General features: G+C 39.9%; 1 protein-coding gene across 3 annotated transcripts; it reads left to right on the plus strand.

Annotated features, from left to right (window-relative positions):
* Nucleotides 1-7,647: 7,647 nt before the first annotated feature.
* On the plus strand, nt 7,648-225,070 carry adamtsl3 (ADAMTS-like 3). Of its 3 annotated transcripts, none has more exons than XM_038702057.1 (26): nt 7,648-7,888; nt 10,871-10,986; nt 42,829-42,948; nt 136,540-136,667; nt 140,204-140,249; nt 145,503-145,739; nt 162,300-162,426; nt 168,156-168,230; nt 172,772-172,929; nt 174,654-174,765; nt 174,875-175,013; nt 176,874-176,924; nt 179,298-179,508; nt 180,031-180,178; nt 182,775-182,859; nt 190,882-191,177; nt 191,285-191,414; nt 199,920-200,130; nt 200,239-200,418; nt 203,445-203,598; nt 210,574-211,317; nt 214,927-215,110; nt 220,149-220,353; nt 220,445-220,548; nt 220,894-221,108; nt 222,406-225,070. In XM_038702057.1, exons 1-26 carry the CDS (start codon nt 7,867-7,869, stop codon nt 222,522-222,524), a joined length of 4,317 nt encoding a protein of 1,438 aa, XP_038557985.1. In that variant the 5' UTR covers nt 7,648-7,866; the 3' UTR covers nt 222,525-225,070. The 3 variants fall into 3 exon arrangements, with proteins under 3 accessions (XP_038557985.1, XP_038557986.1, XP_038557987.1); XM_038702058.1 differs by having other exon boundaries at nt 220,894-221,118; nt 222,406-222,530; XM_038702059.1 differs by lacking the exons at nt 190,882-191,177; nt 191,285-191,414; nt 199,920-200,130; ... (6 more) ...; nt 220,894-221,108; nt 222,406-225,070 and having other exon boundaries at nt 182,775-182,863.
* Nucleotides 225,071-226,596: the final 1,526 nt, after the last annotated feature.

Genomic DNA, 226,596 nt, shown 5'->3' on the forward strand with positions numbered 1-226,596 from the left:
GCTACTGAGAAGGAAGGAAATATAAAAATACTAGATATGTACATAAGCAAAAATATATATATACATAAAGTGAACAGTATGACAGAGGGTAGTATTGGGTAATGTTGAAATACATAAAACCCCTGTGATGTCTGGTATTGTAAGTGTGAACCACTGAACTTTTGTGGGAAAATTACATCAAATGAAAACAGTACCGTTAAAACTACAGTAGTGAATGATACGTTTTTACGACTTTACTTTGAAGGCATAACCGGAAACCTTCCGTTCTTTTTTAGTGTAACTGTTTTGCATGACTGGAGGAATTCCTGCAGGACTCAGCTGATAGAGATGACTGGCCTCGAGCCGGGAGCTGATGTCACTTATCACAAGACTACATTTAAAGGGGAAGTTTATTATCCCAGATTTTTAATTGCAAATCTCGAAGACAAATATTAAATAAAAACGTTAACACATCCAGTTCAGGACAGTGTCTATAAAGCTGACCAGGTGACAGGGAGGCGGGCTCTGTGTTTTCAGTACATCAGTGATGCATTGTGTTCACACTGGTCAAAGTTGATTGGCAACGTTTCCCAGATGTCTTTTTTAAATGTTGAGCTATATTATCAACACTATCTAGTTGCTGCTGCTTACATCCCCCCAGACGCAAATAAAACAATTACACTGCATAATTATTAAGTTTTCATTTATAAATGTAAATAACTGTAGGTTAGCTATTGTTTTATTTTCTTTATTTTTATTGTGTTATATTATATTTTAGACCTGTCCAGGGCGCACCATGCCTTTCTCCTGACGTCAGCTGGGATTGGCTCCCCTCCGCGTGACCCTGTAGTATCCGGTTGACGCTGGATGGATGGATATTAGGCCAATATATTCTAAATTAATATACGTAGCCTCTGTTATAAATAAATGACCTTGATTCATGACCACGTTTCAAATGAAAAATAAGTGAAATGTGCAAAGTCATAATTATTAAGATCCATCCATTGTCAACCGCTTATCCTGCGTGCAGGGGGCTGGAGCCAATCCCAGCTGACATCACCAGTCCATCGCAGGGCCACACATAGACAAACAGCCACTCACGCTCACACCTAAGGACAATTTAGGGTCACCAATCAACATAGGCCGCATGTGTTTGGACGGTGGGAGGAAGCCGGAGCACCTACGCAGACACAGGGAGAAACTGGAAACTCCACACAGAAAGGCCGATAATTACTAAGATGATAATTGCAATTAGTGATTGCTGGGAGTATATTTCTCTTTAAATGTTGTTGCACGTGTCTGGATGAGAGGGGGCGCCAGACCTCCATCACACACATGTTTATCAATAGAATAATTCAGTTTGTACAAAGTGGCGTCCATCTATTCACACACTGCTGCTTCGAAATTATTGTTATACTGACACATTGACTGACTATGAAACTGAATATACAGTTTATGTACAACTGCATACATGTATTGTTATAATACCAAATAAAAGTACAAAACCATCCTTCAGTCCAATCTGTCATCCATCGGCCCTGCATACATCCAGCATGTTTCCATAGAGCACAGTTGTGCACAGTTGAGGACCTTGAGGTCATTTGCTGAGTGAAGCCTTTTGATGTTCTCATTAGTCAAAGTCAAAACCAGTCCCTTCATACACTGCCAACTCCCATTCTTCACCTCATAATAAAGGCCTGCCGGTGGTGCTGTGTGTGCTAGACTCTGTGTGTGTGTATACTTTCAGACTTCCCAGCCCTGTCTGTGGCACTCAGCTCTAAGCCCATTGGTTCCTATTGAAAAATTAAATCAGGTCAAATGTAGTTTCATTTTTAAAAAAAAGCTCAGTTCCTTTGGGACTGTTCATTTTAAATGTTACTCAAACAGCAGGAAATAATGCATTTGTTGGGAACTATTTCCAGCGGCGGATTGTTGGGTGGTTTGATGAATTTTTCCAGCAGCGGGACAGTGTACTGTGTGTGTGATTAATGAAGGAACATGTCACCCAGTAGTGTGGCTCACTGCTGTAACTAACAATGGATCTCTATGGCAATAAGGTCAGGCTCTGGAAACACACACACACACACACACACACACACACACACACACACACACACACACACACACACACACACACACACACTACTTGTTATTAGGATCAAGTCATTGTTGGTTCTGACCTTTTTGCAGTTTTTGTTGACAAGAAAATGGGCCTGCATAGAATACTTGCTGGTGGGGATCATGATAATTATGGTGGTTAAATGTCCATTAGTTGTTTGCAGCAGCAGAATTCTGTCCCTAGGAAATAGTTTAAAAAATAAAAGCTGTCAATATGAATTAGCCTTCTCAGTGTTTCTGTATTATATACTATAATACTGGATTATGATGCATTGATATGTAAGCAGACATTAAGTTGTCACTGGTCGAGCTGTAGCTGATTTTAACTTGTTTGACTTTTGGTTTTTTTATGTATATATGACTATGTACTGTAGGTATTTATTTGATAGTTTATTTTTGTCAAACTACTGTTTCCAATGTCAAGAATGAATTCTCATGCTCTACTTTTAACTACTTATGTTGTTGGGTAATTTATTCTATACAAGCATTACAAAATATAAAATGAAACTTGTACAGTGTGTAATATACAAGGGGTAAAATACGTCTGGCAAAACACAAGGAGGGAACTCTGTACTAAATCACTTGGTCAGACTCAGACTGTTGAAGCCTCATTTTGGCCTCAGCTAAACTTCAGAATTCCTTTTTGTACACGAGGACTGTGGATTTTGCCCCCCCACCCCCATCTCACACACTGAAATTATTCAGTAAGGGATCACTTCACGCCCAGAAGGACAGACTACAGTGACCAATTAATCTTTTAAGAATAGTTTGAAGACTCGTGCTCCTATCCGTACAGTACAGAGAAATGTACATTCCTCCAACACAAATATCACCTTTGAATTTAAACGTCAAATTTAAATTACATCCTGAAAACATGAAGAAGAATGATAATATTTCCATCACTGCTGGGTTAACCTGCAGCCCCTGGGGGGAAATTTAACTGCTTGGCTCCTCCCATTCCTCCCCTTCTATATGCATTCTGTACCTTATTTCTGGAATATTACATGAGCCTGGGTTTGCTGTGTGATCATTTGATTAATCACAAATTAATACAGGGATTTGCACCATGTAAACTCAACATCAGCTGAAAAAACTTAAGGTCTTAAAAGGTTTTGATATTAAGGCAGTTTAACGCCCTTATCATGTCAGTTGGTGTTTTGCTTTTAGTTCATTTTTTTCAAACAAAGTGAATTAATATGACTACCAGTCTCCACACATTGAACCTGAGCCGTCTGAGGTCCCCATAGGGGCTGGTGCCTGAGACAGGTGCCTACTTTGCCCAGTTGTTCATTTGGCCTTGGTTACCATAATGTCACAATTGAATAGTGATTACAGTTTTTTTCAATTGCTAAGATGCAATGGTCAAAACTGAAGCCACTTTTTCAAAACTGTTCACACAGTCTGCATTACCAACCTGGCCAAACAGTTAATCTCACCTCCAGAAGTCACTCAAACCACCAAAACACGTCATAAGCCTCAAAATAAACTCATTCAACCAAAACACTGACAACAATACCCACTCAGAAAGCATACACTGTCACTCATAACACACTGACCTATAAAACACTAACAACAGGAAGCATTACGTACATTTGTTGAACTTTTATCCTTGAAATGTCACTGATATTTTCATATAAATCAGTATTTCATTATAGAATCCAGTTGTTTTCAGTCACTTTGATACATTTCTCAGATCAGAATTGAAATTCTACTTGTTCAGCCTCCACATCATCTAGTCGCTTGTGCACATCATATGTAAAAGCAATTTCTTCTTTTGAGAAATTGCGAATTGCACATGCTTTGACACATTTATGCAAATTATTATGTACATTTGTCTGCTGTTTCCTACATTATCAATTGCTTACTGTATGTCATGTTGATCACAATGTATTACAGTAAACTGCCATCTGCTGGTTCCCTAGTAAATCACATTAAGCCTGTGGCAAAGAACCTTGGTGTCTGGTTTGATAGTAATTTAAATTTCGAGCAGCACACCACAAAGCTTGTTCAATCATGTTTTTATCAACTTAGAAATATAGCTAAAATTCGATCTATGTAAACTTTTAAGGACACCGAGACCATTTTTCACACCTTCATCACGCCTGGATTATTGCAACAGCCTTTTCACCTGTTTAACCCAAAAATCTATTGATGGACTCCAGACTGTCCAGAACTCAGCTGCCAGGCTTTTAACCAGAACAAAGAAATATGACCACATTACTCCTATTTTAGCTTCATTACCCTGGCTCCCAGTATGTTTTAGAATTGACTTTAAAATTTTATTGATTACTTTTAAAGCTCTTCATGGCCTCTCGCCTTGTTATATTTCTGACCTTTTAGTCCCATACGCACCAGCACGTACCTTGAGATCCTCGGGCAGAGGTCTGTTGTCTGTTCCAGAGTCTCGACTGAAAACTAAAGGGCACAGAGCGTTTGCTGTCAGGGCCCCGAGGCTCTGGAACAGCCTGCCCGAGGAAATCAGGTCGGCTGAGTCAGTGAACTCTTTTAAGTCCCTTCTTAAAACATACTTCTATAGGAGAGCCTTTCCCGATCTTATTTGACTTTATTTTATCCCTTTTATTTTATTCTATTTTACTAATTTTATATTTATCTTAAACGTGTATTTTAGTCTTTTCAATGTTTTCTTGCTTTTATCTTGTATTGTTTTTGTATTATTGTCTTTTGGGTATTATTGTCTTTACACTTGTTAAAGCACTTTGTGACTTGTTTTTGAAAAGTGCTCTACAAATAAAGATTATTATTATTATTATTATAATGGTTCTTTGTTGTGTAACTGTGAATCCTGTCCAGTCTCTTGCAATGTTTACTGTAACTCTGTACTGTTGAGATTGATCTATGCCATACAGAAAAAGTACAGCCTTGTGCATTTTCAATCAGTCATCAAAAGTTTAGCCATAGTTTACCAATAGAAATAGTTTTGCAAATGTACCAAAGCAACTGAGAAAAAATGTAAGAAACCTGTAACATATTTTCACTTTATTGACTGTACTATAGTATATGTTACAAGAATGAATCATAAATGCATTCAGTAATTTACTTGTGAAAAAAAGAAGTTCCTGACATTTCAGTGCTGCAATACACTTTTTTTCAGTTGTTTACATAGTTAACACTGGTACCTGAGACCCAATGACCACAGTCTGTAATTGATGTACCAACCCCTTGAACCAATTCTGCTAAAATATAAGCACATTTCTTGCTTTACATTCAGCTTGCAGTTTAACAGTAAAACCACATTCAAAACATCACACATATTTCTCTAAAACATAAAATGGATGTAAATGTTCTGCAAAGATTTTCTATATGCTGTATATCTGTCCAGCTACAGCAAAAATGCAGGATATTTGCAAACATTTTGTTTTAAACGTGTTTTGAACAGTTTTGGACACAGTGTGTTAGCATTTGAAAAATGCAGATGTCCAGTACAGTGTTTTGCAGGTGGTGAAGTAGTAAAGAGAAAAGAGTTCATGGATTTTGGAGAAAGTGGTCATTGAATGCATTTTGTGTGAAAGCAATGAAAAATGATTCACAGTTTGGTCCACATACACTTCTGTTTCACTGACTGTGTGAAGAGTTTCGGCAATGTGACTTCAGTTTTGACCAATGCAGGTTAGCAATTGAAAAAAACTGTAATACTATTCAGTTTGATTCAGTTTTATTTACATAGCGCCAAGAAAGACAGACAGAGAGACAAAGAGAGAGAGAGAGCAGGAGGGAAAAGAACATCCAGTAGCCCAAAGCAAGGTTCACATAGAGTTGCAAAATAATAGTAATGGTAGTGGTAATCAATATATCAATATATATCAATGAAAATGTGTAAATGTATTATTAATGATGTGGTAGCCAGTGTCAAGCAGGAACATGGGGGCAGCAGGCAGCCCACAACAACAGATCCAGACTCTAGAGGTCTGGAGGCAGAACCTGCAAAAGGAGCATAGAGGCGAGGGAAGAGAAAGCACAAAACTACAGGAGAGGGAAGAAGTCGAGTTAGTAACATGCATTAATGGGATAAGAATGCATACAGATGGAAAGAGAGGAGGTGGAGAGAGAAGCTCAGTGCATCATGGGAAGTCCCCCGGCAGTCTAGGCCTATGATAACTAAGGGATGGTTCAGGACTCACCTGAGCCAGCCCTAACTATAAGCTTTATCAAAGAGGAAAGTCTTAAGCCTACTCTTAAATGTGGAGATGGTGTCTGCCTCCTGAACCCAAACTGGAACCTGGTTCCACAGGAGAGGAGCTTGATAGCTGAACGCTCTGGCTCCTAGTCTACTTTTGGAGACTCTAGGAACCACAAGTAACCCTGCATTCTGGGAGCGCAGTGCTCTGGTGGGGTAGTAAGGTACTATGAGCTCTTGAAGTTAGATGGAGCCTTATGATTCAGGGCTTTGTAGGTGAGGTTGTCAGCGCATTAGCTTGCTGTCAGACAGCCATTTCCTTTTATGCGTAGGAATGCAGAAGTTCTACGGTTGAGAAAATGTAGTTCCAAAAGAAATGGCTGTCTAAGGGCAAGGCAAAGCGCTGAAAATATTCCAAAGGTAATACACTGACTATGGATAAGAACCTCATACAGCCCCACTTCAAAATCCCGAACTATCCCTTAAAGGACTACACTTGATACAAAAATTGTAAATTAAGAGGGGGTGACGACGACGATGAGAATGCTCCTATATTTCACTGCAAATATGTAATATAGAAATGGTGAAGTAGTACTGAAGGTCTATGCCTCATGGCTATGAACATTATGAGTATTACACTACAGACAGCTACATGGGTGAGCTACATGTGCAGCTCTACACTGAATGGTACACACTCTGACTACAGGAATATTAAAGTGATGGATATGACTGCTCCTCCATATGCTTACTGCTCCTCCACACCACATGGGACAGAGGGGTTGGTCATCAGGCTGCCTGCACAGCGCTCCGTCAAGTTGCTAGAGACAACCAGGCTGCAGCCGGAAAAGATCTCTTTTACCCTTCAAAATTAAAGCATGTTTTTAATCACCATGGACGTTAAATGATATTGAGAAGGAGGTGTATACAATAAAAACGTAATCATAGCTGCTTACTCAGTGGAATCTGTAAGGTGAGATTTTAAAATTCCAAATATGATAGGCAAAATAGACACATTTTCCTCTGATTTACGTATAAATAATAATTAAAATGCATGTTCAAGAGTTACCCTAATTTCTATGAACAGTAAGAATGCCAGAATGTTACCTGCAAAAGTGAAAAGCAAGTTCATGTATTTACAGTTTGACGTTCCAATTTACATAATGAAACAGAAAAAATGGACATGTTAACTGGGCTTTTACCACATGTTAACTTAACTGGGGGACAAAGACAAAGCATGTTAGCCTCTTTGGTGAGAGTATTAGCCTACTGATGAGTTATTAACATAAATAAATAAATAATAGCCTTCATGACTAAATGAAGAGAGTAGCACCAGCTAAAGCAGTAGGTTTGGCTTTGGTTTTTACTTTGAAAGTGATGAGCGGAAGCTGTAGCCTGTGTCTGTGTCTAACCTGACTCTGGTCCCAAGTTGTGTGTCAGGCAGGCAGACGTGCTGTGGAGACACTTTACCGGAGACACAAAGTACCGGCGCGTTCATCTCTCTGACACCTCACTCGTCTCTCTCGGTCACTTTTTGGACGTTTCTGTCTTTGGCCCAGGGTGTGGCTTCTGAGAATCAGGGTCGTGGATTATTGGGCTGTTTTTGGAGAATAACTGATGCATCTCCATATGAGCGCATGACCTCTCCTCCCTCAAAAGGTAAGGTGTTTATTTCTTCCCAAACAAACACTCACGTCCGACTGAAAGCACCGCCGTCAACCTGCGGCTGCTGCCGTCCAAAAAGACCGGTTATTGTCAAATTCACCGAGTCAGGTCTCGGAGCTGCTGATGCGCATGATTCCAAAAACAGAGCCATTGTGTGGAAGCGTCGCTTTACGTGTAAAAACTTAGAAACTCGCTGTTGAAAAAAAACACACACCCTCCCTGCTCTCGCTGTGCCACTGTACAGTTTCTGGATGCAGGTGGACTTCACTAACAGCAAGAACTCTATGAAGCCTAATACTCATAGAGGCTTGCTGTGTGACATTGCAATGAGTTTGCCTTCACCAATAGAATTTTAACTACCAATTTGTATTATTTTCATTATGGATTAATCCCATCAATCAAAAATAATAATATATGTATAGATTATAAGATTAGAATAGGCTATAATTCAAAAATAATACAATGTCCATAAAAAATCCCAATATTCCAAATTAATATTTTGATATAACTCTAAAAACAAACAGTCCAGAAACACAAAGAGATTTAATTTACTATCATATGAAATAAAGAAAAGCACATCTCTATGTTGCTATAACAATCTATTGTGTGGTGCTTTTGTATTAATGGATGAAAATGATTATTAGATTAGCAAGTTTGAGTATCAAATAACATTCTGCCTTTTTGTCCTGCAATAAAAACTAATATAAAAAAAGCTCCACCTACTAATTCATAATTATATATGTGTATATATTGATTATAATGGCAGGATTACAATCCAAGCAAAGTGCTTCTGACCTGAGAGATACTCCTGATACATCCCTGTGGTAATACTTTGTGATAATTTGATTAATTGCTAATTTGTTTGGTAATGTTGTATGCATCATCATCAATCAGATTCTAAATGGCCATGATAAGGATAAAACAATGTAGCACCTTTTATTATTACATAATCTTGAGGCCTCACCTTGTGGAGGACCCCTGCGTTCAAAGAATGCTCAAATTTGGTGCAGAGATATCCTTTTAGCACCTGGTATGGGTCAAGCTCCAAAAATTCTGGATTTTCAATTTTCTATAATGCAACCCAGTAGCATCTTTTATCCTTGCTTAGTAAATGACAGTGTCTTTTACACTCCTCAAATTGGGATTGTGGAGTGTAAAACATCGATTTTCGTCATATATTTGTAGTCTAAGCCCAAACTGAGACAAGCTGATGACATTTAAATGACATCTAGGGTTGGGTATCGTTTTTTTACAATTCCAGTGCCAAATGGGATCAGCTTTTAAAATGGTCCCTAATTGTGCCTGAGAAAATTATATTGTTACGGTTTTCTCCAGTGTTTCCGGGAGGTCAGTAAATGTGTCATGGCTGTCAGTGAATGTGTGATATGTGTAGGAGCCTGTCAATCGTTTATTTTCCTACATGTGATTGGCAGAGAGTTAAAGGGGGCGGTTGTTGTAGTTCCTGCTAGCCTGGAAGAAAGTGTGTTAGCCTGAGGACAGAGAGGGTGAAGAGCGAGAGACTTTAACACATGTTCTCTGCTGAGCCAGGGTTGTTTCTTTGGCGTAGGCTGTGGCTCACGGTAGCCTGTATTGTTGCAGCATTAATAAAGAAGAAGATTTCATTGAGGAACGCTACATTTGGTAACGTTACTACGGTGAATAATGGCGCAGCTTCTTAAGTCTGTTTCGGAGCACCAGAGTGAAAATATTTCAATCGACACTTTTAAGTGGTGCCAAAATAAGGCACCTAAATGTGCATTTTAATTTGGTCTGGTAAGGACCGGTCAAATTGGAACTGGTTCCATTTTAGCACCAGGTTTTGGTACTCAACCCTAATGACATCATGGTTATTTTCTCAGACTTGACAAAGTTCCTCCAGAAATGTAGAGGACATTACACAACTGTTTTCACAGGCTGACTACAGGGTCCCTTTAAGGACTTTATTTCAGTTCATCTCTTATCTGCCAAAAAAGTCCTTCTCTGTTATGCTTGTATCTCATGCTCCTCTCTTTTGTGGAGTCCCACAGGGATTTTTATTTTGTGTCCTGTTTTATTTACTATTGAATGCTTCCCCTGGGGAGCTCACTCGTAGAGTGATTTTCATTGCTATGCAGATGATACAACTTTTAAACCCGATAAAGCCTGGACCACCGATGTGCTATTAATTATGTCCTGCCTCTCTGAAATTAAGAATCAGATGTCCATAAATGTCCTGCAGTTGAATGACTCAAAATTAGAAATAATTATAATTATACCCACTGGAGCTTCAACACAAGCAGCATTAGGGATCTCTCGTCTAGTCTGGGCGCCTTATTAAATAATGTTAAAAAACATTATTTCTGAGTTTCATTTTGGTGCTCAGGTAAAGTGATGCTGTCCTGCTTTGTACGATTGAGGCATTTAACAGATAATTCCTTTCACTTGCTAAGCAAGCAAAGGTTACCTGTGAGTTTTAGAATTGATTTTAAGATTTTACTGCTCATTTTGAAAGCTTTGAATGTTCCGTGATCTGTTAACTCCCTATGAGCCTGATCACTGCGTGAGATCCTCTGGCACCTACTAATGGTTCTAAGATCTCCACTCAAAAATTTCACTTTTATCTTTTTCTTAATTGATAGAATTTGTAAATAATTTTATAGTGTTTTATATTCTATATATATAATTTTATTATTTGTTTTTACTGCGAAGCACTTTGTTTTTAATATTGCTATATAAATAAAGTTATTATTATTATTAATACATACACAATTCACAGAGTAGGGGATTTATTTTGTGGGGTGGGTGGGGTAATTGAGGTCCACAGCTCCATTTTGCCCCGAGGTTTGCTAGTAGCTTAATAAGCCTTTTTAACTAGTCATTTCACCATGACAAACCAGACACATTAGTCTTTTTTTTGATTTAGTCATTAATATCACAGTCGACAATTGTGCTGCTGCAGAAATATTTTAATTTGATGTGTCCACTTCCTGTACACAGGTTGGGGCTCACCCAGCTGGAAAGAGACCCTGACCTGGGGAAAAATCCAGATGAACATGGAGTCATTTATCCTCTGGAGGGCTGCCCTCATCTTCCTCATGGTTCCCTCTGTCCAGGTACTAAAAATGGATGGATGGATGGATGGATGGATAATTGGAGAAATGAATCCAGGCACTGGATTTTCCGCTATCTACTGACTACTAAATATTAGAAACACCTTCCTGATGCACAGTTGTAGCCCCATGGTGTACTTCAAACAGATTCTCTATTATATTTTTTAATATTCAGTACATTTATAGATTTTTGCTTTTACCACCTGGCTCACAGTCAACAGCAGATTATCACATTCACTGGTGAATGAAATAAACATGGACCCAATTAGAGAAACCTTGTCACGGTTCACACGCTGCACACCCAGGCTCTGACTTCTCGCTGCCGCTGCTGTCAGCTCTGTTGCTTAATTTGATCTGACCTGTCCAAATCAAATTGTTTGCACAGGTCAAAAAGCCGCTATGCAGTGTGAAGAGCCTGCTGGACTCAGTGACCTGCTGGATGTGAATGTCACCTCTTTACATGATGCAAAACTGAGCGCAGGATTTTCTTTGGCAAATATAGCAGCTACTTAATCCCTGACAACAGGCTTCTGTGGACTGTGTTCTCCATGATCAACTCAGAAAAGAGATCTTTATTTGGACCACGGCTGTTTAGATGAGAGAAAAAACACATTGACATATTTTTGGGTCAGGTTTTATTTTGTTACACAGTTCCCTAAGGCCTGAACCCTTTAGAGAAGCAGGAATATTTGTTCCATCTATTTTCAGGGGACTGGAACTTCAAACCTTGCAGTGTTTACTATTGATCGCTTGCTATTCTGGTGAACTGGGAGTTTAAGTTTTGTTCAGGTTTGAACAGGGAGTTCACTGCTCAAACACTGTACACAGAGTTTATTTTAAAGTTAATTCAGCCTACCATCTGAAAGATTAATGGTGTTAAAGCTATACAGGGTGTTAAAAGAAATCTGCAGCAGTTGCAGTGATACACAAATACACAGGCAAGAAAAGTTATAAAGTAAATATACATTAAGTGAAAAGGTAAAATAATCAGTGATTAGGTAAAGTCTGAGATGTTAATATTAAAAACACAAATTAGCAGAGAAAGAGCGAGTTCTGTGAGCAGATAACTGAGAATAAATAATAATAACCAAGATAAAGAAATGTTTAAAGCCCTTTTTTAAACGTCTTAGGTGCCCTCAGATGATGCCTTCCAGATTGCTGGTCTTTTTTTTTTACTGCATATTCCATTACCAAAAACCTTCAGAAAAGCTGCTATGTGTAAAATTTTAAAATGCATGACTTTGGCACCCTCCAACACACAACACATAGAGTGCTGACTGTTGGCTCTTACTGGCATATGGCAAAGATGTCAATTGTGTTTTACTGGCAGATTCCACTCCCGCTTACTGGCATATGCTGCTCACGAACATACATTTTATTTAACAGTTTGGGGGGGGGCAATAAACATAAAATTTGTCGAGTGCAATTTTTTTAAGGGGACACAAATAACACAGCCACAATTGTACTTGTATCTGATATGCGCACACAGAGGAAAACACTACTACTATTATTAGTGTAGCATATCACTGAAAAATGATCCTATGTTTTTCTTTTCTCTGGCCAACAACACAAATCAATAGTTATTTAAATATCGTCGCTGTCGGGCACAAACCTTCTATGTCCCAACTCGTGATTTTTCAGGAAATTAAAAAAAACCCTGTGTTTTTATTATAATTGAACACGGCATCATTGAGAGTCACGAGCTGTTTTTATACTTTGTATTGCTAAAATATTTGTAAAAACCACAGACAGACGTAAAGGGTGACCAATAACACTGATTTATTTAAAAAAATAAAAATGATTAAATGTGGAGATAGGAGGTTTCTGCCCGACAGCGACGATATTAGGTTAATAGATAGGTTCAAAGGTTCCCCATGCGGTCATATTATAATTATTAAATTATCTTGCATCCTAATATTCTAGGTTTTTTACATTTTTGCGTCAGAGCATTTGACTTATTTATTACTGTCAGGTTATAAATAGAATTTCACAAATATAAGAAAAAATGCTCCTGAAAGAGGTCGTTTTTATCAACGGCATTATGTCAAAAGTGATATTTTTTAACGTGAGAAGTGGTATATGTCAGTGGAACAGCAGTTGTTTAGGCATACTGTCGCCATAGCAATGACATATGCTAGTTAGAATTAGTGTCTTGCCATTTTTCATATGCCAGTCAAACAGCAGCAGCATATAATCAAAGTGGCATCCCACTAAGAATCTATATATAATACTAAAGAAAGAATGGCACACCACTGGTACATGTCGGTGGCGCAGACTGTATATAAAGATGAAAAACAAAAGCCATAAAATATCCCGAATCGAGGCGCTGGTGATGTCATTTGGAGCCACCAGTCTCCAGACCAATCAATACGTTTTGGCTTCACTTTTGGAGAGCTGTCATGTCAGTCATTTTTATATACAGTCTGTGGTCGGTGGGGGAGGAGTGTCTGTCAGTGGAACAGGAGTGACAAGCTTTTTTTATGTTGCACACAGCAGCAACATACCATAATCTACAGTGGCATTTGCCAGTAAGACATATAGCCATCTATATATAACTCTCTATACTGTGCTTTTATAATTTCTTCACATTGTTTTTTTCCCCCAAGAACAGACAGCCAGTACCTCTTTTAGTGGCTTCTGGCTTCAGCTCTAAATCTATTTTTAAATCTGTATATTCCAAGGTTTCTGCATACTTTTGGAATAATAAAAAACAATGTTTACACAAGACACCCTTTTAAATATTAATACATAATGGTGGTATATCACTCCCTAATTCAGTTGAGTTTTTTTTACTGTAGCTACTGTTAATATACTCAACATGCTTTACTAGAGGCAGTGCCACCTTAATCCCCTAGCTGGGTTAGCATGGAGCTCAGCTACTGTGAGCCACTTTCCCTCCCTGCCTTGCTGCTGCACTTCCCTCACTTTCTTGCTCATCTTTTTCTAAATCAGTGGTAAGCTGCTCAAGTCAGGAAGAATTTTGGTTTTCAGTTAATCAGTTTGTCACACCTTCAACACAGAAGAAAATGTAAATGTTTTATATGTTTTGCATCCTTCGATCAGTTTGGCTTCCTAATGACACCCTGGAGAAAAGATTAGGAATTATATGCAGGGCCAGAGACCATGTTTTCCTGCGGGTCTACTCCCCAAAGGTATTAGGGCTGCAACTAACGATTATTTTCATTGTCGATTAATCTGTTGATTATTAGTTGTTTGTTCTGTAAAATGTCAGAAAATGGTGAAAAATGTTGATCAGTGTTTACTAAAGCCCAGCTTGACGTCCTCAGACATCTTGTTTTGTCCCAATCCAAAGATATTCAGTTTAGAGGAGTAAAGAAACCAGAAAAAAAATCACATTTAAGAAGCTAGAATCAGACAATGGATGGGGCGGCTGTGGCTCAGGAGAAAGAGCGGGTTGGCCGTTAATCAGACGGTCGGCGATCGGAAGGTCGGCTCCCCCAGGCTGCATGTCAAAGTGTCCTTGGGCAAGATAATGAACCCTGAATTGCCCCTGGCGGCTGTTCCGCCAGTGTATGAATGTGAGTGAATGGTGAATGCAGTGTAAAAGCGCTTTGAGTAGTTGAAAAGACTAGAAAGGTGCTATACAAGTACGGAGCATTTTACATTTACAATTTTGCCATTTTTTCTTAAAAAAATACTATCAGTTATCAAAATAGTTGCCGATTCATTTTATATTTGGCAATTAATGAATTTATTGATTTTGTTTGAACACTTTTCATACTCCAACCATTTAACCCTTTATCAGTCACACTAAGAAATAAATTAGCAAAAAAATTTACAAAAGTGTGATTTATAAGGCTTAAAGTTTACTATGTTAAATAAAATATGTATAAATATGTAACTTTACATATATCAATTCAGTTTCAGCCTCATTATCATGTTATATTTGTCCGATAATTGAAAAGAAAATGTAATGTTTATAGCTAAGTTCACTATTACCCTTTTGGACAGGTGTAGCTATTCAATGCATAGTGTTATTCAATAAGGATCAGCTACGATGGCTATTTCAGAAATAATGAGCAGGACTAATAGTTCAAATCGTAATATGTAAAGAGTAAACTGTTTTAAAGATATGCCTATCTGAAGGTAAAACCACAGGCTGTATAAATAAGGGTAAAATACATACATTTAAGAAAGAAATAGGCTGTATGATCCTGCGCAGTATGAGCTGTTTGTCCACTTTTCTGAGGTAATGAAGAGATACATTTTATCATCATATGAGAGGTCATGACAGTACACTTCGGGTTCAGATTCAGCTCGTCTCAGCAACAAATATTTTTTTCCAACATTGCTACCCAGTGGATATAATTGCCATTACACACTCCATTCAATGAGAGGAAGAAGAAAAAAAACAGCTAAAAATCAGGTGTGGCGTGGTTTAATTACAGTAATTTGACTGCGAAAAAAGGCCAACCACACGTTAAAGGGTTAATAAGGAGGCCACTTCTAAGCTGTGTTGCCATTCAATGGAACAAGACCTGAACAAAGAATGACATGGGACAGAGATCTTAGGTCTGTGCACTCGTCTTCCATGACTGCACAGCACTCCTAATACAGTTTCTAGGTAGTTCATCAAATAAATATATCTACGATTAAAGTACCCCAAATATACCCTGAACGCTGACTTGTGATAACTGCAAATGCATGGATGGATCAGTGACCCACATGTATTGGCCTGGCCCAACCCTGCAACTGTTTGCGAAATCTGTGTTTGACACTCTTATCTCAAATTACACAGCATACAATGTAACTGCACCTCCTGGGGCACTCGTTCACCTGTTGGTATACATTTGTCTGCCACAGAACGTAACACCCTTGCCCTTGCCCTCTTCTGATTCATCAGACTATTTTGTTAAGATGGAAGGACACCGTGATAGTGATGGTAAGTCAGAGCTTGAACCCTTTTTTTTCTTTCTGAGAAAACCAGAATAAAACGATTTGGAGAAAGAAAGTACAGGCAGATGGTGATATACAGGAGGAGGCCCACTTTAACTTCAACCTCTCACGAATGTGTCTGTTTGCATATTGATGAAACTACAGTCCTCAAGTACTGAGGGATGAAGGAATAAATGTTAGCAGAATTAAAAGACTACAAGTAAAGAGGAACAGACAGGTGTTTCCACTGAGGCCTTCCAATTAGAGCGACACATACAGTGTGAGCTTATGACGGCGAAGGTGAAAGAAAAAACATTGGACCGTAAAACCTGCCGAACGTCTATTAACACATTACTTGTCCCACCAGTAGGTCCATTGTTATTCTCCATTCAAGGTGGGCTACAAGGCTAATTCTCTACAAACATTGGCATTTCTTTAGAGCAATATCTTCCTCCTACCAGATTTGCAACAAATGGTACAGGAGACTGTGGTGATAAGACAGGTCAGGCATGGACAGGTCCTACGCTGACTGATGTAGACTGGGATGTGTTCCAATCCAGCTGTGACAACATCTGTGAGTTTATGGAAGTAGTGGCAGTCATTTCTAAACCAGAAAGCATGGGTTGATGGATCCATCCGAATCCAGCAATGAATATGAGAGGCGAACTTTACAAACTGCACTGATAAAGACAAGAATATTTATGTCAAACAATTTCTGCTTGATGACTATGTCAGCACATATCCTAATTAATTTGTCCCCTTGCTGACTATGTCCCCATCCCACCGGTTATTACTATGAAGCTCTTGCACCATCTGCTTCTTTATCTCATTTTTAATTGTGAATGAAGATAAACACTGACACATTCATATTCCCAATAAAAAGATTTAACAGGATTTTTGATGTATGAGGTCCACAGATGCCGGTTTTCTATTAAAGGTGCATTTAGTAAACGGTAATCTACAACAAGACATGCAGCTAATGGAAATACCTGTACAATGCAGAGGCTTTTCTTTGTAATTAGGGTCAGTCAACCCTTAAAGCCCCTGTGTGGAGATAATTTAATAGGATGATCTGTCTAATGATTCTAATAACTTAACTTTTGCTTGTAGAAAATTTAGACAGTCACGGTGAAAACTAATGCAGTTTATGTGTTGTGTTCATCTTATATATGTCATTGTCCCAGAGTCAGATTCTTGGGAGGTAGGGGTGAGGTGTATTGGTATCCTATTGTCTTTTTTGTTAATGCCACTGGTTGTCGCCAAAGTAACATATTTCCTTCCTTCCTTTAAATATAAACTTTGTGTTGGCACTATCGTGATCAGCCTTTAGGTATGCATTTAGTACTTAGCCACTGAGAAATGGCTAGGTCACACCAGCATTTAAAACAGAGAAATTTGAAAGTAATTTGAGTGGAATCCCCATGAGAACACATTTGTTCATGTAGGTGAAGTAAATCTGTATGAATCTTTCATATGGAGATCAACTTTTTCTGCACCATCCAATTTCTGATAACCTTGAGTATAAAATTCTCCTCAAAAGACATGTGGCATGGTTCGCAGTGAGTCGCCATGAGTGGATGGTTCAAATACATTCCCTTAAATTAAATATCTGACTAATTAAACCTTCATTAATAGACTATTTGGCAACTTGGTTGTAAACACAAAATGGACATATTATCTCCTTATAAAGTGCTGCTGGTAACAAAGTTGAAAGTGAGTGTGAGCCAAATCAGTATAGTTGAGCCATGAAACCAGAAGAAAGAGGTGAAAGTTGCCAAATTGCTCAGTAGAGCTGATGGGCACTGGAGAACTGGGTAATAATTGTCTTTGGGTTTGTCACTACAAGCGACCATTTTCACTGTTTATGTCACCAAGGTTCCAGCACCAACTGTTTTGCTGGGATGCAATAATTAAATTCCGTTTTATTACTTTTAATTTCATTTTCAGCAGTTGTAATGCCACGAAACCGACTCCACTGTTGTAGAAAAGCAGCTTTGGGCATTTGAAGATGAAAAGGCCAGTAAAGAAGAGTCAAGTTGGTCATGTGGGCACACTTTGTCTTCAGTCACGTGATACAAAACAAAATGAAATTACTGTGGAAAATAGTGGAGTGGCACAGCTACTTTTGAAGCAGTGCAGTGTGCTTGGTAAGTGTGCAGGAGAGAGACTTTGTGCTGACCATTGGAACAGAGTCGAACATTCAATAAGAGCCACAGTTTGGCAGAAAACAAATGCTCCTCAGGAACCAAGCAGAGTTCCACAGTTTTGTTTACCAGCAGAGTATTGTGATGGTGGTGAGCCCTGAAGTGAACAGTTTTGCTCTGGGGCTGTAAAGGAGCCCCACTGTGTTTCCCAAAAACAATCTGGAAGCTGAAGCAAGTCCTTTCAGAAGTCTGTTAGCTTCCCATCCAACCCGCAGAATGGCCAATGATGAAAGTATTGCAACAATTATATATTTGCAATATAACAAAATGTGTAAATATCTCGTGCCTTATGTAGCCTAAAGTCAGATCATGGTGGCTCATAGAATGATGGAAAAAGGCCAATTAGTGCCTGCCTTCCTTATTAAAATGGTAGTAGTTTGTTTTTCAATTGTTTTTACCTGTAATATTAAATCACATTTACAGTTACCAGGTACCTGGTGGTAACTGCAAATGTGATTTAATATTACAGGCAGGAATGCATTCTGCACTTATGTTTCCAGAATAACAGATATTATCAATTCTCAGTAAACTGGGGCGGTGCACACTTGGCTAGCTGCATGGATTATCACAAGCAGATGTGCGATCAGAATCCCCCTATTGACTAATCTTGTTCGGGTGTTTTTCTAGATGTGCTGCAATTCTTAGTTTTCACTGACCTCGGATGATTTTCTCTTTCTCAAAACTTTTCTTTTCCTGGAACATAACCCTTGTTTTTGTCACTGGTAATTTACAACGTTTTGTTGTATGACTAAAAATAAAATGGTGGGGAAATGCCTCTAAAGAAAAAGACAAAGCTTGTTTATTGGTTTATTGGCATTGTAACACAAAACAGAGCAGAGAAATAAGGGATAGGGGATTAGTAGATGAAAGAGTAACAGAAAAGAAGAGCAGTGCTGACAAACTAGGAGCTGCACACCTCAGCTCTGCCTGTTTATCTATTTCCTGTTGGCCTGGACTTCCTGGTGCCAGCTTCTCTGTCATCCACACACACACACACACACACACACACACACACACACACACACACACACACACACACACACACACACACACACAACAACACACACACACACACACACACACATCCAAACAACAACCAAACAAAATCAACGGGCTTTCCCCTTCACCCTCCTCTGAAAACAGCATTGTCTGTGATGCCAACGAGCTATGAGATATGGCTTCGGGGAATGCAGTTTGCTATTGCCATTGTGTGTAGAAATGATGACAGAGGTGGAGGAACTGCAGAGAACAGCCAAGGACTGGAAGGAAAAATGCACAGAGAGAAAGACGGAGAGAGAAAGAGCATGCCACCAGACCAAGAAAAGTGGGGTGGCCTGCTCTTCTATGATTAAGTTACATGTTTAAAATGTGTTCTTTAAATTCATCTAAATCCAAACTACAACACTTTGGGGCAAGTTACTGTTCTTGAAAAATGTAGTCAGTTAAGTATGCTTCACTAGAACCACTTGTCGGATGGTTGAATACCTTCGGAAACCCCAAACATCCCAAACCTAAACAAGAGCGTGCTTTCTTCACTTGACTTTCTGCATACCACAACCTTCCTGACCCCCACCAGTTGGGTTTCATTGCAGTGAACCACCAGATCCTCCTCTCTACCCTCAAAGAACTGGGAGTCTTAGGCGCTGCACTCTCTCTGTTTGGACCACACTTCAGGGTAACTTGGAGAGAATCTGTGTCTGAACCTTAAAGCCTGACTACAGGGAAGGCAGAGAACTCTGTGGTGTACCCAGGTTGGACTGCAACTAACCTGGGTTTGATACTGGATGACCAGCTTTCCTGGCTCCTGTCCGATCCTTACTCAGGAGGCGGTGCAGGTTCTTGTCCAGGCGCTCAACAAAAGCACAACTGTTTGCTGTCCTGGCTCCATAATGGTGGAACGAACTCCCCATTGACAGGGCAGCAGAAACTCTACACATCTTCTGTTACAGACTGAAAAGTCATCTGTTAAGACTGAACCTTGGCCCATACAAACACAACTACTCTTATTCTGTCTAAATATAGAACTTGAAGCAGTTCAGCATTGATGAAGTTGATGTACTTTTATGACAAATGAGTGCTGTCATCATCCCCACTCTCTATAATGCTTGGCTTTTTATTCTGTCTTTGAGTAGTAGTTGGCCAACACATGAACTAGTACTCCTTATTTATTACTTATTGAACAAGTTATTAAATTACTCTACTAATTATTCAACAGCGGAATAAATTAGTTCTGGTACTAGCTACATTACTTTCTTACTCAGGTTAGCTCGTTCAAAGGTGCCATAGGTGTAGAAATAGAACATGAGACATGGCAGTTTTAGTTAATGAGCCATGAGGCCAGAATTTTCAGTAACTGGTACCACCCAATATGGCAATTTCCAGTCTTTACTTAATTATACTGTATAGTTACTATAGGATGATAATGGCAAAAACAAAGATTGTCCAAATAAATTAGTAAAGCTACTCATTTGAAATGTTTTTTTTTTTAAAGTACTTATATGAAGCCTACAAACTATTTGGTACCAAAGAGATTTTGCCACCTTAGGTGGTACCAAATTCTGGCTTGGCCTATGGACTATTAAACAAGCAGCTAGCATACACTTTGGAGGTACTGACATTAAACAGCTAGCTTAGCCTCTGTGACTCCATTCAGAACTCCAGAAGTCCTGTCCTCATAGTGGCATCACAGAAGTCCTGTCCTCATAGTGGCATCACAGAAGTCCTGTCCTCATAGTGGCATCACAGAAGATACTGTAGCTGGCAAGCCTCACATTCAACTCCTGCCCCAACATGCTAACATGTCTTTGCTCAATTGACAGACTAAATATGACCAACAGCAAACAAGCCGACTAGAGCATGACACATTAATTTAATTAATTAATTGATTAGCCTGTATTATTGGTTCAAAGTATTAGTATTGGCACATACTGTATGTTGGTGGCAAGAAATTGCAGTCAAGAAATGCCAAATATGTTTTTAGTGTTTTAGAAACACAGTTTAAACCAGAGAACGCTGACAAGTTTATTTTTAACTGTAAAATGTCCCACTCGAAACATGTCGCCCACAAAACATTGTCACAATTCTTTAATAACCAAATGTACAGGATCCTCATTGAAGCCCCTTGTTACTAAAAAGCAGAATCACATAATTGTAATGCATTCCTGGCTGTCACTGCTTTTTAATAGAGGATTGTGTGCTCTCAGCAACAGATAACAGTGGTGTCTTTGTAAAGTGTTCACAGATGCTGCTGCTGTCTTGCAGCACACACAGTTACTGCATTTTAAGTGCACTGGCTTTAAGTTTTAGATTAAAATAAAGTAGTTTAGATAATCTGGACAAACTGTTTACAACCTGTCTGATTGTCTCACGGCTCGTATTTCAGACCTGGTGGCCAAAAGTACAAAAAAAGGACCCAAGTTATAATAAAGTAGTTCTATCCTTTAGCTTAAAGCTAGAAAGAAGGACTTTTACATATACATGAACATCCGTTCCTCTCGAGCCCTTACCAAACAAGTTCACACTGTTGTGACATTGGTATACACATTGTGTTGTATGCCAGCTAGCAATAATTGGTTTGCCAGCGCTGAAGGGGGAACATCCGTAGCGACACCAGCAGCTCCAAAGGGCAGAGCTAAAGGGCAGAGCTAGTAAGTCAAACATGTGTTAAAGGAGTTGAGCTTTTAACACGGAGCTCTTGACTGTTGTCAAAAATGCATAAATGTCTACTTCGCTTCAAATCCCACCGTGAATGCAGTTGGAAAGAAAGAAAATAGATTCAAGAATAAGAATAATTTACGGAGCTAAATAAGTCCAGTTGGAGTTATCACTAGTGTAGAGTACACCCAGGTTACGTTAAGAAAATCATTCATAGCTGCCGTTGTGCCAGGAATACCAGGTTAGCGAAGGCTAAGGAGACCCCAGCCTGTTGAGATGGCTCTTATCGTGGGTGTACATCAGGAACAGTCATGGTATTGCATTAGCCAGGTCCCTTGAACAACTTTAAGCGTGTCTTATGAGCCCAGAATGTATTTTTTCATGTTATTGGTTGGGGGTTGTTTGTGTGAAAAAAAACGATAGATGCCAGGGCCTGTGCTTTGGTTGATATTTAAGTGAACTTCAAAACAAATTTGAGTCCATTAGATTCTCACCAGCAACAACGCCAAAGCCAGGAACAGGCTTTCAGTGTCAATCATCCCACCCCCTGGTCTTCCACACTCTCACAGGCAGCTCTGTTCAAAGGAAACCCAAACCCAGACGAGAAACGATTAAGATATCCATCTGGAATAATGTAATTTTGACCATGCGGCCTGCTGAGTAGGTCCAACCCGCAACTATTATCAGCGGTTGTCATTATTTATTCACAGCTTGGTTCATGTTTATTATTCAGTTGTGGATTCAGTATGTGGTTATCTTCTCGCCGACTGGAGATCAGGGGATTATTATTATTTGAACCCTGCTCCCTCCTTCCTCCCCTTTTCCTTCCTGGCCGGGAACAATGGCCGGTTCATGGGTGGCTTTATGAAGTTAATTTTGTTCTTTACCTATGCCATACATGTCTCTCTGCTCTGCTGTCTTGGATTTGTAACCTCTAAAAAAGCGTTCTATCTTTCTTTCTTTGATAGTGAGCGTGGAGACAGAAAGGTCCCCAGCTGGAGTGAAGGGTTTTTAGATATTCAGATGCTTTATTTATATCAAAGTACTAATACCATACTGTAAAAATACTCCATTACAAGTAAAGGTCTTAAAATGTTACTTAAATAACAGTAAATGGTATGAAATACTCCATGGACTAAAATAGCCCATGGACAATAACAATGATATGTAAAGGTGAAATTTGCCCCAACCTTGCAGGTGCAACTGCACTACAGAGTGCGGGACATGTCTATTACATAGTCTGTGCATGCCCACACAGTGCTTCGAACAGGTCTAATCAGGTAAGTAAAAACACCTGTGTAAGTTTATCATGGGTGTATAGGGCCTTTAAAGTTTAAAAGTAAACTCGTCAAAACATAAACCAATCAGTAAATTTTAACAGCTAGTATCGCGATATAACTGTAAACAACAACACAAATACTACAAAAATATATTAGGGTTGATTTCAGACAAATATGACTCTATATTGATATATCATATTGTATGTTACTGTGAATCTTTTGGCAGTTTGGGACTCTACTTTCTTATATATTGATACCTACTCTAAAAGTTCAATTAATAGCCGAGTCCCAAATGTCTGCCTACCCTGTTTACTGGCCTGGTGTGGGAGCACATTTTGACAAATAATGCAGGTCCCCATTAGCCTGGTCTGGTTTTTATATAAGTTCTTTGGATGTATAAAACCTCTTAAACCTGCGGGGTCGCCCGCTTTAGCTGCTTCTAAGCTGCTTAGATCCTTAATCCAAATATTTATGTTTAAATGTATGATCAATATGTCAGTATGGACATGCTGCACATCGTTAGATCAGTTAGATTCTCCACAATTCAACAATTCAGTTCATTTAACGGAAACAACAAGCCCCAAAGTCTAATTCATATAGATTTACTGTTGAAACCAGCACGGTACAAGAGATGAAAAGTGACGACTCCCTGTTACCTTTGAAATGCTCATTAAGTCTGAAAGTGTCCGTTCCTTGATTATTTATATTCCTTCTGACTGTAAGGGTCCACCGATCAAAAGAATTAAAACAGCTCTTCATAAAAATTATTCCTAGTTATGAATCCTGTCATGTGAAATCCATCGCTCTCTGTCTGCTAACTTCTGCCACACTTCTCTCATCCTGCACCGTGTTGTTTGTTTTTGTTACGCTGCTGACTTCAAAGAAAAGTGCATAAGCCGTCTGTCGGAGCTAGATCAAATGAATGACGTGTATTTGATATTATTTGATCATTTTTATACAAGTAATATTCATACTATTTGAAACAAATAAAGGGTTTCATAGTAGCCTGTTTCAGTTTTGTGCAAGAGGAATTAAAGGCCTGTCCCATATGGATGCCTGTCCCAAATATAGGTAGGATCAGTGATTTGAGCAAATAAAAGCTATTAATCAAAGTTTTACGGTATTTCCCAAGTTCCACCAAATTGTTGAGGCTTTCCATTTTCTCAAAGATCGAGTTTGTAGCTCTCCGGCTCTGCAACTTTGCTCCTTTTGGAGAGAAGAGGGGGACCTGCTTATCTCTTGCTCACACACACACATATAGTACACACACACACACATCCACATCCAGCTCAGGTTCAGTGTCAGCTCTGGTATTTCAGCTAAAGGTGAGGAGTGAAAAGATCACTGTATGTCTCCACACACCACAAAAACTGCGGTGAGCCAGGCCGTCAGCAGTCACCTCTTCACCCCTCACAGTTACTGCATACATACTTCATATGTGTGTATGGGTAGCACGTTTGTGTGTGTGTGTTTGTGTGTGTGTGTGTGTGTGTGTGTAGATAGAGAGCTGTCTGAAAAGATCATTCATACACATGGACAGTGTGCCCATTCACTCCGAGCCATCAGCTCTGTTTCTCCTCTGCTCTGGGTCTCTGCTAATCAGCTTGCTTAAATCTCTCCTCTTCCTCATCCTCTCATTTTTTCATTTAGTCCTCCCCACTCTGGAGCTCTATTTCCTCTGAGCTGTGTTTGCTGTCTGTAAGCAACAGTAGTACAGCTCTCCAGCCCTCCTTCATAAAAGCCTAACCTTCACAGACCTCTCTGTAACTACACGTGATGGGTGACACATCATGACATGTATCCATCAGTACTGTGAAGGTGACCAGGAAAGACGTCATGGAAAGAGGAAATGGTCCTTTTGACAAGTTTGTTACTCTGAGCTGCCTGAAGCATACTTGATAAAATATCTGTCCAATTAAATAATAATAATAATAATAATAATAATCCTTATTTGTAGAGCACTTTTCAAAAACAAGTTACAAAGTGCTTTAACAAGTGTAAAGAATAATACAAAAAAAAGATAAGAGCATGAAAATTTAATATAAAATTAGTAAAATACAATAAAATAAAAGGGATAAAATAAAGTCAAATAAGATCGGGAAAAGCTCTCCTATAAAAGTATGTTTTAAGAAGGGGCTTAAAAGAGTTCACTGACTCAGCCGACCTGATTTCCTCGGGCAGGCTGTTCCAGAGCCTCGGGGCCCTGACAGCAAACGCTCTGTCCCCTTTAGTTTTCAGTCGAGACTCTGGAACAGACAACAGACCTCTGCCCGAGGATCTCAAGGTACGTGCTGGTGCGTATGGGACTAAAAGGTCAGAAATATAACAAGGCGAGAGGCCATGAAGAGCTTTAAAAGTGATCAATAGAATTTTAAAGTCAATTCTAAAACATACTGGGAGCCAGGGTAATGAAGCTAAAATAGGAGTAATGTGGTCATATTTCTTTGTTCTGGTTAAAAGCCTGGCAGCTGAGTTCTGGACAGTCTGGAGTCGATCAATAGATTTTTGGGTTAAACAGGTGAAAAGGCTGTTGCAATAATCCAGGCGTGATGAGATGAAGGCGTGTAAAATGGTCTCGGTGTCCTTAAAAGTTAACATAGATCGAATTTTAGCTATATTTCTAAGTTGATAAAAACATGATTGAACAAGCTTTGTGGTGTGCTGCTCGAAATTTTAATTACTATCAAACCAAACACCAAGGTTCTTTGCCACAGGCTTAATGTGATTTACTAGGGAACCAGCAGATGGCAGTATTTGATTTGCCATCTGCTGGGACCCGATGACCAGGATTTCTGTTTTGTCTGAGTTCAGCTGGAGGAAATTATTTGACATCCATTTTTAACTTCACAAAGGCAGTTGTTAAGTGAACTCAGCATTCCAGGGTCTGTGGATCTGACGGGCAAGTATATTTGTGTGTCATCAGCATAAATATGAAAAGAAATGCCATGTTTATGGATAATATGTCCAAGGGGAAGCAGATACAAGGAAAACAAAATGGGTCCTAAGACCGACCCCTGAGGCACACCATATTTAACTGGACAGAATGAAGAGACATAGTTGTTTACAGACACGCAAAACTTCCTATTTGACAGGTAGGATGAAAACCATTCTAGAGCAGTACCAGAGATCCCCACCCAGTGCCTCAGTCTGTCTAACATGATGTTGTGATCAATGGTGTCAAAAGCAGCGCTAAGATCCAGGAGTACCAGGACTGAGCACATACCTTCATCAGCAGACATTAAAAGGTCATTGGTGACTTTAAGCAGGGCAGTCTCAGTGCTGTGGTACTTCCTAAAACCAGACTGAAACTTTTCAAATATTTTGTTATTTTCCAGCACAGTGAGCAGCTGTTTGGACACAATTCTTTCTAGAATCTTTGCAATAAAAGGCAGTTTTGAAATTGGTCTAAAATTTTGTGGGAGGGAGGGATCTAAACCAGGTTTCTTTAAAAGTGGGTTCACGCAAGCCGTTTTAAAATAATCAGGGACACAACCAGTAGATAGGGAGCTGTTGAAAACAGAGATCAAATGGGGCCCAACAGAATCCATTACTTTTAGTAAAAATTTTGTAGGTATTACATCAAGTGGGCTGGAGGACACTCTCATTTGTGATATTGTTTTTAAAAGCTCAGACAAGTCGATGGGATAAAACTGGTTAAAACTCTGTTGTTGCTGGTGAGGAACCTCTGAGTAAGAGGCCACGGGGGTAATAGAGGCTCTGATTGACACCACCTTATTGGTAAAATAAGATAAAAACAATTCACAGTCATCATTACTTCCAGCTGAGGCACAAGGAGGGGCTGGGTTTACCAGCTGATCCACAGTCTTAAACAGAAACCTGGGATTGTGTTTATGTGTAGTAATGAGTTCAGAAAAATAGTGTGTTCTCGCATCCTTAACCATGTTATTGTAGTTAATTAATAAATCCTTCAGACTGAGGTAATGGACTTGGAGATTGGATTTTTTCCATCTGCGCTCTGCTTTCCTGCATTCCCTTTTTAGGCTGCGAATGCTGTCATTTATCCAGGGTTGTTTACTAGCTTTAGACGTAGGCCTAACCTTTAGAGGAGCAGTAATATTTAGTGACGACAAGCAGATATGATTGAAGTGATCGACCAGATTGTTGGTGTTGGAATCAGACAGGTGTTGGCTTTGGCTCTGAAAGACTGCGCAAAACTTTGAAACACTTTGTTCATTAAAGATGCGACAACACACGGAGCTTGGTGAGGCGGCATGAGTAACAGGCGAATCGCAGCTAAAAACAATACATCTGTGGTTAAAAATAGTGCCATTAACATTTTTATCTGTTTTGAATATGTATAGTTTTAGTTTTATTGATTCGGAGTCTGACTCTACTTAGCAGTTCTTATCGAATCTCGAAATTCCCCTCTAGTACAGAAACTCGAAAGGAGTTTCTGTATTAGAGGGGCATCTCTGGGGACTAAGAAAAATATATGGAATAATTTGTAGACATCATTCGTTTTCCTTCAACATAAAAGGTGAATGTCAGCTCATCTGTGTTTTGTACCTGAGATGTTGATACTGTTAGCGTTACCTGTATATGGGGTGCCAATGCAGCTGGAAGAACGCAACACATTGAACACTGTGCGTTCGTTCAGATTCACGCTGTGTTGAAGTAAATGCTTTGTCGTGTTGGAGCTGCTTCCTCCCTTGCACCAAACCTCTTTACTGCAGGTGTTGCATTTTGCTGTGTCGTTCTCTTTTTTAGTGAAGCTAAGCCAAAATTGTGAGACCATGCCCCGTGCCACAGAGAGCTCTAAAGTAAGAATATCTAGCAGCAAGTTCCACCAATGGTGTAGTGATGAGTATGTGGTGACCATATTACCAGGATTTTCTTTGCAGCAGTTAGGTTGGAAAGCCAAATTCGTTTTTCATGCAGACATCGGAACCCGGAAGTTATCATTAAACAGACATAATAAACAGACGTTAAATAAGCTCTATATATGAATCTTAAGTGAAGGGATCAATGATTGCGATTTTTTGGAGCTTGATTAATATTATTCCAAATAGTTCTGCATTTTGTGCTTTCTGCACATTCAGAATATTTTCCAAATATCTGGGGGAGAGTTTTGAACATGAACAGAAAACCTGCTGAAACACCGAAGCTATAAAAGTCCAGAAGTTTCTAACTGAATTAAAATGAATTAATTTATCATTGAGGTGAAAAGGTGCCACATGCACATTTAAAGAGGTTACTTCCCCAAACAAAGACACAAAGAGGAGGGAAGACTAAATCATACATGTGTGCTGACTCAGCAGGGATGATATTACGAGAAAATATTTTAATACACATTTAATGTGTATTTAAATATTAATATATTAATCTGCTAAGTTCTGTGTACATAGCATGAAGGGACGTTTTACAACCTTGTGTTGTATAATGACAAATAAACAACCTTGTAAAAGTTAAACTACAGGAAAAAAAGCATATATCTAAAAGCAACACTTTACTTTAGCTTTACTGCATTATATTTTATTATATTTTGAATCTTCACCTGCCACCTGAATTTAGTGTTTTCCTTTATATTACCAAAGGGTTATAACACCCAAAAATTCCTCTGTAGCAACCTCAAGAAAATTGACCTACAGTAAACACTAGTCAGCAGCACATCACGAGTCATAGGAAACTGCAAATATAGTTACAATACAATAAGCTATACATGTGGCAAGCCTCTGCTTATATTATTATAATCATTTCAGCTGACACAGTCATGTTCTCAATACAGTATTTCAGTTCTGCACATAATTTAGACCTCAAGATTGAAGTTGATTGATGAAGTAGTAGTACATTTATTTGTTTACTCATAATTTGAATTTCTTCAAAGTTTGATTTGAACTATTCTCTAATCATTCAATCATTGAAGGACATTTTTTCCTCTCCTTTTCTTGTTTTAAGTTATAAGGAGGAACATAACTGTCACAGTCTAATTTGAAAGATTAAAAAAAAAAAAAAATGACTTGACCTTTTGTGCTTTATAATCATATTAAGTAATTAAATATGTATGCGAGCAAGGCCTGGATGAGTCTACAACACTGAATTTGGAATGATTGTTAGGGACTTCTGTCACTATAAGGCTAATGGCCAAGAGCTTCTTTGAAATTGCTTTGTATTAGAACTAAGGGTGAGTGGGTGAAGGTGGTGTTGGAGTGGGAGTCGATGAGGAGCCCAATCTGGAAAATGTTGTCCCCCTGTCCATAATCTCTATTGACTGGCTTGACTGGGCATGGCCTTGTCGGTTCAAACAGGAAGCAGATCGTCTACTCCGAAGTTGCAGAAGATTCGGCGAATCCAGACAAGACAGACAAACGAAAAACAGCAATGGTGAAGTCCTGTGTTTTAAACCAAAACGTAGCAGTGTGGATGTAGCCTCAGTCACGCTCAGTATCTTCAGCACACAAACACAATGGCTGAAAAACAGAAGCAGCTGTCCATCCCTCCTTTGCCAACAACAGTGGATAGTACAAAAACACACGTCTCGGCTCCACACGGAGCTTCAATGCCATGGTGCAACGAGTGACACAGAGGTATGGTGACAAACAGCAGGGAATAACTTTTGAGTGGGGGCAGTGGGAGTGCTAGCCTCTCATCCTGCTGTTAGTCGTAGTCACAGCTGCCTCTGAAGCCTGGGGCGTGAAACGTTAGGGGGGCGTTTTTGAAACGAGTCGAAGCAAGAGGAACTGGGGTCTGTCGCAATGGAGAGCAAGCCCTACGCGGGATGAGGTTTTGAAGGGCAACCAGCTCTTTCTTGTGGGTTTGGTGGGCTACATTAAAGCTACATTAAACTGCTCGGTATTCAGTTTAACCACTCACCATTCCTTTGACCTGCAGTGTCAGTCTGATAAGATGTTCCGGAAGGTTTAGTTAGAGGGAGTGAGGGCCAACTTGGCCTCAATTAATCCTACACTTCCAGCACCCACTCTCCCCTGTGTTCTATTTATGGTGCTCTCTAGGGTTCTCGTATCTTCTAGTATCTCTTAATTAGCTGAAGAAGCAAGCTGTGTTATGTTACATTTAAAGGGCATAAAACCAATGAAACACTCAAACCAAACCACACATCATTAAGTGACAGCCTTAACATGGGCCAACAGTATACACACACACACACACACACACACCTTACCTTCTCTCCAACTAGGAAACAACCATCCAGGGGCATCTAATATGTAAAGAAATTAGTTACAAGCTTTGAAATGATTCAGTGTACATGTTTACTCCTAGTCCTAACACAATCAAAAAAAAAAAAACCTCATCCTCATCAGGCTTGGGGCAAAAGTCCGACATGGGAACACGCAGGCAAAGTCAAACAGTCAGAGCAGATGACCGGAAAGCTTATGATTGATTTGATTGTTTTCTAGTGCGTGTTGAAGATCATTCAGTCAAGACCTAATACAGACTGCTTTTATGTTTGATGGACAAGGCGGCTGAGTGAAAAATGACTGTTGTCTGTCACGAACAGTAGTGTGATGTTGCAGAGCCTGAAATCGGGTGGTGCTTCTGAATTTAACACGGCAGACTGCTTTTTGTTTCCTGAGGTTTACATGACTGTGATATTTCCTTTCCCCTTACCAAGTAGTTCTTGCAGTTATTTTTAACATGGCCCAACCAGTTTCCCTACCCAACCAGTTTTTAACCCGGACCAGGATTTTTCTCTAATCTTGAATCAAGTAGTTTTTGTAGTTGGCAGTTAGCAGTGGAAAAAGCCATGTCAATCATTCATTCATTCATTCATCATTATGCTACTGTTTTATAACATGTTTGGAAGGCAGTGCTCCTGCCAATCAGGACAATGAGGTTGACATATTTAATCATTCAGTTTGGAAGACCTGTTGTGATACACTGTACTTACCTTAAAGGTTCAGTATGCTTCAACCAAAGGGCTTGTTGGATTGTCTAACAGAATCTAAAAAGCCCTCCCCCTGCACCTTGACCACACTGGAATTGTCGGGGGGCTGTGTCCAATAACTTTTGTGACATTGGTTGAAACTGACAAGCAGCATTTGGCCCTGTGTGAGAGAAACGAATGCAGGATTTGAACTCTCTCAAGCGCTGTTTTTTTCCTTTTGTTACACCACTACTTTCATCCCTTTTTGTGGGTACAAATGAGTGCAACACGATAGCTTTAAGGATAATGTCCGAAAATTCTCGCCTTGCTTCCCGCCTTCGAGTGTGGTTGTTCTGAACAGCTATACACACATTGCTTTCAGACATGTTTGGATAGTATGTTTTAAGAACCACTTTGTTTCAAGCATACTGCGATCTTGATGGTCCAATGTGAGCATTTTTATGCATTATATAGGGCATTTTCAAATTCACACTTATTGCAAGAGGGCAGAATTTACTGTAATCTACTCGTAATAAGAAACTCAGGGGACATAAAGTCATGCTGAAAATCAGTTCAAACCAATTTGCTCCTTTCAAAAAATCTGTGTAATGTTTTGCAAAAATTGGTCTATCCATTGTTTGGGCCTGCAAGCACTTTAGCCCAGGGCAAGATAACTGCTGGTCAGATTGTCATGAATTTTCATACGTTCACGGTTCATAGTGGATGAGTGGTGACTAGGGGTGGGCGATATGGCAAAAATATCATATCACGATTTATTTCAGGCAGGATCACGATTCACGATCTTATCACAATTAATTCACTTTTTTTAATTGTATACAATGTAGCGTAATGATTCATTCAAGTTTATTTCCCCATGAATGAATGTGCTGATTGCTTCTGCATATTTCAAAACTTCTTTTTTTAAAATTGGCACTACTGTGATTCAACACATTCCCCAGACTCTCAACTCAGTGTAACGTTATAACTAAATAAAACTGTAACGTTACATTCTCAACAATAAACCAGTTACGTGTTTGCAGCCACCGTTAATAAGTAACGTGATAGCAGCCAGTGGGACGTAAATGATTACGTTAACCGAAACAAAAACAATATAGACAGATTGGGACAATAGTGCAATGAGCAGAGTGCAAAGGATGCAGGAGTGAATTATTATTATAATTATTATTATTATTTACATGTCGGAGGTGGATGATATATAAGAGATATAGGTCATAGCTAAAGTAAGAAGCAAGCTAACGTTAGACGGCCAATGCTGAGCTAAACATGTTTACTCACCACATGTTACTAACCTATTTTGTGTTCGGCGCTTCTTTGTTTGGGACTTGTTGAATGAAGTTTTAAAGCCAAAGTTTATGATGAATGACACAGCAGCTGCCGGTGTTTGTTGTCTTCTCTCACATGTGGCCGCGTGCAGCAGATACGTAGTATGTGTTAGCAAGAAGAAGAAGAAGAAGAAGAAGAAGATAATACTTTATTAATCCCACAAGGGGAAACTCATTGTTTTCACTCTGTGTTTAATTCGTAGTATTTTACACACAGGTCTGAAATACATACACGTGCACAAAAAGGACCTTTAGGAAGAGATGTCAGAGCGAGGGGGCTGCCACTTGGTGTGGCGTCCCGAGCAGTTGGGGGTTCAAGGGCTTGCCCAAGGCCGCCTTCGGCAGTGCCCAGGAGGTGAACTGGCACCTCTCCAGCTATCAGTCCACACTCCGCATCTTTGGTCAGATGTTTGATCAGACTTTTCCTAAAAATAAACATTCTTCACGAGTCCCGCACCTCGAGTCCGGGTCGAGTCTTAAGTCTTTTGAGGACGAGTCTCAAGTCGAGTCTCAAGTCACTGTGTGTGCGACTTAAGTCGGACTCGAGTCTGCGTCTCAAACTCGAGTCCCCATCTCTGGCAATAGCAGCTGTCAACTGCATGTATGAGCCTCAGAATTAAACTGATAGATCTGTAACCATCTCTCTGAAAAGGCAGATTCTGGAGAATTTTGATGTTCCACAATCGAATATCGTAATATCACACACACCCAGTGGTGACTCATGATGTTTGAAATATTGATATATCATGTCAAAATTGTCTTTTTTTTATATATGTCATAATCTAATAGCCAAATCATCAGTAAGTTGTTTGGTTTTATCCAATTGTATTGTGGAGTGTAACAATCATTACATGCTCCGAAGGCTGCATTTTCATTTCTTTCATTTAGTAGTGGTGTTTCTTTGATACATACTCTTTTTATACTTGCCTTCTTTTACTAGGATTTTTGGACATTAAAATGTTACTTAGGCCAAACAACTGTGGGCCTTTTGCTGACTGAAGTTAAAGTCAACCTGTAGGATTCTTTCTGCTACGAGAACAGCTCTTCCTCCTGCTTGTGTAACTAAAAACTCAGCCTGTAAAGTAGGGGCTTACCATTCATGGCTGTATCACTCCAGAGTTTGGGTTTGGATTACACACTAAGATAATCACCCGCCAACAAAGGCCCATGCATGGACATAAACATCCCTCATTCAGAATGACTGTCACTCTTCATTTCCTCAACACAAACAGATGGAAAACTGCATGCTATTTCAAGTAAAGCAGGACATTGAGAGGATTACTGTGTGTTACTGTTCTACTCATTATATATCATTATCAAGCTGATTGTAGTACTGATTAAGTATTAAACTGGTAAAATATTCCTCTTGGCAGATTTACTTGTATAAAGATGATTGTAGGACTCAGCATTTGATTAACTGACAGCTAATGTGGGTAAAATCAGCTAAATAAATGTCCCCCGCCCCGCACTAGGATTCTAAACACAGCTAATCGAGCCGATTGACTGCTGATGCTGGAGCACCAATGTGCACAGTAAGTAATGTCTTTCCCCAAAAAAAGGTCAAGGTTTCTTTCAAAGGTAAGCACAAGTAATCCAGTTGTTAAGACTGAAGGCAGTCAGCTAGAAATCTAGTTTGGAGCATGTTTACATTGTTCAACATAACATTCAGTATCATAAATGAATTAGCATGATAGCTACAATGTCATATGACATATCTATCAACATTACCTAGCAAAGCTTATCAAGAAACACATGGCCTTCAGTTTGAGAAACACTGAGTGGAGCTGTAGCAGGTCCCGCGTTTGTAATTAAAATCAGTCGTCACTTGATGTACAGTTGTAGGAGGCAAATCAAATCCACTTGTTGAATCATGTCTACTGAACCCGAACAGTACACACATTCTTTACTCAAGCAGAAGTACAGATACTAGACTTTGAAAAATGACTCTGGTAAAAGTAGGTCAACTTCCTTAATCAGGTAAACGTGAAAAGTACAGGCTCTGAAATGTACTTATGCATAAGTGTGCACACCCTTAGACTAATACTTTGTTGAAGCACCTTTTGATTTTATTACAGCAGTCAGTCTATTTGGGTAGGAGTCTATTAGCATGGCACATCTTGACGTGGCAATATTTGCCCACTCTTCTTTGCAAAAGCGCTCCAAATCTGTCAGATTGCGAGGACATCGCCTGTGCACAGCCCTCTTCAGATCACCCCACAGATGTCTTCTGGTGAAGCCATGCTTTTGTGGATTAGGATGTGTGCTTTGGGTCCTTGTCGTGCTGAAAGGTGAACTTCCTCCTCATTTTCAGCTTTCTAACCGACGCCTGAAGGTTTTGTGCCGAAAGTGCCTGGTATTTGGAACTGTTCATAATACTCTACACCCTGACTAAGGCCCCGGTTCCAGCTGAAGAAAAACAGCCCCAAAGCATGATGCTGCCACCACCATGCTTCACTGTGGGTATGCTGTTCCTTGGATGATGTGCAGTGATGCTTTTGCGCCAAACATACCTTTTGGAATTTTCATGCTTTTGGGGGACTTGACGTTTGTTTTTGCAAATTTCAGCCTTGCTTGGAGGTTTTTCTTTGTAAGAAAAGGCTTCCGTCTTGCCACCCTACCCCATAGCCCATTCATATGAAGAATACGGGAGATAGTTGTCACATGTACTTGCCAGAAATTCCTGCAGTTTCTTTAATGTTGCTGTAGGCCTCTTGGAAGCCTCCCTGACCACTTTTCTTTCCGTCTTTTCATCAATTTTGGAGGGACGTCCAGTTCTTTGTAAAGTCACAGTTGTGCCATATTTTCTCCACTTGATGATGACTGTCTTCACTGTGTTCCGTGGTATATCTAATGCTTTGGAAATTCTTTTGTTCCCGTCTCCTGACTGTCTCTCTCTGTGGACCGTGGCTTTTGCTCAGATATGCAACTAAGAAAATCTCAGGAAAATCCTCCTAGAACAGCTGAACTTTATTTGTGATTAATCAGAGTCGCTTTAAATGATGGCAGGTGTGTAATGACTTCTAGTTAACCTGAGTTTGAATGTGATTGGTTAATTCTGAACACAGCCACATCCCCAGTTATAAGAGGGTGTGCACACTTATGCAACCAGGTTATTGTAAGGTTTTTATTTTTCATTTTTAGATTTCAATTTGTTTTTCTATTGAATTGTTCACATTATAGGTCACATTAAAGGTGGAAAAAGTTCTGACATGATTTATCTTTGTCTCATTATTTTACATCATAAGAACCTGGCATTTTAACAGGGGTGTGTAGACTTTTTCTATCCTCTGTACTTGCAAATAATGAACATTATCTTTGCTCCAATATAGGTGCAAATGATAATTATTAATGTCAGTAACAGAACTCGAAACATTATGATTAACACCAGAACACACTTATGGTCTAATTTAAACTGTGGTAGGCAATGTTGGAGAAAGACACAAGATAGCTAGATTTTAAAAGTGTCTAACTGAAAAAAAGTTGTATAAATTGAAAGATTCTGTTTATTATGTTATAAATGTTATAGTGCTTTAAAGTTATTCAGAGGTAATGAAAGGTATTGGAAATAGAAAATATTTAAAATATTTAAAGATGTATCAAAAAATATCCATCTGTGGGACATTATCACACCAGTGAGCCCTGATGGCAAAATCAACAATAAATTCCATTTGTGGACAGATTAGCAGCCTGTGCATGCTGATGATCAATTATAAATATACAGTGACCTTCCCCTGTGTAGCCTCACTACAATTTAGCAGATAGAGACATAACTCAGACAATTAAACACAAATGACTAACAATAAATAAAAAGAGCTGTGGACATCGCAACAAGCAAAATAAAACATCACCAAAGCAGACAACACAGATATGTATAAACAATATAAACTCCACAGCGGCTGCAAGAACAGCTGCACAGTTTTTACACACCGCGTAGCGGACACACTGCTACGTTGCTAGGCAATGATGTGTTTGTCCTCAACAGTCTGCTCGTGGTTCAACTTCTTTGCTTGACCATTCTCAGTTCATATTTTAACCAGTCACCTCAGCCTGTCTGACTCACTACTTAGCAGTCTGCTTAGCCTTTGTGCGTTTGATGTGGGTGCGTTTGATTTGTGGCACTTAGCGTGCTCAGTGAGTGGTGCATTAAATCAGCGATTAAGTAAGGCAGATGCAACCTTTTTTTTTAAATGCCAAGGTACAATAATAATACCTATATGTGCCATATTATGTTAGGTATTTCGCACCTCTGCATGAAAGACTGGGTTGTCTAATTTCAAACCAGTGGTATAGAGAAGTCACTAGCTCCACCTCCCAACAGGAAATCAGTGTCATGAACACAATGTCAGGCTGAATGAATGAAGGGAAAAGAGGTTACGTTTTAGTTTGATGATCAGGGCAGGATAGCAGTTCATTGATTCCCATTTGAAAGAGGTGTTACACAGTATTCAAATAGGACAGAGAAACAGAAAAGGATGAGGAAGGAAAAGTGAGTTGTGAGCTAAACCTGATTTAAAATCAATTATTCAATAAAAAAAACTACGGAGCTTCCCTATGTGTGATGCATAAGTTTATGTTTTAAACGATCAAAGATCAAGGCAACTTAAAGCAGTGAGCAGATATACAGAGGATGGACTGAATCATCACCAGCCCTCATATCGATGGTCTGATAGATGATAGAAGTATTTGTGGTCTGCCATTGGAGCTGAACAAATCATATCTTCCTTGATGTGAACAAGCTTTGATTTCTGACTTACTGAACAGGAGTTTCCCGATTGGCTTTAATAAGTAATCCCCCCCCCCACACTATGTAACAGCAGCTTTCTCTGGTAGTGTATGTTGCCCCCTGGGTTGGGGGTTGCCCTACTTGTATTATTATCCCAGTATTGGCTCCTCTGAGGTAAGCCAGTGATCCAGCGTGAACCAGCCACTGCAGGGTGCTGGCAGGGTGAAAGCTGTCCTGACACCGTCCTTCCACTGGTGTGTAAACTCAATTAGGGGAACTGCTCTTTGCCGCGCTGCACGGCTACGACTCAGTAACTTCACAGCAGGACAACCTTACTTTCTGTCAGAGTGTGAGTGTGTGTGTGTGTGGGTGGCTTGGGGGTTGGGGGGGGAGTAGTATTGATATAGTTCTCTATTGGGATGACAAACCATGCCCTTTTCAGACATGACTTTGTAGTTTCAGTGTCATCCCACTCAAACTGTTCAAACTGACCTTGATTAGAGCTGTGTATTTGAACATGCCGCTGCCAGAGTAATAGAACAAAATTCTCTTCCACAATGGGTAAGTCACCAGTTGTTGAAATAATTTATAGTCTGCTAACAATGTACTATTCTCTGTCTACTGCCACAAAGAGAGTGCCAAAAAGTCATAGTCTGAACACAGTCACCCTGTTTAAACCTACATAATAAACTCATTTTTTCTTAAAATGGAATGAAATGACTCTAGTGAAAACGGGTGCATCTTATGCTGGATTTATGCTTGAGCCCAGGAAAGTAAAGGGCAGTCCTGCTATAGATAATAAAATGACTATAATTTTGGAAGACAGCCGCTTGATATGACTGACCCAGCCTGCTAAAGCCTCATATAAGCTTTAAATAAACATTGGAATACATTTTTGCACAAAATGAGGACTTTTGTCCCCATCACTTACAATAGCAACACCTTAGGAACGAATCACTTAAAGGTTCAGTGTGTAATATTTAGGAGGATCTATATATACAGAAATGCAATATAATTCACATAACTATGTTTTCAGTGGTGTATAAAGACCTTACATAATGAACTGTTATGTTTTTATTACCTTAGAATGAGACATTTCTATCTACATGCACTGCAGGTCCTCTTACATGGAAGTCGCCATGTTGCGCTGTCATGTTTCTACAGTGGCCCCAAACGGACAAACTGCTATACAGAGTGCGTTTCATCACTTTGTTGAATACGTATGAAAAACAAGCAGCAGCAGCAGCAGTCCAATACCGATTTCGATATTTGAGGATTTTAAAATCCGATACGATATTCTTTTTTCCCCTTATTTTAAGAAACGCATAACATAAACAACAATTATCCCTAACATTTGTTATGTTGAGACCATACCAAGATACATGACATAATGCAGTATAAATAGAAACTTTTTTATTGTTATAAATAGTACTTTGAACAAAGGTACAGCAAAATATTTTAAAGTTTTGAGTCAAATGTATAAAACTACAAACAACATTTAAAAAATATCTAATTTATACATTATAGAGTACTACTACTAACGAACAATAAATTAAGTAGTGCATGCTCCCCCTGGCTCCCCCGTAGTTCACAGCCTGGCCGTAGCCTCGAGAAAAAACCCTTGATAAACACACTCGGGTATTTTGTTAGATCTTAGATCTTTTGTTTTTTCCGATTTGGTTTTGAAACGAAAGAATGAAAGAATGAACCATACATGGATTTAAATGAAACCTTGTTAGGATTTTTTTTTCTAAAACTATTTCTACATGTATTTCTATATTTTATTGAGGTCACTTTAAGAAACAAGAAAGTACATCATGTGACTAGTGTTCAGGAAGTAACTTAGCATGGACAGACAGTGGTTGTTTTAAGATACATCTGAGCCAATCCAGCGACATCTGCTTTTGGCAGCATCGTGGGTATGGATTGATTGTTTAGTGTTATCTACAACCTCAGAGTTTATTATCTTGGGACAATTTTATGTTTGTGAAGATTTGTTCAGTCTGCAATTGCTAATGACTACAATTTTCTTAAGTCATATTGGAAGTTCATAGAAGGACAATTACAAATGAATGAACAGAAAGCTGCAAACACCACGGAAGATTCATACCAAGTGAAGACAGATAACAGATTAAAAGTGCATCACTGTCGGTTTTATATTTGATTTGTTTTATGATTCACTGTCTAGTTACATCATTTAACGTCATTTCGTCATTTCCATTCAGTCACATGTGGCTGATCATTCCTGAGTGAGTGAGTCCTGGAGTGACAGTAAAACATAGTAAACAAGTGATTCGCACTAAACAAGTCACTAAACTGCACTAAAGACTCAAACAAAGGAAAATAACGCATATACATCCAGCCCATCTCACGACTGAATCTGATGAAGTGAGAAAAATCAGCTGATGAAATGTATGAATGAAAGTGCTGCTGCACTAAAAATAAATAAAAAGCATTTGATTCATCTGATGGAATCCTTCCTCTGAAACATTTAGCCTAATAAATCAAAATACTCCATGATCATACTCTGGATTATTTAATAGGCCTAATTAATAGGTTACACAATCATAAAATCAATAAATACTGATGCAGATAAGCAATAAATAATATAAAAGCATTCTGCAAGTAGAAGTGATCCTGTGTATCTGAACAGGAAACAGTGTAACAACACGTTCTCATCTCATGGCATCAAATAGGCCAACTAGGCTTTCAGAAAGACTGGCAAAGCGTCCGTAGCCTATTTGACGCCATGGGATGAGAACGGGCTCAGTATAAATACAGAATGCAGATTGTTCTTCATCTGCAGGTGTTAAACAGGTAACAGCTCAAGACAGAAAACGTGCTGCTCTGCGGTGAGAACTGTGACACACAGTGCAGACAATGTGTGCAGAAATAACTGCATCAAAAGTCTCTCCAGCTGTTAAAGCCGACTGACAGCTGACAGTTGACATATTTCCTACTTCCTTATCTCCTCGCATGGTTTCCTTGCGTCTCTCCATGCATCCCCGGAAGATGCAAGGAAAAGACGCAAGTGAGGGAAACGGGGATGCAATTAAGAGAATTGAGAAGCACCTCAAGTGTCTTCAGAGTCTTGTTGTTAGAAAGAGTTTAGCTGAATGTCAAACTATATACAACACATATACTGAGGACAGTTTTCCCTCCATAAAGCTTTATTTCAGCAACAATATTCAGGGAGGCTGTTGTGTTTAAACGATGCTCATTTGGTACTAAGGGGCACAAAGTGTGCCAAGAACACATCCCCCACACCATTACACCACCACCGCCAGCCTGAACCGTTGATACCGGTGTGGTCTTCTGCTGCTGTAGGCCATCTGCTTCAAGGTTGGACGTGTTGTGCGTTCAGAGATGGTATTCTGCAGACCTTGGTTGTAACGAGTGGTTATTTGAGTTACTGTTGCCTTTCTGTCATCTGGAACCAGTCTGCCCATTCTGCTCTGACCTCTGACATCGACAAGGCCTTTTCATCCACACAACTGACGCTCAATGGATATTTTCCCTTTTTCGTACCATTCTCTGTAAACCCTAGACATGGTCGTGTGTGAAAATCCCAGTAGATCAGCAGTTTCTGAAATACTCAGACCAGCCCGTCTGGCACCAACAACCATGCCACGTTCAAAGTCACTTAAATCCCCTTTTCTTCCCCATTCTGATGCTCGGTTTGAACTTCTGCAAGTTGTGTTATTACTTCAGCAAGTTGTCTTGACAACGTCTACATGACTATGCATTGAGTTTCTGCCATGTTATTGGCTGATTAGCTATTTGTGTTAAGCAATTAAACAGGTGTACCTAATAAAGTGTCCGGTGAGAGTGTATATATGGAGCGTCTTAAAATATGAATCAGGATAGTGATAGTGATAGTGCTAGGTTCAGGCTCTGCTTTTTCTATGCCATTTCACCAGACAGAAACAAGAATTAAAACACACTCACCAACAGCTGTTGTTCAGTGTGACAAAGGGAAGCTTGTTTGCTGATCTTATTTGAGTAAACTCAAAGGTTTGTGTCAGTACAGACTGTTCCTCAAATTGATTGAGTTGAGCTGAGATGGGGCAGTTTGCGGTTACATGAATTTTTGGTCTGAACTGGACTTAAGGAGCCCTAAAAGCCTGCAGCAGAAACCCCACCCACTAATCTTAATGGAATTTTGGGCCCCATGACAAAAAACTCAAATTGGACCCACTCTGCGCAGCTGTTGTCAACACATCTCTAGGGCCTAACTGTCCCATCAAAAGCTTCACATAACTCACATTAAAGACTTGCAACTTTCTTGCTTCTTGTAGTTCAGTACTAGTACTAGCACAATATTTACTGCTGGTGATTTGTACATGCAAGTCTGCATACAGTATGCAGTTCACTATTTGATGCAAGATTAAAAGCCACCATAAAAATGTCCTTATGGCAATCTTTTACAGTCTCAGTATATTTTATTGGAAAATTAAGAGAAAAAAATCTCTTAACATTAAGACCTATCTATAGATGTCATTTAACAGCCATAATTCAATCTAAATGACCGTATCAAACTGGATTATTTTAATATTGTCTGTAACTTACATGCAGGCTCAGGTAATCTACTCACTGTTTCCAACTGTCCAGCATCCAGTACAGACAGAAGGTTGTTTTTATTTTATTTCATAATGATCATTATGTGAGAAAATAATTTGTGTTTGAATTTTTGTCATTAATAAATATTTCATTTTCTTTTTTGTTATGGTAAAATAAGCAAGAGAGACAGAGAATGATGCTAACTGGCCTGTCATTAACACCATGCTGCTCACCTTCTTCACTGGGACAGTTAGGGGTACAGTTATGGGGAGACAGGGGTGCTGCTGACTCATCTGTCATTTCCCTGCACTGATTAAATGTTGATGAAATGTAGGCTAACACTAGTCTGTAGCTAGCTAGCTTATTTCACTGTGGACATTAAGCCAACAGGTTAACACCACTCACAGACTAAAGGCAGCCCACCTTTGTTGGTGAAAAACTGGGTTACAGAGTGACATCCTTTCCTTTGTCTTTTTTCTCTGTCCTTTTTTGAAAACCTGATTTTGTTTTACTAGGCGACATTGCGATCACTGTATTTCTGGCGCATCTACTAACTGCAACTAAACATGGTCACTGATACAGTGCGCAGAGGCAGGATCAAACCATTTCATGCAGATACAGGGGGTGGCCTGTCAATATGGAGGTTTACTTTTTGGTCAATGGGGATTTTTAACTTCTATTGCCAAAAACAAGTAAAAACAAAGAGATCATTAATTGTATTATTATATTTGAAATATATATATTCTCAATGATCATGGTTTATGTAATGTATAATATAATATTATTTTATATTAGTTTTTACATATTTTGGGGGGCCCCTGTCAGTCAGGAGCCCTTGGAATTGTCCAAACTTTCCCACTCTATATGGTGCCCCTGTTCACACACAGTTCAAGTGGCCTGGACAAACACTCACACAGTTTCTCTCTGGGGAGCCTTCTAAATTCCAGATGCCATCTAGTCTCAGTTTGCGGCACAGTCCCAGTCTCTGATAATCAGTCTTCCCCTCCCTGCATTTGGATGATGCTGATCATTCAAAAATCCGGCGTGAGACGTACACGCTAGCTGACTGTTGTGTATAAATCACAATGAAATGAAAAGATGAGCAGAATCTATGGTAGGTGGCTTGGTCATATCAGAGCGCAGCTTTTCTCTCCTTTGAGTTGAGATGATTTGATTTCTGTTAAGAAAACCGCAACAAGGTCCAGGTTTTAGCTCACTAAATTAACATGTGAGTGACTGCACGACCATGATGTGACTTTAAATTTATTCCCATGAACTTTGCCTGGATACTGATTCTGAACTCTGTGTGTGTGTGTGTGTGTGTGTGTGTGTGTGTTGTCAGTGTGCAGAGACTGAGCCCCAGAGTGCAGTGTTCCTGCCAGAGTTTGCCCTCTCACCTCAGGGCAGCTTCATGGAGGATGCCACAGAAGATCAGTTTCTAACCTACAGATACGACGACCAGGTCAGACACGCTCTTTACTGTTGCTGGACCAGTATGGGTTTGCAAAAGCTGATCCTAACATTTTGAACTGAAACATCATCAATTGCTGTTAATTGCTCCCATTTTCTTATGTATCATTGTTTTTGTTTTCTGGATTGTGAATCTACTTACAAAGACTGAATTGAGATTCTTATGCAAATGGAAAATTCACATTATTCACACAGGACTTGAACCAACAATGACACGAGTCAGTGGCACTGAGTTCATACTTGTGTATGACTGAGCTCACCACTGGTCTACAAGATGCTACCAAAAGTTCTGTTTTGCTTTGTTAATGGCAGTTTGTCATTGTTTTTTTTCAGGTCACTGAAACCGAACATTTTTGAAAACCCCTGCCAGGGTGAGGATTTTCAGAAACCCCGGTTGCAGTGTTGTCGTGTAGACAGTAAAAGCGGGGGTTTTCCCTTGTGACGTCAGATTGTTCGCCGTTATCCGCTGTGTTTGATGTCAGATTGTGCGCCACTGCCTGCATTGTTTACAATTTTATTAGGCTCTGATTGGCCAACGTGGCTTTACGGTTAGGGTCATATTGCAGCCAGGTGTTTTGGCATGCTCTTGACAGCGCTTGATAGCGTGTGTTTGCGTTTTCATGTGGACGGAGATTTCCTAATTACTTTTGCAGCATAGAAAATATTCATTGTTTAAATTTAGTAATTGTCTCTTCCTGACTAGTGTCCCTGTGTTTAAACACCAATCAATTGGGATTGATATCAGATTTCAATCTTGTGTTTAGACTTGAGGTGTGGAAAATAATAGATTTTTAGATGCATCGTAATGCGGACTTGGACGATTCTGAATCGATTCACAAATGTCAAAAAACTATTATCTAGAGGTAAATTGATAACGTATTGTTGACGGAATGAAAAAGGACTTGGAAATGCAGAAGTGCAGCTCTGGACCGTCTGTGGTGTGCACACAACAGAGACGTTTTCTTCCTGTTCAGTAAGGCAGGCAGCTGTTGAATAACTGCCAAAAGTTCTGATCAATAAAATCAATACGTGACAAATGTAAATGATTTTCACCCACACACTGTGCGGCACTGTAGCGCTTAGCTAGCATCCCCACCTCATCCTTAAAAGGACAGCTACTGTATGTGACCGGCGGCAGAAAGTGGCGGTGAAAGCGAGCAGAGCAGAGCAAAACATGAGCACTATGTTTCAGTCTTGCTGTAAATGTACAGTGTAGGTCACAGTGTGTCCGTTAATTAAAATATGTCTGTTGTTTTCCAAATACTAGCGCTAGCTAATGTCCCCTCTTCAGACTGCGGTCTGGAAGCTGAGCAGGACGTTTTTTGGCTGCTAGATCAAATTCATTTGTTGTCATTTATCCACATTTTGAGTATACAAATAAACAAAATGCTGTTTCTGAAGGCCCATGGTGCTCAATACAAAATTACAATAATCAACTTACAGGACAAGACACAAACATGTAACTACACCAGGATTGACAAAAAGGACCAGCTCTATTTAGGCAGCGTGAATATGGTTTGACTGAAGCATGGAAAAGAGCATAGTTCAACCAGTGTGTGAATCTAAAATAATAACAGCAACATCAGAAATGAAAATAGCAGCAACAGAGATCAGTAACAATGCTTTGTAACGTTAGCTACATATATGTGAAGTAACAATAAAAAGCTGCATTTCATTACTACCTACTTACTTGATTGTTACAAATCCTTTGCTTTAAAAGTACCAAGTAGTCACACAGTGAGAAAAATTCATCTTTATCCTATTCGTTTCACAATCGCATCGTAGTCCTTAATCCTAATGAGGTGCCTAGAAATTCCCACCCCTAGAGGTGATGCATCGAGATATTGAATCGAATTGTTGACAGGATAATCGTAATCGAATCGAATCGTGAGACAAGTGAAGATGCACCCCCCTAGTTTAGACTTTAGGTAGTGGGGAGAACCTTTTGTTTACATTTGGATTACGGATTGTCCCTTTAAGATTTAAAAGGAATATTTATATCATGTCAGATAAAAAAAAAATTTAACCTGTACAGTGTGCACACAAACACACGAACATGCAAACAAACGTGCGCATACAAATGCTGCACAGACAGACACACACACACACACACATACATGCATGCATAAGGCCCCATGTGTTTAGTACTGGTGGGAGCAGCAGATGGTGTTGCCTTAGTGCAGCAGAATGGATTAGAAGCTACAGGTTGAGTAACAGGTGGAGGACTATAGGCTCTCTGATCTACATCTTAACTACTGCAGGCTGTATGAGATGGATGTGCTTACAATGCAAGCCCCACTTTCTACTCCTCTGAAGACTTTATCCCTTAATTTGTATGGATGCTGGGAGCTGCTTCTTTAGCTCTGTGATTGGTAGGTTCTTCCCAGGTCAGATTTATATAAATGTATAACTACAGAAGATTTTTATATCATATATAAAACGCGCTTTTGAGAAAGATTAGGTGGGGTTCTAAAATTTCGGGGACTTTTTGTGCACTGATGATTACAAAATGTAAACCAATGTCAGATATGTTGCAGACGAAGAAGAAGCCAAAGAAATTCTTCTTCATGTTCTTTATTTATTCATTACCTGAAATGCGGTCACTTTTTGCACGTTCCAAGTGCACTCAGAAGCAGACAGATGCTAAGTTGCTAAATGTGTGTTGGCTTGAAGGGTCGAAGCATGTGTTCAAAATCAGCTTAACTCTGGGCACCGTGTAAAACAGTTGTACTGAACTTTGCTTGTTAGACGAACATGATCGTGGTTTATGAGTGGTGTTAACCTGTTGGCTTAATGTCCACAGTGGAACAAGTCAAACATGGAGTTTTAAATGGGACTAGAATTGTTTTGTTTAGATTTTGCAATCAGTGCAATTATTTCTGTCAATGCTCACATTCTGTAATACACACTTTAAAAACGCAAATTTATATTGTCCTCACACACATCAGCACAACTTAAGCGTTTTAAGAGAAAAACACAGTTTAAAAGGTTGATCACAAAACCTTTCATAACTGTTGGCTCAGCATGGTGGGACTTTAAGGCTTTTATTTTAAAAGTACAGTAAGTAGGTGTAGGCCCAAGAAGTAGTTTTGGTCTCATTTTGCATTCCTGTAGAGTGTACTGTGCTTTGATGAGGAGAGCGAGGACATTTTCTGCTCTCTGCTGTTTGAAAAAACTGCTTCAAAATGCAAATTGCTCTGTGAGCTTTTCTCCACTTTTTATGCAACACTAAATATTAAATTCTGTGTATGTTGTGTCAAAGGGTATTGGGTTTAGACGCACGCACGCACACACACACACACACACACACACACACACACACACACACACACACACACAATGCACCCATTCTTCTCCTTAACAGCTTTGGACACACATCCACGTAAATTAGGTTAAGTAACTTAACTTGAGAGTACATTGTGTTTTGAAAGCCTTGCAGCTGACAAATATCATACAAATGATCACTAACGAAACACAGGAACCTTGTTTGGAGAGATTCTACTTGTATGAAATGCCTAGAGTCCTCTGGCCGTCTGCAATGCTTAGGGTTGTAATTACTGTACTGCTGTGCGTAGGTGGGTCTAGGCCATATTTAGGTTTGGGCATTAGCCCACCCAAAATTATTCTATAACCCAGGTTGTTGTGTCTATTGTGCAATCTGTCCTGTTTGTTTGTTTGTTACGTTGAATCACATGACACATGACCTCTTTCATCCTGTCTACTCTGCAACCTGACAAATCTCTGACAGATCAGTGAAAATGCAGCCTACCTGCTGCTGCTTCCATGGTTAATTGAACAAAGTCCTTTTGCATCAATTCCCGCCCTTATGTGCTGTGATTGGCTAGTACTCGGTACTTCAATGTGTTCTTGTGATAGGATGCTAGGTGTGAGCGCATTTGTGCCTTTAGGATGATAGAGATCCTGGGTGTTCCCTCACCTGTGACTTATTGCATTAATTTAGTTGGTCTTTATTACAAAATAGGAAAGATCTGATTTGTTAAGTTACTACACTTCTGAGGGGCATACATTACATTTACATTTTCTTCATTTAGCTGACACTTTTATCCAAAGCGACTTACAATTGCTATACATGTCAGAGGTTGCACGCCTCTGGAGCAACTAGCTTATCCGTTGCGCCATCACCACCCCCTATTACATTAAGATAATAAGCATAGCATTTTCCCTAGAAAGAATGACCAATGCTATTTTAACAGAAATACCTAAACTTGAAACATTTTGGCTAGCAGTTCTCCTGACGTTTAAGTTATCAATACATGATTTGCTGAGAAGCAAATGTTAAATGAACAAGGGGTTAAATTGAGCTGCGTCCCCTCTGTAGATATCACGATTTAAATTCTATTTATATTTGTATTACTATTACATTATTGTCAATGTCAGTAGTGTCACTAGTGTTGCTAGCAGGACTTGTCGAAAATGCGACAGAAAAACTGGTGGAGCTGGCATGCAATCACAAGGATATGTTGTAACAAGATAGTCAGTCACAGCACAGTAGGGCTGGACTTGGGTGGGATAAAAAATAACGCTATATAACGGAAAGGAATGTTGACCGATCTGAATCTGATCGTTCATTCTCACACAAAGTTAACATTAGTTAGGTAACATATGTTTATTTTTATTTTGGGAATATGCTGATTCATAATTTGTATTGTTGTCCACATCAACGCAGTATCGGGTATTTCCGAAATCTCTATGCTAGCTTGCTATGTTGCAGCAGCACATTTTCGAGTGGCCTTTTATTGTGGCCAGCCCAAGACTCACCTGTGCAATCCCCATGCTGTCTGATCAGCATCTTGATATGCCACACCTGTGAGGTGGATGGATTATCTCGGCAAAGGAGAAGTGCTCACTAACACAGATTTTGACAGATTTGTGAACAATATTTGAGAGAAATAGGTCTTTTGATCTTTGAATTCAGCTCATGATGAATGGCGGAAAAAACAAAAGTTTTGCATTTATAGGTTTGTTAAGTAGCCTTAATTGTGGAAATGCAATTTATTAACATTTAAAATGCTAACATTGTATGTGATCTGTTATGTGGGGAGATTGGCCTGGGCTGACATTAGATTCAGGACTACATTTTCTTCCCTGTAATCTGTGAGAAGCAGCACAACGCAACATGTCCTCAATGTAAAGAAGAAAATTTACCTGCTCTTTAGTGCCGTTGAAAAACATTGCGGTTGCTCTGCTCAAACTATTTACTGCAGCTGTATATTGTGGGGAATAGAAATAGATAACAAATCATACTTTGTATCGGAAGATAGTCATTATTAAAGGATCAGGAGCCGTAATGTAAATTATAGCTCATTTATTTTGCAGCTTCATACTAGTACTTTTGCAGAATGATGTTAAAACATTGCTGTTTTGGATATGTACTACCAATATTAAAGGCAGTTTTTATTTGTACTTAAGTAGATAATATGGATAGTAAATTTTGTCACACAAGAATACTTTCTTTTAAAGGACTTTAATAATTGTTTATTAGAAGCTGAACTTGAAGTTTTGTTTATTTTCAACAAAGTACGTGAGTGAGTAAGTGGCGAATTAATCAGTGAGAACAATTTTTCAAAAACAGTTAAAAACTGAAACTGAAATTGCAATATTGTGATTTAATGGTCTGATCTGATGAAATTAGTGCTGTAGAAATATATTTACCAAATATTTAAAGACAACAGACAACATGAAGGAAGCATTGAATGGTTCAATTTGAGTTTTAATAATCACTTAAAGAGTGCGTCTGTTTCTCACCCTGGCCAATAGTGAGAAACATCTGCATGCTTTTATAACTAGTAGGCTGGACTATTGTAATGCTCTCCTTTCCAGTCTACCAGAAAAAGCTATAGATCTGCTTAAATTTACACAAAATTCAGCTGCTTGTGTGCAGACCAAGACCAGAAGGAAAGCACATATTACACCTGTTAGCTGCTGCGCTGGCAGTTAGTTGATTAGTTAGTCGATTTTAATTATTTTTATCGGTATTTGTCTGTCATGGTTTTAAGATATGTACCAACTTGATCGGTCAGGTCCTTTGGAAGTTGTCTCTTGGTTGTTCCTAGGGTCTGGTAAGAGCCACTATGGCCCCAGCCTGTGGAATGGCCTGCAGGAGCACCTGAGGGGAGCAGAGTGTGTATATATTTAAAAGAAAACTTAAAACATACATTTTTTGCCTGGATCCTATCCAGTATGGGTTTATTTTGATTTGCACTTTTACTGTCTTTGTTGTTTTAGTTTAGCTAGTTGTATCATTTTGGTTTCATTCGTTTAAATGTCTTTTTAGCTCTTTCACTTGTGCTGACTATAAATAATATCATTCACATCACTAACATAAATGTCAGACACATTTTGTCATCACTTTCTTATTAAATACACACAGAGGCACACGCTCTCTGGTAGTAGGTGGAGGACTGGTCTTGCCCCTAAATTTACTTTAGTTTTTTGTCAGAATATTACCCCCTTCCCCAGGCTCCATAATTTAATTATTTTTATCTACAATGGCCCCAATACACTGTAGTACAAACCTCTCCACATAGCTGCAACAGTTTTTTCTCAATCTGCTTTGACCACTCGAATCTGCTGTCTAATAATAGTCCAAGGGGTTTAAGTCTGAAATTTGAACCAAATACAATACTTTTTGTTTTGGTAGATTAAACTATTGCTACTCCACGCCCACATACTGAGAATATGTTTTCAAAAGCCTTAATGGCATCATCAGGTTGATCTTACTTGAATACATCAGTACAAAACGATCCCTGACAGAATCTCTTACATGATCTTTTATGAAATACTTTGTCACAGAGAGGAGAGGGAGTTGACTCAGAGCTGGTTTGCCTGCATCTCTTTGGGCTCATCATTATAATTTCTTAAGGTACAATTGAGCCCAGGTTATATAAATGCAACGTCGGCCACAAATCGAGAGCATGACACAGGGCAGCCAGCAGCAAAAGCTTTATCTGAGGCTATATTTCTCTTTCTCTCTGTGGCTGTGACTTATCCAAGGCTGCTTTCTCTATCCGTCTTCCTTTGCATGTTTTATATTCTCTGCACCACGCTTTGACTCTTTTAACATTGTCTCTTGTCTAAAAGAACGGCGGTAAAAAGTGTAATACAAAGAACTCGTGTTTTTTTTCACAGTGGTGGACATTTCATGTCACTGTTGGTAGGGACAATAAAAACATCTCATTACTACAAAGCGGCACCCCACCTTCCAAGTTTCAGAGCAACAGACACGAGTCCCTGTAACCATAGTAACTCACTCTCACGCCTGCCTGCGTGTGCACGGTGCGAGAGGAGAGGGCAAGACAAGACTGAGGTTACTCTGAGCTGGATGCAGGGGAATAAATTAGCCTACAATATAATAGACTTTTATAGAGTCCTCACTTTCTCCCTGATGGTGAGAATAATCACTAGATTTGTCGCTAGTTGCTTTTTAGAAATTAAGTCGCTGAGGGTCTGAAAAAGGTAGGCACTGAGCACTGTGAGGCAAATCAGTGGGGAAAAACTTAAAACGCATTCGACTCGTTGCAGTAAGGATCAAGAGCTGGTATCTTTTTATGTACCAAATACATGGACTAATTATTGAGAAACTGACAGACTGATAGGACGATTTAGTAGTCGCTGGAAATTGGTAGGGACGTGTCCCTACTGCCCCTACCTAATTCTACGGCCTTGTTATTGTCTCACCCCCACTGAAGGGGGGTGAGACACTCATTGACTAATAATTGTGTAATGTCCCTAAGGTCTTGCTACAATACAGGCATGCTGCCACAGATAGACTTAAATCGGCAGCTATTCATGCAGCTGGCTCAGCTGCATTTCAAGGGAGGCGTATGCTTCCATCCCATAAATGTGAAATAGAGTTAAAAAGGTGATTTGAGGAGATGGATGAGAGTGGTGCTGAAGATCGATGGAAACTCATGTAAAGCCCAGAGAGGAAAGTGAAACGGGGCATCATGTGGGCTGTGTTTCGTTGGACTGTAACCCAACCATCAATTTCTTCACAGTGTCCTGGCTGAGGCTGAAATACGTTATTATTCTGAGCTCTTGTTCTACGTTAGTTTCAGCTGTACAACCTTTTTTTCTTGCATTTTGCTTTTGTTAAAGCAGCATTATTTGAATTTTGCTTTGCTGTATCAGACAATGCTGTAAACACAATATTGAAACATTAACACCTTCTAAAGTTTTTATGTCTAAAGTGTTAGTAAAGAATTATTTTGTTAGACATCCAGAAGAAACTGTGCAATATTTGCATTATTTTGGTTGTGTTTGTTTCCACCAAGTGGGTTCTGGTAAGCGGTTCCATTTTGGATCTGGTTCAGAGTAAGTTAGTAAAATAATTGTATTGATTAAGCTCTATGGTCAACAAATAGCTTAACAAATCTTTTATTCACAATCTTTCTTGGTCTCTTTTGCCTCTTTCAGACTCTACAGACCTGTGCAAAGAAAAGCAACCTGATGACACATGCTAACTCAGCCACACAGTTTTCAGCAAGACTGACTGACTGAACATGGCCGACCACTGTAACTTAAACATTCCAATGCGTGGATACACTTCACCTAACTTAAAAAACAACAACTGCAAAATGCCAAATTTGCAGGAATGTCCTCAGTCAGGAGGAACGACAAGTCGCTTAAATACTTATTATGTTAAAGTAAGAACTTGTGATATTTGCTGAATGATAAAGTAGAATTAATATTATTTCCCCAGTGCTGTTTTTACTTTTGCAGCTCTAGCTTCCCAGTGAAAAACAAAAGCAGAACATATTTTTTAACTAAGTAATGTTTTTTGCCATCAAACAAACTAAAAACTTTTGATAAGGAGAAAAGAATTCGTATTTTAATAGTGAATGAATATCAAAAATATTGAGTAGTGCAGCAATTCAAGATTATTACAGCTTCCGCAATTGCTGAGATGTACCTGGATACTTTTCTTATTATCATTAATTGGACAAGAACATGCACATGTTCATGTTAAACGTGGTCAAAGTTTCAAATAATGAGGTTAAAGTATTTAAAGGAAATCCCTGATCAAAAACCTCAGATTTCCTCCTGTTCTGAACGCTCTGTTTTGAACTGCTTTTTCTACCAATGGCTCTGTTCTATGACACACCTACAGTAGCTAGCAATGGCACAGTCTACCTGTAACCAGTATTGGGCAAGTTACTCTGAAATTGTAATATATAACTAGTTACTTATTACTCCTTAAAAAAGTAATATTATTACTGTACTTATTACTGGGTGATAAAATTAATTAGTTACGTTGCCTTAGTAACTTTTAATAATATTACTGTTTTAGAAAAGTAATTAGTTACACTACTTAGTTACTGGGAAAAGTAATAATATTCCAGTAACGCGTTACTAGTTACTGCCCAACACTGCCTGTAACCCCCAGTGACAACAACAGCCTGGTAACATGCTTCAGGTCTTGGCCAATCAGAAGTCAGAAGACAGTGTGCTTTGGGGGGGGGGGGCTTAAAGACCCAGGAGCATAGATCTGCAGCTTGTTTCAGACAGAGGCTGAAATGAAGGCCTACATCAAGAGTCAGTATAAGACAGAAAATTGTTTTTTTGAACTGTGAATCATGCAAAGCTGCCAAACAGGAGTCACAGAACTACAATATATCTCAGTATTATATTTTTCTATTCCCTCCTTTCTTTAAATTGTTTACTCCAACCTTGACCACAGCACCATTGTCCTGCGTGGGGAACCTAGTTTACACTTTTTGTTGTAATGTCATTTATCAGCCCAAATGGACACTTTTCTCGTAATTAATATGAGGAGGGCCATTAATATACGAACACTTGGAGACAATCCTGCTTGAAGTTAATTGACTTTCTTGCTGAAGTTAAAAAGTTTCGAGGGGACTGAATTTATGTTCTTCACCTAGACTGATGTTTGACCAATGAAGTTCATCACATCTGCATATTGAACATAGTGTTAAAGCCATTCAGCATTTTGACAAATAATAAATACACTGACAAAGCCATCAGTAGACCCTTTTTGATTCTGAGATTATCATTTACTAATCAATAAGTGCTAATATCTTACGACAGGGCTTTGTGGTGAGAGGTTTGCTCGGCATGAGTGTCCATAGCCAACTGAGGCACAGGGACATACAGGCTATTGAGTGGATGTGCTGGAACTGGCTTTCTAATGGCAGTTAAAAGGGAAACCGTGGTTGTGGGCTAATGGCTCTTAGCTCCAGTGCTTATATTTGAGGTGACACATGCTGGAGATGAAATATCCTGCAGCCACGCTGTGGAGTGAGTGTGTGTGTGTGTGTTTTGCCTGCTTACTGTGGGTTGCTAATAATTGCTTCTCCTTGGTTGGCATATTGATTTATGATTATGAGATTATAACGCTGCACAGTGAGTGCCAATACAGCCGGTCTGTTTTGTTTGTACTGTATATCTACATGTGTTTTTGTGGAAAGCTGTCTCTGTGTGATGTATCTTTTAATATCCTCTGGACCTCTGTAATGACAGAAACCACAGAGGTTTTCATACATTATTTGTGTAAGGAAATATATATCATGATGATACTACATCTATTGTGCATGTATTTCTGTTTTTCAAAAGTGAATCAAACTGTTTGGAGTCTAAGCCTTGATCCTCTGTGGATGTTTACTTTGGTCTGGCATTGGTTGATTGACAACTCAGAGCCAGTGATGCTAGGAGATACGCTGTCAAATTCAATATTGCACTGCTAACTGGAAGACAATTTTTTTCAAGTCCACATAGCTATCAAACACAATTTGGGCTGTCTGTCAATTTAGGCCGACCCATTGTGCTGTTGTACTCAGAAAGCGTAAGATTGCTACAAAGCGGCTACAAAGATACTGCATGGAGACTCTCGAGGCATACTCTATTAAATATAGGAAATAGACAAACTAGCAAGACTATCGAATAGTAGTAAGCTTCTATTCACTAGTGAGCCAAGCTGAACCATTCCAAGCTCAGTGTGGGCTATATATAGTAATTAAGTACAAAACAGCCTTACCCTGTACAATACATTTATCTAGCGTTGTGCTGGTGCTATCAAAGGGAATCCAATCATGAACTGTAAAACAAAATCATTGGAGTATATATCTACGGCAGGCTTCAATTAATCCCATGCATCAAGCAGCTTTACTCTAAGTGCACGTTATTTCATTTTCTGCGGAGTGACATAGATGCTCCTTCGCACTCAGTCCTGTTTTCAAAAGAGGGGGTGTAGCTAACCTAATTTGTATTACTTTCATGGGTCCAGTTGTGCTGATGGCAAATGACCTGTTTCTCGGAACTCACAGCAGGTCATAATGTCAGCTCCAAGCAGGTTCAAACTAGTGTTCCTAACTATATCCAGATTTCCTGATAGTAAGATGACCTTCTTATTGGGCTTCTTTCATCACTACAAGTTAGGCTGTAAGAAATTAAGGGATATAACAAACTATTTTTAGTGTCTACCAACATGGATATTTTACCAATTTAATTACATTCAGTCATTCAATTGGCAATTTGACCAATGAACAAAGTACACAAGCCAAACACTAATGAGAAATACAGTACATTGATGTCTTAGCAATGTCAACCAGACTGTTGCTAAGGTTAGGTTGAGCTGATGATCATGCTGCTGTTAAGTTTAGGTATATGTAAGCAGGGATGGTTAAGATAGAGTTAAGTTAGAGTGCAGCCAAAAGTCTGAATATAAGGTTGAAACATACCCTCTTAGTATAGATGAGTGTTTGTTTGGAGTTGTATGCCTATGTTAGACTTTTTTTACTATCCATTCATGCTCTTCACTAACATTTGTTAAAAGGTTTTCCATCAGGGAGGGTTAAGTACTGTTCAAATAAATAATTCTAAGTATTCACTTGCACACACGCAAACACACACACACACACACCAGAGGTGAAGGTATTTTCAGGTCTCAGTGGAAGTGCTGGAGATTTTTGTTGTGCTGTCATAGCAACTGGCCATGAGCAGAGTGAGTGTTGACGTGTAATCTCACTGTAGTGTCCGATCTAATGCGGCAGACACCGCATCTCCACAACGCCCATATTGATGACAAGTGACATATGCCGAAGGCCCATTAACAGCTGCTCTTTTAACACTGTCTGACTGCATCTCATTAGGCCTCAGCACCATCTCTTCACCACATTTTGACTTTTTGATTAATGCTGTTCACTCTCACATTAGCAGCAGGGTTATTGATCATCAGCGCAAACCTCGCTCAGCTTTCTCATCCTCCCTCAGCTATAATGGCATGGTCCTCAAAGTGGCTGTGTTATAAGATGTGGGGTGGGGTACTGATGGAGCAGTGGAGAAGACACATGCCTTTGGTGTGGGAGATAAGGGTTTGACTCCCACTGCGACATATACACAAGAGGCCTGTGACCTCTCATATAAATAGCAATTGTAAATCGTTTTGGATAAAAGCGTCAGCTAAAAATTTGTAAATGACCAACCAGACAGGCTATTTGAGACTAAAAGTCTAAAATCCTGCTTGAGGCTGCAATGTTCATTACACTCCAGTTTTGAAATAATACTAAAGAAAAAAAAATTTAATTATTAAAATATTATTAGAATCCTTAGTAGTAGTTGACTTAAACTGTGTTTGTCCCGCGGGTGGCACCAAAGGAAAGTTCAGGGGCTCATAATTATCAAAGGATAAATTTGTACCAGATCATGAATGTGCTCAGGAGATTTCCTGCCCGGGGATGGGGTTCTTTAGCAATTTATTAAATCTGAATTCAGCATCTAATCAGCTTGTAACATTTTTATGATTTCAGATCTCTAATCAAATCTATTTAGGTTTGTTTGTTATTAATAACAAAATAAATACTAAATAACAATTCAAATAACTACAATTTAATTATCAATTTGATCCAACCACCATCTGTAATAAGCACGGCCAATCATCAACTCATAGACCATTTGTTAAATAATTATAAATCTTGGTAGATATCTGTATTCCTTCCTGTTTGGAAAGCATTTTGAACCCTACCCAAAGGGGGTGCTATAAATGCCAAAAGAGTATATCTCCAAAACCGGTTGACACAATTTTACCAGTTTACAGAGCACATGCTCTGGCTAAGTATTAAACAAAATCTGAAGCTTCATATTGATTAGTACATAACTGAAGCTGTCTTTGAATATTCTCTTAAACTCTGTGAAGACATTTTGCTATCCTGAACATATACACTAAGTTTAGTTCACATAGTAACGCTAATGTGCAATTAATGAAGTGTGTGGTTGGTCTTTCTCCTTCTTTAAACAGAATTAAACTACCTGAAGTGACTTCGTTCAGTTTTGTGAAGCCTAAAACCAGCTCATTGCTGCTTGCAGCTTTAGTTTTGGGTCATTAGGAGAACTTGCTTCTGTTGACCACAAAAAGGTTTGAACCTGCAGCTTGGGCTATATTCTCTATAGTGTTACGCACCAAAATATCATGGCAAATTCCATGTTAGTGAAAACTTACTTGACAATAAACCTGATTCTTATTCTTTCTTCAACAAACAACCTTTGGAGTGCAAAGTCACAAAAAATTCTACTTGTAAAAATGGTACCAAACCTGGCAATGTCACAACAGGAGCTGCACACCTTCACTGCGACTGTTTTGTCAAGAAATAGTTCCAGCATGTAACTTCCCCTGAGACAACAAACTGTTGTTTTAACGTCTATTTAAGTACAGATTAGACAAACAAGACATGTTCATTATTGAGCTTTAGATGTGTTGATAGATGACACTTTTAGCCATGCTAGTGGGGTGGCTTAAGGGATGGCAGTGTCGGTCTGTCAGTCCACTAATGTGGTTCAGATTGAAACATCTCAACAACTATTTGATACATCGCTGTGAAATTTGCACAGACATTTGTGGTCCCCATTTATGAAGCCTACTCATTGGTGAATTTCTAATAAGTGCGCTATACTAATTAGCAAATATTAGCATGCCAACATGCTAAACTAGGACGGTGAACATGGTAAACATTATACCTGCGAAACATTAGCATGTTAGCTTTGTCAACTGACACTAGAATCTAGCTCAAAGCCTAAGGACAGCCACACAGGTTGCTAATCTTCTCTTGCTACTCTTCGAAAGGAAGCGGACAAGCATATTTCCTAAAAATTGGACTATTCCTTAAAATAGGCTACAAATACATGTTTCTGAATTCTCATTGTTTGACAGCTCAGCTCAGTTAGTGATTAACGCTACTAACAGATGGGAAAACGACCTTTTCTCTTATTAGAGGCATTTTAGATGTGGTGTTACACGAGCTGACTAGATGCTAAAATGATCTTTCGTCCATCTCTTTGTCACTTTCTCTATCCCTGCCCCCCTATAAAGGAGTTAGCACCTTGGCTGTTGGCAAACACATTTGTTCTCATTTCTCACATTTCTGTCTTGTGTCTGGTTCAGTGTTTGATTTCCAGCATCAGCAGCCTCATACTGTTCCTCAGCAGCCTGCCATACCCTGTATCCCTCATGCAACATTCATGGCTGCACTTCTTCAAAGAACAAACAACGGTAAATGCTGCGCAGGCATAATATGACTCAATCTCTGTGTCTGCTTTTCCAAATACAGATGAGTATAAGTGTAAAATTGTCCCCTAACTCACGTGTGTGGTTGCTGTCATCACAGCCTTCACATTCATTCTTCTTCTTTTCAGCCCAGGTGATTCATTCCTCTGCAGCATCATAATCTCTGCTTCATATTAGCCCTGATAGTGTTCAACAGGAGCTCTCTGTACCTGTTTTCAATCACTGTGTTCATTATGCTTTTTCCTAATCCTGGAAAAGAGTTGCTCTAATGGCTGAAATTAGTAACATGACACATGCAGAAGTGAATAGTCACGGTAGCCCTGTGGGTATTTTATAGTATGTGAGTCCTGTAAGACTACAGTATTCACAAAGCAGGAAGCGTGTGAACTGAAATGCCTGCCCCTGAACAGCAGGCCTACCGGTACATAAGTTTTCACCCCTAAAATGTAATGATTTACGTTAGAGAGGATTGCGTTTTGCCCCAAAAGTAAGGGGAGTCACATGTGACAGTGTAAAACAGATTTATGTTCCCACAACATGAGTAATACATGTCCACACAAACACACACACACACACACTAATGTCTGTAGCCTGGGGCTTATATACCAGCCACTATGGAACATCTGGAATACACAGTGAGGTATTTCAGGGAGACATGCAGCCAAGTAAGTTTCATGATACACACATACATCCAAGAGTACTCACTTCACACACACACACACACACACACACACACACACATGCACACACACTTTCTGTACATTACCTTACATTTCATGTTGGGCGTGAACCACAAAGGCCTGCCTGTGAAAAGGGATACTATTTGAATAAACAAATGCACACTATGTCAGATCTTTTCTCTGTGACCATAAATCACACAGAGTGTTATTGTAGCATTAAGCTGGTGACTGGGTGTTATAGCGGGGGCCCAAGAGCTTGAAGGTGATGGAGGCTCAGGCTGTTGGTGAGGAATGAAGGAGGAAAAGCATCGGACTGGATACAAGCAGCACTGTAGAACACGTTAAATCACATAATCTGAGAGACAAATGTCCCCACGGGGATTAATAAAGTATTTCTCATTCTGATTCTGACCTTTATGCAATATATCAGTTATGGCACTCACAGTCAGCCAGCCTGCAGTAGACTAAGAACAGATCTCAAAGGAGATGACTTTGGTCGAAGCGAATATCTGCGCAACACTATCTGCATTGTAAAAAAAAAAAAAGAATACTTAACACTATGTAAAATTATCAGTTTTCGTTGCCTCAGTTGAGCAAATACGAGTGCATAGTTTTATTGTTATCACATGTTCTTTGCCTTATTGTATTTGAGCTAAACACTGTGTGCCAGCGTGTGGATGTGATGCGTTGCTTGTGAAAACACGGTATGGAAAAATATAACACTGTTTATTAAGTAAATCTTTCAGTGTGCTGTTTATGTCACATAAAACATATTTTCATATTTTTTTAACTCACAGGCAGCCTCGTTCAGTGAGTAGACTGATTATGTACCTGGGTCATCCTGTGCGTCTTGCATTTATGTGTCCCCTTACACCACCGTCACTACGCAGGAGGATGCTGATTCCTACAGATCGGTTATTAAAGTGGTTGAGCTTAGCACACTGGGTTTCTTTTCTTTTTCAGCTTTTCTGTCTGAAATTGCCATTTTTATCTTCTTTTTTCTAAGGAGCTCGTTCACATGTGCCACATTTCAAGCTGATTATAATTTACAAAGGGAAGTCGGCGTGGGACGTGCATGCACACTGTTTTATAAATCAGAATATTTTTCTGTGTTTTGTACGGATGCAACCTTTAGGAGTCTTTCCTACGTACAGTTTTATAGATGAGACCCCAGGAGTCTGCATATCACACGTCACAAGCTTGGGTGTCTGTTTTGATGGGCCATTAGTGGCACAACGGGACACATTCTTACAGTTTCATGAGTTGGGTACTTCTGCCTCTTCATTCACGTAAACCGGTGAAATCTACAAAAATATGTGTCAAACTGACGTTTTTCAAAGTAAAGTGATTCTTCAAACTGTCCCCCAGACCTTCCCTACAGGCAGCAGTTAACATTTCCAAGACAAAAGCCAATAGTGAATGCACATGTTTTTTACTCAGATGGTGCCGATGTTAAACTGCTCAAGATTTTGGGACACAGAATGTAGTCTGTAATTAAAATATTTAAACCCTCCATTCTGATTCTGACTGAGCAGTTAATCACAGTCTGGAGTGGTTGTGTACCAGTCTGAGAAACGCAACAGCATAGTAGCTGTTAGAGAACACACACAATCACTGCTGTTGGTAAAAATAAACAAGGTTTCTTTTGTGCACCTCATACATTTAACTTTTAAATGTTTTTTATTTCCTGATAACTGGGGATTATTTTGGCCATCAAATTGAGCCACTGCATGAAGAGGAGCAGGCCGTCTCACCCTCTCTTCCCCCTCCTATTGCAAACTGTGCAGTATCTTTCATAGATTGCTGAGGCAAAAGCACATAACCATGTTATTCCACGATCACAGGGCTATTTCTCTGCTTCACAATGCTTTTAAATATAGGCTACTTCATGGTGCAACTTCCTTTTGCACACGCTGTGGAGATGTGCATTTCTGAAATGTTACTGAATAAAATGCTGAGGGAGATTTAAAAATATGTTAGTGCTGGTGGAAGAAAACAGACATTTGTAACAGTAACTGTGTGACTGTATTTAATTTCCTCAGCATGTTACCTCTGTATGCTCTTATGTTCGTTCACTGAACATATGGCGTTTTTGACCTCGCCCACTGTACCTCTCTTGTCTCCAGGGGGTAATTTATTATTTAGTAAGAAGAAGAAGAAGTAGAAGAATTACAATAATCACAAATCAATGAATAAGAACATGTACAGTCAACTATATTCATTACAGGTGGATTCTCATCAATATCAGGTTTCTGTTGTGACTCAGTCATGGACATGTTTATGTTAGTCAGTGTTGGGCAAGCTACTCAGATATTGTAATATATTACTAGTTACTTATTACTCCTTAAAATAGTAATATTATTACTTTACTTATTACTAGGTGATAAAAGTAACTAGTTACGTTCCTCGTTACATTTCTATATTGCTATATTACTTTCCAGTGTTTCCCACAGAATGACAGGTTGGGGGGTGCAGCGGTGTTCACGAGAGAGAGAGAAAGAGGGAGCGAGTGAGCAAGAGGAGGTGCTGCATGAATAAATGCTCCTCAATACAGCTCCTCAAAAAAAATGATTTTAAATACGCCTAGTAAAAGAAATTGAAAATCAATATATATATAATTATAGGCTAATTATGGGAAACACTGCTTTCTCTACCACAGTAGCTGCAGGAGTTTCTTTCTGTAAGTTTAGCATTGCTGTGCTGCTTCAGTGGATGCGTTAATAAATCAGATGTAGAAATGTTCGTGGTTGAAAGCTTTTTGCTGGTCGCACAGAGTTTACAATAGACAGTAATGTTCTTTGCATCTTAGACTGTGACACAATAATGGCAGATAAATAAAGAACGCCTCTCTCCCTCGTTTTCCCTTCTTCCTTTAGTTTTGGCCAACAGCGGACATGAACAACAGAAGGTCTGGTCCCGCTGAGGTGTCGCACAGTCGCGCATTCATCTCAAGCATGGTGCGTTTTAACGGGTAATGCAGCGTTACTTGGATTATTAACTTTAATAATACTACTGTTTTAGAAAAGTAATCAATTACACTACTAGTTACTGGGAAAAGTTGAACAGGAATGAGTTACTCAGTTACTCAGTTAAGCGTTACTGCCCAACACTGGTGTTAGTAGTTCCTGACAATTTGTTTGACTTGTCATTAAATCAGTCCCTTTTTATGGTTTTTCTCTGACATGAATACTTTTATGATTTATCTGATCAGGTAATCTTGCCATCATAATAATAAGAACTAAAGAGTGTGGATCTCCAGCTGTGAACAACAGTAATCAGCTTTTAAACTTGCTGAGCTTACTTCACCTCTATTTCAGTGATTCTTCTTTTCTTTCTTTTTCAGAACAGAGGTGTGTGTGTGTGTGTGTGTTTGTGCGCATCTGTGTGTGTGTGTGTGTGTGTGGGGGGGGGGGGTTGACAAGGTTAAACAAGCACAGCAAAGCAGAAGAGGAAAAGGTCCAGGTCGGAGGCCTTCTGGCTTTGTTTACCTTCCTCCACACCATTAATGCACACATTAGGCCTGAGGCCTATACCACGAAGCGAGGTAAATGGCTTTGTGATTTCTCCAATAACCCATTCTACAAAAGGATAAGGTTTACTCTAGGTATTCTGTCATGGCAATTTACACTGCATCTTTAAACTGCTCCGAGCAGGTTGTCTTCGTGGTTAACTCAATGTTACCCTATAGACATGGACAGGCTATTATAAGTGTGGGCTACACAACACATCTGTACTCAGTGTTAATGATAACAACTTTTAATACACACCACTTGATAGAATATAAAATATATATTTATTGTATTTGACTTGTTGTCACGTGTGCTTTTCAACAGGGTTACACCTGAAATATGCTAATTCTTAACACAATAGCATTACATTCATACAGGTAGCGTCTGCTATCTAGAGAGTAGATTTTAATTCATTAACAGGTCAATTTCTGAGATGGAGCCCATCTGTAATATTGAATTATCCTAAATGTTTTCACATATTTAAATTGACTAATACCATGGCTGTAAACATTTTCTTGTACAATCTTCCCGAGAAAAAACAGAGCATGAGCCATTATGAAAAAACTCGCAAGCGTGCACAAACTCCGGCTTACACCGAATCAACTCAGCAACATCTTATTTACCATCATAGTACCGGTTACCGGTCTAGCCATAGTTTGTGAACTCTGACTTACCATCCCGAGTTACATCAGAGCAAGTTAAACTCCTGTCATAGTGCAGGCCTCTGGGGTACTCATTGTGAGATAGTGTGTTTGTGTGTTTGAGAAGTATTTATTCCTCAAGGCATTTAACTGGATCTGTTCTTGTTAAAATACAAGTGCAGACACACAACTGTCTGTGTCAGTGATTGACAATCACCAAAGAGAACAGAAGCTTTCTTGTGAAACTTTATGCCTCTGCTGAGATCCCTAAAAATAGGGGTGTTTTTAAGACTTGTGACATATTGCATAGATCCAGTTATGTCTGCTTCACCGCTTCATTCTGGGAACAAAAGGGGCATAAATTGCCTGCCAGGGAGCCCAACAAAGAGATCTGACATGAGCAGAAATACAGCACACTAGAACGCCTCTCCCCATTTAAATCATGCTCTGCAAATACATTTTAAAAAATCTCCACCAACAATCCATTTTGTCTCTCTTCGGGTCTTTTTATGGGGCTTCTGCAAAAATGTGTCGACGATTCTGCCAGTGGTGAGATCCTTCCTCCTGTTTTCAGTTAAAGTCTATTTGCATAAAAACATTATCAGTTTGTCAGCAAATTTGAGAGTGTAGTTTTCAAGGAGTACTCTATAACATCAGAAGTGATGCCCAGATCGGCTGCACATCACCCGAATCTGCATGTACGCATAAATCATGTGTATGGACATTTCACTCCACCTCTTCCGGTTGCTTTTTAAATCATGTTAGGCAGCCTCGAGCTTTCCAGGTTCTTTATTTTGTGATGTATGAGTGTTTTTTTTAATGATTTTCTTTAATAATTAGAGAGGCTGCTGTCAGTAATTGTAATTTTTTTTAATGTGTGCAGTCATGTCCTATATGTTCACTATGCACATTGCATAGGGCCCTGCAAATGAAGCAGCACCCGTCCCCGTCCCCACTTTCATGTCAAAGCAAGTGTCATTATTTACAATTTTGATAATAGGATGGATAGAGACTTCTGGGCCCAGGAAAAGAAAAAAAACTTGGTCACAGTGACTTTCGGAAATAACAGTAATGTGAAAGTTTGTGCTAGCTTGCTATGAGTCTCTCTCTCACCAGACTTTGTGTCTGGCCAATGTTAGTCTAAAATACAACTACTTATTACGGTCGATAACCGCCGATGGGCAACAGTGTTTATAAACTGCAGCTTAAAAAAGAAAAATGCGTCCCATTTGAAAATGCGTTTATAGGCGCTTGCATGAAACTCGCGCATTCCAGCAGCAACATCTGTGAGGACCGATCCAGACAATGTATGGGCCTGATGGTACTCCTTATTTTAAAACACAATGATGCTCTAATCACTCAATCAAGATTTAGTTACAACACTGGCGAGGGCGTCTGGACAATATGCACATCACTCCATAAATAAGCATCACGTATTAGTCAAGTCATAGTAGGCTATAAATAGTCATTTATATTTGAAAATGTATTGAAGGAAACCTGGGTGTGCCGGTTTGAATGGGCCTGATGGAGCGGATAACATTAATATCTTGCAAGTATTGTCAGTAGAATAGATGCTGGATCACCAGCCAGACGTCTTTGGCAAGTCACACAGACCCAGGTGGAATACAGGCAGCCTCAGCCAATACAAGCACAGCCAGAGCCAGCATCAGATACAAGCAGCTCAGACCCTAATGGAACAGTTGCTGCTCCTCCAAACGACCCAGCAGATTGGCCCCTTAGCAGACTTTATGAGGACTGCGTGCACAGAGGTCCATTCAAACCTGCACTAGATTTAGCTAGAAGAGGTTTCCAGTCAGGCTTATTAAAGGAGGAAGGATTGTAGTGAGAGCAGGTCAGGTTTTGCCTGTGCAGCAATGGCAAATTGTTTACATGGCTCACGAGTGAGGATGGAGGGCCCCCAAGCAGAATTTTGCTTAGGCCCCCAGGGAGGTCAGGACCGGCTCTGGTCGCAGCAAATATCATGGGACACTTAAGGGGCGAAACTAAAAACTTTAGTAACTGACAGGACAGACAGAGGAAACTCTCCTGAGGAAACAGAATCAAACGTTAAGATTCTGAAATACATGTTTAGACGCTCTGATGGAGCACAGGATTGATCAGGAGGACGGCTGCTTTACTCCAAACATGAGGCCTTCTAGACTTGTAAAAGAACACAGAACACTAATTAACATTATATCCTCAATGATCCTGTCGGCGTGTTGGGAGATTTAAATAATCAATGAAGTTATGCTGCTGTGCCTCATGCATAAATGCGCACAGTGTCTCTCTTAATGGTGGAGAGCTTTACCCTATTTCACCCACCTGCTACCCATGTGCTATTAATCAGAATGTTTATTTTTATGACCCGGTCCGCCATGATCTGCACATCACTGATCAGTAGGCTATGAGCTGTGGGTGGGTTATTTCAACACATAGTCCCAGGGCAACATACATTGAACATTTGAGCTGGGGGAAAAACATTGCTGAGAGCATATAACCCTTTGAAATGTTCCCTTAATGTGTCAACCCTGGGAACATGACGTCACAACTCACTATTTGTGCGGCACTCCTCCTATGAGTGTCCTGTTGGTGAAGAGAGTGCAGGACATATGTAGCAGACTGAAGAGTTACCTTAATATATTGTACATAGTCCACTTCCTCACAGTGTTCCCTGTATCCCTGGCATGGGGACAACAGCTGTTGTTAACAGCCACGCAAAACTAGGGGAAGATACACACTTTTCTATCCTCTGTTCCCCCTTGACTCCAGGTCAAAGCACCAGTCAGTAAGCCTCCCAGGCAGTTTTACGCAGATCGAATTTAAAAAAAGGTCAATGAATGCAAAATGCTCTTTCTGTCTGGGTATGGGCGACTGCACCTCTGTTGTAACCACTGTAATCCCCCTTGGTCCCAGAGGAAACCTGGCTGTTGAGATGCATGTTGTGATGCTATTCAATGCTTTACACACACACACACACACACACACCCTTAATCAGTCAGTAACTTTTATTACATGGAGGAGGAGGAAGGGAGTAAAATGGATTAGTGTGGTCTTTGTAACAAAAAGGAACCATGAATAGATTTTATGCTGCATTACCCCCTCTGGGGAAAAGGCATTTGGGCCTTTTGTGTTCCACAGTACACAAAAACACATGATTAGAATCAGAATACTTTCAAAAGTTGTTTGAATAAGAAAGTAAAGGGATGAAGAAAAGGAAAAGAAAACAATGATCTTTAGATTTTTGCTTGTGTTTGAGTGAAGGCAGAAGTCTGAGGCCTGTAGTTTATTGTCTATGTGTAGCCCTCCTGATTTGGATTTGGCCGTATTTCATTTTCTCCTGAGAGTCTGCTGTCCAGTGCACTGATTGATTAAATCAGTAAATAAGATTTTAGCAGGGCGGAGTGGGCCGGGGCATGGAGAGATCCTCCCCAAAATGAAATCTTCACTAATTGAACACAACACCTACAAAAACAGAATAATTACTGCCTCAAAAGGAATGTTTTCATGTCACTGTTATTTTAGTCATAAGATAAGATGAAACTGTGTTGATTTATGTGGGGAAATGGCAGCCATTACTAATTATAATGATCATAATAGCTTTTGAAGTTTAAAACCCCCTGAACCCCTCAACACCCCTGCAGGTTTAAAATGCATTTTTCTTTAAAAATCACCAAAATTACACTGTTTATCAGAAGCTAGAAAAACAGAAATGATCATCAAATTGCTGATTGTCTTTGGACAAAACATTTTGCCAGGAAAAACAACTAAATCTAAGCTTAAAATAGTGATATTTCATCAAAATCACTTTATTCTACATGTCTGCCAAAAATATATTGTTTGCACTAACCAGATTATGTAAAAAACATTAGATTCAGTGCTCCTCGGTGCAGTTAAGAAGCTTTGAATGACTCGGCTGACTCCAACAGTCACATGAAAACAATGATTGATTGAACTGCAGGCAGTGTTTACAGGAGAGGACATATATATTGGTAACACTTGTGGGCACTTGGAAAAATGTGTATAAATCAGTGCCATTGTTTTTCAATTTTTGTAAAATAAATTAGCAAAGAAATTCAACTACTTTTTCTTCTATGATTTACAGCATTATAACTGTGCTATACTCAGTGTTGGGGTAGTTACTCAAAAAAGCTAATATATTACACATTACCTATTACTTTTTTAAAAAGTAATGCCTTACTCTACTAGATTACTCACTGCTGAAATACACAGTACTTTCACTACTAGTTACATGACTTTTGGATTACTGCGTAACATCACCTGCGATGCACAATAACTGCCAAATAACAAGTTACATCTCATATATACCCAGATCAACAGTAATCCTTATTATAATGAGAACATATTACACATTTTATTCTCTATAATTCTACAAAGCTGACAACAAAGTTGCGAACATCAGCCCAACATCTGTCAAAAGAAGAACAAGGCTACGGTACGGTACTATAATGCTTAATTAAGCAATGTTTAATAGGACATTTCATTGGAAACATTTATTTTTTTAAATAATGAATTTCATTACAATACAACATAACTTAAAATAGGTTGTCCTTCCAACAAGTGCAAATAGTATTTTGTTGAAAATAATATCAATAAAAAAATAAGACACTGGCCCTCATCACAAAATCAGATGATGGTGAGACTTCAAAGGAAAAACTTGTATGTAACATATCTAATGTAATTTGAACTGTTCATTTAACAGACCAAACCCACACAACAAACTTACTGTAGCTCACTAGCTGAACTATGGCTCTAAAGTAAATTTTTCCCTCTTACTGGACATGCTTATCAAAGAAGTGGCTATACCTGATGAGCAGGAGTCTCTCAAATCGTGTAAACAGACAACCTGTTCCTCCTCGGAGTCAGCACACGACTGCAAGGCTAAAGAGCCTCGCCACGGGCGCAGCAGAGGGTATCGCTGTCCTTTCGTGAAACAATATGAAGTAATACTTCCACCCCTCCTCCCGTTATGCCGATAGTTCAAGAACCAGTTCGCAAATAACACGATGATTTTGTTATTAGTAACTGTAATGTGATTACTGAAGTCATCAACAGTAATGCGTTACATTACTGCGTTACAGACAAAAGTAATCGGATTACAGTAGCACATTACTTTGTAAGGCTTTACCCCCAACACTGGTTATACTGCTGTATCTCTGCCTACTTCTAGGCATGATTGTCTTGTTTCCACACTGAGTAGAAATGTGACAAAAACACGAGCAGAACCCACTTGGGGTTCAATAGGGCTGTACAATAAAACAACAACAATAATTATCGTAATTTTATTGTATTTAATAACAATATAACAAATGTTCAATAAACATTCAATAAATGTTTGACTTTATTCACTTGAATCATACACGAATTAGGACTTTTTATTAGAAATGTATTATGAATTAGGATTCTTTATTAAGACATTTATTTTGTTGAGGAAAAAGGACTGCAAAAAGCTTTCACGTAATTTTACCCATGCATATTTGTTGACAAAGATTTTATCATAATTGTTTTGAATGATCTACCTCAGACTTGTGAAGTGATGCACTGTTTGGCATCAAGTGTTAACCATAAAGAAAAGTTTAAACCACAATTAACCATCAGGTTTCTTCAACTTTCTCTCAGGAGCTACAATCAGCCTTTAAACTTGAAAGAAAAAACGATTTTTTTTGGCCATATAGTCCAACCAAAACTTTGTCACATTCTGGCTGGAGGGGAGCTGGGGTCATTTTAACATCACCTGCGCCGGTCAGTGATTTTTGTCCTGTATGTGGGTCATTTTTCAACCTCACCTCAGTAATAATTACAGCTGCACCCACCTACTGTAATTAGGCAAACTCACTGATGCTCCTGTAAATTAAATCCAATCCAGAGTGGCGTCATTGCTTATTGTTTCTTTTTTTTACATAAAGAGCTGCTTTTCTTTTACATTTTTTATCAGCTCAGTGTGAAATTTGACTTTTGTGTGAAAATGGATTCACAATGTTTCTGCCAATCTGATAGAAGTAAACATGCTTACACCACTATATAGGCCTATTTGGGAACCAATATGAAGACAGGAAAAAGCTCATCAAATGTGCTGTTAAAACATCAGCTACAGGAAGGTGCTGGCATTCTTTTTTGAGCCCAGTTTTTTAGTCTGTAGTTGTTTACATTTTGGAAAATTGGTGCCCTTAAAATTATGCCTAAGCTTGTATGATCATTCTTGGGCAAGTTCTGAAGTTTTTCTCAATGACTTATTCTTGTTGAACATCAGAGATGTTCATGTGCTCGGGATGTGTAAGTCACACTGAATCATGACAATGTGTTTCATGTCTCGTTTCATGTGTGTGTTATTTTGCGGGGTTGAACCTATTTTTGATTCATATTCACCTCATCAGTATCTTTGCCTCCCCTTTTACTCTACCTTAAACTCCTGAGGAGGCCTTTGTTTTTCTCTTTTGCCATTGTCCTGTGTGTAAGGTCCATGTCTATTACAGACCATATCCCGTAATTTCCAGATTGAAAAAAAGCTGCCTGGAACGATCAGTTAAATTACAGAGGAGCACGGTAACTATTTAATTCCCCAACTCCTCCTGTAATGTGAATCCTGTCTGAATGGAGCTTACATTGATTGTGTTAGCATGTTAACATTTGCTAATTAACACTAAGCACAAGATATCCTACAGCTGAGTTTGGTGGGAATGTTTTGCAGGCTTGGATCATAAACCAATGGATTGGAAAATTTAAAAACTTTTACCTGATGATGACGCTGGATGAACGGTCAGGGGATTACAATAAGTCCTTAATGTTTACCCTACCCAAAACTTACTACCAATACTAGATGATTCAGTCTAGACCATGTGGTGGACTGACCAACATTGCCATCCCTTGAGCCACACTGTCAATGTGGCTGAATAGAATGGTCAAAAACCCAATACAGCAGAGACTCCGATATCCTGACTTTTAGTCCAGACCTTAGACATGCAGTGTAAGACTGATGACATCATCAAGGATGTTTTCCCAGACTTGACATTGCTCCCACAGAGCCATTCTCACAAGCTGAGTAGTATTCTACACAGTCAATTGATATTTCTGTGTAAAGTTTCCCTTTAACATTCTGGCAAAGGTTGTAAGCAGCATAACAGAATATAGCTGAAAATATTTACATTTCGGAATATCCCAGTCTCAAATTTTTAACTCAGTACAGTTTATTTTTTAGAATAAAAATGAGTCGGTCTGGCTCTTCAAACCTGCAATAACTGATTTATTTGCCCATTTGGGTGCAGTGGAAATAAGTTGTGAACAAAACACATATATTTTTCTTACAGAAATATATACTGTAGTTTTTTCCCCCTTTAAAGCTGATATGTGTCTTAAACGTTGTAAGCAAACAGTTGCTTATTTACACATCCAGCAGTTATGGAGCAACATTATTATTCTTTTGGAGTCGTGCCTGGCAAATGTAAATCTAGTAGCTCTCTTTTAGCTTTTAGCTCTGTTTTTGTCTCTACCAACCCCTACAAACAGTATCTATCGAGCTTCTAAATTATCCACTGTGCTCACCAGCCAGTCACTAACTTTGTCTGTCTGCTGTTTGGTTCTGAGCCTGTAGTGTACAGTGGGCTTTTAGAGCTTTGTCACTGACAAAGCTACAGACTCAGCTGATCATTCTCTGTAGGTTCATCACTACAAGCGACCCTTTTCACATTGCCACATTGTTTTCAGGTTGTCATTTGATACATTGTTTTTATATAAATTATATAAATTTGATTTGACATGTTTAGTCACTGCTTATACCACATTCTTGTAACATCTTTCTGGCTTGCTGCTCCTAAGAAAAAAGATCTTCAAATTGTAAAGATGTGCCTAATTATGTAGATAAAGGACTTCACACTTTCATTTCACAAAGTAGTATCTCTATCAACACTGTCCAGTTGTTATTACTGATGCATTAAGATGTTCGCAGGAAATGAGACAGAGAGAGTTGCAACAAAGGTCACCGTCTGGATTTGAACCAGGGGGCTAACAAAAGCATTTTCTACCAACATCCTTACCATGGACAAGTGGTAGTTGAAACTTTGCTGCCACTTATCAAGAGTGTGAATCCCTTTATCAGCCACTTCCTGATGGGTTAACAGTTATGGATTTCTGTGGGCAGAGCAATGTAGTGTAAATGGGACCAGGAAACGGAGGAACCCGAAATGAGACTCAACATGAGAAAACAAAACACCAACAGAGGACAAACACAACTGACAACTGGAAACATAACCGTAAGTGTTGGAGCTGGGCATGACAGTACCCCCAATTCTAGGGCGACCCCTGACGGCCAAGCCAGCTTGGGGTGCTGCTGGTGCGCTGAAGGGACCTCTACTTCTCTTGCCAGGACAGGAAACAGTGGAGGTACAGGGTGGGGTGTTGTGGGCATATTCTACCCACAACTGTTGGCTTCAAGTTGTGGGGCTCCAGTAAGCCAGACAACGAAGGCAAACCTCCAAGTCCTGGTTCAGGCGCTTGGTGCGGCCATTGGTCTGGGGGGTGTCCCTGGATGACATGCTCACTTTGGCTCCAATAAGGTAACAGAAGGCTTTCCAAAACCGGGAAATGAACTGTGGGCCCTGGTCCTGCACCACGTCACGAGGAGGCCTATGCAAGACATGAAGCAACAAAAGCTCCGCCGTCTCCTTGGTGGATGGGACTTTAGCCAGGGGAACAAAGTGAGTCATCTAAGTGAATCTGTCCCCAATAGTCAAGATGACTGTGTTACCTGCAGAAGGGGACAGCCTCGTGACAAAGTCCAGGGAGATGTTGCCCCGGGACGGGACAGGTAGGGGTTGTACCTGTCCTGCTTGGGGTTGATGAGACGGGTTTTTCTGTGCACACACGGGGCAGGCTGTCACGTACTTCCGTACTTCATTGTACTTTTGACACCTGGTTGGCACGAAAGGGCGAAGGCTTGAGCCCAGTGGATGACCTGACATCTTAAGTCACAGTGCACAAACAAGCGGTTCGGTGGACAACCGACTGGAGCAGATTGGTTAACAGTGGCCTGCTAAACCCATTCCTACACCTCCCAAGAGATGGCCCCCACCAGAAACGAGGAGGGCAGAAAGGTCTCCTGAGACTTGGGGGTGGAGTCGGAGCTGAACAGGCAGGACAGGGCATCAGGCTTCAAGTTCTGAGAACCAGGGCGATATGACGAAATTGAAGCGACTGGAAAAAAAGGGCCCACTGTGCAGGTACTCAAGGTTTTTGTGATCAGTCCAGACCAGACCATGAATGGTTGCTCCGCCGCCTTGAGCCAGTGTCTTCACTCTTCCAAAACTACCGTAATGGCTAATAGCTCCCGAATGCCCACGTCATAGTTTTTCTCTGCGGGTGACCGTTTGCAGCACAGGGAGTGTAGCATACCATCCTGGGCGCAGTGTTGAGATAGGAGAGCACCTAGGCTCACATCAGATGCGTTTAACTTTACCACGAACTGCAGACCAAGGTCTGGTACCACCAGAATTGGAGCGGCAGTGAAGCAGTCTTTGAGTCTCTGGAGAGCAGCATCAGCCTGATCATGCGTCTATCTGAAACTGATCTTGGGAGAGGTGAGAGCATGCAGGGGTTCTGCAAACCCCAGAAACCTCTGGACATCCTTCCGGCAGGTTGGTACTGGCCAGTCTCTCCCCTTCTGTGGGTCCATATTCATCTCCCCCTTGGCCAACACATACCTTGGAAATGTGGAATTCACATGTTAGATGTGATCTCGAGGTCAGTGGAAAATATTAAAATGTTATCAAGGTAAAAGAAAACAAAGTCAGTAGAAATATTGGGGAACTCCTCCCCGGGGGCTCGTTCGAAGAGAATGCTGGATGGCAGTGAGGACTTTCTCTTGGTGGTGCATCCTATATGAATATATGTGACAAATGAACATGATTGATTAATTGATTAATACATTTACTTACTTTGCATGGGAAGAGGTAACCGCTCAGTTCTTTGGCCTTTCTGTAGATGGGTGAGATGGCTAAAACCAACCCACATATACATATACAAAAAATGTAATTCTCAAAGCACCTGTAAAGGATGAAATGCATCCCTAACTGCGCTGCCAAGCAAATAGCATCTTGGTGCTCCGGTGCTATTTGCACGTAATGAGGTAATATTCATACATTTATGTGCAAATGAGCTTAATTGCAAAAAAAGGTCCAATTCACAAACACCAGCGCTAATCGCCACACACCCTGAAATTATTATCATCCTCAGAAAGTTGGTAACTGAAGTGCATTTATAAGGGGCGTCGCACCCAGGCTTTCCAGTGATCATGGCAGCGGTGATTGTAGCCAGGTGAAGCAATAGCACATCACAGTACATCATATGCACACAGATGGCACAGACAGTACAATAACTGATACTCACCACGAGGGAAGGAAAACATTAAACCTGTTGTAAGAAGTGAAGACGATGGATATGCACTGTACCAGTCCAGCAAAGAGCAGAGAAGAAAACAGCTCTCCATGTGCCCAGAAGCATGAGGGGGACCGCACAGTTCAGCATCCCAAAAACAATCACTCTGAAAATTGCAGATCAACATTTAACAGATGCCAGCAGGGGCAAATTGCACACAGCTGCAAAACTTTATGCACGTGTTCGCGCTAGAATATCGTATTTAGAATAGTTTGTGAATCGGACATGGAGACTCACAAGTGAAACACAATTCATGGTGCTATCAACAGCTGCTATCCATTATTTGTGAATTCACTTGAGTGGATAGCTCTACATATGAAATTTATTGTTAAAAACAAATAATTGTAACACAGCCTGTAATCCTTACCAACACTTGTGGTCAACAACAGCTTAGAGAACAATACAATGCCACCCCTTGCGATTGTAGTAACCCCCCCGATGAGGACTTAATAATTTAGCAAATCCGTCTATTGTCTCGTGAAGACATGCCAACATTCAGCATGCCAACAAAACATTTAAAAAGGATCCTCTTCAATGCTGCAGTAATTTGTCGCGCCGACACACAAACGCAGTGGTGACACCAACACCTAATGAGACAAGAGATTTATGGGGTGGTGGCTTACCATCAGACCAGAGGAGGTCAGTCCAGTCTTCACATGCCACCCAGAATACAAGACAGAACATAAGGATTTAATGGATGGTGGAAGTGAAATAGATTTAATTCAGAAGAGATAGAGGTGGATTTTGCTGAAGTTGAAGCTGTTGGAGCAGCTGATAATAGCACCGTCCTGGTAATAAGTCTAAGTAATTGAGTTTTACATCTTGATTACATGTTTTTTTCCCTCCAGTAAAATTAATCTGTAAAGTAATTGTAGCTGTCAAATAAATGTAGTACAGTATTTGCCTCAAAAATGTAGAGGAGTATAAGGATTACGTAACGTAAATAGAAATACTTAAAGTTTAACTATGTATCACCATTTGAATTAATAAGCAATAAAACGCCCCATTAATCTGTTCAGTACACTCACCAGTTTTACTGCTACAGCCTTACTTGTCTCTTCTCTACATGTGCTACTGTTAATAGATAAGATCATGTTTAAACATGTATTATTATCCTGTAATATTAATCTATTGTCACAGTAGCTGCTGTTAAGCATACGTAGTATCACTTTAACTAAAGAATCAAAAATGACATGTACAGTCAGGGTTTTCCTGGCTCAGAATGGGCCTTTGTAAGCATGATCGGTACGCATACAGTAAAGGTAATGAGTTACCTTATGACAGAAATCTATGCATTTTCTAGTTATTTCTATGCAAAATGGCTTTTATATTGTGAGTAATCAGAAGAAGTCATCTCTCCTTTTAGCGCTTGCTTCGTGGCGAAGCGTTCAGGTGCAGTCAAACCAATGCAGCAGCTGGTTTATAATCCAGCGCCAGCAGCATGTGTAAAATATAGCGGTTGTGGATAAGAGGAGATGACTGCAGGAAGTCAAAGATGTTGTATTTAAGTTTATGCTCTGCTTTCTTAGCAGTTGTTCGATAAATTGCTATTAAAAAACATTGCTTTTTCACGGCAGTTTTGATCATGGCGCTGGTGATTTTCCTTTGGTGTTCGCTAAAAGTTGGGGGGTGGAAAAATCCTGACAGTACTACGGTGCATGTAATATTGTTATTATTGCATATTACTTGTAACACTGGCTTTCATATTTTAAAACTTGAAATGTTTTTCCTGAATGACAGAGTTGACTGTCAGTCAACTCTAAATCTGAGTTCAACACTGTTTTATCCTTTCAGTTAATGCTTTGAGAAATTTGCAAATAAAGCTTCTTTTTGTTATCACAGCACCCTCCTTAGAGGGAAGCGTTGAACACAAACAACATATTTAAAGCAGAGAACACAAATAATGTGGCCTCCTTCTTTTCTTGTGAAGTCTGAGTTATCATGAAACTGCAGAGTGAATGAAAATGCCGAATGCAGGTCAGAAAAAGCCGGGAGATTATTCCCATCTTTCCTCTAGGACACATGCTGATCATATTAATGATGCTTCTCCTTTCTCTTGCCATCTAATTGCCCTAACTTTGTGTTTGGCCCAGAAATCACTGATATGAATAGCATTATACTGGAATCACATACATATTTACAATGTAGGACAGCTTGAATATTAAGCTGCACTGCGGCAAACTTTGCTGAATTACTAGAGTCTCTGCAATGAAGTTACTCTGCTCCTGTTTTTTGTCTCCTCCGAGTTGGTTTGGATTGTTTTGGCAGTGCAGAGAGAAATGTGCTCAAAGCTACTGTCCTCTTTGTCTTCATGTTGTCATCTGGCCTCCACAGAAAGGCTAACACACTGTCACACGCTTCGTATTGGAAACATCCCTCTCAGTTTGTCACTTTCTTCTTTTACAGTGGCACGTGCTGATGATTGAGGACTAATTGAGTTCCTGCTTAGCCATTTACCCAAGTGACAAAGTGACTTTGAGGGTTTAGAAATGCCACGAAAACAACCCCACAAACATTCCCACCCCCACTCACTGTGTCTCATACACACACAAATACATGTATCTTATCTATATGCAAGCAGAGCAAAAGGCTGTAGGTTGTTTGTGAAGAGGTTATTCAACCCCACAGGGAGTTGAGGATAAGAATAACCCTTACCATGGCTAAATGTCACTCCTAAGTGTCTGTGTGTGTGTGTGTGTGTGTGTGTGTGTGTGTGTGTGTGTGTGTGTGTGTGTGTGTGTGAGAGGAATAACTTCATTTGCTGGATGCTTTTAGATGAAAGAGCCAGAGGCCACAGCTGCTTCCCCTCTGGTCCTTCAGGAGCCTCTGGCTGCTTTTAATAAACACTCCTCCCTTCAACCACCAATACACACTCACACACATGCACTCTTCTGTCAACTGTAGGGATTAGTATTTTTAGATTTGACTTTTGGAAATAATATCTGGGAATAAATTTTTAATAGTATAATATATATATATATATATATATATATATAATAGTATAAAATCAAAGTGACAAACGTCTATTTTAGTGTGTAGAAGTTAACATTTAATAAATACATTATTGATAACCATGCACCAGGAAGTGAAATTAAATTACATGTTTCATTCTGCTACAGCATACATGCTGTATCTGCTCTGCACATCACCTGTCCTGTGTTCTTCTTTGAGAACAAAATGTAAAACCAAAAGTGTTAAAAGTATATTTTATATATTTTGGGAATAATGTTAGGTATTCATCTAGCCAAATACTCTGAACAGTCACCCTCATAGCTTTACTGCAAAACTCTCCTTCTTATTTAATTTACAAACATGAACACACGCCTTGTCCTGCACCTTAGCTTGTTGAACGAACATACTCTGGGGAAAAGTGCACTGCTAACGTGAGTTTGCAGGCTAGATAACTAATTAGCTGTTCAGCTGCTAATTAGGACCAGTTAGATGCTGATTTTGTTCCTTACTCTTCAATATCACTGACAACACACTGTCTGCCCATGACAACACCGTATGTTTGTTTATTTTGCCGAGGTTCAGCCTGCCAGCTGCAATCAAACACGGCCACCGACCAGCTCCTCCAGCCTCTGAGGACAGTTTCTGTGATTGTTCCAAATTTGTATGTCCTTGTATTAATGAAAAATGTATTAACAATACTTTAAAAAACCAACTTGACATTATTTTTGACTATAAAATGGTATCACTAAATGTGATTTCAGTTTTTTCTTTAACACATAATGAGACATGTATGCAGTGTATTCAATTCATTTTTTTACTACTCCCTTCTACCACTTGCACGATGCTACCCTATGTCAACAATGGTCTATTAGTTCGACCACTTTGGTCCAGACAAAAACAGACATGTTTCCTGAGCAGCAGGATGAGAAAGCAGACTCAGCTGACTCTGGGTTTGATTAATTCTATGACACACAGTGAGGAAGCCTGTCTGCAGATGTGTCCCCTGACAACATGCCGGGGTGTCTGTTCTCTGAAACTGCCCAAGGATTTCATAAACTAGATTTAGCTGTCATTTTAGAGCTGCATCGGGCAGCAGGTTTTTTATGTGAAGTATTGTCACTGTGAATCACACATTGAGGCTGGAGCAGAATGTGTCTCAGTGTAAGAAGTGTTGACTGAATTAAGAATGAAAACATGGTGCAAAATGTTTCTTAAACACAATGGGCCTCATGCAAGAACCACTCATATGAACAGATTTGTTCTTAAGTAGCTTGTATAAGTGATTTTGGAGAAACTTGCCATCCATCCGTCCATCATATTCAACTGCTTATCCGTGCAGGGTTGCGGGGCATTCAACAATATCTTGTTTTTTGAATTTCCTCTTAGGCAAGAACACAATTTACAAATGTTCTAAACCTGTTGTAGGAGTTATGTGCAATTAGTCTGCTGTTATCTCAACCCTGGGTTTTCTCTAATGGACTGTATATTTCATTACTCTGAAGTAAGTTTGAGTTTGAAAATGACACTCCATAATTATACTGACACCCTGTTTGACTCTGTAATACAAAACTGTATTCATATAGCGTAACGATATCATCATTCATTTAAATTGGCTGTTGATGCTATTGTATAACACTACAATATCAAAACGACTTAAATTATGAACTAATTGAAGGTTAATTTGTCTCTATATAATAAGATAAATGAGCTGGGATTGCACTACACAGTTCAAGTGGAAGATATCACTGAGAATCAATTGAGCCTGATCCCATAGATAGATGAGGTGTCTTTAAACTAAAGTGCTTTCGAGGTAGTGGCTCCTACACTTTGGAACTCTCTCCCTTTGGATTTAGGATCTGTGGACACCGTGGACACACCATCTCAAGACATTTTATTTTATTTACTCTTATTTTAATTAATTTCTCCCTTTTTTGCAAAGGTGTGTGTGTGTGTTTGTGTATATGAGTTGGCACTGTGTAGACTATAACCAATGGTGAAAGAAGTACTGAGTTCTTTTACTCAAGTAAAAACAGCAAGACAACAATGTAAAGATACTCTATTACTCAATTACATACTCTAATTAAAGTCCTGCATTAAAAATTGTACTTAAAGGGCCTACATGTAGTTTTCAGCAGTCACTAGCGGTGCGGTTTTCAGATTGCAACTTGGTGTGTGCTCGTATGGAAACTCATTTAAACTCCCACTGCAGCGTTAAAGTTATATTTTTATCAGCTTGACGTTGAACTAATCCATGCTCGTTACATGGTAACTCTACACTGACAGCATTTGGCAGACTTGATACATCAGCATTTGCTTCCCTGCCTCTTTTCAATAACTTTAAAGAATCATGTCAGAATCAGAACATCTTGCCTGATTTTACTGACATGTTTAGATTTTGTTGATTTGGTAATTGGTGCTTGCTTTTTGTGCTTCTACTATGACTAAGTAGGCTGCATAGTTAAATGTTGTTGTTTTTATATCTGTTTCTTAGTCTGCACAGGGTGTCTCTATGGCGTTCTGTGTCTGGCTTCCTGCCCGGTTTGATCTGTTAGACTAGTAAATAGACTAGTTACCTACTCTCTGCAGAGCAGAGCAGATAGCCGCGTCTGGGACACTTCTGGGCACGCTGTGGCCGCGTCTGAAGGACTCACATGCATTGACATGCATTCGTAACGGGACGCAGATGGAGTCAGTGGACTTTCTGAGTTAATGTAATGGATGATAACAAAACAGTTATCAAAACAGTGAGCTAGACTGAATATTATAATGAGATTATTGCTAAACTTTATAACAATTAGACCGCAGTAAGTAAAGTGTAGTGAATGGGTCTTCCAATGTGTTGTTTTCCTGCGCCGTCATGTTGCAGTATTGTATATTATGTTGCACATGTAAGTTACAGTGAGTGAGTGGTGTAGGAGCTGTGTACCTGATTATTGTTAAAACGACATTATATGTAAATTGAAAGTTAGGAACAAATCGTTCCAAATTTACTTTGTACTGTTACATCCTTTCTTGCAGGCTAAAATCAGCACTTTGACATAATACCAGTGGTACACAGGATAGTAATATGGATCACGTTAACTGGTGAAGTAATGTGCAAAGCCATACAAGCTAACGTTATCTAACTTGAGCCAACTAAAACACAAAATCAAAATATATTTCATATGCTTTGCAGTAATGTTTACCTTTCTAATATGATAAAATCAACTCTGTGTTGGTTTTGTCAGTTTCAAAACAAAGCAGAGGTCTCTCTGTGACTCATGTTTTTCTATTTTGACTCTTGTATTCACCCGAAGTCGATTCCATCACATAAAACTTTGTTGTTGGTTTTATCCTTATGTGGAGTTTGCGTTGGAGTCTGTGTTGTGCTGGTAGACATTTTTTTGGTGTTAGGGGACTCCTTTAGCTGTAGTGTTGTTGGTGTGTGTATGGATCAGATTAAGAAGGCAAGAGGCTCTGGAGTGTGTATTCTGGGAAATCTGACCCGGAGTCTTCACATAGAAACAGGTATACTGGCCATCAGAGGTAACCCAAAAACAGGGTAAGTGGATCGTTTTTATGTGAGATTACAACCCACCACAAACAATAAAAAAGTGATTAATTTCATTAAAAAAAACATATATAGCCCCTTTAAGTCAAAGTATTGGCAGCAAAATGTACTTTACAGTATCATGTAGCATGACTACATTTGATCTAATAAATTTATGAGAATTAATACAAAATTATGAATTTTAAGATTCAGAGAATATTAATTCATAAAGATCACGTTTCGCGGGGCACCACTGGAGTTTTAATTCACCCAGAGTCTCCGGACATCTGGGTAGCATTTTAATAATTATACACTTATTCACTAGTGATCAGTTAGTTAATAATCGCTAAATTATCTTAAATCAATCAGTCAGTCTCATATCGAAGGGGTAAATTCTCGTGGCAGGGACTTGGAGACAGGCAATACACACACAATTCCTTTGGTTACAGTGAAATTTATTAGCTAATTAAGGTGAATATAAGTATGCGGTTAAATACATCAAAGAAATAAACAATGGCTAAACAATGAGAATGTGGGTTTCTATTGTGGGGAGCATTTGACTCATATGGGCAGCTAATAAACGCGAGCTATGAGTTTTAAGAGTTAAAGATAATCTATTAACAACTATGGGACATCACTGATCATAGAACGCAGGGTTTTGGTCTTTAAACGCTGGCTCGGGTCAGAGGTTTGGTCATCCTTTGTTGCTGGCGGGACCCCCTGGCTGTGTCTGCCATCGGTGGGATTAGCTCCATTAATGAACATAGCAGTCTGATAACTTTTAACAAACGAAAGAAAAGAAAAGCAAGTAAAGTTGCTGGAAACGAGGGAAAAATCAATGTCGCGGCACTTTGTTGCGCTGGGCCGAAGTTCTTAGGGCGTTGCCGGGAGAGGGGGCACGCTAACGCGTGCCGAAGCGCAGTTGGAGAGCCAGGAACAAGGTTGGACAAGAGAGACCGAGACAACGTGGGTCGCTGCTTTTGTCTGTTGGCGCGTGGTTCCCAGAGGGCAGTCCTTTGTTCCCCAGAGGGAGGGCTTGTTTCCTGTTTCTTTTCTTTAACGTTTAATATGTCTAATAAAAAACAAAATCTATTAGCACGTATTGTAATCAAATATTTTCCCACAATCAAACCTTAATTGTCAAATGGGTATACCGTTCTTAGTTTTTAGCACTTGATAAAAAGGAAAACAATTGTCAGTAGTTAGACCTTAAAAGGTTAGCATTTCATAGGAATCACAGATGAGAGGAACTTAACTAGCTTTCTGGATAATATTGGCTGTTACACGTTCTTAGAGAATATAGGCAAGCTACACAAATGGCATCAGATTATGAACAGGTAAATACAGAGTGATGTTTATACATTAAACGGCATTTCAGACAATGGCCTGTAATACTTATTTTGTCCACTTGGGGGAGCCCGGGTTACATGACGATAACTTTGTTTAACCCTAAAACAATCTTTGCTCAGGAGCTGGGGAATTTAGTCAATTTAGTTATTTTATTATTAAATTTGAGCCGGAAAATTAATCGGGTATAGGATGACATTTCTTTATCATCATTTCTAAAGGAATTGTCAGAAAGTGTTGTGAACAAAGCATTGGTTACAAATAAAATGAATAAAGTCAGGTGACTTAACTTATTTAGATTCTTTTCAACAACAAATAACAACAACAACCACATGCTAACATAACTACTAAAATGGAGTGGGGAGACCTAGTTGAGTAACTTAAAGATTATTTCATTAAACAAGGTAATGCTTTGAGTTTTGAGGAGACATGCTGTTGTTTACACAAAGGAGTTCAGGGCAGTGTTTCTGGTATCCTGGAGTTTCTCACGCCTGGGCGTGAAGAGGAGAATATCCTTTGATGTGAGGTAATTAAACAAAGAGGAAGGTCAGTTGCCATGGTTACGTGTGTGGGGGGCAGTTTAGGGTTTTGTTAGGCTGTTCAGGAGAACGCTAATTTCTGGTCAGTATTTCCTTTGGGGTCTCTTCAGCCGTCTGTTGAGAGTTGATATCTCACCCCCCCCTCCTTCTTTCAAAGAGAGAGAGAGAGAGGAGGAATTTTGAGTCTCCAAATTATTTAATATAAAATGCACAAATCCACACTGTTGGTACACTACAATCAAAATAAACATACTCATGATGCAAACTGCCCCCATTTAAAGTTATAGTTCTTCAGAAATTTTTGGAAAAAATTTTATCGACAATTTAGCTACACATTTGATAAACTATATCAATGCTATTTTATAGTTATTTTATGAAGATTCAAATCTTTTAGATATAACATTGATTTGCATGATAACTAGTAACTGTAGTTGTGAAATAAATGTAATGAAGTAAAAAGTCATTAAAGGAATTCTTCTCAGGAATATATGATTGTATTGTTTTCTTCATAGCTAATTCAATTTTGAAAAAGGTGATGATATGGTGGTGTGGGGAAATGGCCGTGTGCAAAGTGACGTGTGACAGCATGTGAACTAAGCATTGCACTGTTGTGGTACTCAAAATATTTTCCCATGGTCTGCAATGGGTCTGCAACAACCGTGCCAAAGTCAGCTAAATATCAAAATAGAATCCAGTACCACAGAGCTGCATTTATATTGCGCCTTTCTAGTCTTCCAACCAGTCAGCGCTTCACACTACATGTCAACATTCAAACACACATTCACACACTGATGGCAGGAGTTGCCATGCAAGGTGCCAACTGCTAATCAGACATAAACTAATCATTCACACTTTCAGAAACTGATGGCATAGCCTTTGGGCAATTTGGGCTTCAGAATCTTGCCCAAGGACACTTCCGATTAGTGGACGACCCACTTCTAAACCACAGTTGCATAATGCCACAAATAACATAAAGTACAAATTAGGCAGGTAAAGTAAATCACTGCACTTGCTTTAGCTGGTGTAGTCAGCTGATAGCTGACTATCCTGGATTTTCCCCAGAAGTGGTATGGAAAAAAGTAGGTAATTAGCTATTTTTGATTTAGTTTTATTTGAATGCTCTTCAGAACACACGGAGTGATTTGTTTTTAGATATAGTGCAATGTAATTCAATATTGAGCCATGCATTAAAATCCTTTGTTAAGTTTATGTTTATCTGTTGCTATAACTGTTATATATAGCTGTTCATGCAACTCTGTTATAATTTTGGAACCTCAGGGTCAGAAAAGTGAAGCCAACACGTAAGTGCCTTAAACCTGCATTCTTTCTAATGGCCAGCAGGGGACGAAATAAATCCGATTGTATGTAAGTTTTTTCTCTCTTGAAGTAATTCAAATAGGCTAATACAGGTATCGGAAACTGGAATCAAGGTGGCAGCTTTACCATCTGAAAAGACCAGAAGCCTCTGCATCATCAGCTGTTCCATGTTTGCAGATGTTTTGTTAAACATGCCAGACAGTTTGATGAGGCTGTTGTGTGGGTTGTACTTACAAATTTTAACATTAAATCATACTATCACACTAGCGCTGAAACAATTTGTTGGTTAATTTGCCTTCTGTCACGGTTCTGGGATAGTTTGTGTTCCACGTTTCCTGTTTAACTTTGTAGTTTTGTCTGCCCCTAGTCTGCCCTTGTCTTGTTTTACTTCCTGCCCCTGTGTTTCTGGGTTGATTGTTTGCACCTGCCCTATTGTGTATCACCTGTGCATTGTTGTCAGCTTGTTGGGGCAGCTGTGGCTCAGGAGGTAGAGCGGGTTGGCTGTTAATCGGAACGTCGGCGGTTCAATCCCTTTTGCATGTCGAAGTGTCCTTGGGCAAGATACTGAACCCCGAATTGCCCCTGGCGGCTATTCCGCCAGTGTATGAGTGAGTGTGAATGTTAGTTTCCGTTTGAGCACTTAGGCTCAGTGTATGAATGTGTGTGACTGGTGAATGCAGATGTAGTGTAAAAGCGCTTTGAGTGGTCGAAAAGACTAGAAAGGCGCTATACAAGTACGGAGCATTTACATTTGTCTTTACCTCACCTCTGTATTTAAGTTACTGTCTGTTTTTCATTCACTGCGGTTTCATTATTCACCACTGTCTTACCAGTGTGCATGGCTTACAACCAGTGTTTGTAAGTTCCACCTATTTGTAAATATACACCTCACATTGTACCTGTTTAGTTTCCATGTCTGCATCTCAATCCAAACTCCCTGTCTCTATAGTCAGCCTGAGCGCTAAGAAGTTATAAACAACTTCCAACTAAATTACCGTGTAACCTTAGAAACACAGGTTTGACTAGATAGTAATGTATTTTCTGGGCTGGCCATTAAAGGACACCTATTATATTGTATTTCCAATCCTATATTGTAGTTCAGTGGCTCCTGTATGGCAGCTTTGCATGATTCAAAGTTCAAAAAAATAATTTTCTCTCTTATACTGGCTCTTCATGTAGGCCTTCATTTTAGCCTCTGTCTGAAACAAGCTGTAGATGCTCTTGTCTCTTTAAGCCCCCCCCTCAAAGACCCCTGTCTTCTGATTGGCCAAGACCTGAAGCATGTTACCAGGCTGTTGCTGTTGCAGCCTTTGCAATTAGAAAATCTCTTTTTATCATATCGTGATAATGTCACAAATGTAATTAATCGTTCAGCCCTAGTGTGCCTTCATGTGTCTTTTCAGGTTGGTTGTATTTTTTCCCTCTAATTTGTAGCCACTCTCTGTCTCCCGTTATAACTGTGCATTTAGTTTTCTATTCAATTCAATTCAGCTTCACTAGCGAGCTCTATATTAATGAATTAGTGAACCAATTACAGCGTTCCACGGCACCTGGCCTCACCCTGAATGACACAGAGATCAGAGGTCTGCTGTATGCAGATGACTTAGTGTTGCTTTCACCTACTAAAGAAGGTTTGCAACTGCACCTTAATCTCCTGCAGAGATTTTGTCAGACCTGGGCCCTGACAGTAAACACATCAAAGACTAAGGTAATGATCTTTCAGAAACAATACAGAAATCATCTTACACACAATTTCTGTTTAGACACCACTAAATTGCAACATACAAAAAACTACACTTACCTTGGCCTCAACATTACAGGAAACCTCAACATGGCTGTGAAAGATCTGAGGGACAAAGCAAGGAGAGCTTTTTATGCAATAAGATTCTGAAATCTGGCTAAAATGTCCAATTTGTACTAGAACCAATAATTCTAAATGGGGACCAAAACAATCATAGAATCTTTCCACACTGAGTTCTGTAAGAGCATCCTACAGAGCATCCATCACAAAGCCCTAACATACAAGGAGCTGAAACCAAAGAAGATTCCCCTCAGCCAGCTGGTCCTGAGGCTGTCTGCAGTAACAAGTCCCCAACAACCTCAGGAAATGAACACCAACTCAAGCAGACCAAACCCAATTATCAACAAGCAAAAAGAAAAATATATAGAATACTGGAAAGAAACGACCAATACACAAAGTAAATTACAATGTTATCTGACCCTAAAAAGAAAATTTACACTGGCAAATTACCTGAGCACAATAAAATGTCCTAAACTAAGAAAAATGTTACAGACTGAGTGAACACAGCCCGGCCATAGAAAAGGGTCACCACAGACACAGCTGGCTACCAGAAGAGGAGAGACTCTGCTCCCAGTGTGACAGGTAGAGACAGAGCTGCACTTTCTAATCTCACGCCGTAAACATAAAACACTAAGAAAAATAAACTTTGCAAACAGTGCCCAAATATACCCCGAATTAAAATTTATATCGAACACACAGAAACTCCCCTATTTACTGAAATGCCAGAATGCCAAATCATTGCAGCAAAATATATCTCCTCATGCCATGAACTGAGGACAACCAGTGGAAACTCGACTGATAAATATATTAAATAATTGTACTTTAAAAGTTTCAGATTATTATTTGAATTGTTTGTTATTTTAGTAATTGTTCCTTTATTTGTTTTTTTATTTCACATTTGATACTGATTTTTAGTTGTATTTTAAAAAAATATATTTTATTTTTTGTCTATTAATACACACACAAACATGTTTACTGTTTTATATATTCATTTAATTTTATGTAACACACAAACACACTGTTTAACTTATTTAATTTAATTTTTACTTTATTTTTATATTTAATTTTATTTTTATTACTTTTTTTTTAAAACACACAATCACACACTTTTACTTTAAATTATAATTTACTTATAATTGTATTTTGTAATCAGTGACAGGGATGTATTTTTTATATTTTGACACAGACAAGATGCACAATTGGCAGACAATATTATGCATTTTTTGAATGTCCGATAGCCATGACATTTTAGTCCTGTTTCGTATCATTGACGAAAACAAAACATACATTTTCATTGTAGTTTTTATTATCAAAGATGTATTTTTAGCTCATTAATGTCTCGTCTTAGTCATACTTTTTGTTAATGAAATTTATACTGCATGTCACTACAGTAACTACTAGCTTTTTATCAGGTGCAAATGTACCTTAAATGTACATTTAAAAGTACAAAAGTACTGTGGAGTGGAGCAGGATTGTGGAAGCGATCCAGGACACCTCACTAGTGACACAGAACTGGGCTAGTCTTTATGCATGGGAGCTCCACCTGGATCTGTTCCCACCTTCCCTATTACTTTCCTGTAACACATCCACCTGAACTGGCTGCTGCACTACCTTTTCCAGAAACCATGGTTACATTCTGTTGTGTTTACCACTGGGCGCTCTGAGGACAGAGAACCTCACTTAGCTAACCCTCTGCGACACAACGACCCAGTGAGTGTTTTAGCAGAAGCAGTTTAGTTGGCTCAGCTAGCAGAGGCCTATTTCCCTCCCATCTGTTAAGACAGTTTATTTGTTGTCTGCTTTTACTGCAGTTCTTATGGTGACGGTAAAATATTAAAACAACAACTGCAATAATCAGTGGGAGACACGAGAGCTTTTAATTCTGCTGACCCTTCTCAAAATACTCAGTGCAGCTGACCTCTTAATAGAAATTTAATTTACATCACGTATTCCGTATGGTATTAGGATTAGTGATCTCTATGGATGCAATCATTTACCTTGTTTTTTCCTCTGCTTTCCATGACATGAACTGCTCACTGGACCAGTGGTGGAGGTAATTAAGTACATTTATGGCATTTTTGTACAATTGTGAGATAATTATACTTTAATTTATAGTTCTACTTGCTTACATTTCCGTGGAAAATATTGTACTTAACTGTTTTGGTTCAGTCTCATGGCTCTCAACAACCTTGTTTCTTTCTGAAGTTTGATATAATCACATGTGTCTTGTAATTCAGTGTTTGCTGGGTCAAATATTTGGAATGAAATGGAAATTGAAACTAACTAACAGACTCTAAACATTATAATATTTAATATCCAGTATACAGTAATGGGCCCCAGGTAGTCACTTACCTTATTGAATGCTATCATGGTAGTTTATTTATCATTATACAACACAAGGTTGTTCAGCAAAATGAAAGTTTGTTGGCTTTATGATGCACACATAGAACAGCACTTTACATCAACCTTACCCGGCTTCCCAACAACACATAATCTTCCAGAAGGGACTGCACCATCAGTCTATGCACTATATTTCTAATTCATCCAGAGTTTATTTTCCTTAATGTCACTTTCTCAGAAGGAGAACTTTGGTGCTGACACATTTACCACAATGGTGATGAACTAAGGTAGGTTCTATTTAAGAAGGAACAGTATGCAGTGTGTAATGGAAAACTATATTTAGACTGCTCTGTAAAATATCTTTCAGTGGCTGCTCGAGGTAAAAAGACATGGTTGGGAGTACCGTTCCCAAATGACCAAAACATGAATTTCCTTCAAATTACTTTAATTAATTCAAATCTTTGCTAGGGCAGTGTAATTACTCTGACAAACACATGATGTACCTATGGGAAAAAATTAAATTAATTTCCTTCCTTGAATGTCCTCCTGGCAGTTCTCTTCACCCTATGGGAGTTATAGTAATTACATTTTAAATACATTCTAAATGTTCTTCATCTGCCAGAAAGACCTAAGCTAATACAAAGTAGAGCATTTTTTAGAGAGCATTTTAGAGTAGAAGTTTTTTTACCCATTTAATAAATTTTTCCAGCAGTGAGACTCTCTCAAAATAACCTCTGGATAACTCAGACAGACTGACCCGACACTGCTTGCTTGCTGTGCCTTCAGTGAAAATAAGTAACATTATAGCATATAGTACTATATGTGAAGGATGCTTTAGAGCAGTGATCATCAACTGGCGGCCCTTAGGTCACACTGAATATTAATGAATTCAGAAAATGTGAGTAGATAAAAAAAAGTGTTCCCGTATTTAGGATGTCAAGCTTTCTTTTCTTCAAATATTGAAACAACAAATTGAGATGAAAATAATTTTATTAGGAATGATTTATCCACCCCAAATATGTGTGTTTGACCTGTGGGTTCTAAAGTACGTTACTGTATGTTATCCATCTGTAGCCTACACAATCTAATGCAGGTGTCAGGCCTACCTCATTCACAAAGCTGCGCTTGCTTCGCTGGTTGTGCACTGAATAGCAGTAGTGTGCGATAGGTGAAGCTGAAGCATATTACAGTCTTTTATAAAGGCAATGGAACATGTGCCGTAAATTCATGCATGAACGGTGACAAATTCATTGCTTTCATTTAACATTTTGTTTTAATTATATATATTTTTTACAAGCACAACAATGGTGTCTCATACTAAACCAAAAGTTTAATTTTCACTCAAAAACAAAAAAGAAGACAAATTGTTTAATTAATATTGCTTTAAAAAAATCTAGAGCATGTCTAATGCTAGCCTTGTGTGGATATAAGTAAATAAAACAGACACTTTGTAGTTCACAGCGGCTTTCTGCAAGGCATCTGTATGTAAAATAAAACAGCATTATTTTGGAGTAAAATGTCTTGCCTAGTAGGCCAGTTGACTGGGGATGAGGTGGGATGACATCATCTCACACAGACTCCACCCTCTACTGGACTCCATGGGTACAGTGGGTGGAGCCCGATGACTGTCCGCCCCAGCCGCGACAAGCCAAAGTCCACCACACCAACCCGGTCGGCCACAGGCCGGGCAAAGCCCCGACCACCACATCACTTAGTGACAGGATGGTGGGACACCCCTGAGAAGGCCGCTGGACCGATAGGGGCTTGGCCTGACCATTAACACCTGGACTGCCCTGACTTCTCACCGGAACATCAGGCACTGCCAGTGTAGGTTCTCCCTCTACACCCAGAAGTCACCTGATCCTCACTTTTCAGATCCTAGGTCACACTTGCGAGCTGGATCCCAAGAAGGAGCCCGACATATCCAAGAGATAGAAACGCACAAACGGGCACAGTAAGGTCCAAGATGCCATTGTGCAGATCTTTTCGACACACATTCCCCTGAAAAAGGGTCGTAGATACTTCCACACTTCCGAGTGGAATGTGCACGCACCGCTAAGGGTGGGTCTGTTCCCGCCCGTGTACAGGCTTCGGAGATTCACTCACAAAGCCAGCTGGCCAGGCTCTTCTTGGACAGGGTTTTACTGACTGCACTATCACTGAAACAGACGAACAGCTGACCAGTGCATTGAATGGGGGCTGTGTGCTCTACATAGGACGTAGCCTAGCATACATGGACACAACAGATGCACTCTCACCTCCCTGCACCCTAAGTGGGGTAGGGGGGTAGAAAGCATCCAGATTTATTGTCCTGGACCTGAACATGCTCCTTATGTTCTTAAGAGCAAAGGAGTGTTATCTCAATCTGGCTGCACTGTGGACACCAAGAACCAGCATGCAGCTGGGGTGAACCGACAGGCACACAGCTCACTCACCTTCTTAGAGGTGAGAGCAAGGCGCAGGGCTGTCCAAGAGATAGCATTTTCAATGCGGACTGCTCCAGGGGCTCATAAGGTGCAGATATTAGAGCCACCAACACAAGCAGCAAGTCCTACTGAGGCGCAGAGAGACACAACACCGGTCGCTGTCTTCTCACACCCTGCAGAAAGCGCATCACGAGGGAGTGGGTGAAGACTGTTCTGTCACCAAACCCCCTGTGACAGGAGAGATTGCTGCAGCACCTTCTCCTTCAGACCTTGCAGGAAAGAGAAAACGGATCCCACTGAACAAGTAGGCAGATCCGTATCCCTCTCAATGCATCAACGCCGAAAGCCCAACCACTTAGCTTTACAGCAAGACGTGGTGGAGACTGCCCGCCGCCGGTTAATTCGAGAAATTACATTTCCCCTCTGATGGCAACTTTTTAACATCACGCTTGACAGCTATTAGGCTTGTTTGCAAGCAGTCCTCCAAAGATCAATTTGTCAGCTGGTTCCTTTCATGCGTCTTGTTCTTTTTAAGAACGCAGATTTGTATGTATAGATTGACCCGAACATGGTGAGCACATACATAGCCAACGTCTTCAGTGTGCCATAGTCTTGTGGACAAGCCACTCAAATATTGCTCAAGATTTCAGCACCACGGAGAGCAACTTTCCTCTCACTGGAGGCCCTGATGTCACCAAGTTCACGTTGAATTGCACCTTTGTCCAACAGGATCACCTTCTTCTAGAGAATTCTCCACCTGGGCTGATTGTGAATGGCTCATGAACAAATTCAATGACATCCCTGGAGTCATGAAATCTGGCAGAGAGCTGTGTGATGAATTTCTTCATATTCTCTGTGACCTCTTGCTTAAGCAAGGATTGACATCAGAAATCGTACCGTGTTTTTATTGTTCCATTTTGACTGTGTATTGTTCAATTGCTTGTTAACACAAATAAGCTAATAAGTCATGTAGATGTGATCAAGACAACTTGCAGAAGTTCAAACCGAGCATCAGAATGGGGAAGAAAAGGGGATTTAAGTGACTTTGAACGTGGCATGGTTGTTGGTCCCAGACAGGCTGGTCTGAGTATTTCAGAAACTGCTGATATACTGGGATTTTCACACACGACCATGTCTAGGGTTTACAGAGAATGGTACGAAAAAGGGAAAATATCCAGTGAGCGTCAGTTGTGTGGATGAAAAGGCCTTGTCGATGTCAGTGGTCAGAGCAGAATGGGCAGACTGGTTCCAGATGACAGAAAGGCAACAGTAACTCAAATAACCACTCGTTACAACCAAGGTCTGCAGAATACCATCTCTGAACGCACCTTGAAACACGTCGAACCTTGAAGCAGATGGCCTACAGCAGCAGAAGACCACACCGGGTGCCCCTCCTGTCAGCTAAGAACAGGAAAGTGAGGCTACTATTCACACAGGCTCACCAAAACTGGAAAAAATAAGATTTAAAAACGTTGCCAGGTCTTGATTTCAGCTGTGATATTCAGATGGTAGGGTCAGAATTTGGTATAAACCTCATGAAAGCATGGATCCATCCTGGGAGATTCACATTATGGATGTGCAGCCGACAAATTTACACCAACTGTGTGATGCTATCATGTCAATATGGACCAAAGTCTCTGAGGAACGTTCCCAACACCTTGTTGAAAGTATGCCATGAAGAATTAAGGCAGTTCTGAAGGCAACCCAGCATTAGCAAGGTGTACCTAATAAAGCGGCCAGTGAGTGTAGATAAATAATATGGATCAGAGAAGACATTCTGAAATCACAGCTGTCAGCAGAGGAAAGAACAGATTTGTAGTGTGAGTGACTTCATGATTAGCTGAGCTGGTAAAGGTAAAAGCTGACTAGAAAACAAGGTGAGAATGCCCATAGACAGCTGTTAGGAGCAGGGAGAGAAAGAGTGTATGAGAGAGAGAGATGTGAATGAGAATTAAAGATTCTTGCTAGCTGAACTTACGCTGAGCTTCATTTCTCACTTTTAACTTTTAAAAATTAGGTCTAGTCATGATTTTAGCGTGATAGAATTTTTCAACAGAAAGTACTAAAATGATAGGAGTTACAGTAAAAGGTTAAAGTTTAACCTAGTGTGGGTATATTTCTTGTTGGGTTGTGGCCTTTTCCAATTTTCAGTTATGTTCTGTCTTTGTCTCTTCCTCAGTTTTGCTGTTCAACTCCCCACCCCAATCTCACAGTGGTATGCTATATAATAAGAAGTGATCACTTCCTCTGAAAGACTTTTTTTTTGTGCTGTTATTTTTACCCTCTTCAAGGGAAAAAGGAAAATGGGGACTTTTTCCTTATTCCCTCGCTTCCTCTTGTGTATTTTCTCTTGTACAATTTAATTATCTCTGACTGTTCTGTCTACTTAAGCCAACAGTGGACAAAAAATACATGCATCTCTCAGGAGGACATGGAATCTGCTGGGGTTCAAATGGAACTGCATTTCTATCAGTTCGGATTATCTTTGCATTCCAAGAGATTGTCAGTTTTTATGTGTTTATGTCAGAGCTGTTTTTAACTCATTTAAACCAAGTTCAAGTCAAGTCTCAAGTGTCTGAGACAAGACTTGCAAGTTAAAAAGGGCATTTATTGTCCAGTTGCAAAAAATGACTAAAAACATCTGTATGTGACAAATAGTTCAGTGAGAACACAACAGAATGAAGGTGCAGTGGTGCAGATGACTTAATGTCTGTTTGGAACATTTTGGTGTTTCTAAACATAACTTCTCCTGTTTTTGATCGTTGGCAGTGTACTGTATGAGGGATCCGACTTGAAACTTACAAATGAAAAAAGAAAGCTTACTGAAAGTGAGTATTACTGGAGTCAAGACCAGCACCTTAGTGCTCAACACGTGTTGACACAATGTAATTTATTACCTCAGTTGACTATTTTTAACATTATACAAGGAAGGTTAAAATCAAGGGCAACTGGACTTTTCGTCTCTCATCCAAGAGACTTCTTCAGTTCTGACTGACTGGTAGGGAAACTCAGCTATTTAACCTCTGAGTCGTTTGCCAGGATTATCGATACCGCTGGTTTGTTAGTGCTCCTGGCTGTTATACTGACATTCGTTATGGTGGTTGGAGACACACAAGGCCAAGTCTGAAAGACCATCATTGGCATTCTACAGCATTGTAAGTAGGGCAACGGTTTCTCAAAACCGGGTGTAAATGGCTTTCTTTGACACCTCTTTCAAACCAGCCACCCTTTCTGTGTAAAATGTTTAGTTTGTCTGTGTTTAACATTATAACTAATGAAAACATTCTATAACCTGTTTTTAGCTAGTTAGGACTAAGACTCTGGGGAGGAGAGGCGTCAGGTGGGAGAGGAGCAAGAGGGAGGACGGGCGTGAGAGAGGCAGCACCTGTAGAGCCAGAATAGTTTCGCATCTAACTCTGTGAATTAAGGGTTTACTTAGACTAAACCAGAGTGAATGTTGGAACAGTTGAAAGAATAACCAAGACGGTTTTGGTCAGTTTCATTTTGTGTCTGTTAAGTTTGAATGAAGTCTGTTTTACGATTTGTTAACAAGGCAGTTTGTTCGGTGAAAGAGAGAAGGATGAATTCAGAAGGAGTATGATTGTTGGGGGCTGAATTATACCGATACAAGTGGAATTTCAACACAGGATGGGCCAGGGCTAGCTGGTTAGCATGTAACTGCAGTAGATATTTCTGCAAAACAATACGTATACAATAGACGTATTTGACATAATGTTAGAAGTGTTGCTTCTTCACATTCTGTTAATAAAGTAAAATTCTGACCATATCTTACACAATGCACCTTTAAGGGTACTTTCACACCTGAAAGTCCGCACCAAGGTCCGAACTAAAGTTTGTGTTTTGACACATTTGGTTTGGTTTCACACTGCATTTATGCAACCACACTAAAGGACTTTACATGACAGACTTGTGTCCTGTCGTCATCATGTATGTGGGCTGCGTCTCCCTATACTTGACATTGATTGGTTTGTAAACAATTCCACCATCCAAAAAATGCTTTCACACTAGAAATGAACCGAACCACGGTTAAGTTTGATCCGGACTGAGACTACCTCTTTTCGTCGTTTCTTTTGGTCCAGACCGTGGTCCAGGGGAGGTTTCACACCTGCCTCATTTAGTTCGGTTGAATGGTACTAGAGTTCATTTTCCCCCTTGGTGTGGTTCATTTGGGCAGGTGTGAATGCCGCAATCGCACCCAGGTGTGGACCAAAAGCGCACCAAACAAGCGGACTGAGACCTCCTTGAAGAGGTGTTCAGCTTATAATTGATATGTGTAAGCCATGCTATGTAAACATCATTTGGTAATTGCCAGTGTGGGTATTTTTCCTGATAAATAGGTTAAAATCTGTTTTAAAAAATAGGAGAGCAAATAGCACTTCATTTACCCTGTCCAAAACATTTGTGACAGTGATACTACAGTATACTATAGGCGAATAAGCCCTAAATTATTTTTAAATTATATTAAATTATACTGTACATATCCTGTTTTTATGTTATTATTCATAATAGGCTATGCGGTCTGACATTACTAATCATGCTTATAATAAATTACTTCAACGACCACTCAAAGCGCTTTTACACTACATTCACACACTGAGCCTAAGTGCTCAAACAGAAACCAACACTCACCCACATTCATACACTGGCGGAACAGCCGCCAGGGGCAATTTGGGGTTCAGTATCCGACCTTCCGATTAACGGCCAACCCGCTCTACCTCCTGAGTCACAGCCGCCCCTTGTGATACAGATCTGTAGCATTAAAGTGCTGCATAAACTTCTGTCAATCACCAGAGTTTGATTTCCCCACGTGGGTCCTGAGGATGACAATCACCAAATCTATCCAATCAACAAATTACCTGTAAGTCTGTGTAACGTCATGGTTGCTTTTCTTGGTTCGTTTGTAAAATTGCAGTGGGAACACTAACCGGAGTAGAACTAAAATGCAACAGTGGATCATTTTTTTCACTTGGTTTGGACCAAATGAATCGAACTACAGGTGTGAAAGCACCCGAAGTCAGTGGTCACTCTTATTTTGAAAAAGCTCTATATGTTTTAGAGTGTAAGATACAGCACTCAGAGATAAACTAAACTAATGACCAAAATGCATGGCTTTCATTTAAAGTAACATCCGACACTTAAATTGGTTACAAAGATTGGTTTAGATCGAGGGGCACGCAGGTTTGTGTCATGATAAATCAAAAAGAAGTAAATCCAATGCCCTGATTATTATTTTAGTGCACACACACATATTGTGCTGTATTTAACTTAAAGGGCTTAAAGAGACAGGAGCATCTACAGCTTGTTTCAGACAGATGCTGAAATGAGGGCCTATATGAACAGCCAGTATGAGAATGCAGAGCTACCATATAGGAGTCACAGAACTACAATATAGGACTGGAAATGCAGTATAATAGGTTTTTAAAAATCTATTCAATGTTTTTTTTTACCTTGACCTTCGCCTTGTTCTTGTGGTACTATTATTGATCTCCGTGAACAGCTGATTGATTAAAATCTACACTACTACCCAGAGAGAAGCCCAAATCCCCAATTGCAGAGTTGAAGAGGAGAAAGTATAAACACTTTCTTATCGAACAGGAAACGCGAGGTCCCTGGCGAATAAAAATGGATGAGATTGCGGCGCTGACTCATAGGCTCTGCAGTTTGCCCTCAGGTTGGTGTTGATGATGCAGCCATTTACCTGGACAAAGCAGGCAGTATTGTGAGCATCCCCAGTTCTTTCATAACAATCCAGCTCCAACTGCTGAGCGAAAAGCTCTAGAGGATGCAGGTATAGACTCCTCCTCAACCTCCTAGATTAAAAACTACCTGAAATACAGAACCCAGTTTGTGTGGCTGCCGGGCTGTGTCTGAAACAGGTGGTGAGCAACAAAGGAAACCCACAGGGGACCGTCTACTCCAATTTCCCCTTCATCCTGTACACCTCTGACTTTCAATACAACTCTGAGTCCTGTCATCTGCAGACGTTTTCAGACGATTCTGCAGTTGTGTGTATCAGGTGTGGACAGGAAAAGGATTATAGAGACTTGGTGGGCAGCTTTGGGGAGGGGAGTGGATGTAACCACCTGCTTCTGAATGTCTTCAAGACCAAGGAGATGCTGGTGGATTTCAGATGAAAAAGGATCACAACAAACCCCGTTTCCATTCTCGGAGAAGAGGATAGTGGAGAAATACAAATATTTGGTAGTCCACCTGTAGTCCAACAGACTGGACTGGAAGTGAAACACAGCAAACGTTTACAAGAAAGGATTGAACAGACGTTACTTTCTAAGGAAGTTAAAGTAATGTGTGGAGCAATATGCTCTAGATAATTTACCAGACTGTTGTGCAATATTCTTGGTTATCTGCAAATTCATGAAAATCTGACACACATTTCTCAGAATCTGAGAAACAGCAGCATACATGGCAGCTCTGAGTATGCTTACTTCACACCACAATATGATTATGTTTATCTATACTACTATAGATAAACATAATCATATTGTGGTGGTTTAATATTTTATAATCAGATTTTGAGCATTTCCATTTTAACTTCCCTCACAGTAAAGAGCAAAGCAATCTGTTTCAGATCTCATATTGCACGCAACTCATAAACTAAATAAAGAACCCAACTGACTCGTGCTGATTTCTTTACCAAAATGTGACTTGACAACAGCTTGTAGACTGAGCTGAGTGAGTGCTCTACAGAACTATCACTCGGCTCTGGCTGCTCGTAGAACAAGCTGAGCTCTGTTCCGTTTCTTAGTTTAATCTTTGGACCAGCCAGTGAAAGTATACTCAATGCTTTTTCTATGTTTAATCCTTGCTTCACTTGAATGCACTTACCTAATGCCACTCCATATTTTTGTCTACAGGATCCACTCAGTACAATCAAAGTCTGTGTGAGCTGAACATTCAGGAGGTTAGGATGAGGAGTTTAATATCTTTCTCAATAGCACCTTAACAGGAGCCCTTTCACTTCCCACCTCCACGTTTTCTCTGGTCTGGGGAATCACTCTGGCAATCGTCTGGCCTGATACTTATGCTGCTGCTGTCCTCCACTCTATAATCTAAAGTGCTTTGTGGAGCTGTGGTTGAGGAGCTGGTGTGGTCTGCTAACTCTCAGCCCTGGCTGCAGTGTCTCAGATGTTCCATTATCCTCTATGTGTTCCCCCAGTAGCGGCTGTCAGACCAGATAACTCACAGCAGCTGCACTGGGAAGGAATGATGGAGATGGTGTGCTTGTGTGTGTGTGTGTGTGTGTGTGTGTGTGTGTGTGTGTGTGTGTGTGTGTGTGCTTATGCAAGGATAGCAACCTTTTTATCACGGTGAAATACACAGTACACTACCATAATTAAAATGGTGCATTTGATATACTGTATGTTGCAGACTATGCTATGTGAGTGCAGTGGGGGACTTGAATTGACTGCCTGAACTAGCTCACATTCTCATTAATGAGAGAGAGAAACAACAGCGAAGAGGATTTTCCCCCATTTTACAACCACAAGCTTGAATGGCTTATTTATTTATAATGCATTAGTGAATGTTATATTACCATTAATAAATTTATTAATTAATTACAACTTATAAACCCTTTATAAAGGCTGACCGGTTAGACAGTTCTGCAAAAGCCCTGATTACGTTTGATGACAACATTTTTTACATTCAATTCCAATGTTTTTAAATTCTCAAATTCTCTCAAGTGTCTGTGCATGGCAACTGTGGTGTGGTTATGGTTTTGGAAAGATTATGGCTATGGGGAATAAAGTATGGTTAGCACAGTGACTTGTGACATGTGTAACTAAATCGCCTCTTCCATGTTTGGCTGTCTATGCTGGTTATGTTGGAGTATTATCATTCCCCTTTCTTGTTCTGCTTGTAATTATTATGCGGTGAGTGATAACACCAAGATACAGTAACTGCTGGAGCTGTGACATGAAAATTGCAATGCACTCACTGACGAGTCAAGATGCCTTTGCTTTGTGGAACTCTTCCATTAGGTTGGGTTTTTTAGAGAGGCAAATACAATTGGTCTACGCGTAAATATAAGTCTGATCAAAGGGGGGATTTCTCCTCCGATCCTAAGTGCTGAACAAGATAAAGTGAAGTGGTTCATGGGAAATAGCTGTTTATGATCCTTTCCAAATGCTTAATGTGTTTTTCCAACTGGCTGCCTGTTTATGACTACACCCATGATGTATTCAAACACACATATCTAAGCACACCAACTAAGTCCAACAGATGGCTTCAAGTTAGCATGGCTACAAATGCCTATTATCAGTCTATTATCTGGTCTGATCAGTGCTGCACCGTAGTTTATGAGCGTGCCAGAAGCAGACGCTCAGTTAATGCGTCTGGCTGAAGCTGGACATCCACTTCACAAATTATTGCCCCGATGACTTCTATGTGAATTCTGCGCCTGTTAGTCTCATCTGGCCTTTTTGAGCCAACTTGATTCTTCATTGCTTCCTCTGGCTTGTTCCCACCACTGATGATGACCCGACATGTGCATCTGATCACCGTTAGCAACCAAATATTTGCCTGCATCTCTCAACCCTCACACACACACACACACACACACACACACACACACACACACACACACACACACTCCGCCTTCGGATCCCATAATAGCTAATAGCTGGAACATTCTTGTGGTGATTCAGTTTGTTGGAGGCTGTCCACCTCAGCTTTCTAGGTTACATCGAATGAAGGGTGTTGTTTCATGGCATATTTGCTGAAACATAAGCAACCAATCAGAGCCAGGAAGAGTCTCTAACACAGTCAATATATCAATCACTGCTTGAGCACACGGTGCCATGGAGATCGTATCTATGAGTGGCAAGGGGGCACGAAGACAAATAGTGGGGAATAACTTTTGAGGGGGGAGAGTGATGCACTGGCCTCTTCAGAGGCAGCTGCGAAAACGTCTCGCATCCGGATCCTTCTGCTGCTAAGCAGGGCTTAGTGGAGTGATACGAGTAGCAGAGAGAGACACAGAAGGTTTTGCATTATATGTTAAATTGATGCAGACTGCATCTTTAACCCTTAGTTAATAATAATAAAAGTTAAATCCATAATTTCCATGGACTAAAAATCATTGTTTTATTTGAAGACCATGCTGCTATGCCAATCATCATTGCAGCATGTGTTCTATCTCAAAATGTTCTATCCTATTCTATTTGCCATTCTGAGGAAGTATGTTGAGTTTTTCCCTGCATGCAACGGTAATGAATGTATCTGAAGGATGTGGCATTTGTTTCAAAACATATACAACAGGTGGCGATGTTGGTGATTGGAACCCCCTTTAAGAGTAATTGACCCTTCACTAAGCCACGCCCTGAATACGTAGCTGGCCAATCATAGTGCAGTATAGGTCCTGCTCTAACTGAGGTCCAACACATTCATGGCTGCGCTCCATTGACTCCAAAACAAAACCAGAAAAAAACGCAGGCTGTGGGTTGTTCCTAATGTAATGTTAGTTAGCTAATGCTAGCTAACTTACTACTGAATCTAACGTGATATAACCCTAGTGTTTTTGCTTTTTAATGATTGTAACAGTGATTAGAGACCTACCCAGCTCTACAGGAACAGTGTTAATCCCTAATATCATTGTCCTCTGTCTCAATCGTCAAGTGATCCAGTGGTTCACTTTTACTCTGTGATCGGTAGGCTTTAGCTTCTCTCTTTATTTGTTTCCTTCAAATGTATAATGCAAACTTTTCTGTATCCTTTCTGAAGTCGCTTTTTTAATTTTTCCAAAAATTAAACAGTATGTCTCCAGGGAGTGCAGTAATAGACAGTGGCAGCACTGTGATAAATCCAACAGGTCCAACAGTTTGTTGGAGCAGTAACTAAGGAGGGCGTAGCTTAGCGAAGGGCCAATTGGGTTTGTAATTCCAACATTGGTCATTTTGTAGTTTCATTCCTCTCTGTAATAATATCGGTAATACAGGTGCAATGCAGAGATTGGGGAACATTGCTAAAAAGAAGTCAAGAAGATGGATAAATAAACACAATCAGTGAGAAGAACAGACGGGTTGTAAACAAACCAAAGTTAGCAAAACGTAAATGTAAAAGTAAGTTAATTATTGCCCACTTTAAAGGCTGTTGCACAGGCTCCAACCCAAAAGCATGACACCCCAACAGTCAGAGTAGAGTAAATGTTCTTGAAGGTAAAAATTAGGTAAAAACCAGGAGAACAATCAGAAAAGACAAACTTAACCTTGAAGGCGGCAGGCAAAGAATCATCTATCCAGGAAACGAGCAAGGGTTCAGGAAAGTAAAGCTAGGGTGGATTCAAACTAGACAATCTAGGAGAATACTAGTGGACATTAACTGGTACATATACTACTAGGCTGATTGGTGGAAATGGGAAGCAGGTGAGTGAGTGGGTGGGGAAGGTCAGGTGGTGGAAAACGGAAAAAGGGGTTACTGCAGGGCAGCGGGAGTGGCTGGATCTGGAATGACAGGAGCTAATATGTGGTGGAAAAAGCAGAGCAAGCAAGAGTGCATGTTAGAATCTGGCTAGAGTTGTGACACCCAAACTGTTTATTGTAAACCTCCATCAGTGTTTAAAGACCCACAGTGATTATGTCCCTGATTAGGTGAAACACAATGAAATACAAAAAATAAGACTCCTGTCTTGTAACGGGAGTCTTAAGCTGATGATACACAGGGCAACTTTTTGAGCAATGTTGCTGGTGGCAAGTCCGACTATGTTTTGAACGGATGGCGGTGGTGTGGGGAGGGTGGCGGAGTGATGGGGGAAGGGGACTACGGCAGTAATCTTTAGTTATTACCATTGACAGCAACATTACCTAGCACCATTGACTTAGACTTTGTCGCTCAGCTAAGTCACAACTTTTCTCTGTCCAGGCGCTGCAGTGGTGGAACGAGCTCCCGGCCAATGTCAGGACAGCAGAGCGTCCTGACATTGGCTGCGTCTACCTGAAATGGCAAACTTAGCATTATTAGTACTTAAAACGTGTTCTATTGCCATCCTTACTCCAATAAAAGCATCTGCAAAGCAAATTCCCTAAATGTAAATGTAAAAACATGGACTATTTGTGGTCGTCAGAAATAATGTTATGTTGTTGTAGCACTGCAAAGCCTGAGAGGGGTAGATGGTGGGGTCGAGCTCTTGTCTCATCTTGTCTCCTACCGCAAATTTGAAATTATGTCCATATAAAACTAATTTTCAACAGTAACTACGATAGGAAGGAAACAACTGACTGGATTAGTTTGAATTTGTTTGTATGTTTGTGTGCATGTATTTTAGATGAATATGCAGAAACGATGTTTACTACTACTACTACTACTACTACTACTACTACTACTACTAATGTGAAACAGCTAATATGTTTGGAAGGAAAAGCTCAGATTACGTATATATAATATATATATATTAGGAAATGTTGTTTACTAATTGATCTGGTAAAATATTTAAAGGGGAAATGTTCACTGACAACATGTGTCATTTGTTTTCCGGCAAATATCAGATCTTGCAATACAATATCCACTTGTTGTACCTAGAGCATTATTAAACTTTTTTATGGTTGTATGTAGGCACTCACTGCACATGGTTACGGTTAGGGAAAGATTATGTTCTTGATTTAATAGAGCAGTGACCTGAAGCTTGAGACATAACGTTTTAACTAACATTTTTCTGAATCCATGATCTTTCCCTAATGGTAACATCAGAAGTGATGCATAGATGTGAACCCTGTATCTGTTGTCAATGTCCTGCACGTATTCTAAACGTCCCTATGACTCTGACGCTGTACAAAAACATGACTAAAAAACATTGCCTCTTAACATAATCCAGGTAGCAATTATGTTTGTCAGCACAGAAAATTGGGAAAATAAGTTATAAGCACTATATACATTCAATTTCTAGGACACAGTTGCCCACCGACCGTAAACATTGCATGGACAATATTTTCCAAACCTTAACCACAGAGGTGGCAATTTTATCTTAAAAAGTATAAGGATTTGTGATACCTAATGAAATCTGCCATTTTCATGTAGTCATGCAGTGTCTAAAGCCTTGTTTTGAATATGAATCTTGAATATAAATCTTTTTTCATTCCATTTCTGCGATCAGAGTGACTACTGACCTGTGTTGGCCCTTCATAGGTGGTAAGTTGTACTAGTCGACAGGTGGTCCAGGGAGATTTTACTCCTAATTGGGGATGTTTGGATAAGTAGGTAGGAGGGTGGTGAGGGCAAGTTGCCTGAACTTCCTACTTTCCTATTTCAGAGCAAAACTCAATCTGACTGACCAACACCAGAGACAGTGGAAATGTTGTTGACGTACATAGCTTGTGCACAGTTGTGTTATGTGTGGTCTTATTTTATATGTCTCTGCAAGCCAGCACACCTGCAGGTTTCTGTGCATATGTGTGCTTTTCTATTTTATGGGGGTCCTACCTGAAATAGAAAGATGAGGAATTTGCTCAAACGTAAGGACGTTTTATTCATCCTAACTTACATAAACAAAGTGTTGGTTTAAGGTTAGAGCCTAGGTGTTAGATAGAAATAGGATGAACTGGGTTCGGTCATGCTCGTGTTTACCAACCGAGTGGATCTATAATTGCTTTAGAGAGTGCTGCTCACTGCTGCAAAGGAGGCATGTTTATGCTTTAAGGAAAAGGGAAGCATTCTTATTTGTTTTTTTTCCAAGAGTAAGATGAAGAGATGGATAGTATGTTACTACCTGAGGCAATATTTATAATTCAAAACAGGATAATTTTTTATAAATGTTAATTTAATTATTATTATTATTATTATTATTATAAAAAGAATGTGTTAAATGAACATGTGGAAACAATGTGACAATGTAAAACAGGTCATCCAGTGATGAATCTACAGATAATTGTCACCACAATCTGTAGCTCCACTCGTTTTACAGAGCTTTATATTTCAGAGTTTCGGCTCTTTGTTGGAACTGTCCAGCTCGCAGCCTTAGTGTTTTGATTCACTCTCACTACCCTCATATTGTTTTTTGGGCACAGCCAGCATCTGTTTTCTGTGAAGAAGCCCAAAAACCCACTATACACTACCTGCTCAGCACCATGCACAGCTAGACTAGTTGGTGAACATAGTGGAGCATTTAGAGTAAAGAATCAGGTATTATTGAGTTGGTGGAGACTATAACCGTGCTAAAAGAGAGTGTATATTGGTCTTACATTCACCATGTGGCCAGAAACACAAATCCAGATGAATTATAATGTTTATAATAATGTCCACTAAGGGTGTAAACAAATATGAAGACATTATTTGCATATTCAAAGGTATGCATAGCTATGAAGAATGGGCTTTGATCAGATAAGAGAAAAAAAAAAATATATATATATATATATTTATTGTAATATTTGCTAGCGGATAATCCAGCTAAAGTTAGGGACTGTCTCAAAAGTGCAGGCAACTAGCCAAGTAAGCTTGCCAGATTTTTGTCAATACATTTATTATTTTAATTTTAAACAAACTTTATTTTCAACAGGACCAACTGTGGCCTGTTCTTTGGCAATATATTTCTAATTTTTTAGACCAACTGTGTATTCATCTGAGCCTCCTCCTACTATATACACAAATTCCAGAGGTTTAAAGAAAACCACGCAATATGGCCCCGTGCATTTCTAAGTTTATATTTTTATATCAGATTTTTCTACTTATATTATTATATTATACTTATATTATATTTTTACGTTTTCACTATTGATTTCCACCTGGAACAAAAAATTACACAGCTTTTATTGGAACATAGTTTAGACTGTTCTTTTTTGAAGGTGGGGTTCAAATTTAAGTCCTATTTTATTATTTGATTAATTCAGGTATGTAGTTAAAAGAGGTAAGAGTAGTCCATTAGTGTCCTCACAAGTAAAACGTTTGTGTCTATTTTGAGTTTCATTAAAGAGAGCAGGACTAAGCAGGGTTCCTCAACTTCCTCATCATTAGCCCGGCAGGCCTCAGTACTCATTTCCTGCATTCATACTATTGTTGTCCCTCCCCAGGGATCTCCATCCCTCACTTCTCTCTCTTCCCTCCTCTCTTCTATTCTGCCCTTTACCCTTTTTTACCCTTTCCCTCCCTGTCTGCAGTCTTTTGATGTTTAATTCTAAAGTTGGCACTCATCAGAACAACTCCCCACAAATGCAATGAATGTCTGGGCCCACTACAGGACTTTCTCTCTTTTGTTTTGTGTGTCACTGGTGCTCTTAAAAATGGCTGACAGCTTCATAAGGTTTTACAGGAAACAGCTGAAGGCTTAATAAATTCTTCAGTCTGAGGACAGAGAAGCTATTTTTAACATGCCAGAATTTACTTTCATCTATATAGGTGTTTCATATATGCAGAAATTTAATGCAAAATGATAATTCAGCTGTTCAAAGGAATCATTATAATCTCAACCAACCTGATAACATTCAATTTTCTTTGTTTATGTTATAATTTGGATAGTATGGGCATTTGGAGTATATAGTTTCAGGGTTTAGTTAGTAAAGTTGAGATGCATAAGCACAGAGCTGGACTGGAAGCTGACAGGTTGTTTGGCTAATAGATTTGGATGGCTGCAGCAGCAGCGGCTTTGAATGCAGCCCTTTTGTGCTAGTCTTCTGTAATGGTGGAAGAGCCACAATGCTAGCAGATCTGTTGTGTGCAGACTAGAGCTGAAGATTTACTGTGTCACAGTCACCTCAGAATGTTCCTGTATCTGTCTTTTTAATTCTCTGTGTGGCAGATGTGGTTACTTAGAGATTTGTTTTTTTTTTCAATTCGAGAAAATTAAAGAAAACCAAAATGTTAAACAGATCAACCAAAGTATTGGACAAAATTAAAGTCAGAGAATCAGCAAAGTGATTAGGACTCATCCGTTAGGAACCGTGAATATCTGTACCAAATTTCACTTCAATCCTTCCATAGTTGTTAAGATATTTCAGTCTGTATCAAAGTGGTGGACCAACCAACAGACTGACCTTGCCAGCCCTAGAGCTGTGACACCAGTATAACTAAAAACAAAACAAATTAATTTCCATGGATTTTCCTCATTTTTGATTGTGCTGGCTGGTCTGACAGAGGCACTGATTGTATCTTGAAATGGTTTGCATTGGTTGAATCACAGGGATTTTAGCTTTCAAACGGTGGATCACATGAGTTTGAAGTTAACATAGCTGTGTGCACATACAGAAAGCCGCCGCCAGGACCTGACCGTTGGAATGTTAAGAGAGCGGTAACGTTAATCTTAGTAACATGTAATGGTACAGAATCAGAGAGGGATGTAAGCATAAATTGTTATAGAACTTGCAAAACAAAAATATCAATTATAGCCGAAAGTGGCTATTAGCATTTTAGCGCCATAGTGATTTCACAATAGTTTCAGATACGTGATTCAACATTGTTATGAAACATTTCCATATCCTGATCATTTCTGATTTATAGTCTGATTTGTGTTATTTTAGAGCCCTCTAGTGGTCGATTTGAATGAAACTCTCAGGGTATGTGTGTCAGGTACTTAAGTGTACAATATCCTGTGGGTTTAGTTATGATTGGCCCAACGGTTGTTGACTGCTCTGTTTATGTACGGAGCCACGGCCCTTTCTAAGTTCATTGGTCATTATGTTGAAAACTAAATGAGATATTAAAAGCAAAGCTGGAGTTGCTGAAAACCCTTTTTAAAAGCCCTGTGAACAGACCATTGCAGTAATCCAATCTACTGTAAATAAATGGATAGGAATGTTATTCTAGTTACTTCTCTTAGTGACTGTTAGCCGGTGATAGGACTTTAGAACTGGTGTGTCGTAAGCTTTTCTACGTCTTGCTTGGACAGCACTCTATTATCTCATCTATCTTATTCTTTAATGGTATTAAGAAGATCAAGTGACTGATTTGATGTGACTATATTTGAGTCCAGGATAACGCCAAGGTTTCTGGCTTGACTCTTATGAGAGACAGGAAGTTAAGGTTAGAGTCGATGTTCTGTCTTTCTTTCTGCAATCCAAAGATAATTATCTCAGTCTTATCTCTATTTATTTGGAAAAATTTTGCTTCATCCAGTCACTCGATACAATTACACAAAGATCCAACAGGTCCATAGTCATAGTGTAAATGAAACGTAGATTTGCGTGTCATCTGCGTAATTATGGTAGCATACTTTATTATGGAAAGGAAACAAAATGCTTTCTGTTAAAATATGGCTTGAACCACTTAAAGACAGTTCCAGAGAGTCCTACCCAGTTATTCATTTTTGTAATAAAATTGTATTGTCCACATTGTCAACAGCAGCCTGTTGACTTGCCTGAGTCATTGTTCAGACAAATGTCATTTAGCACCTTTTATGAGTGCAGTCTTGGTGCTATGATGGGGCCGAAATCCTGATGGAAGTTATCAAAGACCTTGTTCAGTGTTAAAAAGTTAGTAAGCTGTTGGTGAACAACTTTTTCCATGACTTTACCTAAAAACAGCAGGTCTGATATAGGCTGATAGTTATCTAGTACAGTAACATAAAGACTGCTCTTCTTTAGGAGAGGTTTGATGACTGCCATTTTCAAAGCCCTAGGAAAACCACCAGATTGTAGAGAGTTCTAAACTATGACTCTTAGTGCTTTCATTAGGCTGCTTAAAACTGTTCCAAGGAATGTGGTGGATAAAACATTGAGGAAACAGTTGGATGAGTTTTGGAGGGATTGGAGATACTGTCAACGGTAGCAAACAAGATATGTGAGCTATTACTGTTCTTGTTGATGATCTAAGAAAAAATGATTGCCTAGCAGTTTTCAAGTTCATTAATGTATCTTTTCTTTACATTTTTGGTGTAGTAAAAAGATCAAAGGATAAACAGAAATTATCTGATAGAGCAATGTCACAGTGACATTTGAGATGTTAACACCCAGCAATAACCTGATCGAGAGTGTGTCTTCCATTATGGGACTGCTCTTTCACACATTAAATCAGATCAAATATGTCAAGTATGGAAAAGAGTTCAGTGTGTTTTGTTTTTTTTTATATCGTCAATGCATTTTTCTCACTAAGATTATCTATGCGTACATTTAAATTACCTGTAATATCTAGACAGTCGAACTCAGTACAGGTGATGAGCATTTCAATAAAATCCTCAAGAAAATGTGGTGAGTATTTTGGTGGCTTGTGTGTGACTATAAATAGAATACTTGGTGAGAATTTCATTTTCACTTTAAACGATACATATTCAAATTATGAGAACTCTCCAAGGACCTTTTTTATTCTGCCGTGCTTCTGTCTCAAACATGAAGTTTGGTGGAGTGGATTCAATGAGGATCACGTTCCCAGTATTAGCGTCCAACCAAATTATAAAATCACTGATTAAAAGTGATTTGCTATGCGGGGACCTTGTATTTAATATAATATTTCATAATATATTATATTTTGTTGAAGCAGGGTTTACAGGGAATATGAATCAGATTAGTAGGATTGGAAGATCAAAGTGGATGGTTGCTCCATCTCTCCATCCCAAGAAGTCCGCAACCTTGGTGTCATCTTGGACTCCACCCTTTCCTTCCAGTCACATGTCAAGCTCATTTCCAAGTCTGCCTTCTACCACCTCAAAAACATCTCCAGACTTCGACCTTCACTTTCAGACTCTGTTTTTGAGTCACTCATCCATGCCTTCATCACCTCCCGCTGGACTACTGCAATGGCATTCAATTCTGAAAGACATTTTATTGTTCTGTCTCTGTAGTTATGAGTAAAGCGTCCTTGGGTCCTGTGAAAGGCGCTATAAAAATACAAGTTAGTATTATTATTATTGGCACCTTTCTATACAAGCGGTGTGCCAAAACATTAATACAGCAATATATTGCTATACTTTTTCCATGATACTGTATCAATATTCCAGCCTATCATATGGATACATGAAAATAAAAAAATAGTGCTTTGACGGTTAACATGCTAACTGATTAGCATTGTGATTGCGATAATATAATCTCACATTCCCTACACATTTTGCTTCACATGCTTAACATCCTGAACGACATAATGTGCAAATACTTACAGGCGTATGTTTCCTGTGTGCTGTGTCTTCGTGATTTAAAAAGGAGCTGCTAACTTTACTGGCTTTATCTGCTGCTCCACACTGACCAGTTTTTTATAATAATTTTTCTTAGTTGCTCTATAGTTACGTAATTTTAATTTAAAGACTGGAAAAACGTGTCCTGCAGAATTGTGCTTTTTTTTAACAATTTGCAATGGTGGTTAATATAGAGAGAAAACTGGCACTTAATCTTTTCACGGGCATTTTGTGTTCATAGTTTGACAGATATCGTGATGCATCATTTTAGGATTGTCTTAGCAATATATTGATTATCGTAGTGTTGCTGTATCGTGTTATTATCTGGATAATATATTGTGAGGCACCCTGTGATTCCCACCCCTATTCTATACCACCCCTGTCAATTTAACAGTAGTTTAGAAAAATAATTTTTGGATATTTTCTGACTATTCAAGAAGAGCTCTTACCTTGATTATAACGGCACCAGCTGGTGGACATGTGTCATTGTTTGCGTCAGAGGTGTGTGCAGCAGTCTATGCTTCCCCTTTGAATTTCTCTTTTACAATTTAGGCTGCAGTATGATTTTTACCAAAAGCAAAAAAAAACTGAGATAGGATTTGAATAGTACTGGGAGCCCCCTTGGGTTTGGACCCCTAATAAACTGCCACAAACATAATAGGGTTCTACCACTTCACAGTTTGAACCCTTAATATACAATTACATAAGAAGGAGCTCGTGGTTGAGAGATTTAAAGCATCAAGGAGTGATGAGATTTGATAAAGACATGCTTTGCATCATCTCTTTTATATGCTGATATTCTCAGTATCATTATAATAAATTATAATAATAATTATAATCATTATAATAAAATAATATTATGTCATTTCACTTTTAAATAATAGCATTAAAAAATGTATGCTTGAAGTTGAGATATTTTCCCCAGATGGGTTTAGTTGTTGTTTAAACTCCCCATATTCGAAAATTCAAGTTGTTATTGCCAATCTACATTTGTTTGTGATGTCACCATCAAATAAATTAAGTGTTTTCTAAAGGAGACGGAAACAAGAGTCATGGTAAAGCCAAGTCCAGTTCCCCTATCAAGTGTGCAATTTATTCTCATAGCTTACACAGTCATGATTCCAATCATTCACTGAAGAGGAAGGTGTAGGCTAAAGGCCAAACGTAGCAGACAGAAACTGGGTTTTGAAAAGGATGAATGAGAATCAAATCAAAAGCAGTGGAGTCATCCAGTTCTTTAGTTTTGCACTTCATGTTGACCTTGGTGGATGCTGTGCTTTGGCACAATCTTAGTTTCTGCATATTGTCAGTGTTGTACAGTGTCCAAGCATCACTGAAGAAGGCAAAAATCCTTACACGCCTTACAGCAGTGCTAATCAGTTAGGAGAAAACATAGTGTGTGTATCACACTGCACTAAAAAACAGTAAGTTGAGGCAATGATTTATTGCGGACATTAGATTAGATGTTGTGCCTGTAACAAATGAAGCTGGAATTAGAAGTGGGTGGTTACTGATTAAATTTGCAGCAGGAACAATGGATTGATTGTAGTGGAATTGTACAAATATTTTCTCCTGGTGCTTTGACTGATCTGCTTTCTCATTGGCTTGGACTCCTGCCTGAGATGGAAAATGGGCTCTAATACCACACAGTGTTTACAGCAGAGCTGTAAAGTACTGATGAAGAGACTATGGCCCTGATAATGACTGACCGTAATGAACACAGTGTCTGTATCAGTCGGAACTTAAACAAAAAGGTGGAGTATTAAAGTGGACTAAAGTGTTACTGTGGCAACTGCAATGGTAACAACGGTCCATTGGTAACTCAGTGTTATGGTGAGATGTAAAAGTCATGTCACACCCAGGTATCATCCAACCAGTTCAGTCATGCTGCATGATGCGATTAAGAAATATTTATACTATATGGGTAGATAAGAAAATAAATTGTATTAGGTAAACACATGTGCCAGAATCTGTAGCATGTATGTAGTTCTGACACTAGATAAATAAATTGCAAGATTTTCAGCAGAAGAATATAAATGTATTGCTTCTAACTGTAGAATAGAAGAAACAAGAATTCAAGTCCATAAGACTACATTATACTTGTTACAATTCATCATATTTTTTTTTTACACTTGTTTTAGGAGTGAACAACCTTGATAAACAAGCCCGTTCTCATCTCAGGGCGTGATATAGCGACGGTTTGGAAAAGAGTGACAAAGCGTAGGTATTTGACTCTAAAGGGTACCTTTAGCGTAAAATCCTTACGCTTTGTCACGCTGTCTGAAAGCGTCAGGTATGACATATTGAGATGAGAATGTGTTGGATAAACAGGCGGGAAAACATTTAATTTAGCTTAATTCATTCGGCCTGAAATGCTCATGTTAAGGGTTTGTCACAACACAAAGTGGTACAATGAAAATAATCCACTAGTCTTTGCAAAATATTTGGTTCTAGAAGCTTGCTGTAGACTAACTGCTTAGATGCTAGCGAGCTGGGCTACAACTAGTCAGTCAACATGGCTCCCAGAGCTATTTCTATTTTCTCTCCTCTCCTCTGTTTTGTCCCCCTGGTATTTTGTTCACTATCTTACACCCTTTTGTTCAATAAAAAGTTATTGAAAAGGGAAAGAACAGGCCTCTGAGCTAACACGCTTTTTATGGTCAGTTAGCAAACTTGTTAACTTGTTGGCTTAGCTCAGTCACTAGCAGGACACTGAAGTTCACCTCTTTACCATGATGGCTGCAAGGACCAGTTTGATATTTTTTCCACCACAAAAAGGGTGAAGAAAAAGGAGTAAGGTATCATAGTGGTACAATAGTTCAGTCCTCTAAGGCAGGATCTGTGATTCAAAAACCTTGTAAGTGTACAATTTTGGCATATTGAGGTTAGGATTTTTTTTTTCATTATAGTGAAATGGCCGATTTGGTGCATGATTATTCATTGTATGTTAACAATGTCAATATTGTGCAATGTAAAACCAACCTTGGCTTGGCCATAAATTATCCAATCCATCTCTGCTAAAATTTCCCAAGACAGTCACTTTTGCTGCTGACATCTGTTTATACTTTTAAACTCTTTGTGACAGTTTTGTTTGGTAAGCTTATTGTTACATTTTGTTTGGCATGGTTCTTGGTACGAAACCTGTAAACGATTTGTTCACATTCTAGGATGCACACTGTGTCCTGTAGCGTCGTAATGCTGGCCTGTAGTCAGAGCCCATTGCAGTCAACATGGTGAACCCATGGATGCATTGTGAAACTATGTACTGAAATTGTCTTTGTACAATTATTTTCTGCTGGATGAAAAGCTCTTTGGAAATAATGTCAGCACTCTAGCAGTGATGGACCTTTATTCGAATTTCAAATCTGCACTGACAAATACAAACAGCATTTGGAAATGGATCTGGACATGATCTGAGACTTTTGTATATCTGGATAACGTATAATGTTTAAAACAATTAAATGAGAGGTATTCATTTTTAACTCTAGTCAAGGCCGTAATGATTAATTGTATGATTAATAAAGCAGCATTAGATTTTACAGTAATTCTCAAATGCCCTGCAGTGCAGCCTTTAGTTGCAGGTACTCCTTCACAGCCTGATAGGAAGAATGTTTTATTAAAGCTATATATTTCTCTGTCACAGAGAAAAAAAAATCCCATTAGGGATTTGAATCAAAATCCTATATTTCAGAGAGACCTCAGAGACCATCTGCTCCTGGTAATCTTTACCAGGAGCAGAGAGGACAGAATAACCCATAACACTCTGATTAAGATAACCAGATAAACTTCTGCCTCCATGCCTCTTTAATTATAAGAGAAAAATGCAGAGCACTATTCTTTGCCAAGAAAAATGTTAAAAGCATCCAGTGCTCTTGTGGAAGTTTTTTCCTAAATGATAATCAACAAGCAGATTTTTTTTGTTTCCACTTTATTGGGTAGTGACAATAGAAAGAGACAAGACAGGCAAGGGAGAGAGAGGGGATGCCATGCAGCAAACCCAGGCCACTGCTGATACGTGGTACATGCTCTACCAGGTGAGCCCCCCCAACAACCTGATTTATGACCGCGCTGCAAATGATATCACATCAACCATGCACCAGTTGCTGCAAGTGCAGCTGAGTCATTATTACCCTTAGGCAACTTGAGAGCAGCTTTTCTGTCACGCACAGACAAGTGATTTACAGGTGGAGTCTCCTATTTCTCACAAATACAGTTTATGTTTCCTCCCCGGTCTTAAGAATTATTATGGAACAAATTAGAGGCCAGAGATTTGACAGCAGCGCAGAGAAAGAGGACTTTTCAGTAAATGTTTGGTCCTGACTGATGACTGGTGGTGAGTGGCCTACAGGGCCTTTCAAACTGTTGTGCCTCGTTAGTGTTCGCAAGCATCTGTGCTTGTCTCAGTCAGTGTTAATGTGTGGTATACATACTGCACAGCGGAAATGATTTTGCCTAATGTCTGTTGACTCTTGCTGTTAGCAAGCCCTTTATACTACAGTAATACGCTTTTTTTATATAAACAATGTTTTGCTTTTCGCTGTATTCAGGATGGCTCTACTCAAGACCACTCAAGTGTTCTTGGCTGTGGCTAAAATGAATCCAGGGGACACCAAACTACGTAGGTAACATTAACTAAATTATTAGAATCAGAATCATCAAAGTGTTGGAGTTTTCATAGGGTCAATTTGGTTATTAGCTAAATATCAAATGTAAGTATTTGTATTCAAATGTTATTAATTATAATTAATAAATATGGGGCACCAGCCTGAAATCAAATATGATCAGTCTAAAAGGGTTTATCCACCTAAAGATGGCAAATTGAGAAGGGTGAATTCGTACACTAGCCGTGGCAACCAACTCTTAATACAATTTTATACACAAATAATCACAGGCAACGACACCTTAAAATTATAACAGGATTCATTTATCTTTAGCATAGATTATTGATCAACAACTTTAGTAAGTAAGTCGGTTTGCTTTTGTTCTCCTTAGAGTCAGCTCACACTAACTTGCTTAGTTGCTTGTTAAAGTTAGCTAGCAGACGTTGTGTCGTAGCTACTGGCGCTAACTAAGCTTTGTTATGTAAATCTTACTGAACTGAGTTCAGTTCAGTGTGGCTACTGGGAGAGACAGCAGCAACTGCAGGAGCTGCGGTGTAGAAGAGTCCCGGAGAAAGTGAGTCAAACAAAGGGCAGCTGACTCTTTGATTGTCCCACGGGTTTAAAGTCACTCCGACCAATGGTAGCTGAAAGCTGGCTGTGAATACCTGAGGATTGTAGGAGACTGACTTCAATGGAAATGTGTGTGTGCACAAGCCTGTCACGGAATGTAGTTAGTAAGAGTGGGGTGCCGCAACAGCCCTGCACCAACCCCAGTTACAGGCGGGTAAGAACCCAAGCAGCCAGGGCACCTCACAATCCACTCAGAGGGTGAAGGACCCCAGACCACATGCCACGGGACAGTCACGCCTCATCCCAAGGAAGAACGGCAGAAACCCGCAGTGGTTAGACCCCGCAGCCAGAGTGCGTGACCACGGGAGAACCAGGGGCAACAGCCCCCAGCCCAGCCAGAGGCCCCACGAACCCAAAGCCCGCCCAGTCCCCACAGACATCCATCCCCAAGACCCACCACAACAGCACCGGCCATGCGCCCCGTAACTACCGCATGCCCTCGTTCCAGGACAGCCAGCAGGGGACAACACCCCCCCACCCACCATCCGACTGGGCAAGGTGGATAGTGCCACCAACATTCCAGGGCTCTAGTGGCAGGGAACTGGGCCAATGAGACCCCCGCCACCATCAACACCTCCGCCTGATATCTTGGTCAGACATCTTGCTGAAGTTTAAATCGACCACTAGAATGGGGAGGAGTGGGGATTTAAGTGACTTTTACCATGGCATGGTTGAACCACAAGTAACCTTGCAGTGTGGGAGCGCAGTCTTCTAGTGGGGTTATAAGGTACTATGAACTCTTTAAGATTAGAAGGTGCCTGACCATTCAGGGCTTTGTAGGTAAGCAGAAGGATTTTAAATTCTATTCTGGAGTTTACAGGGAGCCAGAACAGAGAAGCTAAAACAGGAGAAATATGATCTCTTTTACTGGTTCTTGTCAGTATACATGCCGCAGCATTCTGGATCAGCTAGAGAAGCTTAAGGGACTTATTCAGATACCCTGCTATGAGGAATTCCTATAATTCAGCCTAGAAGTAACAACTGCATGAACTAGCTTTTCTGCATCTTTTTGAGACAGGATGTTCCTGTTGTGGTTTTGGGTGATTTTGTCATGTTTTGGGGTTTTCGGTTTTGTTATATTGCTTTCCCAGGTTTATTGCTTCTTTTTCTCCATGTTCCTGTCTCTTTGTGTTTAGCTTTCTCTTTGTCATGCTAATATCTGGCCCGTGGCCAGATTACTTTGACAGTGGCAAAAGATAGAAAGATAGAAAAAGTTACTCACATAATAACTTCCTCTTAAGTGATTGTGCCTACAAAATAAAAGCACAAGAACATTTTTGCAACAGTACTTTATGTTGTGTTTAATCAAGATCTTATACTTTGAAAAGTTCTGAAGGAAATTCAAAAGATTCTCTGGCTTGCTTGACACACCGTCAGAAAGTGTGAGATCGCGGATTCCCCTGAATGAGAAAAGCACGAATTTCCTCTGCCTGGAGATACTGGGGACACGAAAATAAGTGTCCATAGGTTGATGTGGACCAATCGCCGGGATGCACACACTCCTGCACATGCTTAATTGTGATATGCAGAGATGCTCACAAGTCTTTGAGCTAGAGTCCAAGTCAAGTCTCAAGTCTCTCATGGTTATTACGAATGTTGTATCACCTGCTGCATTCAATCCAGGTTGCTAATAAAACTTCATAGCTATAAGGAATACTGTTAACCTGTTTTTCATTTACAGAGCACAACCATGTAATGCGCAATGCAATTAATGACATCTTATTAAATACTGTAAGTCAACACACCCTGTTGATTTTCAAACCCAGTGTAAAGTTAACTAAGTAAAACTGTAAAGTTACATGGTCAACAATAAAGCTGTAACCTGTTTTTAACTTACAGAGCACAACCATAATGTGCAATGTAATCAATGACAGCTTAAACTACTGTAAGTCAACACACCCTGCAGACTCTCAAACCAGTGTAATGTTATAACTAAATAAAACTAGGTAAGGTAAGGTTATGTTACATGATCAACAGTAAACCTGTAACCTCTTTCCAGCCAACGGCAATAATTAACATGATGGCAGCCAGTGGGACGTAAATGATTACGTTAACCGACCACCACAAGTTTGGCAAGTAAACAAATGCTCATTCATCTTTTCATAACGAACCACAGTCGGCGTAAACCTCCTGTAGGTCGTAGCTGAAGCAAGAAGCAAGCTAACGTTAGATGGCCAATGCTGAGCTAAACATGTTCACTCACCACATATTTGCGTTCAGCGCTTCTTTGTTTAGGTCTTGTTGTATGAAGTTTTAAAGCCAAAGTTTATGATAAATGGCACAGCAGCTGCTGGTGTTTGTTGTCCTCTCTCATGTGCGGCCACGTGCAGCAGATGCCACGTAGGCAGGTTATAGGTAACGGAGGGAGGGAATAACGGCAAGCTCATCAGACATGTCCTAAAAAATAAACATTGTTCACGAGTCCGCATCTCTGGTGATATGTCATACGATCTCTTCACAATCAATTTATTGAAAAAGGAAGAATAAATACTAGCAGCAAGTGAGGATTGAAAATACAACCCTTCAAACAGGAGTCAGCTGCACTACCAACTTAGCAGAAATGTTGGAATATAAATGGTCAATTGACGATGTCATGGCCAGCCATCTAATAACTTGAAAAAATTGGCCCGATGCCAGTCTTATTTGTCGTCCCATGCTTTATTTGTTTATTAGGATTTGGTTGTGTGTTCATGTTTTTCCTGTTTAGTCTCTTTTCATAGGTTTGGATCTGTGTTCTGTAAGCTTTATTTGATCTTGTCATGTTTGCGTTTTTTTTGTTCATTCGCATGTTTAAGATCTTAGCAACTGTCTTGTCTCTTATCTTAGTTCTTAGTGTTGCGTTTCAGTTCTTACTCTTGTGCTTTAGTTCATGTTTAGTGTTTTTCCTGGTCTGTGTACTTCTGTTTTATTATTTTTGTCTGTGTCTTAGTCCTTAGTCTTATGTCTCCTGTTTGGTCCGGTCTCTGTCCATGCCCTGATTTTGCAGTCTTTCCATGTTTTGTGTTTTACTTTGGTAGATCTGTCCTCCTGTGTTCCCGAGTACTTTACTTCCTGGATTCCTTACGGTGGTGCTGGAGGCCAGGGCAATGCCATCAAGAGTAACTATATCTTAGAAAATGTGTTTCAGAGGTGTTTCGGGGCCATATACAGTAACTTCTAGTTATTGTCTGAGTTTAACATCAGACCATTGAAGGTAATCCAGGGTTTTATATCCATAAACCATGCTTTAAGTTTAGCTAACTGATTAGTTTCATCTGGCTTGATCAATGGATATAATTGGGCATCATCTGCATAACAATGAAGCAAATATAAGATGAATAGAATTTGTACAGGCAAAAAACCTTGTGGAACTCCTTGACTAACTTGTTGGCATGCATGGAGGATTTGTCCTTAACATGTACAAACCAAGATTGATCTGATAAATAGGACTTAAACCAGCGGTTCTCTTAATGCCAATTAAATGTTCCAGTCTCTGTATTAGGGTGTGATGATCAATGGTGTTGGATGCAGCACTAAGATCTAACAAGACTAGTACAGAGACAAGTCCTTTGTCTGATGCAATTAGAAGGTAATTTATAACTTTCACCAGAGCTGTCTCTGTGCTATGAAGCACGCTAAATCCTGACTGAAAATCTTCACATAAACTTTTGTTACGTAGAAATTGATTGGCGACTGCTTTCTCTAGGATCTTAGAGAGAAAGGGAAGGTTGGATACATGTCTATAATTGGTTAAAACCTGTGGAGTGGGCTTTTTAAGAACAGTTTTAATTAAAGCTACTACCACAAAGGACTGTGGTACATCATGTAAATAAAAACAGAATGATCATATCTAGTAAAGCTAAGGATACTACCATTAATGCTGTTTTAAGCGATGTTGTTTTAAGAGATCACATGTTGAACATGAATAGCTGCATCTGTCATGAATCACTTTTCATTCAGAGCTCTCTCACATCTCATTTTAATGGACAGATATTGTTAAATCCCTTTGAGAAGCTTCTCTAACCAGCTTCACTAGGCTCAATTTCCTCTCTGTCTTTCTCTTCCACTCCCACACACACACACACACAGACCCCGTGCTAATTTTCTTTAGGCAGGTACAGATCTTTCGCTGTTTATAAGCTGAAATATAATTAAAAGTCAACGAAGAGCAAAATTAATTTTTACGATGCTAATATCTGAACACTAGGATACTTTGCAGAAGGAATTAAAGAAATTGCCTGGTGAGAAGAAAGACCCTGTGTGATGCAAATTTTAGTGCCAAAAAAATGTGTTCAATGAAAAGCTGTGTTAGAAAAACTGGAACATTTTGGAAATAGGAGATGTGTTAGCAGTGTGGGGTAGTATGCATGTGCTGTTACAGTAGGTACAGATATGTGGAGCTGGTCACAGCTTTGCTATCTAGACGATAGCTGTAGGGACTTTTAAGGGCTGTTTTTGGTTTAATGTATGTGCGAGAAAAAGAGAAGGGGTTTTTTGAGGGAGAGTGGAATCAGGAATGAAATTGAAGAATTAATGAAGTATTGGCTGGGGAGAGTGGATGGGAGGGATTTGAAGAGGTAGAGGCTGCTGCTGCTGCTTCACAAAACTGCACCAACTTGCAGGGCAACTCCACATACAGAGATGCTGAAAACAAAATGAATTAATCTGAAATAACACAGTTAAATGTATGTATGATCAGATATGATGATCTATTGCAATTTTTGATGAGAATTCATGTGACTCTATACTGGATGTTCGAGGTAATTTTAGTTAGCTGTTAATTCAAACTAAACACTTCCTTTTTGATTCACATTCACCAGTATTCACTCAAATTCACCAGTATTTCCATCAGTGTAATAATAGTCATGTCATACTCACCACTCTGCTGTTTCAGTTGCAGTTGGTTCTATTTTACCATTTTTTCATTGAGATTTAAGTTAATGTCATTGAAACTTTGCATTTTCTGCACAAATGTTGCACATTATAAGCCCTTAGTTGCTCAAAGTGCACATCGCCTTCCTTTCCTAGTAGACATATAATGAGAAACAGCTGCAGTAAGTGTTTAGTTTCATGAAAACTACCTTAATAGTGATAACAAAATTTGGCAAGTAGAAGCAATTGGAATTAATAGTGCCAAGTACAGTAATATCAGCCAATTTGGTAGCCAATGACAACATTCATTGCCAATGCGGGAAGTAGTGTATCTTTTATTAGAGAGATGGAAAATAAAGGTATCATATGAAGTTGTTGTTTTGTGCTCAAATAGGTTGCTGAACTCAAATGTAGAAACTGACTCAGCAGGACTAGTTTTAATAACTTTATTAACAAACAATAGGCGCTTTACTCACAGAGGATTGTGAAATGGTAAAAGGTAATAGTCCAAAACAAACTGAGAGTCCAATCAAAGATAGGTAGAGGGAGGCAGTTAAAGTCCGAAAACACAAACAGAGCAACAATAATGCAAAGTGCAATCAGGCTGGCAGGAAGAGAGGACCAGGTTTACACATGCCAAAGCGCAACATGACAGTACACACAGTGCAAACTGATCAGTAGCCAATGATCCAACACAGGCATTAAATACTATCAAACAGAATAGGGAGCAAAACTATACACAGACAGCAAAGGCAGATGACTTCAAATTAAAACAGGAAACAAGGCAAGACACCGACACATGGAGTGAACAGACAGGGCACTCATAGACAAAACCCTAACTTGACGAGAGACGAACACGCTAAAACACACAGAACACCTAAATAACACGGGACCAGACAAAACAGACTGATGGAACAAAACCAGCACGACAACAGACCAGGATGACTGAAACGGAAAACAGAATACATGTAAAATCAAAACGGGAAACAATAAACTATTAAACAGATCTAAGAACTGTGACACAGAACTAAGAACTACAACACACAAAGATATGAACTAAACATTATGGACTATAGATAAGAAAACAGGGAATGAAACAGAAACGGTATTAACTGGCCTTCACTGAACATTCAAATAAACATAAGAACAAACAAGGCTGAACAGAAGAAACACCAGACATGGAACAAAACCCCAGTATAATAAAAGAAGTTGCATGTAATGCATCCAACAAGGCCAAAGTTTATGTTCTAGCAAAGACCTGCTGTTCATTTTCACTTTCTTTTAAACCGTAAACCATAATCGTTACATTACCTAATCTGAATGCAGTTTTAGTTTAAGTACAGAGTTTTAGTTGCCAAATCAGTTTGGTTTCACCATACCATAGCTGCCAGGTGCAGATATTCCATCACGAAAGCCTTTCCAATGCTCTTATTTGATATTGAGTGAGATATTTACAAAATCTACACTTTGTCTAAAACATTTGGGGTAGTAAATCATTTCTACAAATTATAAAACATTCTAATCATAACAATTACATAAACCGTTGAATAATGCATTTACAAACAGAATATCAATGAATGCAGATGCAAATAATTATTACATTTTTAAAAAGTGTTGCTGCCATTAGAAATGGTGTCTGAGCAGTGAAGTGGTTTCACCAATCTGAGCACACTATAATCACAGTGTGCAAAGTGTGGGTTTTTGATATGTGTGCAGATGTTTAAAATTCATACATACGGAAAGACACACACAGCTGTGATGACAGTGGTAACCTTGCACCTTTACTAGTATTTGGACACTGCGTATATGGGCAAATACAAGCACCAAACCTGTGACACTGTCATCACAAACAGATTCAGTTCAGGAGAAAGGACATTTCTCTAAACATGTGTTTCCTTCATTCCTCTCTCCTCACATATTTTCCTTGCATCTCTCCTCACATCTATGGTGGTAGGGACTAAGATGCAAGAGAATTATAAAAGTGAGATAAAAAGTGGATGCATTTAGGAGAATCTACCCTTTATTGCACTTTTCTTATACAATATTTCTGTAAGAGATGGCGCGTGTACGCAGGAGTCTAATTTAGCCCAGGAGGCAAGTTAGAGTGGGACGATGAGCCTCTCTTCACATTAATAGATTTTCTTCTAAAAGAGCAGTATATACATGAGTGTGAGAAGCTGTGCATTTTGCACAAAGACAAGGTGTATTCAAATGTATTGAACATAAGTTCAAGGTGTTTGATGCTCCTCTATGGAAGATTTATAAATCTTTTAAATTTAAAAGATATCCTCCTCCCTCATTTAGTACTCTTGAGGGCTTAGGCCATTCTCCCCAGAAATGTCCGGGAACTTGCATGTGCCTTGGTGGAAGAGTGGGAAAACATCTCACAGCAAGAACTGTCAAATCTGGTGCAGTTGTTGAAGAGGAGATGCACTGCAGTACTTTATGCAGCTGGAGGACACATCAGACACTGACTGTTACTTTTGATTTTGACCTCCCTTTGTTCAGGGACACATTTTTCAATTTCTGTCACATGTCTGTTTTATGTTCAGTCAAATATTTACATATTTAGTCTGAAAATAAAAGCAGTGAAGTAAAGTTGAGTTTATATATTTTCTCTTTTTCCTTTTCATTTGCTGTCGTAATTAAATGAAAAGCATATGTATGCAGGATCTGTAGGCAAGGGAGAAGATTTTGGTATCCGAAGCCATTTGTAGTCCGGTGTCGTCTTGACCAATCACGTTGGTGTCTCAGAAACCATTGGCTTTAGGCCAATGTATTCCGGGATATTTTTATTCAAAATTTCTAGAAATACTTTGTTTTAACCAGAATGAACAGACATGGGGATGGGGAAAGCTGTGCAGCATTCAAATGTCTATTTAGAATTTGAATGTCAAATTTATGAATGAAGCTTTGAACTATTCGGTACAGCACTAGTAAATACAAAGATGTGTCATTAGATTTAATGACCTAAACCTCATTATCAAAGATAGCAAGTAAAAAACAATATCTGGCTATATCAATTAAAGCAAGAAAAAATTTCATCAGTGACGGATTAGCAATGATCAATAAGATAAGTAATTAGTGAGCAGTATTAACAAGGTCAACTTGAAGTTTTGTTCAAGCATATTCCAAATCTGTAGGGCAAAAAACTGATCTTCCAATGTGGAAGAAATTTTGACACCTGCTGGGTGAGCCATGTCTGTGAGCGGGTACAACGGCTACAAACATTCCAAGAAGGCATTTTTCATCAACCCATATGCCTAGATATTTATAATGTTACGTCTGCAACCTGGTTTTGTTCCGACCTATGCAGGGCTGCATACCCCACAAGTAGCGTTTCAGAAGCAAAGGTTTCTGCCTGCCTCCTTTTGTTGAATTTCGTTGAATTTTACCCTGATTTTGTGCTTCGACCATGGGTAAGTAGGCTTTGTAGTTAAACGATTTCCTTTTTTGTCTGCTATAGTTGTGTTTATTGTTGATGCACGATCTGGTGTCTGCACAGGGTGTTTTATTTTGAAAATTGAATTGGTCCGGAAGTATGGATTTTACCTGTGAATAATTTGAGAATGTTAATGAAAGTGGGTGAAATCATGTTTTCAGTTCAGACTGCTGCTTGGGAATGTCATTTATGCTGACATGCATCATACTGCTGTCTACTTCTGGATGGGATATTTTTGTCTTATGCTTTGTCTGCAATGTCTTCTTGGCGGCAGGAAGACAGAGAGTTTGAGTATTTCTAACTCCTGTTTCTAATTATGGAGTCTCCGATGATTATTGTTGTCAGCAGCTTATGGGGAGTATGTGAAGAGGTGTCGCTAGCCACTGTATTTTCCCCTGGCAACAACAGCCCAGACTTCAGCAGGCTCAATTGTTGGCCAGGGCTTTTGGTGTAGCTCCAGGATCCAGGAATCTTTACCCTGACCAGGGGCAGCCTACAGAGCTCCTGTGGCGGGCCCAAGGGATAATGGTGTCACTAGCCACCGGTACAAGAGCTGAACAGTCGGGGGAGTGGGTGTTGGACTGGACAGCCAGTGGACCCAGGACAACAAGTTGTTTAGCCTGGTCAGTAGTGACTGTCAAGAACTCCTGGAGAAGTTTGTCTTTCTGTTTGATTTCAGCCTCCAGACAAAAGATGTTGTTTTTCAAAACTGAAAAAGTAAGATGGCAAGACTTAAGCTATCACTTTAGTAACAGATAACAGATCTTAAAAACAACTTAAAATCCAGAATGATCAAGCTATTGGAACAGGCACAGATGTACGGTGTGCTCTGTAGTGAGATTCTTCTGGTTAGGATTAGAATTCACTGTATGCAGAGAGCCGAGTTGTGCACAGAGACTTCCTGAAAAATGAATGAACCCTGTCATGGTGCTACCCCGTGCATTCACTTAAGCCTATGGTAACATTGATATTAGCACGCTAAGCTATGCTAAGCTGCCATGAGCATTATCATAGGCCTGTTAAGCATTAACATGGACATTAGCTTTACTGTTGGCATTACCATTGGCATTAGAGTGTGGGCTAGCATCAATTGACACATGGCTTGTCAGTTCAGTTAATTTTATTTCAGTACTAAGAATATAAACCATGATCAGGTAAAAACAACACAAACAGTTCATTTCAAGCCATGTATTTACGGTTATTTGGGTTACCCAAGGTCAAATGTTCTCATCTTCATGCAGGGATCTGGGTCAAAGTTGCAACCAAGAAGTGATGGAGTCCAGGGTAATTCATAGAGGAGAAGACCGGGAATGGTCCAAGTGCAGTCATGCAGTGGGGTATTCCTGAGTACTAAAGGTTTCTGTTCTGAGAAGCTTGGTTTAGCATGCAAATGTTTAATTTGGGGTTTTAAAGTGGTTATATTGTGTATGATGTGGCCAGAAATGTTTTGGAATGCTGAGTGGTGCATAATGGTGCTTGATTGATTTCAATGAACTTTGGTTTGTCTTGTAGGAGGGGCTTCCAGTATAAAGGCTTCAGGCAGAGGCTCCTTTGTGGAGCTTAGACAGCATGTGCTAGAGCCCAATAGTCACAGGTCTGATATAGTTTTTGTTGTTATTGTTTAATATTAGTTTACGATGATAATATGAACAGTTTTTACATAGTTTCCTAGTTTTTTTTTATTTTTTATATTTGATATATTTTTGCAATAATTCACCCATGCACTATTGCACTTTCCACTTAATATAATTGTATAAAAAAGATTTATGTTTTAGTTTAATTATGACAGTAAATTCATAGATAAAATTAAAATATAAAATGTGCATTGTATTTTAGTTTTTCTCTTTAGTTGATTTGTTTTAATGTAGGTATTTTAAATATTCCATACAGCTGCTGCAGAGAAATAAATGGACCTAAAATGAGTAATAATTTCCAACTAAAAACCTTGACATTCGCTTCATGCTGCTCATTCGAGCATGTGGGGTTTATCTAAGAGTCTAAGTTGTACTTAATGTGGATACTTTATATGTCCCTAGGGGAGAATGATAAACTGATCTGGCTGGTCCCTCAGTTTAGGAAGTCAGAAAGGATCCAGGAAAACCTCAAGTGCTTGTGCTGATTCCCAGCTCTCAGTTCAGCCCTGAGCCTGGGCTGAAAGAGTCAGTGGTCAGACTAACCCCACTGTGAAGACAAGGGCATCCCTTCCAAATTCATTCATTCAAAATTTGAACCCAAGGTTATGCATGGACTCAAGATAGGAGCTTCCCTGCAAGAAATGTAATGTTGATTACGAAGCTGAAAAATAATAATAGTGTTTGTGTAAAGTGCTTGATTGCCTATTTTATTTATGAGTAATGTCTGGTAAGTGGATGTCACCTGTTTTGTCTTTTTGTTTTTGTGTGAGTGTCTGTATCTGTACTTGTGTAACTGTTCAAGTGTGTGTCCATGTGAGAATGCTGATTTCCACCTGTCGTATAGGTGAATCAGAACATCTGAAAGCAGTTCAGCTAGACCTCAGCCTGCTTGGTAACCTGCAAGAGGAAGTTAGTACAGAATATTGATGCATTGAGGGAGAAAGAGAGAGAGAGATGGTGGCAAAAAGCCAGGGTTTATGGGGTTAATCCCCAGAGGGAAAATTAGTCAATGAAAAAAAAAACATTATCCATGAAAACAGATAATAAACACAGTAAACAGAGCATTCCAGAAAGACATAATTATTTTTTGGTAGTCGGCCAAAGTCACTATAATGCACAGCAAAAGCAATACAGTATAAAACCAACGTACAGTGCATGCTGAAAAAGGCAGAAATTACCAGCCCTCCACAAAATGCCAATAAGTAAATACATGCATCTTTAACATCATCCCAGAGAAGCTAATTACGAGACGTTTTATTTTAAAAGACAACTATTTTTGATGAGTTTTTAAACATTTACATCTTCAGGAGGAACTAATGTGTTTGGGGCTGAGTACCATTACAGCATAGGGTCCAAAAGTATTTAAAAATAGATGAACACATTGTTTTGATCTTTTCATGGGATTAGATGACAAAAACTAAAATATAGAATGTTCGGGTTCCAATTAAAAAATACAGAAAGTGGTAACGTAGACAGGCAGGTAGGCCTTGTGTTTATTACAGTCCTGCAACAGCCACAGATACCAGATTCTTTTCATTTTTGTTTCTGATTTATTGATTGTTGTCGTGATGGAAAGAGAATTTCAATGCATATAAAAAGTTATTGTGAAACTAATTGCCCAACCCTCCTAGCTTTAAATTTAGATCTGCAATGGTAGGTAATCCCTGGTTTCTTGCACAAAAGACACCCATCTACCAACCTCACCGACTTTCCACCTTGCTGCATTGGCACTAAACATTGGCACCAGACACTTGTCATGCAATGCAGAATTTTCCAATATCAAATTCCTTTGGATACTGATATGCATAAAACAGGACACTAGTGACATTGTTAAAAATGAGTCTGCCAAGCACTCATATAAATGGACAGGACATAAAGAAAACACCAGGCAAGAAAAACAAATCTGGAAGAGAAAACCAAAGTGAACAGTAAAAACCTGTAAAATTAGTGTATTTGTGTGTTTAGGTAATCTTAAGATAAACTGTTGTGTAGAACATGTCTGATCGTCTGACCAATCGTGGCTGATCCGTCTGACATGGCTGATGTTCTCAAATTACGTTATTATAACCATTAGAAATGATGGCCAAAGCTTCTTATCCTATTTGAAGGAAGGCAATCTTGATGATTGGTAGGACTCAATCTCCTGTGGTGTCATGCTCTGTATGCCGAACCAAGCCCCCTCTCCACAAGGCCACCTCATACTACTTACACTTTTGCTACATGGGCTAAATTAGCCTTGTAGAAAACCTCACTGTGATGTTTTGGTGTGGGTGTTTTCATGCAATATGAATTCAGTAATATCCATTAGTTTATAAGATAATCAGATGCTAAAACATTGCTATCTCAATGATACATGATACACCAAGCACTCTGCTCACATTACAGGATAGAATACCTTAAGGTCTTGTGAGCAGAATTAAGAATCACTTCACTGTCTCATTCACCAAAGTGTGCTTTGCGCCAAAGTAAGTGGGGATCTGAAAGAAAACATGGACAAAACAATGGAGATGAGAAGGCATACGAGTATAAAGCATTGCCTGTTCTTCGAATTTGTGCTGGAATCTCAAGCTACTCATGATGACCTCCACAATAACATGCGCTTGCTGAGTAAGGGCAAAGCCTTAGAGCGCTTCATTGAATTCAAGGATGAATTGTGGATTTTTTAAATCAAAAAGAGCAGCTGACCACCTGCACACCATGCAAGATATTGAATACTCTAATGTACTGTAATACACCTCATTTTTAGCAGACACATTTTCCCATTTGAATGCACTCAATCTGCAACTACTGGGGAAGGAAGAGTCTGTGGTGGGTATGATTTACAGCTTGATGCCTTGGGGAACAAACTTAATCTATTCCATGCAGATTTGTTATCAGGCTGCTGCACTTCAACACACTGATGACAGATTTGATGACTTTGCCATTTCCAGTGATGTCATTGAATTTCAGCCCGTAGAATTCTCCGCTAATGTGAAGAAGGTGATGCTGTTGGTCAGAAAAGCATACTTAAGTTTTAGGTGTTTGACTAAATGACCAATGTTATCATTTTTCTCAAAAAATAGATTGTGTTTAACATTTGCTTACAACTTATAGATCAAGTGCTTCGGAAATACAGAATAATAGCTAAGGAGAAAGTTGGTGATTTCTCACCTCTTGGCCAGCCTAAAGTAACCAGTGACAGCTTCTCTGCAGAGCCATTAAATCATTTATAGGTTGTTATTATTTGTCCTGTTGCTATACAAGATGTCATTGACAAATCTCATGTGAAGTTTGGTGAGGGAGCATGTACACGGCTCACCATATTGGCTGTGTGCAATAAACACAGCTCTCACAAGCATGATAAACAGCTGAGGGTTGTGTATAAAGGCGCAGTAGGCTGTTGATCAGGCCTGATGCAGCAGGCTTTTACAGTTGTCGGTGGCAGGCCAGACTTAACGAATGAAACAGACTGAACAGGTCAAAGCAGTCCTGCCGTTTGTCGTTTTATATCTATATCTACATTGCTAGAAGGGGAGGGGGGAGCATGCCTCTCCTTGAAGGCTTGTTATACTTGGTTGTTAAAGCGGCAGATCTGTGAAGAATGAAAAAAAGAAAAAGGGAAAAGCGCTTGAGAGAGAAGATCAAACCCCGCCTACTTTCACACCTTTGCACACCTGACCAATCACTGCAAGGAGTGCCCGATTGTCTGTTATTAGAAAAGCTGGTTGGCTCTTTCCGCATTTCCTTCTGAGTCTGATGGAACAGATGAACCCCTATTTTAACCAGTAAACAAGGCGCATAACTTCTCGTTTGATTTGTTTGTTTGATTTCAAGCTATATGCATGTCAATGCTGCCAAAGCGCAGGTGATTTACACTCAATACTCAACACAGACGGAGGACTCACACTAGACCACCTGTGTAGACACTATGGCTGTACTTAGGTCATTTTTATAACATTCTATTGAGATTTTCAAATGAAGCTTCGAATGCCTGTCGTCATATTTTATGTCACCACCCTAAAAGAATCCTTGGACAAAAGCTTCCTCCGTAAGCTAGCCAACAAAGCTAGACAGCAACTGGTGCAAGAGCACTTACAGTAACATTACTGATCTCTGAATGTGTTATGTAGGAGGTTTGCTACAAGCAGCTACATCTCTAGCTGTGTCTCAGTTTGGGTACTTCTATTAGTACACTTACATGCAGTACACTGTGTACTTGTTAGCGCATTCATTTTGACAGGGCAGTGTTGTCTCAAATTAAACACTGCCATTGTGCACTAATGGGAAATGAGGCCGCTATTTTTTACAAGTTTCACAAGCCAAGAAATTTCTGTACATCATGAGCCAGATGTCTCTTGAGTTAAATTAAATTACTTCAAATATAATGATAGAATAACAGCAGTACAAACATTAAAACTATCTTACAGCTGTGGGTCTTTCCTCTGCTGTTGTTGCTTTACTCATCTGCTGCAGTGGTCTGTGTGACTACAGGATCAGAGGGCTCTGTGAGCTGACTGGCCGGCAGACTCATTAGCTTCCGGCGGCGGCGGTTGTGGAGCTTCTCAACTTCTTCTGAACACGTTTTCGATTCATCATCAATTTTGGTAAAACTCCCAATATTTGACAGCCACACAGTTGATTTCTCGCCTCAAAACTTGTGAAAAACTTCCTGTTGTTGGCCTCTCTCTGCTGCTTTCTGCTTCTCCCATGTTGTTGTCCCCTCCCCTTCTGCTACGTAGCTAAGATGCCCAGCGTTCCAAACTTTTTGGCCATTATGAGTGCACCATCCGGGTACTCATAGTGCACTGCATTTTGCCGCACTGAGAACAGTGTGAACACACTTATGCACTCAAAACAGTAAGTGTAAATATGGAAGTATTGAAGACACTATTTCGTTAACTCATACTTCTTTCCCTAGGTATTTATCCCATTGATGCCATACATGCTATTAGCTAGTATTTATTACTGCTCTTAATAGTATGTATTGTCACTTGTAGATCTCTTGCTGTATTGATGCTCTGTTGATGCTTGTATGTTGTTCCTCAAACGTAAGTCGCTTTGGATAAAAGCGTCTGCCAAATGGGTAAATGTAATTTAATGTAATGGAAGGGCGCGAATCGAGACACACCATCTGTCTGTGAAACCACTGACTGAACATATCAAACATCAAGCAAGCGCAGCAACACAAGACAGCGCAAGCCAGCAAATAAGTTATTAGTTACTAGTCCAACAGAAAGAAGATCCTGCCTGGGATTCCAATGTCACATAGCACAGTATCTAGCGTAGGAAGCCCAGAGTGGCAATGACAGAGACTCCATTCAACCTATTACAAGTCAGTGTGCCAACAAAAATAATTTTAAAGCTATTATAGATAAAAATACTAAATAATGTTGCTTTAATTGATTTTATTCCAGACAGAAAGTATTGATATCAATGACTGGTTACAACTGTAGAATACATGATTTATGGTTAAGGAGATCAAATGGTATGGTATGTTCCTTTGAAATTTCAACACTGACTACAAGTATGGGATGGGATTCAAAGTTTTAGAGGCAAATCCTTTTTGAGCCCATCCACATGCCTGGCCTCCACTCTCCTTTTGCTTGGCGCCGTATGCATCTCTTCCTGATTTCTTGTTAAGTGAACACCACTTGCTAATGCGGATTAGTTTCATATAAACTTTGGAGTAGAAATGGTTGAATTGCAGACTCCTGCCATAGGCATTGCATAAATAATCCTTCCTTGTACATGGGTTCTAGGATAGTTTGCAGTAACAATATGGATCAAGATTAAATCCACAGACACAGAATGCACACACCTACAGTAAAGTAAGCCAGTTGAGAGAACATTAAAAAGACTTCTTAAGTACTCAACACTCATTCAATAAGGAGGCAGGCAGTTTTTCTATAATCCCATCAGACACACAACCATATCAGTACACAGAGATTAATGCTGCTGGCTATTTTCACTCTGTATGAGCTCCTACAACCAAACAAAATGATGCAAGTCTGTTTACCAACTCTGAAACTCTGCAGGAGATCAAATGTGAGGCAACTTAATAGGATTTGCACTTTTACATTTTTCATGATTCTCAAAGAGAAAAATATAAGATGTATAAAAATATATGATGCAATTTGAGATTTCTAAAGGAAAATAAAGAAAAAAGGAATTGATCCATAAATCAGTGAATAAAATAAGGGATGACTGAATTAATCAATAAAATAAATTATGGATTCACCCAACAGTGGCTAAATTGTGGCAAGAAGGAAAAACGTTTTAAAATACTCCAGTTGCATTCTAGATATTGGGCAGCAAAACAATCCAGAAAAACATGTCCAAACTCACATTCAGTTCAATACATCTTCACTCAACTAATTTTACCTACACAAATAGTATTAAATTTTATATATATATATTATATTATATTATTATTATTATCTCATTTTCTAATAAACTTTCAAATTTGGAGTTACAAACTCTACTTTCAAACCCTGCCTTGTTTGAAAGTAGAACCAATGGTACTCAAGGGCTATTTTAGTACCCAATTGAGTCTTCATCATGGTAAATGAGGAAATATACTGTACATGTCCAGGTCATCTGGGTTGTCAGTGGGCACAGATTGCTGATGCTGAACTATGCAGAGCTCACACAATAGGCCAGGCAGGCTGTCCAGGCCAAAAAAGCCTTGGCTGGACAGATTCTCCTCATGCCGATGTTATTACTGTCAGAGGTCTTTGATGGCTGTTAGCCGGCTGAGCCTGACAACAAAAGGTGGTTTTATCCTATTAGTGGAGTGCTAACGTGTCTAATTCTTTTCTAGTGGGTAAGTCTCACTCTTTGGATGCAGCAAGGAGAGAAAAGTGAGAGAATACTGAGTTCCACCCCAGTGCAACAGTCCAAAACACACGGATCGATCCCATCTATGTGGGTACGATGTAACAAGGTTGAAGACTGCAAAGTGTTTCGCTCTGCCAGCTCCAAGGTCAGCTAGTGATCCGGGCCTGGCAAGCAGGATGAAATGAAACCTGCGGAGGCATGTCAGAAATGTTAATTCTGGTTGACCAGGCATAAATAACATTGTCAGAGGAATTAGAGTTTGTTCCTGTGCTCTGAGTTTCACTGACACGGCAAGAAAGGTTTTGGCTTAGGGCCTGTGCTACCACTTCTCCAGGAAAAAGTGTTTTCTGAATTGTATAAATACGTGTTTTGTGACTATTGGTCCGGTGACGCACGGGTTGAAAGGCACAATTTAAAAGCACTTTAGAAGACTCTCATGGTTCTCTGATGTATTTTCCATAAATACTTCATTGTGTTTCAGTTTTACTCACACACACACGGACATACACACAGCTCTGGTATAAGATTCCGTTTTTCTTTGGCACCACAGGGTCTGCAGTGACATCACTGACCCAGGGGAAGCCAATTTTCCTATTTTTGGTGACACACAGCCAGGAAAACCCCCTCTCTCTCTCTCTCTCTCTCTCTCTCTCTCTCTCTCATATATATTCATATATATATATATATATATATATATATTTTTTTTTTTTTTTTTTTCTTCCTCTCTTTCATCTGAGCTTTCAACACAGGACAAAAGATAGGAGAAAGGTTGGGAGTGAGATACATGAAAGCTGTCACAGCTTGGTGGGCTAACTGCCTAAAACATATGATAATATCACAAGACTGTGAGGTAATGCTGCTGTTCAGTGGCCACAGAAGGTGAAGTGGTGGTTCTCGTTTCAGCAGCCAATTATTCAGAAGTTCAGAGTGAGACCTGCAGCCTGCACCATATAACTGCTGAACTCTAGAGAACACTCTCAATGGGACAACACTGTGTGACACACAATATACTGTAGTTCAACACAAAGTTCTAGAAATGACTACACATTCAAAAACGACATTTTTTATTAAGTTCATCAATCATTAAATAGTTAGGATGTATTTTATGCTTTATAAACAAAAGAAATCTCAGGACAAATTTCAAGTTTTAGTCTTTTGACTTGGATGAAGGTAATTTTTCAGCTCTTTTTTAGTTTAGTCCTTTATTTGCATATGTTTACACACATGTTGTGTTGATAACAACCCTTTTATTTTATATATTTAATTATTATTATTATTATTATTATAAGGGTTCAAACCACGTGGCGGTGGAACCCTGTTGTTTTTCTGCCGTTTTTTAATTATTATTTTGTCTTATGTGACAGCTCAAATTCCAGTGAGCTGGAATGAGCTAGAGACATGAAACTTGGGGAAATAGCTGGAAATGCTGTGCATGTGCCTTCCATAGAAATATGAACTCAATCAGCCTCATGGTGGCGCTGTAATTGAAAAGTTGATTTTTGAAAGGCCACACCCTTCACATCGTATGTCCGATTGACATAAAATTTCTCACACAGGTCCAGCTCAATGTGCTCTACAATAAAGCCATTAAGGACCATTAAGGTCCGCCTACAAATTTTTTTTGAAAAACAAATATTTTTTACATCTCCTCTTAGACCGTAGCTCCGATTTCCACCACGTTTTCAGTGGGTCATCAGGTGACCAATGTGAACAAAAGTTCTGTAAAGCTTGTTAATATCTCATTTCCTTTTCAAGATATTCACCAATGAACTTCAAAAGGGGCGTGCCTCAGGACATAAATGGACACAAATCAGAAAGGCCAATCATCACAATTTTCATAGGATATGTCCACATAAGTACCTTGGTCATGCCCTGAAATACTGTGGGTACGGAAAGTATTCAGACCCCTTTAAATTTTTCACTCTTTGTTTCATTGCAGCCATTTTCCAAAAATCAAAAAAGTTCATTTTATTTCTCAGTAATGTACACTCAGCACCCCATCTTGACAGAAAAAAACAGAAATGTAAATTTTTGCAAATTTATTAAAAAAGAAAAACTGAAATATCACATGGTCATAAGTATTCAGACCCTTTGCCGTGACACTCATATTTAACTCAGGTGCTGTCTATTTCTTCTGATCATCCTTGAGATGGTTCTACACCTTCATTTGAGTCCAGCTGTGTTTGATTATACTGATTGGACTTGATTAGGAAAGCCACACACCTGTCTATATAAGACCTTACAGCTCACAGTGCATGTCAGAGCAAATGAGAATCATGAGGTCAAAGGAACTGCCTGAAGAGCTCAGAGACAGAATTGTGGCAAGGCACAGATCTGGCCAAGGTTACAAAAAAATTTCTGCTGCCCTTAAGGTTCCTAAGAGCACAGTGGCCTCCATAATCCTCAAATGGAAGACGTTTGGGACGACCAGAACCCTTCCTAGAGCTGGCCGTCCGGCCAAACTGAGCTATCGGGGGAGAAGAGCCTTGGTGAGAGAGGTAAAGAAGAACCCAAAGGTCACTGTGGCTGAGCTCCAGAGATGCAGTCGGGAGATGGGAGAAAGTTGTAGTAAGTCAACCATCACTGCAGCAATCCACCAGTCGGGCCTTTATGGCAGAGCGGCCCGACGGAAGCCTCTCCTCAGTGCAAGACACATGAAAGCCCGCATGGAGTTTGCTAAAAAACACCTGAAGGACTCCAAGATGGTGATAAATAAGATCCTCTGGTCTGATGAGACCAAGATAGAACTTTTTGGCCTTAATTCTAAGCGGTATGTGTGGAGAACACCAGGCACTGCTCATCACCTGTCCAATACAGTCTCAACAGTGAAGCATGGTGGTGGCAGCATCATGCTGTGGGGGTGTTTTTCAGCTGCAGGGACAGGACGACTGGTTGCAATCGAGGGAAAGATGAATGCGGCCAAGTACAGGGATATATATATATATATATCCTGGACGAAAACCTTTTCCAGAGTGCTCTGGACCTCAGACTGGGCCGAAGGTTTACCTTCCAACAAGACAATGACCCTAAGCACACCGCTAAAATAACGAAGGAGTGGCTTCACAACAACTCCGTGGCTGTTCTTGAATGGCCCAGCCAGAGCCCTGACTTAAACCCAATTGAGCATCTCTGGAGAGACCTGAAAATGGCTGTCCACCAACGTTTACCATCCAACCTGACAGAACTGGAGAGGATCTGCAAGGAGGAATGGCAGAGGATACCCAAATCCAGATGTGAAAAACTTGTTGCATCTTTCCCAAAACGACTCATGGCTGTATTAGATCAAAAGGGTGCTTCTACTAAATACTGAGCAAAGGGTCTGAATACTTATGACCATGTGATATTTCAGTTTTTCTTTTTTAATAAATTTGCAAAAATTTACATTTCTGTTTTTTTCTGTCAAGATGGGGTGCTGAGTGTACATTACTGAGAAATAAAATGAACTTTTTTGATTTTTGGAAAATGGCTGCAATGAAACAAAGAGTGAAAAATTTAAAGGGGTCTGAATACTTTCCGTACCCACTGTAAATGCACACAAACAGCAAGTGATTTAACCCAATTCAGGCTACAAATCACAAAATGTTTGTCCAATCAAAACTTCTGGGATATGTCTATATAATGACCCCACACATACACTGAAGGTTTCATTCAAATCGGCCAATAGGGGGCGCTACAAATGCAAGAAATGATTGATTGATAAATCAACAAGATTTTATCATTATAAAAACGTTAAACTTTGTGTGTGAAACCTTTTTGAAATCAGGAAGGCTCAAAAAGGTTTTAACCCTTTCATCTCCACTTGCGAATATATTTGTTACTATTTGCCTTTCTTACTTCCTTTGGGCACTTTTCAGTTTTAAACTAACCAAGTAATTTTGTTGCCTAAACCCAACCAAGTTGCAATTATTTAGTGTTAACCACATGCCGTTTCACAACCTTTAACACTAGTTTTAGAAAATGTAACCGGATGTTGCATATTTCTTATCGCTAACTTGATTGCGGAGCCCTACACATGCAAAACCAACGCAAAAGAGGGTACCCAGGGTGTTAACAAGCGACGCCAAGGGGTCTTGACCAAGCATCTATATGTGATGAATTGGGAGTAAGAATGTGTTGGAATGTGCGTGAGTATTTTATGGATTTCGCGCATGGGCATGGCAAAATGGCTCTCTAACGCCCCCTACAGAGCAGCCCCCGGACAAAGTTTCACCTACGTGTACGACATTTCTGTGGTACGTGTATCATGTCCAGATGCACAAAAAAGCCTCTTGGAACCACTGCCTAAACCAAACAGGAAGCCGGCCATTTTGGATTTAATGGTCATTTTTGGCAATTTACACACTTTTTACTTTAACAAAGTCCTGCTAGGGATTTAGTCTGACTTCAGATTTGTGCTGTGCAGTCTAAACCCATTGACGATTAAAAGTTGTGCAAACATTGAGTTTTCGTGGAATGGTGTGCCTGTGGCGTGGCGTCCAAAATTGATGATTCGCCATAAAACAGAAAGGTATTGTAACTTCAGTGTACATGCTCACATCTGCACCAAATTTGGAATACATTAGTACATACAAGAGTCCCACTCTGAACACATCCATATGCCAATATTCACTCAAAGTCATAGCTCCACCTACTGGCAACAGGAAAAGACTCTTTTTACGCTGTAATGTACTACTCCGAGCAGGTCAGACATATCAACTTCAAAACTGTCCTAGAAAACCCTTAACACATTGATGAAGCCACATTGCAAAACTTGTGAGTTTGCAGTTAACGGCGTGGCGGTGGCGTGGCAGCGCAGTTAAACTCTTCGCAATGACACAGGAAGTTGTAACTTCAGTGTACATGCTCACATCTGCACAAAACTTGCACGTGCTTGATAACTGTCCCACCCCGAACACATCTACACGCCAATATTCATTTATATTCGTATCGCCAAGTGCTCTAGAGCGCCACAAAGGGGACACAGGAAGTGACGTATAACACCTTCATGCAGCATCCGAAGTGTGTAGCAAATTCACAGCCGCACCGGCAGAGCTCCAGAATCTGCAGTGTGGCTACCTCACACCCCGACGCCCTTCAAGTATGAGGGCCCGCCCAACGCTGCTTGCAGCTTTAATTTTTGTTACACTTTTTGTGTAAAACTTGAGAAACATTTTTCATATAACACACATGAAATCCTGTTTTAAATAAAATAACAATTTGACCTAACAACCTAAGGTTGCAGTCATTTATAACAGCCTGTCATAAATGATGTGCAAGCCACAAACAGGTTCACTAGGTTAAACCCCACTGAGACTGGTAGAGGTTGGGAATTAAATTTTCACTGTGCACTCGTAATTTAAGTCATCTTTCCAGAAGGCATTTTAACAATTGTGCATTGTGGTCTGTCATAGACACGGACATTTAGCAGAACAAAGCCAAAAGAGAAAGCCAAAACCTCACCATGGGGTTGTCGAATGTTGAAGGGGAGGCAAAGATACTGTATGAGGTGGATGCAAGTCAAAATAGCACTGCTTCCTGTATACACTCACCTAAAGGATTATTAGGAACCCCATACTAATACTGTGTTTGACCCCCTTTCGCCTTCAGAACTGCCTTAATTCTACGTGGCATTGATTCAACAAGGTGCTGAAAGCATTCTTTAGAAATGTTGGCCCATATTGATAGGATAGCATCTTGCAGTTGATGGAGATTTGTGGGATGCACATCCAGGGCACGAAGCTCCCGTTCCACCACATCCCAAAGATGCTCTATTGGGTTGACATCTGGTGACTGTGGGGGCCATTTTAGTACAGTGAACTCATTGTCATGTTCAAGAAACCAATTTGAAATGATTGGAGCTTTGTGACATGGTGCATTATCCTGCTGGAAGTAGCCATCAGAGGATGGGTACATGGTGGCCATAAAGGGATGGACATGGTCAGAAACAATGCTCAGGTAGGCCGTGGCATTTAAACAATGCCCAATTGGCACTAAGAGGCCTAAAGTGTGCCAAGAAAACATCCCCCACACCATTACACCACCACCAGCAGCCTGCACAGTGGTAACAAGGCATGATGGATCCATGTTCTCATTCTGTTTACGCCAAATTCTGACTCTACCATCTGAATGTCTCACCAGAAATCGAGAGTCATCAGACCAGGCAACATTTTTCCAGTCTTCAACTGTCCATTTTGGTGAGCTCTTGCAAATTGTAGCCTCTTTTTCCTATTTGTAGTGGAGATGAGTGGTACCCGGTGGGGTCTTCTGCTGTTGTAGCCCATCCGCCTCAAGGTTGTGCGTGTTGTGGCTTCACAAATGCTTTGCTGCATACCTCGGTTGTAACGAGTGCTTATTTCAGTCAAAGTTGCTCTTCTATCAGCTTGAATCAGTCGGCCCATTCTCCTCTGACCTCTAGCATCAACGAGGCATTTTCGCCCACAGGACTGCCGCATACTGGATGTTTTTCCCTTTTCACACCATTCTTTGTAAACCCTAGAAATGGTTGTGCGTGAAAATCCCAGTAACTGAGCAGATTGTGAAATACTCAGACCAGCCCGTCTGGCACCAACAACCATGCCACGCTCAAAATTGCTTAAATCACCTTTCTTTCCCATTCTGACATTCAGTTTGGAGTTCAGGAGATTGTCTTGACCAGGACCACACCCCTAAATGCATTGAAGCAACTGCCATGTGATTGGTTGATTAGATAATTGCATTAATGAGAAATTGAACAGGTGTTCCTAATAATCCTTTAGGTGAGTGTATATTGTGTGTATATGTATATATTGATAGCAGTTACTTACAGTGAAACAGTTACATTTTGTTCAATCAAGATCATATTCAGAGTCAGTCCCAAAATAAGCTTGGAACAACATATTCAGAGTGAGAAAATTATTTAACATTTAAGTGATATGGAGTGCTGTTCATTACAGACCATAAGACCAAATTTCTGAAAATGTACTGTGTGTATTGTAAAAAGATATTCCTCACCTTTAAATATCAAGGCTTTAAATATCAACACTGTTAGTGTGCTCAGAAACAATACATCTTGTAGGAAAACAAATGCAATACATTGACAGTAAAAACTTTGCATGGGCCGTGATTACTTTGCTAAATCAGTTAAACATGAATGTAATTTATGAATGTAATAAGAGACAGGGTTACTGTCAATAGTTCCGTAATTTACTCTTGGTAGCTGTGCATGTGTTTACACAGTTCCTTATAACAAATGAGAAATAGCTGATAAGTGTGTTAAGTTTCTTGCTCAGGGACACATTGATGGATGTGTCACAGTGGGATTCAAACCTTGATCTCCCAAAACAAAGGCATGTGTCTTATCCTCTGCCCATTTGCCACCTCCAATATTCTTTGGAGTTATTCTCTTGAAATGATGTGAGACATGTCAGAGTTCATATAAGCTGGTAAGAACATGCTTGAGAGTGAGTGAGAGTACAATAATACCTTACCTGATTGAAGTAATTCACCTTTGTGTTGGTGTTTGTCCTTCTGTAGGCGTCCAGGATGACCCGCTCAGATGAAGAAAGTGACATGGGTTGGGACGCCTGGGGCCCCTGGAGCGACTGCTCTCGAACTTGCGGGGGAGGAGCCTCTTACTCCCTACGACGCTGTCTCAATGGAGGGTAAGCTTTATTTAACATCCAACACATTTTTAATAATATATAATATATGGAAATGCCCTGTGGTAGAAATCTGATATTTAAAAAAGCAAAGAAATATCCAGTATGTGATACCTCTATAGAACTGCTACTTGTTGTTGGGGTTATGAGTTGAATGACTGCAACAGTCAACTGGTCAGAACTTAAGTTCGCTGTTCACTCACTTCACCAGTAGATTCTGCCTTTAAGAGACATTGTGTTTAGAGTAGGGGTGGGAGAAAAAATCGTTTCTGAGATGCATCGCGATGCAGACGTGGAAGATTTTGAATCGATTAACAGATGTCAAAAATTGATTATCTTAAAGTTAATTGATAATGTAATGTTGACAGAACACAAAAGGCGGAAGGCAAAAAGTGAAGCACCCAGACACTCTGTGGTGTGCACATAACAGTAAGGTGACCAGATTTCTGAAATGAAAACCGGGGACATTTTTGTTTTGGTGGTCAATATTGCATTAAAAAAATATATTGTTATTCTACATGAAATAAAAGAGGGACAATTTCGGTTTTATAATCTGTCAAATATATCTCTTCTGAATGAAATCAAGTTATTTTGAGGCAGAGACTCCCTTTCAGTCAGTAAGCAGAGGCTGCAGTCACTTTCTGGCAAGTGGAATACAGCATGTTATGTCTTGTTTTGGTCATTTAAAGGTATTTTAAGAGGTAAAAAGTGCAAATTGAGTTGGATTCTGTCAAATATAACTTCTGAATGAAATGAGGTCATTTTGAGGCAGAATCTTTAATTCAGTCAATAAGTAGAAGCTGCAATCACTTTCTGGCAAGAAGAATACTGCACTATTATTTGCACTAGTATTTCAACAGGTAAAAGGACTGGATTGGTCAGTATACAGCAAGTTGAATAATGTAGAATCACAAGGATAATTGCAAAAGAGATCATGTCTTTATTTTATATATAACTCAGCAGTAAGTCATGTTATTTTAGGATACAGTCCATTTTCCAAATATAAACAAGAATACTAGACATAGGCCTGCCAAACACATAATCCATCAGCAACAACAGGCTTCAATTATTGCCTATAAACACGTAAATGTCATGTCCGGTTACACAATAAACTGCAAACACAATTTTTATTATTCCGATTAAATGTTAAAGCATCGCAAAGACATACCTTTGTGGTTGTAGGTCTGTAGCTTCCCCAATTGCTGTAAAAGTGAAGGCTGTTAGTGCTAGCTGACATCTCCCCTGTACAGCACGTTTTTTGGCTGTTATGTTACAAAGTAATGTTAATTAGCTGCATGTCATTACTGCCTACTTTTTAAGGGTTGAGATCATCAGGTACAAGCTCAGTAATCAATGAGGTGCCTAGAGATTCCCACTAGAGTCTGTGGAAGATGCAGACAGACAGGTTGCAAACAAACCTCTAGGCTAGGCAGACTTATTTGGAAGAGAAAATAAATAAAGGAAAGAATACCCAGAAACGGACAAAGAGAGAAAGGAAATTCTATTTTGTGTTTTACAGAAAACACAAATAAATAAAAAGAATATGTACAAAGAAATATTATACTGATATTTGTAATAGCTGAAATAGTGGGGAAACTCCCCCAGGGGCCCCCAGATCCACTAGGACCAACAAACACCTCATTGCTATGGTGTCATTGCACTTTTTTTGGAGAATGTGGTCCTCTAATGTACAATATCAACAAATGACAAAATTAAAATTACCAACAGATAATTAACCTGGGACCATGCATTGTTAGTGCATCCTCTACAATAGTCCATAGCAATCCATCCAAAACTTGCAGAGATACTTCAGTCTGGATCAAAGTGATAGGAACACACATCACTATAAAGACATTACAACTTAGTTTGGAATAGTTTCCTAGTTTTGGCCATTATTATCGGTTAGGATTACATTGTACTCTAGAAAGTCTGAATCTGATAACACTGTCTTCATGACACTGATAAATGCATCAAGTGTGTGGGTTTCCGATCTGTGCTGTATTTAAAAGCCACAATCAGGCTCTCTGCTCTCACTGTCAGCCTGTCTCTGCTCTGCTAGTTGTTGTGCAGCGTTGCATGTTAAGGAAGACTCTGCCCTGTGGCATCATTCTGTGGTCTCCTGGCAACACATTTGTCTCCATTATTTGACTACAACTTATCCATGCTACTGCTACAATTTCACTTTGGGCGCTAAAAGTAAAAACTTTTCTACTGTGCACATACAATTCATTCAGAAAGTATTCTGACCCCTTGTTTTTTCTTCACATTTTATGTTGCAGCTTTATGTTAAAATTTTAAATATATTTTTCCTCATTGGTCTACACTCAATGCCCCGTAATGAAAAAGCCTACACAGGGTTTTAACAATTTATTTAAAACTTTATTTAAAAAACTGACATGTCACGCTGACACCTGCAGCAGTTGCAGTACAAAGTAGGAGCACTGCAGAGTGGAAAACAATATAAAAAGCTTAATGATAAGACTTTAAATAATATAATCACAATGTGCAATATTGGGATATTATTGCACATTATAATTATATTATTTAAATTAATCTTCAGCACTGCTCCATGCAATATAGTTTATTTCTGTTTTACCATTTTATAATTGTTGTATATGAACACAAATGAGTAGAAATGATTGTGGTAATTAAAATGATTGTATGAAAGTATAGAAAGTGATGTGTTAAATTATCTAATGAATGATTATTATTAGCCATGAAATGAATTGAAGTAAACAATGATTTTAACAGTATAGATAAAGACTGTATGAAGAATAAGAATAGGAGAGAATCATGTTGAGACATGTTGAAATCGGTGTGCAATGCTGAGCTGAGTATAACAGCCTAATGACAATGAGTCACTGGAGAGAAGGGTCAGGAAGGGGAACTGAATGGCCAAATAAGGACATCATTGGCCTAACTAAGTTTGCAACTGAACAATCTATGTGGCAGTAGCCAAGTAGACAGAAAAGGGTGGTGGCTGATTTGGCAAGAAGACGCCAGCTACAGAGAACGATATCGTGTTAGATCCTGAGTTACCCCTGTTCAGGAGGTACTAGACCAGCTCTCCATCTTAAAGGGTCCAATCCAAGTTAAATCGTTTCACTCTGTTGATATTTTATACACATGCACAAACAGGACCTATACATATGCATTGATGTATGGAGAGTTGTCAGAGCGAGGGGGCTGTCAGGCACCCCCTTGAGTGCCCAAGAGGTGAAAAGGCACCTCCTCAGCTACCAGTCCACACTCTGTGCTGGCTGGTCCGTGTTGGACTTGAACTCGCCATCCTCTAGTTCCTAACCCATGGCCTCATGGACTGAGCTGCTGCCCCCTACTACAGCTGTCTAATTATAAAAATAATCTGTCAGGCATACAAAAGTTTGGCAACTGTAGACGAGAAAAGTGTATTTAATCAGTGGCATTTACTGTTTTTAAAGTTTTTGGTTAATTACTTTTTGCAGGGGTTTCACACAGTTTCACAGAGTCACCTGTTGGTTTGCAATAGTGCTGAGCTTTGTTTGTACTTTGTTTTGCAGAAGCTGTGATGGCAAAAACATCCGCTACAGAACCTGCAGCAACATGGTAAGTCTGATTTTTACAACTCATTGTTGTTGCCTAAACCTAATGTAAGCCAGGCTGGAGTGGCCTAAACAGATATAAATCTACCAACCAGGGGCCAGATAGCAGTATTCCCATTGATTCATCAGGAAGGTAATTCAGAAAAGAGGTGTTAAGATTCCAAACTCACTCCTCTTAACAGACACAGAAGCTGATGAAGAACTTTACTACTTCCTAACACAGTATGGCTCTATTCAACAAAGAATACCAGTAGACATGCCCCAGTCTGAATTAGGCTGGGGCATGTTCAAGGTTCAAGGCCTTAGCAAACATATACACGTCCGTAGCCAATCAGCCACACAAATTTATCTCACAGAGTTGAAGGAGATTGCAAAGCAGAGTGACAAGGACTTTACAGATTTCCTGAGAGCTCTCTCCCATCAGTGATACAGTTGATCAACAGCATTCAGAGAAACAAGAGAAAGACAATAAACATTCTTGGGTTATGTCCATGAACACGCTTCGGAGGCCATACAACAGGTGAGTCATCAGCTCAGTGAAAACCAAAACTGCATAATTCATTGAAACTCTGACCCTTCTCAGGACACAGTCCCCATCCAAACAGTGGACTATTACACATGGTGTTCCAATGCAGATTTCTTAAGGAGAGATGCACATCAGATTTACACAAATAGCAATAAATACTTGAGAGCCTTTTGTCACCTGCCTTTAACATAGTCAAGCACCTGACACCTTATTCATCTGCAATGGGTACTTGGACATTCTAGATTCAGACGCAGTTGAAGACAAAGACAACCGCTAAGCCAGATTTCTTAACACATTGCAAAACTATGGAGAGAAATCCTCAGCCTATCTTCAACAACTGCAAGTGGTGCTGAACACCACCCTCAAAAGAGGCGGTGTAAATGCAACTGATCTGGGCAGCCAGCTTCTGAAACTATTTTGCAGAGGCTGCAGGGACAACACCCTGATAACTGAGCAGAAGCTAGAGCAACAAAACACAGCCCACCTACCTTTGCAGAACTCCTTTTGCCGATTTGCTCTGAAAAGGGATACACTCCAAAGCAGAAGACGTCCTCACTCTTCTAAGGTGCCTATGTTTAATGCGTAGAAAAATGCGACACATCACCACAAGGACACAATGATTCTAAAAAGACAAGTTGATTTGCAGTCCCAGCTTTTGCCACTACCAAATCCTCAGCTGAGAGTGCTAAACCACAAAAAGCCCACCAACCATAATGTAAACTGTAAAATAACACACATTAACAAACCAAAACCCTGGTACTGTGTTGAGGATGGGCCCATAAAGCCTCAATGTGAAGCTGAACCCAACCCCTCTCTTGTAGCCTCGAAAAGGAAACTAAGAGAGAAACAATTGGAATGGGAAGGGAAAAATAGCCCCATAACATCTGATAAGGAACTTTTTTTTCATTGGAGTTAAAACCGCACAAGTGGCTATAGCAGAGAAAGACTGTAATTGTTTGTTAGATACAGGTTCACAAGTGACAGCAATTACATACTAATTCTATGAGCAGAACCACTTACACACTTAGGCGGCAACACTCTAGACATCCTTTATGAGTAGTAAGCGCCCACTACTCAGAACTTCCAGTCATTACCCTATGAGTACAGAGTTGTCCTTAAAAGAGACAGAACGTTGACTCCAGCCTCGGGGTTGTAAGACCATTGGCCCCGGTCGGACCAAAGCTGTGGAAGGATCAGTCAATTGCAGAACACTAAATGCCGGAAAGTGGGTAGTGGTTGAATCACCAAAATTCTCCTCCCTACCAGGTTGCATAATGGTTACAAATGGCCTAGCGATCCATGAATCAGACCATGAAATCACCTTCAGGTATCAACCAAAAGTGTGATAGCTGAAGTGTATGGTACTCAAAATGTTCACCACTAGTAACTCAGACACTCCCAACTAAACCTTATCATAAATCTATGAATGACTTTGACTTTGAAAACTCTCCAATACCCAATGAATGGAAAGAGCGGATAACTGAAAAACTGAAGTGTACCTGATGTGTTCGCTCTGAATGACCTTGACTGTGGGCACACTGACAAGATAAAACATCACATAAAGTTCTGTATGTGTGAACATTGTAGTTGACCGTGGCCATGATTTAAAACAAAATACTTTACTAACAACACAATATTACAAATACACTATAGCAGAGAGTCTCAGAATTAACATAAAGACTTTGTAGCAAAGGTCTGGAAATATTTTTAAAATTAAACTCCGATCTTGGTATGCTTTATGTTTCCACACTGGTGGTAGCGTCATTTTAAAGGCTAGCAGTATCAACAGCTAACAATCCTATTGCATGTTGTCACAGTAAGCAGGCACAAATAGAAAACAATAATACAACCAGCATGATTGATTCATCTGCTTATTAGGATGTACACAAATGTTGCATATAAAATGAATAAAACAGAATAAAGTACCACAATACAATAAAATCAGATAAAAAATGTCTATGTTTTAAACATAGACATTAATAGGACTATTCAGCTGCATAACTTTTATTTACAAATTATTACTTGTCCAATAACATCATGTGTTCAACATTTGCTGCACTGAGCTGTGATTGACCTGTTGCTTCTGCTATGCCATTACTTTATGTTATCATCTTCTTCTTCTTCAAATCCAGCCTTCTTGTCTGGTGAACTTTGACCTACAGCGACCCACATGCTCACACCTCACCCCTCATTCCCTCACTCAAGCCACGCCCCCTGAACTCCAGTTTGCAGCTGGACCAAGGGGGTAAGCCAGAGATCGGACAGTGAAGCCGACCAAAGCCTGCATGGAGGGATCCATGTTGGCCCAAAAATGACGCCAAAACCCTGTGACACCCTGTCGCACATGAGAGATGTAACCGTATTGCTTGGATTATAAACTCTCTGCAATCAAAAAAAACTATGAGAGCAAAGAGACGCTGTGTTGGTGTTTGGCAGGTGAGCCTCGTAGGTGGGCTGATTAAACAGTGACGATCTGAGTCAGACAAACACACTGAGCCATGAGACTTTTTGTTGGTGCAGCTATGCAGCTACCAGAATTACACTGGTGCCAACAGGAAGTGGCCCTGTTGTAGTATTTTATTGGTCCAAAACTGGCTTCACTGCTCTCCATTCAAATCAGCGGGGTGGTTTCGTCCAGTAATATACTGTCTATGAGCTGGACCCTTCTCGACAAAACACTATTCAAGCCCAAAGTGAGGCCTATTCATCCACAGGACATAGAAGAATCTCAGAGAACTCCTTGATGCTGAAAGTATCTGTGAGTACTTTCTCTTCACTGTTCTTAGTCATCAGAAAAAAGAGTGGTGACGTCAGACTATAGACTACAGAAAGCTCAACTTCCAGACAGTGAAGGATTCGTATGCATATTGCTAAAAGGATCAAAGTGTTTTTTTGTATTAGATGTTATGTCTGGCTTTTACCAGATTGAGATAGAGGAATAAGACAAACTAGCTACTCCATGCTTACCACTTCACCTCCACTCTCCTCCTGCTCCCTTTCTCACTCGGCCCTGTCACTTTGTCACTCGCTAACACACGCCTCTGTCTGGCAGTGGCCACAGATCTCCTTCACTCCTTTATGTGTCTGTGCCTGCTCTATGTCTGGTACCACAACTGTTGTTAAAACTACCGCAGCCCCGGTAGCAAACATATCGGTTGTTTTTGTGCATTTGGCGGCGGCTGTCTGAAGATTTTTTAGGGGGTGCGTAACGCAAGGAACAGAGAGCAGAGCGGATGGGGGCTAGTAAGAGATGTGACTGGGTCGGCCCAGTGTCAGTATAGAAAATCACCCAATGGGCCGCTGTCCATGCTTTATGGGCCGGTCGGTTACACCGGCCCCAAAGGTGCGTCGGCCCACCAGGCATTTGCCCGGTATGCCAGATTACCAGTCCAGAACTGGACCCTGAAAAGATCTCCATCCTATCTATCCAACTTGAAGGAGCTAAGAACCTTCTTGGGATTCTGCAGTTATTACTGTCATTTTATAAGGAACTACTCGAAGACTGTGAAACCCCTCAATGCAGTCACTGCTGGGTACCTGCCACTGTGGAAGCACAGTAAATCCGAAGTGAACATAGAGAAATACAACAATCTAACGGATGTGATGGCTGGACAACAAAATGTCAAGTAGCATTTAAACCTGTTAGTGACAAGTTGACAACCACTCCAGTTCTTGGTTTTGCTGACCCCAAGTCACCCTATATCTTACATACAGACGTGAGCACGGTGGGGTTAGGCACTGCCCTATACCAGGAACAGCAATGACAGAGACCTGTCATTATACCTTGCTTATGCAAGCCATGGCTTATCACAGATACCCAGCTCATTAGTCCTTTTCTTGCTGTTATTGACTGCATATCTTACCTCTGCGAAGCCTGATGCTACAAGCTAAAGGTGGCTAGCTGCTTTGTCAACATTCAACTATCAACTACAATATAAAGCAGGAATGCAAAACCAGCATGCAGATGGACTGTCCAGACGACAACAACCTCCACCATCTGTGTGGAAGGATTTCTCTGAACTCTGCCTAATGTTAAGGGATCGGAACCATTTGGAAATATTAGATTTCATACTGTACCGAAAATGACAAGAGGGTGCATGAATGTCTTACCAACTTGTGCTACCACAATAGCTGCAACCCTCAGTCTTAAACAGAATGCATGATGACATTTGCCACAGGGGTGTGGAGCATACTTTAGAACTTGTCAGAACACGATTCTATTGGTTCTAAATGTCGATGTTAAACACAAATCAAAAATTGTAGCTACTGCATACAGCAAAAATCCTTACCAAGAAACAGCAAGCTCGAACAGTAGCTAAGTGCTTATGGGTCCATTATGGCATCCCTGAGAGGCTGCATAACGATCAATGTCCTGACTTTGAGTTTGACTTTGAGTCTCGAACAATAGAAGAACTGTGTGAACTCTTGGCACTCAGAAAACCTACTCAGAATACCCCCTACCACCAAGACACCCAACATGTAAGGAACACTTAAGAAGAAGATATACTTTATTAATTTAATAACATGCACAAACAGGACCCACAGCAACACACAGAGAGATGTCAGAGAGAGGGGGCTGCTACTTAGTGCAGCGCCCCGAGCAGTTAGGGGTTCAAGGGCTTGCATCTTCTGAATGTCAATTTATTAAAGTGACAATGAACTGAATTATTATGAATTATTATGGTGTTGCAATCCCACCTCCGACCTTGTCCTTGTTGTTCCTCTCCTCAGGAATGCCCGGCAGAGTCAGGTGATTTCCGGGCCCAGCAGTGTTCAGCTCACAACGACATCAAGTACCAGGGTGTTACCTATGAGTGGGTCCCAGCACCTTATGACCCCTTAGCACCCTGCACACTGCGGTGCCAGGCTAAAGGGAGAAGTCTCACTGTTGAACTGGCCCCCAAGGTGCTGGATGGGACACGATGCAGGGCGGATGCCTTTGACATGTGTATCAGTGGACTTTGTCAGGTAAGGGATTGTGTTATAAATCAGTGTCATCCACCTCTGATATGATTAGACACCTCCACCATCTGCCTCATTATCCATTTAAGTGAAAATGGTACAATGGCAGGAAATTACATCAAACAAAAATTTAGACAGTTCTGTGACATTAACTGTTTCCTGGGCAGACGTTCAGGTATGGCCTGTAAAGCACAGCTCATATTTATCATAATTTTGATAAATTGGATATTGTGTGCTTGGGCACATGTAAAATGTGTTCTTTGCAGCTTAGTTTTACTAGATGTTTACTAGAGGCGGGGTACACCCCGAAAAGGTCACCAATCCATCGCAGGGCCACACATAGACAAACAACCAGTCACACTGACAATTTAGGGTCACCAATCAAACTAGTGTGTTTGGACGGTGGGAGGAAGCCGGAGCACCCGGAGAGAACCCACGCAGACACAGGGAGAACATGCAAACTCCACACAGAAAGGCCGGGACGACCAGGGTTTAAACCCATGACCTTCTTGCTGTGAGGCCATAGTGCTAACCACTGCACCACCCACAAAAAGATTTATACAAAACAAAAATGATATACAGTAAGTGGTGATGAATAAGTCATAAAAATACAAAACTATTTTTCATGATGGAATGCTAAGGATGAAATAAGGAGGCTCACACCCTGAAGGAAGAAGCTAGTGGCACAACAGCGAATACTTCTGTATTGTTTGCCAAACGGCAGCACGGTGAGCAGGCCGTGGCTGGGGTGGTTACTGACTTTTAGTATCCTTTGGGCTCTGCGCAGGCACATCACCAATGTGGTAGATGAGTACCAATGTTTTTTTTTATCACCTGCCGCACAGTCCGCTTGCCTTGGGTCTAGCACAACCCATGTCAGTTTGTAATGTTTCCAGGATGCTTTCTATTGCTCATCTTTAAAAGTTAACAAAAAATTGCCATGGGAATGTTGTTTTCTGAAATACCGGTTTCTGGGTTTCTTTACTGGCAGATTTCTGTGGTGCTGATTCCCAGGAACCTAAAACTATTCATCTGTTCTACCTCAGCTCCACTGATGTAGACAGGGGTGTGTCTTCACCTCCTTTCCTGACCACTTACAGTGTCATAATTTGGAGTGTGAAAATAAAACTTCTCATTACAAGGAGATGAGATGACAATTTCTTTTTAAAGAGCATTAAACACTTAATTTCTGCATCAATTTATGTTGTAAGTGACAATTTAGAATATAACAATATAATATAATATAGAAATATCTATTCACCAGTAGATCAACTTTTGTCATTTAATAAAATTCCTTCTGAATCACACAAGTAACACCTTTAAATGTGGCACCTTAGCCTAGTTTGAACGTAATTTCTAACTTAAGTCCGGGTTTACGTGCTACTAACGGTTTAAGGGTTGCACCAGCTGAAATACGTCCAACATAGACATAAGTTACAACTTAAATCTTACACCTAGTCCTTAATAGGTGCAAAGTCAAGTGGTTGTCATGGCGCATCGTTTTGAAAGGTGGGGTGACTGGGATCAGGAGGAGCAAATTTTTCCGGGCTCTTCTGCGTAACCGAGCGCACACAGCCTGGAAGTTATGAAGGTATGAATTGAAAATGTAGCGAAATTAAGAGTAGATTACTAGCCCAAAGAAAATATTGGATTAAAGAGTAAAAATATAAATAATAAAGGAACATGAAAAGGCAATGACTTATTTTTATTTATTTATTTTTTGCAAATTTGCGTTACTTGTAACAAGTTTCTCCCCACCCTGCTGCAGGCGCCCTCACTGCTGTCTTCAGGTAGGTTGTAATAACAGCAGCACAGAAGAAAAGTCTGTAATATTGAGGCACTTAGTTGAACCTGCCTCCAGCAAACTCTAGTTTTTCTCCCTTAACTTTTCAGCACCTCCTTTACGTTGTGTCAGATGTTTTCTATAGGCCTACACGATTTTTGTCCGTTTTTCAACCGTTTAATTATATCTGATGCAGAGTGTGTGATTGGTTTCATAGTTATCACCTAATCATAATTAGTTGTCGTTGTTTATTTATTTATTTATTTTTAGCCTTTAGCCTCTTCAGTATTGCAAACGTTGAAAGAGAGAGAGACAAACAGATGACAAAACCGTAATAAACTCTGTTAAGAATAGTGCTGTTCACTGATTGGCCATGGGATGCGTAAACGTCATTTTCTGCGGCACTGTTGTGATTACTATGAACTTAAAGCCATTGTAGCGAAGATGGACCTTACGTCTCGGTGGTGCAACCAAACAGCAACACAGCTTAAGTCTCAAACTAGCTAGTTTGAACGTATTGTTTAGTGTGGACTTTGCACCCTAACTTAAGGTAGAACTTACGTATCGCTGGTGCAACAGCCTCCTGTGTTCCAGCAGGTTTTCTGCACATGTTCAAAATTTTCTGCACATTCAAAATCTATCCCAAATACCTGTATTCTCTGACATGTCGAGAAAAAAGTCGTAATATTATGAGACGTCATAATTAAATGAGAATTCATATTTTATTCATATTTTCTACCTGCCCTATACTCTACTGTGCATTACGATATTGCTTTACTGATATGGTAGTATCCCCTTCAGACGTCTGGCACAAGATCTCCTCACACCCCTAGTCATTCCCATAAATAACCATTGGCTATATTTGTTTGTTTTTTTTATATTAAAATGGTTGTTAAATTAATATTAAAATGATGTTTGAAATGTTTATTTGGAATGACATTTGTTGTCTTTAGACTTAAAAAAGAAGGCTACAGAAAGGAAGCCTGTTCTGTCATATGACCCTAGCAATGCTCATCATAGAGAGCAGAAGTGAAACCACAACTTCCGGGTTGTGTTCTAGAAGTAAGCACACCTCATTTAAAATCCCAATGACATTTGTACAGTAGTACATAACCCTTAATCAACAGTGTGTCATGTGTTTCTCTCCAGATGTGGAAATAGTGTTGCAAGAACATTATTCCAGATTTGGTCAGTGATTCAGTTAGGTCTTACACCAGTTGAAGAAACAACTGACCAATCTGATTTGCTTAAGCAGTATTTAGAATTGGATTACCATCATCCTATATAGCAAGCAAGCTACGTAGCTAGTTACAGAAAAATGGCCACCAAAATGGCAACCAACAAAGGTATAATTATAGCATAGACATTAATGCATTTGACGACTACTGTGACCATTTGAACATTCACATTTAAAGTAATAGTCTTAAACACACCTACCAATTGTGTGACCATATACCATTATTTTACCAAAAGAACAATAACTGACCTTGAGGATCTTTTTAATTTGGTACATTGAATAGTCTACTGGTAATATTAGTTTTATTTGCTTTAATGTTATCATGCTGTTTAGCTAGCTATATAGTAATTGTATAAAGAACAGTGTACATGCAGCTCTGTCTGATGGTGAACTGAGGTCGTTATAACCATCTATGCTCTCTTCAAAGCCACTGTCCTCTGACAAAAACAGTAATTTTACCTCGCAAAGTTGCTGGTCTACCGATGCCTCGATCTTTCAGTTTGATTATGCTAAAGTGGCCATGTGTAGTTTTCAATGGCCTCTAGTGGTGCAACCATGTTCTCTTATTAATGAGCGAGCACTTGGAATCAACCAAAACAGAGACTGACATACAAGAGACTGCATCACACAAGATGCTGGAAACTCAGGTAAACTCCCACTGCAATGTTACAGTAATATTTTTATCAGCTTGATGTTGAACTAATCCATTGTCATCTAAGAAGAATTTCTTTTTAGAATTATCCTGGAAGACAGTCTTCTGTATTTATCATTTCATATATCATTTGAGTTTACCTTACTATATCATTACAGTTTACCAGTGTTTATTTTAGCATGGCTTTAAACTGTGACATCCTTTCTTGCATGGGTCATATGGATCGAGTAAGCTGGAGAAGTAATGTGGCAAGCCTTACAACTATAGTATTTTGCAACAGATAATGTTAGTGAGCAAGCAAGCCCAGTTTGGTCGGTGACGTGGAATTTACCATGTTTTACCCATGAGTTTAGATGAATTAGCTGATGTCAACAGTTTTTTCTTATGTCCAGTATCTAGCATCTGGTTGACGTTAGCAGGCAAACTAACGTTAACTAACTTGAGCCAACTAAAACACAAAATCACAATATATTTCACGTGATTTGAAGTAATGTTCGCTTACCGCTCCAACAGGATAAAATTCTGGGTCGGTTTTGACCCCTGTTTTCGCTTGACGTTGATCTGATTCTCACATGAACCCTTTTGTTTGAACACACATATGTTTTGGCAAATGCTGACGGACAGTTCATTACTTGCATTAGCTGCACTCAAAGGAACATTGATACTGGGTCACAATTCAACACAGCTTAAAAATACATCAGACAGAGTTTCAACTCCGGGCAGTACCATTGGCGGCCAGTAGATAAGAAGCCCGCTCATTGTCTACTGTCTATGTTTTAAGCAAGGAAAAGGCCACCTCCGTCCTCAGGGACCTAGACCAGGATACAGGCTCTGGGATACTATAACATTCTTGCTAAACTCACAAGACCACAGATACTTCTTTGCTGTATAATCAGAGCTCACAGTATGTCTGCCAACAGAATCTATCCTATCTTGCCATCTAACTGTCTTTTCTACAGTATTATCTAATCTTTCACAGGGACTGACATGTGTGCACCCCAATTGAATATGAACACTGTGTCCCCTTTCTTCTCTCCTACATTCATTCATTTTTGTGTCTCGTTATTGTTGTCGTTGTTTGTGTTGTTACTGTTGCGGATCTTGTAGTTCTTGTAGTTCTTTGCTGTTGTTGTACCATGTGCAGCGTCTTCATTTGTTTATGAAAATCTAAATCTAAATTATAAATGATAAAAAGAAACTGTACCCATTAAATACAATCCTCCTCCACTTTTACAATACTGTACATCTAGTAAAGGTCTCAGTGTGCTTAATACAAACTAGGCCAAACAATTTGTCATCCAACAATGTCTAAAGGCCATCAATTCTGAATGGTGGCGTGAAATGGCAAGGCAAAAGACATCAATACCCTTTTTCAGACGTGGTATAACATTGCTGGAGTCATATGTTATCATCATTGTCCGTTAAAGTGAAGTCTTTTTATCATTCAGACACAAGTGTCTGCTATGTAAAAGTTAGTTATGCCTTCTTTCAGACATGACAGGACTGCTATCAAAAGAGCCACAATCTTTGTGCAATATTTGTATGGGCAGAGGTATGTGTCACTAGAAATTGAATTTGAATAATTTAGATTTGAATTTGAATTGCTCAAGTTGAATAATTGTGTTGACAAACTGAATCTGAATGTCATACTTTGAATTTGAATGCATTAGTTTGGAACTGAATTACAATAAACTTGAAAGTGAATGTAGTATTTTTTCAGTAACCCTATAACGGTATCTTATCCACAGTGAAAATTCAACTCTATGTATACTTTCACATTCAGTTCACACAATTTAAATTTGGTTTTGCTGAGACCATAAACAGAATAACAGAAGTGGATGTTGTCACCGTGACATCACCCGTTGGTTTGTGGACTACTATTTTGAAGCCTAGAGTTTGTCATTTTGACCTTATCCATCTTGATTTTTTGCAACCAGGCCCTGAACATGGGGTGATGGCACATAAGATGCTTGCCTTTGGTGTGGGAGACCTGGGTTCAATTCCCACTGTGAGACATCCACCATTGTGTCCCTGAGCAAGACCCCTAGTAACTCCTAGTTGCTCCAGAGGCGTGCGACCTCTGACATGTATAGCAATTGTAAGTCGCTTTGGATAAAAGCGTCAGCTAAATGAATAAAAATGACTGATGAATGAATAAAAAATGTAAAAGAAAAAAATGAACACGAAGATATTTGGACAAGACGATGGCGCTAGCTAGCTTGGTTAGCAATGTGCATCTGTAATTCATGTTAACTGTGATTTTAGTATACTGAGGCCCTAATATGGTCATTGTCAAAAATAGCTCAATCAAAATAGCTCATTGGAAACAGTTTTTTGAATCCTAAGGTTATGGACAGTGACAGAAACAGGTTATGAAAATGACAAAAAGGTGTGAACATTTGTCATAAATCAGGAGAAATACAGGAGAATTGTGACCCTGGAGTCTTCCCTTGCAAGTTCCATGCATAGATGTAGATACCACAATGGTCTATGCTGTCATTGCATTGATGCGTGTCAATTATCATAACTTGATGATATGATACAGCATACTTTGCCACACCAAAATACCTAATGTTTTGTAGATAGTAACAATAATAGTTCTATGATATAATAATTAAGATGAACTATTTTTCTTCACTTTACATAAGTTAGCTTTACTTAGTATCAGTCACAACTTTATTTTAGTTTAAAAGAAGGATTACTTTTTGTGATACATTCAGCACTTTTGTAACCGTAAAATATTGTAAAATAACTTATCAACTGTTAAATGTTACTCCCTGTTCCTTGGTTTTGGCATTTCTTTCACTGTATCACGTAAAAGCAGCACAAACTGTCTTACAAGCAGGATGTGGTCTCTACATGTATATATCTATGGTTCTAAGGTCTTGTTCGTAATGGCTCACTGCTATGACATCCTGGGATACTTTAATGGAACTGAGCCATAATTAATGGCATTCTTTTAACCTGGGCTTTTCCTGCCATAACAAGTCAAAAATACCTAGAAAAAGATGTAACACATTCTATATATAAAACATTTCACTCCCCATTCCCTGACCCTGTGTACTCAATCCTGGCCTATCCCATCTCTTCTCCATTTATTGTGTAACTTCCTGTGGGAGGACTAATGTGTTTATCAATGTCTGTAGGTTAATGGCTCTGCAACATTATACACAAGTTTATATGTTAACAAAAAAGAGCTGAAGAGTAGTAGAGTGTTCTTTTCATAAGAACTTTGCACTGTTTTTACGTGTCACTACAGAGGGGAGTATCACTTTGCTCTTATGTTACTCTGGCCATGAGTGCTGACTGCTGCTAATCCACAGTAGGCACAAACACTGTCGGTGCTCTTTCATTTTGAATGAGTAAAAGCAATGTGTGCCTGGGTTTTTTTTCTGAGAGCAGTGGGCATTATCAGAGTGCTTCACTTGGAGTGTGGTTTACTATACAGTAAGCCACCATTGTTAGTCATCCAGATCCAACTTGGCTCGCGGTAGTATGACATCTATTCTGTTATTTTTTGGCTTTTAAAATCTGATTCAAACAATTAGCTTATTAAAGGTAATACTAACACACAGTTTTGAACATTAACAGAAGTGTTTGGGAGCATCCTGGTTAGAGATGTGCTGGTATTCCAGTTTTGATATATACCACTGTGAGACATTCTGATGGTAAGAACACAGCCAACAATTGATATGATCGTCATTATTGTTTCTTTCAGAAGGCTGTGTCAAAATAGCGCTGTCTTCATTAGCCTTTTTATTTTGTAGCCACAAGGGTGCGCCTTGGTACTGGTCAATAATGGCCAGCAGGACTAGGATTGCTGTAGCTGTAGTGCTCGAAGCAGACAGACTGAGGCCCAATCCCAATGTCCACCCTTACAGACTCACAGACTTTGAGGCACGTTCCCGGGAAGTCCGTGAGGGCTTAGGGCTGTCCCACTGTCAAATCGTCAAGTGCGCGAGGGCTCTCTCGCGGACATTTTGAGCCCTTTGTAGACCCTTTTTGGCTGAGGGAATTGCCCACAGTTCATAGCGGTATGACGTGAAACACGGGGGTTACCAGGGGAAGCCCGGAAGCGAGAGAAATATCAAGCAAATCCGCATTATAAGAGAAGAAGAAAACCGTAAACAAACGAGCATCATCACCTACACTGATGAATTTTTGAAAGTTTTCTTAACTTAAGTCAGAGGAATGCAATCACCTCATTACACACTTAGTTTATTCAACTATTTATTTTAGTTTGTGCTTAATGATGCTGTTTGACCAACAATAGTGTATTGATTATTGGCAAATCTATATTGACATTTACCTCTGCTCCACTCTGTAGGGCGAGAGCCTGCAGGACTTAAAACCAGGTAAAAACATAAAATAAAAAGTGTGCAACCTGTTTCAGCATCGTCAAGGCTGTCCCGTTCCTGTTCACAGCATTTTGAGCCCTTAAACTCAATCACTTTCCAAGTGACGTCAGTAAAGTCTGTGAGGGTTCAGGACTTAGGGCTTAGGGGGTACATTGGGATTGGGCCTGAGCCTGGCTCAGGTCCCTGCAACCAAGCTAAAATAGCACCCCTGGCTAAGTCTGCCAGCTAACATTAGCTTTCAAAGTAACAAGGGAAACAAAGCTAGTTTGCAACAGGCTAACTCTGTGAGGAGAACAAAGGACAGAGTGATTCGGCTTTCAACAATCTGCACAAGAACACGTTTCAAACTAGACAGAGGGACAGATGGACGGACGGATGGACCAGACAGACAGACACAGATTACAGACCAGACTGACGGACAGACACAGATTACAGACCAGACCGACGGACAGACACAGATTACAGACCAGACGAACGGACAGACACAGATTACAGACCAGACGGACGGGCAGACACAGATTATAGACCAGACCAGGATTTCTGTTTTGTCTGAGTTCAGTTGGAGGAAATTATTTGACATCAAATTTTTAACTTCACAAAGGCAGTTGTTAAGTGAACTCAGCATTCCAGGGACTGTGGATCTGACGGGCAAGTATATTTGTGTGTCATCAGCATAAATATGAAAAGAAATGCCATGTTTATGGATAATATGTCCAAGGGGAAGCAGATACAAGGAAAACAAAATGGGTCCTAAGACCGACCCCTGAGACACACCATATGGACAGAACGAGGAGACATAGTTGTTTACAGACACACAGAACTTCCTATTTGACAGGTAGGATGAAAACCATTCTAGGGCAGTACCAGAGATCCCCACCCAGTGCCTCAGTCTGTCGAACATGATGTTGTGATCAATGGTGTCAAAAGCAGCGCTAAGATCCAGGAGTACCAGGACTGAGCACATGCCTTCATCAGCAGACATTAAAAGGTCATTGGTGACTTTAAGCAGGGCAGTCTCAGTGCTGTGGTACTTCCTGAAACCAGACTGAAACAAATAATTTGTTATTTTCCAGTACAGTGAGCAGCTGTTTGGACACAATTCTTTCTGGTATCTTTGCAATAAAAGGCAGTTTTGAAATTGGTCTAAAATTATGTGGGAGGGAGGGATCTAAACCAGGTTTCTTTAAAAGTGGGTTCACGCAAGCCGTTTAAAAATAATCAGGGACACAACCAGTAGATAGGGAGCTGTTAAAAACAGAGATCAAATGGGGCCCAACAGAATCCATTACTTTCAGTAAAAACTTTGTAGGTATTACATCAAGTGGGCTGGAGGACACTCTCATTTGTGATACTGTTTTTAAAAGCTCAGACAAGTTGATGGGATAAAACTGGTTAAACTCTCTTGTTGCTGGTGAGGAACCTCTGAGTAAGAGGCCGCGGGGGTAATAGAGGCTCTGATTGACACCACCTTATTGGTAAAATAAGATAAAAACAATTCACAGTCATCATTACTTCCCGCTGAGGCACAAGGAGGGGCTGGGTTTACCAGCTGATCCACAGTCTTAAACAGAAACCTGGGATTGTGTTTATGTGTAGTAATGAGTTCAGAAAAATAGTGTGTTTTCGCATCCTTAACCATGTTATTGTAGTTAATTAATAAATACTACAGTCTGAGGTAATGGATTTTTTCCATCTGCGCTCTGCTTTCCTGCATTCTCTTTTGAGGCTGCGAATGCTGTCATTTATCCAGGGTTGCTTACTAGCTTTAGACGTAGGCCTAACCTTTAGAGGAGCAGTAATATTTAGTGATGACAAGCAGATATGATTGAAGTGATCGACCAGATTGTTGGTGTTGGAATCAGACAGGTGTTGGCTTTGGCTCTGAAAGAATGCGCAAAACTTTGAAACACTTTATTCATTAAAGATGCGAGAACACAGGGAGCTTGGTGAGGCGGCATGAGTAACAGGCGAATCGCAGCTAAAAACAATACATCTGTGGTCAGATATGGTCATGTCCACTAATTCCACAGAGGAAATGCTGACACCCAGGGTAAAAACCAAGTCCAGTGTATGACCACGGTTATGGGTTTGCCCTTTGACATGTTGTTTGAAGTTAAAAGAAGTGGCCATATTTAAAAAGTCAGTTGCATTAACATTGTTGGGGTCATCAACATGAATATTAAAATCGCCACAAAGAACAATTCTGTCATAATTTAAAACCAGAGTAGATAAAAATTCAGGAAGTTCTGCTAAAAATCCTCCAGGCATGATAGGTTGCAGCCCTCCAACTTTAAGAGTGAGAAATTCAAAGGAGTTAAATTCATCACAGCGTACTTGATGACATTTTAAATTTTTCCTATACAGGCTCACTAGCCCACCACCACGACCACTGACCCTCGGTTGACTAAAGCAATCATATTGAGGTGGACACAGTTCAGCTAGCTGGCTATAGTCATTCATTTGCAACCAGGATTCAGTTAAAAACATAAAATCTAGATTTGCAGACGAGATAAAATCATTTAAGATAAAAGTCTTACTTGAGAGAGATCTCACATTGAAGAGAGCCATTTTAAATGAGTTTGTTCTGGGTGCTGGAGTTGGTGCAGTTGTCCTACTCCTTAAGAGATTACTAATAAAATATTTCTGTGTGGGATGTGCACATTTCGGTTTACTGGTCTATGCGTGATGATGACAGGAATAGAAGTCTGTGGAACAGCTCTGGGAGCAGACGGCTTTACATGCCAGCAGGTGGAGACAGTTGTTTGTGGCAGTGAGCCAGAGATCTGTTCAGTGAGCGGTGGTGTGTCCAGGTGTGCTGCATGAATGATTGTCATTCATGTAAGTCATGTGTGGACCGCACCACATGCTGTATGTGCGCAGCTAACATTTCTGAGCCCCGTTTGGGTGAAGTCCGTCTGTCTTAAAAAGAGACATTCTTTGCCAGAAAATATTAAAATATTAAAAAAGGTAACATTATTAATTATTTAGAAAGATATTAGAGCAAGTAAAGAAGTAAGCAAGCCATAGACATCAGAGACCACCACCCGCCTGGAGAGGAGACTAGAAGAAGACTGAACGAGCAGGTGTTGACCGGGCTGCCAATTGGACTTGAGGAGCAGGAGTCGACTAAAAATCAAATGGTGGTTTATTAATATAATGTTGGTGGTTTTTATGAGAGAACTGGCACTGCACTGCAAATGACTGAAGTATATGAAAAAGAAAAATACTAAATCAACTGAACATTATTGATGCCTTAATTGATTTCAAGAGATCCCAAAGCTATTTGTTTTCTGTGCTTTATTACTACTGATGATGTATGAATTGCTCAATACCCTATTGTTATGCAATTTGTACTTAAAAAAAGAAAAAGGGTTCACTGAAAATACCTACTTTCAAATATATCAGCATTACTGTGGACTGGGTCTCAGCATTACAAAACTTCAGTATTGGGAAGCTGTTTGCTGTTTGGCAAGGACCCAGGTAGAAAAAAACTCACAAATGGAGCTCATTTCCTCCAGGCTAGAAAATGTTACTCCCCTCCACTTCGTTTCCTCACTCAGCCCTTCATGTTGAACTTAGCTTGAAATTTTGAATGATGAGCCAGAATCTGCCAGACTAAAAAGCACTTTAAGGAGATACTCAGTTTACTGAGGCTGCTTCTGGTAAATCATTAAACTGAAAAACACTTTCAACAATCAGGCCTGATACACACAGGTACTTCACTACAGTAATGGGAGATAGATGTGCACTCAAACAGCAGCTGTTGACAGCCCTGGCATGCAAGAGGGCATCTGCCATGGCAGGGAAGAAATGGCATCACATAGTGATGGAGGCAGCAGTACAGAAAGGGGTGCTGGGTCGCTGTGATACCATAGCAGGAAGTTTGTCAGTGATGGAATGAGGCCAGTCCTTCCTCTAGTGCATGTATATGGATTAATAATACACACACAGCAAGATGAAATCCAGCTGTATACAAGGAGAAGAGAAAATAAATACCATTCCTGGGAGTAAAGGGGAGGAGAGCAGTGCTGTGTAATGCTCTGTCCCGTGTGTGTGTCACTTTGTTTTGTCAGCCTGTCACAGGAACTCAGCAAGAGTCTCAGTATATCTACATGTCAGTATGTGTACACGAGAGCAGTGGTAAATTAAATCAAATAAAAATAAAAAAAAGACATTACTTTTGGAATACAAGGTACTGGTCACATATAAATATGCACAACAAATTCATAGCACGTACTGAGCAGCATTAAACTGGTGTAAAGTGTAACAATGTTTTGGGGTGGAAAAAGTCGAAATTAATATTTATTTTTATTTTAACAAACATCCATTCAATTTTCTTCTGCTTATCTGGGGCCAGGTCACGGTGGCAGCAGGCTAAGCAAGGTCATCCAGATGTCCTCTTCCCATAAAAGTTTCTAGCTCCTCCTGGAGGATCCTGAAGCGCTCCCAAGCCAGATGAGATATACAGTTCATCTGGAAAGTATTCACAGCACTTCACTTTTTCCACATTTTGTTATGTTGCAGCCTTATTCCAAAATGGATGAAAATCATTATTTTCCAAACAATACCGCATAATGACAACGTGGAAGAAGTTTATTTAAAATCTTTGCAAATTTATTAAAAATAGTGTACGAAAAAAACACATGTACATAAGTATTCACAGCCTTTGCTCAATACTTTGTTGAGGCACCTTTGGCACTAAGTACAGCCTCAAGTCTTTTCGAGTATGATGCTACAAGCTTGGCACACCTATTTTTGGCTTTTTTCGCCCATTTTTCGTAGCAAGACCTCTCAAGCTCCATCAGGTTGAACAGCCATTTTCAGATCTGTTCAATCAGGTTCAAGTCTGGGTTCTGGCTGGGCCACTCAGCGACATTCACAGAGTTGTCCTGTAGCCACTCCTTTGTTATCTTGGCTGTGTGCTTAGGGTCATTGTTCTATTGGAAGATGAGCCTTCGCCCCAGTCTGAGGTCTAGAGTGCTCTGGAGCAGGTTTTCATCAAGGATGTCTCAGTACTTTGTTGCATTCATCTTTTCCTCAATCCTGGCGATGAGCGGTGCCTGGTTTCTTTCAGACATGATTCTTGCCTTTTAGGCCAGTTTCGTCAGACCAGAGAATTTTGTTTTTCATGGTCTGAAAATCCTTTAGGTGCCTTTTGGCAAACTCCAGGCGGACTATCATGTGCCTTTTACTGAGGAGTGACTTCCGTCTGGCCATGCTACTATACAGGCCTGATTGGGGGAGTGCTGCAGAGAAGGCTCTCCTCTCTCCACTGAGACACACTGGCGCTCGGTCAGAGTGACCATAATGTTCTTGGTCACCTCCCTGACTGAAACCCTTTTCCCCTGATCGCTTGTGGTGACTGACTACCTCGTGCTCATGAGCATAGGTGAGGGTTGGAACACAGATCACATGGTAAATCGCAAGCTTTGCCTTCCAGATTTGTTCCTTCTTCACAACAACGGTCCGGTACAACACCAGCATTACCTCTAATGACGGCACACCATTTTACACTCCATTTTACCATTATTCTTGAACAGGATCCCAAAATACAGGAATGAACTCCTTTTGCTCGGGGAAGTCAATCACTACAACTATGGAAGTCATTATTATGGATTTAGAATATGTACACCATGGATATTTGGCCTCTAGGCTCTGACTTAGCCATTCCCCTCAGGGAACCACCAAGCTCAGTGGGGAGTGGGGATAATGATCTTGCAGTCAGAGGCCATGTGAGTGTAGTGGTGAACTTGAGTTAGCTGACTTAATTTAACTAGCTTGCAGGCTTCTCTGAAATAATTTCACCACATTACCCATACTGTTTTCTAGTGAGAAGAGTCTTACTGGAGGCCGTAGCTTTCTAAAACTATACTTCATCACTGCGAGGCTATAATAACTATGACCATTTAGGTCTGCCATATTATCTTTCATCTTAGTATCTTTTATGTTGGGATCAGCTCCAGGCCCCCTGTGACCATTCAAACGATAAGGGTGGATAGCTTATGCATGGATGACATTGTCACTGTTTTGTGCAGCCTGTAGTAAAAGAGAAACGTTTATTGCTCACCATGGATCAATTCAAAATCCTTTCTTCTGATTCTTAATTATACATTGTTTAAAACTGGTGTTTTCAGGTGTAACTTAGGATGTCTAATTTAAATGTAAATTTAATTAAATTTCTAATTTCACATTTGTGACTATTGCATCTCATGGGGTTTGTGAAAACAATGCCTACACAGTAATGCTAGGATCTTACTTAATTTGTCATGCATTTGTATTGCGTGAGACTGTGTATAAGCATCCTGTGACCTGAAATGACACACTGTGATGAAACTGATTATACGTTTTTTATTCATGTTGTTCAAGTTGAATTTTAACATAGAGCTGTGGGAGGAAGATTACAGGGAGGAAAACAACTTGAATAGATCCTCCACAAAAAAAACTCATGTTCATACAATTTTAAGGTTCCAAGACATGACTGTTTTGGCTACAACAACACTTTTTGATTAATGATGAATTAGGATTATTTCTTTCAATTAATTTGTTAGTCATTTAGTCTATAAAATATCAGAAAACAAGAGTCTACAGCCATGCTAGCGGCTTTGTCGGGCTGTAATGCTCATTGTGTAAAGAAAACAAAAAAATAGATGGATAAAAGTCCAGGCTTTGTTTTTTATCCTTTTTTTAAGCAGCTGTGGTGAAGAAAGTGTAAAAGTGCTAGTGGCTGGTATAGTAGTGGTTATAATGCTAAAATCATCACAATGACCGTATCCACAAGCTGGTGTTTAGCAGGGATGTTTAAAGACATCAAGTGGCAAATCTGGCTAAACTGTTGGCTGGTTTGTGTGATTGTCTGACCACTGATGCTTTTTTTTGCCCTGTTGGATTTGTTTTTTTGCAATATTTTAATAAATCAATAAAACTAAGTTTACTATCTTACTTTAGCATGTCATTATGCCAACATTAGATAATTGACTCTTCACTAAGCCACGCCCCGAATACACAGCTGGCCAATCACAGCACAGTATAGGACTCTCTCCAGCTGAACTCCATGTGCTCCATTGACTGTAATATAAAAAGAGTCATTTTCTAGCTTTCTTTTGGCTATATTTTTCTAAGATATGGTGAAACGCTGTTCCTGGAGCACTTGTAATAGTTACAGTTGCTACCAAGAGAGGTTGACAGGAGACGTACAATTTACTCTCTTTATAATCTCTTAAATAAATCCAGAAAAATGTCGGCTGTGGGTTGTTCCTAATGTGATATTAGTTAGCTAACACAAGCTAACTTCCTACTGAATGTAACGTTATAAAGTCCTACTGTTCTGCTTTTTAATACATGAACAGAGGCCTACCCAGCTGTACAGGAACAGTGTTGATCCTTAATATCGTTGTCTTTTGTCTCAATCGTCGGGGGATGCGGTGGTTCACTTGTACTGTGTGATCGGTAGGCTTTAGCTTCTAGCTTTCATTATTTTCACGTCAGCTGGACAGCCTGAACACAACCTTCATATCTATAATGCAACTGCAAAACTGTCTGCTTCTTTCAGAGATCGCTTTTTCCAACTAATTAGACAATATTTCTCCAGGGAGTGCTGTAATAGACAGTGGCAGCGCTGACAGTTTGTCGTTCTTAGCAACAGTAACTAAGGGGGGCGGGGCTTAGCGAAGGGTCAGTTAGCACTAAACACAAAGTACAGATAAGGCTGATGGGAGCACCGGTAGTTTTGCATGTATTTAGTCATAAAGTATTGGACAATTTTTGATTTTTATTGTGATGATGGCGAAAGGCATCCAAATTTGGTGATTGTGATTCTCCCTTTGTTTTTACCCGCCATGGCATTTGACAAGCTCCTGCTCCTTTTTTTGTCAGAAATGTACAACACAGTGCTGTTAAGCTTCCCTATTAAAATTCGATTGGTCTTATTTAAAAAGAATTCTGCTCCCCCTCATGTTCTGTGTGTTTATTTTGTGTCACTGACTTTGGGTCAGCCAGTCAAGATGGAGTGATTGAGTCAGTGGCACACTGATAAAAGAAAATTTATAAAATACATTTTTTTACAGAATAAATTTTAACAGCAGTTTGTCTCATTTGCAGACAGAGAGTGGTGGTTTCGAATGAATTTATTATCTGTCATCATCACAAAACTAAACATTCCCTTGTTTTTTACATTGGCGAGGACCAAGGGAGTGACCTGGTAGCTAAACTTACTCTCAACATCAACAGTGTTGCAGCCGTCATCAGTGCAAGAGAGTGTAACCTGTAGAAGTTATCAGATATCTGCGCTGATTGCAAAGAATGGGCAAGTTTTTCATGTGGAGAGTTTAACAGTGTCTGACTGTGGCTGCTGAGAATGGGCTTTCTCCCAAATCACAGACTGAACAAACAATGACCATATGTCATTGTGAGGCTTGACTGTATCAGTGCAACAGATGAAACAGCCTTACTATGAGTGTACTGTATATCCAGCTCTCTTGTCTTTTGGTTGGTCATCCCCATATTTCTTTCTGAGTATGTATTTGTGATCTGTGTGCAGGAGGTGGGCTGTGATCGCCAGCTGGCCAGCGGTGCCAGGGAGGATAATTGCGGCGTGTGTGGTGGCGATGGCTCCACCTGCCGGCTGGTACGAGGACAAGCAATACCCCACCTAACACCAGAACAATGTAAGTATCTGACTGCTGGACTCACAATGATGTAATCCTCTTCTGTATCCCCAAGCAAATCCGGTAGCACTTTATAGTACAGCTCGGTAATAACATGGTAATAGTGGGGTAATTGATAATAAAGAGGTAATAAGTAAGTAATACCATGTAATATCCAAAGTAACAACCAGGTAATATACCCTCAGCTCATGCCTAATAGCTCTCTGCTAGTTTCATAACTGTAAACAAAATATGTACTGTATCTCTGCCCAGCCTTCCTCCCAGCCAGGCTCTATGGGCAAAGCTGGATATCTGCCTGCTGGGACTAGGGAGTACTTGCTGAGTTTGTCACATGCCTTCAAGAGCCACAGCCAACAGCTTTGGCCTGCTCCTCGGTCATCCCCCTCTCTTTCTACTATTAAAATGCCATCTGCCTACAACGTACACACTAGCAGATGGAGATACACCATTCACACATCAATGACTTTTCTTCTAGCAGGTTTTCCTAAACCCAGAGATTCAGTCCAGTTCAGTTCAATACATAACTGTGTTTTGGTCAATCCTGGTCTCGTCATGAGATTTGTCCATGTTTGCTTGGAGTCGGTTAAATCCAAAAACACTGCATAATAGAATGAGACAAGCAGAAAATGTGTGTTTGGAAAGGAGTTTTAATCAGCATCCATCTTAGATTTAGCACAACAAAACTGGCTCAGCATTGATCATTCCGTCTGAGTTATTGGCTTTCATGCTGGAGTTTTGTATAAAATGTTTCAAATTAAGTTGCTTTGGCATGCCTCGGGGAGTGGAAATGGAAATGACTGGATTCCCTGAAAAAGACTGGTATTATAAATCACAGCCAGTGACCATTTAATATTTCTTTGGGTTTTAATATGTTGGGGAGAACATCAGGGGTGTGCCAGTACTGTTCTGTAGGACATGTAATATCAGTGAAATAAACTGAAAGAAATGTAAAACATGGAGACATGTCTTAACCTTCCATGATTAAGTCTGAACATTTAGGAAACACTGAAGTTGAAGATGCACGTTTGGCACAAAAAGTGTGGACATATAGCTCCAATATCTTGATCTTAAGGGGTCAAAACACTTCATGGGTTAATTTGCAACAGATATATATATCCTTTTTTATAGTAGTTGAACAGATATCTCCATATCTACCTACCTGCCTACCTTTGTGCACTCATTCAGCATGAATATATGTTTTGGGGGAGTGGCTTTGAAGGGAGGCCTGAAGGAATCTTTTTGATCAACTGACCAACATTGACAACCCTGGAGCCACGCTAGTGTCGATAAAAATAAAGGAAGCTTCACATGTTGTTTATAGAAACCGCTTCTTTACTTAAAAACTATGTGTCAGTATATTACTGTGTATTCTCTGAATACACACTGTGTGTTTCTGAGAATGGTTGGCACTGTTAAAGGAGACCTATTATGCCTTTCCACATTTTATGACTTTTCTACAATGTTACAATGTTGGATGTTCATGTGTTTAAAAGAAATCCCGGTGAGCCAAAACCTCAGATTTCCTCCTGTTCTGAACGCTCTGTTTTGAACTGGGCTAAAAGAGACAGAAGCATTTACAGCTTGTTTCAGACAGAGGCTGAAATGAAGGCCTACATGACACAAGAGTCAGTATAAGACAGCAATTTTTTTTTTTTGAGCTTTGAATCATGCAGAGCTGCCATACAGGAGTCACAGAACTACAATATAGGACTGGAAAAGCAGAATTATAGGTCTCCTTTGAGTGCAACACTTCTTTTATCAAGAGGCCAGTGGGGAACTTGTAACACTGTGGTTGTCTTTAAATGAGTGTCAAAGTTTCCTCTGGCCAGAGAGGCTACCTGTCAGAACCATTTGTACGTTTTCCATTCAGTTTAAAAGTTTCAGTCTCTCATGTTCTCTCTTCCTTGCCCTTAGCGTTAATGTGCCAAAAGAGGCAAGCTGATTCAGTAAATCAATCACGACCATTTAGTCTTACCTTGGTTAGTGAGCTTATTTACCATTACAGACACACAGTATCACCTTTGTTCCTCCAAATCCATTATTCATAACTACTATTTATCAGTCATTGCTTTTGGAATATGAATTTGCTTCAGTATTGCCTAAAGCCTGCATTTATGGGTCCAACAAACTCATGTTAAATGAGTTAAGAGCTTGTTATATACGTTCCATTTCCATTATTTATTTTGAAGGTCTTTTTAAAAAATGACTGGGCTTTACGTTTAATCTAAGAAAAAAAAAAAAGCTAATTGCTGCAGCTGAATTTATTTCATTGCTCCTGCAAATTTAGGACATTGCAGATACAGTTTCCAAGCATAATTATATTAGAGGGCAAAACCCCCCTGGCTGGCAGCCAGAGCAGCTTAATTATTTGAGCTCAATGCTCAATTGTTGCCAGAAGTAAGTCTCATCAAATGTGGAAAATAGAATTTACACTTCATTTGTTTATTTCTTGCTTAACCATAGAGAGAGAGGTACACCACTAGTGTGAAAAGTCAGGAGGTATTCTTGCAGCCTGAAAAACAGAAAAACCTTTCAGAGCAGTAACTACTTTCAGGAGTTTGATTGACTTGTTAGCAAGGCTCACAGATGTTTGACTGGACACATGGATGTTATTTAGAGTTGATCAGTGCTCCTGTGAAGTTGAAAAGCAGGCAGATTTAGGGATGGTAGACTGTGTGCTGTGTGCTGGACTCTTTCAGTCAGTGCTCTTGAAAAAGTGAGAGGCCATTACCACAAGCAGGCAATGAAGGAGATTTTTTTTATCTTAGGGATTTCAGTATGAGTCATACACAGGCTGTGCTCTCTCTATGCGGTGGAGGAAGAAGATTTGAGACAAAATGCTGTATATGTAAATATATGTAATGTAATTGCAGCTGAAAGGGATTTTTGACTTTTCTAGTCACATCTTCATGTTAGTGCCTATTTGCTTCCAACTTGACATTTAGCCTTAACTTAAAGCAGCATTTATGGTTGTGTGTCAAGGGGTTATAGTATGGCTATGAATAGCTATGGAGCCTAAGCACGTAGCTGCAAAACATACTCCTTAGACTATGCTATAGTTTACATACACTCCCCAAAATGTAACAGTTTTGGGTCAAGAAATAAGGCGGATCTTCTTTTTATATCACAAAGTAGATTAAATAATCCAATCCAAAATATTTCCACTTTAGTTCTTCCGTGGTACGGTGTCATGATTGCCCGTCTTCCGTTCAGGCCGCAGCCCACTGAATCCAGTCAACACCAGCCAAGGCCAGCAGCCGAGGCACTTGACAGAAGACAACAGCAATGAGTTTGTTTTGGTTTAGTAAGCAGTAAAATGTTATTCAGCTCAGTTTTCTGCTCTGGTCTCATCAGAAATTCTAATATGATAATTAACCAAAGTACTCTGTGATTTAAATGTAGCTGTATTTACGTTAGGCCACTGCAACCTGTGAACAGCGTACAGTAGGTGTTACAGCAGGGACTGGGTAGGAGTTTGTTGTATGTTTGAGGTGAGTCCTGTATCTCTCATGTCATGCGATCCATACAAATTACCTCTTAAATGAATACTGAGACCGCACAGACCAAAACTTACATCTACACATTTACAACTATGAACTGTGTCTTACCTTTGCAGTTTTTGTAGGTCTGATCGCATAAACTCGCTAGGAAATACTACTCCAAACCCTGGGCACCATCTTGGAATAACAGGGTTGCCTTATTTTCTCACCCACCATCTAATGGATAAAAAAAATGCTCCGATGCAAAACTTATTTGCCGACCCCTGCTGTATATTATTACTTCTTCTTTGTTAGTACGTATTCAACGTAGTGATGAGCGTTTACACTGCCAGAATTCTACAAGAAGAACAACAACGTAGTGACGAAACGTACTCTGTAGCGTGATTTGTCTGTTTTGGGCTACTGTAGAAACATGGCGGCGCAACATGTCAATGTCCATGTAAGGGGGGACCCGCGGTTATGTAGATAGAAATGTCTCATTCTAAGGTTAGAAAAACACAACGGTTCATCATGTAAGGTCTTTATACACCACTGAAAACATAGTTAATAGTAAAAACATAGTTAGTAGATCCTCAGAAATATTACACAGTGGACGTTAAGGGGCACATTGGTGGATGTGTTGCAGTCGAACCCCGGTCTCCCACACCACAGACATGTGTCTTATACACTGTTGAACAATAACAATGTTTTGAATATGACAAATGTGAAAAGTCTTCCCCATTGTGATGATATGGTATGAAAGGGGGTGGTGAAGCTGTAGTTGCATAGATCCCCCAGGACCACAAAGGGGGCAAATAAAATCCGACAATAAAAAAAGATACATATTGAAATGGAATAAAATATTCAATAATAATGTAAAAATGTGAAAACAATAAAAAACTATTCTAATCATAAAACAGAGAACACATGTTGGATGTGCTAGCGTATTTTATAGATTTTGTGACGTGATTTAAAAGGTGTCACTGATTCTGCCTCAGATTTCATGTATAATTCTACAAATTATCATAGTTCATTTAAAACAATCTAATCTCTGTTGACAACTGCCATAGGGGTGGTAGCGTGTCTAAAGGTGGGTTTTGTTAGGCCAGTCTGAGTCAAATGTTTTTTTCGCAGACTTTTATTCCCATGTCACTGATGGCCATTGGGTTTGCAATGTGCTGTTTGGAAGGATTTTGGCCCATCCAGGCCTCCCTTCTCTGTGCTATGGGCAAATCTAATTGCAAGAAGAGAGCGTCATTTCCGGTGTTCTATTGGATCATGTGACATTAAACATAACAAGTCATAACGTAAATGAACAGATTCATTGGTTAAACAGAGTAATTTTAGCATCGTTGAGATGGCATTTATCGATCACCAGTCATCTGTTATGTCAAGCCTACCAAACTGCCCTGTTAGTCTCCATCATAGTAACTGGAGCAGAGGAGTGGACGTGCATTGAAATGGAGACTTATTTTCATTGTGGTGGAACTGCCCAAATGGTCACAAACAAATCAATGGGGGAAAAAAACAATCTGTCAACTGTGGCACTGAAATGTTGTCACCCCAGTGATCAGTGATTTTGTTAATCAATTGGTCTTAAAGAATAGTACTTAATTAGTTTTAAAATGCCCAGATGTATCGAGTCACCTACGCATGCACACGCACACGCACACGGGTGTCTTGATAAACAGTCCTGCCAATAGTTTTAAACTATTCAGCTGAACAAAAGGTGGTACAGGGCAAGCAAGAAATGCTGCAATGTACCAGCAAAGAAGAAGAAGAAGACTGCTAGCAAGTAAAAAAGCTGGATTGAAAACATTTAATAACTTACCAAAGGTTTTATGACGAATGACACATTTTTTAGAGCTCAAGGATACACACAAAGCATTTCGGTGACAAGAAAACTCAACAGGACAACTTTAAGCTGCTAATGCCCCACTATGTTCACAGCTAAGTAAAGTTGCAGCCCCAACCTCAAAATGACAAATTAGCAATTTGACTCTCAGGGCTACAAGTTTCTGCAACTCAGTAGGGGACTGTTAGAGAAAGATGGCACTGCCATATGTCGACACTGTGTGGCTCTGTCTCTGTGTCTGTTATTTATGATATTTTGTGTGTTTTGGTGATGTAGGTGAAGAATGCTGTCTAACATGTTGCTCCATACTGTAGGTGTTCACTCTGCCACCCCTCTGTTTATTGTACCGTACTGCATGTTGAAATTAACTTTTCCAACTTTGTGTCTACCTGCAGCTCTAAAGACGGTGCTTGAGGTGCCGTTGGGAAGCCGCTTTCTTAGACTCAATGCCAAAGGACCTGACATGATAGGTGAGCGACTACAGTTCAGTCAATATTCTGAGTACATATAATCTTATTCTGACTAAATGGCTTGGGTCTTGAGGGGCTGTAGCATTTATATAGTAATTGTAGTTCAATCTGTACATTTACTGCTATATTCACAGTTTTACTACTAACTTCACTATGCTCAGAATGCCAGCACCTGCCTTCTCTGAGCACAACTACACTGTCACCCTCACGTTCTCTCTCTCGACCGCATATTTGCTACACCACACTATGCACACACTATAGACCAGAGATCTGTGGCAGTGAAAGAAGATCCTTCCAGACCCAATTAGACAGAGCATTATTTGGACCATGTCCAACTCGGGTCCCAGGTTTGGTCTTCGTTCCTCAGTGCTAAAAAGACCTGTGAAGACCACTATTTGGTGCTTCAGTTCCTAGCTACTCTGTCAAAGTGTCAGAGTGTCCTTGAAAAAGACACTGAGCTCCCAAAAGCATGTGATGTATGAGAATGTGTACGGGAAAAAATATTTCCACAAGCCATATCCTGCTAGTATACTCAGTTCTGACAGTGTAATACCCCTAAGAGCTGCAAGTTTTACTGGATTTGTGCTTTGTCAGATGTTTTAGAATCGAGGACTGACCTAAGAAATACTGTAGCAGATCATTCATCAACTACCAGGAGATGAGTGTGGTGGATGGGAACCACTAGGGAGAGAAGCAGAAGGGAGAGAGTAAATCAAATTGGCTCTGAAATTCAAAAAAAAATGTTTTTCATGATATGGCAAGGCTAAATGATTGTTACTTGTTTCAAGTTGTGAAAGCTTTGGGGAAAAAGGTTATAATTAATGTCAAAAATAAGAGATTTGTCTTCCTTTTTTTCTTTTATATGGAAAATATTTATAATTCTTCAAGTGAAATGTCTAAATAGAGAAAAGTAGAAGAAGAAATGCAACATGAGCAATGGCTGATGCTTTGTCTTGCACCATCTGAAACGCATTAGCTCTAGCAGAAAGGACAGCTACCTATCCAATATTTGTTTACCCACATGTCAGCTTAAAAAAGACATGATCTGGGGTTTCCCCACCATACTATAATTTCACCAGTCTCATTTTTTATCATGGATTACAGTTTATAGTAACATTACAGTACCTCACAGCATGGCCTTTTGGTTTGCTTTCAGATTTCTCATGACTAGAGGACACAGGATGGATGCATCATTTGCTGTTATCTTACTGTCCCCTGAATTCAGACTCATGCACCACAAAGTGCAATCATTATCACTCTGTTGGTACAGACTAGAATGATCTGTTGCCCAAAGCCAAACAACAAAACAAAAAGCTAGGAAACTCATCCTGGGAGTGGATGAAGAAGTGCCTTCTAAAAGTTGTTGGGGCGCCAGACGTTATTTGGAGTAAATAAAAACTGTGACACTGGAAACTATTGTCAGTCCATCTCCCTGCCAGTAGTGTTAGAGTGTTTTTAGTGTTATAAGAAGAAGCTTCATGGCAGAGTATGCCAGCGTGCAAAGACAAGTAGCTTTTGCAATTTAGCTAAGCCTTAACAGCCTAAAGTTCTCATTTTGGAAAAATGCCTTCCAACCACTCACTGTGCAACAGAAGGTGCAGCTAGGGAATTCCAGTAGTTCATACCTGCAGGGAGTAGGGGTTAGGGTACTGGAAGATGGACTGCTGTTCTGGATTCAGAAATGCTCCTGTCTAGTCTTTTCATCTGTACATCTTCACTGTATCTACTGAAACCTCCCCTATAAAATCCCAAAGAGCTAGCCAAAGATGTGACCTGTACCACTTTTTTCTCTATTGTATTACTTTTTCCATTCTACTCTTTGCTTTTTATCCTTGTCGTCCTTGTCTTGATTTATTGATTTTTGTTGAGTTGTGCACATATTATCTGGTTTGCCCTGCCTTGTCTGATGGTATCACTTCTCAAGGAACAGTGTTATCTGAATTTACTGTTGTGTAAATTGAAATCCCACCGCACAACAGATCTCAAGTTAGAAGCTTTAATTCTGTATTAGAACTTTTTTTTTGGAGCATACAACACGTTTCACACCCAGCCTCCTCTGGTTTGCTCGTCATGTTTTATGCAATTCCCTGTTGGTAATATGTTAAAATTAAAGCTGCAAGCAGCAATGAACAGCCACCCGCACTTCACGCACATAGGGTGGGCTCTGAATTTGCAAGCATTTTGGATGCTGTGTGAAAGAGTTAAACATCACTTCCTGTGTCCTCTAAGTAGCGCTATAGAACACCTGCTAATTACACAATTTTGTCCCAGTATACATAAAAAATGTGCATGACACACAGTGTGCACATAAATCATAAATCAAATGACTGTCACAAGAGGCTTCAATAAAAACTCAGCACAACATTTCATCGAGAAGGACTTTAAATTGTACTGTGAAAATTTTAAGTCGATTTGAGTGTGCTGTAGGAGGAATTTGTTAAAGTATGGAGCCTGTAAATAGCAAAAAAATGCCCTAAATTTGTACTTTCATTTAAAAATGGCTGACTACCTGTTATGTTTAGAGTATGATTACAGTAGGCTTTTTTGTTTGTCTTGGGGTGATACTACATCTGCCGCAAACATTTCCTCCATGTAGGTGAAGCGTAGTCCTGGGGCTGTTGCCAGTAGGTGGCACTATGACAGCCAGTCAACGAGGCTCTGAATTATCATGCGTCTTGGATGGCATACGAAGGAGTTAAACGTCATTTCCTGTGTCCCCTTCATGTGGCGCTAGAGAACATTCAATTATTATGTTACATACCAGGATCTCAATTGTAGACCACACTGGAAAAACTGCTTGTAAATTAAATGATGATCGTCACACTTTACTTCCTGTTGCCAGCAGGTGGTGCAAAGACCATGAGTCCTAATTATCATGTAGATGTCCTGAGGCCTGGAATCTTAACAAACATGTACAGTTTGGGGAAGATTTGACAATGTAAACTGAAGTTACAAAGATCCCACGCCACGGACACGCCCATCAAGAAGAACTTTTTTTTTTCATCACCAATGTGCGCCTCAAACATTTTGGATTAATTCTCTAGGTAGGGTTTGTTAAAGTAAGACGCTAACGAAATTTGACATCACGCCATGGACACAACGAAAACTCACAAACTTCAAGATAGCATCACCATTGGCTTTTCTGAGACAGTTTTTATGTGGACCTGTTCAACCTGCTAAGAGTAGTACATCACAGCATAAAACTTGTCATTTACTGTTACCAGTAAGTGGCGCTATGACAATTATTGAATATTGGCATGTAGAGTCAATTGTCAAACATGTAAAGTTTTCAGTGTTAATTTTGTCAGACATTTTAAAATTTAGTCTTAGTCCTGTGACAAATGTCCTTGTTAGTTTTTGTCATGTTTAGTCCACTGTATACTATTTTTTTACTCAAGTTTTAGTTTTAGTTTTTTTTTCTAGTTTTAGTCATTAACCATAATTTTAGTCTTTTCTAACTCATTAATATAATTTTGGTTAATCTGCTCGAACCAAAATAGAGATATTTATCATTTTAGTCTTTATTTCACTCATCTCACATATGGATAAATTGTTTTCTAAAATTTGAATGTTAGCTTTGTTCTAATTTTTATAGCAAAGGAGACATTAACTTACCTCAGTTCCCGGGTGTTTAGCCTTAAGTTTGTTGTGTTTTTTCCAGAAATCTGACAATCTATCAGACGGCAAGTCACATTGCTTGCCGTCCGCTATAATTGGGCACTGTTTTTTTGTCCGCCTCACTGTATTTACAGTAACGATTTCCTCGCGCACCAGGTGTCGCCCCGGTCGGCCAGCATGCAAAGCAAAGGAAGACAAAAACGTCTCCTTTGTCTCCTCATTATACTGACAAAAAGAAAGAGAGATTTTATTTTATGAATTACATTTTAGTCTCGTCATTTTCGTCAACAACATTGCATGTTAATAAAGTCACAGTCAGTGTTTAAGGACGTTGTCGCTGTCTCGTCATCATCTCCTTTTAGTCAGGGAAAAAAAGGTCATTGACGAATATATTTGGTTTAATTTCGTCTGACGAAAGTAACACTAGTACAGTGAGGTTACAACAACTTTCTGTTTCATGATTCTGTTTCCAGTTGCAGCTGTTCCATTTTTCTGGGTTGTTTTATTCATTAAATCCTTGTGCAAGAAGGACAGTCTTGGTATATAACTTGTCAATAATCATAACCATTCATGGGGGAAAATAACTAGTTTGTAGTCTTTTCTCGCACATTGTCAATCATTTTACCTATTTTTAGGCATATGCAAGTGAAATACACTATTATATACTGCTCTTCTTAGTCTTCTTCTTGTACTGACGGGAGCCGCTGACTTCCTGTCACTGCTTCATAAAATAGCATTATCCAGGTATTAAGGATTTCCTCAATGACAAAAAGGAATGTTTTGTGCTTGGGACCTAATAATAATAATAATTCCTTCCATTTCAGTAGGGTCCCCTCACATTTCGGCCCTTTATTAAGTTAAAATATGAAGTTATTTTTGAAAGATCATTAATAAACATTCCTCTTGCTCTGTCTCTCCCTCAGTTATCGAAGCTATCTCTCTTCAGGGGAGGAAGGAGGAGACCAGTCTGGCATCTGTAGGCTCCTATGTGATAGGAAACACCTCCTTGGACTTCCACAGAGGGACGGACAGGCAGACTCTCAGGACACGTGGCCCACTCAGTGCTGATTACATTATCAAGGTGAAACAAAGGAAAGAGGCCTAGCGTAGGTTTATAGCAAGAGCCTTAAGACTTTTGGCTTCTGATGCATAATATTTAACAATGCAGGGATTGTTTAAATAAGACTGTGAGGTTGTTTCCAGCAGCACCACTAGTATTACTGTTGGGAAAGGCCTACTAACTTGAATAGAAATCCTTCTATTTGTAGTGGCTGTTTTGTTTCACAATCCCTTTTATGTTGCAGTAAGGACCACATTCTGACAACATTCTACATTTTTAAAGGATATTCAGTGAATTCAATTCTACTAAGTATAGAAATAATTATAATAATAATTATTATTATAATAATTATAATAAATAACTTACATTTATATAGCGGCCTTCATGAAACCCAAGGACACTTTACAGAATTGTATATTGTATATATGTGACACAACAACATATATGGCGAGGTGTTCTTTACACCCCGCATGGCGTGGTTTTGATGGCAACGCAACGACTTAGTTCTAAAGTTTGTTCTGGTCCTAACAGTGGTATCGTTAGGGCGCAGGTGTTACAGAGTGGAGCAGTTTCTTTTTACGTTGGAAGTGGCAGCTTAGGAGCGTTAACAGGGTTTCTTCCTTTGAGGGTTCAGTGGAGATCAGGTCTTCGGTGTGGCTCGGGATTCCGTTGATCTGCAGGCGTTCCACTTTGCAATAAAGCCGAAGCACTAGACTGTTTTACTCCAGGTTTAAATGGCATGTTTTATCTGTTATTATTATTACACACAAACACATGTCCCTACATATATGCATACATATAGTATAATAGTATAGTGAGTCAAATACAATCCATACATGTCAGTATTAATACATTGTCCTTATTCTTGGGATCACAGGAATGTCTTCTCTCCTGAGAAGAAGGAAAAAGAAGAAGGTTGAAGACGCAGCGCAGACCAGGCACACACCACACCAATCTTCCTGTGTTAGTGGACATAATACCTAGTTCTGGTTAATTCAGTTTCTGCATCAAACTCAGCATGTTGGAATATAACTTCACATTATTCAGATTACATTAATTTAACATGGTATATCAATAAATGTACATTTGACTCTGCATTGCAAAGTTGGTATATTGTTCCTTGTTCCCCGTGTGGGTTATTGCTGAAGTCCAGATGACTTCCTGAGGATGGATTAGTGAGAGTCATAAATTGGCCATTTTCACTTAACTTTTATTGGTGTCTTCTCTGAGTCACAGGAGTCTGGAGTTCCTTTTGATGGAAACCAAATCTCATGAGATGTCCTTTTAAGAGACGGAGGTATCTGATTGTCCGAGTAGGATCTCAGCCTTTGTTGTTCATGCTCTTGCAGGCTTGTCGTAAATTGAGAAATGGTCATTCACTTTCCATTAGTGCCTTGCTATGGTCATGGGACAGCCGAAGTTCCTGAGGAACAGTGTATCAGTTCTCTGGACAGATTTAAAAGTCTTCATAATCACATCATCACCATCTTGATCACTTTACATCAATAAGATCCAAAGCCCAACAGGACTGTTTCCTCAATAAATAACAACTGGTAGCCTACTGAGTGACAGCACAGATAATTTTAATCTGCGACATTCTACTTCCCCATCAGGCATCGCTATAAAACAAACAGCAACCAATGCAACCCTATTCTGTACTCTAATCTCCTCCACCCTACGGTACTTGTTACTACACAACTAATGCTGTTCTTCTCCACTATTCATTCACCCTACACGTTGTACAGATGAAGTATGGAGGCTCCAAGGACACAGTTGTCCAGTTTGTCTTCTACCAGCCAATCAGGTACCAGTGGAGAGAGACCGACTTCTTCCCCTGCTCGGTCACCTGTGGAGGAGGTGAGCTGACCGTCAGTCTAGTGTAGAATATCCAGCTTCATCTGTTGATATCTGCAACTTTCTCCACTAACATAAAGGTAAATAGTCTGGGTCTGCTTTCTTCCCCCAGGCTATCAGCTGAACTCTGCAGAGTGCACAGACATCCGGTCCAACCAGACCCTGCCTGAGCACCAGTGTAACAGCTATCCCGAAAATATCAAACCCACACCAAAACTGAAGGAGTGCAACATGGACCCATGCCCAGAGAGGTAGAGATCATGAAGTTCTATTTTATATCTTTATAAATTATATAAAGCCAAAACTTAAGGAACATTTTGATACCATTACACCTCAACCCATCCATCTATTCTGTAAATCCATCAGATGCTCTCTTAAAAACTGACATTTGTATCCAGTTTTAAGACATATTTTTACGCTACAACTGGTTGTTTTCACTATATGTTTTAACATTGTATAATATTTGAGTCATCGGACATTCAAATCTTAAGTTTTAAGTCTTCCAATCAAAATAGCCTGCTGTAAGTGGATTTGCTGCTAGCATAACCCAGCTTGTTTTTAGCATGGGAGCTAGCTAGCCATTGGGGATAGCGGATAATATTACTGCTGTCATGTCCTATCACCGCCACCAACATCACCATCGGGGAGGAAACCACAGCTATCTAAACTGCTTTGGTTGATCCATAACAGCAGGCCCAGTCTTTGGGCCTGTGCCTGCAAGTCTTGTTCCCAGTAGACCCTCCTGTGTGCAACACGTTACAAATCTACTTTAGGTATCCCCCTGTGTCACTGCCTACTTACTTGTCACAGTGTTGCCATATCCTTCTATCGTCCCCGAAGTCTGATGGCCCCTTATCATTGCCTCCACTCTCTACTGCTGTGTCCAAGCTGTCAGTCTCTCTTGCTGACCGTCGCCCTCAATGACTCACCCCATCTTCATGATCTGGCTGCGAGCAGTTACTTGCCTGTAAAATCCCCTCTCTGTTCCAGACTTTCAAGCCTTTATTTCCTCCTTCATTGATTATTGGTGATTCAACATTGTTACTTCTTGGAGCGTGCATAATTTTTTAATAGAGATGTCATTCACCACAGTCCACAGGGTCCATGTGACCTAGCTGCAAACTTTGTTCACTCCCACTGGCATTCTCCACCTGGCTTACTAGCTCCATCCACCTAGCACTGTTTCATATAACTAACACTTTATCATAAATTTGATAATCCTGTTATCATAATACATAGGTCTGTCAACCCGAAACGTGCACATCCCGCACTGAAATATTTAGAATATATTAAAGATTCAGACTAATGCACCATCTTTAGTTCCCAGCACTAATACACTTGAAACAACATGTGTGTGAAAAAGAAAGTTCTCTATACAGTAATACTTTCTTTTTAAATTATTTCATTTTGTCTGCAAACTTAAATGTTATTGTTTTCTATGAATCTTGGTTGCAAAATAATGACTAAATTTGGTGATCTCCATCCTGTCTTATTTGTTGTCATTTATCACCAGTTATTCATACTGTCTAACCCTCCTCCTTGTGCACACGCATCTTTGATGTGCGAAGCATCTCAAAGTTCTGCATATCGTTTCATAGTCAAAGCCTACACCTGTCTGATTGTTCACTAAATGTTATTGCACCTCTAAAGGTCCACAGCAAGAAAGCAGCCTTGGAAAAACAACAATATTTAGCTTCAAAATATAAATAGATATATAAGCTGTAAAAGGGAATGTACAACCAGTTGACAGTGGTTGTGTCCCTGATGATTTAAAAATAAAACCGCTTGTGTGAGCCCACTGCTAACAAGAAACCTGGTATGAAGTATGAAATAGCTGATTTTCTTCTTAGCACATCTCAGTGCTTCTTTTATGAAGGGCTGAATCAATGGAGGATTTGATCAATAGGTTAAAGGACATAAATGCTAAATCAGCAGTGCAAAGCATTTTTTACACTCATTAAAAAGACTTCATTATAACCTTGAAGGCCGAACTACTGTTAATAAGCACTCTTATCATATTCTGTAGGCTTTCATCAGATTCCTATGACCTCTATGGCTGCTATCTGGATATCATAAACTTACAGTGTTGTGTGATATTTTGTCTTCTCCAGTGATGGATTCAAAGAGGTGATGCCATATGACCACTTCCAACCACTGCCTCGGTGAGTAACCCTTACTATCCTTCATTTTATAAGTGCTTTCTTCTGTCATTTGATATATTTCCAGTTTGGAAAGCAGAAAGTGTTCAGAAATCCATGATATGCATACCGGTTGGAATACATCCAGTGATGCACCCTGAAGTAACCAGAAGAAGAAGACGTAAAAATTATGTAAAGTCATCTGAAGTCATTAAACTTCCCTCTTGGTGAGAGATGCTGTAAATAGTGTTGTAGTCAAGACTGCCCAAACCCAGACCAAGTCAAGACCAAGACTAGAGTTTTTCCAGACTGAGACAAGACCAAGACTTTTAGGGACTGAGACCAAGTTGAGACCAAGACCGAGAGAGGGCGAGACCGAGCCAAGACCAAGACCAGTTCCCCACATTACCATCCATCCATCCATCCATCCATCCATCGTCAACTGCTTATCCTGCATACAGGGTCGCGGGGAGCTGGAGCCAATCCCAGCTGCCATCGGGCTAAAAGCTGGGTACACCCTGGACCGTTCGCCAATCCATCGCAGGGCCTCCCCACATTACATGACACAAAGTAAAATGTGGAACGAGATCATAGGTACTTCTCAGACTGATCTGAAAGATCCCTATTCCCATTAAAACACCCACATTCGAGCTGAAATCAACATAAGTATCTTTATTCAACATTCCTTTTCTATGCTTACCATCCACTAAACACTAGGGCTGGGTAATAAGGCCAAAACTGTTCTCATGATAAAAAATCATATCACATATCAATCATATCAATATCATTCGATATCGATAATTAACATGATAAATGTCAAATTGTTATTTCTTTCAAATTTAAAGGCAGATGGAAAACTCATCCACATTACCTGCGCCCAAATAGCAAAAGATGGGGTGGGACATGACTCTATAATATGAGAAACATATGCTACTTAATGTTAAAATCAACCAATTCAAAACTTAATTTGAATACCAAAATATATGCTCATAATATTTAGCCTAACATAAAAAGAAAAATTCTTTTAATGGCTGTCACAGGCTGTGTGAACCAGACTTGGAAGCAAATAAAAAATATATATAAAAACATGATTCCAAGCTTAATTTCCTAAAAGTAACCTACAACAAGTATCAGGGCTGTAGTGCTGCAGTCAGTATCTGTTGTATGACAATATCAGTAGGGCTGTCCCCGACTAACGATTTCTATGGTCGAATCAGAATTGTCAAGTCATAGTCGAACACATGTTTTTTGTTGGCGGGGGCGAAGTTATACATGGTAGCTACGCTTCAATCTTGAGAATCATCATTACTCACTGTAACTTACACTGTACATTTCCAGCTAAACTGAGGCTTTTTGTTGATTATTTTCTCAGAGCTCGTCTGCGGTTTACCGGTCTTGTGCAGAGTTTTGCATGCGGGCCGTGTGGCTAGGGTTAGTTAAAAAATTGTATTTATTCACGCTCTTAAAAAAGATTTATTAAAAGCTTTGTTCTTTTCAAATTTTTATTTACAGCATTATATCTTTATATTTATACTATGAGAGGCTGTATATTAAAAAATGGTAGCTCTAAAATGAGATGTTGAGCACCCCCATGGGCCTATAGTTAAAATGGTATGATCCTATTTCATAACGCCGCTGCAAAGATTCAACTGTAAAATTGACAGTCAAATCAGGCTCCGCCCATCGAAGAATCGAATCTTCGACTATTCGGGGTCAGCCCTAAATATCAGTATTCAAAAGCATCTCTGCATCCTCCACAGCTACAGTTAGCCTTTGGACAACAGCATATGGATCATTTTGACACTCCAGTAAATCTAAAAACATGATGATTCTCAGGCAGGTTCTGGAAATACAAGAATAATATTTTTCTTCTATGATTTGTAGTTGAATTTATGAATGTTTAATTATGAGAATTATAACTTCCGTATGTGTAAGTCACACTGAATCTAAAAATGTGTGTATCGTGTCTGTGTCTTCAGATTTGAGTTGTGATTCAGAGCAGGAGTGTGATTTTGATGCAAATTGAGGCGATTAAGTGCTAAGGGTTTTAAAGTACCTAAATTGCCTCCATGAGCTGTGTGTCACAGTCACTGCTGCACCCCCCAACTGCTGACCTTGTTAGTAAGTGGGCCAAATCAGCACCCAAACTAAATAAAAAAAATCTTCCAGTTGTTTTCAGAACACTGCGCACACCTTTCCCTTTCACATCATGCAGTATCTTTGCCTCACGTCTCTATCTTGCACCCCCCCCCAACACGCCCTTAGAGTTTGAAAAGATAACATGAACTCCCTGACATATCATGACGATGCAATTTGTACGGTTATCACACAATGTTCATCATTTAATGACCTCAGAAAGTATTATGTGAGCTTGGTCCCTGTCCTGTGTGTGAGCAGCTGGGAGCAGGGCCCCTGGACCCAGTGCTCGGTGTCCTGTGGTGAAGGTGGCGGCTGGCAGGATCGCAGCGTGCTGTGTGTGGAGGAGGACACCCAGGGACAGTTCTCCCAGGTGGAGGAGTGGAAGTGCACCCACTCCCCTCGACCTATCACCCGACAGATTTGTAACACCTTCATCTGCCCCCAGTGGGTGGCCATGGAGTGGTCTCAGGTCAGTAAGTATCTGTTCACACCAGCTATCTATAATAGTAAGGGGGAACTCATCTGAACTCAGGCTCCCAAGCATCAAAGGGCTTTATTTGCTGGTGTAAAATTCACCAATTTTCAATTAGTCGATTGCCAGAAAATTAATCTGCAACAGTTTTGATAATTGGCTAATCATGTCTGGTTTTGGCTTTTTTGTTTAATGAACATTAATCTGCTTATTCTGAAATAATTGTTAGATTAATCCAATGCTTCCCAACCTGGTGGTCAGCACTAAATAAATCTGAGGAAGATGATTAACATGCAAGGAAAGCAGAAAAAATATTTGTGATACTCAAAGTTATGTATATTTTTTTATTTTTCTTCCTATTTTTTAAAATGAAAATGATGGTTGAACTGGTCACAACCGGTAGACTTGTCAAACTGGTGGGATAACGAAAATAACTGTTATTTGCAGCCCCCACACACTTGATTAGATTGATGTCAGTGTAATTTGCGTGGTAACGTGTGTGTTGCCATCCCAATGCAGTGCACAGTGACCTGTGGCCGTGGCCTGCGTTACCGGGTGGTTCTGTGCATCGACCATCGTGGGCAGCACATTGGAGGCTGTGAAGCTTCCCTCAAACCTCACGTTAAAGAAGACTGTCTGGTCCCTATTGCCTGCCACAAACCCAGAGGTAGGATACTAATTGACAAAAGACTAAAATAGACAGGTGTATAAAGTTCACAAATCTCCAATGTATTTTTTTCTATATTTTAAGAAGGAGGTAGGAATCTACTAGTGCCAGAAGGCTAACACATGGCATAAATGCACAAGCTATTAATGAAAGTAATCTTACATTAGTTCACCTCACTTTTTCACCATTATTGTATATGGTACTGTATATGGCTTTTGCATTTTTCCAGTACATTACTTCCAGTGAAAAATATCTAGGCATCCCATTTGAAATCTAATATTATCTGCACTCTAAAAAAAATACATAGCACCATTACATAAACATATGTACTGTCCAATTCAGTTCAATGTCCAAGGTCAGTTTAAAATAAAAGCCTATTAACATATGTCTTATATACTGTACAGCACAAATATTATATAAAATGTGTTAGTATGTTTTATAATGGGTTCTATGTGCACATGTGTACTCTTCAAGTGCATCATTTGGTAGGCTGGTACTGCAGTAGTGACTGAGGGTTCTTTGCCAGTCACGCTGAGTGCATAACTAAAGGGTGTGTGTGTGTGTGTGTGTGTGTATGTGTTCATGTGTTGTCCTTAATCCCCACAGTCAACCACCTTCACCATAAAAACAATAGGCTTAATTTGCATCAGCTTCCCATCCTGTGGAAATTATGATTGATTTATAGTCCTGTCATCTATGAACTAACAGCCAATACACAGCCAATCCTGACCAGAAAAGCGTCCGTATGAATCCATTGCAGCAGCTTATTTCGACCCATATTTACATTTCTTTTGATAGGCTGCGACCTCTAATGGCAGAGGAAGTCAGGTGACGTAGAATAACGAGCAACAAAGTCTGTGTAAGGAGGTGGTGGCATGGATGTATGTGTTAAGTAAACTTTCACCCAGGAGACCGAGGTTCAAGTCCCGCGTGAAATGAAGTAAAAGATGATGTGTTTTTAGTTAAACGTTTTGTAGATGACTTATGTCACATGATGTACTTATTTTGACCCAAACCACAATCTTTTTCTAACTTAACCAAGGGGTTTTGTTGCGTAAACCTAACCAAAGTACCACCGTTTCATAACATATTAGGGTCCGGTACGCCTGTCACTGGTACTTGCCAACATTTTATATGTTGTTTTGGGACAACTGACAACCGACCTTTTTTGTCTTTGCCTTTTTTGACATGTTGCAAATACAACCAATATGTCATATTTGAGAATATAAAATACTTATGAAACACGTGTATAACACAACTATAATAATAACGCAAGTTCAGCAACACATGCTTCCGTCTTGTAAAGTGAAAGGTAACATGTTGACCATGGATATTTAGCCAAATGTTGTAACTAATTACTAAATGTAATGTTACGCTTTGCATTGAATGGTTCCTACCCTCCGACCTAGTATGTTCCATGACTGTAATGGTTAACATGGAGGCTATTATCCCATACCACAGCCACTTGCAAACACTTTTCTTAGTTAAGCGGAAGGTCCGACGAAAACATTAATATTGTTGGGGAGGGCCATCTGTCAAATATAGGGTTCAGCCACCTCCCTACCTTTACAGTTACACGCTAGTAATCTTTACTCATTACCATTGATGGCAACATATCTCTAAAAGTTGCTCTGTGTATCATCAGCTTAAAGTAGATGGGACAATTATATCATGCATAAAACCAATCAATCCAAGCAATATCTTGCTTGTTGTTGTAATTTTCCATCAGATGCTCTAAATTATATGCACTGTGTTCATGCCTACTCATTTTTATCACTCACCTCCTGCTGAGAACCCCTACCAGGAAAGCTCTAAATCCTGCAGGGGACAGGATGACATCCCCAGGTTAAGAATCTTGATGGTTTAACTTTTTTATGCCTAAAAGTAGGAACAGTTTGTTTTACTTCGGTCCAGTTGGGACCAATTTCCTATTCTGAGGTGCTTGATAAATTTGGGCCCTGATCACTGGTGTCAGATTGGAATGACTGGGATGTAAGGAATTCAGGGCTGCTAACTTTTAGGTTATGTTTGGAGTGAGTAATTGCATTTTTTTTAGTTGGTGCATTTTATCAGAAGGCTATGTGACCTGACCCACTGCAAGGGTCGGGGTCATCACTCTTCAATTATACCTTCTCACTGTAACTCAAAATACAAACCTTTTTTACTCCCTACTTTGAAGTATAAAAACATTGTATAGCCACCATCTCATTGTCTTAAATTTAATATCCAATATAGAAATATTATCCTTCATGTATCCATATCTAACTTTTACCTTTGGAGGTAGTTAAAGACATCCTTTAAACAATGACACATCAATTTATCAAACTTGCTTTGGTTAGTGGTTTTTGTATTGCAAAACTCTACCAGTAACATTACCACTCTAGTCATAAACTGTCTGTGACTCACAGCAAAGAGTCCACTTGAATACTGTCCCAGCATATGCTGATATCGTATTAGCTGGACAGAGTTGATTTGTGCCACAATGTTATAAATTAGTTTTTGCACTGTGTGAGAAAATGGATGTGTGACATGTGAAAAGTGTCAATTGTGTGAGTTTCATGGTCAAAACCCTGCTAATGTTCTGTGTCTCTGTCAGAATCCCTGCCAGTGGAGGCCAAGGTGCCCTGGTTAAAACAAGCCCACGAACTGGAGGAACACCAAACTGCTACAGAGGACCCCACGTGAGTACACACACATTAGACACAAACACACCTTGTAGTGCTCCTTTCACCATACCACATATATGTACAGAGGATAGAAAAAGTCTACACACCCCTGTTAAAATGCCAAGTTCTTATGATGTAAAATAATGAGACAAAGATTTCATGTCAGAACTTTTTCCACCTTTAATGTGAACAATTCAATTGAAAAACAAACTGAAATCTTTGAGGGGGAAAAATGAAAAATAAAACCCCTCAAATAACCCGGTTGCATAAGTGTGCACACCCTTAGACTAATACTTTGTTGAAGCACCTTTTGATTTCATTACAGCAGTCAGTCTATTTGGGTAGGAGTCTATTAGCATGGCACATCTTCACGTGGCAATATTTGCCCACTCTTCTTTGCAAAAGCGCTCCAAATCTGTCAGATTGCGAGGACATCGCCTGTGCACAGCCCTCTTCAGATCACCCCACAGATGTTCAGTTGGATTCAGGTCTGGGCTCTGGCTGGGCCATTCCAAAACATTAATCTTCTTCTGGTGAAGCCATGCTTTTGTGGATTAGGATGTGTGCTTTGGGTCGTTGTCGTGCTGAAAGGTGAACTTCCTCTTCATCTTCAGCTTTCTAACCGACGCCTGAAGATTTTGTGCCGAAACTGCCTGGTATTTGGAACTGTTCATAATACTCTACACCCTGACTAAGGCCCCGGTTCCAGCTGAAGAAAAACAGCCCCAAAGCATGATGCTGCCACCACCATGCTTCACTGTGGGTATGCTGTTCCTTGGGTGATGTGCAGTGTTGTTTTTGCGCCAAACATACCTTTTGAAATTTTCATGCTTTTGGGGGACTTGTTTGTGTTTTTGCAAATTTCAGCCTTGCTTGGAGGTTTTTCTTTGTAAGAAAAGGCTTCCGTCTTGCCACCCTACCCCATAGCCCATTCATATGAAGAATACGGGAGATAGTTGTCACATGTACTTGCCAGAAATTCCTGCAGTTTCTTTAATGTTGCTGTAGGCCTCTTGGAAGCCTCCCTGACCACTTTTCTTTTCGTCTTTTCATCAGTTTTGGAGGGACGTCCAGTTCTTTGTAAAGTCACAGTTGTGCCATATTTTCTCCACTTGATGATGACTGTCTTCACTGTGTTCCGTGGTATATCTAATGCTTTGGAAATTCTTTTGTTCCCGTCTCCTGACTGTCTCTCTCTGTGGACCGTGGCTTTTGCTCAGAGATGCAACTAAGAAAATATCAGGAAAATCCTCCTAGAACAACTGAACTTTATTTGTGATTAATCAGAGTCACTTTAAATGATGGCAGGTGTGTAATGACTTCTAGTTAACCTGAGTTTGAATGTGATTGGTTAATTCTGAACACAGCCACATCCCAGTTATAAGAGGGTGTGCACACTTATGCAACCAGGTTATTTGAGAGTTTTTTTTTTTTTTTCTCCCTCGAAGATTTCAGTTTGTTTTTCTATTGAATTGTTCACATTATAGGTCACATTAAAGGTGGAAAAAGTTCATGATTTATCTTTGTCTCATTATTTTACATCATAAGAACCTGGCATTTTAACAGGGGTGTGTACTTTCTCTATCCACTGTATATACAGACAGGTGACAAATTAAAAGAAAAACCAAAAATAAATCGTCTTAATATGGAGCCTGGCCCCCATGAGCCTCCAGGACAGCTTTGGTGCTCTGTGGAAGTCTGTGGAACTGTATTGTAGGGATAAACACCATTCATCTACAAGATATTTCTCATTTAAATATATATATATACATCCTTTATTTGATCCGGTAGTCTCATTCAGATCAAGAGAGACCTGAATACAGCAGATAGAATGTAGCCAAACATAACAAAAGGACACACATTATAGCATCAGAGACAGTCACAGACTGTCTAAAAAGATCTGAAGATGAAAGTTTATATTATATAATTTGGTCTTATGGAGACGGTGGTGGAGGGCACTGGCTTGAGATCTGGAAACTATACAGGCTGTAGCCTTTTATTCAGATGATTTTCATACTCACCAAACCATTCAGTGAGCCCTGGTGCTTGGAAGCATCTGCATTTGATGTTTCTCCCGTCTTCTATTCAGATTCTTCCTGTAATTTGTCCCTGATAAATATAAACACACACACACACACACACACACACACACACACACACACACACACACACACACACAGTGTCATTGCAATTTACAATTACAATCTATTTTACATTGAACAAAATTTCTCCATCTGCTCACTGAAAAAAAAAAAAAGAAAGCAAATCCACAAGCATCCACGGTATAACAATTTGACTTTAATTACCATCTTAAACCGTGCTTCACATCCAGACAGATTAGTTTTCCAGCCAATGTCTACTTTTTGTCTACTGTAGGTACAAGCAGGGACACATGTCTTGTTGGTTCTGAATGGGCAACAAACTTTACAGCTTACATCACTAGATAACTAACTAGTCTGCTGTAGTACGCTGAACATATGAAAAACCTGCAAAATCAGTCAGCTTAGATGATAAAATTGGTTCTTTAACATTGTGTCCATGTGTCCCTGCCAAGCTCAGTTGTCAATCAAACAAACATCAGCCCACCCCTTGAGAGGCTTGGAGAGTGAGACCATTTCAGACATATCCCTAAAGACGTCCCTCAGTGACACAATGCATTCCCTAGCCCCTAACCATCACAAATAAATGTCTAATCCAGACCACCTCTCTTTTAACCTAAACCAAAAATGTAACCTTAAAACCAAGTCTTAACGTTGAGGCAGTCCGTTGACGTAGTAGAATACTAGCTAAAATGACCTAACAATGCAAATATGTATGTAAAAAAAAAATGCCTAAAAGCACATATGTGAACTATAAAGAGACACGGTCAGCTCTCCTCACAGCGGCCACTCAGCATTCACTCCTCATTCACTGCCACTGTGTTGTTTTTTCAGTCCATTAACCATTAATTTCAGACAGCTCGAATGTAAATGTTATTAGACCTCTGTCTAAACACTGCTCTCTAAAACTTTCAGGCAGGACAGAACATATAACCATAGACAAAACCAAGCACACATAATACTAGTTAGAAGATGTGAAGTGCATTGTGACTTTTACCCACCTGAAAAAACAAATAAAAAATATTATCTTTTATTGAGATGTTAAATTTATTGTGTTAGAAATGACATTACTCTGACGGCATTCAAGTCAGACTTGTGCCATGTTGAATGTAATAGAGAAATATTACTATGTCCGACCTAGTAAGATTGCCTTCCTGACTATTATGTAAAAGTGACCAGGGTGCTTATTCAGACATGAGAATGACATAAAGTTATGTTGTGCATGTGTAAAGATGAAATATATTGTCAGTAGATATAGTATATTATACACTCTTTATTCATGTTCAATTGAAATTTTCCAGACACATAGCACTACACACACACACACACACACACACACACACACACACACACACACACAGCTTATCCAGGGCTGTGTGACTCTGTCTAGCTCTTTTTCCTCTCCTACTGCTGCTGACGATAAGCATGTGATTATTGCCTGCTACTCTGGGCCTGGTCAGCTCTGATAGCCTCCCTGGGATCCTTCAGCTCTCAGAGCTCTCATACACCACCGGGGCTGGACTGGGACAAAAAATCGGCCCTGGCATTTTTGGCCGAGGCGGCCCACCAAAATCAGTCAGACACCCCTCACCAATACACCATCGATCCATTTACGGGGTCAGATTAAGGGTGGGATAAAACACTGAGATGTAAGATTTGCACAAGTTGGGTGTCCATAACTACAAGACAAGAATATATTTTATTAGACCGGAGTCCTCGGCCAGAAGATTTTTAGCATTAAACACTTCATTTCCTGCATTCTGGAAACATTTTCTGCACCAATTTATGGTGGAAAAGCCTTTATTTTTTATAAGGGGACGCACAAAATTCAGGTGGCAGGTAACAATTCACAATATAAAAATATAATAAAATATAATGGAGTAATCAGTAGCTTATTATTAATTTTTGCTTAAGTACTTTCTTCTATATTTACATTGCATTGTAGGTTTTCTTATTGTGCAAATAAACCTTTCTCATTGCATTTTTATTTGTTAATCAACATTTGTTGATGCAAGCCATTTTTCAGGACATTTTTAACAAATGCTCAGAAAGTGGTGGCTAGATGTCCCCAGTGTAAATGGCCCTGCCTCCCTGCCTCCTCCATGCTTACTGCTTCACCTCCACTCTCCTCCTGCTCTCTCTGTCCCTCAGCCCTGTCACTTTGTCACTCTGTTTCGCTAACACATGCTGCCTCCTCTGCCTGGCAGGGGCCACCACAGCTCTTTTACTCCTTCAAGTGCCTGTGCCTGCTCTACATCGGGTCCTGCAGCTGATGTTGAAGCTACTGCAGCCCCAGCAGCAAACATATCTGTTATTGTCGAGCATTTGGCGGCAGCCGTCTGAATAATGTTTTTTTTGGCCCGCAATGCAAGACACAGAGAGCAGAGGGGGTGGGGGCTAGTAAGAGATGTGATTGGGCCCGCACAATGTCAGTATAGAAAATTACCCAATGGGCCGCTGTCCATGCTTTACATCGCTGGCCCGTTTTTAGCCTATATAAATAAATAATTTAGGTAACACCGGCCCCAAAGGTGGGTCGACCCACCGGGCATTTGCCCGGTATGCCAGATTACCAATCCAGCCCTTTACACCACAAAGACCTGGCTGACACACATACGCTCGTCAGACTCTTTGCAAACATGCTCTTCAAAATGCTCCTGCACGCTTAGGTCCTTTGCACATACATGTACAGCAGGCCTAAGCAAAATCCTCATCACATGCAGCCAAGCAAATCTTATGTAAGCCACATAATTTGATGATGATCATGTGAAGCTCAGCTCTGGTAATGACCCTGCATACATTTGTATGGAAGGAATATGCCAACAAAAACAAATCTTTGAGTATCAAACACACGCCCCCTTGTTGGCTTGAAGGGTGGCTCTGAAATGTTTGTAGCATGTAGCTTAACTTGACATTTGATACAAGTTAAGCAATACATATGTCTCTAGAAGGAAAGTAACATGATGTTGTTGAAGTGCTAGAAAATGTGAAAAGTAAAAAAAAAAAAAAAAAAAAGAAAATGTGAAAAGTGCCATGAATGTTCAGACATAAAGCAAAGCGAATTTTTGCATCATTCTTGCAAATTTGAACATGGGACCTTTTTGTTTTTTCCATTGTACAGTGTGATGACCTCAAACCAACAGACTTGACTATATACAGGCTATGGCACAGGCCTTAGCTGTAAGCTACCTACAGTAGCAACATACGCACCAACTGCCTCTGAACATTTATTATAGACTGTATGTTAATAAGGGTGGACATCTATATCTATGTGATAAGTGTGTACTCAAAAGACAAATGGGTGACTAATGAAAGGAAAGGTCAAGTGTGTAGAAGTCACATGATGAACAGCATTCTTCCAAAAGAAATTCTCTCATTTCATATTTTGATAATGGTGTTGAAAAGCAGAGGTGGGTGGATTAGCCAAAAACTGTACTCAAGAAAAAGTACTGTTAAAAACAAGTACTCAAGGAGAAAGTGGTCATCAACTACTTGAGTAAGAGTAAAAAAGTATTTACTGAAAAAATTACTTGAGTAGCGAGTAACTTAAGAACAGAAAAGAAAAAAAAACAACAAAAAGAACACTGGATCTTTTAGTTGATGTGGATGTAACAGGAATAATTTCAGCTACTGACGGTCTTCCTCAGTGAAGGTTAAGAAGTTCAACTTCAAGTTCAACTTTGTTTTATTGTCATTTATCCACATACGAAGTATACAAATGAACGAAATGCCGTTCCTCATGGTCCACAGTGCTAAAAACAAAATCACATTAAACAGCTAACAAGACAAGATACCATATAACACAACCCAGTAACTAACACTAGATGAGACAAAAGAGCAGCTCAATACCTGTAAGGCAGAGTGAACATGGAGTGGCTCGAGCATAATAAAGTGTGTAGAACAACCCGTATATGAATCTGTACTTAATAGTAGCAACATCAGAAGTAATAATATTAATATTAGTAAAAGTAATAATAATTGCAGCATCACTTGTATTTATATGTGTAAAAAAATACTATGTTATTATTATACTCAGTATAATAACAAGTATGCCAATAAGTAAGTAAAAGATTTTTTAAAAATTCACAACCTTCACAACCGGAGTCCGCTGCACCGTGCACAAAATTTTCATCTGTAAATATTAGCTGCCAGAACTATTTGAAAGCCATACTACCACTCTGTAGCTCCAGCCATTATTCTGCCCTGTACAGAGTCATGTAGATGCTTGACTGCGGTAGGATAACGAAGCCCTAGCAGACTTGGGACCAGCTGACCTCTTAATGTATTGATCATGTATTTGAATGTATCCAAATGTAGCAGAGTAAAAGAAATGATTTTTCTCTGAAAAACTACTCATGTAAGAGTAAACATATAATGCATTAAATTAATCAGACAAGTACAATTCACTCAATAAAGTTAGTTGAGTATGTGTAACGGAGTAAATAAACCTCGTTACCTCTGTGTTACTGAGCTTGAACATACCTTTAAGTGAGAGCTCTACAGAAAGTCTCCTCTACTATATATCTCTGCTCACTTCTGTTCAGAAACCGTAACAAGCTCACTGTCACGCATTACCTGTGGTGCGTCAGGCACTCCACAGCTTAAGGATTTCATTACATAAAGCAGCTGGAGTTATGAATATCAGCTTTATTGTTTAAGTGTTCTAGTATTTCAGCAGTAGCAGTGTAGTGTTCCATAACTGGGATGGTGGTTGGATGGGGAAGAGCTGCAGTGAACTGAAGCAAATGAAGTTTTTCATGTTAGCCATAGTATCTGCTTCGTATAGATTAGAATTAAAAGTAAGAATGCACTGCACTTCAAATATAGTACACTTTGCAATACCTGCAGTTAACTTTGATGATTGTTAATAATTACATTTCAACGAGGAAGAAGGTGAGAATTGGATCCAGAAAAGAATGAAAGTAAAGCTTACTGAGGCTAAATTAAATAATTACAACAGACAGACCAAATGCCAAAAATTTCTCTGAGTGAACTCCATTCAAAGATGAAGGCCTGGAGTTAAGGTTATTTTCCCAAACTAGTGTTCCCAAGGTCATACTCAAAGCATGATTATAGTATTAACACCAACCAACTGAGCCTCAAACCTGCATTCTTTCTTTCAGTTTCACCAAACCAAACAGCACAATATGCCGTGTGTAACTGCTTTCCAAAACAACCTACATATATGCAAGTTTTGTGATCTGACATCGCTATTGGCAGGCATAGTTGGTCAGCAACTTCCAAAACAATTTACAGCTGACCACTGAAAAAAGATGATCTTCTGATCTGTAACCACTATGATTAAGGTTTGGTTAGGTTTAGGTAAAATAATATTTTTTTTTTATTAGAACTTAGGACAGGCAAATACTTTGTTAAGGTTATGGGATCTAACCCTAAGCCACAGTAACACAGGGTGTTGCCATTTCCTGTGTTCAAAACACTTTCATATCACACGTGAATCAAAACATGTATAACAAGTATAATACTAAACCTTTAATGTTCCGTCACTGTTGAGGCCTCTCTCAAGCCGTTTGGAAGACAGAAAGAACAAAAAAAAAGGACAACAATAATGCAAATAAACTACAGATTACACAATATCAAGCTAAAGCACACTTCTCTTTAATAGATGCATCTTGTGCAGATGATCATTGTAAATTCAAGCTGAGATTTTGCCAAAATGCTTCCTTAAATGTCAGATTATGTCAGTCTCTATCTAAAATAAAGGATTTAGTCTGTCAACTTAATTAACAATCTTAAATTGAATTAGATGCAGTTGTATTTTGCCCATCACTTTTACTTTCTGTGATATTATGATACTGTAAATCTTTTAACCAGCTGATTGTAAGCGCTTTTTTGGCAAACAGGTGCAAAACACATGTCAAACAAAAATGTTTGATGCTATGGCTCTGTGTATTATGTTCTCTGCCTCTGTGTACAGATTCGTCCCCGGGCCCTGGTCACCCTGTAGTGCCACTTGTGGGCCTGGCAGGCAAACTCGGGAGGTCAAGTGCCGGGTGCTGCTCTCATTCACTAAGACAGAGGTGGACCTTCCAGAGGAGGAGTGTGGCAAGGACAGACCCCAGCTGGAGAGGCCCTGCAACCAGTGGCCATGTGTCACAAGTCCAGGCACCACTTCAGGCCTCCAGGACCACGGGCCCCCTCACATCCAGACTCAGGATATGTATAGCTGGGACTACAGAGGCTTCACTGCCTGCTCAGCCACATGTGCTGCTGGTGAGGTTTCTCAAATGGAGTTTGGCAGTTAAAAAATTCTGAATTCTTTTGCCCATGCCTATTGTCCTTTCATGTTCAACTGGTTCTTGTGTATGTCCTTTAACCAGGGAAGCAGAAAGCAGTTGTGAGGTGTGTTAACAGGGAGCAGGGTGAGGAGGTGGAGGACTCTGCTTGTGATTCATCCAGCAGGCCGCCAATTATGATCCGCATCTGTAACCCTGAGCCATGCCCCCCAAGGTGAGAGACCAAAAGGTCACTGAAGCCACATAGAAAGCTCACAGAACAAGCACACTACAGTGAGGGCCTGCTCTGACCACAGTAAAGGTGGTAGAGGTATAGACATCATGAAACTAAATAATAGTACTACTAATAATATTAATATTAATGATAATAATAGGACTAATTAGAATAATTGTAGCAGGCAGTGTCGAGCAGGAACATGGAGGCAGCAGGCTGTCTGCAACCACAGATCCAGACTCTGCAGGTCTGGAGGCAAAACCTGCAGGACCTGCATGGGAAGTCCTATAGCCGCATAATTATGGGATGGCTCAGGACTCTTCTGAGCCAGTCCTAACTATAAGCTCAACGCATTCTCATCTCAGTGCATCATTACCGATGCTTTCAGACAGCGTGGCAAAGCATAATTATTTTACACTAAAGGTATCCTTCAGCGTCTGTATGAAACGCCACCATTTGCTACGTCGCAGCAACACAAAAGAGGCTAACGTGAGGCCGATGTGCACAGCTGTAGGGTTAGCCGGTCGAAATCCATAAAGTCAGTGACTTAGATTCAGGCACTAACATTTCTAATGGTTATGGTATGGGTGGGGGGCTTAATTTTTTTTAAAATCTATTAATTACTTTTCTTATGATTTGGGGGGCTTACGATCATGTTAGGGTAGCTTCAGGCCCCCTCAAATTGCCCTAACGACATCCATGCGAAGTTTGTTTGATCTTTGAGTTAAAAATATAACTCCGAGATTCCTCACGGTGGTGCTGGAGGCCAGGGCAATACCATCTAGAGTAACTATATCTTTAGATAATGCATCTTGGAGGCGTTTGGGGCCAGATACAATAACTTCCGTTTTGTCTGAGTTTAACATCAAAAATTTGCAGGGTTTTACATCCTTAAGGCATGCTTGAAGTTAACCAATGGTTGGTTTCATCTGGCTTGATTGAAGCTATTGTGACTTGTTACCTGAAAACGTTTCTGTGTAATATCCATGAATCAAGGCTGCAAAATGCTAAACTTCCAGTTTCTATTTAATTTCACGGTAATTACAAACTACATGTCTGTGTAACTGTAACAAATTTATTGTTTGGTTACCACATTGTTGCCAAAATATTACCATATCACTAAAAAGTGTTCCTTCGTTGCTCTATTCTGTTGAGTAGATTTCAGTCTAATGTTACCCAGATATACCTTTTGTTAATACCAAACTACCTTACTTAATTACCTGCTTATTACTTTGGTAATTACATTGTATTACTTATTTTTTACCTCTTTATTATCAAACTATTACCATGTTTTTACCAAGCTGTAATCTAAAGTGCTACCAAATGTGTGTATTTCTGCCATTGTGTGTACTCAATGGAGATCATATCTGGCTTGATCTGTGGTGGTCACAGCTGTTGTTGCACGATGTGACAGTAGAGGACTGATCTGTTTTAATACAAAAATAAATAAAATGAGTAAGAGGTAAAATGTTTTCTGAATGATTATAATCACCAGTGCACTTTACATTTAAACATTTAGCTGACGCTTTTATCTAAAGCGACTTACAATCGCTATACATGTCAGAGGTTGCATGCTTCTGATGCAAAGATGGGTTAAGTGTCTTGCTCAGGGACACAATGGTGGATGGGTCACAGTGAGAATTGAACCCGGGTCCCTCACACCAAAGGCGTTTGTCTTATCCATTGCACCATCACTACCCTTTCACCCAGATAACCAGTCCACTGTTGATGTTTTAAAATACAACACATTTCTGAGTTCCAAATTGTGTTGTATTACAAAACCTCAATAATTAACTGGGTAGAAATGTAGGGATTTAGTGGTACTTTCGGGTGCTACGCCGCAATGAGGGAGTGCATCTCAGAGTCTACTTTGTTTTCTGGCACTCAGTAAGCAGAAAAAAGGATCTCATGTTTCTTTGCCACAACTTAATGTGATTTTAAAGAAGAAGGCAAGAAAAATGTCTCAATAAAGAACATTAAAGCTGATGTCAGAAGTCTAGACCCAGAAACAAGGAGATAAGGATTGGCCAAGTCCCTAAATTACTATTACAATCTGTAGAATTAGACCCAGTTAGTCTCCTTTCAAAAGAATCCTTCATGCCATCTATACGCGCAGAGAGCAGACATGTTGTGCCAAGAATGAACTCCAAATTTTAAAGCCGTAATTCATTTTTCATACTATGATGTTAGAATAACTTGGAAATTAAGCTCATTGATGCAGTTTAGAGGAAAACAAAACAGAGCTGCATGCTTTAGTTTCAATAAACATGGAGATTACTTCTTGGAGTGCAGTTAGAGGGTTTGGGACCAATGCTTAGGGCTGTTCCTGTGTAGACTGATTGATATACCATATGTGGCCATCCAAAACAAGCATCTTACAGAATAAACACAATGAGACATGCTGTCAGGCCTGGCGTAGTGAAATGGTCGGGTTAGTGAAGGGACGTGCATAGACTCTGTGGCACCTGGGCACAAGGGGGCGGGGTTTACAGTTGTCAATATGATATATGAACACAAATGTATTTTGGGCTGGAAAAAACACTAATAATGAAACATGTTAGCTGAAAGAGACATTTGTGGTCTTTTCAACATTTTAGGTCCACTAAAGACTCCTGTAACTGGTTCAGAAATTATAATTTAGGTAATTAATACATCTAACTTATTTTGATTGATTTATTTTGATTGATTTTATTTTACTCACAGGTAAAGGTTTAATTTATTCATTTATATTTATGTAAGTGGTGCTAATTAGCAGAGTTTCAGGAGTGGGACCACACATCAACCATGTCATCGACAGCATTTCCATAAATACCCACACGTCCTAACTCCTCCCCTTCGCTCTCGTATCCTGCATCCCTTCCCCCCACCCCTTTCTCTGTCCTGCCTCCTGATCTTCTTCCTCTCCATAGGGTTGTAAGGGGGTCCGTCGCGCCCGGGTGCTACGGCGGATTTCCCTATCGTAGCTTCCCCATAATGCTTTCAAATGTCTCTTCGGCAACCGCAAGCCTCATACATCTTCTGTTTCGATCATCAATAAATCATTTAATCATACCTGTTGATTATGTGGTTCTTGCTAGTTAAACCATAATTAAAATCAGACTTTATTATCCTCAGTAGCCCAAAAAACAGATTCAACATTTCTTAAATTGAAATAAGTCACTTCGGATTCCTCAGACAGTAGCTACCAAACATAAAATAGTATGTCAGGTTGAATTGAGGTTGAAAATACTCATACTTGGCAACCCTAACATCAGTGCTGTTTGTAGACTGGCAGACCAACAAAGGCTTTTTCTGCGTGTCCTGTCAACGTCACTTTTTGGCTTTTCGGTGCACATCTCAGACAATGATAATTTGGTATCCATTGTCTCATGTATTATGTCACTTCTAGAAAACTCATTACTTGTTTCTTTGTTAAAGGTTTTGAGATGTATTTGTATGGCAGTTATACATTTAGGGTAGAGGGACCCATTGCTTTGTGACCATTCTGTGCCAAATGTTGCAACTATTTCTTGTTGTCTATTTCACTTGCAACAAATCATTAAGTCGTCGACATATTGCAGTAGTGCATTTGGAAGTATTGCACCATCTAGGTTTTCTTTTAAAGCTGCAGCAAAACCTGTGTTTAACTTGAAATGAAAATGCAAATCCTGTTGAGAATCTTTTGTAGACTGGGATGCTAAATAAGGCATTAGCTAAATGCTGGCTACCACTGACAGCCATTTACTGTTTGCTGGAACTTGGGATAAGATGGTGTAGGGGTCTGAAATGTGAACCCCAATGTAATTTGTGGTACAGGGTCATACATTTGATAGTCTTTATTCAACTGCACTCCTGCTGCACATTTATCATCACTCCAGCTCATCCAGTCTCTTTTCAACATGACACATTCTTGCCCTTCTCTGAAACATTTTAGCTCATAATCTGTGTGAAACCTGTGACATGCAATATACAGTGGGGGAAAAAAGTATTTGACCCCTTGCTGATTTTGCAGGTTTGCCCACTTACAAAGAATGCAACAATCTACAATTTTAATCATATGTACATTCTAACAGTGAAAGACAGAATCCCAAAGAAAATTCCAGAAAATCACATCATATGAATTTATAAAAATTGATAACCATCTGATGAGGAAAAACAAGTATATGACCCCCTACCAAACAGCAAGTATTCTGGCTCCTACAAGCCAGTTAGTCTTTCTTTAAGACACAGCCCCAATCCCAACCAATTATCTACATCAAATACACCTGCCTCACCTCGTTACCTGTATAAAAGACACCTGTCAACACCCAAACAACCAGCATCCAACATCACCACCATGGGCAAGACCAAAGAGCTTTCTACGGACATCAGGGACAAGATTGTTGATCTGCACAAGGCTGGGATGGGCTACAAGAGAATCGGAAAGCAACTTGGAGAGAAAAGATTAACTGTCGGTGCAGTTATCAGGAAATGGAAGAAGCACCACACCACCGCCAACCTCCCTCGGTCTGGGCCTCCACACATATCTCGCCTCGTGGGGTGTCCCTGATCATGCGAACGGTGAGGAATCATCCCAAAACCACAAGGGGGGAACTGATGAATCAACTGAAGGCAGCTGGGACCACAGTTACAAAAGAAACGGTTGGTAACACACTACGCCGTCATGGATTGAAATCCTGCAGCGCACGCAAGGTCCCCCTGCTCAAGAAGAAACATGTACAGGCCCACATGAAGTTCGCCATTCACCACCTGGACGACTCAGAAGAGGCCTAGAAGAAGGTGATGTGGTCAGATGAGACCAAAATAGAACTTTTTGGCCTCAAGTCAACTCGTCATGTTTGGAGGGCAAAGAACACCGAGTACAACCCAAAGAACACCATCCCCACCGTCAAGCATGGTGGTGGCAACATCATGCTTTGGGGGTGCTTTTCAGCCAAGGGGACGGGACAACTCCATCGTATTGAGGGGAGGATGGACGGGGCCATGTATCGTGGAATTCTGGACCAACATCTCCTTCCCTCAGTGAGAGAGCTGAAGATGGGTCGAGGATGGGTGTTTCAGCACGACAACGACCATAAGCACACCGCCAAAGCAACAAAAGAGTGGCTGAAGAAGAAGCACATCAAGGTTCTGGAGTGGCCTAGCCAGTCTCCAGACCTGAATCCAATTGAAAATCTTTGGAGGGAGCTTAAAATTCGAGTTGCCAGGCGACAACCTCGGAACCTGAATGATTTGGAGGCTGTCTGCAGGGAGGAGTGGGCCAACATCCCTGCCGAAATGTGCACAAACCTTGTCACCAACTATAAAAACCGTTTGACATCTGTGCTGGCCAATAATGGCTTTTCTACAAAATATTAACATGCTGTTTGTCCAGGGGGTCAAATACTTGTTTTTCCTCATCAGATGGTTATCAGTTTTAATAAATTCATATGATGTGATTTTCTGGAATTTTCTTTGGGATTCTGTCTTTCACTGTTAGAATGTACATATGATTAAAATTATAGATCGATTCTTTGTAAGTGGGCAAACCTGCAAAATCAGCAAGGGGTCAAATACTTATTTCCCCCACTGTACATCTGTTTCTGTCTGTACTACACTCCCTGCCTCAAGTGTGTGTGTATGCTGTATCCGGCAGGTATCTATTTATAGCTCTGGGGCCTGTGTCATTCAGTTTCCATTCATAAACATAGAGCGGTCTGTGTGGATTACACTTTTCCTGCCTAACAACCCCTATCCTGTCTCACAGCATTTCAAAGATATTTCCAAACCACACTTAAGATCCAACCCCAAAAGGTAAATTGGACAGCTATCAGACAATAGAAATGAATCAACCAACAGTGTATTTTTTTGTTATTGAATTTCCTGTAGCGTCTGCTGTTTTAATGTTCTCTGAGGAGTCAGATCTGATGTTTTAATAATTAGTTCTGCTGCCCAGTCCACCAAAAAGATGACTGCTTGGCCTGAGATTTGTGTATGTAGGAATAGTTTTGTAGACTGTTTGTGTGAGCATGGTATATTTTGTGTTTTCTTTGATCAGCTGAATTAAATAACAGTTTGCTTTTGTTTGTCTGTCTGGGTGTTCTTACAGTCATGTTGCTCATCTGGAACCCAACAATTCTCCAGCTCCGTGCACAGTCAATCTGCCCCTGTCATTCCACTTCTGCGATTCACTGGACAGTCATTAGCCCAGTGGTGCTGCAGCTCAAACAGCCCCCTGTGTGTCTTCTGTTCCTTCTTTGGTTTGTTTGCAGGCAGTCAGATCCATGCGAGACTGGAACCTGTTGCCTGTCTTTGAACAGGTTCAGCAGAACCCAGGTTGATTGTGGCGGGTAGTCTGGTGGTGGTGCACTGGCTGCATCTTTTGCCTCCTGCAGACCTTTTCCTGCTTCACTATAGAGTGTTCCTGCCTTAGCGTGCAATGAGGATGGTGGGTTTTGATAAAGTGGTGGTTTTTGTTTTTGTTTTGGCCGGTTTAACTGGTTTGTCCCGATAATGTGCCGCTTCTCTTGTGGTTTATTTTTCTGGCTCTTGGCACTGACGTGGTGGAGCTAAATCCAGGTCCAGGTTGGCTCTGTTGGTTTTTACACACTAAACATCTTGTTTGGTGGAGTCTGGTTTAACCAGTCATTCTATGCTTTCCAACATGCTTTAAATAGTGTATATTTCTTATTTTCCTCTAAGCTGTGTTGATTACTTTTGCCTCACCAGGTGTATAGGTATAGGGATGTAAGATTGTTGGTCAGTTGAACACTTTGGTCTGTGTTGAAATATCACCACAATAGCATTTTCTGCCATAAAAATTGGTAACTACTGTGACAGTAGTACATGCAAAACGAATTGCTGATCAAATCTGAGAGCAAAATAGTTTCCCATGATCTTTACATTGCAACATAAACATGATCCTAACACATAAATAAATTAGAATTTTTATTGACCTACGATTTTTCATGAAACTGGGTGAAATGAAGCTTGGCGGAAGTTCAGTCAAGAAGACTAGCTGAGATCTTTATGCTGCAAAGAAGTGAAGTCCTTAGTCTTGTTAATGTGCCTCTCTTAAGTCCCCCAACTATGGAAATGCAATACAAAGTCACTGGAGTGCCATTTTAAACTTTACAAACCACAGCCACTAATAAGTATTCTGGCTTGATCTTCAGTTGTTGATGGGGGGATTTTCTCCTGGGAGAGGGGATTGTTTTGGAAAACCTGTCATTGCTTGAGCCCAGCTAGGTTCTTAATCATTACAACTGTGCTTATAGAAGCAAACGATCACTCCATGACAGCTCTGGTGCATAAACAGGGAATGCTACTGTGATGCTGTGCAGCGCACACACTTCTGTTCCTCAGTTCTGCAGTACCCTAGTTCATGTTTAAGACTGACTACTTGTCAGCCTACACTTTTCCAGCCTACACATTAAAATAACATTTCACCATTATGTTAGAACAATGTGCAAACACCCACATACAAACACACACAGAAGAGAGTGTTTTATAGGCAGAAATGTGTCACTAGAAAATGAATTTGAATCATTTATATTTTAATTTGAATTGCTCAACTTGAATAATTGCAGTTTAAAACTGAATCTGAAAAGCAAAAAAGGGTTTGGCTTTGCTACTTTGACTATTATATATATTTTATTTTTAAGAAGGATTTTGGTCATTTTTAAATGTACTATTAAACTATCAAACTTGTTTGATTTCATGCATGTAGAAGGATCAAAAAATCTTGTCCATTCAACATGCCGACTATGAAAATGTGAAAGTTTTGCTACAGGTAGTAAATGCTGATTCTGTTCACAAAATGTATTATTTACATTTAGCTGACACTTTTATCCAAAGCGACTTCAGAGGTCGCGCCCCTCTGGAGTGTCTTGCTCAGGGACACATGGTGGATGTCTTACAGTGGGAATCAAACCCAGGTCTCCCACACCAAAGGCAAGCATCTTATCTATGCACCATCACCACCCACCTAGCTGTCATCTGTCAAGGAATAGTTCCAGCATGTAATTGTTGTTTTGTATTTCTTATTGTGCAGCGATTGACAACAAACCAGATACAATGCGTAAATGAATCAGCTGTGAGGTGTTGGTAGGTGTAGGTGTTTTTTTTCACTTTTTACACAGGTGTGTGTGTGTGTGTGTGTGTGTGTGTGTGTGCGCACGCATCACTGCATTTCCAGGCAGCAGAACATTTGCCCATTTAGTAGTGATTTGCTGCTCTTTCTTCTTCTAATGTACATTTACAGGAAGCAGCTGCAGAGTGTAGGGCCTTACACACAGATCTCTCCATCCCACAGACACACACGCACAACAACAGGAGAGAGTGTAGAACTTCACCATTATTTCTTTATTTACAAAACTAGGGTGTTAAAATTAGTTTGAAAATTACACAGTTTATGTATGGTGTACTACAAAGGGATTATTTCATACCATAGGTGAAATGACAAACATATAACACCTTTCACATTGCAACCACCTAATATTTAGCTGAATGTGTGTCTGACCTGCTTTATTGTCTCTCTCTCTGCAGATGGGAGGAGACGGCGTGGACCAGCTGCTCTGCGTCCTGCGGCGTCGGTATACAGACTAGGAGTGTGTTTTGCATGCGTCTGTTGTCCGTCGATCAGCAGGATATTCTGACTGTTTCAGAGGACGAGTGCAAGGAATTCAAACCTGCCATCCTGCAACCCTGCAACCAGGTGAACTGTCCTCCAGCCTGGGAGACTGAACCTTGGCAGCAGGTATGGACTTTGTTTGTGTGTGCCTATTTATATGATGTGATTGTGTGTGTAATAAAAACTGATAAAACTCCTCCCTTCCTTACTCCATCCTCTTCCTCCTACCTTCAGTGCTCCCAGTCCTGTGGTGGGGGTATCCAGGTGCGGAAGGTCTACTGTAAGCAGCTCCTGTCCACAGGGGCCTATAGAAGGCTGGGAGACGAGGCCTGCCGGGGGGCCAAACCTGCCACTAACAGAAGCTGCAGTAACATTGACTGTCTGCCCTACATGACAGGAGGAGAATGGAGAAAGGTGAGCAGAGAAATTAAAGAGATGATGGTGTGGGGCTGGAGGCTGCAAGCTTGAATGAAGGCCAATGTTATCAATATACTGTAGCTATATTTCCAAAGACACATATCTAATTTCAAATTAGGCCCGATTTAATTAATTCATAACAGCAACATTTGTGAACAAATTTTTTTAATGGAATCAAAGCGAAATGTGAATTACCTTGCAGGGGTGAAGTAGATATATATATAAATATAAAATATAAATTTTCCAATACTTTCCAAATATTTCTGGCATTAACCAATAGCAAACTGTCTTGACAGTGCTGACGTTTGGTGGAAAGGTTGGTTCCAAACTCTGTTGCATCATCTACATTTATATAATACTGCTCAGAGTATAAATTGCTCCTCAAGAGAGGTATGGTTTGCAGGTAGTTGCGAGACAATGGTACAAATAAATCTCTTCAATAAATTTATATATCACGGATGTGAAAGAAACCATGTTCTAATGACATAGTAAGGTTAGCTCCAGCACTGCTTACACTTCTAAGGGATCGTACATTTTGGATCAGGCCAGCTGCGTTGTCAAGGCCCGACACTCCCAGTGTAGAAGAATGCCCTGAGAGCCCTGCCACCCAGTTTGAATGAGACTCAGTTAGAACATTGGAAAGTCTTCTCTCCCGAGGGGCAGCTCTCTCTCTTTGTAATATTTAGCTTCACATAAAAAGAAAAAGGAAACGATTTCTTTAAATGGCTGTGGCATGCTGTGTGAAAAGGAAAAATAAATATAAAAACACACTGTAAAGTAGGCTTACTTTCATAGTACAACAATATAAGGCTTTAGTCCTTCAGTCAGTCTCTGTTGTAGGATGTATCAGTATACAAGAGCATCTCTCTGTCACCCACAGCAAACATAAAAGTAGCCTATAAACAGTCTGCAGGATCTTCAACGAATGGTGATACCATTTTGCAAGAGAATTGATTGGTCTGTAGGCGGTGCTTTTATAGCATTGATTTCTTATCTCGAACATAACCTGCTCTGCAGTTACCTCGATAACTTCAAATCCTGCCTTGTGGTACAGGACCATACTTTTAACCTTCTAATGGAAATTTTGCAATATAGCCAAGTGCAATATCCAAATTGCAGGGCCTGCAATTTTTTGTTACATTTAAAGTGTGTCACAACATACCATTTTAAATGAAGCAATGTGGTGCCACAGAGATGCCCTGGTCTACATTCTCCACACGTAAGGGAACATACCTGTTTGATACAAACCCCTGCATAAATTGCATAATTTTTATAGTTTCTTCAGTGAAAATAAAATGCAGAAATAATAATTCCCACTACCACCCTTACTCATGTTACAATATCTCTCAAATAATTTCAATATTAATACAAAAAATAACAGTAAGGATAATAAGTAATAATAGAACTAAGTGTAATAACTGTAGTTGTGGTTGTGGAGCAGGAACATGGGGACAGTATGTGGCCCACAATAATAGATCAGGCCCAGGTCTCCCAGAATGGTTGATCCATATTCTACAGCTCCGAAGGTAGCATTACCTGCAAAAAGCAACAGAAACTGAGAGGAGAGAGAAGAGCAAGCACAAAACTACCGGAGAGGGAAGATGCTGTTAGTAACATGCATTAATGTGATAAGAATGCATACAGCTGGAGAGGGAGAAGAGGAGAGAGGAGCATCATGGGAAGTCTCTAAGCAGTCTAGGCTTATAGCAACATAACTAAGGGATGGTTCAGGACTCACCCAAGCGAGCCCTCACTATAACCTTTATCAAAGAGGAAAGTCTTGAACCTACTCTTCAATGTGGAGATGGTGTCTGCCTCCTGAACCCAAACTGGAACCTGGTTCCACAGGAGAGGAGCTGGTTAGCTGAACGCTCCGGCTCCCATTCTACTTTTGGAGATTTTAGGAATTACAAGTAACCCTGTAGTGCTCTGGGGGGTAATAGGGTACTATGAGCTCTTTAAGATATAAAAAGCAGTGAGGCCCATTAAGAGTTTGTTAGGTGAGCAGAAGGATTTTAAATTCTATTCTGGATTTCTCAGGGAGCCAGTGCAGAGAAGCTAAAATGGGAGAAATATGTTCTCTTTTCCTGGTTCTCGTCAGTACATGTGCCGCAGCATTCTGAATCAACTTTGGAGAATTGCAGTAATCCAGCCTAGAAGTAACAAATGCGCGGACTAGTTTTTCCACATAATTTTGAGGGAGGATGTTCATGATTTTTGCAATGTTAAGTAGGTGAAAAAATGAGACTGTTTTATGTGCAAATTAAAAGACACATCCTGATCATAACAAATCAGGGATTCCTTACCGTGGTGCTGGAGGCCAGGGCTATGCCATCTAGAGTAGCTAAATCTTTAGATAATGTGTTTGGGAGGTGTTTGGGACCAAGCACAATAACTTCAGTTTTGTCTGAGTTTAATGTCGGAAAATTGCAGGTCATCCAGGATTTTACGTCCTTAAGGCACACTTTAAGTTCAGCTATCTGATTTTTTTCATCTGGCTTGATCAGTAGATATAATATCATCTGCATAACAACAAATGTTTTTGGAGTGTTTTCTGATGATATTGCCTAAAGGATGCATAGGCTAGAATATGATTGATATGATAAATAGGACTTAAACCAACTAAGTGCCGTTCCCTTAATACCAATTAAATGTTCCAGTCTCTGTAATAGGATGTAACGGTCAATGGTGTTGAATGCAACTCTAAGATCTAACAAGAAAAGTACAGAGACAAGTCCTTTGTCTGATGCAATTTGAAGATAATTTGTAATTTTCACCAGTGCTGTCTCTGTGTTATGATGCACTCCTGAAATCAAATAAACTATTGTTATGTAGAATGTCACACAACTGACTGGCGACTGTTTTCTCACGGATCGTAGAGAGAATGGCAAGGTTAGATATAGATCTATAGTCTAACCAAGGTTTACAGAATTGTTCAACATAAATATTCTTTCCAACGATAGGGATGTTGGATTAGATTAGGTTCGTTTGTAATAAACATTCCTATCCATTTTACTCTGTAGTGCTCAGTGTCCTGCGGTTTGGGGATCCAGCATAGGGAGCCACTGTGTCGCCAGTTGACAGCCATGGGCCGCCAGGTGACATTGGCCAGGGAGCTGTGCTCAGGGTTGCCCTCCCCACCCCTCGTACGAACCTGCCGCATGATGGCCTGTCCCAGTAAGAAAACACACAACACTCACAAATATATTCTGATACCTGTATGTACATATAGTATATATGTACTGTACGTTTTGCATTTGAAAAACAGAACATGAATATAGAACTAAACAAATTCTGTCAGGGCCCCTGCGCTGTAATGACATGTAACGGTGCAAGTAGCGCATTCTCTAATGTGTGATTTTGTTTTTGCAGTCACTGACTGCAGAGACAGACCTGTAAATATTAATAGGACTACATGTTTTACACAAGTTATTCGTGTGTCTTTTTTGTGTACTTTTTAAATGCTGTTCCATTTGTTAGCTACCCTTAGCTTGTTTTATAATTTCTAACAAGCCGGAGTCACGTGATGTGGTTGACGAGAATGGCCGCTTGAGGAAGTGCTGCGCCCATCCCAGCATGATACATACTTTGAAATTTGACAAAGAGTCCATCTTTATGTGAGTTACCGTATGAAAAGCTGAAGTTGGCAACAATGCCAAATAATACCAGGAGCACCACTAATCCCCCGAGAACTGGCTCCGGTGGAACGAAGGCTAACGATGTGGCTAATGCTAGCCAAGCAAACCTGAAGAAACCGCAGCCTCATGACGAGCACGGCGCTGATGAACCAACAAGTCAACATGACAACAAGTGCTACAGACAGCAAACTAGCTGAAATTACAAACCGCATTTCTCAAGTCGAGAGCCGTTTGGGCTTCCTCGAGGAGGCTGATGAGAGACTGAAGGCGAACCCTCCAGCCACAGTTACAGAGGTGGAAGCCCTCCGCCAAAAGCTGGACAACATTGAGAATCGGGAGCAAATGAATAATTTACAGTTCTTCAGGTTTCCTGAGGGCAGCGAGGACGGAGACACTAGGTCATTCCTCATCCAAATTTTACCGGAGATCATGAACCTCGCCTTCCCCGGAGGACTGGAAATTGACAGAGCGCACAGGATTGGAGGATTGTGCAGGAGCTCAGGTCCGGAACATCCCTCGCCAGCAAGACCCATCATCAGCAGATTTCTCAGACTCCAAGAACGAAGCCGCATCTTGGAGGCTGCATGCAAGATGGGTAGTGTTACCTGGAAGGAGCATCGTATTATGGTCTTCGCCGACTATTCCAAGTAGGTTAATGAGAAGCACATAAAGTTCAACAAGTGTAAGAAGTTGCTCCATGAAAAACGCACAAGATTTTCTCTCGACTACCCCGCAGTGCTCACTGTGAGATCGGCGCAGGGCCCCCGCCGATTTGATGACCTTAAAAAAGCCCTGGCTTATATTCATTCCCTTGGATAACTTGTCATTACTGCGTTTTGGAGCAATGGTATTTAGCACCACTGTGTCACGGCCTTGAGTTGTGGGGGGCTGAGCCCTTTGCAGATTATTTTTCTGTTGGTCTTCCATTGGCCCCAGAGTGTATGAGGGTAAAGATGGAAGTACAAAATGTTCTGTTTTTGACTGTCAAACAGTCCTTTCTTTTTCTTCTTCTTTGTCTGAGCATAAGTGGGTAATATTACTGGAGGTTTACAGGCTTTATGGACTAATGGCGGATCATCTGAACAAGAGAGGACTCACCTGGAGGTTAGTAAAATCGCTATATTGTGCAAGGCATCACCGCTGCCATTTTCATGGTGTAAAGTGAGACTTTATTGGTGAGGCAGGCCAGGCCTTGTCCATACAATGTTCGCCCATTATTCTGGTTTATGCATATGGGCGTCTTGGGTCACACAATCGGCTATTTTCTATATGCAGATTTCTGTTTAATGTGTAACTCATTGTCTACGTTTCAGATATCTTCCTCTTTGTTATTATAATGTTAATGGTTACGCTCGTGTTGGGCAGGTAGGAGGTTGGGTGGTCATCACTGCCTGATTCTGGGCAGGACAACAGGTGCGGGATGGGTGGGGCACAGTCATAGCGGCTTTAAGTTAGAGAGTCACGGACCAAACTGAGATTAGTGTTTGCGTCTGGCTTCTCAGATGCATTTTCGTTGCTTTTGTTATATGTATGTTTAAATTTAATGTGTTTTTTGTCTCTTATTATTTAGTGATGTTACGCATAAATAAGTCATCTGGAAGGTAAAGCAAAACTTGTATAACACTCATATTACATTATTTCAGCTACTAGTACAAAAGGGTTGAAGCTTATGAGCTGGAACGTCAGATGCCTCCACAACATAGTGAGGAAGAGGAAGGTATTAACTTTCATTAGATCTAAAAAATGTGATGCAGGAGACCCACTTATTACCACAAGTATCTCAAAAGCTCCGGGCTGATTGGGTGGGCTTTGTAGCGGCAGCCTGTGGCAGTAGCAAGAGCAGAGGAGTGGCTACTCTAGTTAACAAGCGGCTACAATTTAAATGCTTAAAAAGAGAGTGCAGATGAGGAAGGGAGAATGCTGTTGATGCTCTGTGAAATCCAGGGAAATAGTATCGAATGTGTATGCTCCAAATAGAGACGATTCGGATTTTTTTGGGCTACTTGTGAAGAAACTAAATGATTTGGGAGACTATCCAATCATCATCGGGGGTGATTTTAATGAGGTAATGGCCCCTATATTAGACCGTAGCTCTCCATCGGCCCGCACCACTAGGGCACATGCAGTGCTCAAAGATATGTCCAAAGCATCTGGTTTAGTAGACATTTGGAGGCTACAAAACCCATCTTCGAGAGATTTTACATTCTTCTCTTCACCACATAGCTCGTTTTCCAGAATAGGTTTTTTTTGGTGTCCCACTCGCTGGTATCAGCTATGGGAGCGAGTGACATTGGTAATATAATTATTTCAGACCATAGTCCAATATTTCTCCATATTCTGTCCTTTAATAAGCCGGCTAGGTCAACTAGATGGAGACTAAACTCTAGCCTTCTATTAGATGAGAACTTTAAGGAATCTCTTAGATCACAAATCAACCTCTATATAGAGACCAATCTCCCAACGGCTCCATCAGCAGGGGTAGCTTGGGAGGCTTTGAAAGCCTTTTTGAGAGGCAGAATCAAACTTTAAAAAAAATATGTCCTCTGAAAATCTTACCAGGTTGACTAGACTAACATATGATTTTAATTCAGTCATGACCCAGAGGGCAGAATTCTCTCTGTTTCGGGCAAGGCAGAAATACTTTGAGGAGGGTGACAAGGCTGGTAGACTGCTTGCCAGGTACGTTAAACAAAAAGAAGCAATGAGTGCTATTCCTGCTATTAGGAGGGACAATGGGTCTGTCCTGACTGATCCCAAGGAGATTAATGCAGCTTTTAGAGACTTTTATGTAAAATTGTATACTTCAGAGTCGAAGGGGGACAGGGAAGAAATTAAGTCTTTTCTGTCGACTCTTGATCTGCCGGTGTTGTCAGGGGACTAGCTTGAGCGTCTTGAATAACCTGTTACTATTGAGGAGATAAGGGACATTATTAAACGCCTCCCTTCAGGTAAAGCACCAGGTTTAGATGGCTTTACTGCCGAGTTTTATAAAGCTTATGCTGACGAACTTACACCATTACTCTTAGACACCTATAATGAAGCTTTCGAGAAGGGTAAACTCCCTCCCTCATTATCTGAGGCCATTATCACCCTTATCTTGAAGGAAGGAAAAGACCCTTTAGACTGTAAAAATTTTAGACCTATTAGTCTGACCTCCTGTGACAGTAAATTACTATCTAAAATTGTAGCTAACCGTCTCGACAAGGTAATAACCTCCTTGATCCATCCTGACCAGGTGGGCTTTATACGTTCGCGCTCCTCGGCTGACAACAACAGAAGACTTCTTGATATTATGTGGGCCACTCAGGATAACACGTCTTTCCCATGGCTGCTATCTCGTTGGACACCGAAAAGGCGTTTGATAGGGTGGAGTAGCATTATCTGTCTCCACCCTGGAATGTTTTGGCTTCGGCAAAAAGTTCATAGCTTCGATTAGGCTCATATACACTCACCCCTCAGCATCGGTGCTTACTAACGGTATCATCTCCCTCCCATTTGAACTGGAAAGAGGCACGAGGCAGGGAGACCCTCTCTCTCCTCTACTTTTTGCAGTTGCACTTGAACCGCTAGCGGTGGCTATATGTAAAGAACCTGCATTTCCAGGCATACAAATCGGTGACAGATGTCATAAATTGATGATGTATGCAGACGATATCCTTTTTTTTGTCACAGATCCTGAACATTCTCTTGCATCACTATTTAAAATTATTGACAAGTTCTCATCCATTTTGTGTTATAAAGACTGGACCAAATCTGAGGCTCTTCCTCTCACACCATATTGTCCCAAATCCCTCTTCCAGTCAGGCACTTTTGCCTGGCCTAAGAAAGGCATTAAATATCTTGGTTTAACATTCCCCCCCCCATATTGACAGATCTGATCAAAACAAATTTCGACCCCTACTGGACAAACTGCGGGTTGATTTAGAGCGGTGGTCTCCATTGTATCTCTCTATGTGGGGCAAGGCAAACATCATTAAAATAATTTGTGCTCCGAAATTCAACTACTTGCTACAGGCTATCCCAGTTCGAATTCCTTTGCGCTATTTCAAACAATTTGATCAACTTTGTAATAAATTTTTATGGAATAATAACAGCCCCAGGATGAACCTGCGTAAGCTGCAGAGGCCAGTGGACAAAGGAGGATTAGGTGTGCCCAACTTGCTCTTTTACCATTATGCGTTTACCATTAGGCATATGGCATAATGGTCTTTACCCCGGAGAGAGCCCCCCCGTCGTTCCATCTCGAAAGCGTGGTGTCCTCCCCTCTCACACCTATAGCTTACATCACAGCTAAATTAGCCCAACAGAATCAGTCACATCCCATTTTGTCCCACATTCAGTGGGTCTGGAAGAGAGTAGCTAAGATCTTTAAATTTGATCCGTATCTGCACCAGGATGCCGGGATCTGGCAAAATCCTTCCTTTGGGAGCTCTTGTTGCAAAAAGAGATTAGGGTGCTCGGAGACTTGTACCATGATGGGACATTAAAATCCTTTGAGGCACTTAGACAGGAATTTGACTTACCACGTAATCAACAATGGAAGTATTTTCAGTTAAGACACCTCCTGGTGCAGTTCTTCGGCTCCCCTTCAGTAGTTCCTCCGAGCGGTGACATGTTGGAGAAGGTTCTAACAATTTATGGGCGCGGCCATGAAGCCTCTTCCTACTATGTTATGATCCTTGCAGCCTCGGACTCTAATATAATGTCCCTTAAAATGACATGGGAAACTGACCTAAAGGTGTCATTGACAGATGCAGAATGGGGCGGAATTCTTACAAATGGAAAAAAATGTCAAGGGAACTGCGAATGCGTCTTATCCAATTCAAAATACTGAATAGAATCTATTGGACACCATCCAGGCTGCATAAGGTTGGTTTGGTTGATAACTCGGAATGCTGGAGGTGTCGGGACAAAAATGGTACTCTAGTACACATGCTCTGGAGTTGCCCCAAATTCAGGCATTTTGCTCTTCCCTTCATACAATCGTAGAGAAAATCGTCGACCAGAATATCCTGTTCACCCCTAGTCTGTTTATTTTGGGGGACCCCTCTGCATTAAGTAACCTGACCCCTACACTCTCTAACTGGACCCAGATTGTCCTCATGCTAGGCCGGAAACTTTTGGTCAAAGAATGGAAAGCCCCCTCTGCACCAGCATTGGATTTGTGGCACGCCGCTCTGGGTCAGCTGGCTGCCCTAGAACGACTGTCCTATAGGTTGCTTGATAAAGTGGAGGACTACAACTTGAAATGGGGGAAGTATCTTTCATACACCTTGGAGGTTTAACGGCGACCATAGCATTTATCTAGAAAACATGACTGATGGATACATTTTGATAGAATAAGGTACCTACATTTAGGCGAGGATACAACTCAAGGGCTAGGTGCATCACTGTCCTTCAGTTTTTTTTGTTTTCTTTCATCTTCTATAATGTATTTATAGTTTACTTTTTGTCTATGGTCGTGCTATGTCTTTCTTTCTTTCTCTTTTGTTGTATGAGTACTGCTTCATTCTTCAGATGGATATGGAAATGTTCGGAAAAAACAATAAATTGTTAATCATAAAAAATAATTTCTATCAAGCCTAAAACATTATGGGTCCCCACGTTGCACTGTTCTACAATGACCGCATCTTTCAAATTTCATGAAGTGTTCTCTCATTCAAACTCACCACCAGCACAAAAACTCTCTGCATTTTGCACGTTTTGTCAAAACAGTTAAATTTATTTTCAAAACATAACACAAAATTAACTTTAAAAAAATGCACAAACACCATAAGTCACTGTGATATTCCTGCATCCACACTCAATATTGAAAGTATTAGTTTGGCTCAGTCTTTCAGTCTGACACAGATAGCGTTCGCTGCAGCTTACCGACCAGCCAGACGGCGCGGTCGCTGATAATTTAAAGTTTAACATAAGAAACTGAAAAATAAAAACCTCTTGAGCACCGACCATTCGGGAATGTTCCCAAATTCTAGTCAAGAAGTGCTAACTAAGGGTAAAACTTATTAAATAGCCTAGATGGGGTCCAGGACACAGGTTGATGGCTTAGATGACAAAATTACTGAAGTTAGTTGGTAAAGATCGATGGGAGAAAGCAGTCTTAAGTATATATCAGGTTTTACAGCTGTTCCTGAGTTGAATTTTGTATCTAATAGTTAGAAGCTCATGAAGTTATTACTTCTGAGGATTAGAGGAAAACATGGCTCAATAGAGCTGTGACTCTCTGTCAGCCTGGCTACAGTGCTGAAATGAAACCTCTTTTAATGATGAGTAATGGGCTGCTCTGGCATTACGCATGGCATTCCTAAATGTTTTTAGTCTAGCCTGTAATTTGTCTAACTTATTTTCCTTAAGTCAATCAAGTTGACTCATTGTGTTTTACATTAGAACAACTAATGAACAAATTATTAAGTATCAGTTCAGATGACCCAAAATTTCAATGAAACCTCATAGTTTTATGTTGAAACAATTTAAAAAAATAACACCCTCTCACTTTTCTTATTTATTACAGAGTACAAGAAAGAGATGAGACCCAAAGACAACCAGAAGGTTCAAGTCCAAGTCAAGCAGCTAGCGAGACGTCCAGCAAAGGCCAGAGGCTATATGGAGGGGGTTAAACAGTGTCCGCTGCTCATGGGTGTACACCACATCTACATCCAGACCCGCAAGGAGAAACGCCTCTACCTGACTGTCGGCGGCCACGCCTACCTCCTACCCAACACCTCCCTAGTCATCAGGTGCCCCGTCAGAAGGTTCCCTAAAGCCTACATCCGCTGGCTCAAAGACGGACATCCCCTGTCCAGCTCCAAACACCTGGGTGTAACTAGATCTGGCTCTCTGAAGATCCACTTTCTGGGGGCAGAGGACATTGGGGTGTACAAGTGTGTTGCTGGACCCGCCTCAGACATCTTCACCCTCCAGCTGATAGGTAGTGACAGTAGCAGTAGGTCAACTGGCAGACCATCTACTGCCAGTCCTAGTCCTACATTGGAGGAGATGCTGCCTGTTTGCCAAAGGCACTACTCAAATCTGGACTTGTTCCGGCCTGGAGTAAGTGTGTCTCTGCTGCCCCCTGGTGTCCAGGAGGCCTCCCTGCAGCCACAGGTTGAGGAGAGACTGATCAATATCACCCTGCAGGCTGACAGAGGTGAGATCAAGCAGGAGGAGGCCTCAGAACTCCTCTCCTCATTGTTGACCCACATGTCTGCAGCCCAGCTCTGGACCAGGACTACAGAGGGGAGAGGAAAAGCTAAAGGTAATTATAACCCCAGCTGCCTTTGCTGTGAAGTGTGTGATTGACTTTGAAGCTGTTGTAAAAGACATTGAGAAGCTCTTCTTATTCTCTGTTAAACCCATTCTTTATTCCACCACCCTTTCTGAGTAGTTCATGTAATTAATGTATACAGAGATCATTCTTTATGTCATTAAGTGCATAAGTGTTAAACTAGTGCTTTATTATTTTCCTGTAAGATGCTAGTACGCTGGCTAGTATAGCCTTTTGAAGAATATTTCCTATCATTTTAGATAAAAGATGTTCATAAGTGATTTATAATAATAAAGAAAATAATTTATATAACACTTAGCAAAACAAGATAGTACAAATACAAGTTAAAAAACAAATTCATAAGCATACGTGAGAAAAAATCTAAAACTGCCTATCAAATCATATACAAACATAGATAATGTAAGTTTTGAGCATATTAATCATTCTCTGAAACAGGATTCTCCAGTATGTAATAAAAGTAAACAGCGATGGCATGATAAAAAACAATATATAAAAACAATGATAATCAAAAATAATAAATTTATACTAATAATAAATATTTTTAAATAATAATCATTTTCAAAAAAATACTGGAGATTTTCAAGCTGAGGACTGCCATTCCAGATTGTGGATTTCCCAAATTGTTTTCTATATCAAGGTACCACACAGTGTATCGCACCATTTATTTACATGCCAAGTTTGCATGGAGTCATTTTAGGACCATAGACTGTATGAAAGTGGACGTAATCATCGTGATGTCACCCGTTGGTTTGTGGACTGCCATTTTCAAGCCTCGAGTTTGGGTGATAGGGCGCCGCCATGTTGATTTTTTGCAGCCAGGAAGTGACCATATTTGGACGAGACGGTGGAGCTAACGGCCATTTGTGGAGCTAGTTAGCTTGTTTAGCTAGGTGCATCTGCAATTCACGTTAACTGTCATTTGGGGCTGACAATTTTGTCTAGCAAACAACAGGCTTAAACCAGCAACTCCTAAATCGCTTTTTTAACGGCGCTGGTTAAATTTACACAGTGCCATGGGTACCAGTCACTCTAGCCTGATTGACAGGTCGCCATGGTAACGACTTGCCAATCATAGATAATCCCGCCCTAAAGCATCCTCTGCTTTATGATCTATTTTCCTCTAAATGGGACCATAATTTACTAAATGAACATCATGCTGTGTTGAAGAAGACCTGAAAGTAGTGATTGAGACCATAAACTCATCAGGAAAGTGTTTACTGAGGTGCAGCCAAAAATTGTTAAAACCCACAGCATTTAATTTTGATTCTAGTTGACATTATAAAGATACCAAATATTGTTTGGGGGTATGTGTATAACATGATGCACAAGACATTTATCATCAAAGCATCTATATATATATGTGTGTGTGTGTGTGTATATGTGTATATGTATATACAGTGAGGAAAATAAGTATTTGAACACCCTGCTATTTTGCAAGTTCTCCCACTTAGAAATCATGGAGGGGTCTGAAATTGTCATCGTAGGTGCATGTCCACTGTGAGAGACATAATCTAAAAAAAAAAAAATCCAGAAATCACAATGTATGATTTTTTAACTACTTATTTGTATGATACAGCTGCAAATAAGTATTTGAACACCTGTCTATCAGCTAGAATTCGGACTCTCAAAGACCTGTTAGTCTGCCTTCAAAATGTCCACCTCCACTCCATTTATTATCCTAAATTAGATGCACCTGTTTGAGGTCGTTAGCTGCATAAAGACACCTGTCCACCCCATACAATCAGTAAGAATCCAACTACTAACATGGCCAAGACCAAAGAGCTGTCCAAAGACACTAGAGACAAAATTGTACACCTCCACAAGGCTGGAAAGGGCTACGGGGAAATTGCCAAGCAGCTTGGTGAAAAAAGGTCCACTGTTGGAGCAATCATTAGAAAATGGAAGAAGCTAAACATGACTGTCAGTCTCCCTCGGACCAGGGCTCCATGCAAGATCTCACCTCGTGGGGTCTCAATGATCCTAAGAAAGGTGAGAAATCAGCCCAGAACTACACGGGAGGAGCTGGTCAATGACCTGGAAAGAGCTGGGACCACCGTTTCCAAGGTTACTGTTGGTAATACACTAAGACGTCATGGTTTGAAATCACGCATGGCACGGAAGGTTCCCCTGCTTAAACCAGCACATGTCAAGGCCCGTCTTCAGTTTGCCAATGACCATTTGGATGATCCAGAGGAGTCATGGGAGAAAGTCATGTGGTCAGATGAGACCAAAATAGAACTTTTTGGTCATAATTCCACTAACCGTGTTTGGAGGAAGAAGAATGATGAGTACCATCCCAAGAACAGCATCCCTACTGTGAAGCATGGGGGTGGTAGCATCATGCTTTGGGGGTGTCTTTCTGCACATGGGACAGGGCGACTGCACTGTATTAAGGAGAGGATGACCGGGGCCATGTATTGCGAGATTTTGGGGAACAACCTCCTTCCCTCAGTTAGAGCATTGAAGATGGGTCGAGGCCGGGTCTTCCAACATGACAATGACCCGAAGCACACAGCCAGGATAACCAAGGAGTGGCTCTGTAAGAAGCATATCAAGGTTCTGGCGTGGCCTAGCCAGTCTCCAGACCTAAACCCAATAGAGAATCTTTGGAGGGAGCTCAAACTCTGTTTCTCAGCGACAGCCCAGAAACCTGACTGATCTAGAGAAGATCTGTGTGGAGGAGTGGGCCAAAATCCCTCCTGCAGTGCAAACCTGGTGAAGAACTACAGGAAACGTTTGACCTCTGTAATTGCAAACAAAGGCTACTGTACCAAATATTAACATTGATTTTCTCAGGTGTTCAAATACTTATTTGCAGCTGTATCATACAAATAAATAGTTAAAAAATCATACATTGTGATTTCTGGATTTTTTTTTTTTTTAGACTATGTCTCTCACAGTGGACATGCACCTACGATGACAATTTCAGACCCCTCCATGATTTCTAAGTGGGAGAACTTGCAAAATAGCAGGGTGTTCAAATACTTATTTTCCTCACTGTATGTATATATGTGTGTGTGTGTGTGTGTGTACATAGATACATATACAGAAGTAAGTGCAAAAAGAACAATTTTGAATAATTTTATAGTTAAGTAGTTGGACTCTGGTCCAATACATACTTAATTTAAGATCTGCACTCCATGTTTCATACCTTGACAATGCCCATGTGTTCATTTAAATTTTGTAACAACCTTTTGTATAAAGAAGATAATCCAGTTTATAATAAAACAATCAGTAGTTACAACTCTACACACAACATTATCCAAAGTTGATTCAGCTGGTTCAGACACTCAACCAACCCCTCCACAGAATATCTCTTCATTGTATTCAGGTTTTTAGTTATGCATTAAAAAGTGCCTATCCCAGCTGTCTCAGTTTTGCCTCAAGCTGTTTCTTACCTCTATTGTGGGCATTTCAAAATCTGACAAAAAAATTGAGAACAATGCCGAACACTCATTCACACTTTAGCAAGTCCTTGGATGGTGGTTAAAGCTGAATGCTTCCTAAGGCGTTCTGAAATATTTTTGTTGTTGTTTCCATGATCCTATAGATCTGAGTGTGTTACATTTGGGTCCACAGAGTTTGACTGGGGTTTTGGAGACTGGTCCACATGCAGCGCTTCTTGTGGGAACACAGGGACTTGGCTGCAGAGGATTCACTGTGTCACTCTGGATGGAAGGGAAGTTCAGCCCAGAATGTGTCAGCACATACCAAAACCCTTCACCTTCCCAGTTCCCTGCAACAGACAGGACTGCCCTCCCAGGTACACTTAAATGCAGATGTCATGATGTCGTGTATTTCTGGGAGATCATCAAATTAGGTCAGACACAGTGCCAGCTCCTGGCACAGGGAGTATGGGAGAATAAGAAATAATGGAAATAAAGTAAAATAAAAAAATTCAGTGAAAAAACAATGCAGTTTTATGTTAGACTGAGGAAGCGTAATGTCCATGTTCATTTATATACTCACTTATGTTACTGCCTGTTCAGACCACAAATGCAAGCACTGCGGGTTATTTTGCACATTCAGACTGTCTGGTTATCTGACTGCTCAATTAATCAAACTTTATTTGTATGGCACCTTAAATACAAGTTAGTGTAGTTCACAGATCACTGACAAGCCAATAGGACAGAGGTGTCAACCATAATAAGCCAAATACCCTAATCTTAGGTAATAATAGATAAAAGCCAGACTAAAAACTAGTCTAACTAGACTAATAGAATAACAACAAATAAATAGAATACAATTTTATAACATAAATACAATAAAATAAGAGAATGAAATGAAGTAAATGTCTTTAAACCATTCTTAATCAAAAGCCAGGCTGAAGAGGTAGTTTTAAAGTTTATGTTTTAAGATTTAAACACTTCCAGCTATACTCGGGGCATATAAGCTAAAAGACGCCTCACCAAAGGGTTTAGTCCTGCACTTTGAAACAACTAACATGTGACAGAGAACCAGAGGGGCTATACTGGTTCATACACTGAGCATGTGAGATATACACCATCAGCCATTACATTTTGACCACCGACAGGTGAAGTGAATAACACTGATTATGACGTTACACCTGTCAGTGGGTGGGATATAGTAGTCAGCAAGTGAACATTTTGTCCTCAAAGTTGATGTGTTGGAAGGGAAAATGGGTAAGCGTAAGGATTTGAGCAAAGGGTTAAATTGGGATGGGTAGACGACTGGGCCAGAGCATCTCCAAAACTGCAGCTCTTGTGGGGTGTTCCTGGTCTGCAGTGGTCAGTAGTATCAAAAGTGGTCCAAGAAAGGAAAAGCTATGAACCGGCGACAGGGTCATGGTAGGTCAAGACTCATTAATGCATGTGGGGGAGCAAAGGTTGGCCCACCTGGTCCGATCCAACAGACGAGCTACTGAAGGTCAAATTACTGAATAAGTTAATGCTGGTTCTGATAGAAAGGTGTCAGAACACACAGTGCATCGCAGTTTGTTGCATCTGGGGCTTCACAGTCACAGATCAGTCAGGGTGCTCATGCTGACTCCTTCCTTTTCACTGCCAATAGAGCGTACAATGGGCACGTGAGCTTGAGAACTGGACCATGGAGCAATAGAAGTTGGCCTTGTCTGATGGATCACATTTTCATTTATACCATGTGGAGGCCAGGTGCATGTGCATCGCTTACCTGGGGAATATGTGGCATCAGAATGTACTATGGGGAGAAAGCAGGCCAGCAGAGGCAGTGTGATGCTTTGGGCTACGTTCTGCTGGAAAATCTTGGTTCCTGCCATTCATGTAGATGTTGCTTTGACACGTACCACTTACACAAGCCTTGTGGTGGTGTGAGAGACCTGGGTTCAAATCCATTGTGAGACACTATTGTGTCCCTGAGCAAGACACTTAACCCCTCTTTGCTCCAGAGGTGTGCGACCTCTGACATATATAGCAATTGTAGGTGACTTTGGATAAAAGCGTCAGATAAATGAGTAAATGTAAATGTTTCAGACCATGCACACCCTTTTATTGTTAGAGGGCAGTGGCCGCTTTCATCCGCAATTAATCAGATCAGTAATATCAAGGTGAAATGTCATTAAGGAATGTGGATAGAGCAGTTCCTTACTAGGCGCTAAACAAACGGTGAAGGGCAGAAAGTTTGATCGTGCATCTTAAATAGGCCTAACTAATACAATTTATGAATACATAAGGAACACTGTAGAGTCCTGACATGCCTCTTTTATACATCCTGGGTGCCAAAAAGGCCGGTGCTTCCCAGCCCATAGCTCCTCTGACAAGCCTCCTCTCTCCTCGAGATGTATTGTAGGAATTAAGACCTCCTCCAAGATGGCGCGCTGAGACCATCTTACACAGGTAGGAGGATGGAGGAGTGAGGAGACCAGGAGGCACAGAATAGAGAAATGAGAAACCAGAGACGCCAGGACAGAGAAGATGAAGCCGCCAAAAGAGAAATCCTTGTTTCCATAGCATCAGTCTAAAGCGACGTCACTTACTTATAACGTGCTGCAGAGCTGAATGCCCTAAACCAACTAGCACGAATGTCCACAGAACCCCTAATTTAAGAACTATTTCAAAACCTTACAGTATCTTTCAGAGAGAGAGAGAAAAATATGAATATCTCTTTTGACCTTATAAAATTCTTATATACAATATTTCTTTATTCATTTAGATGTGTAACAGTTCCACATCTACACATTACTATGTTTTTAATGTTGACCACATAAAATGGAATGTGGATTATATTGTAAAATAACAAACAAACTGCTGCTTTGAACACTTTCAAATTAAATAATAATCAATTCAATTATCCCATATATTCTAAAGTCTATCACATTCTATTGCATCTTACTATGTAACATTACTATGTAATGTTTTTTTTATATTATCTGTACACATGTGGAGGCGCTGCATTTAGGTTATATTTCACACCACTAATAAAAGATTTGTGCGGAGGACACACCTGCGTTTTCTCACTCTAAGCTCCTCCAGAAGCCTCTCTCCTCGTCCTCATCTCCTCAAGCTTCGTTTAAGGGGTTGGATGATGGCGGATGAGGAATGGCACCAAGGGAAGGCGGAAACATAAGGAAACACAAGGGAAAACGCTGGGGCACTATTGTGTCAGCAGGTCTCAGTTCATTTATCATACAAGCAGCAAGACTGACTTCTCTTACAGTATTTTCAAATGGTATTATTGTGCATATGTCCTTGATATGACAAACCGAATCAAACATTTTTATTTAGTAAATTCCCATATTCAGCAGATATTTCATTTGGGATATGGTGTATTGATATCTGTTAGGTCAAGGTGCCAGCCAGGCTAAAGCTAGCATGTGTGCACAGAATATACAATAAAGATGCAATCAAACAGAATTGCATTACAGTGACTGATTTACATTTTGCAAGTCTACATACTTGGGAAAAACTCTTTTACTCACTGACTTTAATGACTTTAAACACAGAGAGGGTAGGCTGCTAATGAATTCACGAAGAGCAGCGAGGTCACAACAGAAGTGTAACTTTCAGCAGAATCTTCTCAGCCTCAGCCCCCTGCTGTTTCCAGCTCTGCCAGCCCGCCTTTGCCCAACAGTCAGCCCCCCCACCCCCACCCCGCTTCCCTTCACAGTGTCAGCTTCACTCACTAATGCAACACACATTACACACTATTAGCTCGAAGCACTGTGGTACTCAGGCACAAGAACACTAAATTGTCAGTTACATTTTTTATTATTATTGTAGAACCATGAGACGTTTGAAGAGGGAGAGGTTGCAGAGTATTGACAGTGTGGATTGTGGATGGAGTTTGGTTTGTGAAAAGCACTGTCTTATCGTCTGACTCACAGCGGGAGGTAGCTTTCTCTGGGATACTGCATAGTCTGTATTTTCAGGCTATCACCAAGCACACTGTAATACCAGGCTTTGTTGCTGACCTTTTACTGTCCACATCAAGATAAGAGCCACACACATAGCCAAGGATGTAGTCATCAATGGGGAGTGCAGGGCAGGCTGTGTGTTCAGTGCATGGAATGAAGGGGAGAAAGTGTTTTTGTATAGCATAATAGAGTGTGAGTTCTCTTATACAGTATATGTATCCAAAGTTTTAAATAAAGTCTTTGTATAGTATAGCCTCAGTAATCTTTAAGATGCATAGAATAGTTCGATGCTATTATAACTGAGCGTCCTGGGTTTGCTGAACTGTAGAAACTTAATAAGAAAACAATAAACGAGACGATAAGTCAAATCTTCTGAATTTAAGATATGCCATTTGCTTTGCCGTAACACATATCTTAAAATGGCAAATACTGCTGAAAAGACAGAAGTCTAAGCTTTACGATAGGCGTACAGTCATAAATGTGCACAGAACATATGAGGCTGATGGGTCCAGTATGCGAGATTAGCTGCGGACATACACACGTATGATCCCCTCCAGGATTTGGTCCCTGGATGTATAAAGAAGAAATGGATACAGGATTGGAGATGGGGCTCTTATCTTTCCTATGAAAGTTGGTCAGTAGCGCAGGAAGCCAAAAAAGCACATCCCGCTGTAAAACAATCACCCAGGATGAATATGTGCACACCAGAGACTTCTGCCACCCGAGCGGGCTAACTTCCGGTCTAGCCCGCTGCTAACTTGAATGGGGATAAAATGATTTAATTGTGCTGCTCTTTGAAACTTAAGGGAGGGTAAAGGACAGGCAGGCAGAGAAACAGCAGGGGAAGCAGAGAGACAGGCAGGCCGAGGGATTACTGGGAGGAACAGACAGAACACATGTTACATATACCAGACAAGGACAGAAACCCATGTAAACAGACAAACACCCACCAACTAAAACACAAGGATCATAAGAGATAAAACCTAAACAAGAACACAGAACTAGAACACAGAGGCAGGGAGTAGAAAACAACATTAACTGGGCAAGGCAGAACTGAAACTAGGATTAGACAGAACACCAGACAATTACAGAGTAAGACAGGAACTAAGGCAAGCACAGATCAAAACCAAAAGACAGGTAACAGTAAAGAAACTAACACTGGGCAGACTGAACAAGACAGGACAGAACACCGTAACACAGACCTTAATGACAGATAGAAAACTGACAAATAAATACACTCACAGAGAAACTCAGGATAGGATTGTGACAGTTACAGTAACAAGACTAAATGTGTTACTTCTACTCCTGCCTTACAACCTGTCTAGTGTGAAGTAGGTATGATTAACAGTTGTTTTTGGAAATGAGTGGTTGCATATCATTGTTTCTTTTATTATTCATAAGCAGAGACCTCCCATTTTACAACGTAAAATGCTTCATATCATCATTTCAGATGGTCGGTGTCAAAGTGGTCAAAGTGCTCGGCCTCGTGTGGCAGTGGCTGGAAACAGAGGCAGGTCTCCTGTCAGCAGCTGGATGCCAGAGGTATAGTGAGGACCCTGACAGCGGCTGGCTGCAAGAGGATGAGCCAGCCCACAGACACAGAGCAGTGCACCGCCAATAACTGTCCAACCTGGATAACCAGTCCATGGGGAAAGGTACATTCAAACACTGAATTAAACATTTGTTCATGTGACATACTGTAGAAATTGTATGGTTAAGTGTAAACTCTGTGTTGATCAATTTCAGTGTTCAGGGAGGTGTGTAGGCTCCACCACCAGTGTACAGAAGAGATCTGTCATCTGCCAACATGCCAATGGCTCCTCATACACAGACTGTGATCTGAGGGACAGGTATACACATACACTCAAACACAATGAAAATACTATTACTGTATATCAGGTCTACATTCTCACAAAGCTGGTAATCAAATTACTCTGTAACTCTGTAGAACTGTGCATACATGTAGGAATTACTGTGTTATATGCAGGCCACTTTGTTAGGTGCACCTGTGAAATCTTATGCAGCCTAACCATAAACCACCCCATTTATAAACATGAGGGGGAAAAATATTAGTAACACAGTTCAAGACAACCAGCTTTAAACATAGAGTTGAATTAATGCCTCTCAGAATCTACGGAAAGTAGACTGAATGACTGAATGTGTAGCAAGACAAAACTAAAACTGCTCTCTTTCAGGCCTGCGTCAGTACGCAACTGTTCCTCGGACCTGTGTGACGTCCATTGGCGTCCCGGTGCGTGGCGGGCCTGCACGGTGGTCTGTGGCAGCGGCTTTCAGTCCCGCAAGGTGGACTGTGTTCACCGCAGGAGTGGCAGGACTCTAGCTGACCAGCACTGTGCCTGGCTCCAACGGCCCTCCACCTGGCAGTACTGCAACATTACCATCTGTGGGAGTAAGTCTTTGTACGTGTGTCTGTGATACCATTACAAGGAGCAGCAGTCAGCAGCAGTATGCCCCTTTACCCATAGCTTTTGAGATATTGATATTGATATTTTTATTGTTGAAGAAAGTATATAGCCATTAGTTTATTAGTGAATAGTGTACACTTAAAAAAGCTGTAAGAAAAAAATAAATGCTAAAATCTTACTGACTGATATTCATTAAACACAAGTAAATAAGAATTTATTACAGGAAACTTTTGCATGTTTGGCTGACTTGCTATCTGCAAACTAAAAAAGCTTTATATGTTACACTACCAATTCATTAGAATGTATTAATTGGAAGTGTTCCAATTCATCTGTCTCTATTTTCTGTATAACTGGGGTAGATTACCATCAGCCAAGGTAGGCAACTGCCTTGGACCCCCAACTAAGATGACCCCTAATAGCTATAGAAACACTAGAAAGTGAATATTTAATACATATAACAATATCACTATCACAATTCTAAATGATATACATACTCATTGACTTACAGCACACCATTTTGATTATAAGCGATCAATATTATTCAACAGTGGATTAAAGAACATGGCTGCTAAATTGCTTAGTTAACAGAGCTTAATGTTGTGAGTGTTCCACAAGAAAAAACAAGAGGGAAAATCAAGTTTTCTTTGCAAACCCCATGAAGTTAATCTTGTTTTGTTGCACATTCTGAAACCACTATCAGCACCAGGGTTTACCAATGTTTTTTCTGTAGCATTGACTTAGATGATGGTTTCAGCGCCCCAGGCTGGCACATCCTAAAAGTATATAACATTGTTGTTTATATTTTACTCTTGGATCAAATCCTACATCAACATGAAGCAACATCTTTTAATGTTATAGCAAGTCGATGTGGAGCTAATTCTAATTACCTTATATACACCTAGATTGCCTCTGAAATGTACTCGAGTACAAATATCAAGTCCAGTTACCATACCACTACTTGAGCAAATGTACTTAATTACCTTTCACCACTGGCTGGTCCAATGAGCAGTTCATCTGGGGGAAGCAGAAGGAAAACCATGGTTGCATCCAGGGCACTCAGTTACCTCCTTAATATCAATAACACTTGCCTTTAATAAGTCCTAAATTATACAGTCCATTCCAAGAAGAAAAGGAAATGACAATGAAAATATCATATTTTTTCTAATGTTTGACAAACTAAGGGAGCTGTAAAATACAACAACAATATACAACAATATGATTACTGACAACGATGAAATGCTTTTATTCTTTGCTGAGTGGAGTGCTTTTATTCCCATGCAGGTGAATGCAGGGACACAAACCAGTACTGTAGTGTGGTGAAGAGACTGAAGCTGTGCCACCTGGATCCGTACAAACAGAGTTGCTGTGGGTCATGTTTACAGGGCAATGACTCCACCTAGTGGCAGTGTTACAGTTATAACCCCACTACTTTTTGTTAAATAGATGGACTACATGAGATGAATGACTGAGCGACGACTGAAAGGACATTATTTGTGAGTGGATGCATAGATGCATATATGTAAGCTGGGCAAGCTTCTGTCCAATTATTTCACTTCCTAAAAGGAAACTGAACGCAGCCTCAAAAGGCTGGAAGTATGAGGGGGCTTTATTTTCTGATTTGGACCCAACCTCCCAAAACGAAGTGTTCACTGTGTGGATCAAAAGGAATTTTTTTGACTTACCTGCAAAAAACTGAACGTTTAGTTTCAAGGGACATTTAAAATAGGCTGCCAGGCCAAAACAGAATATAATGATGTTGTTTATGGTAGAGCGCATACCTCATACTTTATCAGATTTGAGATATCAGCCAGTCATGCCATCCACTGCTGATATAAGTGAGGTTCATCAGATCAGCCTAGACATGCAGTCATACTTTTCTTTCTTTAATTGTTTCTTTATTTATTTGTGTAATTGTTCAAAAGTGATTTATCTAAAAATATTAAAGGGAAGTTCCGCTTTATTATAACTTAAGTAATTTTCATAGTTTTGACCATTACACTGAAAGTGTTATTTTCAGTGATAGAAATGATGGTGCAAAAATAAGTTGTAATACCCGAAACTGTTCTTTAATGTATTGTTTACTTTCCCTACCATTAAATAAGTACAGTATGTCATCTTGCTTTAACAAGCTGCTAACCCTGAGAATTTCTTTAGTGTGAGTTCCAGTGTCCCACGTGTTTTAGTGTCCCCTTGTCACGTCCCATGTCCTTGTTCGAAGGCTTTTCCATCCTAATAAGTGTAAAGGTTTGGTAGTACTGAATTCTTGTTCTTCTTTGACATGAAAATGATCAAGATTAAAAAATACTGACACAAAACATCAGCACAAAACCCACTGTTGGTGACTTCAGTCTAGAATATTGTATTGGCCTTCAAAATATTGATTTGGCCGATTCAGCAAAACTCCAGATAGTGTGCAGTGCCGATGTTTTTGAAATGATCTATTTCTACTCTATTTGTGAGGCAGTTACAGGCTGGTCAGGTTAGGGGAAAATAGTGGTTATCAGTTAAAGGATAAGCAACTTAAATACCTGATTAAGGTTTGGGAAAGATCATGGCTGCCTCAGGGTTAGGGTTAGGGTTAGGTTAGTCTCCATTGACAAGGAAGTTTGGAATAGGAAGCGAAGGCACAGGTCAGCACATGTCACTCAAGAGTCCGCACACCGTGTGAACCCTCATTCAGCCAGGAGGAGCCCCAAAGTGGCAGGGAAGTAGAGAAGAGAGAGAGAGAGGAGAAGGAGAACCCAGACATTAGGAGAATCCTGGAGACAGTGCAAAAGCAGCGGTCAAGGGATTAAGGGCCAAAAAAACAATCCAAGATCCAAAGGTGCAAAGATGTTTTGTGAGGAAGATGTTTAAGATGATGGTCAAGGGGATAGAATCAAAGGTGTCCCAGGGAGGGATTAGCCGTTACCATGAAGATTGGAAGGATAAGGTATTATAAGGTGTATATATAAGGTATTGGAGTTAGGGGTTAGGGTCACAAACTGCATGAAAGTCAGATCTGCTACACGTCTATCCACCACCCCCACTACAACACCCTTACTTAACTACATTAAAGGACAGAATGCTTCTTGCATTGGCACTGAACGTGGGCACAATTATGTGCAGCAGAATCATCCAGTATGAACATAATTCCTGGGGATACTGGGCTGGTGAAACCCTTATGTGGAGAGAATGCAGCAGTGGAGGTCTTGTGTGTAATATATAATAGCAATGTCAGGTCATGTATGTGTTTATAAAACAGAATTTGGGATTGAAATTAACTTAAAGACCATTGACTTGTGTGAAGGTACTGGGTTGTGATTGTAGTTACAATACATGTCACTGATGAGGAAAGAGCTGCTGCCATTGGTGGAGGTTCGGTTGTGAAAGCATCACTCTATGATTCTCAACCATGGCAGTACAAAAGGTTTTGTAAAAATAATTTTGATATTACAAATGAAGGACAGCCGGCGCTGGAATGAGAGGCACCAGCACACCACTGATTTTGACTGAAGGGTCTATTCATGTTACCTTTGTGTTGGTTATCATACCGATGTGCTGCATTTTAAAATGTCTTGTATATACTGTGTGTTCTAAGTGCAATATCGTATATTGGGTGTATGTAGATTGTGTGAGACTTTTATTTTCTTACTCATTCATGGTTATGGTGTCTTTTTAAAATATAAAGCATGTGTATTTGTAGACTGGGTGGTATGTTTACTACCACTCGCTTGGTTTTATTTGCATGTGTTTAAGCGCAATCTCCAATGTTTTGTAGCTCCATTGTGAAATGCCGCCAGGCAACAAGCGTTCTTCAGTGTTTTTCCCTGGCTACTGAAACAGTGGTGACATTACACTGTGTGTGGTTTTGCAGCTTGACTGAGAGAACATGAGGTAGTACAACAAATCATTAACGTGCTATAGATAACACAAAAGAATAAAGACAGTTTGATCACTTCATAAATGTGGACCTAGTTTTTACCTTCCAGGTACCTTGACCCTCAAACAACTTTGCTCTGGCTCTAAAGGTAAATGATAAGGGTTTCCTAAAATTGTAAAAGTTTGAAACAAGCATGCACAAGCATGATTTTATGACAGTACAACTAACCCATCATCACCTAAAATGTAAATCACACAAGCATGATGTGGATCTAGAGCTGAAGTTTACTGCTTGTGTCAAGTGGTTCAAATTTTAAAATAAAATATACATGTATTTGTGTATCAAAACAAATCTTAACTCAAGGTGTACTTGCTTTTTTTCCTGAGCCTTCACCGACATCTCATAGTCTTCCTTAGCACATGGCGCTTGGCAATGTTATGCTAGTAAGTGGACCTTGAGGTTTTTTTTTTCTCAAACCACTGTTTCCAGTATCCTGTATCTGTGTATATTCACATATTCTAGAATTTCGGGTGAGGGGGTAGCTAAGCTTTTTAGTAGTTTTTTTTTTTTGACAAAACAACGCTGGACATTATTATTTAGAGTATTTTTACATGTTTAAAAGTAAATTCTGACATTATGGGAAATTGTTGTTTTACTCAAAGTCAGAGCCAATGAATAATATCATTTTAATCTCTCTGTTTACAGCACCGAGGTAGGTCCGGGACATTTTAAGCATAGCTTAACGTACAGACTGAAACCAGAGGGAAACTCCTTGCCTAGCTCCCACAGAAGTGAAGAAAATACATTCCATACATTCTGATTCATTGGCACAAATCCCCACCCCACCTCTTCCTGTACGTCAGATCAACAAACCAAAATGACAATGTGCTATAAAACATCATAGTTACTATCAGGAGGAAAACTTTATGGTGTCACAAGTGCTGCTTATGTTTGAAAACATGATCAACACAGACAAACACTATGGAATACCATACAAAACATCACAGGAAAGCATCAGGAAGGCTTGGTTGCAGGAGACAGGTACCAAGAAAAATATGGGATAAAATCTTGCAACAATAAAAATAGAGCCTACCTCAGAGTGTGATGATATTCATCATGCACAGTGCAAAACATCTGTTGATGTTTACAAACCTAAATGACATAACATATTAAAACAACTGATAGTCTAAACATTGTGGACGCTTTGTGAGGAAGAATTAAGTCAAAGATCTAAATGTGTAGTTACATCAGTCAGGTACACCACATAGAAACAGACATTTCTGATGAGTTCTACTGGATGGATGCAGAGGCTAAGGTGCCAGCTGCTCACCAGAAACAGAAACTAATTCACACACACTGACACACCGATGGACCAGCCATCGGGGGCTATTTGGGGTGCAGTGTCTTGCGCAGGCAGATTTCATTCTTTGAGCTTGGGGAGGAGACATGTTATGTTGCTTTGTGACAGATACTTCAGATGTTTTGTGTTTTAGAAGTCCCTGTGAGTGGGAGTGTCCAACCATCCATCGTCAAGCGCTTATCCTGCGTAAAGGGTTGATGGGAGATGGGAGTGTACACTGTATAAAAGATTACTCAACAGTGCATGAAAA

Source organism: Micropterus salmoides, unplaced genomic scaffold (genome assembly GCF_014851395.1).
Source record: "Micropterus salmoides isolate LMB-PRFRI ecotype aquatic unplaced genomic scaffold, ASM1485139v1 Ms_hic_scaffold_6, whole genome shotgun sequence".
Taxonomy (NCBI): Eukaryota; Metazoa; Chordata; class Actinopteri; order Centrarchiformes; family Centrarchidae; genus Micropterus; species Micropterus salmoides.

Coding starts and splice junctions, on each gene's coding strand:
- adamtsl3 (XM_038702057.1), top strand. CDS start 7,867: ATGACCTCTCCTCCCTCAAAAG. Junction 172,930..174,653: donor GTGCTGATTACATTATCAAG/GTGAAACAAAGG, acceptor CACGTTGTACAG/ATGAAGTATGGAGGCTCCAA. Junction 180,179..182,774: donor TGCCTGCCACAAACCCAGAG/GTAGGATACTAA, acceptor TGTCTCTGTCAG/AATCCCTGCCAGTGGAGGCC.